Genomic DNA, 261,258 nt, shown 5'->3' on the forward strand with positions numbered 1-261,258 from the left:
AAACAAAACGTGGTGGTCATCTTGCTGGAGGAAACGTCTTGCGTTCACTGTTGACCTTCGTGTTTGCCATTTCGCTTCACATTTACAACAAAGATTACAGTGTTGCTTTCATCTATGCTAGGTTTTGCGCTTACAACTGTTTATGCTTGTTGACGCAATGTCCAACAAGAGAAGCTTTGTCGTGAGATGTTTGTATGCCTCTGTGTGGACTTCACATTGCTCTGTGGCCGCGCTTCGTTGTGGAAAACGAATTTTTGGATTGTTCTTCAAACGCATACTGTACACGTGGCAACATATACGACGTAGTTTCAGCAGTTAAACAAAAGGGCAGGTTGGTATAGTTTCCGCTCGAGGTTTCATTCACCACACATTCGACACTTCCTCGAATGAGCCAGAGAAAGGAGCGCCTAAACGGTTGCGACCTGCCAGTCAAAAAGGTGCATCAACGCCGCTATGGGCAATCTTTCTATAGCCTGTTGTGAATTAGGTAACAACACCTGTTGAGATGTGCAGTTTCGACGAAATTTGTAGTGCAGCGATCTCATGACTTAGGCCAAAAACAGTTGTCATTGGGATGTTAGACTACACGTTTATCAACATTTAGTGTTGGTATATTCACAATTATGTGTCTCCGAGGAAGTCGTCTCAAATATGAGTTCTTTTTGGCGTAATGTTTGAATTTAGAACGCAGTATTCATGTTTTGTGCTTAGCGTAGTGTTTTCTTTGAAACTGAAACATGTGGGAATCACCATTACAACAAAAGTATCGTTAACATTTAGACCAGTGGTTCTTGGAATGTGGGAATCACCTTTTCTCTCTTATTTCCCACTTTCACTTAAAGGGATACACCTTTTCCCACTAGTTTTTATTCTTTGAATTTAATTATTGCATTTGCGCTATACTTTTATCATATTTTTGATGGCATTGCGTGACCAATTACCAATATGGCACATAATGAATACAGAACATCACAAGTACTTTTGTATACTTTGGTGCAGACTTTTATTACCCACCTCCCACCGAGTTAAAGGAGCCACTGGTTAGACTAAAGAAAACTCAAACACAAAAGGGCGAGAGAATGACCGAAAGACACAATGAGTTTGGTTTGAAACCGTGAGTGTGACTGGACATATGACGTGCGCAGAAGGTTTGCCTAAATTTACTTTCTGCAATTGTGCCTTGTCCGAAGATATAAGTGTTTATTTGTATGTAGCTGATCCAACTTGTGAACATGTTAAAAGTATTGCGATACGCTTGAGTGGGTATGTAAAGCAGTGAAATGCTGGACAGTTGTGGTGAACATGCTAGAGTTGTTAGGGTGAGGTAAAGAAATAGCAAAGAGGAAATTGCTTTATGCTGTAAGAAGTTTTGTCTTTGTCCAGAAAAACATCAAAACTACAACAAAAACTCGTGATAGCGGAGATTTAGTTGCATTCATTGCTCCTGGTACACTCGTTTTTGCGTCAGGTTTTTACAGTCACATGTAAGCGTGCGTTTTTTTCCTTATCTGCGTTATCTACTAGGTTCGCTACCACACTATAGTTCACAGTGTCAGCTTGGGGTGATAGCGAAAAGAAAAGACTTCCAGTTGTAGGGGTGTTTTGTGTGCATTTTATTGCTTTTATTATTACTACTACGTATTTTTTTCAGAAACTGACGATGCTTATGGTTACCTACATAAGCGAAATCGATTTTTCACAATAAAATCTGCTGACGTAAATCCGAGGCTTGTTGCTTCATTATATACTTGATTGAGGCATTTGTTCTGGTAGTTACGATATGTAATCCAAGTGACATAGTTCTACTGTTTGCAGAGAAGTTTTACACGCAACTACGTTTCAATTTAAAACATAACGTTTGCGTTTAAAATCTGTTTAGATGACTAAGGCTGTAAGCTGGGATATCTTAACTTAAAATGAACTGAAAACGCAGATACTTGTGTTCTGTGCTGGATTGGAAGTATGTTGAAGTAACGCCGACATGGCTCGGTTTCGTTTGAAATTTGATACTTTTTCTAATTGTTTGCCCCAGCGTGCAACCTATTCCCCTAGCCATCTGGCTTGGGCTTTTGTGTTGGTCTCGGGCCTGTCAGTTGTGATTATTATCGGCTTTGCTAAGTATACCAATCAAAAATATCCCCAACCGTTAGACAGGAAATTGTTCACCAACAAAGGCAGCCTCATAGCAAGACCCAGTCAGTCGAAACTATCATACAACACAAACACTAGCACCCCAAAGTTGGCTGCTGATCCTGTACTGAAGGAGGCAGTACCCAAATCCAGTAAGCACGTCGAAGAAGTGCGCTCCGGAGAAAGTTGCAAGTTGTGGAATAATTCTGTAAACTGGGACTTGCTCGTTCGGCCGACGATACAATTGGACACAACTAAGTTTCTCTATCCTGGTTTAATATGGGGACCTAACAATCAAGTAGTAGGCTTATGGCAATCAGTCTACCTCGCCATCCGCCTCAACAGGTAGGAGCTGTTAAATAAACTCATAAAACGTTATGTTGAATAAACTCGTATATTAGGCAATTTGCAACGCCATATACTTCTGTTATATTGATTGAATATATAACATTATTGGGAATCATTTTGTTCACGTCCGTGTGTTTGTTGATCGAGAGCATGAACTTGAAAACGCGAGATTTGGCCAACGCGAAGGTTACAAATGCGATAAGAGCATATTGACTTATCAGGAGCATATTGACTTTTCAGGAGCATATTGACTTTTCAGCGAGGTTTAATAAAGTTATGGTTTTCATGCTTTCACATCTTCTAATATTAAACGCAAATCGAAGCTGAAAAGTAAATCTTACTAAACACGATCGATAAATTTCAATAATTTATTATGTAAGTGGGGCCATTTGTATAAGAGAATGTCAAAATTACCGTAACACATGTCTCTGCCATGCGGCGAGACTTCTTCAGTGTTATAAAGTGGGCAATTCATCATGTACACACAGCATTAAGTAGATATGTTCAATTTTTTTTATTTATCAAACGAAGCAGAATAAACGTTACAATTTCAACATGAGAGAGAAGGTGCAACCTTTTTCAAGATTTGAAAACTTGAAACAGTTTGGAAATCAAAAATTATTGTATCCATTCTGCGACCAAATAAGTAACAGCTGCTAACCGCGGAACAGGATACTCTGTATATTGTGTTATACCTCGTCACAAATTGATTGTGATGATTTAAGGACGATTGTGCTTCCGACATTTTACGCCCACTTCTCAACTGGATCGGGTGAGATTCCAGCAACACAACGAATTGATGTGGAACGTCTCCGCGGCTTTGTGTCGGTCGTTCCCATTCATTTCTTTCATGGACGCTGCAACGGTTCATTTGATGTTGTGCTTCAAGTGGGTTGGATTACGTTTTATTTCCCAAATGTTGTTTTCGAATGCATTTGACCAGGCGTGTGATTGGCCAGGTTTTAAATAAAACACTTTGTCAGAATAAATTCTTGTAAAACCTTATTTGCGCAATGCAATTCTTCAAATAGTGATTAAAACCTGCGATCCGGTTTGATGACCAATACAATAATTGTTGAGCTAACATAACTTATACCAACGTTTAACCTTTCGCTATTTCCGCCATTTTGTTGATTGTCAGAGAATTTTTTTAATGTACTGAGATTCAAAAATTCACCCTAGGCGATGGCAATACAAAGCAGCAACTTGAAATCCTTTGAAAAAGCTACCGGGATGAGCATCCTGCACATCAAAGATGGACGTATTGGTAAGGAAAAGGGATCAACCGCTTTGCGCTTGACGGATGCAAAAGCACCGGACCCACCACCAAACATTCCGGCGTATCCTCCGGACACATACAAACTTACATACGATCCATGGATCACCGGAGACCGCAGTTCTCTAAGGAAGGCATACAACACATCGGCGTCTTGTGCATTATATTCAGGCCCGTTCAACACAATAAGAGTCGTTGTACCCAACGGCGTGACCAAACCACTTGGTAATCGACACCACTCAAGCGCTGCAGACGGAGAAATCCTTTCGGCCGTTATGGATGCGGTCGGGCGGCCCGCGGCCATTGTGGAGGCAGCGAAGATGTTTAGGGAAGACGTTTTTAACGGCGAAAGTTACGTGGCCGTTCACTGGAGATACGACATGCAGGATTGGGGTGTTTCCCGTTGTCGCACAGACAACCAAAACAAGTACTCCAAGATGTGCGAGGAGCTGCGAAAAATAACACCCGGTGACGTGGCGTCAGGTATTGCGACGTCGCTCGACCAAGCAAACATCAACCGAACTCTATGGCGGTATTTGTACATCTCTTCGCCACCGGTTTTGAGCGAATTTTCAGACAACGTAGTGAAGGCAATGCAAAAAATAAATAAGAACGTAAAGGAGGCAAAAATGACTCTTGAAGCATTCCTAATCCAACGGCACCAGACGTGTTGGGAAAAAGCGGGTTGGAAAAATGGAAAGGAAATTTTCGCCCTGATCGAAATGGAGGTGTTGTCGAAGTGTGAGTGGTTGTTTTTCGCCCCTGGTTCAACGTTTTCCAGTAATGTGCGTCCAACGCGCTGGGAAATTTTTCGCGGATCTACGCGAAAAAAATACGAAACCTCTATTTATGAAGCCGCGCGTAATGCCATGATAAGCCGCATTAAAGCTCAACCATCCGTATAACCCCAAGCTTTGTACCGCCGTGCGGTGAAGTCTCGTTAATAAAAATCTGAATTCTAGCAAACAAGAAACTTGTTTTCCGCAGTGTAGTTTTGTGTTTTCCACATGAATATTGTTGCTTACTGTATTCAACCCACGTTACCCTTCCAGCTGTTCACACGTGTTTTTTGTTAACTTGTTCCCTTGCTGTTTTTTTAGTATTTTCAGAATCATGCAAAGGCGCGCGCATACTGTGTTTCTATAACGGTACTTAAATGTTTTTTTTGTGTTTTTCATCCTTCACTGTTTTTGGAGATGAAAGGTTTATTTTCGTGCTGCAAATGTGCTGCTGATGCTTTGCCGTCGAACAAACTGGCTACAACTAAAGGCTGATTTCAATGTTTAAAGTTAGTATCATGGAGTTCATTTTTACATTCCCAATCGATCAGACACAGATTATATGGTTACATATTGTTTTTTTTATATATCCGGTATGGACACACATGTATTTCCTTGAAAACTGATTTACGTGAATTGTTGAGGGGGCCTAATGTTTTGAAAGTCTTTACATAAACAACCTGGCCGTACAGCACAGCATGTGCCCCAGGAAATATCAGAAGCTAACATTCAGCATGCAACGTCTCTTGCAATTTGTCACGCACCATTGAACAGAGTGCTCTGTAAATATTTGTAACAGAGAACAGATTTGGAGTAAGTCTTAACCTTATTTCAAAAGAAACACACACAAATATAGAAGCAATGAGCAATTTTTGCAAAAGTATTTCACTTTTCAAAAACTATAAAACTCTGTTATGTCTTTCATGTTTACACCGTCGTTTGTCAGACAAAACTAAACCCAGAAATTTCGCAAGGTAAAGCAAATTAATTTTGTACAAAGAAATATCCTGTTTGCACAATAAATCGTTACGTTGCACATCCTTTGAATAGTGTTGTTGCTGTTTAGATTTTGCCATCTAAGTTGTGAAATCGCCCAAATAAAGTTTATCTCATAATCTATTTTATTAAAAAATGTATTTCTTGTATATAATAGGCATTGGTGTGTCGCACAAAAAAATGAGACAAAAGCTAATCACAGTAGGTTCTATGTTTACCGAAGGTTCTGAGCGCACCAGAAAACAATTAAACGTTGTTTGCTGGGCGCACTGGGATGTGTACTTTTCCTGTGTTGACATTTTAAATGTAATGTGACACATCGCTGGAAAGATGTATCATTATTCCATGAGGTGTCGCTCTTACGTTAATAGTATGGTACTTGTACATTACGACGACTTACGACACCGATGGTCAACCTTACCAGCATAACAGGTAAATGGTATATTTTAAAGATTAAAAGAGAAAATTAGACTCAAAAGATGGACATGGTCAAAATAGTGTGAATCTAACATACAGTTCGTCAAAAAAGGGCAGTGTATCCGAGCAGTCTTTTTCCTCCTGCCCCTCAAAACATTTAAGCATAAAAAATTAAAGGCAGAGGGCGAATTTGTACCCAACTGGTGCGCTTGTTTCTGATATCGCATTTAAGCGTGGCATTCAAGAGGACCTAAGGTGAGCCATCCTTGTTCAGAATAAGCTCCTAGATCACCAAAAAGTCCAGCGATAAACGGTAGCCTTTCCTTCTCTGTGATATATCCTTGATCCTCGAGTGTAGTTGCCCGATTTGCGTAGCAATTGCACCTCAATGTTGAAATATAGCAATCACCTGTAATAAGTGAACAACACCGATGTATAATTACTTCTTGTATATTTATTTAATGATAACCTCGGTCTCCGCACGGGCACGAGTTTGGATTAGTGGATCCCCAAGACTGCATAAGAGTTCCATCACGAGCCAACCAAGCTCCATGGATCAAGTCCATACTGCGGCAGCGTACCTGCAACATGTTAGGTACAACGAAAGCCACAAAACATATCACGTATCCAAAGTAAGATAACATACCTTTACAAACTGTCGGCAATTTACCGACGAATTAATCACAAAAACAATTTGTGGTAGTGGGTTAAAATAAGCGACATTGTAACGGTAGCATCGCGCTTTTTCGCACGATCCAGTAAGTGGTACTTCCTCTGTGGTGTTGTGGTACATGACAGTCACTGAAACAATAAACTGTCTAAATATCAAATAAAACACCATCACAATCGCACAACAACGAAGAATAATTTCGTCTTCCTGTAAAGAAGTTGTACTGATAAAACGCCATGCCTTCTTAATTAGTCTGTAGAAAGTCAGACTGTGTATGTGTAGGCTAATTGGTTACCAGCATGTTCATCAGTGAAATTGCAATACACGATAAAAGGGGAAAGGTTCGATTTCTGCGGGTACAGGTAGTAGTTGCCCGAAACGTTAAACGGATGATCTTTGCAACTTTCCATTTCTACAATGTAATGAAGAATAATCAACGTGAAACTTAAGGCAAATGGAAACAAGGTAAAAGGAAAGGCATTACTTGTACAATTGACGTAAAAGTTTTCAGTGCAGTTTGATTTGTATTGGTGGAAACACTCCAACGGGTTTAACTCTTGACCACTGCAATGACCCAGCACAATACTGTTCTGCAATCAATAAAATGTTGATTATAAGAAGATCGTGATAAAGATGAATCTGTTTCACCTCGTGGTAATTTTCTGATATGTTTGTTCTAACGCCGTTGTATGGGGACGCCCCCAACTTGAAATGTTTGCACACGCCCACTTGCGCGCCAATGTACGCTTCTTCCAAATTCGGCTAATGAAGAGCAGAAAACAAAATAAATGTTGTCAAACTTCAAGAGGTGCTCCGACAGAGCAAATTAAGGCTCGTATTGCTACGTTTCACATGCAAGAAATACGAATAATGTAATGATCTAGCATAGACCTAGAAATTTCAAGTATTTTTACCCTACAGACCCTTCTCCAGATTGGATCAAACTTCTCTTTGTCGTCGTAAGCCATCACGTAGCCAAATGTTCCATTACTTAAAATGAAAGCAGCTGAAAATCACAATAATAGATATGGCAAGTTAATTATTCGATATTTATGATAAATTGGTTCACATTTCAAAGTAAGTCGCTCACCAGAACAGGATATCAGTCTACACGATTCGTCCTCAGTGTGAGACCCAGCACATGATCCGTGGTCTGGAAGAACTCCCCACATACAAGTTCGGCTTCTGCTTTTCATGCCACTACCACATTTCTCGGGTCCGCAGTCGCTCCAAGGGCCCCAATAAGACCACACTGTTACAAACAAATACATGATGTTGGCAAAATACCCGCGACGTTATCGACAAACTTCACACTATGCGCCTATATGCGTACATTGAGTTGATGGTTTCTTACTTGGACAGTTTTGAGTCATACAAAGGCGACGTTCGAGAGGGTGGCCCACACAAAGCCAAGGTTTGGTGTCGGTAGTGCCACATTCCCTTGTTCTTTCTTGTACGCCACCTCCACAAGTGGTCGAACAACCGCCCCACGAAGACCAGGCCGACCATTCTTCTTGGAAATCTAAGTGAAATCCACACACATATTACGACAAAATGCAACATAGTCATGTTTAAAAATCCTGAAAATCGTAGTTGCATGTCACCTACGAAACTCGCCTTTTAAAGTGTAAGAAACCTTAACACACGATGGTTTAGATACATCCCCAATCAACGGACTACATAGGTATCCTTCAGGGCAGACGTACGTTGAACATGGCCCGAGAACTGTATTTTTTCGGCCCTGAGAAGAACAGGAGTGTTTCACAAAACCATTATTTTAAAGATTTTTTTTTAAATGATGAAGTGTCCTTTTCTCAGAGAAATATTGATCTAATAAATTGAAGTAATTCTAAACATATTTTTTCACTTTAAGTAGTGCGTGGCGGACTTTTTCTTCACCTCTTCGGTTAAGTCAAGCGACGATCTAGAATGGTATTCCGATCCCGGGTAGCGAATCAGTTTTTCAATAGTAGGGAGCCATTTTCCTTCATGCTGCAGCCAATCAGTCTCTTCCACCATTGACCTGTCCACCTCGTTGAGCTCACATATCTCCTCGTTGTGCAAATAGTTGTACGATTTGCACCTGTAGAATGCATGTTTGATCACAGCTTCGTTCGAAACCACAGATTGAAAGAAACATGCCTGCTGTCCCTCAAGCAAAATAGAGCACACTGTTCTACGCCGTAGGATTTGGCCTGGCGATAATCGTGCAGAAAAAAACGATATCCTATATCGCTCCTATCTGCGTCAGGCTGCAAAAACCAAGATGACTTTGCTTCTTTTTCCTCCGAACTTCGCTCACATGATGAAGCTTGAATTGAACGCAGGCATCCCACAACAACAAAAAAGACCAACATGCCTTTCCGAAACATATTTTAAAAATAGCAGAGTCTCCGGTTTCCAGAACGTTTTCGAATGCGCAGACAGGTCGCGATGGGTGAATTTTGTTCACGCGCCGCGGTGAAAATAATGGATCTTAATGACAGGTTTTTACCTATAACCTTTATTGTTCGCGGGGACAATATTCCAATGCCAAACTAAAGTTCAAATGCTGATCTCATTACTAATTTATGAAGTAATTGCGTTAAAGCAATTGTTGAGAAAGCAGAGCCCAGGTGAGGCTTTCGAACACAATGTATGTTGCGATATGTAGCCCAAACATAGTTGTTATGTCTCAAACCTTACTACGGCGAAGTTATTAAATAACACAGCCCAAGCTTGTTTTCAAAATATAACATGGACTGTCACCTAGAAAAACAGTTAAAATAATTGCAGATATCATTGTTCCATATTTCTAACACAAAACGTTTCTGCAACATGTGTTAGCTAATACATTATTCCAAATCTAGTTTCTGTAATAAACGCTTGTGAAGCACAATGTTCCATTATCAGTTTATTGCTATGATTTGTTTTAATTTCGACAAATGCAGTATGGCTTAGTAAACTAATGAAGCATGGTTAGAAAAAGGCACCATTTCAACCCAAAGAATATAAAAAATGCATTTATTTTGACATGTTGCATTGTGATGTAGATGTTCCGTAAGCCAGCAGAGAAAAATGAGGCAAAACTTATTATATTTGCATAGCAAAAGTTGCTAGAAAGCTTTAAACCTCTTGATGTTCACAATACAATAAACTGGTTTACATTAACAATATGCTGTAAACCATATGCTTGTAATGTGCTATGTCGTTTGCCTGAGAGAGTAAACAAGGCAGCATAGATGCAATCTGAAGAATTACATTTAAGGAGGTTTGCAAGGTTAAGCATTGTGGCACAGTTTCTAAATGAATGAGCTTGTAACACTAAAGTTCCGCAAATTCAACAAAAATCTTAGGAGCTCTCAAAAGTTTCAAGAAGCAAATCAGTGTCTGGAAACCAAGTTTCGAAATCTGCTCTGCATGGCCCGCAGCAGTTTGTCATGAATCAATCACTTTAGGGAGTGCTAATAAATTATATACGCTGTAATCAGAAATGCTAATTACGGGCATGACAAAGGTTCAACCAAGATGTTCAATTAGGCCATGGGTTTTGGCTCCACAGTTTCCATGTTTTTTACACCCAGACCTTCACCCATTTCATTCTGTAAAAAAAATAACATTGGGGTGGATTGCTTGCACACGTATTTAGTTACAAATAAACAATATTGGATAGTTACAATACTATACATTGTATTTGAATATTGTCTAAATTGTTTTATATTCTCCTAATCTTGCCCCACATCACATTTCACATCACATACCATGTGGTTGACAATGTTTTTAGGGTATGGAATTCCACCGATTGTGTCACACTTCTTCATGTGCGATCGCTCTGGGTCACCGGCAACAAGAACTGGTTTCTGTGGGTCTGATGGTTCTAAGCCGTGTTGTATGTCCATAAGATCCTGCATCCGAGTTTCAAATCCAGGACAGAAAGCTTTGGGGTCGAGGGCGATGAAGCACTGCCCCTGTTTATGTTTTGATTTATTTCTTGGGTCAATTTGAAATTTCCATTTACACAAAACTGACAACAAGTTGGACAGATTTAAGCTGGTGATGTATCTTTATGACAAAGGGTTTATTTTAAAGGATTTTTGCATCAAAACAACACAGAAGTTATTTTAAAGGATTTTTTGCCTTAAACAGAAGTTTTCACCGCATGGCATAGAAATTTAATACAATTTTAGTTTTAATAACAGCCAATTTTGTAAAATACTACAAGGGAAATGAAGTTTGGTTCAAATAGAGACATGCAAAACTTAAACATCCAAATACTGCAAATACATACTGATTTGGAAGCATCCAAACACTGCAAATACATACTGGACATGCACTTTGCAGTCCTAGACAAACAAAAAGTTAAAATGTAACCCATAGTTTATAATCACCAAGTCAGCAATCCTCTTGGTGGTGCCCCACCTTCTCACATTAACCCCATAGCTTGAACCTGACAGAATCCCACACAGTACCTCTACCATCATAGACAGTCCATAACCTGGAAAATGCAACAGGAAAGCTTTTGTTATTACAGACTTCAAACATATTGATGCAGAGAAATAAACTATTTGGGTAAATTCACAACAGAGCAAATGCTCAAGAAAATATCTGATTAAGAATAAGCATAATGCTATTCTTACTGCCAGGCATTGTAATCTTAAAGAACTGTTATCATGACATTAGGTTACAAAATTTTTATTACAACCGACGTTTCATCTACCATTCAGTGAGACTTTTTCAGGGTTATGTGGCAACAAGATATATAATATCTAATAAAGTAAATCTTGTAACCATATGCCAGAAGAACAGTTCTTTAAAAGAATTAGCATTACTTTGTCTACATAGATCCACATTCTTATTGTAATGCAATAAACTTCTTAAATCAACATCACAGAAGGTTGTTATGTTTTCCTACAGACCAACATAAACCCAGAAACTGTACCTTTATAACCTCCACTTTGTTCTGAGCCACCTAGTGGCAGTAATCCTCCCCCACGTAAAACATTACTTGGGTCGGTCGTTTCCACACCATCAGGGCCTGCACCCCAGCCAGGAGGAATAGATTCTTTTTTTCTGCAAATGTAAAATATGAAACTAGCACAGTAATCCTCTGCTGCTTGTTTGTTTTATGAATTCGTTACAAATGATATAATTCAAAGCTTCCCAAACTTTTTCATTCACCACCCTTTTCAATTGATTACAATTATACATGTAATTCCTCATTATTTGACAATCCTATAGTTTCTGTATTTTGTTTAACAGTAATTGTAATCAAACACCACATTTAAATGTTGTATTTTGTGAGACAATTCTCTGAGACTCTGAGGCTCACATTCATCATGTGACTCACCACAGGGTTGCAATTCACTGTTTGGAGAGCTTTGATTTAAATAACTTTTTTTGGATAAAATTCAATTATTAATTTGAAGTGAATTATTGCATTAAAAAAATACAAAGATCTGATCATTAGGCATACATATTAGTTTTGCACACTCTGACACAAACTGTTTGTTTATGTCCTGGTAGTTAAACTATCATTGCTCAAAGTTTCTTTCACTTAATTCATGCTTGACAACTTGTTATGGTGGAAAAAAAGTTTCAATTTATAAAAGGTAAATTTGAAAAGCAAACGCATGCAAGAAAAAAAACATTATTCATGAGATTTTTTTCTTCACAGACATACACACACCTATCAGCAACCTCTACTTTGCCGTAACAAACAGTGGTGGTTGCCATGTCCAGTACAAAAGGTTTTCCGTCACTTGAAGGTGCGGCAAAGGCAATAGGATTTGAACCAAGGGATTGCGGCTTGGCCCGAGTAGTATATACACAAGGTGTGGTGTTCGTAAAACTTAATCCCTTTTTTTAATCAAATGTTCATTAAACAATTATATGCACAAAACAAGCCACACGAGCAAGATTAGCAATTGTTTCACAAATGATATGGCTCTCATCTTTGATGCAATTAGCATGCCAAACACTTTTGATAGCAAGTTAGGTGAAAGTTTTACAGCGAACTAACCTTTGCTGAAGTTCAATTTTGCCAATTGCAACAGTTGATGTGGCCATGTCAAGAGCGAAACTATTGCCAGACTCTGCTGGTGCAGCAAGCGCAATTGGGTTAGTGCCAAGCGTTGTTTCTTTGGCCCTTGTGGGAACCACCAAAGGTGATGTGTTTGTCATGGACATTCCCTAAGGAAAAGTTAACAGACAGTTTGCCATCCAGTAAAACATATTTTTCAGCATTTCAAATTACAACATTTCCTAAATTCATTTATTAATGGTGGCCCAATGGATTAGTAACATACACACAGTCTAGCAACATTGCGCAGTAACGTTGGGGCCAAAACCATGGCTGTCACTTACAAGTAAACCCTGCTCAGAAGCCATGAGAGCATAATATCCTGCAATACTGTAATGGTTTGATTGCCGGGCAGCAACCCATCCCACTCCTGACTCCTTAGCTTTCTAAAAGCACACATAAAAATACACTACCAATTAATTCTATTTAAATAAGAGATACTGTGGTGATGCCAAGTTGTCGCCGAAATTATAACAAAAACAACAGAAAGACAAATTACTTTCTCTTATATAACTTGTCAAAAAATCAAATACCAAATCGTTGTTCCCATAAGATTTTTGGGGAAATTCTTACACATATTTTAAGAGTTGTATCTACCAATTAGATAGTTTGTTAAAACACTGTAAATTTTAAATAAAAAACAAATGATTGTGAGAAAAACGATCAGAAATATTCTTTCAACTGACACAAAATAACAAAAATACCTTGTGACATTTTATACCTTTATAGCAAGATTCATACAAAACTTCCCAACAGCAGGTCCAAGAAGATTGTTTCCATCCACAAGAGCTGTTGCTGCAGTTTCGTTAATTATTTCTGGCTCCCCTTGCGTAGATGTGATCTTAGTTTTCAAATCGTTGACATACATTTCTAAGAACAAATATGAACACGTTTTTACAACATGCATATGATATACAAGTGAGTTACATATAAAATGATGTAAGCCACAGCCACCCAATAAGGTACACATATACAAAAAAAAGATATTAAACTTTTAAGAAACACAAAATGCGCTTACCAAGCCTGTTTAAACCATGGCTAAAATGACCTCTGTAGTCAGCTGTAACTAGAAGCTGTGCCATGTCATCTGCATGTTTGTCTGATGCACCGGCTGCTGCTATGCAACATTTGACGAAGCTCTTTGCAGAATCCACTGGCACGCATCGAATTTCACTACAACAGAACCAACAAATTTTTTAGCTAACCCATTTTTTTTTATCAAGGTTTGAGGAAATGTTTACTCAATTCTCTACATGGTTTTATACCTTTTTTCTTGTGCCATGTTGAAAGAACTGGTGTGGACAAACTTCGCAAGTCTTGTGTATTTTCTGTGTACACAGTGTTGAAAGAACAAAGACAAATTCATTTTAAAACATTGTTCAACTCACCTGAAACAACACACGCAAACTAAAGTTTACACAAGGTTAAAAATATTTCCCATGTTGACACTTCAATAGACAATTTCGCAAAGGTAAATATACATATATACCTTTAAATCTCTTATCAACAAATATATATAATACAAACTTTACAGATGCATTTGAAGTAACACAACATTTTGCCTGATTAAAACTTCTGAAACAACACAAATACAGAAAGCAAATATTTGAACTTTTTATCACTCCTCAGTGTGAAGGATGTGCAAGAAAACACAGGGGCATTTAGAAAGACAATATACATACAATGCAGTAACATAAAGTAAGTTCAATAAACAAACTATTTTCGTTGACTCAAACTATATACAGGAATATAAGTTAATATAACTTAAAAGCCTATTTTATAGACTGCAACAGACAATGTAATAATTACATAAAAACACTACGACTATGACACATATTTTACAGCTCACAAGTGCATAGATCTGTTTTCTGCTAACAAGCAAACAAAATAGCATTCATAAAAAAGTGCTTTTGACAAGTGAAACATAAAACTCTGCTTCCTTCTGTGGGACATGATTATTCATAACATGCACCTTGGCATTGTACACCAACTGTTGCCTAAGAGAGTCATTTTTTAGCAGTCGATCTGCTTGATTAACAAATTCATTGCTAGTATGAAATAACAGACCATTATCTCTATCTCTTACTAACACCTTGTTACTTGGAATGTCCCTTACAATGACAGGCACACCATTTGCCATCGCCTCAAGAACAGACGATGCCATTCCCTCGCTGCATGATGTGTTAATAAGTGCAAAAAACAATCCATTCTTTAGGTTGTGCTGAAATTGATCTCTTGGCAAAGACGGGAAGTGCATTACCAACCTTCCATTCCTGTCATTCACCCAAGTTCCCAAATCATAATCACTACTAGGCTGAGAACTACATGTTGTAGAGGTGTGTCTTTTCCTCATTGATGAAATTCTTTCACCTACTTTCGATAGCACAGATGCATTTTTGCTGTTCCACAAATTGTGCAAACAAGTACAAAATTCAGAGCCAAACTTTTCGTCAGAAAAATTTCCGAGAATCAAAAGTCTCACATCAAAGGCATGATTAATTGCAGAAGCCCATCTAAAGAAGTCTTTGACCACAAACATTGGATCCTTAACAGGACGAATATTGCAGGGCAAGACAAAAATAATTGGTTTTCCTTTCTGAGCAACTGGTCCAGGTTTCAAAATGCAATTATCACCAAAGTAAGCTGAATAAAGTTCATAGTCCAGAGCTTGCCCCTTCACAAACACCACTGCATCTGGGCATAATTTAGTTGCAATCCTCTTCATGTGTTCGGTAAAAGCTACACAAAAAGAAGCACCTTTAATGCACTTTTTAATAACGTCGCATTTTTGGGTGTCTTTCACATCCTCATTAATGTCAGTTCCGCCAAACACTAATCCGTACCTCAAACGCATCTTGCAGTTTTTACCGCAAGTGCAAAGCGTAAATCTTCCACTTTTGTAAGCATGCAACAACAAAAAGCCACAACTATTTGACTCCGCAGCAACTTCATTTAGTTTTGCAACATTGCATATTTTACTGCTTCCCGATAGTTCTGCAGTGCTGTGAAGGGAACAATTTATGTTTTGCTTTAGAAAATGTGACTGCATCCGATCAACCGTTGATAGATTTCCAGTGCTGGGTATAAGTGGTGATAAAATAAAAACACTAGGAAGTGCAGAAGACATGATGAATATTGGAAAAGAAAAGTATACAGAATTTGTACATTTGTGCATATACAAAAAACGCAGGCAAAGCCAACATAATCAATTTCCAGCGTCTTCAAGTGTATCCAAATCTATCTAAAATGCCTCTGGTTTGAAGGGTTTACAGTACATACTTTACGCCAACAATAAATGCAAAAAACACAAAATATACCAACTCTACAAACAGGCGACAGCTAACAACTGGCTGTGTCTGCAAAAAAAAATGCAAATGCAAACCTTTAAACTTCGAGCTGTACGTCACGTACACGTTCAGTGAAGCGCAAAAAAACACAAAACCATCACAAAAATTCATGCCACGACACCAAAATTTCATTGTTTGTAAATTAAGAAAAAAATACAGCAAAAAGGACACTGTTGGTCAAATATTGCTGTACTGTACAGTCGGTCCTTTTAAGCTGGAGTTTCGTGCGTTTTAAACGAGTGAAGGATGGAGCTGGTTAACTTGTTTTTTTTCATTTTGGCAGCTTTTGCCTGTATCATTTAAACTTGGATCAGGTTATAGCTGTTTCTGTAGCATTGTTAACAGAAACAAGAGAATGAATATCGCGATATTTTGTCTGACAAACTATACGAGCAGAACGAAGGGACGACGGAATTGCATCTCCGCGAACCCTCAACATCAAGTCTGTTAAGAAAGTCTGACACCATGTCAGCTGCAGGTTCCGTCACCGATGGTCTGTTCTTGAATCCTAGTACGATCTGAGACCAAAACATACATCTGGACTGATCTGTGAGACCACATTACGATTCGTTAGACGGAAAACCATGATCTGTTTATTTGTGTAAAGATTCGCAAATATATAAGGAGATATCATAGCAGAGGTAGAAACAAAAATATAATTGCTGCGATTACGCGACGCAGACTTAGAAGTAGCGCAAAACCAGCAAAGGCTTCAAAAATACAGGGTGTATATGCAAAAGAGGAGAAAGCGCTTTCAAAAGATCAAGTTCCAACAAAATGTTAAAATGTTTCGATTCATGACAAGCCAAATTCCATACACAATAAATATTTGTCACTCCAGCAAACACTGACTAATTTGTTTTTAAAACTGTCAGGTAGTCACAAAATTAATCACTCATTTTGCCACCATCTTTCGTTTGTAAAGGACGCACTCATGATATAATGATTGTATTTTTAGGATTTAAAACATGTTTAAACAATAAACAAATAGCGCGAGTCTTGGCTTAAAAGTAAGAAATGTAATCAGCTTTCCGGCAAAAGACAGGGTGCAAAATTAGTAATTCGTGGAGGTAAACGATAATTACACAACAGCTGTTAGATTAAGAACTTGTCCTGGTAAGTTATGTAAAAATCTCTTAATATATCTGGAAGAACACCATTTCATTTATAAAAAATGCCCAGTTTCATTTAACATAAAAATTACTGCTACAATTGTAACTCCATAATTAAAATTCCGTTTTGGGCCGCTCTTTTAACCACTTGCAAATATTTGGTCTTGATTCAACAGATTTGAGAACAGAGCTGATAGCAGGGTAGGCCTTCCTGTCAAACTCAATGCCATATAAAGTTTCTAAATTTAAGATTGCAGTGTACAAAACAAAATCGAAAGATGTCACCTTCTGCAAAAAAAAGCACTCCAGTCAAGCATAAAAAAAATCATCTTTTTGCAAAGACTTTCATTAAATTTTATAATTCCCACTACCTTACTAAAAATATAGACAATACACTCTGCTATATAAGTACCTGCCCAAACACATAGGGACCACCATTTTCCTTCACAATTTCTTCAAGCTTGCGCAGTTTAACACCAAGTTCACCCTTCATTTTATTAATAAACTGGGCCTAAAAACATAAACAAGTCTTATTTTACCTTGGAAACTCACTTTACAATTTTTACACACCAGACATTTATCAGGTAAAATCTTGTGACAAATTCTACCTTTGCAACTTTATCAGTTTCGTTGACCATTGGTATTAGTTTTATGGTCGATTCCATGAGGTATTCAATCCAACAATCAATTTTTGCCAAATATATGGCACTACCCTGGTCAATGTTTAGTTCCTTTGCCAAATAACGAACAATGGACCTGCTGTTGCCAATAGCTTCGCCATCCACGTATAACACTGGAACTGTGTTAAATGGCATTTCTAGAACCATTAAAAAATTTTGTCAATATTCTGATGTTTTTACCATGTCAGATGACACAGCAGTTTACCCAGAAAAAAAATCAGTTTTACTTGTGTTCCGATGCACGATTAACCTTTTTTTCCCCCCAAATCAAAAATTCATTATTTAAACTAACCAACACTAGCCTATATAATAGTCAAAAAGTAAATTCAGTGGGAACACTTTTCTTACTTGGTTTAAGCTCCACCCAGTTTTCCAACCGGTAATCCTCATAATCTACATTTGACTCTGCAAACATCAGCCTTATCATTTCAGCAAGGCCTCTTGCGTTGAAATAAACAAGTTTGTAAGAAGGCATCACGTTGCTTAGGGTTTACCTAAAAACTCCAACAAACTCAATCAGCTGGATTTAATATATTATTTTTAAAACAAATCGTTGCATTATTACAAAAAGCCTGATGTGGAACAGCAGTAGCTTACAAATACAATTTTCCTGTCACACAAATACCATTTACCAAAAGCGCCTAATTTTTTGTTTTAACACGCCCAGTAGCGCCAATTTCTGCAAAAACAACACGCCCAAATGCGCCCGATGTTAATGAAGGTGACACATATCAGTTACGTACACCAATGGTCATTTTATGCTTATGGTTGAACACATAAACCGTAAACTAAGACCGTGAGCAGGACGCAACACCTGTAACACTCATTACTTTGATGACAGTCGTCTTTACAATATGATTATGACGTCATATTTCGTTGTGTGGTCAGTTTGTAGTATTTTGAATACGGCTGAAACAGCGTTTTGTTACATAATTAATGAGTTAATTATCAAACTTTTAAATTTCTTAAACACGCCCAAATGGCAACACTGGTTCGCGTACAAGGAAATCGTAGGAAATAGGGTAGACACTTAAACCACCTCACGGACGGGCGAAACGGGACTTCCCCGTTTCATGCGTGGCTACTCAACATTAGTTTTCACGCAGACTTTGCAATATTATAACTCTAATAATTAGTTTGTTGATGCAAAAACGTTGTTACACACTAAGAGCATATTGTTTTTTTGTAGATTTGCCTAAAGACCAAGAATTTTGATACTTAAGGACGCGTGTAGAAATTGCCGAAGCATATGGTGAACGAAACAAACGTTTCGTTGATGGAATATGTTTTGCTTGCTTTTAAAATACCTCTATACAATGCCTTGATAACTATTTTAGTTCAGAAAGAATGATATTTCCAACAAACATGTGTGAAAAGCTAGTATATCACGAAAACCGGGGAAATCCCGTTTCGCCCGTCCGTGAGGTGGTTTAACCCTTTAAGCCCCACCAAGCCAATGTATTGGCTTTGGCCAGACAGCAGAGCGCCTTTTTTCTTTCGGGCATATCTCACGCTGTAGTGCGCGTAACGACTTGAGGTTTTTACCAACGGAAGGCGCAAAGGCTGTAGTTTCACATAAACATAACAAAGTTGTACCTTTGTATTTGAACTTTTTTGGTAAATTGTCATTGTTTGAAACCAAATTTTTGGAAAAATAAGCAGAAAATTTTTAGTGATGTCACTGCATACTTTGTCTAATAACTTATTATCTGTACGTTGTAACTAGAAATGATCTTCGTAAGAATTGTGGAGGAAGGTCTGGCCTTTCCGATGGTGTGTTTTTTTCGCTGTATGACGTCACAATGACTATATATTTACATGCAAATCCAGATGTATGGAAAAATTAGCCAAAAAATTTTTGGTATCATTGCATACCTTGCCTAATAACTTTTTATCTGTAAGTTGTACCTGGTAATGATCTGCATAAGAATTGTAGAGGAAGGTCTCACCTTTCTAATGGTGTGTTTTTTAGCATCCTATGACATCACAATGACTATATATTTACATGCAAATATGGAGATAACAATTTGTTTTGCTTTGTATTTACGTTGAACACAATTGAAACCAAACATTATTGACTAATGTGATAATCTCTAAAGCATGGCCAAATACATAAACCAACATTGAGTAATTCTTTCCTCTGCATAACAATAACCAATGGTTTTCGAAGGGTATATCCAAAACATATCCACAAAAAGTTCAATGATGGTGATTTGGTGATGTTACAGTCACCTCTGCAACATCCCTGATGCATAATTTGGTATCAAAGCATCATATATATATGGAATTCATGCAAATATGCAATTCATATATTCATGCAATTTGTTCAAGAATCAAACAGTTGTGGGCGTGGCTGTGGGCGTCATCCAGTAAATGGGGTAGCTTCAATTTCATACAGCTGATTTTTTCCTTGTCTTTTTTATACATTGTCTCTGTTATTTCATGGAAAAGCTTTATATGCACTGGCAGAAGGCTTGTCTATTTAATTATCAATATATATTGATGTTATGCCTTTTTTTCATCAACTTGCTGACATACACTACCAGTTGAACACATAAAGAAACAAACAAAAATTTTTTTTTTAGAAGTGCTGTCAAATTCATCTGCTATCAGTTAGCAAACGTCTGAGCTGTGTAACAAAGCTTACAAGCCTTTTTACAAGCAACAACTAACAATATATATATAACTTATACCAAAATAACTCTCTAAAATTTCAGTTTACTAGACAGTACCGTCGCTCAAAAATTTCAAATGTAGCGATCCGTTTTTTTCGCTTCATTGCGTCTTGCTGTTCACATGGATTCAGGCAACAGTCGAATTATTTTAAAATTCGCACAATTTCGGGAGTTATGGACGTTTTTATAAAGGGTACTATGGCTTGAAAGCTGTTTTAGTAGGGGTGGTTGTATTTTTAGCTATAACTACACGAAAACATGGAGTTATTGAACTAGAAAAGCGATGATTGTGTAGAGTATGAATTTTCCTATCATTTTTGTGTTGAAATTTTTAGTCTAGCGTTTGTAGAAATAAAGTTATAGGTACCTGAACTTAAGCAAAATTTTTTTTCAAAAATTTTTAATTTTTAAAAAGTGATTGCGGGGCTTAAAGGGTTAAGTGTCTACCAGGAAATAGAGAGGGAGACAACTTCGTACGTATGTTGTGAAACTTGTTGTACGTTAGTTTGTGAAATTCATTGCGTTTAACGAATCTTGTTTTTGTGTACAATTGCGAGAGCTTTAACTTAGGAAATTCATTGCGTTCAACGCACACTCTGGTTTTTTGTGTACATGTGCAAGGGTTCTAAATTAAGAAATACATAGCGTACAACAGAGTTTCCCAAACTTTTTTGTCCGCGGACTCCATTTTGTGAACATGTTTTTTTCGGACCCCTAATCTAACGTCAAATCATTTTTCCCACGTAATCAGTGGAAAACACTACAAAACAATATCAACAATAACGAATCATGTTTATTTAAGGAGCTATTTGCGTCAGAAAAACTCTTCAGTCCAATTCCACACGTCTGGACTCGACACTCAATTTAGTTTGTATGTCACCGGTAATAAGTGTGAATTCCTATGTCATAGACGCGTAGTAAAAAAAACTATTCGTAAGATACAAAAGATAGCCATTCAAAAGTGGAGTAATTATCCGCTATACGTATTGTAAAACTAAATTACTGCAGCGAGTGCTGCTTACGCACTGTATAAAACGTACTAGTTGTGTTTTCAAAATATCTTTACGGACCCACGTGCAGTCGTTGCGGACCTCCAGGGATCCGCAGACCCTAGTTTGGGAACCCCTGGCGTACAAAGTACACTCTGGTTTTTATGTACGGTTGCAAGGACTTTAAGAAATCCGTTGTGTTTGACGACGACTGCATATTCGTGGAGGGCCAGAACTTGAACAATGTAAGTGCTTTCAAAATTTGGAAAGGCATTTCTTCAAGCAAAGCTAATCTCTTTTTTTATGCTTTTACAGCCACATGAAGGATAGAACTTGAATAATGTAAGTGCTTTAAAAAGACATTCTATAAACTCAAATTTATCAGTTTTTGCAGCCTATCAATCACAACATATAGGTGTCCACACTTCTTTTGGAGTAGTTTTTTCCAACAAGAATAATTTATGCTTTTATTTGGAGTGTGTGACATGTAAGTTTTATTGTGTTTTCCACCGTACGTAGTTTTAACAAACAACAATTTGTTTAGATTGCTGCACAATAAAAGAATTTCTTTCGTTTGCCAATGTTTTATAATTTTTCCAAAGAGTTAGTTGTCTTCATTAATACGATTGAATTGAATTGAATTAATCAGTCTTCCGGCACAAGAATGCTGTGCACGCAATCGCACAACACAGGGTGCAAAATTAGTAATTTGTTGAGGTATACGATAATTACACAACAACTTTTGGATTAAGAACTTGTGTTGTTAAGTTATGTAAAAATCTCTCAATATATCTGGAAGAGCACCATTTCATTCATAAAAATTGTCCAGTTTCAATTAACATAAAAATTACTGCTGCAATTATAATTCCATGATTAAAATTCCGTTTTTGGCCGCTCTTTTAACCACTTGCAAATATTTGGTCTTGATTCAACAGATTTGAGAACAGAGCTGATAGCAGGGTAGGTCTTCCTGTCAAACTCAATGCCAAATATGTTTTCTGAATTTGAGATTGCAGTGTACAAAACAAAATCAAAAGATGTCACCTTCTGCAAAAAAGCACATGTGTAGATGCACTCCAGTCAAGCACAAAGAAAATCATCTTTTTGCCAAGACTTTCATTAAATTTTATAATTCCCACTACCTTACTAAAAATGTAGATAATGCACTCTGCTATATAAGTACCTGCCCAAACACATAGGGACCACCATTTGCCTTCACAATTTCTTCAAGCTTCTGGAGTTTAACACCCAGTTCACCCTTCACTTTATCAATAAGCTGAGCCTAAAAACATAAACAAGACTTATTTTATTTTGTTGCTGATGCTGCCAGGCACAGTACTTAGTAATTAAAGGCTCTTCTGGCAAAAAGAAAAACTTGTTAGGTCGCTTTGCCTTTTTTCGCGTGTGACTTTTTATCGCCGTGCTGGCGCTTTACTTTACTTGTCCTTATGAAGGTCTGTTGAATAACGACCAAAACGTCATCCCAGGGTTCAAATTAGCGGTAAAAAAACGTATCGCAAAAACGTTACAACCTAAATTCCAATACTAAAATTTTGCTTCGTACGCGATTGTGCACTACGCTTAAAACCTGCTGTTTTAAACTCGTTGACTTAATATTTGTTTCGTCATCGTTCCATTGACTTGCGCAATAGAGGCTGGACAAAATACGAGGATTTAAAGAAAATAGTCGTTGACATTGCCAATAAACGTTAACAACGTTGTTTGCATTAGCGCTTGTTGCGTGTACGAATGATAGATAAAGGATGCGGCGCCTTATAATCTGCTGCGTGTTGCATCGCAATAATCTCATAAACGGGTCGCAACAACCCAAAAACGGTTCGCAATTTGCGAATTGCGAACTGCTAATTCGAACCCTGCATCCTAACAAGTTTTTCTTTTTGCCAGAAGAGCCTTTAATTATTAAGTCTTATTTTACCTTGGAAATTCACTTTAAGATTTTTACACACCAGACAATTATCAGGTAAAATCTTGTGACAAATTTTACCTTTGCAACTTCATCAGTTTCATTATACATTGGTTTCAGTTTTATGGTCGTCTCCATGAGGTATTCAATCCAACAATCAATTTTTGCCAAATATATGGCACTACCCTGGTCAATGTTTAGTTCCTTTGCCAAATAACGAACAATTGACCTGCTGTTGCCAATAGCTTTGCCATCCACATATAACACTGGAACTGTGTTAAATGGCATTTCTACAACCATACAAAAATTGTTTTTTAATATTTTGATGTTTTTACCATGTTAGATGACACAGCAATTTAACAAGAAAAAAAACAAATCAGTTTTAGTGTTACATGTGTTCCGATGCATAATTTACCTAATTTTTTTCCCAAAAATGTAAAATTCATTATTTAAACTAACTAACACTATATTAAAGTCAAAAAGTAAATTCAGTGGGAACACTTTTCTTACTTGGTTTAAGCTCCACCCAGTTTTCCAACCGGTAATCCTCATAATCTACATTTGACTCTGCAAACATCAGCCGTATCATTTCAGCAAGGCCTCTTGAGTTGAAATAAACAAGTTTGTAAGAAGGCATCACGTTGCTTAGGGTTTGTTTGTCTGGAAAATCCAACAAAATCAATCAGTTGGATTTAATACAATATTTTCAAAACAAATCATTGCATTATTACAAAAAGCCTGATGTGGAACAGCAGTAGCTTACGAACACCATTTCCCTGTCACACAAATACGATAAATGTTAACTTGAATAGGACTCTTCTGACAAGCAAAAAAGCTAACTTATTTTGATCACCTTTTCGGTCACTTTGTGCCAGTGAGTATAGTAATATGCCAGCTTCAGTAACTAAGATAAGTGAGAAAACTGATTTCGATCGTCTGGAAATGTAGTCTCGCGAGTTAGTGCAGTTGTAGTGCATCTATGATAGATGCAGTAGCAACAGCATTTTGCACTCCGAACAGCACAACAAACATGACGCAGCAATCAGGTCGTGACCAATCGCCATTGCACACAAACTGTGGAAACCATGACGAAACAATTGGTTGTGACCCTACGTGAGGGAAGTACAATAGGTGCACACCAGGGACCATGTGAGTCCAGTGGCCCAGGATTATCCACCCCCTCCCAAACATTCTCATGTGATCTTAAAAAATATTTTTTATTTCTTGGCCTCTTTGTTGTAACAGCGTTAGAGTTAAGATTAGCGAGTTAGATTAGCGCAAAGTTAGCGATTGGTTAAGTACTGTTTGCTTTTAGTCACATAGTAAACATTGTTGGGACCAGTTTCATTATTGACACTGTGCAATTCGCCATTAGTTTGCTGAAATCAACGATGCCTCAGTCATGTGACTATGGACAAACTAATATAGGTATATTAGTTGGTGACTTGGTGAGCTGTTTTTCTCGGACATTAATTGGTTATGGATATATATATATGTCATAGGTATGAACCTGGCACAAAGACTTGCCGACCCATGCAACTGCCTGCTAATGTTGAGACCATTCTTTCATTAGGTGTATGACAAGACAATTGTTTATTTATTTATAACAATTATGAACAGTGAACATGGTGTGTAACAATCATGTAATGTCCAAATGCGACATAACTTGTTTTCCATTGCATTGAACTCAAATTTCTGTTTTTCCAACAAGAATAATTTATACTTTTATTTGGAGTGTGTGACATGTAAGTTTTATTGTGTTTTCCACCATACGTAGTTCAAACAAACAACAATTTGTTTAGATTGCGGCACAATAAAAGAATTTCTTTCGTTTGCCAATGTTTTATAATTTTTCCAAAGAGTTATAGTTGTCTTCATTAATACAAACAGGCATTTTGCATGTCAGTTACAAGGCTTGCATTAACAAAGCATCTCAGTGGCAATCATACAGACCCTCTATTGAAATAAGGGCCTGTCAAATCAGGTGAGTGGTCGGGATCAGTCGTATGTTGAGCCATCGTAGGTCTTGTTGACGATCAGTTGCAAATGCTGATGCCCTAAAAGGTGTGTAGCGACAGGAAGTCTATAAGCAAATTTTTATTAAATTCCAACCACGCCCAGGGGCGTTTCCTTGTGGTCGTTGGCATTTTTGATGACCCAGACGCCTCGCCAGTAGCCATATGAAACTGGGATTATTCACATACAATTTTAGGAACAACATACAATAGTTGGGCCAATACCCTAATGTTACATTTTATTCCAGGACAATTACAACATAAAAAATATGGTTTACACCCTTCGGGTAATTTTTACCATCTAGCTGCAGACTTTGTCCAGTAGTGACTGTTACTGATGGTCTGTTCTTCGATCCAAGTTCAATCTGAGACTAAAACCGAGATTTGGACTGATCTGTGAGACCACATTGCAATCCGTCAGACGGAATTAAAGCCATGATCTGTTTATTTGCGGGAAGATTCGCAAATGAATAGGGCGATATCATAGTCGGAGCAGAAGCAAAAATAGATAATTGCTGCGATTACGCGACAAAGGGGCCTTAGAAGAAGTAGCGCAAGTTGACGTTAAAGCAAGGGAGACAAGTAGCGAAGGCGTCAAAAATACGGGATGTAAGTGTAAAAGTGTATAAAACAGTTTCAAAAGATCAAGTTCAAACAAAATATTAAAATGTTTCGATTCATGCCATAATTACACAACATTTTTAGATCAAGAAATTGTGTTGTCAAGTTATGTAGAAATCTCTCAATATATCTCGAAAAGCACCATTTCATTTATAAAAAATACCCAGTTTCAATTAACATAAAAATTACTGCTGCAATTGTAACTCCATAATTAAAATTCCGTTTTTGGCCGCTCTTTTAACCACTTGCAAATATTTGGTCTTGATTCAACAGATTTGAGAACAGAGCTGATAGCAGGGTAGGCCTTCCTGTCAAACTCAATACCATAAATGGTTTCTGAATTTGTGATCGCAGTGTACAAAACAAAATCGAAAGATGTCACCTTCTGCAAAAAAGCACATGTGTAAATGCACTCCAGTCAAGCACAAAGAAAATTATCTTTTTGCAAAAACTTTCATTAAATTTTATAATTCCCACTACCTTACTAAAAATGTAGATAATACACTCTGTTATATAAGTACCTTCCCAAACACATAGGGACCACTATTTGCCTTCACAATTTCTTCAAGCTTGTGGAGTTTAACTTCCAGTTCACCCTTCACTTTATTAATAACCTGAGCCTAAAAATATAAACAAGTCTTATTTTACCTTGGAAATTCACTTTTTACACACCAGACATTTATCAGGAAAAATCTTGTGACAAATTTTACCTTCACAACTTTATCAGTTTCATTGAACATTGGTGTCAGTTTTATGGTTGATTCCATGAGGTATTCAATCCAACAATCAATTTTTGCCAAATATATGGCACTACCCTGGTCAATGTTTAGTTCCTTTGCCAAATAACGAACAATGGACCTGCTGTTGCCAATAGCTTCGCCATCCACGTATAACACTGGAACTGTGTTAAATGGCATTTCTGCAACCATACAAAAATTGTTGTCAATATTCTGATGATTCTACCACGTAAGATGAAACAGCAATTTAAACAGAAAAGAAATCAATTTAAAAAAAATCAGTGTTACTTGTGTTCTGATGCATGATTTACCTCAATTTTTTCCCAAAAATGAAAAATTCATTGTTTAAACTAACTAACACTAGCCTATATAAAAGTCAAAAAGTAAATTCAGTATGAACACTTTTCTTACTTGGTTTAAGTTCCACCCAGTTTTCCAACCGGTAATCCTCATAATCTACATTTGACTCTGCAAACATCAGCCTTATCATTTCAGCAAGGCCTCTTGAGTTGAAATATATAAGTTTGTAAGAAGGCATCACGTTTTCTAGGGTTTATTTGTCTGAAAAATCCAACAAAATAAATCAGTTGGATTTTTCTCATGTGATCTCAAAAATTTTTTTTATTTCTTGGCCTCTTTGTTGTAACAGCGTTAGAGTTAAGATTAGCGATTTGTTTTAGCGAGTTGAGATTAGCGCAAAGTTAGCGATTGGTTAAGTACTGTTTGCTTTTAGTCACAATAGTAAACATTGTTGGGACCAGTTTCATTATTGACACTGTGCAATTTGCCATTAGTTTGCTGAAATCAACGATGCCTCAGTCATGTGACTATGGACAAACTAATATAGGTATATTAGTTGGTGACTTGGTGAGCTGTTTTTCTCTTTCGGACATTACTTGGTTATGGATATATATATATATATATATGTCATAGGTATGAACCTGGCACAAAGACTTGTCCATGCAACTGCCTGCTAATCTTGAAACCAATCTTTCAGTAGGTGTATGACAAGACAATTGTTTATTTATTTATAACAATTATGAACAGTGAACATGGTGTGGAACAAACATGTAATGTCCAAATGCGACATAACTTGTTTTCCATTGCCTTGAACTCAATTTTCTGTCACAGGTCGTGTTTCGATCCACTTCTTTATTTTTGGTCTTTTGGCCACGGCATCGAGAAGCTTCACAACAGCAGGGAAGCAAGATAAATCCAACTTGAATCTTTTAATGAGAATGTCCGTGGCCACGTAGGCAGCTACATCACCCGCCGAAAACTGTAAAGACGTAGTTTGGGAAATTGGTGTTTACTCAACCAGGATCCAGAATACTTACGTTTTTCAAAATGTACGGGCCTTCCGTTGAGTTTATATCTTTTTCGAGGATCTTGAACTTTGGACCCAAAGTTTCATCCATCGCATTCTTCATGGCTTCCGCCTGAAACAACATTGCGTTACAAAAGTTTAATTGATTCCCCGCGACTGTAAATATCGAAGGCAAACCCACCACCACTTTTTCGTCTTTTTCGAAAAATGGGAGTTTTGCGTAAGTTTCGAACAAAACCTCAATCCAGGTGTCAATTTGTGCAGCCTCTAATGAATTCTCTCCGTTCAACCCAAACTCCCGGGCCAGGTATCGAACCATGGCGCGACTGTGAGCAATTTGGACACCGTCCACAAACAGTACAGGCATCTGACCAAACTTCATTGCTGTAAAAAGAGGTGATTGCTTTAAATTAAAAACGGTCACTTTCTTCCAGGGCTAAAGCTATGAAATTACAATGATTTTACTGTTGTTGCACAAATAAAGATATCTTAAACGTACTTGGCTTGTGTTCGGGCCATTTCTCAGAAGAATAACGCACGTCTTCGTATTTCACTTCAGCCTCGGCAAACAACATACGGCACATTTCCCCAAGCCCACGGGCTTCAAAGTAGCAGAGTTTGTATTGCGGCATTTTCGTGAAAAAACGATTGTTTTACAGACAAGCTGTTGACCGAAGAAAAAATAAATGCTAGTAAAAACATGCAAGACCTGTAACTTTCCCCTTTTATAGGCATTTAACTCCAATAGTTTGCTTTGGTTTGAAGGACTGTTGATTTAAATTATAATCTTCATTTGTTACCATAACATTTCCCTTTGCAACTGCAGCCGATATACGATGGTACAGTTATTGAATAGTTTACATATAGCGGAAATACACTGCATTTCAACAGCACCTACGCTAGCTCAAAATCCAACTGTCTCACAACCTCCATTACGCACGGTTGCCTGTTTCAAAAAGAAAAAATAATCCGTGTGTCAAGTCAAGCATGAAAGACTGTAATATATTTTTGCGATTGAATGAGTGATGACCGATGCTTCCATAATTGCACAGAAATAATTGTATTGGGACTTATAGAAGTATCCTGGCTTGCTTTAACATAAGACCTTTTTTCTTGTGATTCGAGAATATTCGACTGTTACGTTTGTCTGGCCTATTTTGCTAAGTCATTGTGCGCGGCGAAGTAGGTGTTCAGTTTGCTAAAAAAGATTTGGCGCGCTGGGCACACACAACAGTATCGACAAAGCGCACCTTTTTCGCTTTGTTATTTCAGGCGCAAGCTGGTTATTTTACATCACACTTACAATTAATTCTCCCGATGGTGAATGGCGAATGGGCTATGAGTATACCAAGAAATCAACGGGTATTATTTATTCATTGGATTTCGGCAATTGTTTTACAGACAAGCTGTTGACCGAAGAAAAAATAAATGCTAGTAAAAACATGCAAGACCTGTAACTTTCCCCTTTTGTAGGCATTTAACTCCAATAGTTTGCTTTGGTTTGAAGGACTGTTGATTTAAATTATAATCTTCATTTGTTACCATAACATTTCCCTTTGCAACTGCAGCCGATATACGATGGTACAGTTTTTTGAATAGTTTACATATAGCGGAAATACACTGCATTTCAACAGCACCTACGCTAGCTCAAAATCCAACTGTCTCACAACCTCCATTACGCACGGTTGCCTGTTTCAAAAAGAAAAAAATAATCCATGTGTCAAGTCAAGCATGAAAGACTGCAATATATATTTGCGACTGAATGAGTTATGACCGTATGCCTCCATAACTGCACAGAAATACTTGTATTGAGACTTATAAGTATACATGCTTGCTTTAACATAAGACCTTTTTTCTTGTAATTCGAGAATATTCGATTGTTACCTTTGTCTGGCCTATTTTGCTAAGTCATTATGCGCGGTGAAGTGGGTGTTCAGTTTGCTGAAAAAGATTTGGCGCGCTGAGCACACACAACTGTATACATGATTTGCACCAAAACAGCGCCTCTAGTGTCAGCTCGGGGTCAGAGGTTAAGTTGTGCTACGCGAGCGAAGTGCTGTTTTGTGTGATAGTAAGTTATGGAAATAATCACTTATTTTGTTTGTTATACGGCTTTGGTTCTAAACTGAATGTCATGACTTGGATGTTGCGTAGTTGGTTGCAATAACAATGAAAGAAAATTGCGTCAGTGGAGATCTAAACAGTGTGAGTGTGAAATTCATGAATGCAATCTTGGATGTAGTCGGTGCCGTGGTGCGTATGTGATTCTCCATTCGTACTTTACCCGTTTCCAACGAAATCAAAACATAAAAAAGATCATGATCGATGGGTGAATTGTGTTACAAGGGAAGGTTGTGAAAAACGCAAATGGACTCGCATTTGCTCCAAACAGAACTTTGATAAAGGCAGGCCAACAACACAAAATCCAGTTCCTAATTTATACATGGGTCATACAATACAACCAGTGTCATAAAAGCTAGGAAACCACCATCTGGTTGACAAGCAAGTAAAGAGCCCTAACAACTTTACATAGTCCCAACATAAGTACATGTCAGGAAACAATTGAACCAAGTTCTATATTGGATGCAGGTGGTAGTTGCAGATGCAAGTGAACTCTTTAAACCGAAAACAAAATGTATTGCAATAATGCCGATGTGGATTTAACTTTCTGACAACTTTTGAACTGGTAAAACTTTGCAAAAAATCAGTTTTCAAGTTATTAGACAAGAGATCTGTTGGGATGAATTACTGGAAAGATTAAGTTGCAATGCAACAAGAAGCTAACAAATCTGTATATGTCTGTTATTTGATGATGAGTTAGTGATGACATTGATGAGATTTTGATTTGAACTGTTGGAAAAAGATTAAGCACTGAGATTTGGCATTTCTTGCTCGTCGGTTTCAAGAATCATCAACGAAATTTCTTTCATGGCAACTAAAAAGTCATAGTATTGACTTGAATGTTGACCTATTCGAGCCTTTTCAAAAACCTCCTTACAACAAAGTTAATATATTATTGACTGCTCCTAAAAATGTAATTGCAAATCAAGACAGTTTCTGATGGAAGAGGCAGTCTACACACCACTGTTTGGCGACTTTGTGATGGCTGACAGGATTTTTCACATTTGTGAGGAGTTGCTTGTAGGCCGCATCTCTGTATTTCTATGGAAAAGACTTTCCCGGTTGGGAATTGCCCTTCTCGAACTCCTGCGTAACAGAGTAAAATTATGTGTAACAATGCAATGGGTCATGCATGGGCGCCAGTGTTTTGGTTGAATGAGCGCAGATGAACAGGCTGTTGCCAGGGCGATTTTCAGCGTGTTTGGGGCAGTTTTAGTTTGTTTTTCAGGGCTATTAGTCAGGCAGTAAATTGGTAGAGGGTGCTGTTGTACATGTAGCTGAAAAACTACCCAAATATTGAGGTTGATTTTGTGAAAAAATGAATCAGAGAAAGTATGTTCAATTTGTGATTTTCTGTTAGTGCGGACCCTTGGCAAGGAATTGTGGCCAAATTTATAATCAAAATAACTACTTAAACTGCTCCCCCGGGGGCATTTTGACCCTCTGTTGGCCATTATTTTGGTCAAAAAAGCAGAAAAAAGTGTAGGTTTGTTTTGTGAAAAAATGAATCGGAGAAAGTTACCTCCATTTGCGATTAAGTGAAGCCACCAACCCTCCTCTACACAATTCATGAAGAATTAGATGTCTTGTAATTGTCTTGGGGCCCCACCGGGGCTGTTTGTACACCCCCTAGGACTGACAATTTAGCAGTTAGCCTTTGCAAAACCCCCCAATGTGCTGTCTTAATACAGCTGCAATCAATTTTTTTTCTGATCAGCAATAGTAGTCCCCCTTCATGAGTCATCAGACCCGGCGATTGTTTTTGGCAAAGAAGAGAAACTGTAACCAGGTGCACAATAACAAATGACTTCTAAAACTCAATTTTTGGGATTTAATTGAGAGATGCGGCCTTAAGGGAAAAATGAGATTTCTAAAATGGCACAATATAGGTCTAATTTTTCCTAAAGTGTGTAGACTTATGTATTTTGAAGAACACAAACTGCTTTGGAAGCTGCTCCAGTCACTCATTGCCACCTAGTGGGCACAAAACAATTTTTTTCTGATTTTTGCACATAAATCCTATGGTGCTATTTGCGTCAGAAAAACTCTTCAGTCTGTAACATACGTCACAGAAAGCAGTGCTTGTATTGCGTAATGTTTTGCGTGTGTAACATACGTCACAGAAACCAGTGCTTGTATTGCGTAATGTTTTGCGCGCAGCTTTGCACATGTACTGCATAATCCCACAATGTGACCCAAATGATTGAGCCATCGAATATTCTCGAGTAAAGTGATTCATTCAACATCCTGTTTACCACATAAAATGTTCTCCTATGCTTATGTCACATCACACCTATGTTCTTGTATTATATTACTTCAAGCGCCTCATGATATCACGTGACATTATTGACCAATCAGCTCTCATAATGGAGAGCGTTAAAAAGCCCTGGTTAGACCGGTAAATTCATTCTAATTCTAATCCATTCTAATTCATTCTATTTGATTCTACTTGATTCTATTTGCTGGCATCCTATCAACGTTGTAATGTACCGTCGTAATGAAGAAGATAACAGAAATGAATACAATTATTCGGGAAGAGATCTTGGTTCTGGGTGCTTTATAGAACGGGGCAGAATCAGGTTTAACCATCAAAGAGACTCAATAACCGCTCAGGCCATCGAGACCCTGTTAAATATCTCTGAGACCCTTAGAGTTATTTACAAGTCCAATTCCACACATAGTCTGGACTCGACACTCAATTTAGTTTGTATGTCACCGGCAATAAGTGTGAATTCCTATGTCATAGACGCGTAGTAAAAAAACTATTCGTAAGATACAAAAGATAGTGTAAGAGCCATTCAAAAGTAATTATCCGCTATACGTATTGTAAAACTAAATTACTGCAGTGAGTGCTGCTTATGCACTGTATAAAACGTATTAGTTGTGTTTTTAAAATATCTTTACGGACCCACGTGCAGTCGTTGCGGACCTCCAGGGATCCGCAGACCCTAGTTTGGGAACCCCTGGCGTACAAAGTACACTCTGGTTTTTATGTACGGTTGCAAGGACTTTAAGAAATCCGTTGTGTTTGACGACGACTGCATATTCGTAGAAGGCCAGAACTTGAACAATGTAAGTGCTTTCAAAATTTGGAAAGGCATTTCTTCAAGCAAAGCTAATCTCTTTTATTTATGCTTTTACAACCACATGAAGGACAGAACTTGAATAATGTAAGTGCTTTAAAAAGACATTCTATAAACTCAAATTTATCATTTTTTGCAGCCTATCAATCACAACATATAAGTGTCCACACTTCTTTTGGAGTAGTTTTTTCCAACAAGAATAATTTATGCTTTTATTTGGAGTGTGTGACATGTAAGTTTTATTGTGTTTTCCACCGTACGTAGTTTTAACAAACAACAATTTGTTTAGATTGTTGCACAGTAAAATAATTTCTTTCGTTTGCCAATGTTTTATAATTTTTCCAAAGAGTTATAGTTGTCTTCATTAATACAAACAGGCATTTTGCATATCAATTACAAGGCTTGCATTAACAAAGCATCTCAGTGGCAATCGTACAGACCCTCTATTGAAAAGGGCCTGTCAAGTCAGGTGAAAGTGGTCGGGATCAGTCGCATGTTGAGCCATCGTAGGTCTTGTTGATGATCAGTTGCACATGCTGATGCCTTAAAAGGTGTGTAGCGACAGGAAGTCTATTAAACAATAAAATATCCCGCCGTAATGCATTTCAATACAAATTTTAATCAAATTCCAACCACGCCCAGGGGCGTTTCCTTGTGGTCGTTGGCATTTTTGATGACCCAGACGCCTCGCCAGTAGCCATATGAAACTGGGATTATTCACATACAATTTGAGGAACAACATACAATAGTTGGGCCAATACCCTAATGTTACATTTTATTCCAGGACAATTACAACATAAAAAATAATAATTGGCTCCACATTGCTTATCATATGATTATTGTGACACGGGGCCTGACGGCACTATTGGTTGAGCTTGCTTGACCGTAGTGTTTCCACCTTGTTTGCTCCGTAAGGTTGCACCTAGTTTGGTGCCCAACGGATGACGGTGACTGGATAGACACACCAGCTGCACTGATGAGACCTTTTAGGTCGAAACAGTGGCCATCTGTCTGCAGCTTATACACAAATAAAAAATATGGTTTACACCCTTCGGGTAATTTTTACTATCTAGCTGCAGACTTTGTCCAGTGGCTATCACTGATGGTCTGTTCTTGGATCCATGTTCAATCTGAGACTAAAACCGAGATTTAGACTGATCTGTAAGATCACATTGCAATCCGTCAGACGGAAAGCCATGCTGATCTCTTTATTTGTGGAAAGAGTCGCAAATGAATAGGGCGATATCAAAACCGAAGCAAAAATAGATAATTGCTGCGATTACGCGACAAAGGGGCCTCAAAAGAAGTAGCGCAAGTTGAAACACGTTAAAGCAAGGGAGATAACTAGCGAAGGCGTCAAAAATACGGGATGTAAGTGTAAAAGTGTATAAAACAGTTTTAAAAGACCAAGTTCAAACAAAATATTAAAATGTTTCGATTCATGCCAAGTCGAAATCCCTACACAATAAATATTTGTCACTCTAGCAAACAATGAATAATTTGTTTTTAGAACTGCCAGATAGTCCACAAAAGTGATCACTCGTTTTGCCATCATCTTTCGTTACCCATAGTTTGTAAAGGACGCACTCATGATTTAATGATTGTATTTTTAGGATTTAAAACATGTTTAAACAATAAAAAAATTGCGCGAGTCTTGGCTAAAAAGTAAGAAATGTAATCAGCTTTCCGGCACAAGAATGCTGTGCACGCAATCGCACAACACAGGGTGCAAAATTAGTAATTCGTTGAGGTATACGATAATTACACAACAGCTTCTGGACTAAGAACTTGTGTTGTTAAGTTATGTAAAAATCTCTCAATATATCTCGAAGAGCACCATTTCATTCATAAAAAATACCCAGTTTCAATTAACATAAAAATTACTGCTGCAATTATAATTCCATAATTAAAATTCCGTTTTTGGCCGCTCTTTTAACCACTTGCAAATATTTGGTCTTGATTCAACAGATTTGAGAACAGAGCTGATAGCAGGGTAGGCCTTCCTGTCAAACTCAATCCCATAAATGGTTTCTGAATTTGTGATTGCAGTGTACAAAACAAAATCGAAAGATGTCACCTTCTGCAAAAAAGCACATGTGTAAATGCACTCCAGTCAAGCACAAAGAAAATTATCTTTTTGCAAAGACTTTCATTAAATTTTATAATTCCCACTACCTTACTAAAAATGTAGATAATACACTCTGCTATATAAGTACCTGCCCAAACACATAGGGGCCACCATTTGCCTTCACAATTTCTTCAAGCTTGTGGAGTTTAACTTCCAGTTCACCCTTCACTTTATTAATAACCTGAGCCTAAAAATATAAACAAGTCTTATTTTACCTTGGAAATTCACTTTTTACACACCAGACATTTATCAGGTAAAATCTTGTGACAAATTTTACCTTTGCAACTTTATCAGTTTCATTGAACATTGGTGTCAGCTTTGTGGTCGATTCCATAAGGTATTCAATCCAACAATCAATTTTTGCCAAATATATGGCACTACCCTGGTCAATGTTTAGTTCCTTTGCCAAATAACGAACAATGGACCTGCTGTTGCCAATAGCTTCGCCATCCACGTATAACACTGGAACTGTGTTAAATGGCATTTCTGCAACCATACAAAAATTGTTGTCAATATTCTGATGTTTCTACCACGTAAGATGACACAGCAATTTAAACAGAAAAAAAATCAGTGTTACTTGTGTTCCGATGCATGATTTACCTCAATTTTTTCCCAAAAATAAAATATTCATTGTTTAAACTAACCAACACTAGCCTATATAATAGTCAAAAAGTAAATTCAGTGGGAACACTTTTCTTACTTGGTTTAAGTTCCACCCAGTTTTCCAACCGGTAATCCTCATAATCTACATTTGACTCAGCAAACATCAGCCTTATCATTTCAGCAAGGCCTCTTGAGTTGAAATATATAAGTTTGTAAGAAGGCATCACGTTGTCTAGGGTTTGCCTGAAAAATCCAACAAAATCAATCACTTAGATTTAATATAATATTTTCAAAACAAATCATTTCATTATTACAAAAAGCCTGATGTGGAACAGCAGTAGCTTACGAACACCATTTCCCTGTCACACAAATACGATAAATGTTAACTTGAATAGGACTCTTCTAACAAACAAAAAAGCCAACTTATTTTGATCACCTTTTCGGTCACTTTGTGTCAGTGAGTATAGTAATATGCCAGCTTCAGTAACTAAGATAAGTGAGAAAACTGATTTCGATCGTCTGGAAATGTAGTCTCGCGAGTTAGTACAGTTGTAGTGCATCTATGACAGATGCAGTAGCAACAGCATTTTGCACTCCGAACAGCACAACAAACATGACGAAGCAAAAGAGAGTACAGCCGCAATCAGCATGACACAGCAATCAGGTCGTGACCAATCGCCATTGCACACAAACTGTGGAAACCATGACGAAACAATTGGTTGTGACCCTACGTGAGGGAAGTACAATAGGTGCACACCAGGGACCATGTGAGTCCAGTGGCCCAGGATTATCCACCCCCTCCCAAACATTCTCATGTGATCTCAAAAAAAAATTTTTATTTCTCAAGGCCTCTTTGTTGCAACAGCGTTAGAGTTAAGATTAGCGATTTGTTTTCGCGAGTTGAGATTAGCGCAAAGTTAGCGATTGGTTAAGTACTGTTTGCTTTTAGTCACAATAGTAAACATTGTTGGGGCCATATTTCATTATTGACACTATGCAATTCGCCATTAGTTTGCTGAAATCAACGATGCCTCAGTCATGTAACTATGGACAAACTAATATAGGTATATTGGTTGGTGACTTGGTGAGCTGTTTTTTCTCTTTCGGACATTATATATATATATATATATATATATATATATATATATGTCATAGGTATCAACCTGGCACAAAGACTTGTCGACCCATGCAACTGCCTGCTAATCTTGAAACCATTCTTTCATTAGGTGTATGACAAGACAATTGTTTATTTATTTATTACAATTATGAACAGTTACATGGTGTGTAACAAACATGTAATGTCCAAATGCGACATAACTTGTTTTCCATTGCCTTGAACTCAATTTTCTGTCTCAGGTCGTGTTTCGATCCACTTCTTTATGTTTGGTCTTTTGGCCACGGCATCGAGAAGCTTCACAATAGCAGGGAAGCAAGATAAATCCACTTTGAATCTTTTAATGAGAATGTCCGTGGCCACGTAGGCAGCTACATCACCCGCCGAAAACTGTAATGACGTAGTTTGGGAAATTGGTGTTTACTCAACCAGGATCCAGAATACTTACGTTTTTCAAAATGTACGGGCCTTCCGTTGAGTTTATATCTTTTTCGAGGATCTTGAACTTTGGACCCAAAGTTTCATCCATCGCATTCTTCATGGCTTCCGCCTGAAACAACATTGAGTTACAAAAGTTTGATGATTCCCCGCGACTGTAAATATCGAAGGCAAACCCACCACCACTTTTTCGTCTTTTTCGAAAAATGGGAGTTTTGCATAAGTTTCAAACAAAACCTCAATCCAGGTGTCAATTTGTGCAGCCTCTAATGAATTCTCTCCGTTCAACCCAAACTCCCGGGCGAGGTACCGAACAATGGCGCGACTGTGAGCAATTTGGACACCGTCCACAAACAGTACAGGCATCTGACCAAACTTCATTGCTGTAAAAAGGGGTGATTGTTTTAAATTAAAAACGGTCACTTTCTTCCAGGGCTAAAGCTATGAAATTGCAATGATTTTACTGTTGTTGCACAAATAAAAGTATCTTAAACTTACTTGGCTTGTGTTCGGGCCATTTCTCAGACGAATAACGCACGTCATCGTATTTCACTTCAGCCTCGGCAAATAACACACGGCACATTTCCCCAAGCCCACGGGCTTCAAAGTAGCAGAGTTTGTATTGCGCCATTTTAGTGAAAAAACGATTGTTTTACAGACAAGCTGTTGACCAAAGAAAAAAGTAAATGCTAGTAGAACATGCAAGACCTGTAACTTTTCCCTATAATAAGCACTTAACTCCAATAGTTTACATTGGTTTGAAGGACTGTTGATTTAAATTATAATCTTCATTTGTTACCATAACATTTCCCTTTGCAACTGCAGCCGATATACGATGGTACAGTTATTGAATAGTTTACATATAGCGGAAATACACTGCATTTCAACAGCACCTACGCTACCTCAAAATCCAGCTGTCTCACAACCTCCATTACGCACGGTTGCCTGTTTCAAAAAGAAAAAAATAATCCATGTGTCAAGTCAAGCATGAAAGACTGCAATACATTTTTGCGACTGAATGAGTTATGACCGTATGCCTCCATAACTGCACAGAAATACTTGTATTGAGACTTATAAGTATACATGCTTGCTTTAACATAGGACCTTTTTTCTTGTAATTCGAGAATATTCGACTGTTACGTTTGTCTGGCCTATTTTGCTAAGTCATTGTGCGCGGCGAAGTAGGTGTTCAGTTTGCTGAAACAGATTTGGCGCGCTGAGCACACACAACTGTATCGACAAAGCGCACCCTTTTCGCTTTATTATTTCAGGCGCAAGCTGGTTATTTTACATCACGCTTACAATTAATTCTCCCAATGGTGAATGGCGAATGGCCTATGATTTACCAAGAAACCAACGGGTATTATTTATTCATTGGATTTCGGCAACTGCATACGTTAAGCCTGATGTGCGAATTCATTTTACATTAGTACCATTTGCGAGTTTTTATGACAAAATTGAAACACTTTAAATGGAAGATTTTTGTCTTGGCAAAGTAGTCTTATGATTCGTGTCTATGGTTTATCAGTATGGACAGCACATGTGTTTGTTGAATGGCAAACAACAACATAATTTCAAAACACGTTCTCAAAACACTGATTATTCATTTGTTACGAAAATGAAAGGAAATATATGGCAGTTAACAATTTGTTGTCTTTGTAACAACACATTACTACACACATGCACTATACAACGAAAACATCTTCCACAGCCAGAGTTAGAATTGTGTGACTGGACGAGTTTCAATCCACTTCTTAATTTTGGGTCTTTCCGCCACTGCACTCTGAAGGGCCTTAATCGCCGGATAGCCGGAAAGATCAGCTTTAAACATTTTCTCAACTACATCGGTCGATAGGTATGCTAAAACATCAGCAGCTGTGAACTATAAAAAATAAAAACCATACATAGAAATTTTTCCTTGTACGCCAAACTTTTATTTGAACTCACTGTTTTAAGAATGTAAGGTCCCTCTGATGCTTTGATTACCTTCTCCATGGCTTTGAGGTTAGGGCCAAGTGTTTCCAACATGAGGGTCTTTAATTTTTCCTCCTGCGATGAAAGATGTGTAAAAAAATGGATGTGCGTGTTGCTGATGTTTGTGAATTTATGCATATACCTTTACGCTTTCATCTTGTTCACCAAATGGTAGTTTAACGAATGCCTCGGTCAACGTCTCGATCCAAACATCGACTTGGGCCGCATCCAAGTCAGTTTCACCAATATAACCCAATTTCCTGGCGACGTAGCGAAATATCGCTCGACTGTTTGCAATCTGGACGCCATCAACAAAAAGCACAGGCATCTTACCGAACTGCATGTCTGTAGATGCATCATCAAGCATGTGGTATAGACACAGCGTGCATTATGACTTTCGAACAATATTCCAATCTTTATCTAATATAGAGTTATAGTATTCTATAAGACTTACTTGGTTTGTGTTCAGGCCAATCTTCGGGCTCAATCCGAAAGTCTTCGTATGCGACGCCAGCATCAACAAAAAGAAAGCGAATCATTTCAGCCGATCCGCGGTTGTTAAAGTAACAAAGTTTGTATTCAGGCATTTTTCTAGCTTTGTTTCTGCAAAAAGCTCTCAAATATAGCACACAACAACTTCTGAGGTTTTGGCTGCGACCAAGTTTGTGAGATACAGCAGTACTTGTTTCCGCTTATAACAACATCTCATTTAGCCTGAGGTAAAGGCTCCGCCCTTTTTTCTGTCATAGCCCGAGGTAAAATTTGTACCGAATGTTCTGGTTTTGCAGCGTCGAGATTCTAGTAGTACTTTCCATATTTGTGACAAGTGTTATGTAGACTTAAAGGCCTGTCATGTGCCTCTTTCAGTGTTTTGTAAGCCAGTTGACTATGTAGCAAATTTGTGACGTTTGTTTGTATGTTTTAGACGCTAAGATAACTCCACAGTGCCTTTAGAAACGTGGTATACTGTGACCTTCAGAAATCTCAATCATGCCCTGTTTGTACTGTCTACCCCGATACTGTCTTGTTGCTGATGTATTGTGTCTCACCCATTCTACACTGCTGTCATCCCGAATCTGTGAACGATTTAGCGTACTGATTCGTTCTTTCACTGCACAATATATTCACTAAAAACCAAGAGACTGGGGTGCGATTGCGAATTTCTGACTCATCGTACCTGACGTTGGTACCTACGAAGACCCGGTATAGGCAGACCGATAGCGTAGGCCTATGCGTGACATTCAACCAATAAATTTTGGCCGTCACAATAGGTATATTGGTTGGTGACTTGGTGAGCTGTTTTTCTCTTTCGGACATTACTTGATTAGCGATATATATATATCTATGTAATAGGTATCAACCTGGCACAAAGACTTGTCGACCCATGCAACTGCCTGCTAATCTTGAAACCATTCTTTCAGTAGGTGTGTGACAAGACAATTGTTTATTTATTTATTACAATTATGAACAGTGAACATGGTGTGTAACAAACATGTAATGTCCAAATGCGACATAACTTGTTTTCCATTGCCTTGAACTCAATTTTCTGTCACAGGTCGTGTTTCGATCCACTTCTTTATCTTTGGTCTTTTGGCCACGGCATCGAGAAGCTTCTCAATAGCAGGGAAGCAAGATAAATCCACTTTAAATCTTTTGATGAGAATGTCCGTGGCCACGTAGGCAGCTACATCACCCGCCGAAAACTGTAATGCGTAGTTTGGGAAATTGGTGTTTACTCAACCAGGATCCAGAATACTTACGTTTTTCAAAATGTACGGGCCTTCCGTTGAGTTTATATCTTTTTCGAGGATCTTGAACTTTGGACCCAAAGTTTCATCCATCGCATTCTTCATGGCTTCCGCCTGAAACAACATTGCGTCACAAAAGTTTGATTGATTTCCCGCGACTGTAAATATCGAAGGCAAACCCACCACCACTTTTTCGTCTTTTTCGAAAAATGGGAGTTTTGCGTAAGTTTCGAACAAAACCTCAATCCAGGTGTCAATTTGTGCAGCCTCTAATGAATTCTCTCCGTTCAACCCAAACTCCCGGGCCAGGTATCGAACAATGGCGCGACTGTGAGCAATTTGGACACCGTCCACAAACAGTACAGGCATCTGACCAAACTTCATTGCTGTAAAAAGAGGTGATTGCTTTAAATTAAAAACGGTCACTTTCTTCCAGGGCTAAAGCTATGAAATTACAATGATTTTACTGTTGTTGCACAAATAAAGATATCTTAAACGTACTTGGCTTGTGTTCGGGCCATTTCTCAGAAGAATAACGCACGTCTTCGTATTTCACTTCAGCCTCGGCAAACAACATACGGCACATTTCCCCAAGCCCACGGGCTTCAAAGTAGCAGAGTTTGTATTGCGGCATTTTCGTGAAAAAACGATTGTTTTACAGACAAGCTGTTGACCAAAGAAAAAATAAATGCTAGTAAAAACATGCAAGACCTGTAACTTTCCCCTTTTATAGGCATTTAACTCCAATAGTTTGCTTTGGTTTGAAGGACTGTTGATTTAAATTATAATCTTCATTTGTTACCATAACATTTCCCTTTGCAACTGCAGCCGATATACGATGGTACAGTTATTGAATAGTTTACATATAGCGGAAATACACTGCATTTCAACAGTACCTACGCTACCTCAAAATCCAACTGTCTCACAACCTCCATTACGCACGGTTGCCTGTTTCAAAAAGAAAAAAATAATCCATGTGTCAAGTCAAGCATGAAAGACTGCAATATATATTTGCGACTGAATGAGTTATGACCGTATGCCTCCATAACTGCACAGAAATACTTGTATTGAGACTTATAAGTATACATGCTTGCTTTAACATAAGACCTTTTTTCTTGTAATTCGAGAATATTCGATTGTTACCTTTGTCTGGCCTATTTTGCTAAGTCATTATGCGCGGTGAAGTGGGTGTTCAGTTTGCTGAAAAAGATTTGGCGCGCTGGGCACACACAACTGTATTGACAAAGCGCACCTTTTTCGCTTTATTATTTCAGGCGCAAGCTGTTTATTTTACATCACGCTTACAATTAATTATCCCAATGGCGAATGGGCTATGAGTATACCAAGAAACCAACGGGTATTATTTATTCATTGGATTTCGGCAACTGCATACGTCAAACCTGATGTGCGAATTCATTTTACATTAGTACCATTTGCGAGTTTTTATGACAAAATTGAAACACTTTAAATGGAAGATTTTTGTCTTGGCAAAATAGTCTTATGATTCGTGTCTATAGGTTTATCAGTATGGGCAGCACATTTGTGTTTGTTGAAAGGCAAACAACAACATAATTTTAAAACACGTTTTTAAAACACTGATTATTTATTTGTTACGAAAATGAAAGGAAATATATGGCAGTTAACAATTTGTTGCCTATGTAACAACACATTACTACACACATGCACTATACAACGAAAACATCTTCCACAGCCAGAGTTAGAATTGTGTGACTGGACGAGTTTCAATCCACTTTTTAATTTTGGGTCTTTCCGCCACTGCACTCTGAAGGGCCTTAATGGCCGGATAGCCGGAAAGATCAGCTTTAAACATTTTCTCAACTACATCGGTCGATAGGTATGCTAAAACATCAGCAGCTGTGAACTATAAAAAATAAAAACCATACGTAGAAATTTTTCCTTGTACGCCAAACTTTTATTTGAACTCACAGTTTTAAGAATGTAAGGTCCCTCTGATGCTTTGATCACCTTCTCCATGGCTTTGAGGTTGGGGCCAAGTGTTTCCGACATGAGAGTCTTTAATTTTTCCTCCTGCGATGAAAGATGTGTAAAAAAATGGATGTGCGTGTTGCTGATGTTTGTGAATTTATGCATATACCTTTACGCTTTCATCTTGTTCACCAAATGGTAGTTTAACGAATGCCTCGGTCAACGTCTCGATCCAAACATCGACTTGGGCCGCATCCAAGTCAGTTTCACCAATATAACCCAATTTCCTGGCGACGTAGCGAAATATCGCTCGACTGTTTGCAATCTGGACGCCATCAACAAAAAGCACAGGCATCTTACCGAACTGCATGTCTGTAGATGCATCATCAAGCATGTGGTATAGACACAGCGTGCATTATGACTTTCGAACAATATTCCAATCTTTATCTAATATAGAGTTATAGTATTCTATAAGACTTACTTGGTTTGTGTTCAGGCCAATCTTCGGGCTCAATCCGAAAGTCTTCGTATGCGACGCCAGCATCAACAAAAAGAAAGCGAATCATTTCAGCCGATCCGCGGTTGTTAAAGTAACAAAGTTTGTATTCAGGCATTTTTCTAGCTTTGTTTCTGCAAAAAGCTCTCAAATATAGCACACAACAACTTCTGAGGTTTTGGCTGCGACCAAGTTTGTGAGATACAGCAGTACTTGTTTCCGCTTATAACAACATCTCATTTAGCCTGAGGTAAAGGCTCCGCCCTTTTTTCTGTCATAGCCCGAGGTAAAATTTGTACCGAATGTTCTGGTTTTGCAGCGTCGAGATTCTAGTAGTACTTTCCATATTTGTGACAAGTGTTATGTAGACTTAAAGGCCTGTCATGTGCCTCTTTCAGTGTTTTGTAAGCCAGTTGACTATGTAGCAAATTTGTGACGTTTGTTTGTATGTTTTAGACGCTAAGATAACTCCACAGTGCCTTTAGAAACGTGGTATACTGTGACCTTCAGAAATCTCAATCATGCCCTGTTTGTACTGTCTACCCCGATACTGTCTTGTTGCTGATGTATTGTGTCTCACCCATTCTACACTGCTGTCATCCCGAATCTGTGAACGATTTAGCGTACTGATTCGTTCTTTCACTGCACAATATATTCACTAAAAACCAAGAGACTGGGGTGCGATTGCGAATTTCTGACTCATCGTACCTGACGTTGGTACCTACGAAGACCCGGTATAGGCAGACCGATAGCGTAGGCCTATGCGTGACATTCAACCAATAAATTTTGGCCGTCACAATAGGTATATTGGTTGGTGACTTGGTGAGCTGTTTTTCTCTTTCGGACATTACTTGATTAGCGATATATATATATCTATGTAATAGGTATCAACCTGGCACAAAGACTTGTCGACCCATGCAACTGCCTGCTAATCTTGAAACCATTCTTTCAGTAGGTGTGTGACAAGACAATTGTTTATTTATTTATTACAATTATGAACAGTGAACATGGTGTGTAACAAACATGTAATGTCCAAATGCGACATAACTTGTTTTCCATTGCCTTGAACTCAATTTTCTGTCACAGGTCGTGTTTCGATCCACTTCTTTATCTTTGGTCTTTTGGCCACGGCATCGAGAAGCTTCTCAATAGCAGGGAAGCAAGATAAATCCACTTTAAATCTTTTGATGAGAATGTCCGTGGCCACGTAGGCAGCTACATCACCCGCCGAAAACTGTAATGCGTAGTTTGGGAAATTGGTGTTTACTCAACCAGGATCCAGAATACTTACGTTTTTCAAAATGTACGGGCCTTCCGTTGAGTTTATATCTTTTTCGAGGATCTTGAACTTTGGACCCAAAGTTTCATCCATCGCATTCTTCATGGCTTCCGCCTGAAACAACATTGCGTCACAAAAGTTTGATTGATTTCCCGCGACTGTAAATATCGAAGGCAAACCCACCACCACTTTTTCGTCTTTTTCGAAAAATGGGAGTTTTGCGTAAGTTTCGAACAAAACCTCAATCCAGGTGTCAATTTGTGCAGCCTCTAATGAATTCTCTCCGTTCAACCCAAACTCCCGGGCCAGGTATCGAACAATGGCGCGACTGTGAGCAATTTGGACACCGTCCACAAACAGTACAGGCATCTGACCAAACTTCATTGCTGTAAAAAGAGGTGATTGCTTTAAATTAAAAACGGTCACTTTCTTCCAGGGCTAAAGCTATGAAATTACAATGATTTTACTGTTGTTGCACAAATAAAGATATCTTAAACGTACTTGGCTTGTGTTCGGGCCATTTCTCAGAAGAATAACGCACGTCTTCGTATTTCACTTCAGCCTCGGCAAACAACATACGGCACATTTCCCCAAGCCCACGGGCTTCAAAGTAGCAGAGTTTGTATTGCGGCATTTTCGTGAAAAAACGATTGTTTTACAGACAAGCTGTTGACCAAAGAAAAAATAAATGCTAGTAAAAACATGCAAGACCTGTAACTTTCCCCTTTTATAGGCATTTAACTCCAATAGTTTGCTTTGGTTTGAAGGACTGTTGATTTAAATTATAATCTTCATTTGTTACCATAACATTTCCCTTTGCAACTGCAGCCGATATACGATGGTACAGTTATTGAATAGTTTACATATAGCGGAAATACACTGCATTTCAACAGTACCTACGCTACCTCAAAATCCAACTGTCTCACAACCTCCATTACGCACGGTTGCCTGTTTCAAAAAGAAAAAAATAATCCATGTGTCAAGTCAAGCATGAAAGACTGCAATATATATTTGCGACTGAATGAGTTATGACCGTATGCCTCCATAACTGCACAGAAATACTTGTATTGAGACTTATAAGTATACATGCTTGCTTTAACATAAGACCTTTTTTCTTGTAATTCGAGAATATTCGATTGTTACCTTTGTCTGGCCTATTTTGCTAAGTCATTATGCGCGGTGAAGTGGGTGTTCAGTTTGCTGAAAAAGATTTGGCGCGCTGGGCACACACAACTGTATTGACAAAGCGCACCTTTTTCGCTTTATTATTTCAGGCGCAAGCTGTTTATTTTACATCACGCTTACAATTAATTATCCCAATGGCGAATGGGCTATGAGTATACCAAGAAACCAACGGGTATTATTTATTCATTGGATTTCGGCAACTGCATACGTCAAACCTGATGTGCGAATTCATTTTACATTAGTACCATTTGCGAGTTTTTATGACAAAATTGAAACACTTTAAATGGAAGATTTTTGTCTTGGCAAAATAGTCTTATGATTCGTGTCTATAGGTTTATCAGTATGGGCAGCACATTTGTGTTTGTTGAAAGGCAAACAACAACATAATTTTAAAACACGTTTTTAAAACACTGATTATTTATTTGTTACGAAAATGAAAGGAAATATATGGCAGTTAACAATTTGTTGCCTATGTAACAACACATTACTACACACATGCACTATACAACGAAAACATCTTCCACAGCCAGAGTTAGAATTGTGTGACTGGACGAGTTTCAATCCACTTTTTAATTTTGGGTCTTTCCGCCACTGCACTCTGAAGGGCCTTAATGGCCGGATAGCCGGAAAGATCAGCTTTAAACATTTTCTCAACTACATCGGTCGATAGGTATGCTAAAACATCAGCAGCTGTGAACTATAAAAAATAAAAACCATACGTAGAAATTTTTCCTTGTACGCCAAACTTTTATTTGAACTCACAGTTTTAAGAATGTAAGGTCCCTCTGATGCTTTGATCACCTTCTCCATGGCTTTGAGGTTGGGGCCAAGTGTTTCCGACATGAGAGTCTTTAATTTTTCCTCCTGCGATGAAAGATGTGTAAAAAAATGGATGTGCGTGTTGCTGATGTTTGTGAATTTATGCATATACCTTTACGCTTTCATCTTGTTCACCAAATGGTAGTTTAACGAATGCCTCGGTCAACGTCTCGATCCAAACATCGACTTGGGCCGCATCCAAGTCAGTTTCACCAATATAACCCAATTTCCTGGCGACGTAGCGAAATATCGCTCGACTGTTTGCAATCTGGACGCCATCAACAAAAAGCACAGGCATCTTACCGAACTGCATGTCTGTAGATGCATCATCAAGCATGTGGTATAGACACAGCGTGCATTATGACTTTCGAACAATATTCCAATCTTTATCTAATATAGAGTTATAGTATTCTATAAGACTTACTAGTATTCTATAAGACTTACTTGGTTTGTGTTCAGGCCAATCTTCGGGCTCAATCCGAAAGTCTTCGTATGCGACGCCAGCATCAACAAAAAGAAAGCGAATCATTTCTGCCGATCCGCGGTTGTTAAAGTAACAAAGTTTGTATTCAGGCATTTTTCTAGTTTTCTTTCTGCAAAAAGCTCTCAAATATAGCACACAACAACTTCTGAGGTTTTGGCTGCGACCAAGTTTGTGAGATACAGCAGTACTTGTTTCCGCTTATAACAACATCTCATTTAGCCTGAGGTAAAGGCTCCGCCCTTTTTTCTGTCATAGCCCGAGGTAAAATTTGTACCGAATGTTCTGGTTTTGCAGCGTCGAGATTCTAGTAGTACTTTCCATATTTGTGACAAGTGTTATGTAGACTTAAAGGCCTGTCATGTGCCTCTTTCAGTGTTTTGTAAGCCAGTTGACTATGTAGCAAATTTGTGACGTTTGTTTGTATGTTTTAGACGCTACACAGTGCCTTTAGAAACGTGGTACTGTGACCTTCAGAAATCTCAATCATGCCCTGTTTGTACTGTCTACCCCGATACTGTCTTGTTGCTGATGTATTGTGTCTCACCCATTCTACACTGCTGTCATCCCGAATCTGTGAACGATTTAGCGTACTGATTCGTTCTTTCACTGCACAATATATTCACTAAAAACCAAGAGACTGGGGTGCGATTGCGAATTTCTGACTCATCGTACCTGACGTTGATGGTACCTACGAAGACCCGGTATAGGCAGACCGATAGCGTAGGCCTATGCGTGACATTCAACCAATAAATTTTGGCCGTCACAATGGGTATATTGGTTGGTGACTTGGTGAGCTGTTTTTTCTCTTTCGGACATTACTTGATTAGCGATATATATATATATATATATATATATATGTCATAGGTATCAACCTGGCACAAAGACTTTCCATGCAACTGCCTGCTAATCTTGAAACCATTCTTTCAGTAGGTGTATGACAAGACAATTGTTTATTTATTTATAACAATTATGAACAGTGAACATGGTGTGTAACAAACATGTAATGTCCAAATGCGACATAACATGTTTTCCATTGCCTTGAACTCAATTTTCTGTCACAGGTCGTGTTTCGATCCACTTCTTTATCTTTGGTCTTTTGGCCACGGCATCGAGAAGCTTCACAATGGCAGGGAAAGAAGATAAATCCACTTTGAATCTTTTAATGAGAATGTCCGTGGCCACGTAAGCAGCTACATCACCCGCCGAAAACTGTAAAGACGTAGTTTGGGAAATTGGTGTTTACTCAACCAGGATCCAGAATACTTACGTTTTTCAAAATGTACGGGCCTTCCGTTGAGTTTATATCTTTTTCGAGGATCTTGAACTTTGGACCCAAAGTTTCATCCATCGCATTCTTCATGGCTTCCGCCTGAAACAACATTGCGTCACAAAAGTTTGATTGATTCCCCGCGACTGTAAATATCGAAGGCAAACCCACCACCACTTTTTCGTCTTTTTCGAAAAATGGGAGTTTTGCGTAAGTTTCGAACAAAACCTCAATCCAGGTGTCAATTTGTGCAGCCTCTAATGAATTCTCTCCGTTCAACCCAAACTCCCGGGCCAGGTATCGAACCATGGCGCGACTGTGAGCAATTTGGACACCGTCCACAAACAGTACAGGCATCTGACCAAACTTCATTGCTGTAAAAAGAGGTGATTGTTTTAAATCGAAAACGGTCACTTTCTTCCAGGGCTAAAGCTATGAAATTACTATGATTTTCCAACACTTACAACTGTTGTTGCACAAATAAAAGTGTGTTAAACTTACTTGGCTTGTGTTCGGGCCATTTCTCAGAAGAATAACGCACGTCTTCGTATTTCACTTCAGCCTCGGCAAATAACATACGGCACATTTCCCCAAGCCCACGGGCTTCAAAGTAGCAGAGTTTGTATTGCGGCATTTTAGTGAAAAAACGATTGTTTTACAGACAAGCTGTTGACCAAAGAAAAAAGTAAATGCTAGTAGAACATGCAAGACCTGTAACTTTTCCCTATAATAAGCACTTAACTCCAATAGTTTACATTGGTTTGAAGGACTGTTGATTTAAATAATAATCTTCATTTGTTACCATAACATTTCTCTTTGCAACTGCAGCCGATATACGATGGTACAGTTATTGAATAGTTTACATATAGCGGAAATACACTGCATTTCAACAGCACCTACGCTACCTCAAAATGCAACTGTCGCACAACCTCCATTGCGCACGGTTGCCTGTTTCAAAAAGAAAAAATTAATCCATGTGTCAAGTCAAGCATGAAAGACTGCAATATATTTTTGCGACTGAATGAGTGATGACCGTATGCCTCCATAACTGCACAGAAATAATTGTATTGGGACTTAGAAGTATCCATGCTTGCTTAAACATAAGACCTTTTTTCTTGTAATTCGAGAATATTCGACTGTTACGTTTGTCTGGCCTATTTTGCTAAGTCATTATGCGCGGCGAAGTAGGTGTTCAGTTTGCTGAAACAGATTTGGCGCGCTGAGCACACACAACTGTATCGACAAAGCGCACCTTTTTCGCTTTTACATCACGCTTACAATGAATTCTCCCGATGGTGAATGGCGAATGGGCTATGTGTATACCAAGAACGGGAATTATTTATTCATTGGATTTCGGCAACTGCATACGTTAAACCTGATGTGCGAATTCATTTTACATCAGTACCATTTGCGAGTTTTCATGACAAAATTGTAACACTTTGAATGGAAGATTTTTGTCTTGGCAAAATAGTCTTATGATTCGTGTCTATAGGTTTATCAGTATGGACAACACATTTGTGTTTGTTGAAAGGCAAACAACAACATAATTTCAAAACACGTTTTTAAAACACTGATTATTTATTTGTTACAAAAATGAAAGGAAATATATGGCAGTTAACAATTTGTTGCCTATGAAACAACACATTACAACACACATGCGCTATACAATGAAAACATCTTCCACAGCCAGAGTTAGAATTGTGTGACTGGACGAGTTTCAATCCACTTTTTAATTTTGGGTCTTTCCGCCACTGCACTCTGAAGGGCCTTAATGGCCGGATAGCCGGAAAGATCAGCTTTAAACATTTTCTCAACTACATCGGTCGATAGGTATGCTAAAACATCAGCAGCTGTGAACTATAAAAAATAAAAACCATACGTAGAAATTTTTCCTTGTACGCCAAACTTTTATTTGAACTCACAGTTTTAAGAATGTAAGGTCCCTCTGATGCTTTGATCACCTTCTCCATGGCTTTGAGGTTGGGGCCAAGTGTTTCCGACATGAGAGTCTTTAATTTTTCCTCCTGCGATGAAAGATGTGTAAAAAAATGGATGTGCGTGTTGCTGATGTTTGTGAATTTATGCATATACCTTTACGCTTTCATCTTGTTCACCAAATGGTAGTTTAACGAATGCCTCGGTCAACGTCTCGATCCAAACATCGACTTGGGCCGCATCCAAGTCAGTTTCACCAATATAACCCAATTTCCTGGCGACGTAGCGAAATATCGCTCGACTGTTTGCAATCTGGACGCCATCAACAAAAAGCACAGGCATCTTACCGAACTGCATGTCTGTAGATGCATCATCAAGCATGTGGTATAGACACAGCGTGCATTATGACTTTCGAACAATATTCCAATCTTTATCTAATATAGAGTTATAGTATTCTATAAGACTTACTTGGTTTGTGTTCAGGCCAATCTTCGGGCTCAATCCGAAAGTCTTCGTATGCGACGCCAGCATCAACAAAAAGAAAGCGAATCATTTCAGCCGATCCGCGGTTGTTAAAGTAACAAAGTTTGTATTCAGGCATTTTTCTAGCTTTGTTTCTGCAAAAAGCTCTCAAATATAGCACACAACAACTTCTGAGGTTTTGGCTGCGACCAAGTTTGTGAGATACAGCAGTACTTGTTTCCGCTTATAACAACATCTCATTTAGCCTGAGGTAAAGGCTCCGCCCTTTTTTCTGTCATAGCCCGAGGTAAAATTTGTACCGAATGTTCTGGTTTTGCAGCGTCGAGATTCTAGTAGTACTTTCCATATTTGTGACAAGTGTTATGTAGACTTAAAGGCCTGTCATGTGCCTCTTTCAGTGTTTTGTAAGCCAGTTGACTATGTAGCAAATTTGTGACGTTTGTTTGTATGTTTTAGACGCTAAGATAACTCCACAGTGCCTTTAGAAACGTGGTATACTGTGACCTTCAGAAATCTCAATCATGCCCTGTTTGTACTGTCTACCCCGATACTGTCTTGTTGCTGATGTATTGTGTCTCACCCATTCTACACTGCTGTCATCCCGAATCTGTGAACGATTTAGCGTACTGATTCGTTCTTTCACTGCACAATATATTCACTAAAAACCAAGAGACTGGGGTGCGATTGCGAATTTCTGACTCATCGTACCTGACGTTGGTACCTACGAAGACCCGGTATAGGCAGACCGATAGCGTAGGCCTATGCGTGACATTCAACCAATAAATTTTGGCCGTCACAATAGGTATATTGGTTGGTGACTTGGTGAGCTGTTTTTCTCTTTCGGACATTACTTGATTAGCGATATATATATATCTATGTAATAGGTATCAACCTGGCACAAAGACTTGTCGACCCATGCAACTGCCTGCTAATCTTGAAACCATTCTTTCAGTAGGTGTGTGACAAGACAATTGTTTATTTATTTATTACAATTATGAACAGTGAACATGGTGTGTAACAAACATGTAATGTCCAAATGCGACATAACTTGTTTTCCATTCCCTTGAACTCAATTTTCTGTCACAGGTCGTGTTTCGATCCACTTCTTTATCTTTGGTCTTTTGGCCACGGCATCGAGAAGCTTCTCAATAGCAGGGAAGCAAGATAAATCCACTTTAAATCTTTTGATGAGAATGTCCGTGGCCACGTAGGCAGCTACATCACCCGCCGAAAACTGTAATGCGTAGTTTGGGAAATTGGTGTTTACTCAACCAGGATCCAGAATACTTACGTTTTTCAAAATGTACGGGCCTTCCGTTGAGTTTATATCTTTTTCGAGGATCTTGAACTTTGGACCCAAAGTTTCATCCATCGCATTCTTCATGGCTTCCGCCTGAAACAACATTGCGTCACAAAAGTTTGATTGATTTCCCGCGACTGTAAATATCGAAGGCAAACCCACCACCACTTTTTCGTCTTTTTCGAAAAATGGGAGTTTTGCGTAAGTTTCGAACAAAACCTCAATCCAGGTGTCAATTTGTGCAGCCTCTAATGAATTCTCTCCGTTCAACCCAAACTCCCGGGCCAGGTATCGAACAATGGCGCGACTGTGAGCAATTTGGACACCGTCCACAAACAGTACAGGCATCTGACCAAACTTCATTGCTGTAAAAAGAGGTGATTGCTTTAAATTAAAAACGGTCACTTTCTTCCAGGGCTAAAGCTATGAAATTACAATGATTTTACTGTTGTTGCACAAATAAAGATATCTTAAACGTACTTGGCTTGTGTTCGGGCCATTTCTCAGAAGAATAACGCACGTCTTCGTATTTCACTTCAGCCTCGGCAAACAACATACGGCACATTTCCCCAAGCCCACGGGCTTCAAAGTAGCAGAGTTTGTATTGCGGCATTTTCGTGAAAAAACGATTGTTTTACAGACAAGCTGTTGACCAAAGAAAAAATAAATGCTAGTAAAAACATGCAAGACCTGTAACTTTCCCCTTTTATAGGCATTTAACTCCAATAGTTTGCTTTGGTTTGAAGGACTGTTGATTTAAATTATAATCTTCATTTGTTACCATAACATTTCCCTTTGCAACTGCAGCCGATATACGATGGTACAGTTATTGAATAGTTTACATATAGCGGAAATACACTGCATTTCAACAGTACCTACGCTACCTCAAAATCCAACTGTCTCACAACCTCCATTACGCACGGTTGCCTGTTTCAAAAAGAAAAAAATAATCCATGTGTCAAGTCAAGCATGAAAGACTGCAATATATATTTGCGACTGAATGAGTTATGACCGTATGCCTCCATAACTGCACAGAAATACTTGTATTGAGACTTATAAGTATACATGCTTGCTTTAACATAAGACCTTTTTTCTTGTAATTCGAGAATATTCGATTGTTACCTTTGTCTGGCCTATTTTGCTAAGTCATTATGCGCGGTGAAGTGGGTGTTCAGTTTGCTGAAAAAGATTTGGCGCGCTGGGCACACACAACTGTATTGACAAAGCGCACCTTTTTCGCTTTATTATTTCAGGCGCAAGCTGTTTATTTTACATCACGCTTACAATTAATTATCCCAATGGCGAATGGGCTATGAGTATACCAAGAAACCAACGGGTATTATTTATTCATTGGATTTCGGCAACTGCATACGTCAAACCTGATGTGCGAATTCATTTTACATTAGTACCATTTGCGAGTTTTTATGACAAAATTGAAACACTTTAAATGGAAGATTTTTGTCTTGGCAAAATAGTCTTATGATTCGTGTCTATAGGTTTATCAGTATGGGCAGCACATTTGTGTTTGTTGAAAGGCAAACAACAACATAATTTTAAAACACGTTTTTAAAACACTGATTATTTATTTGTTACGAAAATGAAAGGAAATATATGGCAGTTAACAATTTGTTGCCTATGTAACAACACATTACTACACACATGCACTATACAACGAAAACATCTTCCACAGCCAGAGTTAGAATTGTGTGACTGGACGAGTTTCAATCCACTTTTTAATTTTGGGTCTTTCCGCCACTGCACTCTGAAGGGCCTTAATGGCCGGATAGCCGGAAAGATCAGCTTTAAACATTTTCTCAACTACATCGGTCGATAGGTATGCTAAAACATCAGCAGCTGTGAACTATAAAAAATAAAAACCATACGTAGAAATTTTTCCTTGTACGCCAAACTTTTATTTGAACTCACAGTTTTAAGAATGTAAGGTCCCTCTGATGCTTTGATCACCTTCTCCATGGCTTTGAGGTTGGGGCCAAGTGTTTCCGACATGAGAGTCTTTAATTTTTCCTCCTGCGATGAAAGATGTGTAAAAAAATGGATGTGCGTGTTGCTGATGTTTGTGAATTTATGCATATACCTTTACGCTTTCATCTTGTTCACCAAATGGTAGTTTAACGAATGCCTCGGTCAACGTCTCGATCCAAACATCGACTTGGGCCGCATCCAAGTCAGTTTCACCAATATAACCCAATTTCCTGGCGACGTAGCGAAATATCGCTCGACTGTTTGCAATCTGGACGCCATCAACAAAAAGCACAGGCATCTTACCGAACTGCATGTCTGTAGATGCATCATCAAGCATGTGGTATAGACACAGCGTGCATTATGACTTTCGAACAATATTCCAATCTTTATCTAATATAGAGTTATAGTATTCTATAAGACTTACTTGGTTTGTGTTCAGGCCAATCTTCGGGCTCAATCCGAAAGTCTTCGTATGCGACGCCAGCATCAACAAAAAGAAAGCGAATCATTTCAGCCGATCCGCGGTTGTTAAAGTAACAAAGTTTGTATTCAGGCATTTTTCTAGCTTTGTTTCTGCAAAAAGCTCTCAAATATAGCACACAACAACTTCTGAGGTTTTGGCTGCGACCAAGTTTGTGAGATACAGCAGTACTTGTTTCCGCTTATAACAACATCTCATTTAGCCTGAGGTAAAGGCTCCGCCCTTTTTTCTGTCATAGCCCGAGGTAAAATTTGTACCGAATGTTCTGGTTTTGCAGCGTCGAGATTCTAGTAGTACTTTCCATATTTGTGACAAGTGTTATGTAGACTTAAAGGCCTGTCATGTGCCTCTTTCAGTGTTTTGTAAGCCAGTTGACTATGTAGCAAATTTGTGACGTTTGTTTGTATGTTTTAGACGCTAAGATAACTCCACAGTGCCTTTAGAAACGTGGTATACTGTGACCTTCAGAAATCTCAATCATGCCCTGTTTGTACTGTCTACCCCGATACTGTCTTGTTGCTGATGTATTGTGTCTCACCCATTCTACACTGCTGTCATCCCGAATCTGTGAACGATTTAGCGTACTGATTCGTTCTTTCACTGCACAATATATTCACTAAAAACCAAGAGACTGGGGTGCGATTGCGAATTTCTGACTCATCGTACCTGACGTTGGTACCTACGAAGACCCGGTATAGGCAGACCGATAGCGTAGGCCTATGCGTGACATTCAACCAATAAATTTTGGCCGTCACAATAGGTATATTGGTTGGTGACTTGGTGAGCTGTTTTTCTCTTTCGGACATTACTTGATTAGCGATATATATATATCTATGTAATAGGTATCAACCTGGCACAAAGACTTGTCGACCCATGCAACTGCCTGCTAATCTTGAAACCATTCTTTCAGTAGGTGTGTGACAAGACAATTGTTTATTTATTTATTACAATTATGAACAGTGAACATGGTGTGTAACAAACATGTAATGTCCAAATGCGACATAACTTGTTTTCCATTGCCTTGAACTCAATTTTCTGTCACAGGTCGTGTTTCGATCCACTTCTTTATCTTTGGTCTTTTGGCCACGGCATCGAGAAGCTTCTCAATAGCAGGGAAGCAAGATAAATCCACTTTAAATCTTTTGATGAGAATGTCCGTGGCCACGTAGGCAGCTACATCACCCGCCGAAAACTGTAATGCGTAGTTTGGGAAATTGGTGTTTACTCAACCAGGATCCAGAATACTTACGTTTTTCAAAATGTACGGGCCTTCCGTTGAGTTTATATCTTTTTCGAGGATCTTGAACTTTGGACCCAAAGTTTCATCCATCGCATTCTTCATGGCTTCCGCCTGAAACAACATTGCGTCACAAAAGTTTGATTGATTTCCCGCGACTGTAAATATCGAAGGCAAACCCACCACCACTTTTTCGTCTTTTTCGAAAAATGGGAGTTTTGCGTAAGTTTCGAACAAAACCTCAATCCAGGTGTCAATTTGTGCAGCCTCTAATGAATTCTCTCCGTTCAACCCAAACTCCCGGGCCAGGTATCGAACAATGGCGCGACTGTGAGCAATTTGGACACCGTCCACAAACAGTACAGGCATCTGACCAAACTTCATTGCTGTAAAAAGAGGTGATTGCTTTAAATTAAAAACGGTCACTTTCTTCCAGGGCTAAAGCTATGAAATTACAATGATTTTACTGTTGTTGCACAAATAAAGATATCTTAAACGTACTTGGCTTGTGTTCGGGCCATTTCTCAGAAGAATAACGCACGTCTTCGTATTTCACTTCAGCCTCGGCAAACAACATACGGCACATTTCCCCAAGCCCACGGGCTTCAAAGTAGCAGAGTTTGTATTGCGGCATTTTCGTGAAAAAACGATTGTTTTACAGACAAGCTGTTGACCAAAGAAAAAATAAATGCTAGTAAAAACATGCAAGACCTGTAACTTTCCCCTTTTATAGGCATTTAACTCCAATAGTTTGCTTTGGTTTGAAGGACTGTTGATTTAAATTATAATCTTCATTTGTTACCATAACATTTCCCTTTGCAACTGCAGCCGATATACGATGGTACAGTTATTGAATAGTTTACATATAGCGGAAATACACTGCATTTCAACAGTACCTACGCTACCTCAAAATCCAACTGTCTCACAACCTCCATTACGCACGGTTGCCTGTTTCAAAAAGAAAAAAATAATCCATGTGTCAAGTCAAGCATGAAAGACTGCAATATATATTTGCGACTGAATGAGTTATGACCGTATGCCTCCATAACTGCACAGAAATACTTGTATTGAGACTTATAAGTATACATGCTTGCTTTAACATAAGACCTTTTTTCTTGTAATTCGAGAATATTCGATTGTTACCTTTGTCTGGCCTATTTTGCTAAGTCATTATGCGCGGTGAAGTGGGTGTTCAGTTTGCTGAAAAAGATTTGGCGCGCTGGGCACACACAACTGTATTGACAAAGCGCACCTTTTTCGCTTTATTATTTCAGGCGCAAGCTGTTTATTTTACATCACGCTTACAATTAATTATCCCAATGGCGAATGGGCTATGAGTATACCAAGAAACCAACGGGTATTATTTATTCATTGGATTTCGGCAACTGCATACGTCAAACCTGATGTGCGAATTCATTTTACATTAGTACCATTTGCGAGTTTTTATGACAAAATTGAAACACTTTAAATGGAAGATTTTTGTCTTGGCAAAATAGTCTTATGATTCGTGTCTATAGGTTTATCAGTATGGGCAGCACATTTGTGTTTGTTGAAAGGCAAACAACAACATAATTTTAAAACACGTTTTTAAAACACTGATTATTTATTTGTTACGAAAATGAAAGGAAATATATGGCAGTTAACAATTTGTTGCCTATGTAACAACACATTACTACACACATGCACTATACAACGAAAACATCTTCCACAGCCAGAGTTAGAATTGTGTGACTGGACGAGTTTCAATCCACTTTTTAATTTTGGGTCTTTCCGCCACTGCACTCTGAAGGGCCTTAATGGCCGGATAGCCGGAAAGATCAGCTTTAAACATTTTCTCAACTACATCGGTCGATAGGTATGCTAAAACATCAGCAGCTGTGAACTATAAAAAATAAAAACCATACGTAGAAATTTTTCCTTGTACGCCAAACTTTTATTTGAACTCACAGTTTTAAGAATGTAAGGTCCCTCTGATGCTTTGATCACCTTCTCCATGGCTTTGAGGTTGGGGCCAAGTGTTTCCGACATGAGAGTCTTTAATTTTTCCTCCTGCGATGAAAGATGTGTAAAAAAATGGATGTGCGTGTTGCTGATGTTTGTGAATTTATGCATATACCTTTACGCTTTCATCTTGTTCACCAAATGGTAGTTTAACGAATGCCTCGGTCAACGTCTCGATCCAAACATCGACTTGGGCCGCATCCAAGTCAGTTTCACCAATATAACCCAATTTCCTGGCGACGTAGCGAAATATCGCTCGACTGTTTGCAATCTGGACGCCATCAACAAAAAGCACAGGCATCTTACCGAACTGCATGTCTGTAGATGCATCATCAAGCATGTGGTATAGACACAGCGTGCATTATGACTTTCGAACAATATTCCAATCTTTATCTAATATAGAGTTATAGTATTCTATAAGACTTACTTGGTTTGTGTTCAGGCCAATCTTCGGGCTCAATCCGAAAGTCTTCGTATGCGACGCCAGCATCAACAAAAAGAAAGCGAATCATTTCAGCCGATCCGCGGTTGTTAAAGTAACAAAGTTTGTATTCAGGCATTTTTCTAGCTTTGTTTCTGCAAAAAGCTCTCAAATATAGCACACAACAACTTCTGAGGTTTTGGCTGCGACCAAGTTTGTGAGATACAGCAGTACTTGTTTCCGCTTATAACAACATCTCATTTAGCCTGAGGTAAAGGCTCCGCCCTTTTTTCTGTCATAGCCCGAGGTAAAATTTGTACCGAATGTTCTGGTTTTGCAGCGTCGAGATTCTAGTAGTACTTTCCATATTTGTGACAAGTGTTATGTAGACTTAAAGGCCTGTCATGTGCCTCTTTCAGTGTTTTGTAAGCCAGTTGACTATGTAGCAAATTTGTGACGTTTGTTTGTATGTTTTAGACGCTAAGATAACTCCACAGTGCCTTTAGAAACGTGGTATACTGTGACCTTCAGAAATCTCAATCATGCCCTGTTTGTACTGTCTACCCCGATACTGTCTTGTTGCTGATGTATTGTGTCTCACCCATTCTACACTGCTGTCATCCCGAATCTGTGAACGATTTAGCGTACTGATTCGTTCTTTCACTGCACAATATATTCACTAAAAACCAAGAGACTGGGGTGCGATTGCGAATTTCTGACTCATCGTACCTGACGTTGGTACCTACGAAGACCCGGTATAGGCAGACCGATAGCGTAGGCCTATGCGTGACATTCAACCAATAAATTTTGGCCGTCACAATAGGTATATTGGTTGGTGACTTGGTGAGCTGTTTTTCTCTTTCGGACATTACTTGATTAGCGATATATATATATCTATGTAATAGGTATCAACCTGGCACAAAGACTTGTCGACCCATGCAACTGCCTGCTAATCTTGAAACCATTCTTTCAGTAGGTGTGTGACAAGACAATTGTTTATTTATTTATTACAATTATGAACAGTGAACATGGTGTGTAACAAACATGTAATGTCCAAATGCGACATAACTTGTTTTCCATTGCCTTGAACTCAATTTTCTGTCACAGGTCGTGTTTCGATCCACTTCTTTATCTTTGGTCTTTTGGCCACGGCATCGAGAAGCTTCTCAATAGCAGGGAAGCAAGATAAATCCACTTTAAATCTTTTGATGAGAATGTCCGTGGCCACGTAGGCAGCTACATCACCCGCCGAAAACTGTAATGCGTAGTTTGGGAAATTGGTGTTTACTCAACCAGGATCCAGAATACTTACGTTTTTCAAAATGTACGGGCCTTCCGTTGAGTTTATATCTTTTTCGAGGATCTTGAACTTTGGACCCAAAGTTTCATCCATCGCATTCTTCATGGCTTCCGCCTGAAACAACATTGCGTCACAAAAGTTTGATTGATTTCCCGCGACTGTAAATATCGAAGGCAAACCCACCACCACTTTTTCGTCTTTTTCGAAAAATGGGAGTTTTGCGTAAGTTTCGAACAAAACCTCAATCCAGGTGTCAATTTGTGCAGCCTCTAATGAATTCTCTCCGTTCAACCCAAACTCCCGGGCCAGGTATCGAACAATGGCGCGACTGTGAGCAATTTGGACACCGTCCACAAACAGTACAGGCATCTGACCAAACTTCATTGCTGTAAAAAGAGGTGATTGCTTTAAATTAAAAACGGTCACTTTCTTCCAGGGCTAAAGCTATGAAATTACAATGATTTTACTGTTGTTGCACAAATAAAGATATCTTAAACGTACTTGGCTTGTGTTCGGGCCATTTCTCAGAAGAATAACGCACGTCTTCGTATTTCACTTCAGCCTCGGCAAACAACATACGGCACATTTCCCCAAGCCCACGGGCTTCAAAGTAGCAGAGTTTGTATTGCGGCATTTTCGTGAAAAAACGATTGTTTTACAGACAAGCTGTTGACCAAAGAAAAAATAAATGCTAGTAAAAACATGCAAGACCTGTAACTTTCCCCTTTTATAGGCATTTAACTCCAATAGTTTGCTTTGGTTTGAAGGACTGTTGATTTAAATTATAATCTTCATTTGTTACCATAACATTTCCCTTTGCAACTGCAGCCGATATACGATGGTACAGTTATTGAATAGTTTACATATAGCGGAAATACACTGCATTTCAACAGTACCTACGCTACCTCAAAATCCAACTGTCTCACAACCTCCATTACGCACGGTTGCCTGTTTCAAAAAGAAAAAAATAATCCATGTGTCAAGTCAAGCATGAAAGACTGCAATATATATTTGCGACTGAATGAGTTATGACCGTATGCCTCCATAACTGCACAGAAATACTTGTATTGAGACTTATAAGTATACATGCTTGCTTTAACATAAGACCTTTTTTCTTGTAATTCGAGAATATTCGATTGTTACCTTTGTCTGGCCTATTTTGCTAAGTCATTATGCGCGGTGAAGTGGGTGTTCAGTTTGCTGAAAAAGATTTGGCGCGCTGGGCACACACAACTGTATTGACAAAGCGCACCTTTTTCGCTTTATTATTTCAGGCGCAAGCTGTTTATTTTACATCACGCTTACAATTAATTATCCCAATGGCGAATGGGCTATGAGTATACCAAGAAACCAACGGGTATTATTTATTCATTGGATTTCGGCAACTGCATACGTCAAACCTGATGTGCGAATTCATTTTACATTAGTACCATTTGCGAGTTTTTATGACAAAATTGAAACACTTTAAATGGAAGATTTTTGTCTTGGCAAAATAGTCTTATGATTCGTGTCTATAGGTTTATCAGTATGGGCAGCACATTTGTGTTTGTTGAAAGGCAAACAACAACATAATTTTAAAACACGTTTTTAAAACACTGATTATTTATTTGTTACGAAAATGAAAGGAAATATATGGCAGTTAACAATTTGTTGCCTATGTAACAACACATTACTACACACATGCACTATACAACGAAAACATCTTCCACAGCCAGAGTTAGAATTGTGTGACTGGACGAGTTTCAATCCACTTTTTAATTTTGGGTCTTTCCGCCACTGCACTCTGAAGGGCCTTAATGGCCGGATAGCCGGAAAGATCAGCTTTAAACATTTTCTCAACTACATCGGTCGATAGGTATGCTAAAACATCAGCAGCTGTGAACTATAAAAAATAAAAACCATACGTAGAAATTTTTCCTTGTACGCCAAACTTTTATTTGAACTCACAGTTTTAAGAATGTAAGGTCCCTCTGATGCTTTGATCACCTTCTCCATGGCTTTGAGGTTGGGGCCAAGTGTTTCCGACATGAGAGTCTTTAATTTTTCCTCCTGCGATGAAAGATGTGTAAAAAAATGGATGTGCGTGTTGCTGATGTTTGTGAATTTATGCATATACCTTTACGCTTTCATCTTGTTCACCAAATGGTAGTTTAACGAATGCCTCGGTCAACGTCTCGATCCAAACATCGACTTGGGCCGCATCCAAGTCAGTTTCACCAATATAACCCAATTTCCTGGCGACGTAGCGAAATATCGCTCGACTGTTTGCAATCTGGACGCCATCAACAAAAAGCACAGGCATCTTACCGAACTGCATGTCTGTAGATGCATCATCAAGCATGTGGTATAGACACAGCGTGCATTATGACTTTCGAACAATATTCCAATCTTTATCTAATATAGAGTTATAGTATTCTATAAGACTTACTTGGTTTGTGTTCAGGCCAATCTTCGGGCTCAATCCGAAAGTCTTCGTATGCGACGCCAGCATCAACAAAAAGAAAGCGAATCATTTCAGCCGATCCGCGGTTGTTAAAGTAACAAAGTTTGTATTCAGGCATTTTTCTAGCTTTGTTTCTGCAAAAAGCTCTCAAATATAGCACACAACAACTTCTGAGGTTTTGGCTGCGACCAAGTTTGTGAGATACAGCAGTACTTGTTTCCGCTTATAACAACATCTCATTTAGCCTGAGGTAAAGGCTCCGCCCTTTTTTCTGTCATAGCCCGAGGTAAAATTTGTACCGAATGTTCTGGTTTTGCAGCGTCGAGATTCTAGTAGTACTTTCCATATTTGTGACAAGTGTTATGTAGACTTAAAGGCCTGTCATGTGCCTCTTTCAGTGTTTTGTAAGCCAGTTGACTATGTAGCAAATTTGTGACGTTTGTTTGTATGTTTTAGACGCTAAGATAACTCCACAGTGCCTTTAGAAACGTGGTATACTGTGACCTTCAGAAATCTCAATCATGCCCTGTTTGTACTGTCTACCCCGATACTGTCTTGTTGCTGATGTATTGTGTCTCACCCATTCTACACTGCTGTCATCCCGAATCTGTGAACGATTTAGCGTACTGATTCGTTCTTTCACTGCACAATATATTCACTAAAAACCAAGAGACTGGGGTGCGATTGCGAATTTCTGACTCATCGTACCTGACGTTGGTACCTACGAAGACCCGGTATAGGCAGACCGATAGCGTAGGCCTATGCGTGACATTCAACCAATAAATTTTGGCCGTCACAATAGGTATATTGGTTGGTGACTTGGTGAGCTGTTTTTCTCTTTCGGACATTACTTGATTAGCGATATATATATATCTATGTAATAGGTATCAACCTGGCACAAAGACTTGTCGACCCATGCAACTGCCTGCTAATCTTGAAACCATTCTTTCAGTAGGTGTGTGACAAGACAATTGTTTATTTATTTATTACAATTATGAACAGTGAACATGGTGTGTAACAAACATGTAATGTCCAAATGCGACATAACTTGTTTTCCATTGCCTTGAACTCAATTTTCTGTCACAGGTCGTGTTTCGATCCACTTCTTTATCTTTGGTCTTTTGGCCACGGCATCGAGAAGCTTCTCAATAGCAGGGAAGCAAGATAAATCCACTTTAAATCTTTTGATGAGAATGTCCGTGGCCACGTAGGCAGCTACATCACCCGCCGAAAACTGTAATGCGTAGTTTGGGAAATTGGTGTTTACTCAACCAGGATCCAGAATACTTACGTTTTTCAAAATGTACGGGCCTTCCGTTGAGTTTATATCTTTTTCGAGGATCTTGAACTTTGGACCCAAAGTTTCATCCATCGCATTCTTCATGGCTTCCGCCTGAAACAACATTGCGTCACAAAAGTTTGATTGATTTCCCGCGACTGTAAATATCGAAGGCAAACCCACCACCACTTTTTCGTCTTTTTCGAAAAATGGGAGTTTTGCGTAAGTTTCGAACAAAACCTCAATCCAGGTGTCAATTTGTGCAGCCTCTAATGAATTCTCTCCGTTCAACCCAAACTCCCGGGCCAGGTATCGAACAATGGCGCGACTGTGAGCAATTTGGACACCGTCCACAAACAGTACAGGCATCTGACCAAACTTCATTGCTGTAAAAAGAGGTGATTGCTTTAAATTAAAAACGGTCACTTTCTTCCAGGGCTAAAGCTATGAAATTACAATGATTTTACTGTTGTTGCACAAATAAAGATATCTTAAACGTACTTGGCTTGTGTTCGGGCCATTTCTCAGAAGAATAACGCACGTCTTCGTATTTCACTTCAGCCTCGGCAAACAACATACGGCACATTTCCCCAAGCCCACGGGCTTCAAAGTAGCAGAGTTTGTATTGCGGCATTTTCGTGAAAAAACGATTGTTTTACAGACAAGCTGTTGACCAAAGAAAAAATAAATGCTAGTAAAAACATGCAAGACCTGTAACTTTCCCCTTTTATAGGCATTTAACTCCAATAGTTTGCTTTGGTTTGAAGGACTGTTGATTTAAATTATAATCTTCATTTGTTACCATAACATTTCCCTTTGCAACTGCAGCCGATATACGATGGTACAGTTATTGAATAGTTTACATATAGCGGAAATACACTGCATTTCAACAGTACCTACGCTACCTCAAAATCCAACTGTCTCACAACCTCCATTACGCACGGTTGCCTGTTTCAAAAAGAAAAAAATAATCCATGTGTCAAGTCAAGCATGAAAGACTGCAATATATATTTGCGACTGAATGAGTTATGACCGTATGCCTCCATAACTGCACAGAAATACTTGTATTGAGACTTATAAGTATACATGCTTGCTTTAACATAAGACCTTTTTTCTTGTAATTCGAGAATATTCGATTGTTACCTTTGTCTGGCCTATTTTGCTAAGTCATTATGCGCGGTGAAGTGGGTGTTCAGTTTGCTGAAAAAGATTTGGCGCGCTGGGCACACACAACTGTATTGACAAAGCGCACCTTTTTCGCTTTATTATTTCAGGCGCAAGCTGTTTATTTTACATCACGCTTACAATTAATTATCCCAATGGCGAATGGGCTATGAGTATACCAAGAAACCAACGGGTATTATTTATTCATTGGATTTCGGCAACTGCATACGTCAAACCTGATGTGCGAATTCATTTTACATTAGTACCATTTGCGAGTTTTTATGACAAAATTGAAACACTTTAAATGGAAGATTTTTGTCTTGGCAAAATAGTCTTATGATTCGTGTCTATAGGTTTATCAGTATGGGCAGCACATTTGTGTTTGTTGAAAGGCAAACAACAACATAATTTTAAAACACGTTTTTAAAACACTGATTATTTATTTGTTACGAAAATGAAAGGAAATATATGGCAGTTAACAATTTGTTGCCTATGTAACAACACATTACTACACACATGCACTATACAACGAAAACATCTTCCACAGCCAGAGTTAGAATTGTGTGACTGGACGAGTTTCAATCCACTTTTTAATTTTGGGTCTTTCCGCCACTGCACTCTGAAGGGCCTTAATGGCCGGATAGCCGGAAAGATCAGCTTTAAACATTTTCTCAACTACATCGGTCGATAGGTATGCTAAAACATCAGCAGCTGTGAACTATAAAAAATAAAAACCATACGTAGAAATTTTTCCTTGTACGCCAAACTTTTATTTGAACTCACAGTTTTAAGAATGTAAGGTCCCTCTGATGCTTTGATCACCTTCTCCATGGCTTTGAGGTTGGGGCCAAGTGTTTCCGACATGAGAGTCTTTAATTTTTCCTCCTGCGATGAAAGATGTGTAAAAAAATGGATGTGCGTGTTGCTGATGTTTGTGAATTTATGCATATACCTTTACGCTTTCATCTTGTTCACCAAATGGTAGTTTAACGAATGCCTCGGTCAACGTCTCGATCCAAACATCGACTTGGGCCGCATCCAAGTCAGTTTCACCAATATAACCCAATTTCCTGGCGACGTAGCGAAATATCGCTCGACTGTTTGCAATCTGGACGCCATCAACAAAAAGCACAGGCATCTTACCGAACTGCATGTCTGTAGATGCATCATCAAGCATGTGGTATAGACACAGCGTGCATTATGACTTTCGAACAATATTCCAATCTTTATCTAATATAGAGTTATAGTATTCTATAAGACTTACTAGTATTCTATAAGACTTACTTGGTTTGTGTTCAGGCCAATCTTCGGGCTCAATCCGAAAGTCTTCGTATGCGACGCCAGCATCAACAAAAAGAAAGCGAATCATTTCTGCCGATCCGCGGTTGTTAAAGTAACAAAGTTTGTATTCAGGCATTTTTCTAGTTTTCTTTCTGCAAAAAGCTCTCAAATATAGCACACAACAACTTCTGAGGTTTTGGCTGCGACCAAGTTTGTGAGATACAGCAGTACTTGTTTCCGCTTATAACAACATCTCATTTAGCCTGAGGTAAAGGCTCCGCCCTTTTTTCTGTCATAGCCCGAGGTAAAATTTGTACCGAATGTTCTGGTTTTGCAGCGTCGAGATTCTAGTAGTACTTTCCATATTTGTGACAAGTGTTATGTAGACTTAAAGGCCTGTCATGTGCCTCTTTCAGTGTTTTGTAAGCCAGTTGACTATGTAGCAAATTTGTGACGTTTGTTTGTATGTTTTAGACGCTACACAGTGCCTTTAGAAACGTGGTACTGTGACCTTCAGAAATCTCAATCATGCCCTGTTTGTACTGTCTACCCCGATACTGTCTTGTTGCTGATGTATTGTGTCTCACCCATTCTACACTGCTGTCATCCCGAATCTGTGAACGATTTAGCGTACTGATTCGTTCTTTCACTGCACAATATATTCACTAAAAACCAAGAGACTGGGGTGCGATTGCGAATTTCTGACTCATCGTACCTGACGTTGATGGTACCTACGAAGACCCGGTATAGGCAGACCGATAGCGTAGGCCTATGCGTGACATTCAACCAATAAATTTTGGCCGTCACAATGGGTATATTGGTTGGTGACTTGGTGAGCTGTTTTTTCTCTTTCGGACATTACTTGATTAGCGATATATATATATATATATATATATATATGTCATAGGTATCAACCTGGCACAAAGACTTTCCATGCAACTGCCTGCTAATCTTGAAACCATTCTTTCAGTAGGTGTATGACAAGACAATTGTTTATTTATTTATAACAATTATGAACAGTGAACATGGTGTGTAACAAACATGTAATGTCCAAATGCGACATAACATGTTTTCCATTGCCTTGAACTCAATTTTCTGTCACAGGTCGTGTTTCGATCCACTTCTTTATCTTTGGTCTTTTGGCCACGGCATCGAGAAGCTTCACAATGGCAGGGAAAGAAGATAAATCCACTTTGAATCTTTTAATGAGAATGTCCGTGGCCACGTAAGCAGCTACATCACCCGCCGAAAACTGTAAAGACGTAGTTTGGGAAATTGGTGTTTACTCAACCAGGATCCAGAATACTTACGTTTTTCAAAATGTACGGGCCTTCCGTTGAGTTTATATCTTTTTCGAGGATCTTGAACTTTGGACCCAAAGTTTCATCCATCGCATTCTTCATGGCTTCCGCCTGAAACAACATTGCGTCACAAAAGTTTGATTGATTCCCCGCGACTGTAAATATCGAAGGCAAACCCACCACCACTTTTTCGTCTTTTTCGAAAAATGGGAGTTTTGCGTAAGTTTCGAACAAAACCTCAATCCAGGTGTCAATTTGTGCAGCCTCTAATGAATTCTCTCCGTTCAACCCAAACTCCCGGGCCAGGTATCGAACCATGGCGCGACTGTGAGCAATTTGGACACCGTCCACAAACAGTACAGGCATCTGACCAAACTTCATTGCTGTAAAAAGAGGTGATTGTTTTAAATCGAAAACGGTCACTTTCTTCCAGGGCTAAAGCTATGAAATTACTATGATTTTCCAACACTTACAACTGTTGTTGCACAAATAAAAGTGTGTTAAACTTACTTGGCTTGTGTTCGGGCCATTTCTCAGAAGAATAACGCACGTCTTCGTATTTCACTTCAGCCTCGGCAAATAACATACGGCACATTTCCCCAAGCCCACGGGCTTCAAAGTAGCAGAGTTTGTATTGCGGCATTTTAGTGAAAAAACGATTGTTTTACAGACAAGCTGTTGACCAAAGAAAAAAGTAAATGCTAGTAGAACATGCAAGACCTGTAACTTTTCCCTATAATAAGCACTTAACTCCAATAGTTTACATTGGTTTGAAGGACTGTTGATTTAAATAATAATCTTCATTTGTTACCATAACATTTCTCTTTGCAACTGCAGCCGATATACGATGGTACAGTTATTGAATAGTTTACATATAGCGGAAATACACTGCATTTCAACAGCACCTACGCTACCTCAAAATGCAACTGTCGCACAACCTCCATTGCGCACGGTTGCCTGTTTCAAAAAGAAAAAATTAATCCATGTGTCAAGTCAAGCATGAAAGACTGCAATATATTTTTGCGACTGAATGAGTGATGACCGTATGCCTCCATAACTGCACAGAAATAATTGTATTGGGACTTAGAAGTATCCATGCTTGCTTAAACATAAGACCTTTTTTCTTGTAATTCGAGAATATTCGACTGTTACGTTTGTCTGGCCTATTTTGCTAAGTCATTATGCGCGGCGAAGTAGGTGTTCAGTTTGCTGAAACAGATTTGGCGCGCTGAGCACACACAACTGTATCGACAAAGCGCACCTTTTTCGCTTTTACATCACGCTTACAATGAATTCTCCCGATGGTGAATGGCGAATGGGCTATGTGTATACCAAGAACGGGAATTATTTATTCATTGGATTTCGGCAACTGCATACGTTAAACCTGATGTGCGAATTCATTTTACATCAGTACCATTTGCGAGTTTTCATGACAAAATTGTAACACTTTGAATGGAAGATTTTTGTCTTGGCAAAATAGTCTTATGATTCGTGTCTATAGGTTTATCAGTATGGACAACACATTTGTGTTTGTTGAAAGGCAAACAACAACATAATTTCAAAACACGTTTTTAAAACACTGATTATTTATTTGTTACAAAAATGAAAGGAAATATATGGCAGTTAACAATTTGTTGCCTATGAAACAACACATTACAACACACATGCGCTATACAATGAAAACATCTTCCACAGCCAGAGTTAGAATTGTGTGACTGGACGAGTTTCAATCCACTTTTTAATTTTGGGTCTTTCCGCCACTGCACTCTGAAGGGCCTTAATGGCCGGATAGCCGGAAAGATCAGCTTTAAACATTTTCTCAACTACATCGGTCGATAGGTATGCTAAAACATCAGCAGCTGTGAACTATAAAAAATAAAAACCATACGTAGAAATTTTTCCTTGTACGCCAAACTTTTATTTGAACTCACAGTTTTAAGAATGTAAGGTCCCTCTGATGCTTTGATCACCTTCTCCATGGCTTTGAGGTTGGGGCCAAGTGTTTCCGACATGAGAGTCTTTAATTTTTCCTCCTGCGATGAAAGATGTGTAAAAAAATGGATGTGCGTGTTGCTGATGTTTGTGAATTTATGCATATACCTTTACGCTTTCATCTTGTTCACCAAATGGTAGTTTAACGAATGCCTCGGTCAACGTCTCGATCCAAACATCGACTTGGGCCGCATCCAAGTCAGTTTCACCAATATAACCCAATTTCCTGGCGACGTAGCGAAATATCGCTCGACTGTTTGCAATCTGGACGCCATCAACAAAAAGCACAGGCATCTTACCGAACTGCATGTCTGTAGATGCATCATCAAGCATGTGGTATAGACACAGCGTGCATTATGACTTTCGAACAATATTCCAATCTTTATCTAATATAGAGTTATAGTATTCTATAAGACTTACTTGGTTTGTGTTCAGGCCAATCTTCGGGCTCAATCCGAAAGTCTTCGTATGCGACGCCAGCATCAACAAAAAGAAAGCGAATCATTTCAGCCGATCCGCGGTTGTTAAAGTAACAAAGTTTGTATTCAGGCATTTTTCTAGCTTTGTTTCTGCAAAAAGCTCTCAAATATAGCACACAACAACTTCTGAGGTTTTGGCTGCGACCAAGTTTGTGAGATACAGCAGTACTTGTTTCCGCTTATAACAACATCTCATTTAGCCTGAGGTAAAGGCTCCGCCCTTTTTTCTGTCATAGCCCGAGGTAAAATTTGTACCGAATGTTCTGGTTTTGCAGCGTCGAGATTCTAGTAGTACTTTCCATATTTGTGACAAGTGTTATGTAGACTTAAAGGCCTGTCATGTGCCTCTTTCAGTGTTTTGTAAGCCAGTTGACTATGTAGCAAATTTGTGACGTTTGTTTGTATGTTTTAGACGCTAAGATAACTCCACAGTGCCTTTAGAAACGTGGTATACTGTGACCTTCAGAAATCTCAATCATGCCCTGTTTGTACTGTCTACCCCGATACTGTCTTGTTGCTGATGTATTGTGTCTCACCCATTCTACACTGCTGTCATCCCGAATCTGTGAACGATTTAGCGTACTGATTCGTTCTTTCACTGCACAATATATTCACTAAAAACCAAGAGACTGGGGTGCGATTGCGAATTTCTGACTCATCGTACCTGACGTTGGTACCTACGAAGACCCGGTATAGGCAGACCGATAGCGTAGGCCTATGCGTGACATTCAACCAATAAATTTTGGCCGTCACAATAGGTATATTGGTTGGTGACTTGGTGAGCTGTTTTTCTCTTTCGGACATTACTTGATTAGCGATATATATATATCTATGTAATAGGTATCAACCTGGCACAAAGACTTGTCGACCCATGCAACTGCCTGCTAATCTTGAAACCATTCTTTCAGTAGGTGTGTGACAAGACAATTGTTTATTTATTTATTACAATTATGAACAGTGAACATGGTGTGTAACAAACATGTAATGTCCAAATGCGACATAACTTGTTTTCCATTGCCTTGAACTCAATTTTCTGTCACAGGTCGTGTTTCGATCCACTTCTTTATCTTTGGTCTTTTGGCCACGGCATCGAGAAGCTTCTCAATAGCAGGGAAGCAAGATAAATCCACTTTAAATCTTTTGATGAGAATGTCCGTGGCCACGTAGGCAGCTACATCACCCGCCGAAAACTGTAATGCGTAGTTTGGGAAATTGGTGTTTACTCAACCAGGATCCAGAATACTTACGTTTTTCAAAATGTACGGGCCTTCCGTTGAGTTTATATCTTTTTCGAGGATCTTGAACTTTGGACCCAAAGTTTCATCCATCGCATTCTTCATGGCTTCCGCCTGAAACAACATTGCGTCACAAAAGTTTGATTGATTTCCCGCGACTGTAAATATCGAAGGCAAACCCACCACCACTTTTTCGTCTTTTTCGAAAAATGGGAGTTTTGCGTAAGTTTCGAACAAAACCTCAATCCAGGTGTCAATTTGTGCAGCCTCTAATGAATTCTCTCCGTTCAACCCAAACTCCCGGGCCAGGTATCGAACAATGGCGCGACTGTGAGCAATTTGGACACCGTCCACAAACAGTACAGGCATCTGACCAAACTTCATTGCTGTAAAAAGAGGTGATTGCTTTAAATTAAAAACGGTCACTTTCTTCCAGGGCTAAAGCTATGAAATTACAATGATTTTACTGTTGTTGCACAAATAAAGATATCTTAAACGTACTTGGCTTGTGTTCGGGCCATTTCTCAGAAGAATAACGCACGTCTTCGTATTTCACTTCAGCCTCGGCAAACAACATACGGCACATTTCCCCAAGCCCACGGGCTTCAAAGTAGCAGAGTTTGTATTGCGGCATTTTCGTGAAAAAACGATTGTTTTACAGACAAGCTGTTGACCAAAGAAAAAATAAATGCTAGTAAAAACATGCAAGACCTGTAACTTTCCCCTTTTATAGGCATTTAACTCCAATAGTTTGCTTTGGTTTGAAGGACTGTTGATTTAAATTATAATCTTCATTTGTTACCATAACATTTCCCTTTGCAACTGCAGCCGATATACGATGGTACAGTTATTGAATAGTTTACATATAGCGGAAATACACTGCATTTCAACAGTACCTACGCTACCTCAAAATCCAACTGTCTCACAACCTCCATTACGCACGGTTGCCTGTTTCAAAAAGAAAAAAATAATCCATGTGTCAAGTCAAGCATGAAAGACTGCAATATATATTTGCGACTGAATGAGTTATGACCGTATGCCTCCATAACTGCACAGAAATACTTGTATTGAGACTTATAAGTATACATGCTTGCTTTAACATAAGACCTTTTTTCTTGTAATTCGAGAATATTCGATTGTTACCTTTGTCTGGCCTATTTTGCTAAGTCATTATGCGCGGTGAAGTGGGTGTTCAGTTTGCTGAAAAAGATTTGGCGCGCTGGGCACACACAACTGTATTGACAAAGCGCACCTTTTTCGCTTTATTATTTCAGGCGCAAGCTGTTTATTTTACATCACGCTTACAATTAATTATCCCAATGGCGAATGGGCTATGAGTATACCAAGAAACCAACGGGTATTATTTATTCATTGGATTTCGGCAACTGCATACGTCAAACCTGATGTGCGAATTCATTTTACATTAGTACCATTTGCGAGTTTTTATGACAAAATTGAAACACTTTAAATGGAAGATTTTTGTCTTGGCAAAATAGTCTTATGATTCGTGTCTATAGGTTTATCAGTATGGGCAGCACATTTGTGTTTGTTGAAAGGCAAACAACAACATAATTTTAAAACACGTTTTTAAAACACTGATTATTTATTTGTTACGAAAATGAAAGGAAATATATGGCAGTTAACAATTTGTTGCCTATGTAACAACACATTACTACACACATGCACTATACAACGAAAACATCTTCCACAGCCAGAGTTAGAATTGTGTGACTGGACGAGTTTCAATCCACTTTTTAATTTTGGGTCTTTCCGCCACTGCACTCTGAAGGGCCTTAATGGCCGGATAGCCGGAAAGATCAGCTTTAAACATTTTCTCAACTACATCGGTCGATAGGTATGCTAAAACATCAGCAGCTGTGAACTATAAAAAATAAAAACCATACGTAGAAATTTTTCCTTGTACGCCAAACTTTTATTTGAACTCACAGTTTTAAGAATGTAAGGTCCCTCTGATGCTTTGATCACCTTCTCCATGGCTTTGAGGTTGGGGCCAAGTGTTTCCGACATGAGAGTCTTTAATTTTTCCTCCTGCGATGAAAGATGTGTAAAAAAATGGATGTTCGTATTGCTGATGTTTGTGAATTTATGCATATACCTTTACGCTTTCATCTTGTTCACCAAATGGTAGTTTAACGAATGCCTCGGTCAACGTCTCGATCCAAACATCGACTTGGGCCGCATCCAAGTCAGTTTCACCAATATAACCAAATTTCCTGGCGACGTAGCGAAATATCGCTCGACTGTTTGCAATTTGGACGCCATCAACAAAAAGCACAGGCATCTTACCGAACTGCATGTCTGTAGATGCATCATCAAGCATGTGGTATAGACACAGCGTGCATTATGACTTTCGAACAATATTCCAATCTTTATCTAATATAGAGTTATAGTATTCTATAAGACTTACTAGTATTCTATAAGACTTACTTGGTTTGTGTTCAGGCCAATCTTCGGGCTCAATCCGAAAGTCTTCGTATGCGACGCCAGCATCAACAAAAAGAAAGCGAATCATTTCTGCCGATCCGCGGTTGTTAAAGTAACAAAGTTTGTATTCAGGCATTTTTCTAGTTTTCTTTCTGCAAAAAGCTCTCAAATATAGCACACAACAACTTCTGAGGTTTTGGCTGCGACCAAGTTTGTGAGATACAGCAGTACTTGTTTCCGCTTATAACAACATCTCATTTAGCCTGAGGTAAAGGCTCCGCCCTTTTTTCTGTCATAGCCCGAGGTAAAATTTGTACCGAATGTTCTGGTTTTGCAGCGTCGAGATTCTAGTAGTACTTTCCATATTTGTGACAAGTGTTATGTAGACTTAAAGGCCTGTCATGTGCCTCTTTCAGTGTTTTGTAAGCCAGTTGACTATGTAGCAAATTTGTGACGTTTGTTTGTATGTTTTAGACGCTACACAGTGCCTTTAGAAACGTGGTACTGTGACCTTCAGAAATCTCAATCATGCCCTGTTTGTACTGTCTACCCCGATACTGTCTTGTTGCTGATGTATTGTGTCTCACCCATTCTACACTGCTGTCATCCCGAATCTGTGAACGATTTAGCGTACTGATTCGTTCTTTCACTGCACAATATATTCACTAAAAACCAAGAGACTGGGGTGCGATTGCGAATTTCTGACTCATCGTACCTGACGTTGATGGTACCTACGAAGACCCGGTATAGGCAGACCGATAGCGTAGGCCTATGCGTGACATTCAACCAATAAATTTTGGCCGTCACAATGGGTATATTGGTTGGTGACTTGGTGAGCTGTTTTTTCTCTTTCGGACATTACTTGATTAGCGATATATATATATATATATATATATATATGTCATAGGTATCAACCTGGCACAAAGACTTTCCATGCAACTGCCTGCTAATCTTGAAACCATTCTTTCAGTAGGTGTATGACAAGACAATTGTTTATTTATTTATAACAATTATGAACAGTGAACATGGTGTGTAACAAACATGTAATGTCCAAATGCGACATAACATGTTTTCCATTGCCTTGAACTCAATTTTCTGTCACAGGTCGTGTTTCGATCCACTTCTTTATCTTTGGTCTTTTGGCCACGGCATCGAGAAGCTTCACAATGGCAGGGAAAGAAGATAAATCCACTTTGAATCTTTTAATGAGAATGTCCGTGGCCACGTAAGCAGCTACATCACCCGCCGAAAACTGTAAAGACGTAGTTTGGGAAATTGGTGTTTACTCAACCAGGATCCAGAATACTTACGTTTTTCAAAATGTACGGGCCTTCCGTTGAGTTTATATCTTTTTCGAGGATCTTGAACTTTGGACCCAAAGTTTCATCCATCGCATTCTTCATGGCTTCCGCCTGAAACAACATTGCGTCACAAAAGTTTGATTGATTCCCCGCGACTGTAAATATCGAAGGCAAACCCACCACCACTTTTTCGTCTTTTTCGAAAAATGGGAGTTTTGCGTAAGTTTCGAACAAAACCTCAATCCAGGTGTCAATTTGTGCAGCCTCTAATGAATTCTCTCCGTTCAACCCAAACTCCCGGGCCAGGTATCGAACCATGGCGCGACTGTGAGCAATTTGGACACCGTCCACAAACAGTACAGGCATCTGACCAAACTTCATTGCTGTAAAAAGAGGTGATTGTTTTAAATCGAAAACGGTCACTTTCTTCCAGGGCTAAAGCTATGAAATTACTATGATTTTCCAACACTTACAACTGTTGTTGCACAAATAAAAGTGTGTTAAACTTACTTGGCTTGTGTTCGGGCCATTTCTCAGAAGAATAACGCACGTCTTCGTATTTCACTTCAGCCTCGGCAAATAACATACGGCACATTTCCCCAAGCCCACGGGCTTCAAAGTAGCAGAGTTTGTATTGCGGCATTTTAGTGAAAAAACGATTGTTTTACAGACAAGCTGTTGACCAAAGAAAAAAGTAAATGCTAGTAGAACATGCAAGACCTGTAACTTTTCCCTATAATAAGCACTTAACTCCAATAGTTTACATTGGTTTGAAGGACTGTTGATTTAAATAATAATCTTCATTTGTTACCATAACATTTCTCTTTGCAACTGCAGCCAATATACGATGGTACAGTTATTGAATAGTTTACATATAGCGGAAATACACTGCATTTCAACAGCACCTACGCTACCTCAAAATGCAACTGTCGCACAACCTCCATTGCGCACGGTTGCCTGTTTCAAAAAGAAAAAATTAATCCATGTGTCAAGTCAAGCATGAAAGACTGCAATATATTTTTGCGACTGAATGAGTGATGACCGTATGCCTCCATAACTGCACAGAAATAATTGTATTGGGACTTAGAAGTATCCATGCTTGCTTAAACATAAGACCTTTTTTCTTGTAATTCGAGAATATTCGACTGTTACGTTTGTCTGGCCTATTTTGCTAAGTCATTATGCGCGGCGAAGTAGGTGTTCAGTTTGCTGAAACAGATTTGGCGCGCTGAGCACACACAACTGTATCGACAAAGCGCACCTTTTTCGCTTTTACATCACGCTTACAATGAATTCTCCCGATGGTGAATGGCGAATGGGCTATGTGTATACCAAGAACGGGAATTATTTATTCATTGGATTTCGGCAACTGCATACGTTAAACCTGATGTGCGAATTCATTTTACATCAGTACCATTTGCGAGTTTTCATGACAAAATTGTAACACTTTGAATGGAAGATTTTTGTCTTGGCAAAATAGTCTTATGATTCGTGTCTATAGGTTTATCAGTATGGACAACACATTTGTGTTTGTTGAAAGGCAAACAACAACATAATTTCAAAACACGTTTTTAAAACACTGATTATTTATTTGTTACAAAAATGAAAGGAAATATATGGCAGTTAACAATTTGTTGCCTATGAAACAACACATTACAACACACATGCGCTATACAATGAAAACATCTTCCACAGCCAGAGTTAGAATTGTGTGACTGGACGAGTTTCAATCCACTTTTTAATTTTGGGTCTTTCCGCCACTGCACTCTGAAGGGCCTTAATGGCCGGATAGCCGGAAAGATCAGCTTTAAACATTTTCTCAACTACATCGGTCGATAGGTATGCTAAAACATCAGCAGCTGTGAACTATAAAAAATAAAAACCATACGTAGAAATTTTTCCTTGTACGCCAAACTTTTATTTGAACTCACAGTTTTAAGAATGTAAGGTCCCTCTGATGCTTTGATCACCTTCTCCATGGCTTTGAGGTTGGGGCCAAGTGTTTCCGACATGAGAGTCTTTAATTTTTCCTCCTGCGATGAAAGATGTGTAAAAAAATGGATGTGCGTGTTGCTGATGTTTGTGAATTTATGCATATACCTTTACGCTTTCATCTTGTTCACCAAATGGTAGTTTAACGAATGCCTCGGTCAACGTCTCGATCCAAACATCGACTTGGGCCGCATCCAAGTCAGTTTCACCAATATAACCCAATTTCCTGGCGACGTAGCGAAATATCGCTCGACTGTTTGCAATCTGGACGCCATCAACAAAAAGCACAGGCATCTTACCGAACTGCATGTCTGTAGATGCATCATCAAGCATGTGGTATAGACACAGCGTGCATTATGACTTTCGAACAATATTCCAATCTTTATCTAATATAGAGTTATAGTATTCTATAAGACTTACTTGGTTTGTGTTCAGGCCAATCTTCGGGCTCAATCCGAAAGTCTTCGTATGCGACGCCAGCATCAACAAAAAGAAAGCGAATCATTTCAGCCGATCCGCGGTTGTTAAAGTAACAAAGTTTGTATTCAGGCATTTTTCTAGCTTTGTTTCTGCAAAAAGCTCTCAAATATAGCACACAACAACTTCTGAGGTTTTGGCTGCGACCAAGTTTGTGAGATACAGCAGTACTTGTTTCCGCTTATAACAACATCTCATTTAGCCTGAGGTAAAGGCTCCGCCCTTTTTTCTGTCATAGCCCGAGGTAAAATTTGTACCGAATGTTCTGGTTTTGCAGCGTCGAGATTCTAGTAGTACTTTCCATATTTGTGACAAGTGTTATGTAGACTTAAAGGCCTGTCATGTGCCTCTTTCAGTGTTTTGTAAGCCAGTTGACTATGTAGCAAATTTGTGACGTTTGTTTGTATGTTTTAGACGCTAAGATAACTCCACAGTGCCTTTAGAAACGTGGTATACTGTGACCTTCAGAAATCTCAATCATGCCCTGTTTGTACTGTCTACCCCGATACTGTCTTGTTGCTGATGTATTGTGTCTCACCCATTCTACACTGCTGTCATCCCGAATCTGTGAACGATTTAGCGTACTGATTCGTTCTTTCACTGCACAATATATTCACTAAAAACCAAGAGACTGGGGTGCGATTGCGAATTTCTGACTCATCGTACCTGACGTTGGTACCTACGAAGACCCGGTATAGGCAGACCGATAGCGTAGGCCTATGCGTGACATTCAACCAATAAATTTTGGCCGTCACAATAGGTATATTGGTTGGTGACTTGGTGAGCTGTTTTTCTCTTTCGGACATTACTTGATTAGCGATATATATATATCTATGTAATAGGTATCAACCTGGCACAAAGACTTGTCGACCCATGCAACTGCCTGCTAATCTTGAAACCATTCTTTCAGTAGGTGTGTGACAAGACAATTGTTTATTTATTTATTACAATTATGAACAGTGAACATGGTGTGTAACAAACATGTAATGTCCAAATGCGACATAACTTGTTTTCCATTGCCTTGAACTCAATTTTCTGTCACAGGTCGTGTTTCGATCCACTTCTTTATCTTTGGTCTTTTGGCCACGGCATCGAGAAGCTTCTCAATAGCAGGGAAGCAAGATAAATCCACTTTAAATCTTTTGATGAGAATGTCCGTGGCCACGTAGGCAGCTACATCACCCGCCGAAAACTGTAATGCGTAGTTTGGGAAATTGGTGTTTACTCAACCAGGATCCAGAATACTTACGTTTTTCAAAATGTACGGGCCTTCCGTTGAGTTTATATCTTTTTCGAGGATCTTGAACTTTGGACCCAAAGTTTCATCCATCGCATTCTTCATGGCTTCCGCCTGAAACAACATTGCGTCACAAAAGTTTGATTGATTTCCCGCGACTGTAAATATCGAAGGCAAACCCACCACCACTTTTTCGTCTTTTTCGAAAAATGGGAGTTTTGCGTAAGTTTCGAACAAAACCTCAATCCAGGTGTCAATTTGTGCAGCCTCTAATGAATTCTCTCCGTTCAACCCAAACTCCCGGGCCAGGTATCGAACAATGGCGCGACTGTGAGCAATTTGGACACCGTCCACAAACAGTACAGGCATCTGACCAAACTTCATTGCTGTAAAAAGAGGTGATTGCTTTAAATTAAAAACGGTCACTTTCTTCCAGGGCTAAAGCTATGAAATTACAATGATTTTACTGTTGTTGCACAAATAAAGATATCTTAAACGTACTTGGCTTGTGTTCGGGCCATTTCTCAGAAGAATAACGCACGTCTTCGTATTTCACTTCAGCCTCGGCAAACAACATACGGCACATTTCCCCAAGCCCACGGGCTTCAAAGTAGCAGAGTTTGTATTGCGGCATTTTCGTGAAAAAACGATTGTTTTACAGACAAGCTGTTGACCAAAGAAAAAATAAATGCTAGTAAAAACATGCAAGACCTGTAACTTTCCCCTTTTATAGGCATTTAACTCCAATAGTTTGCTTTGGTTTGAAGGACTGTTGATTTAAATTATAATCTTCATTTGTTACCATAACATTTCCCTTTGCAACTGCAGCCGATATACGATGGTACAGTTATTGAATAGTTTACATATAGCGGAAATACACTGCATTTCAACAGTACCTACGCTACCTCAAAATCCAACTGTCTCACAACCTCCATTACGCACGGTTGCCTGTTTCAAAAAGAAAAAAATAATCCATGTGTCAAGTCAAGCATGAAAGACTGCAATATATATTTGCGACTGAATGAGTTATGACCGTATGCCTCCATAACTGCACAGAAATACTTGTATTGAGACTTATAAGTATACATGCTTGCTTTAACATAAGACCTTTTTTCTTGTAATTCGAGAATATTCGATTGTTACCTTTGTCTGGCCTATTTTGCTAAGTCATTATGCGCGGTGAAGTGGGTGTTCAGTTTGCTGAAAAAGATTTGGCGCGCTGGGCACACACAACTGTATTGACAAAGCGCACCTTTTTCGCTTTATTATTTCAGGCGCAAGCTGTTTATTTTACATCACGCTTACAATTAATTATCCCAATGGCGAATGGGCTATGAGTATACCAAGAAACCAACGGGTATTATTTATTCATTGGATTTCGGCAACTGCATACGTCAAACCTGATGTGCGAATTCATTTTACATTAGTACCATTTGCGAGTTTTTATGACAAAATTGAAACACTTTAAATGGAAGATTTTTGTCTTGGCAAAATAGTCTTATGATTCGTGTCTATAGGTTTATCAGTATGGGCAGCACATTTGTGTTTGTTGAAAGGCAAACAACAACATAATTTTAAAACACGTTTTTAAAACACTGATTATTTATTTGTTACGAAAATGAAAGGAAATATATGGCAGTTAACAATTTGTTGCCTATGTAACAACACATTACTACACACATGCACTATACAACGAAAACATCTTCCACAGCCAGAGTTAGAATTGTGTGACTGGACGAGTTTCAATCCACTTTTTAATTTTGGGTCTTTCCGCCACTGCACTCTGAAGGGCCTTAATGGCCGGATAGCCGGAAAGATCAGCTTTAAACATTTTCTCAACTACATCGGTCGATAGGTATGCTAAAACATCAGCAGCTGTGAACTATAAAAAATAAAAACCATACGTAGAAATTTTTCCTTGTACGCCAAACTTTTATTTGAACTCACAGTTTTAAGAATGTAAGGTCCCTCTGATGCTTTGATCACCTTCTCCATGGCTTTGAGGTTGGGGCCAAGTGTTTCCGACATGAGAGTCTTTAATTTTTCCTCCTGCGATGAAAGATGTGTAAAAAAATGGATGTTCGTATTGCTGATGTTTGTGAATTTATGCATATACCTTTACGCTTTCATCTTGTTCACCAAATGGTAGTTTAACGAATGCCTCGGTCAACGTCTCGATCCAAACATCGACTTGGGCCGCATCCAAGTCAGTTTCACCAATATAACCAAATTTCCTGGCGACGTAGCGAAATATCGCTCGACTGTTTGCAATTTGGACGCCATCAACAAAAAGCACAGGCATCTTACCGAACTGCATGTCTGTAGATGCATCATCAAGCATGTGGTATAGACACAGCGTGCATTATGACTTTCGAACAATATTCCAATCTTTATCTAATATAGAGTTATAGTATTCTATAAGACTTACTAGTATTCTATAAGACTTACTTGGTTTGTGTTCAGGCCAATCTTCGGGCTCAATCCGAAAGTCTTCGTATGCGACGCCAGCATCAACAAAAAGAAAGCGAATCATTTCTGCCGATCCGCGGTTGTTAAAGTAACAAAGTTTGTATTCAGGCATTTTTCTAGTTTTCTTTCTGCAAAAAGCTCTCAAATATAGCACACAACAACTTCTGAGGTTTTGGCTGCGACCAAGTTTGTGAGATACAGCAGTACTTGTTTCCGCTTATAACAACATCTCATTTAGCCTGAGGTAAAGGCTCCGCCCTTTTTTCTGTCATAGCCCGAGGTAAAATTTGTACCGAATGTTCTGGTTTTGCAGCGTCGAGATTCTAGTAGTACTTTCCATATTTGTGACAAGTGTTATGTAGACTTAAAGGCCTGTCATGTGCCTCTTTCAGTGTTTTGTAAGCCAGTTGACTATGTAGCAAATTTGTGACGTTTGTTTGTATGTTTTAGACGCTACACAGTGCCTTTAGAAACGTGGTACTGTGACCTTCAGAAATCTCAATCATGCCCTGTTTGTACTGTCTACCCCGATACTGTCTTGTTGCTGATGTATTGTGTCTCACCCATTCTACACTGCTGTCATCCCGAATCTGTGAACGATTTAGCGTACTGATTCGTTCTTTCACTGCACAATATATTCACTAAAAACCAAGAGACTGGGGTGCGATTGCGAATTTCTGACTCATCGTACCTGACGTTGATGGTACCTACGAAGACCCGGTATAGGCAGACCGATAGCGTAGGCCTATGCGTGACATTCAACCAATAAATTTTGGCCGTCACAATGGGTATATTGGTTGGTGACTTGGTGAGCTGTTTTTTCTCTTTCGGACATTACTTGATTAGCGATATATATATATATATATATATATATATGTCATAGGTATCAACCTGGCACAAAGACTTTCCATGCAACTGCCTGCTAATCTTGAAACCATTCTTTCAGTAGGTGTATGACAAGACAATTGTTTATTTATTTATAACAATTATGAACAGTGAACATGGTGTGTAACAAACATGTAATGTCCAAATGCGACATAACATGTTTTCCATTGCCTTGAACTCAATTTTCTGTCACAGGTCGTGTTTCGATCCACTTCTTTATCTTTGGTCTTTTGGCCACGGCATCGAGAAGCTTCACAATGGCAGGGAAAGAAGATAAATCCACTTTGAATCTTTTAATGAGAATGTCCGTGGCCACGTAAGCAGCTACATCACCCGCCGAAAACTGTAAAGACGTAGTTTGGGAAATTGGTGTTTACTCAACCAGGATCCAGAATACTTACGTTTTTCAAAATGTACGGGCCTTCCGTTGAGTTTATATCTTTTTCGAGGATCTTGAACTTTGGACCCAAAGTTTCATCCATCGCATTCTTCATGGCTTCCGCCTGAAACAACATTGCGTCACAAAAGTTTGATTGATTCCCCGCGACTGTAAATATCGAAGGCAAACCCACCACCACTTTTTCGTCTTTTTCGAAAAATGGGAGTTTTGCGTAAGTTTCGAACAAAACCTCAATCCAGGTGTCAATTTGTGCAGCCTCTAATGAATTCTCTCCGTTCAACCCAAACTCCCGGGCCAGGTATCGAACCATGGCGCGACTGTGAGCAATTTGGACACCGTCCACAAACAGTACAGGCATCTGACCAAACTTCATTGCTGTAAAAAGAGGTGATTGTTTTAAATCGAAAACGGTCACTTTCTTCCAGGGCTAAAGCTATGAAATTACTATGATTTTCCAACACTTACAACTGTTGTTGCACAAATAAAAGTGTGTTAAACTTACTTGGCTTGTGTTCGGGCCATTTCTCAGAAGAATAACGCACGTCTTCGTATTTCACTTCAGCCTCGGCAAATAACATACGGCACATTTCCCCAAGCCCACGGGCTTCAAAGTAGCAGAGTTTGTATTGCGGCATTTTAGTGAAAAAACGATTGTTTTACAGACAAGCTGTTGACCAAAGAAAAAAGTAAATGCTAGTAGAACATGCAAGACCTGTAACTTTTCCCTATAATAAGCACTTAACTCCAATAGTTTACATTGGTTTGAAGGACTGTTGATTTAAATAATAATCTTCATTTGTTACCATAACATTTCTCTTTGCAACTGCAGCCGATATACGATGGTACAGTTATTGAATAGTTTACATATAGCGGAAATACACTGCATTTCAACAGCACCTACGCTACCTCAAAATGCAACTGTCGCACAACCTCCATTGCGCACGGTTGCCTGTTTCAAAAAGAAAAAATTAATCCATGTGTCAAGTCAAGCATGAAAGACTGCAATATATTTTTGCGACTGAATGAGTGATGACCGTATGCCTCCATAACTGCACAGAAATAATTGTATTGGGACTTAGAAGTATCCATGCTTGCTTAAACATAAGACCTTTTTTCTTGTAATTCGAGAATATTCGACTGTTACGTTTGTCTGGCCTATTTTGCTAAGTCATTATGCGCGGCGAAGTAGGTGTTCAGTTTGCTGAAACAGATTTGGCGCGCTGAGCACACACAACTGTATCGACAAAGCGCACCTTTTTCGCTTTTACATCACGCTTACAATGAATTCTCCCGATGGTGAATGGCGAATGGGCTATGTGTATACCAAGAACGGGAATTATTTATTCATTGGATTTCGGCAACTGCATACGTTAAACCTGATGTGCGAATTCATTTTACATCAGTACCATTTGCGAGTTTTCATGACAAAATTGTAACACTTTGAATGGAAGATTTTTGTCTTGGCAAAATAGTCTTATGATTCGTGTCTATAGGTTTATCAGTATGGACAACACATTTGTGTTTGTTGAAAGGCAAACAACAACATAATTTCAAAACACGTTTTTAAAACACTGATTATTTATTTGTTACAAAAATGAAAGGAAATATATGGCAGTTAACAATTTGTTGCCTATGAAACAACACATTACAACACACATGCGCTATACAATGAAAACATCTTCCACAGCCAGAGTTAGAATTGTGTGACTGGACGAGTTTCAATCCACTTTTTAATTTTGGGTCTTTCCGCCACTGCACTCTGAAGGGCCTTAATGGCCGGATAGCCGGAAAGATCAGCTTTAAACATTTTCTCAACTACATCGGTCGATAGGTATGCTAAAACATCAGCAGCTGTGAACTATAAAAAATAAAAACCATACGTAGAAATTTTTCCTTGTACGCCAAACTTTTATTTGAACTCACAGTTTTAAGAATGTAAGGTCCCTCTGATGCTTTGATCACCTTCTCCATGGCTTTGAGGTTGGGGCCAAGTGTTTCCGACATGAGAGTCTTTAATTTTTCCTCCTGCGATGAAAGATGTGTAAAAAAATGGATGTGCGTGTTGCTGATGTTTGTGAATTTATGCATATACCTTTACGCTTTCATCTTGTTCACCAAATGGTAGTTTAACGAATGCCTCGGTCAACGTCTCGATCCAAACATCGACTTGGGCCGCATCCAAGTCAGTTTCACCAACATAACCAAATTTCCTGGCGACGTAGCGAAATATCGCTCGACTGTTTGCAATTTGGACGCCATCAACAAAAAGCACAGGCATCTTACCGAACTGCATGTCTGTAGATGCATCATCAAGCATGTGGTATAGACACAGCGTGCATTATGACTTTCGAACAATATTCCAATCTTTATCTAATATAGAGTTATAGTATTCTATAAGACTTACTTGGTTTGTGTTCAGGCCAATCTTCGGGCTCAATCCGAAAGTCTTCGTATGCGACGCCAGCATCAACAAAAAGAAAGCGAATCATTTCTGCCGATCCGCGGTTGTTAAAGTAACAAAGTTTGTACTCAGGCATTTTTCTAGTTTTGTTTCTCCAAAAAGCTCTCAAATATAGCACACAACAACTTCTGAGGTTTTGGCTGCGACCAAGTTTGTGAGATACAGCAGTACTTGTTTAAGCTTATAACAACATCTCATTTAGCCTGAGGTAAAGGCTCCGCCCTTTTTTCTGTCATAGCCCGAGGTAAAATTTGTACCGAATGTTCTGGTTTTGCAGCGTCGAGATTCTAGTAGTACTTTCCATATTTGTGACAAGTGTTATGTAGACTTAAAGGCCTGTCATGTGCCTCTTTCAGTGTTTTGTAAGCCAGTTGACTATGTAGCAAATTTGTGACGTTTGTTTGTATGTTTTAGACGCTAAGATAACTCCACAGTGCCTTTAGAAACGTGGTACTGTGACCTTCAGAAATCTCAATCATGCCCTGTTTGTACTGTCTACCCCGATACTGTCTTGTTGCTGATGTATTGTGTCTCACCCATTCTACACTGCTGTCATCCCGAATCTGTGAACGATTTGGCGTACTGATTCGTTCTTTCACTGCACAATATATTCACTAAAAACCAAGAGACTGGGGTGCGATTGCGAATTTCTGACTCATCGTACCTGACGTTGGTACCTACGAAGACCCGGTATAGGCAGACCGATAGCGTAGGCCTATGCGTGACATTCAACCAATAAATTTTGGCCGTCACAATAGGTATATTGGTTGGTGACTTGGTGAGCTGTTTTTCTCTTTCGGACATTACTTGATTAGCGATATATATATATATATGTAATAGGTATCAACCTGGCACAAAGACTTGTCGACCCATGCAACTGCCTGCTAATCTTGAAACCATTCTTTCAGTAGGTGTGTGACAAGACAATTGTTTATTTATTTATTACAATTATGAACAGTGAACATGGTGTGTAACAAACATGTAATGTCCAAATGCGACATAACTTGTTTTCCATTGCCTTGAACTCAATTTTCTGTCACAGGTCGTGTTTCGATCCACTTCTTTATCTTTGGTCTTTTGGCCACGGCATCGAGAAGCTTCTCAATAGCAGGGAAGCAAGATAAATCCACTTTAAATCTTTTGATGAGAATGTCCGTGGCCACGTAGGCAGCTACATCACCCGCCGAAAACTGTAATGACGTAGTTTGGGAAATTGGTGTTTACTCAACCAGGATCCAGAATACTTACGTTTTTCAAAATGTACGGGCCTTCCGTTGAGTTTATATCTTTTTCGAGGATCTTGAACTTTGGACCCAAAGTTTCATCCATCGCATTCTTCATGGCTTCCGCCTGAAACAACATTGCGTCACAAAAGTTTGATTGATTTCCCGCGACTGTAAATATCGAAGGCAAACCCACCACCACTTTTTCGTCTTTTTCGAAAAATGGGAGTTTTGCGTAAGTTTCGAACAAAACCTCAATCCAGGTGTCAATTTGTGCAGCCTCTAATGAATTCTCTCCGTTCAACCCAAACTCCCGGGCCAGGTATCGAACCATGGCGCGACTGTGAGCAATTTGGACACCGTCCACAAACAGTACAGGCATCTGACCAAACTTCATTGCTGTAAAAAGAGGTGATTGCTTTAAATTAAAAACGGTCACTTTCTTCCAGGGCTAAAGCTATGAAATTACAATGATTTTACTGTTGTTGCACAAATAAAGATATCTTAAACGTACTTGGCTTGTGTTCGGGCCATTTCTCAGAAGAATAACGCACGTCTTCGTATTTCACTTCAGCCTCGGCAAACAACATACGGCACATTTCCCCAAGCCCACGGGCTTCAAAGTAGCAGAGTTTGTATTGCGGCATTTTCGTGAAAAAACGATTGTTTTACAGACAAGCTGTTGACCGAAGAAAAAATAAATGCTAGTAAAAACATGCAAGACCTGTAACTTTCCCCTTTTGTAGGCATTTAACTCCAATAGTTTGCTTTGGTTTGAAGGACTGTTGATTTAAATTATAATCTTCATTTGTTACCATAACATTTCCCTTTGCAACTGCAGCCGATATACGATGGTACAGTTATTGAATAGTTTACATATAGCGGAAATACACTGCATTTCAACAGCACCTACGCTACCTCAAAATCCAACTGTCTCACAACCTCCATTACGCACGGTTGCCTGTTTCAAAAAGAAAAAAATAATCCATGTGTCAAGTCAAGCATGAAAGACTGCAATATATATTTGCGACTAAATGAGTTATGACCGTATGCCTCCATAACTGCACAGAAATACTTGTATTGAGACTTATAAGTATACATGCTTGCTTTAACATAAGACCTTTTTTCTTGTAATTCTAGAATATTCGATTGTTACCTTTGTCTGGCCTATTTTGCTAAGTCATTATGCGCGGTGAAGTGGGTGTTCAGTTTGCTGAAAAAGATTTGGCGCGCTGGGCACACACAACTGTATTGACAAAGCGCACCTTTTTCGCTTTATTATTTCAGGCGCAAGCTATTTATTTTACATCACGCTTACAATTAATTATCCCAATGGCGAATGGGCTATGAGTATACCAAGAAACCAACGGGTAATATTTATTCATTGGATTTCGGCAACTGCATACGTCAAACCTGATGTGCGAATTCATTTTACATTAGTACCATTTGCGAGTTTTTATGACAAAATTGAAACACTTTAAATGGAAGATTTTTGTCTTGGCAAAATAGTCTTATGATTCGTGTCTATAGGTTTATCAGTATGGGCAGCACATTTGTGTTTGTTGAAAGGCAAACAACAACATAATTTCAAAACACGTTTTTAAAACACTGATTATTTATTTGTTACGAAAATGAAAGGAAATATATGGCAGTTAACAATTTGTTGCGTACGTAACAACACATTACTACACACATGCACTATACAACGAAAACATCTTCCACAGCCAGAGTTAGAATTGTGTTACTGGACGAGTTTCAATCCACTTTTTAATTTTGGGTCTTTCCGCCACTGCACTCTGAAGGGCCTTAATCGCCGGATAGCCGGAAAGATCAGCTTTAAACATTTTCTCAACTACATCGGTTGAAAGATATGCCACAACATCAGCAGCTGTAAACTGTAAAAATAAAAACTATACATAGGATTTTTTCCTTACATGCAAAACACTTGTTTGAACTTACCGTATTAAGAATGTAAGGTCCCTCTGATGCTTTGATTACCTTCTCCATGGCTTTGAGGTTGGGGCCAAGTGTTTCCGTCATAAGCGTCTTAAATTTTTCCTCCTGCGATAAATCATGGGGATAAAGGGGCTATGGATGTTCGTATTGCTGATGTTTGTGAATTTATGTACAAACCTTTACAGTCTCATCTTGTTCACTAAATGGTAGTTTAACGAATGCCTCAATCAACGTCTCGACCCAAACGTCGACTTGGGCCGCATCCAAGTCAGTTTCACCCATATAACCCAATTTCCTGGCGACGTAACGAACTATCGCTCGGCTGTTTGCAATTTGGACGCCATCAACAACAAGTACAGGCATCTTACCGAACTGCATGTCTGTAGATGGGTCAAAAATTAAACATCAAACATGTTGTACATACACGGCGTGCATTATGATTTTCGAACAATATTCCAATCTTTATCTAATATAGAGTTATAGTATTCTATAAGACTTACTTGGTTTGTGTTTGGGCCAATCTTCGGGCTCAATCCGAAAGTCTTCGTATGCGACGCCAGCATCAGCAAAAAGCAAGCGAATCATTTCTGCCGATCCGCGGTAGTTAAAGTAGATAAGTTTGTACTCAGGCATTTTTCTAGTTTTACTCCGTCAAAAAGCTCTCAAATATAGCACACAACAACTTCTGAGGTTTTGGCTGCGACCAAGTTAGTGAGATACAGCAGTACTTGTTTTCGCTTATAACAACATCTCATTTAGCCTGAGGTGAAGGCTCCGCCCTTTTTTCTGTCATAGCCCGAGGTAAAATTTGTACCGAATGTTCTGGTGTTGCAGCGTCAGTAAAAAATGCAAAGTCATGAAAGTCATGCTGAAAAATGCAAACTCACACTGACGAGACTAAAACAAGTCGTGCAATGATCGTTTGCGTCGTGCGCTTTGATGACTGTTTGAAAATTATGCGGAAATGAGAGGACACGTCTGTTGTTCCAAATGTTTGTGTTAAATTTGTCCAGTTGAAACAATTGTGTTTCAGTTACAAAAAACACGATGAATTTGTTGTGCATGAGAATCAGACAAAAGGCATAAAAATACGAATAGAAACAAAGTAAGGTGAAACATATCACAGAACATTCCAACAACAACAACAACAAATGCTTAAGTTTATGTGATTTTTTGGAATATTAATTATGTTTTCTTTTTTTCCCCCTGTTTCTTACTTGTGCGACCGGAAACAAATCTAATTGGCCCGAAGTGAGAAGAATTGAAACATCCCAATCTAATCCATAATTCGCATGTGTTTACATGTGGTTTGGTTGTTTATATTAACTGCAAAACTTGGTAAAATAGGCAAATATCTGAAAACATGCGGGGTTTTCTTGAACTGCGTGTCGTTATCGGTGGAATCGAAGGCAAGACAAGAAATTAACTCTCAAGACCAAGTGTGCTGAATTTCATTACCAGGCATGCAAAGTGAACGGTCTACACCCAAAACAACTTGAAAACCAATGTCAAGCGTTTATCTTTTAATGTTTTATGATTTATCTGATGCATTGTGACAAACTTAACAAAACCACACAACTAAAACCCATTGAAATTTGTCTGTTCTCGAAGTGGATTGAAAGCGATGCGAACTCATTACACTATACATTCGAACAGATTGAGCGTTCCGGCGCTCTTCTTACGCAAAAAACGGGAGGAGCAATTGAGCGAAGAGCATTTCAATTCGTTTAATTGTTCATGTAAACGGTTCAGTGCACCAATTGGTTATAGCTCACGTTTCAAATGTGGTCGCTATTGCCCGTGAACATACAGGGATAATGTAGTTCGCTGAAAATAGACAAACTAACAAATAACTTAATAACTGGATGAGTGGAAAAAACATGAAAGCATTTTACTCGGAGAAGGAAGTTACATGAAAAAAAAAACGAATAAAAACCCTTGGCCACTATCAACGCAGGCATCAGCTACGTTTGTCCATCTTTCACACAGATTGCCTTGTCACAAATGTTTGGCAGTTGGGCGGGGTACAGGATTGGGTTGAGCGCACTGTTGAGCGGAAACAGGATAACGGTCATGTACAAAACGGCATTGTCGTCCAATTTGATCGACCTCCTATCTATGGACCTTGCTATCACAATCAACGACATTGGCACCCAACACAAAAAGTCTGTTAACACGATAAAAAACATACGTCGATGCATGGCGAGGTTTTCTCTCCCGCGCCTGTTTTCCGTACTGGTTGAACACCCGAAAAGGTAGCATTTGTTGGGGTGGCATGCCCTCCTCCAGTCTAAGTCACCTGTCTTGGTGGTAATAATTGTGTACGCAATAGCCATGTACACGAACGCCAGCAGGTTGATGGTGACCATTGGTAGCAAAAACCCTAAGGCAGGATCGTCGTTGGACGCAATAAAATTTACGCCACATGTTGGCATTTCCTGGTAATAACCGAGAAAATGCAAGTTAGGTTGGTTGGTCATTTTAATGTCGGCTAGAAGAGTCCTGACAGCTTCCCAGGAACGGTGACGTGGAAGACGGTGTGAGCAGTTAACAGCTGCCAGAACCACATCCAAAATTTTGTGCCATTGTGAGTAATCTGCCCGAAAGGGAATTTTGGAGCAACCGTTATCCGCCGTCATACCGAAATGAAAGGTGTCAAAAATGGGGCTGACTTTGAGCAAGGGCAAACACGCCACGATCATCCAAAATGGCCATGAAAGGACGGTTACTATTGTAACTGGGCGAATTTTGATTGTTTTAAAAGGACGCACCACACTGTACAATCTACAAGTGGTTATTATGATGAGAGTGGTTACAGACACCTCGCTGGAAACGTAGGTTATCACACCCATGATAACGCAAATGTCGCCGGTTTGCCACTCGAAACACTGGGGAGTTTCGCAAGGAATGTTAAAAGAAATCCCGAAAGCGAATATGGCAAGTAAGTAAACCCCCATCAGAAAGTCTGCAAGACTCAAATTCATCAGCAGTATGTTGTGAAGCTTCTGAACCTTGCTTAGGGTTTTGAATTCTAGGTACATCCTTGTTCCTCTTATGCCGATGCTGGCAACGTTACCCAACACCGCCATGATACCAAAAATTCCCACCACTGGAGACCAAAGATGAAAATCACCGTAAAAATGCTTTTCAGGCAACACATTATCGCTCAAATTAACATGCACGGGCGAACATTTCTCCGTTTTTCTGGTATCCAACCTGTCTGTCGTATTAACCCTTAGGAACCGACAGTGGTCTCTAGTAGTGTTGTAGCATATTTGAAGGTTTGGTCCAGAGTCGGTCAAGTTCCAATAGTCGACGCATTCCTCCGATAAACCAACTATAAACAGTGTGAAACATGGGTATTATATTGTTACAAGGGTTCACAACTACGCGGAACTTTATAAATTGTAAGAACTTATAGTTTTTCTTCCTAAATATAGTGATATAAACGTTCTATATTTACGAATCCAAATTCCGGTTGGAGATCTTTGCTATAAATATTTTTGGAAGAGGTCAATTTATTGTAAAAGGTTGTGAACTGCTGCGCGAGGATGTATTAGTCAGGATGCGATTAATGCAAGTTCCGTGTCACTGATGATGTAAAACAGACGACCAAAACAACAGGTCCCGGTTCGAAGCCTTTAAGCGTGGCCCATCAAACTATTTACACACAAAATGATAGACCAAACTATTCACTGTTTTAAAATGATCAGACACATTTTGTGCTCAAAATGTATTGTGCAGTTGCTTTGGTTACCAGTATTCGTATGAGGCAATGAAACTTTGTATTTCTACTACAACGGATTGTAAGTCATGTTGTAATACACTTTGCTGCAGCCAACTTTCAAAAAATGGTTTATGTCTGGAACCCACAATCAGTCTAAACCCCCTGGTAGAAACAGTTCAAAAGGACAAAGACCTTTTGATGCCCATATAAAAATGGACTGTTTATCAAAATGCCCGCACTGACGCCACAGGGCTTCAATACATTCATTGGCCCTGGACGATATCATAGCTATTCACGTCACGGAAGTCCAACACAAATGAGGTACTGCAGCATTTTACTTACCTTTCGTAGCAGTTAATACAATTCCAAATTTCAAAATCCATTTGGCCATCCGGAGACTGTGCGTACGGTGTTTATAGGAACAACTTAATCACATGAAAATGTTATTTAAAAATGGCGACCTTACTGATACAGTCGTACACAACAGCTCGCCTACTTGCCAAACATTTCCTTCCCAAAATTACCCCCAACTTTCTATATAGTTAAACACACATGCATTTGGTTATGGCTTCCTCTCTGCAAATCCGTTAACTGTGTTCTTGCCCAGCAACACGCACATCCCTCTTATATTCTGCCTATGATTGGCGTCTGTAGCTGTGTACCATAGAGGAAGCGAAGATAGCAAAAGTTCGTGCTTGGGCACGCAAGCACTGAAACCCAACGTGCTTTATCACGACCACGGTGAGTAACTTACGTTGAAACTAACGTTTTCCGAAAAGGATGAGTAGTTGTTTACCTGCTACGACGTCACTGCTGTAAACTTAAATGTGGAGCGGTTTAGAGAACACTAAATAAACAAAAGCAATTTTTTCCTTTTTAGTGTTTTACATTGTAGGCCTATCGTTTTGGAGGTATTTTACATGTTCCACTTGAAATTGACAAGGTCGAGTTCAAAAGAATAAACAAAACACATCAACGCCGACGCACTAAAACTTGCAACAAGATCCACTTTATTGGTATGTAATTATTGGTAATACATAAAGAGCAAACTTGGCTAAATAAGATGACTAGGCTATATGTCATTTAGTTGAAAGGTTTCCAACTAAAATTGTGTAACTGGGCGAGTTTCAAGCCATTTCTTTATGTTGGGTCTTTCGGCCACTGCACAACGAAGACCTTCAATTCCAGGGTAGCTGGATAAATCAACTTTAAAGGCCGTAACAACTACATCCGTGGAAAGGTATGCCATGATATCGGCCGCCGAAAACTACATAAATGTTCAAAAGTGAATATAAGACGAAAACAAAAAAGTGGTTAAATCACCAACCTTTTTAAGGATATATGGGCCAGTGCTAGACTTAATTACTTTTTCGAGGGCCTTGAACATGGGATCAAGTGTTTCGGTTGTAAGTTTCTGCATTTTTTCAGCCTGCGATGCAAATAGATTTTCGAGAGCGCTACGATTGAGGACCAAGAAAAGTTGTTTTTTATACCTTTACAGTCTCATCTTGTTCACTAAATGGTAGTTGAACGAATGCCTCGGTCAACGTCTCGATCCAAACGTCAACTTGGGCAGCATCCAGGTCAGTTTCACCGATATAACCCAATTTCCTGGCCACGTAACGAAATATTGCTCGGCTGTTTGCAATTTGGACGCCATCAACAACAAGCACAGGCATCTTTCCGAACTGCATGTCTGCAGATAGACCAAAAATGCAACATCAAGCATGTGGTATATACATAGCGTGCATTATGACTTTCGAACAACATTCCAATCTTGATGTACTCACTTGGTTTGTGTCCAGGCCAATCTTCGGGCTTAATACGAAAGTCTTCGTATGCGACGCCAGCATCAGCAAAAAGCAAGCGAATTATTTCAGCCGATCCGCGGTAGTTAAAGTAACAAAGTTTGTACTCAGGCATTTTGAACTGGATTTACCCAAACAATGATAAAACAGGATTTCTATAATATTACCTATGTTATAAAAATTGCGGTTAAAAAAATCTTTTTTTTGCTATTGCAAATGCTCTATGTTCCATTTGCAGCCAAATCCAATACGCAACATTGAGTTGCGATTAAATAATGTCACAACAGTAAAGCTAAACCTACCAGTACCCAAAAAAACACCAGCAACTTAATTGAGGCACAAAATAAGCCGAATACAGCAGCAGTGTAGCCACGTCTGTACAACAAGCGAATGTTGTTGTGAGCTTTCAATGGACAGGAAGTAAAGGAAGTATGAGATTTTTGCACGACCAAACGACACGATATAAGATTCGTGCATTGCCACACACATTATGAATAATTTTAGGCAATCGCCAACTGCAAAAATGTTTTTCAATCATCAGATTATGCGGTTTCTAAATACCCACTGGGTGTCGATATTTATCTTGAATAGGTTATGCGATGAAGAATTGAGTCGATTCCATTCTTTAAACAGATGAAAAAAGTTTCGATAAGTTTAAAGGTTCACGAATTAAAAAAAATCTTCCAAAAAAATTCAAAAAAGACTATTTATAACTACGCTCTAAAGTGACTACTACCAGTCTAGTCCGTACTGAAGCTTGCTGTGATGATGCGGAAATCCCACAAAAAAACGGGCAAATGTTCTCATAATCATGTTTCACATATGGTCTTAAAACTAATATTTATCACAAAAACTTTCTGCCATCAGGCTTGTACAGTAGATCAGTAGACATTAAAAATTTTTAGTTTTCGCCACTTTCTTGACAACAGTTTGATTCGTCTGTTCTTGAATAATATTAGACACCGCTTTCCTATCCACGCGACTTATTCATGAAATTCCTCATGTTTTATTGATAAGGTTTGCACACGAAATATTTGATACTGGAATGTTTAGAAGCTGGTTTGAGGGCGGGTTTTAACCCATTTCGCAATTCTTTCACGTTTTCCAACGGCTTCCACGAGTTTGTTGATGGCCTTGTACTTCGACATGTCTACGCCCCACTTGCACGTGTAGAAGTCCACCATGGCAAAAACAACAAAGTCCAACGCTGAAACCGTCTGGCGACAAAGAAATATATCACGGTTATAAAATCGACATCCTTTTAAATGAAGTACTGCGGCAATCTATTTAGATTACCCACAATGCTTATACCTCGCCCAAATAATACGGACCCCCGGACTTGCATAGTTCAGCGTCCAGCTTGCTAACCTTTGGATCCATCGTCTCAGAAACCCACTTGGCCAATGATTCAGCCTGTAAATATATTACAATTATTGGGTGGAAGTCTACGTCTAAATCTATATGTGGTTTATACCTTTTCCTCGTCACTTTTCGCCGACCATGGTAACGACTGGTTCATTTCATGCAAATTTTCGAACCATGCATCTATTTGTGCGGCGTTCCATGAATTCCCACCGTCCAGGCCGTGTTCCCTGGCCAAATAGCGCACAATGGCTCGGCTGTGAGCCAGTGGTTTCCCATCAACGTAAAGGACAGGCATTTTGCCAAAGGGCATTGCTAAAAATATGCGTAGCTATATAGGTCAGAGTAGTTTCACTGCGGGGTAATATTGAAATATCTCATTTGCAACAAGGCGGCTTTACTAACCTACAATGCAGTATGCCAAATACTCATGAAAATTGGAACCTTACTTGGTTTTACTTCGGTCCAATTTCCATCAACGCGATAATCCTCGTATTCCACACCAGCCTCGGCAAGAAGAAGTCGAGACATTTCGGCCAATGCGCGAATGTTGAAGTAACAAAGCTTGTATTTAGGCATATTGGCAATTTAACTAGTTGCAATTCAATTCCTGCACTAACCAACAAGCAATGATTTGATTTAGGTGTACGTATAAATGCCGATATAAGTTACATTTCAAACACTAAAAATAACCCTAAATTTTGTACAACACAATCCACCATTCAAACTGCTTGCTGTTTGCCAGTCCTTATACAACTGGCAGGGTTACGCACCGAGGCGGTTGGGCTCCTCGCGTACGAACCCGCCTCCATTTCTGCGCAATGGAGTTAAAAGGAAACAAGTCGGATAAATCCACTGGCGCCTAAAAACGCCGAGTCATTGTGTTTGCCTTCCACGTTTTCTGTTAAGGTCGAAACGCCCTGTGCCCGGTAAGCTGATATCTACTACGACCTTTGTGCTACTTAAACTTCCCAACTGTGCTGCTACTAAATGTTCTATCTTTTAACCACGCCAAGCAATTTTGATTTAAACGTATCTTTTTGCTGGTAATGATAACGGTGCTGAATCTGGGCCCGGTCGTTTCCATCACAGATTTGAATTGTAAATATAGAAATGTTGTTCGTCAAACATTACAGCCGCTAAACATGTTAGCTGACCAGCAAACAGCACTAATTTACTACAGAGAAATACTGATGCTGTATTCTGTATTATGTTGTAAAAATGTTTGTTGTTTTTGAGAAATGTGCTTTGTCGCTCTTCTCTAGTAAAGCCTTTCGCGTTTAAAAATCAGCAACCATTGCTCGCACCTACTGCTGACTGGAGCGAAGGAGCGTTCGCGCAACCACTTGGAACAGCACTCGTTGACTCTCAAGATTACTGAATAACAGCTTTGAACCAGTATTTTGACTCCTGTCCAACTGAATAGTCGTTTCAAAAAGTTTCAGGTTTGTTGTAATTTGTGTGCTTGTATTTTATAAACACACTTCAATTCAAAACTCGCTTGGCGGTCGAATTGCAATCCATGCGGCTATTTTCGGTCTCTCTTTGACAGATTTCAGCAAAGCAACAAGGGGTGGATGATCATCGAACTGGATCTGGAATTTGGACGTGAACAGATCGGCGACGGAAAGCAATACAATGTCAATCACCGAGAAAGTCTAAAAAAGGTTATAATAAACATGTTTCATTTGTGAATCCGTTGCTCTTGAAACAATATACAATACAACATGTAAGGTGTGTGTAAGTTGGTGCATCTTTGACAAAGGAAAGTCGTGTATTTTTATCGAATATTGTTTACGTTGTAGATGTAAACAATCGTTAGCAATTTTTTTTAAATATTTTTTTGTTTATACCTTTCCAAACACATAAGGGCCACCGGTTGAGTTCAGATGCTCTTCAAGTTTTTTTAATTTTGGTCCCGCGGTTTCTGTCATGAATTCCTGGGTCAGCTTTGCCTGAAAAAATCCAATAAACCTATATTACTTTGATTAGCTAATATACTTGTGCAAAAACGTTGGTGCACTTGCTTACAATCATGATTATTACCCGTATATACGGAGAACAGCCTATAAGCATGTTGGAGCCATTCTCTATTTATAAAAGTGAAGGTAAACACCTTCTTTTCTTCGTCTTTTTCCTCCCAGGGAAGTTTGTCGAATGTTTCAAACAAAGTTTCCATCCAGACGTCGATGAGAGCCGCATCGAACGAATTCCCGCCATCCAGTTTCAATTCTCGACCAAGGTAGCGGACGATGGAGCGACTGTGTGCCAGGGGTTTGCCATCAACAAACAACACCGGCATTTTCCCAAATGGCATGTCTTGGGTAAATAAAGTTACATTGATTACGAATAACTGATAAGAAACAACTTATTAAATGTGCCGTATTTACACCTGATGAAGCGATAAAAACTCGCGAAAGCTAGTGTACTTCAATCAGTGATAAGAAACAGGAGCAATTGAAATCTTACTGGGTTTATGTTGAGGCCAGTCTGCGGAGTCGATGCGCCGATCTTCAAACTCAACCTCCGCCTCTTTGAAAATGAGACGAATCATCTCCCCCAAACCGCGAACGTTGAAATACCACAAAGCGTAAGTCGGCATAATGCACTTTATAACTTTTATGGTATCTAGTATGTATTTGTATTACTCACTCTGTAAAAATAAATTATGATAACAATAAGCCTGGAGAAAAAAGGTTTAACTACATAACGAAGAGCTCAAAAGAAAACCTACGCGAAAATACAATAGGCATCAGACCCATTGCTGTATCTCTCGCGTTTAATATGAAGTGCTTCGAAGTACTTCGCCTACCGCGTGTTATCAACTGACTGTTTGCGCCCATCTGTAAGTTCTGCGTGATTTGCAGTCCTTGTATGAGCTGAGCAGGTTTTATCAACCCAATATTGACATTCGGTTGTAGAAAAAGGTTCCTGAGGCGCCTTGTAATGTTGCACCACAACTTGAAACACAGCTTAGTTAACAACGCTTTGCAGCATAGCAAAACTACTCCCTTCGCTAAATGTTACTTTTCTTCTGGCGCTTAGTTGAAGCCATTTTCAACTAAGAGAAAACATCGCTCTTTAACCTTGGCACAAAATCAAATGAAAATATTAAAATTCTCACCCATATACACCGACAAAGCGTAGCTACCATCTCCCATATTAAACTTACTGCTGACCCTATAATTGCTCTGGTGTTGTGCAAGTTAAGTGGACAAAATCTTTTTTCACCTCTTCGCCGCGTCTTCGCCAACTGGCTTTCAGGAATTTATGCGTTGACCTATATAATATCAGTACAGATATGTGGTTCCTGATTGCGTTGCCTGCAGACAACAACGCTTTCTCGGAAAACACCTTGTTTTAACTACATGTACGCTACAGAACCCACAATCCAAATAACTTTCTTGCACACACGCACACCAAAAAACTGACTTGACTTTACGTTAACTTGTAAAAAAGACTCTTCTAGTACTCGCCTTTGCTGGACGTAACTTAAGAAAAACCATAAATAATTGAGTTTGAACGTGTCTTGGAATCGTATTTTGCGCTGTGCACAAACCCAACGCGAGTGTTTGACGATTATACGATAAACCGACAAAACAAAACAGAGACAAAAATCCACTGGGTTGATAAATCGCAACTTGAAGTGGCATCACGACCAAACACGATCTGATTAAAAATTGGTGACGAACGTTGGAAATGTATTTTACAACAAAGGGTCTGGTGGGCTTAAAATTCTGTCACAGGCCTTTTTTCAATCCACTCCGCTATTTTGGGACGGTTGGCAAGCGACTTGAAAAGCATCTTCAATGTCGGAAAATCTTCAAATGAGACCTTGAACTTTCGACATAGGAACTGCGACATTGGCATGATCACGAAATCGATTGCTGTCGGTTCCTGTAGGAGAAATGTGCTTTTGTTGGATCCTACGTTGAAAAATGTAATTTTTTCAACCGCAACATACCTTTCCCATGACATACAATCCACCTTTTTTCTTTATCTGGTCCTCGACACGTTTTAAAGTGGGTCCAATGGTGTTCTTCATGGCGACAGCAACTTGCTCGGCCTTAAATAATACGCCCAATTTAGTTTTAGCTAAAGTTAAAACCCGCAAGAATTTAAAGTCGAACCTGCTTATCGGGGTCGGTTTCTTCAAAGGGAAGCTTATGAAAGATTTCGAAGAAAGTCTCAACCCATGCGTCTATCTGTGCGGAGGCCACCGGATTAATGCCGTCCAATTCAAACTCCCGCGCTAGGTAACGGATTATGGCTCTGCTGTGTGCAATAGCTTCACCATCGACGTACAGGACAGGCAAGTGACCGAAAGGCATCTCTAAGGAAACACAAATATAAGTAGACAGTGCGTATATGTAGCAACATATGAATAGCACGGACAAACCCGGCTTCAGCTTCGCCCAATCTTGTCCTGCAATTCTAACGTCTTCATATTGTACGCCGGCCTCTGCAAAAAGCAGGCGCGACATTTCAGCCAGCCCCCTTGCTTCAAAGTAATACAGCTTGTAGTTTGGCATTGTTCAGAGTTGTATTCATTCGAACACACTATAGTGCACATATATGTGCATGTTTCACACGCACCATAATGCTGCGGGATTGCTCATTTATATATCAGTCGTGCGAACCAGTGGCGTGTCCGAAACTGATGCAACTTTACCCACACTTGATGCAAAAAATCCCTCAATCTGTCGACTTATTGCGCCACACCAGGCAACAGCAGCCGAGCTGTGCTGGTTCATCTAAGACGGCCAGACATTCCTATGCGCATTAAGAACACGTGTCTTGAAGCAACATGACTCAGCAAAACCCGTGCTGCACAAATGGAAGTCGCGTAGGTTCGATAACGCGGAGAGCTTAGAGCGCGCGCCAGAAGTGGAGTTGTTGTTGGTCATCTGAAACGGCCAGATATTGCTATGTGCATTACGCACACGTGTCTTAATGCAACATGACTTAGCAAACCTGTGCTGCACGAATGGAAGTCGCGTAGGTTCGATAACGCTGAGAATTTACATCGTGCGTAGAAATCGGGATACAAAAGGACTTGTAATAAATTATTCAATACTTCTGCCTGAACGAGGCCATGTTTTCGTTGTGAACCTTCCCTAATTCCGGGTACAAGCAGTTATACTTCCAAACAGCTTTCATGGCTTTCCACTTGATGCAAACCAAAAAATACCACAAAAATCGTTAACAGACAAAAAATAGGCGATTCCCACAACACTCATTGTCCCGAACAAGCTCTACGCAGAAATAATGGTTTGTACAAAAAGAAGGAGACGGAAAACTAACGCACACAAAAAAGTCCCCTGACATAATGACAGGCTCCAAGTTGAAGTCGTTGATTTGAGTAAGCACAACAAAGATAATGAAACACTATGGAAGAAACAACATAAACCTGTAAGGGATTCACTTCGGCAAATCTTACAAATTATCATGTTAGTTCATACAACCGTGTACAGGTGGCAGTTTCGTCAACAAAACACAAGCTTTTTAACCGGATTGGACAAACTCGTGCATAAATGCAGTAGGGAGGTATCGCTTTGGTCAATTTTACAACCAGGACACTCGGAAATGTTGGCCTTTGGGCTGTCTTTCCGTACCGTCTGTACGTACCCAATGAATAAGGTGCGAACTAACTACGCACTTTTGTTGAACTGACAATCGTTGGTTAGTCTAGTGACGTCAGCCTGCGTTGGCGGAAGCAATTTTCGCCGCTTCACGGAGTCCGCTCAAGAAGGCGCCAGTTACAGTTTGGGGGAAGTGACGATTGGTTCCCTGAAAAAAACATGTTTGCAACAACTGAACATGGAAGATTTCAGCTTAAATATAATGTCTTTAAAAGTATATCACTATATCATGGCCATGCAAACAGCACAGATCACAGAAATAAATCAGTTTATATTCTTCTCGTGACGTTGTATCTTAAACGTTATCCTGCAGCAAAGGGGTTCACGGACAACAACACAAAAAATCAGTACAACTTTTTTTCTGTGAAAATTTGTTTTTCAGCATACCTCGCCAGCAAAAAAGACCCGGTTTCCAACTTCCTTCGCAAGTTCGTCGTAATCGTCTCCGCTGCTCCCCGTCCGGACGAAGCTGTAAGCCATCTGTGCATACGGATCGTCCTTCCATCTCGTAACAAAGTAGTTGAGAGGCTTCGGTATTTCCTTCCAAGAAAATAAACAATATTAAGCGTCTTGCTGAAGCGAAACGTTGTGAAAACAGAGATCGCTGGCAATTACTAAACAAGCCTACAGAACTTAACAAGGCAGATTGCCTTTTTATGATGATTAACCAGTTCTCAACCGTGTTATGTGCATGGAACCATGTAAGAAGGCCATAATAACAACAAACCACAAGAACGCGGCAAAACAAAGCAAGTTAAATATGAATATTTTGGACTGTTTTAATGGTAGACGTAGAATTTTTTTTTGTTATTTTATGGAGTAAAACAAAAACGTTAAGTTGTGCGATCTTCTCCAACAGAATCGCTATATTCGCTGTTTTGCAACAGCCTGTTACAAAACGGACCTGCTCGGGAAAAACGTTGGCTAGAATGGAAAGGGCGATCTGCACAATTTTGTCGTCGCTCATGCTTCTTGCTTGTTCGGCCGCTTCACCCGATATCACACTCATCAAAACGTTACTCTTTTCACACTGAAATTGAAAGGAGAAGGAAAAGTTACTTTTACTGCAAAGCTACATAAGGTGAATATCACATGCTGGTTGGGGTGTTACACCTGTGGGTAGGGAACATCGTAAAACACGGTGCAGAAACCTTTCAGGTTGGATCCACTGGGAACGTATCCGAAGTAGTTTGCGTCCTCGATTTTTTCGTCCCAGAACCTACGAAAGATCATGCATCGAGTTAAATGTTAAGGCAGTGAGTCTTATGTTACCTGTTGTAACTGAGACAATAACATTACATTTGTATGTATGTATATATCTCTTCATACCGGGCATTATACATTTTTATACATAAAAACCTATATACGTATAGTCCTTATGTATATCAGATCTAACGTATACATAGAAACATGCGTTAGACTTTAACACCACAAAGGAACTTTGTGAAATATAAGCCCTATAAAAAACATTATGAAGCAACATCTTTTTAAGGCAACAGTAAGTTCATAAGGGCCGACATGTCATTGTGGTATGAATGTCAGGCAAGCAATACCGCAGACAAGTCAAACCTGTCCGGAAATTGTAAAGCAATCTTTTCAATGCAGCCGCAGCCGAGTCGATGCATCGACTTGACCTTGTCTTCGGGGAGCTCTGGTTTAAACTGGATTGAACCGGATCTACAAACGACAGCGATTGGCTTACACGTTACTCCGTCAACACTCCATGGGCAGACAAGTCAAATACCTCAATACTGCGAGTGGAACGGTAACAAGTACGCGGTCGGCTGCGAATGTTTCGCCAGATTCAGCGACCGCTTCTACACTTTCATCCGTGTATCGAACTTCTTTCACCTGTGACATCACACAAGTCAGATGCGTCCAGAACTTAGGAATTAACTTTATAAACTGACTTATTTAAAATGTTTAGCGACTTAGTGGCAAGGTTTGCTTCAAGGAAACGCGCAAAATCCGACACGCTACAGTGCTTATGTAATAGTCGAATCAATGAGTAACAGAAGACGGATAGACCCGAGAGTATCGCGTATGCAGTATTTATTGGACGTTGTACTTGATAATTCTTACTGGGGTGTTGTACTTGATGTTCAATCCATAGGCGAGGGATTCAAGTTGTGTTCCGAACCCGTATGGTACAAACGTGTGGTCGCCGCTAAACTGCGCGAATATCTCGTTTTGGTCCCAATGAAACGCCGACACCTGCAATAAGGCAACTGGTTACACCTTTAATTAGTATGTAATGCAATGGCACATCATGCCTTGTCAAGACTCGCCCCACAGGCAAACTCTAGGTTCCCGACGTGGAAGTTCAGTATTCGCTCTTCCAGTTTGGAGAAAGTCAACCCGCTCTGTGTGATCCACTCCTTGTGTGCCTCCGCTATCTTTTCTGTAATTTGTCGTGATTTCAAAGGATGAGAATTTGGGGTTTAATACAACACAACCAATCGTCACAAAACCTCCAGACAAGGTCAATTTGATCAGTTCGTCACGGCCGAAATAGTGTTAAGCACATAACCACCATGTATCAAATGTCAACAGTCTTACCTCCCAGTGAACAATCGCTTGCGTCTTCATCCTGCGCCTGCCTCCATTCCACGATAATATCCAATAACGCGTTAAAGTGGAAATCCATGCGTTTATCGCATTCGGCCGAAATCGCGGCGCTCGATACGGGTTTGGTTCTTCGTCTACATGCCGGTCGCTCGTTGGCGCCATCATACAAATCACAGCGCGCCTGTAGGACGTGCATTCCCATGCCGAGCTGATGGGATACCATGGCCAGAGGGTTGTTTACGCACCTGATTACAGAATCGCGAACAATTTATTAAGATACAAGCTTTCTCACGTAATCCACTACAACTGACGTAGTTTCGTAATTCAAAAAAACACAAACATTTAAAATTGATACCCTGTTTTATGTGAAGCCGGAAATCTTCTTAACGATGGCATGTACAGTACGTGATGAGGTCACTCCCTAGTTTAAACAAGGCTAATATACATACAGTAAACATTGCACACACAAAACCAAGCTTGGTTTTCACAAGTTGCATTGTCTTTCTTTACGTTATATAGCTCACCCGTTGATGATTTGGGCCCCTCGACCGACACACACCCCATCCAGGGACCAATCATCGTGCACCCTGCCACCAATGCGGTCACGTGCTTCAAGGCAGACGACGTCACAGCCGAAGTTGTGAAGTTGGCGGGCAGCAGATAATCCCGCAGGTCCCGCTCCAATTACAATTACCTACATGAAATATAGCAACTTAATATTTGGTGTGGACATAGTAGAATGTTAATCTACAATAAAAAAAATCAATTAGATTTCTGCAGGAACGACGTGATCATGTCCGTATTGTTGAATATGTTTTGACGTATAAATTAAACCACTTGTTTAAGTCACATAATATCGGCATTCGACGTGGATTGAGGCGTTCAAAAATAAAGGTTGTAATGTATCGGAAAATCAGTTTGTAAAAAGGTTTGGTGTTGGATAGCGAGACTTTCGGATATTTTGTGATTTGACTTAACGTGATCTGACAATCTAGTTATTAGTTCTAGTGACGCCAACCGTATATCCGTTGGTCTGACTATCCGATTGTTTTAGCAATGTCGCCACAAACCTTCTGTTTGGAATAAATGTCGGGCAGTGTCGCCCTCTTAGCCTGGTCAGTCGTCGCAGACTCGGCATTGATTTCAGGTGGAGGGCCCAGTACTCCAGAATTGACGAGACCTTTACGAACTGCGAAGTTCAGTATCCGGGGAACCACCAGCGCGCATAGACGAGCTCGAGTGAGACTCCTAGTGATGAGATGTTGGCAGCAGATGGAAGGCGTCAGTAAGCGTCTGGGGTTGAGCGTCCACAAGGCAATGATCAGATTCCGTATAGCAAGGTATATTGTTTGATCCCTGGGTATATGCAAGATGTTTACAAGTGAGGATGAACAGATGTCGGGGTTTCTGACATATTTGTGAACATGCTACTTAGTTTGCAAACAAAAATTCGCAAGAAACCAATATTAACTGGTCATGACCACGAAATTCAACTTCTAAACATATCGCTGCAGCAGATTTTTGCATAGGCATTATGCATGAAGTTTGACATGAAGGTCTTTAAACGTTAATGAGGGATTTAACAGATTTGTACAGTATAGACATAAAGTTTGGACAAAAGAAAATCGTCACGGTATCTGATTACAGTAGTTACTGGTGCACTATTTTAGACAGGCTGACCATTTTGAGACTTTACTTGAACGAGCTTTCGCGAGCTAATCCTCGCTTCAACAGCTGCTACAAAAATAGTGCATCAGGACTACAGTAATTATAGACCTGAGACTGACACGACGTACTGCAGAAATTAGGTTATGATCTCTGCCATGAATAATTACAATCGAGCGTATACACAAAGAGCGAAGATATTACGAAGTATTTCGTTTTGTAACAGTTCATATAACGACCAATAACATAAGCAGTTGCGCAGTTTATGTCAATATGAGAAGTTGGTAATCGATACAGTACGTGATGATGCCAATGTTTACTGACGAAAGCTTGTGTAATAAAATTACAATGTTTCAACCTTGCTTCTCAAACAGTTTTCGCGAGCAACCCACGAATTTATGTGCCCGAGCACGAAAACATGTTGTGGTGTGTGTTAGAGTCAAATAAATTAGAGGATAATGCGGGTTTGACGCAATATGCATCCAATCTATTAGACTGCCGCGCCTTAATGTGAAAGGTGCTGGTTTAAAAGGTATGTTGAAAAGTGATCCTTGTTTTTGAATGAAGATAATTCTACAGGTCAGCAAGTTGTACACTACTGACAAATGTGCTTCCATTTAACAATAAAATACATTTTGTCGTCAGTTTTGAAAGAAACAGCAAGCAAAAAATGCACTTGGGGGTCCAACATAAACAAAAGTTCCAGCAAAACCAAACCTACTTGTAGAAATCTGGAAACTCGTCGGCTTCGTCCAGTTCCATCACGTCAGGTCGCATGCACAGCGCCTTGCCTCTCTCGTGCGGTTTGTAGAATGGCTGGAAGTACGGGTTGAGACCTTGCACTGTTACACAAGGAACCAGTGTTCAGTATTTATTAGGTTACACATAAAAATACGCTTGTCATTGGCATATTGCTTTTCCTGCGGGTGTTTTCGGGGTATTTTAAAAAAATAAAATAAATCGAACCACATATTTTCGAATCCTTTCCGACGTGTTTTCGGCCGCCCGGTGACATCATCATACTACTGGTTTTTTCCGGATCTTGACGACTTCGCGCTGCATGCAGACCAGCAGTTGAAGACCTGTCAAAATGCATGTTAGCGGTAGTACCACGCAGGGTTTAAATTTATTCAACCACACCACTGCTGACAGAATCATCCGTTTCTAATAGCTGCATAATATTCTTTTCACCTGTATATGACGTCATTCAATGGCACAATGTTGAAAAATGTCCAAACGATTTGTTTGTACATACTGTGGAAATTATACCAACCTGTCGATTTTAATGCGATCGTACAGACCAGGAGGAAGAAGGACGTTATTTTGGTCGGTATCGAATTCAGAAAGTTGGCGTTCGTTTACTGCAAGTAATAGTACAAATGCACAATTTGCAGCGGAAATGTCAAGTACTGTATGGAACCTGTGTCAACGGCGCTCATCCCGACACCGTCAGGGTAGTAACTTGTTAAAAACGGCGCAGCGGGGCTGTTTTTCAAGAATGGAGTGTAGTTGAGTAATGGCATCCATGGAACAGTTACGTCGATGGCAGAGGCCACTCCAGGATCGTTTGGCTCCGAACAGGAGTATTTAATATGCGGTGCCCTTCTATAAAACAAATGTGGTGAATGAAGTTGGATGTAGATTTAATGCAAAAATGTACTTGTTGTCATTGACATCTTGTTCAGTTTCATCTTCCAATGTATTGGCAAGGTTGCCCATGATACACGTGTAGTTTTTTACAATTTCTGGGGAAAGTTCCACTTCATTGGTTAAAGAACGCCAATGACCACAACCTGTGCACTCAACCCAGTATGGCAACTGTTTTTCTGAAAGAAACACCAAACAATTGAGGATACGGGCCCACATACAGTTTTTAAAAACCACAAATATTTACTTCAATGCTTTATGAAAGTTTTTGGTCACTGCAACATTTAAAAATCTCACCAGATATGTATGTTGTTAAGTTTTTAAAGGATCCGTCTGCTTTGCTATTCTGCATCCAGGCTCTTTTCCATTCATGGAAGTCATCACAACCAGGGTTTTTTCTAAAAGCCAAATCAACAACATAAATACAGCACTGGGTTCTAGTATGTTTAATAAGAGGACTGGCATACATTCTGTAAAACTGCTCAAAGCAGCCATTGCAGTAATGCTCCTCCAATGACATGTGGTACCACCTGGATGATTTGCCCGAAGCTTCCATGCATCTGAACAACAAAATATTTGCCTTTGAATTGCGTCTTTTAGCTTTGCATTATGTGTACACATTTTAAACGAAACCCTTTACAAAAGAGTTTTAACCACTCTTGCCCTTTTCATTGAACCATCTTATGTCAAAGTTCTGGTAGTTTAAAATTTCCTAATAAGAACATAAATATTCCACTAACAAAAATAGTTCAAATAAAGATTTTACACAGCATACTCTGGCAACAAAAATAGTTCGAATGAGGATTTTTACATAGGATACTCTGGCAACAAAAATAGTCCAAATGAAGATTTTTACCTGTGATACTCTGGCAATAAAAATAGTTCAATATGATATTCTTAGTAACAAAAGTAGTTCAAACGAAGTTATTGTCACTTACTGATTAGTTGCTTTGATGCAACATGTAAGGGCAGATTTACCACATCCACTCTTCTTGCAGGAGTGTTTTTTGGCAAACGCTTCAAGATCCTCGGTTGTCATTTCATTGGTAGCTGGTAGACTTTCCAAACATCCCTTCTGTTCAGAATCTACATTCGCCTTCACTTTTTTCATTCTCTGGCTTCCATAACGCTTGTGTTCATTTTCCCCACTTTGATGTAATGTAATGGCAGGGGCACTTTTGCGGCCTTTTTTAGTCCCCTTGGGCCTTCCTGGTTTTCTAACTATTTTTCGGACAGTTTCTTTTGCTTCATATATAATTATATTCTCTTTGGCTACTGAAGGAATGCTAGGTACATCCTGAATAACAACTGGGTCACTGGACATTTCTTGGTCACAATCACCATTTGGTTTGGTTTGTTGTACTAGAGCCATAGTTGGCTCATTTATTTCTACCTCATTACTTAAATAGCTGACATTTTCATCTATTTTATTTGTTACATCTTCTGCGAGGACAGACTCTTCCAGCTTTATGCTCTTTGTCGGAACATCTGCATTGTCAATACTCTGCCGCTTTCTTGGTTTGCTTGTCCAGCTGTCAGTAGATACAAAGTCGTCAAACACTTTGCGTTTTGCCTGTTAAATATATGCAAAAACTATGGGGTAATTTCGTACACATTTTTCACTTGACTTATAACCATAGCATATTTGACTTATAAACTGTAAATTACATAATTTCGTTCAATTTACCTTGCGACCGGACATTCGAACTGATATTGAACTTGGCTCCATTTAAACAATTAGACCACATTTAACTTTTAAGAAATAAACCAAATCTGTAGCAGTTTAAATAATCAACAAAGGTATATTCGTATTAAGTAGGCACACAGACATGATGTTTGTCCGCAAACATGTGCGCACTGTTGCGAAACGGCGCTGCATTATGTTGTTTCTATGTTGTCTAGTACGTCCGAATCTGAATGTAAATTCGCTCAAATTTGAAACCAGTGTTTCTGACATAGACGATAAAAAACAATTTATATTCCACTCACACGCATTTTACTGGGACAATTTGTTGGCCTACCCAGACATAAATTTAGCTATGGTCTATTTAAAATAAAAAATTAAAACGGTTAACACCTCTTTATTATACTCTAGTACGATAAAGAAGCTTCGAACAGTATAAAAAAACACAAGGAAAAGAACGGAAATAACATCACGGAAAACAAGTAGCTCTTGACACGATACGTAAATCTCGACAAGGAAGACACTTTGAATTGTTCCGCTCAGGGCAAACACAAAAGCAGTCCAAAATATGAGGTAAAAGGCTATACATTATCACCACTTTACGTTGCTGGAAAACTACACGTGAACAGTGCATATAACAAATAGTCTGCTGCAAAATCTGGGAAATTAGTTTTGCTCAATCGTGCTACAGGTAAAAACGTGAACAAATACACTGTCTTGAGCAGCCGTATGCAAACGAAGCACCATATAATAAAATTGCAGATGGAACAGAACAAGACAAGCGTTGGCATGAAATCACTCACTGCGAGAAAAACAAAACAGACGATTTCAGAATCTCAACAAGGTTTCATTTTGTAGATCAGTCATACAGAAACGAGGTACTCTACACACACCGGAGCACAGGTCAAAGCATTGTGGGGGAATAAGCAAACCATAACACAGATGCGTCCAAATAACGGCAAAAAACAGGCAGAAGCACAAGTAAGCATCCGAACGCATACGAAAGAGGTGTATGAATATCTGTATAAGTTTTATAACATTATCTGTATAAGTACCCACAGGTGGGCTAGAATTGGTGGTTGAATGCATTTGGACGCTTCTGTAGGTAGGGTCGGAATTTTCCCAGCCTGCTGTGCTTTGCTTGTCTTGCGATAAGCTGATTTGGATGGTAACTAGGAGGGTATCTGTTGTAAGGCTCTTGCAGGTTGCTCGTAAATGCGGCTGCAAAAAGATGATTTTAGTTGCTACATTTCCACGACACGGTTATCTGCTGGTTTTCGATTTTGAAAATATTGCTTGTATCCCGGTCACTCTTTATAAACAAAGAAACACATTACAGTAAATATGTCTGAGGAAGTTTGGTACCCAACGGATGACGGCATCCGCGACTTCGCCGCAATGTAGAAGTCCTTACCTAGAGCTATTTAACTGGCAAGACCGTCGCCAGTTTTACCTACATCACTGATTCGACCTAACCACGAAATGTTTCAAATACGACGTCTGCTTCACGCCTAAGCACTTACCTTGTGGGAAGTTCATATGTGTGTCGGGTGGCAAACGTATATTCCACTGCAAAAAAAATACAGTGTTAAGTTCAAGCATCCATCCAAACGGCACCCTGTATCTTTGGTCTAATTCAGATAAATACGCTTTGGTTCACGGTATTATTTAAGATACATTTACTATCACTGCGTATATGTGGTGAGATGCGCAAAAATTGTGAATTTATTGTGAGTTTGCAAATTTCTTGGCAGTTTACTTAGGAAAGAATAAAATGTATCGAAACATGCTTCGCTACAACTACGTCATCCTACAACCTCGTTAATTTGCCACCTTGTCTATGTAAAAATATTTCATCAAAATTCTGCAAATATTATTTACGTTAAGATTCCAGTCGGGGTCGGGCAACCTTGACCTGATCTCCATCTGCTCTCGTCGAAAGTCGTAAGGTTGGAACATCGGGTCGTGCGGATGGGGAAAGAACTCCATGTACGGGTTCCTTTGAGGTTCCTGCATTAAATACATTAAAATTTGTGCAAAAAGAGCCATAATATTCATTTGCCTGTGAGCCTGCTAGTTTGCCCAATGCTTCAGTTACCAGCTGCACTAATGAGATCGAACCAATGTGTACACCTCTCTGCAGCTCATATTAAAATTCATTGCACGTAAAAGAAACATAACCTATAAACAGTAGGAGCAGCGGCAAAAAGTAGTTAAGCTAAAGCAAACAATTAAAAAAATATTGCGAGAATCATCAAATCTTTTTGTAAATCCTTTTTTTTGCAAAGCGCAAAATCAAATTTGACTTGTTAATAACGCGCGGTTGAAACCTGTAACAAACATCGCTATTCAACACAGTTTTTCATTCGCAAATTTACCTGAATTGGAATATTCTCTTCCTCGAAGTTGTAGAAGTTGTTGTAATATCGCAACATCTCTTCACTACTGCGTATGGGACCTCCGTATCGCTCCTCGCTGATGTGCAATGGCGGACGCGGGATGGCGCTGTTGGGACCGTATGCGTGCGTGAGGACTTGGGGTTTACTGAGACATATTTCTGCAAACAAGAGGTAGAGATAAAAGGATCGCTCGATTGAATATTTTCGATGAAGTTTACTTGATGCTCGGAGTGATTACGTTCGAGTTAGCGTTGTGAGTACATCAGATGTGCATAATTTGTAAGGTTGAAAAAAGCAATATTCGAAGTCATTATGTTGTTTAAAAGCACGCCAATAAAATTGCTTTGTTGGGTTGAGCGTTCAGAAAATAGTTCCATAAAGTACACTCCTCTACAATTAACAGACCATGAACAGCACATACCCCGTGATTTGACGTTCGCGTTATCCACAACCGGGTTGGGCGGTTCTCCCAGGCTCCAGGCCATTGAGACGTGTGTAAGAAACATGTTTGTCATGCGACGATGCGCGTACTGATTCCAATGTACTCCGTCTTTGGCAAGTCTTAGCAAAACAGGTAGGTTTCAATAAGATGCCAAACTTTAGGAATATAATTTTACAAACCTCCCCATTTGCCCAGCAAAATGGTAGTGCATGTCAATGACGTCATACTTGTGACGTGTCACCACATCGTAGGCTCGGTAGTTGGCTAGGCAGACGTCAAGCAGCAGGGCTGTTCGGTTTGCATCATTGTTTGTTAGAAATCCACCTCTTGCATCAGAACCCAGCTAAAAAAAGCAACAATCAATATTGGCACAACAAATGTTGACTAGTTGTCTGCAAAATTCCATCTCCTTCAAGTGCTGTAGGTTGCATATGTTTGAGAATACCAAATAAAACTCAATTACCACCATTTATGCACTGTAGGCATTCTATTTAATAATGGGACATGGCTAATAACAGTATTATATAATCTCTAAACTGACTTGAAATATCGAATAATTGGGATCTTAACCACAGACCGCAGATGCTGGCCTGGCGATCACTGTACCTTCCAAAATAGCAATATACACAGAGCACTAGCTTTAGCAACAGAATCAGCCAGCCTGATCCTGTTAGTACTTTGTGTATATAATCCAGTACATTGTGTACACAATCTCTAATTAGATGTGAAAATATGAAGCATGATGCACATATTTATATGCATTGCCTTAATTTGTAGGTCCATACATACAACACACAGTAGCATGAATTACTTACTGGAAGAGCTGTTTTCCATATTATGCAAGTTTTTGCTGACACAACCTCATCCAGGCGACTGCAAAACTTCTCCAAATTTTGGGCATACAGTTCACGACCTTTTAGGCCATATCTAAAACACAATGAGTGCTATAATAGCAATACAACGATGAGGAAAGCACACAATAATTTGTTTGTTTTTGCACAATAAACCTATATGTACTCAATCAGCCAAACAACATACCTAGATATATCCCACAAACATGAGTTAACCATAATAACATCAGGAGAAGGCTGTCCTGGCTCCAAAAAATCTTTCAATATGCTTTCAACATATTCATTAAAAATTCGAGTAATGAAGTAGAATCTAAGATGGATTGAATGGTTAGTTGACAGAAATCCATGTTCAATTAACATTTAGAGAAAAAACACCATACCTTACTAAACAGTGGTCAGTTTTAAACTCCCTCACTTCTTTATAATTGGTTCCGTTTGTTAATTCAGATCTCTCTACAAGGCAATCCCCCATAAAACTCTTCTCCCCCTGCAAAAAGGCACATTGCAGTTTCTTTAAATGACACAATAATCGGAGAGCCACATTGATGAAAGGTTATGTTTCCGAGGTTAATATCTGTCAGCTTTTACATACACAGCTATATTTTGCTATAAAAGGTGGCTTATTCAGTTAGAATCATAATTGAGAGGTTGTATATTTAGACATACCTTGGTTTTCAGTTCTGAGTCTTTGACAAATCTGTTCTCTTTAAGTAGCACCACCAAGTCTTTGTAAGCACTTCTTTGAACTGAAACAAGTAGCAAAATTTCAGATATAGACCATTTGCAGGAAGACCACAAACAAATGAAATAGCAAAGCATGAAAACACATGATACAACAACACTATGTTACCTGAATCTCCTATAAACACAACAAACTTATTGTGCAGCAGTGTTCCGGCATGCTCCGTAGAAAATACTCCCATGCTGTTGCAGCAGAGCGAAACTGTCAAACAATAACAACATGCACTACTGCAATAACGCCCTTTAAGGAACTGCCGTCCGCGGATTAAATAAGTTAACAATGCGAGTCTGCATCTGCAACAGCCCTAGGCAGCTCTCAGCTGAACATCAATGTTTACGTTTTTCTTTCGAGCGTGACCAGTCTCCGCAGCGCCTCCCGTTGCGAAGTGCTCGCAGTTTAGTTTGTCCGTCCTCTTTGTGTTGCATGGTCATCAATTGTTCAGCTAGCGTTGGACAATCTCCGTTACGAAGGCTTTGTTTGAAAGCCACGCGGGTGTGCTCGGACGGAATAGCAGCAGACAGAAAAAAGATGAATGAACATCGATACTTACGACTTGTCGGCAAAATAATCAGGGTCAGATGATTGTGTATTTATTGTTCATGCGCGTTTGAGTTCTTTTGTGCAAAATGAAACTGCAATTGATTTGTTGTTTTAACTTCGGATAATTCATATTATTTATCTATAACTGGCGTTTCTACAATCGGTACGTTGTGCTTGGGTGATGTTTTGTTTAACACGATCGCGTTGCGCGACACGGACAAAATGTAAAACATAGCCTACACAAAATAAGACATTATTTCAACATAAGAATTGATTCCTCGTCATAGTTTTAACTTGTGATGTACAGAAGCTTTGGTTAGCCGAATTAATTGGTTTTGGTTCGGCTAAAACCGAACTTTCACGCCCAAGAAAAACATCCTGGAATATAATGATGCAATGAATGACTTGCATTTTCCGTACCGCCCAACTGTCCGAGATAAGTAAGATTGACAGAGAGAATTGATCGGAATTGAAAATGATAGCACCGTGGCTCACGCGATGGCATACTTGCTCTATATAGATTTGTGTATATATTCTGTGTTTTTTGTGGTAATAATCATTCTACATTTGGATCGACTTTGTGTAGCATCATCGTCTGTATTCTGCACGATATTTCGTTACTATCTTTGGTGTCTACTGAATAAACAAACTAACCCAAGTTTGGTTTGTTTACTGAAGCGGAGTTGAAAACGCAGTCGCAGTAGAACACGCAAACAACCAATACAGGTTCACAGGCTTCGCAGTCAAGGCGTTGCAGCCAAGCTGGATCAGCCACAACCAGTAAACATCTTATTTTCTACAATCTTATGAATAATTTTCAATACTTTGAAAGATGATAGTATTTCGGGCGTAATTGAAGTATTATCGTTTTGCCCACTACCGGTACAAGACCGGTGATAGACTACACTTGGAAACTATACCAACGACGACCAATACAACCTTAAAACCCACAGAACTATGATTATTACACAACTATCCTGTTGTCGCACGAAGTCTTGTATAGTAAAACTCTTCTATCAAAAGCATGTCGTATGCGTTGAATGACATCACAAATAATTTGGCAAAACTGCCAAATATTCGGTTTTAGTTCGAACCGAATTTAGACGATTCGGTAGCCTACATCATTAGTTAAATCTATTAATTTTTTAAATTCAAGCTAAATGCTGTACGAATTGTACGTAATTGAAATCTTCAGTTAATAAACATAAACAAACACAAACAATTTTTTTACGATTATGGTACACCCCGGCGTTAATCTGGTTTCGTCTTAGTCCATGTGCCTGGCGTGGGCGGACCTTACAAACTTGTTTGTTTGTTGTCCCAATTATTCGACTAGTTACATGGCAAATAAACAAAGAGTTAATACACCTAATGTATTGTTTTTACCTGCTTATTAACACCCGATTCCGATTCAATAAACATGGCTATAAACTGACAAGTTTAAGGAGTGCACTGTACCAATAAAAGCTTACACAAAATATAGATATAGGCTTAGCATGCAAGCTAAACAATAAATAATCTACTACAAGTGCGTGTTATCTATTTGGATATTGAGGCAAAAATAAAACCAGCGCCCCCCGAAAAACTAGTTTTTATGTCTTAGTAAATCCCAGGCAGATAAAAAATGAAGGAAGATATAAATCCCCCCAATATAAGCATTCAATTATTATCCGATAGGAACAACATGCATCGACGATCTGGCGGATGCTGCCCCCTGACCTTATTCCCACAGTTAGTTGGTTTGTTTGCCGCGAAGGATTGATTAGCGCACGGTATAGCGCCGCAAATGTAAAGGAAGTGTCGTGGCGCATTACGGAAGTGGCGTTACAAGATGGCCTACTTTAGCGACAATTACTGCAACTGTATAGAACACAGAAAGATGTCTGTATACACACTTCAAATACGCCGTAAATGAATAGACAAAACCAAGTTTTATTCTCTGAATTCTTGACAAATTTATTGGTATTCGTAACTCAGACAATTATTACGCCTGTACCGCATTTACAACGAAAGTTCGATCATGTCTATCGAGCCGAACAGGTAGCGCAATAAATAACATGCCACGAAGACAGGAATCGAAATGTTAAGCGGATCAACATCGTACAAACCACATAATATTTAGGCGGGGAAGAGTCCCGATATTTTTTCGTGCATGCTGTTTCGTCCAAATTTACCTTGACCGCTGCTTCGAGTTTTAATCAAATCGAAACTCTCCTGAACTCATTACAGAGAGCGTCAATATTCGTTTATCATCGTAAATGTCATTCATAGTAAAGTCGCCAACCGATATCGCCTTTGAGCATAACAACCTAACATACGTTTAAGGGTAATGCTTTCGCCCTTAACATCAAAGCAATTGTCAAAGTGGTTTTTCAGAGTAATAAGTCCATTATCCCGGTTCGGAAACGTTTTTGAAACCACTTTTTATGAAAAATCTGTGCCGGTTACGTACCAGACATTGATAATGACTTGTATAGTTTATGTGAGAGCCGAGATTTCCATTATAAGTACTTGTAAAAAGTTGGCGGCTACATCCTGTTCTCGAATCAGCACTTTTTTGTGTTGGCAACAAAGCGTTTCCCGTATTTCTAACTTTCGTCTCGCCACTAACCCACAGATAAAACTGCACCTGTTGCACTTATTTTTGTTGTTTCGTGAATCTTGCATTATAAGTGAGTGTTTCTGGTGGCGAAAGCACAATGTCATAGGACATATTTTTTGAATGTGTGGCGCGTTGAACTGAGCGTTTGCATGTGTCATCATCCTTCTAACGTTGTCGCGGTCACGAAAATCCACAATATTGTCAACCGTCTTTACCGACTGATGACTACAATTTTGATAAAGAATAGCAACATGTATCAACCATATGGTGGATGAATCTCCAAGAAGTTTCTTGTATATCAGTTCTAGATTAATGGACGCACCCCATATGGTACAGCGCTACCAGTGGGAAAGGAAAAGGCGTGGAGAAGCGGGCAATGGCTCGGAAGTAGGTCGGAAGCATGTGAACAATAATACTGAATGAGCGATCAAGCTACCAAACGAGCTGTCTCTTGCATTTTATCAGTCAAACAATGTAATGACCATACACGCAATGATTATCGGCTTCCTGCGTGTTCATTATGCGATTTATGTTGTATCTTGTTTCCTATTTTTTGTTCCCTTGCCTTCTTCGTTATAAATGATCTCCTATCGAGTTTGTTTTCGTTTTGTTGTCGAACTTACAATTATCTTTATACAGAAGATCAATCATATTAAATTGCTTTTATTTTGCACAAAAGAACTTGACCGTGCACTGAATATAAAATGAAGTGGCATGCTGGGCACCGATAAAACCACTAAGGACGCATATTGGTATTTCTATTAAAATAAGTTTTGCCGGCGATGAATGCCAACTTCGGATTGTGTTCTCTGTCACAATAAAAGGAGGACGTCGCAAAGCAACCAGTGATGCATGGGGGTTAATTTTACAGTTGAGTAAGCACATGTGAATGTGCCGTTGCCAGGGTAAATTTGTGGCAGTTACGAGCAGTTTAGTTTCTTGGTTTCAGCAGGATTTCTTTGGTTTAGTTGCCAATTGGTACGCAAATGACATACGTTGTTATTGCGTGAGAGGCGCTAGACTGTCAAGGGAACATAGCGAGTTAGTTTGACTGGACAATGACATGCTGTTTGAAACGTTGATTTAATCTTGATTTACAGTGATTTCCTGTTTGATAAAATGCATCATATGATCATTACGTTTCTCACTACGTTATCACTGGGATAGATTGTCGTGACGAACTGATATTCATTCATGTTATTAATTTCTGGCGTTCTATTGTTCAATGCTGCCGGTTTTTGCAAGATTTGTTAAATCAAACACAAAAAAAGTATCGGCACAATAGTGAAGAGGACCACACAAGGAAATATATTATTTCTCTTGCGACTGCTTGTATATTCCGGTGCCGACTAATTACCCACGTACAACTCCATAAAAACAAAATTTCTCCTTATGCAGGATGACGACACAAAACTATTTTGTGTACAATGTGTGATGCGCTCTGGCATCATTTTCTCGTATGCGCATGTGGGCGTTAGAGATCATAACGTTTATTGAAATAACACCCGATAAAAGACAAGAACCAAGCATCGAAGCTTTCTTCTAGCTTATCGCCGGCGAAATAAAGCCGCACAAGCCACGATACATATACACATTTTATTTAAGAACACTATTAAGGACACTATTAAAGTCTGTACAACGTTACATAAACCCATGGTGATGGTATATACGTACTTATGTCATATACGTAGTCAAATAACACAAGCACTCAAATCAATTGTTGACGAATTATGGTATGTAAAATCTTCATTCAAATTAAAGAGTTGTTTCTTTTCGACAATTTCAACTCAGCAACAACATTATGGGGAATATCCACCGCTGTCACCACGCTTAGTATTTGTGTTGCAAACTGTTTCGCAGTTGTTGGCCTCCTCGCAACAAGTGAAGAAGCCGTTCTCATCCAACCTCAAAGCATCCTGTGGAAAGATTAAGCTCTGCCATTGTCGTTTGACTCCATAACCCTTATTTTATCGGTGCCCATATTATGTTTCATGTTTGTGGTTCATTTGCGTAAAAAAAGGATGATTTGATTTGGAAACTCATATTCTGATTGATACATAGTTTGGTAACTAGCTGAATGTAAGCAGCATAAATGCAAGCTCCGTATGTTGGTCATATTTTGATCTGAAGTAATTAAAAATTTTGAAAGCAAGTTGGTAGTTACTCACACTTGCGCTTCGTCGCTTCCGGGAAGGACCCTGCAGTGCAGAAATAAAAAAGTGTTTTGAAGTTTGCATGATATTTGAGAGTACATGCAACAGAAACTCACGAATTCCGGGCAGGGGGTGATCTTCTCCGTACACTTGCAGTTCTTTCCCACCCCATTCTGAGAAATAACAGTCCCTCTGAAGCACGACAAGAAATATGGGAAATCAGCTGTAATGTGGTATCTTGAAAAAGTAAAAGCATTTTGTTGCTGCCATAAATAATAAACATAATTTTGTGTTGTTTTGGTAATTAAAGGTGCTTGATAGAAACATATATAACCAAACGCATTGAGACACGTCAGGTTAAATTTCTCAAATTTACCCATGCAGTTACAAAAAATGGAAAGTAATGGACGCCACACACTATTCGGTTGACATTGCTGATTACGCATTGACTGAGATTTTGCAAGGTTTAGTATGACTTGAGCATAATGTTTAGGGGCGTTTTGTACCTGTAACTTCCATCTGAAGCGTATTTTCCATGGCACTCGTCGAGATTTTCAGTTTTTAACTGAGTGCCGTCCTCGTCGATCGGCCCGTAAATTGGAAACCCGTCAAAAGCCACGCCTGTCGGGATAGCATTAAATAGTGTACAGGGTCCAAGCACATTGAAGCATCAAGGAACTTACCAACTATACCGGATCCAACGCCGCAAATGTTTTTAAACAGGCAGAGCGGTGCCGTGTGATAATGGTACATTGAGTTTGAAGACGGGTGTCCCCAGCACGTGTCGAAAAGATTTAGTTCCGATTCACCTGTGATGATTATAAACTGGCCCTTATGATTTTTTACTTTTTGTTTATTTTTACTGGGTCACAAAGTTTTCACCAAACCTGATCCACATATAAGTCCATGTAAAATAGAAATTTATGCGAATTTTAATGGTCAGGCGTAAACAGGGCAACCACCAGTGATATTTGGTTTTATATTTCAATTCAAATACTACACTAAATTATAGCGATAATATTCGCACAGATTTCTATGTTGCATAGACTTGCATGTGGATCAAGTTTGGCAAAAACTTTGTGACCCGGTGTAATAGTATCTTCCAAATTGCTTACCCGCGTCACAACAAGTGCTGCTGAAGGGGTTGTAAATCGCAACGCCGTTCATCGCCATTCCGATTGGTCCCATTGGAAGACAGGTCGAGGTAGCAGCGACCTGGGGATTCTTTTTCACGATCCATCTGTTGTTTTGAACTCCCAGGGTGTTGGGGTTGCTTTGGTAGATTCCTAGAAGGTGTAAATTTAAACCTGTTGACAAGTGGTCAGACCTATACGCAAAATAAGCAATTTCTGCGAACATAGAAATTGTTTGCTTTAAATTTTTTTTCACAAAAACGTAAGGATGGAAGAAAGATTAGGAATCCGTACATACATTTGAGTATGTCACATCTTACCAGAATTACTATTTCTAAATTGATTGACTTGCATAGCGACGAAAAATAACATAACATCACAAAACCTGTGGCATGATCAGGAACTCCGTTGCTTTTCAAAATCAACCTGTTGTTTTTGTTGGTGATTGTTACGGAGCCCTAACAACCAAACGTATGTAAGCTGATTTCTTAAAGAAAACTCAAACTTTGCCAAGCAAAATCAAACATCGAAGCATAATACAATGAGTCGACAGCAGTCTTTTCGTTTAAATAATCTTGTATCAGAAAACTTGTAGAAGGGTTGAAGCAAATTGTGAAATACCTGAGTGAGTGTATTTCCTTCGATCCACGACCTCGACGAAAAAGCTGCAATTTCATCGTCTGTGAGCGATTGGACGAGGCAGGAAAAACCCAAAACCAATAAACACACATAAACAACCAAGTTACACATTGTATGTTTCTCGCATATGACACCAAGTAAAAAGTGTGTCTGTAACACAACTGACCGGTACGTCTGTAATTTGCGACAACTACGTCCGTCTGATGGACCGAAAAGTATACTTTTAACTACATGGACATGGAGATATTTATAGGGGCTCGTGTTTACGACGGCAGCTCACGTAGGGCATGTTTACGAGATGAGTTGAACCTTCTCAAAGAGGCGGTCATTTTCACATGTAAAGTAACTGTTGCATGTAAACAATGGCGTTCTGTAGAAACGAACGCTGCAAGAAAAAACATTTCTAATATGTCATGCGATATCGCCCGGTGCTGGACTTGAAAGTTCTAACAAGTACACAGCCCAAAATCGTGCCAACTATTGCACTGTTGGATAACAGCATGTTGGATAGTATTGCAAGTGTTTTATGCTATTGGATAACAAGGCAGGATCGCGCCACTGCGAAGGACCTTAATTGGCGATCTCTGTTTTCGTAAAGTGGTCTAGTTTTGCTGCAATGCCTTGGCTGCAATTTATTTTGCTCATGTACGTTTACTTACAGCAATAAAGTCACATTGGTCTGTGCTATTAAATCGTCATGCTGGTTCATCTGACGTACATGGTTTTATTGCTAATGTATAAAAAATCTGGTCTGTACTTGCGTGAACCTGCCGTACGTACTAACCATGTAGTTAATTCTTGTGACTAAAGAATTTAACAAAAAGCTTCTAAAATATCTTTCAAAATTCCAAGATCCAGGAAGCTAATTAAAGTGTCGTACATTCTTGGGAATCTAAGAACAAAATTGTTTGGCTTTTATTGCAGAAAACATAGACATGTTCTACTTATTTAAGACGTTTCGGCAACAAGCCATTATCATGTCAACATTTTTTATGTCACAATGGTGCTTGTTCGGGTAACTATACCGTATTTTGTCTTTTCCAAACAAATAGGGATGATTGAAGAGAAAACGACGGACTAACTGGATGAATTTTGTTGTTGTACAGCACACAAAATGTCGCTGAACATTGTGTTGCCATGTTTCCAGAAACAGAAGCAACTGAATTATGACGTTTTTACAGCAGTAACCGAATTGGACACAGGAGGAGAATTTGTCGGGTCGGCGTAATATTCAAACAAAACGTCAGCCTTTGGACTGAAAAACTGGCAGATAGACCGCAATCATGCATTGGCTGTTAACGAGGTTTAATTAATACAAAAACGCACGTTGCAGTTACTTTGTTAGTTGTCCTCCGAAAAGATTTGGTTTTCACGAGTGCAAAGTTTTGGAAGCACAAGCGTTGTTCGGATAGGTTTATTTGTGACAGACTATATACAAGGTTCTTCGGAGCAACAGACAGATGCGATTCTATTCCAAAACTTCGGCCGTGTTGTGATTTCTATGGGTATACGGTGGCCTATGTATTTTCCCATGAAAAAAGGGTTTCGAAATTCGTTTCCCCGAAGCAAATTATTTTTGAAAATGATAAAATATCTACTGAAACGGAACTGTACCAAAGCAACGCTTATTATTTTTATTCATTGTGCAAACCAGTAACGCCCAACACTGTTGGCTGAGACATCCCCAATGCCGCAATAAAGTTAGTGTTGGTCTTTCTAAATCGGTATATGGTTATTGTTAATGCAATAAAGTCAGGTCTATACTTGCTTGAACTTGTCGCTGTCACGTACTGTCATAAAAAAAGCTCATGTGACTACAGCAAATGTTTCCGAAATATTTTTCAAAATTACTGATTAAACTCACGGAATTATGATGTTTCCACAGTCCATTTTGTGCACAGTTGATTTTAAAAAACTTCTTATTCGGCAAAGAAGGTTGCTTTTGAAGGTGTGGTAGTTAATTGGCTTATCTTTTAAATGAATATCGGAACATTGACATACACAGGTATGGTATCACGTTTTTTTCACCACGCCGGTCGCGAGCCCCGAACAGGCTTTCTTTCAAAATATCGAACAAAACCACATTGTCACCTCCACAGCGGCACCTTGTGAAAAATTTTACATCTCTATGTCTCGTTTCGCCCTGATCAATGTGACTGCAGCAAATAAATTTGCTAAAAATTTGTCCGCGTGGACAAAAAATCAAAAACGCGATATATTGTCTGTGTTCACTACACTGACTTTCTGTGAATGTTCATGATTTATTGCAACAATTGGTCACCACTTGGGAAAAAAATCCAATCGATCACACTCTATACACTCTGTGATTTCCGTTCACACAAGATCAGTTCAACCGTTGTCGGCAGCCTTTGCAAAATGAGAAAATATTTTACAAAAATACAGGTCTTTACTCATCACAAGAAGCGAGGTTGGGGTTAATATATTGTTATCTGTACCAAACCGATCGATTTGTGGGTTTTTTGTCGCACTTGAAATTAGGCACGCCAATAACTGGAAGGCCAAGAAACAGTGAAAATAAAAATTGGATATAAAGTAGGGTTAAAATCCTCGTATGAGAAACTGAGCAGTCGGCACTTGGAACATAGGGGTTAGGGCGATCCACTAATACAAACATAATTAGGAGCAATGGCGATTATGTTAAGCGAATATTGTACAATGGTGGATATACACGGGTGCCCGTAGAGGGTGGAATACAGGCTTGGGCCTTTTGTGGTCTTGTTGGTTGAGTCCGAGACCTAAAGATTGGCCTTCTCGATGACAGCTTGAATCTTGGCTCCGAAAGCCGGATCACAAGCAGCGAAGTTAGCAATCTGCAGCAAAAAAAACGTCAAATTGTTCAAGTGGCGTCATGTTACGGATTCTGAAAGTTTTAAATACATATTCTTGGGTAGTACAACTTTCATTAACTTAAAAGCAAGGCGATTGGCAAAGGAAGCAAAAATTACCCAGGTTTATAGCACCAACACCTGAATAGCATCTAAAGGTACAACGCATTGACATTTGTAAGATGTTTACTTTGTTTTGGCACACGAAGGCCTATGCGGAATGGCAGCCAGCATTTTGACCTGGCACAATCCTTTAAATGCGGAAGCATTAAGTGTCAACTTACAGCACGCTTCTGGATGAACGGCTGGGCGTTCTTCATATGGTTGCCGATGTTTTCAGCAAGACGCTGTCGCTCGGCGTCATTCAGCACTTTGTTCCAGAAAATTCCGACCTAAACGGGAACAAAACCACAGTGACAAAGCAGCACCGCATGATCTTATTTGCCCGACAAGCGGCCGATGTTGTCTTTGTACGGTTCATGTTTACACAATGCACGTTTCCTACACCACAACATCGGTGCGAGTGAATCTCCATTAGAACGCCGGCAAATAATCAATTTAGCAACCGGTGATTGGACCTTGCTCATAGCGGAATTTGAGGCGTTACGACCAAGAATAAACGATCGTTAATAGGTATGGATACAAATGGCCACGATGCTAGGCCGAGTGTGGCCAGACCAGAGGAGAGCAAGACCACAGTTAATGTTTGACATAATGTTTGACAACGCATAAAAGCAGCATTCAGCTAGCGTGGAGTAATCAGGATATGCCGGAGGTATGCCTCAGCAACAATTTGATTGTATACAAACCAAAAGGCCTTCCCTATATACGCCACCACATAACACCAAACGAAAACCATGTTAAATATAACGCGAGTAGTCAACCATTATCTAAACACAAAAACCAAAACCCATTGTTTGTAAACCCTGTTCCACTTTTGGCTGTTTGATGCTTTTATCGAGAGTAAAAGCGAACAAACAAGACTGTGACTTACCTGGGTAAAGTTGTCATCGTCGGCTGAGTTAAACTTCTTAACATCAGCAACCGAAACCCTGTCTGCGTGCAGTTTAGTGCGTGCATGTCGAGCGCCACCGGCTGCCTTGCCGTCGACTGGACCATTAAAGCTGTTGGGATAGTAGTTAGGCGCACCCTCTGCAAAACAAAGATAAATTGAAGTTTCAAGAGACTGCCATATGATGTATGTTAATACGGGCTTATCACGAAATAACGTGGACATTTGGCGATGTGTTACAAACAACTTTTCACATTAAAAGGCCCGGATTTGCTTTGGGAAATTTGAATATTTGGTGCAATGAATAAAAATTCCCTGTGTCCAGTGATTTAATATAGTTAAATAGTTAAATAGCCTATAGCCAATGTACACAAATAAACGTGATTAAACGCCAACTGGTTTGCGAAAACTCACTGCTGTTGTCGGTGACGCACTGTGGACCATCACGCTGGTAGTTGGTGACCTTTGGGACGGAGAACGGACAATTTACAGGAATCTGAAGGTAGTTGCTGCCCAGACGGTGGCGGTGAGTGTCCGGGTAAGAGAACAGACGACCCTAAGATCATAAAACAATCGTTAAAATATTCGGTCTTTTGGACAAGACAATTCGTATATCGGAACCAGTCATTACTGGCTGGGTTGAGGACAGTACGACCACTTTCTGTGTTTAAACTGCATCATTTACTTGTTTACTAATTTTTTTGTTAAACAGATAATGATTAAAAGCCTATTTTCGCCATTTTAAATGTGCGAATCAAGCGCTTATTGTGCAAACAAATGTTAGTGAATCCTCAATTCACAGTTTCACACTGGGCAAAGAGACAGAATTGCACTAAAACTTAAATGACATATGGCTTTGCAATCGTATATCCGGTGTAACAATCCAGCTACTGTTGTGGTGTCAGAAGTTCGCAAATTGAAACAGCTTTGGACAAAAACGAACGGCTTTGTCAAACGGCGGATGTTCAGAGTTTAGTTCATAAATTTGAATTGAGCAGACGTTGAAATCTATACAAGAACGGGCTGTGACATGCGGTTTAGCGCTACGGGAGAGAACTGCAGACTGAGCACATAAGTTAATGAGTAAACCGGTCGCATGTCGGCAAATTCTTAGTATAAGACCAAACCCGCAACCTATTCAACACTTCGAACCCTAGATACGTGACTTAGTATTCCTATGAGTTACAAAAACATGTAGTGCGAAGCGGGAATTTTTCGCGTGGGTTCATTTTGTCGGTGTTAAGGATCGTAATGTTAACTGAACTCCTGTACCAGGTCACGTACAAAAGAGTTCTCCTTCCCTGTTTCGTCACGTTACGTTTTGTCTGGTGGCATTTTGCAATGTCATTTGGAGCATTTGTGATTTGCTGCCAACTGAGTAGACGATACACGTATTTGCATGCAGACGCAATGGACCAAACGACCTGACACATACTTCCCTTGAAGATAAGCCTCCTTATACATAATTGACAGTTTAGTTGACATAATTATGAACAACAAACCTCTTATACGCTGTAATTAAATTCATACCGTACTTACAGGTTGTATTTCACTAATGAAAAACAAACGCCGGGTACGCATAAAAAGATCATTAATTTTGGGTAAAAAAGGCCTCGGAACACAGAAATCTTACCTGCAGCATTTTATCTGGACTGGCCTCAATTCCGGGAACCATGTGAGATGGCGAGAAAGCGATCTGCTCCACATCAGCGAAGTAATTGCTCGGATTTTCGTTGAGAACCATTTTGCCGACCGGAATAAGGGGGTAGTCGGCTTGCGGCCAAATCTACATGAGCATTAAGACAATCAAAAGTTTGTCTACGTGCTGCACAAACTCAGACGTAATGGTGTATAACGTTACTTGTCTGATTACATCTTGCATGGAGATGGAGGCACATTTAAGTACATTTAAAGGCATAGTTCAAATATACAATATCAACACAAACAATTGCAATAAATTTTTACTAATCAATGAACGCCGTAGTGAATCAACGGCTGAGCACAAACGCAGCGGCGATCAAACGCATTTCCGTTGACTCAAAAGGACAACCGCTCAGTTTGAAGCGTTGTCAACCGACTTCGCAGAACAGAGCGCTAAAATTGCGACAGCGGCTGTTTGTTTTCTCGCAATTATGCTTTCCATTGCTGATCGACAGGAAAACTGGAACCCAGGGCGGAAGTCATCGCAGCAGTAACGTAACAAAGCGCCTCATTTTGATGGGCCTTAATTATCATGACTAAATGCACGGCGCATTTTAGGATTTCATTCCAAAATAATAAAACGGACAAGGTAAACTTATATCTGCTGCGTCATTGGGCGTTCAATAAAGGGCCAGAACGAGCAGTCTTTGTCATTATTCAATTTATATTGTCAAAATCACGAAATCCAAACACGGAAATTCGATTGCGATTTATCGATGTTGTGGACATTTTCATGGTTACCTATATTACCTTTATTTTGGAAACTGGATTGTATTCACGTAGATTATTTAATTTATGCCGGAGTTGAAAACGGGTAACAATCCACTATTCCATGATAGAACACAGAGGTATTAATGTTTCAAAAAAGCAAATCTCCTGCTTTAAGGTGAGAGGTCAACCACTACATAACGTGATGCTTGCTTTCAGTACAGTAAATGCCGCAAGCGTAAGAAATAGGCGCTAAGGTTCCGCCGCACCACGGGACGACATTGCACGCGTTTCCTTTTTGCGTTGCAGCCTGTCACGAGACACAGTTTGCACAATTGATTGTTTGTCGTGCTGCTTGGCTTCTGTCGCGGGATTCAGTGCAAGTCTGCAGAATGTCGTAACGCCTTGGACATAGGATTACGCTGTGCGCCATTTCGTTTTCAATCCGCATCACGACGTCCAGTAACAAGAGTTTTATATCTTAAAATTTGTTGACAAAGTACGATAAATTTACTAAAACTAGTAAACATTGGGTCGGCTCGAGAAAGAAGGGAAAAGGCGAATTTTTATTTTCTGATGTTCACTGCAGGCTGATACCACAGACCATCCACAAACTTAATGCCCACTGATCACGGAATTTTTGCCGGTTAAGCTGAAACCGGGGCTTGAAACGCACGTTAAGGGGCGCTTTTTTTTAACTGTCTGGCATCAGTCTTTTTGACAGACGAACAGAATTAAAAAGGAAGTTCACCTTCGTCAAGTCGAACGGGTTGAACTTGAAACTTTCAGCTTGCTTGTAGGTCATCACCTTCAAAAAAACATTTCGATTTAAGTTGTAATAAAACGACTGACTTAGTTGGGACAAAAAATATCGCGTTTTCAATGGGCAATTTAACACGAAACGTCGAAAATAGCCACCAACTGTTGACGCAAATGAATCCGGGAAGGAACAATGTTTTGCAGAAACAACTTTCATTGAGACATTTCATACAATTAGGTCACACATACATGCACATTAACCGTGACATGTAATCTTGGACACTTTTCTTGCATCGTAATGGAGCCATTGGCCCAAAACAAATTCATGTCGTTGACTAGTCACGTTAATGGCAGTTACATACAATAAGTCATACGGCGGCGGCTATATCTCATGGGGTTTACGGATTCCTGTGCAAAATTCGCAGAATGTCTTTCACGATTTTCTCCAGTCATGCTGCCTGGAACGTTTTCATGTCGCCGCCAACACCCACGTCATCGCTATACGAGCTCCTCGAAAAGTTTACAGGATCATGAAAAGGTTAGAAACGCCCGGAATCGTTTGCCAATACTCGCAAGTGCTCGATAAACAGAGAAAATATACCGTAGGGCAATCACACCTCGCAGCATTCAAGACGATATTGGTCTTTCCATTTTGTTAGACCTTTACATGTTACACATTGGGCCACGCCAGAAGTCGTCATTTTTACCTGGATGTGCATGCTCCACGACGGGTACTGCTTGTTGGAGATGGAGTTGTACAAATCACGAATGGCATAGTCCGGATCGCTGGAGGCAAGCTTGTCCGCTTGGTCAGCCATCAGGTTTTTGATTCCTTGATCAGTCTGGCAGAAACGTTAGGCATTTTACTTGTCCGCAAACAAATCAAAACTGTGTACAGCTGAGAAACCAATGACCAAGTTATGGACACTTTCGAAAACAGTACGATTTGTGCTGGAAGTACTACGTTTACCAAACGTCGCTTGGGCAGGAAACAAAGCCCGTTTAATATTTTTAGCGATTCCCACATCTCGCTTACAAGTTTTGGCTGAAGAAATATTGAAACATGATAAATTTTACAACGGTTTTACTCCCAACAATGGTAGTATAATTGAACCAGCACCAGTTGCCGTGTAAATTGTCAGAAACCAACGTTACTCACTTTAAGATGGAACTTGCAGTAAACCGCCTCACCATCTGCATTCACCATCTTGAAGGTGTGGCTTCCATAACCATTCATGCGTCTGTAGCCATCGGGTGTTCCGCGGTCGCTGAAGAGAAAGCTCACCTGAAACGTGCAAGAACAACAATGACATCAAGTGGATCCATGGAGTGCAACAAAGTAGGGAAAGTGCTTGACTGTGAAAAGTGCTTCAAGCTGGTTTGAACTTGCCTGGTGTGTTGTCTCTGGACGTAGAGATATGAAGTCCCAGAACATATCAGGGTCCTTAAGATGAGTTTGTGGGTTCCTCTTTTGGGTGTGAATAAATGATGGGAACTGATGTAAAAAAATAACATGTGTTTTTCTACATGTGGAGTTGCTTCAGAAAGCAAAACATATTAACATATTTTGTTCTTCATTGCTGAATACTGCTCTTCTGGCAAACTTTATTTCATCAACATTCCAAGAAAATATGTCTGGCAGCAGCAATAACAATTTATATTTGTTTTTTTTTAAAAAGTTGTTTATGAATTTTCGCCAAAAAAATCTGTTTTTATAAAATTCTTACGAAGATAGGGTCCCTGATAAAGAAGATAGGAGTGTTGTTTCCAACCAAATCCCAGTTTCCATCTTCAGTGTAGAACTTTAAGGCAAAGCCACGAGGATCACGAGCTGTGTCAGCGCTTCCAGATTCTCCACCTGACATCACAATTCAGTGCAAAGTTTTTCTGTGCTGTGTTCAAGCAGATGAATTCTAAGATAATTTTGAAAACACCTACCAACAGTAGAGAAGCGGGCAGCCATTGGGGTTTTCTTTCCAATCTTCTCAAAAATTTTTGCCTTGCAAAAATTCGTAATGTCATGAGTTACCTCAAAGTATCCCTTGGCACCTGTTGCACAAAACAGATTTGAAAAAAAATTGAACTGTTTTCTTGCAAGAAAGGCACAAAAAATGCTATTGTTGTTTACTCGCACCTGCTCCTTTAGCATGGACGACTCTTTCTGGAATTCTTTCTCTGTTAAAATGCGCCATTTCATCAGTGAAAGTGAAATCCTGAAATATGTATGCATATTGAGAAAAAAAAACAATAGTTTCTTAGCATAACGCACACAAAACACCAGGTACACATAGGAACATTTTCAATGGAAAATGCAGGTACACAATTATCACAAGATACACAAAAGAAAACCGTTACAAAACATTTTTAAACCTGCATCAGAAGAGGCCCACGTTCTCCAACAGTCATAACATTTAGCTTATCTTCAATGGGTGCCCCAGTTCCAGTCATAAGAACTCCCCTCTCCTGTAATATGTGTTAAGACAAGTGGAATTACATTGGCATTGCTTTTATCATTAACAACAACCTACCACATTGTTTCTGGCATAATCTGCCATTTGGTTTGTTGCCTTATCCCGTTTGTCTGTCATTTTGATTGATTGCAGTCTATAAGCTAAATACTAGACGTTTAGGTGCAATAACTCTGCACAAAACATGTATGAAACAAAATTAAATAGATACAAGCACTAAAACTTAAGCCTAAGTGCAGTTAATCGCTCGGTAAGTGACATTTCTGAAACCATGTGCTCTCAAAACGCAATAAAAAATTAAGCGCGTGACCAATAACCGTCAGCAATCCCACATCCAACACACTCGCTCTGCAAAAACAAGGCCGTCGCGCCTTGCGTTTTGCTTACTCAGCGTGGGTGGGTCGTGCAGAGCCTTTTTCTCTACAACTTCCTTGACCTCGTCACATTGCAATGAACAGCGGATTATTAAAATGCTTCGTCATTGTTTTTACGCTAACTCATTGAGGAAATTGAACATGAGCCAACAAAATTTGTGTTACGCAACAGTCGGAAACTATACAGTGCATGACGCAATTTGCTTATATAATTTTATTTTGCTGACGCGTTGTTGCAATATTTAGTTAGGGGCTCAATGATGCCATATGTCATCAACTTTATATGGTTTTCTTAAATTTAAAATATGTGTATGTGTGAAAGGCCGAAATATTTTAATTTTTCTTGCTTTGTAGCATTTATCTTTGCAACAATGGAAAATGAAGCAAAACAATTCACCTGCTATTCATGTAAACTAGAAGTTCCCTATTCATACTTTGGTCGACATCCCCCCGAAGCAAAAAATTTTGTGTGGGTTAATTTATAAATTTGGAGAGTAACTTAAATTTAGTAATGTTGAAAACTAATTACTGTAACTTTAATCAAATTAGACTAAATTTCACGAAAACTGTTGATACATCTGCATGTATTTTTTTCAGTGTTACAATTTAATCAGGACTTTGCACTATATTTTGGTATACACCGTAACCTGCTTGTTAACCTGAACTGTTTAGTTTATTTTAACGTTTTGGCTCCAAATGCAACCATCACACAAGCAGCATATGCTAAATGACTAATAAGTTGATTGGGATGGTGCAAACCACAGTTGGTTCAAACTTGTCCTGCGTCACAATTGCACCTACTTAGTGTTCGTTATTTCACAGGCTTCTTGAAAAGGCTTATATTATGAAGGACCCATTTCAAACTCAGGAAAAATTTCTAATTCTCGGTTCACACTGTTGTGTCTGTGGTCAGGTGGTATGCGTTGATCCAAGCTGTAGTATCTTTTATTCAAATCGGTAACATTATTGTTTCTTGCTAATGTTTTTTTTCTGACACACAACTTTCTTCTTGTTTTAGCTTTTGCAAAACATGTGCTCAACAAAGATATGGGAGTTTTCCTTCACAAATTCAGGCTGACATTTGGTAAGCAAGTTATAATAAATATTGTACGTAATGATTAGAACTATGTGATACACACAGGGAAGAACAATGTAGATACACAATTAGTTGAGTGTTGCAATTTGCATTCAACCATCACTGTATGTTATAGCACAATATTTCACCACACCATCACCACAACACATTTTTACTGACACATGTTCACTAATACTATGCAATAGGTAAAACAAATATCAAATAAAGAAGAAATCCTCTTCATCCATAGCGACACCCTCAAACAGTCTGTTAAAACACTCATATCTTGAATCACTGAAGTGCTTGTAGGGGTTATCTGGGTTGAGCAATCGCATGCAAAGCCAACAAAAGTATGTTCGGCATTTAAAACAAGTCATTTTGTTGCAGCCATCCATTTTCTGCGAGAAAATACAAAATAAATGCAAATACACAAAAACAAATCGTTTTGCTTACGCACATAACAAATCGTTAAACAACCACACTTGTCTACCTCAATATGTGCGCTGCAATTGGGACAAGGCTTTGCATTTTTTTCCAGCCATTGTTGTGATTCTGAGTCTTCAATTGCATTTCTTAATGCTTTTGCACCATACTTCTTCTCCATCTGTGCCCGTCTTTCATGACTGGCAACTTTATATTCTTCACACAACTTTTTAATTTCACCTGTTGACAAATAGTTCATCCTTCATTTATTGTGGTACATGTGTAAAAATTGTTCCTGATTATGATGTTTATTGCAACTATTGTTGCTGTTAGTGCTGAAATTTGTGTTGTGTTGAAAATATGATTATTTGTTTTGGTTGTTTTATGAAAGTAGTGGTAATAGTGCATGTTTAAACCAACAGTATTATTGTGTAGTTCTATCAATTTGGCTTCTCCTATATACTATAAACTGTAGATTACCTGTGCTGATTTTACAAGGTATAACACCATGATATACCAACTTGCAGAACACACAGAATGCATATGAACATGCAGGACACTGGGCAAGGTTCTCATTTGGATCCACAATTACTGCTGCACGGCAATGTGAGAGCGGGCAATATACTATGTCAGACATGGTGTCTAATGTTGTTTGGAGCAACAGTCGTTCATACCTTGCATACAGGTCATCACTTACAAGCTTTTGGACCTAAAATAAATGTTCACTTGACATTGTTTATTGTTGTATACAGGGGCGTATCCAGGAATTTTTAAAGGGGGGGGTCCAAATTTATTAGGGAATTCCCCGATTTTCAGGTATAAACTAAGGTTACTTGTGGACAAGAATCGCAAAATACGAACGCCGGTGTTCGCGCCAATCGTCACATAAACGGTGGCTTTCTGGCTTGCGCAATTGTGTTACGCTATGGTAAGTTTGACTTTCACGCAAGTAAACCCGCTTGTCATTACAACGTGGCTACTGAAAAACGACGTTTCGTCCGTAAACTGACGAAAAATGACACTTGTTTTGTAACAATGCACCATGTTTGGTAACAATGCCAAGTATTCGGTAACGATGCTCCCTGTTTGGAAACAATGGCGAATGTAAGCACGACGCGGTTTTTAGGTCAACGTCAAAGAAAATTTCTGGTTTTCACGCGGATTTTGATAAAATAATACAGTGGCATTTGTTTAGTTATTAAAAAAGACCAAAATATTTCACAAAAGGGGGAGGTCCGGACCCCTCGGACCCCACCCCCTGGATACGCCCATGGTTGTATACCTAACGTATATACCTGGTCAGGCAAGGCTTGGGAGTTGCACCCTTCCTCTGGGCAAGTTAAGGCCTTTACACTACCCTCAGTAATCAACACTTTGAAATATGATGACAAACAGTCTTTGCAGTAGACATGATCGCACACTACAAAATATTGAAAGCAAGTTAGCCCCAAAACAGGTTAGCATGCTCAACTAGGGGTGATACCTTTAAACTGTGAACAATTGGATCCAAGTTTAGTTTCAAAGCATATATTGCAACAAAATACAGATGTTTGAAATTTTTCTTCCTCTTTCATTCGATTGTAAACCAGGAGAACCATCAGTGTTTCAGACTGTCCAGCTGTGGGTCTGGCATTTTCACCACTGTTTACGTCTTGTGATGTGTGAGCAGAAATTTTGCTGTTTTTATCAGCAGAAGTAGATAAAATGAGCTCATTGGTTATATCTAGTATAGAAAATGTTTCTTCCTGCAAGCATTGATACCACTCAAACAATATCTCTGAACCACTATTGCTTTTCCACAAGTCTTTAAGTTTATTTGATAAAAGATTTATCTGGAAAAAAAGGGTGGTTTATCCAAACACAAATTTCGTCCCATTTTTACTTTTTCATTAATGTACCAACCTGGTCTTTATTGAGCCACATGCAAGAGAGAACAAAGTCTGGTGATGAATGTGTTGGGTAACTAGGTGGCAGTGTAAATCTTAAAGTCATCGGTGGAAGGAATGAAATTTCATGATGGTTGCTTGTGCTAGCAGCATCTGAAGGCTTTATTGTAATTGTTTCCTTGGTCATGTGAGGGTATATTTTGATATAACCACTTTTCCCAGTAATTCTAAACTGGTGCTTGTCAAGAATGCTTTCAATTGCGAGAAGTTCATTTTCCTGCACCTCCTTGTTGTTATCTTCCATGAAAATTCCTTGTGCGTTTTAATACAAACAAACAGAATACCACAAAGACGTCTTTACGATTTGTTACATTTGTAATTATTTGCTAACTTAGACAAGGTGATATGTGTATTGCGCAAGGTTATTGTAACATTATAAATATACAAGAGGAACTTTGTTTTGTTTTAAAACACCCGTGGGTGATTACCCTTCCGAATTTTGCCGACGTAATATTTCGGATTGTTTTTTGGGCAAATTTTAATTTGATGTTCATTAAATTTATGATTTAGATGTAAACAAAGCTAATGTTGTTCAGTTTTAACACTAGGTAAATTTGGTGCATTTCGTTAAAGAAAGTATGTAGCATATTTGGTAGATACTGTATGTACTACGTTATATTAACAAATCAAAGGAAAACTGACAGTGCAATTATGAAACAGTGCCTATGCAGGTTGCACGTGTTTAAACTTGTATTTAACGACAGCGAAAGAAAACGTCTATGTGATTGTTATTCAATAATTGTAACATTGGTTTCTAAAACACACGAATCGCAATTGTTTTCAATTTTTGAAGTGTTGTTTAATAAATCACATACTTGCTACACAGAGTCATATTGATCATGTTGAGACGTGCTAAAAAGCGAAGCTACAAAAACGTTGAAGTTTCCAAGTCGGACGTGGCAATTTCGGACGTTAAACATAATGAGGTCGAAGAAAACAAGACTCTAGAGACCCTTGTCTTGGGGGGATCAACATTGGAAGATGAAGAAATTGAAAATGAAAAAAGTGAAAAAGAGTTTTTACCACATTTGCAACCAGCATGGGTAGATGAAGATGATGATGAGAGCAATGATGTCACAAAAAATTTCCTTAAATGTTCAAGAAAGGAACAGTTTGAAAAGGTAGTTGGTCCCACTCCAGAATGGGCCACAATAGACAAAGAACCAACCGATGTTTTAGAAATGCCAAAGTTTATAAAAAACAAAACTGGCAGGTTGCGACCAAATACCATTGACCTGACTAGATGTGTTGATCTTAACAAGCAAGGGCCATCACAAACCAGGTTGAAGTCATGTGAGTTTCACTCTGGGGCGCAGATTGCTTTGACAGCTTCCCAGGATTGTCGCCTTCACCTGTTTCAAGTCGATGGCAAAAGCAATTCAAAAATCCATTCCCTGTTCATGGACAAGTTTCCAATCCATTGTGCACATTTCCTGACCAATGGAACAGAAATTATGATGTCTTCCAATCTAAAGTGGCTTTACAGCTATGACATGGTTTCTGGAAAGGTGACCCAAGTCCCATATCTAAAAGGAGTAAAGGAAAACAAACTTCAAAATTTCAAAGTTTCGCCATGTGGAAAATACATAGTTTTTCTCTCCAGGTTTGCATTGTTTAATCCAAATCGTTTGAGATAAGTTGGTTGCATACGTTTAAATTTACTTTCCAGATTTGGTAAAATGCATGTGGTTGATTCCAAAACAAAAGAGCACATCAACACATTCAAAATGAATGGAACAGTTGAAGATATTGCATTTGGAAATGGAGGTGATGAAATATTTTCATTTGGTGATGATGGAGTGGTTTACCAATTTAACTTCGGGTCAAGGAAATGCATATCTACTTTCACTGACGAGGTAAAAGTTGCTTTATTTCTATGTCGGAAGACAAATGGTGCTTAAATTATGTTAGTCATGTAATAGCTCAAAAGAATTGTAAAAAATGTTTTAAAAAGTAACATGCCTATATATTCAGGGGCGTATCCAGGAATTTTTAAAGGGGGGGTCTAAATTTTTTAGGGAATTCCCCGATTTTCAGGTATAAACTAAGGTTAATTGTGGGCGAGAATCGCCAAATACGAACCCCGGTGTTGGCGCGAGTCGTCACATAAACGGTGGCTTTCTGGCTTGCGCAATTGTGTAACGCTATGGAACACTCGATGCGAGGTTTTGCGGTAGAGCTTGCGCCGTAGTTTTATTACTACTACTTTCAAAGTTTAACAACTAAACTAATCTTTCACGCAAGTAAACCGCTTGTCATTACAACGTGGCCACTGAAAAACGACGTTTCGTCCGTAAACTGATGAAAAATGACACTTGTTTTGTAACAATGCTTCCTGTTTGGTAACAATGGCGAATGCAAGCACGATGCGGTTTTTAGGTCAACGTCAAAGAAAATTTCTGGTTTTCACGTGGTATTTGACAAAAAAATACAGTGGCGTTTTTAGTTATCAAAAAAGACCAAAATATTTCACAAAAGGTGGGGGGTCCGGACCCCTCGGACCCCGCCCCCCTGGATACTCCCATGTGTATATTATAATATATGTTAGGCTACTTGTTTGCACAGCACCTCTAAACATATGAATCTTTCTGTAAATTGGTTTGACATAAACTTTACACAGATATTTTATGTGAATTAACTGAATGCAAATGACAACTTTTTGCATAAGAACAGCAATTTTCCTGCATTTGTTTTGTTGCCGAATGTATTTAAATGCTAAAAGAAATAACCAAAAAAGCGTTATATAACAGGATAAATAGTAGTATTGTAAATGGCCATAGCTGAATATTTTATTTGTTTAGGGTTGTGTAAAGGGAACTTCCATAGCATGGGCAGAAAATGGGATGATTGCATGTGGATCATACAGTGGAATTGTCAATCTTTATGACTCCAGTTGTGTGACAAATCCTCATCCTTCACCTTTAAAAACTTTTAAGAATTTAAAAACACCTGTTTCCTGCCTTTCTTTTAACTCGACATCGGAAATATTGGCCATGGCATCCGATTCGGAGCAAAATGCAATCAAACTGGCACATGTGCCGTCGCTCAGCGTTTTTTCAAACTTCCCCGACTTTAATCACAGGAACATGAGCTTTCCACAGACAGCATCCTTTTCTCCCAACAGCGGTTATTTCACTGTTGGCAACAACAAGGGTCGGGCCATATTGTACCGATTAAAGCATTTTGCGAACTATTAAATTCCATTTTGCTGCTCATATTGTGATTTATGGTTTCTGTGAAATCAGCTAGTTGTAGACAGTTGTCGAAGCCACTGTCATCTGGTAAGATGATATTTGCAGTGACCATTGTTGTCGGGTTTTGTACCTTGGGACTGCATATTTGAACATCTATCATCTACAAACTGTGTGGACCTTTCTTACGTATCGTTTTTTACTCGCGTTGCGTTCGCAACTGGTTTAGTCTTGAGTGAAGAACAGTGCCTCACAACTACTGATGGGACATAAAGCTTGACAGCACCAAGTCAGATCAGTTGCGCAGTCAGCATCTTGTAATTTTGGGGGTCGACAAACCTTTATCTAGTCGCAGATCAAAGCCAAACTGCAAGGTCTTTCCGTCAACTACTCCGTTCCCTTCATTGTTTGATATTGTTCAACCTTGTAAAGTCGGAAAAAACTTTACAAGGTTGAACAATATCAAACAATGAAGTGAATGAGATCACATGGTATTTTTAGGTAAAGTAATAATCCGCGTGACTCCATTTACTCCGCAGAATGTTACTGCTGTTCGCTGTTTATTATAGCAGAAAGTCCAGCTTATTTCGCGATAACAAACCTACCAATTACATTTGCTGTATCATGGTGAGTCATGTTAATCCAAAGAAAAATACGGGGTATAATTCGTGACCGTGAATCACATGGGTAATTCCGTTGTATTGTAGGTTGGAATGCCCCTGAGCCAACTCTTTTTTGCAAATAAATTAAGTTGCACCTGTAAATAACTCTAAGAGTCTCAGAGATATTTAACAGTGTCTCGATGGCCTGAGCGGTTATTGAGTCTCTTTGATGGTTAAACCTGCTTCTGCCCCGTTCTATAAAGCACCCAGAACCAAGATCTCTTCCCGAATAATTGTATTCATTTCTGTTATCTTCTTCATTACGACGGTACATTACAGCTTTCAATACAACGTTGATAGGATGCCAGCAAATAGAATCAAATAGAATGAATTAGAATCAATTTACCGGTCTAACCTGGGCTTTTTAACGCTTTCCGTTATGAGAGCTGATTGGTCAATAATGTCACGTGATATCATGAGGCGCTTGAAGTAAAATAATACAAGAACATAGGTGTGATGTGACATAAGCATAGGAGAACATTTTATGTGGTAAACAGGATGTTAAATGAATCACTTTACTCCAGAATATTCGATGGCTCAATCATTTGGGTCACATTGTGGGATTATGCAGTATGTGCAAAGCTGCGCGCAAAACATTACGCAATTACGCAATACAAGCACTGGTTTCTGTGACGTATGTTACACACGCAAAACATTACGCAATACAAGCACTGCTTTCTGTGACGTATGTTACACACCACAAACGAAATACTAACTAATTAAAACAAAAAGCCGACAGCGTTGTGAGACTACAAGTCGCCGGAGGATATTTGCCGTTTTGTTTACATATCACTGCAACATAAGGTGTTTGTCTCTGATTTTCACCATGTTTTTGACTATGAAAAAATGAAGCCAGGGAAATAAAAGCTCGTCTAATTTTTGCTTCGTTGTTTTTGCCAGTGCCTTTACAAGCAGTTGGGTTGCAATGACATGCAGTGCTTGATGCTATTAACTTGCGTGTTTGATAAACTTATATGTGTACTTCTGGAAAAGGGACAATAAATCTGCATCTTAGCAATCACAGGTTTAGAAAATGAGGCTTGAAAAGCTCGCTCCCGGCAAAGTTTGAATACTCACATGCAGCCACAAAAAAACGCATGGTGATAGCCCACGGCCAGATTAACAGTGGTGTTGCATAAACAATTTCAATTAAAAAAAACAACTGTTGTATTCAGTGCAGTATCACTAGGAAGGTCAAGTGAAGTGAAATGACTCTATTTCTACGTGCTATGCCAAGTCGAGTTTTTACGATATTGTTACTTTTGTATGCCGCACTTGAGATTGGAGCAAGTAAGTACTAATAAGTTTCCTTTGTTTAAACCCAGTGTCAACGCAAACAGAAAACTACGATCAAATAATTTAGTGATTTTTAACCAGATAAATGGTTCACCCCAGTGCGATAGTACTTTTGCAGGGGTGAATTTAGGAGGCAGAATGAATGAAATCAAATAGTTATTTGAACTATAAAAGCTAACATGCTAAGCAAACCTTTCAAACACTACTACATGTTCATCATAAGTGCTTTGTTCGAAACATTTGCTCAGCATATTGCTTTGGCTTTTTTATCCCGTGTAATTAATACCAAATTTTCTGCAACTAAAAATATTTATTAATATCTGTTTAATGTCCAACTAACAATCGTACCGTCTTTGACATGCAACAATTGTTATTTGTGATCTTTGGCATCACCTCTAAAAAGGTCACACAACAGTGGATATGACACGGAAAATTTGAATTCAAAAGTAATTACACAGTAAACTAATTTTTTAATAAAAATATGGCAAAAAGTAGCTTAAAAATACCACGGGTTTGTGACATACAGGTGATCAAAGATGTGTTTGGACCGTGAACGCAATCAAGCAAAAGCGACAAAAATTATGTGACGTAGTTTAAGACGCAGCCCAATAGCAAGCCTGAGCGTGGAAATGCACGGGGATTGTGCCTGCGAGTTTGTGCCAGAATGTGATAAGAATGATTATTTGCCAAATTGCCAACTTTGTACGTGTGGTGAAGCTAGAGCAGAGTTCTTCAACTTGGGTTCCGTCAACACTAAGAATTTCAATATTGCGTTACACTGAAATATTCTGTTGAATTTTACATTCTTTCACGGAGAACTTGTTTGTTGAACATATGTTTTTCTTGCTGTGTGACAAAAGAATGGGGTTCCACAATATTTTCGAGGGATCCATTGCGCCAAAAACGATGAAGAGCACTGAATTAAAATAATCCTCTCAGACAATCAGGCAGATGTTATCACCGATAGTCCTCTAGCTCCACCACACGGATGTTTTTTTTTAAATAGTCCTCTAGCTCTACCACACGGATGTTATTTAAAATAGTCCTCTAGCTCCACCACACGGATGTTATTCAAAATAGTCCTCTAGCTCCACCACACGGGTGTTGTTTAAAATAGTCCTCTAGATCCACCACACGGATGTTATTCAAAATAGTCCTCTAGCTCCACCACACGGGTGTTGTTTAAAATAGTCCTCTAGCTCCACCACACGGATGTTATTTAAAATAGTCCTCTAGCTCCACCACACGGATGTTATTTAAAATAGTCCTCTAGCTCCACCACACGGATGTTATTCAAAATAGTCCTCTAGCTCCACCACACGGATGTTATTTAAAATAGTCCTCTAGCTCCACCACACGGATGTTATTCAAAATAGTCCTCTAGCTCCACCACACGGGTGTTGTTTAAAATAGTCCTCTAGCTCCACCACACGGATGTTTTTTTCTTAAATAGTCCTCTAGCTCTACCACACGGATGTTATTTAAAATAGTCCTCTAGCTCCACCACACGGATGTTATTTAAAATAGTCCTCTAGCTCCACCACACGGATGTTATTCAAAATAGTCCTCTAGCTCCACCACACGGGTGTTGTTTAAAATAGTCCTCTAGCTCCACCACACGGATGTTATTCAAAATAGTCCTCTAGCTCCACCACACGGGTGTTGTTTAAAATAGTCCTCTAGCTCCACCACACGGGTGTTGTTTAAAATAGTCCTCTAGCTCCACCACACGGATGTTATTTAAAATAGTCCTCTAGCTCCACCACACGGATGTTATTCAAAATAGTCCTCTAGCTCCACCACACGGGTGTTGTTTAAAATAGTCCTCTAGCTCCACCACACGGATGTTTTTTTTCTTAAATAGTCCTCTAGCTCCACCACACGGATGTTATTCAAAATAGTCCTCTAGCTCCACCACACGGGTGTTGTTTAAAATAGTCCTCTAGCTCCACCACACGGATGTTTTTTTCTTAAATAGTCCTCTAGCTCTACCACACGGATGTTATTTAAAATAGTCCTCTAGCTCCACCACACGGATGTTATTTAAAATAGTCCTCTAGCTCCACCACACGGATGTTATTCAAAATAGTCCTCTAGCTCCACCACATGGGTGTTGTTTAAAATAGTCCTCTAGCTCCACCACACGGATGTTATTTAAAATAGTCCTCTAGCTCCACCACACGGATGTTATTTAAAATAGTCCTCTAACTCCACCACACGGGTGTTGTTTAAAATAGTCCTCTAGCTCCACCACACGGATGTTATTCAAAATAGTCCTCTAGCTCCACCACACGGGTGTTGTTTAAAATAGTCCTCTAGCTCCACCACACGGATGTTATTCAAAATAGTCCTCTAGCTCCACCACACGGGTGTTGTTTAAAATAGTCCTCTAGCTCCACCACACGGATGTTATTTAAAATAGTCCTCTAGCTCCACCACACGGATGTTATTTAAAATAGTCCTCTAGCTCCACCACACGGATGTTATTTAACGTGTTTGAGGAAAATTTATGTTTTTTTTCTGAATGACAAAAAATTGGGTTCCACTTTATTACGTTACATCCGTGAATAGGAGCTAGAGGAATACTTTAAATAACATCCGCGTGGTAGAGCTAGAGGACTACTTTAAATGACATCCGCGTGGTAGAGCTAGAGGACTATTTTAAATAACACCCGCGTGGTGGAGCTAGAGGACTACTTTAAATAACACCCGCGTGGTGGAGCTAGAGGACTACTTTAAATAACACCCGCGTGGTGGAGCTAGAGGACTACTTTAAATAACACCCGTGTGGTGGAGCCAGAGCACTATTTTAAATAACATCCATGTCATCAGCTAGAGAGTTATTGGCGGGTGTTCGGTAGCATTGGTCAAGCGCCCGACCCATATATCAAGAAAAAGCTTGATCGGGATTCATGGCCAGGATATCCCAGGTTCTAGTCCCGGTATGGTCAAAAAAAGCTAGAGTATTATTTTAAATCTCTTAAACGATTTGGCGCTAAGAAGCCCGTTTAGTAAATATAATGGAACCCCAGTTTTTGTCATGGAAGAACTGATGACAAGCCTTTGCGAACCTCCTGCGGCTTAGTGTGTGTTGCAGTATTACAATGATTGTGGTTTCCTGATGGAAATGTAGTAGAACAACGGTAAAAAAGATGATTAACAATCACTCTTTGCTATTCGAATCGCAATGCTGTTTTAACCCATCGAGAAACTCTGTGACCGTGTGTTTTTCATCTGTCAATGTGATTCATTCGTTGAGTTTTAAAAATGCATTTTTAATTTAAATTTCACACAACTTCTACCCTTTATAAATAAGGATGGATATTGGTTATTTAAGTGCCTTCTTTGCGTAATCTTGTTGTTCCAGTCCGGAAACTTTTATACGATTTTTTTTGCTGCTTTATTGATTTGGAAACTTAATTGAGTGCAAAAAACTTTTGAGAACCCCCAAAACATCAAAAATGTGTTTGATTTAGTTGTACCTTCAATATTTTGTGAAATTGTTGATGACCATGTCCTATGCACTTTTAAAATGAAATGCAGTGTTCAACATTGGAGTGAAAAAAATTCCAGTAACTTGAGTATGGTTGAACATAACCAAAAAGAGACCAACTACAACTTGTTTTATTGACAGTGTTCACATAATTTTGTACATGTCCGCATTTTACGACCACAATAATCCATTTATTCGATCACAAAATAAATAGTAAGATGTTTCCCTGTAATCGGTCTTCATAGCAGCTTGTGCATTAAAACGATAATAGACTTGGGCCTAATTTAATTTTACCTTGCAACAGACGATTGCACCAAGCAAGGAAGACAGTTACAACAAAGTGGTTCATCATCATTTACCGAATTCATTTGTCCCGAAGGATGTCATCAAGCTATCTCTAACATATGGGGCACTGCATATTATACAGATGACTCCTCAGTATGTAAGGCTGCTATTCACGATGGTCGTATCACCAGTAAGTGGTTCTAGATGATTCTGCACATTACACTTACACAGGTGTCTAATACATAAGTTTTCATGAGGCCATTTTAAAAGAGTTTCTGTGCTTTTTTGTGTGTATAAAGCATTAAAAACTGTTTTATTGTTCTTTTAAGTTATGTTGGTAAATGCATACAACAATTGTACATGGTAAAAAATTTAAAAACTGAAACCGGGACTGAATCTGTGTGACCAACAGTTCCACTTCTTTAAGTTGCAGATTAGGCTTCAAAATATGATGTGATCAATATCATTATGTTTTTTTTCTCAGTATTTGTTTTTGGTGCGCAAACCTTTCTTCGAGTCATGGGTTTGCCAAATTTTCACTTTCGGTGCTAAAATCCTAGAATTAGACTTTTTTCAATTTTGCTTTGGATTTGAAAATCGGTATTGCTTTTTCGGCTCCTTTCTGTTTTTTTTTTTTATTTTTTTGTGTCCCCACCTAAAAAAAATGTTTTTTTTGTTTAGATGCAGGGGGCTTGGTCAAGGTGTATCATACTAATGGTTTAGGTTCCTATAGTGGAAGCACTCAAAATGGAATAACTAGCTCATCATATGGCTCATGGACCGGGTCTTTCACATTTGAAAGTAAGTTAAATGATCAAAAACAGGTTAACTAGCAGTTACAATAACTAAAAATGTGATGAAACACTGTACAAATGTACCACTCAACAGATTTATGCACCAAACAAGCCAACCAACTGGATTTTGGAGAAGGCACGACAGTCAAGTTTCAATGCCCAGCTGGTTGCCAACAAATATACCTTCGTTTGTGGGGAACTGTTATTTACACAGATAACTCTTATATCTGTGCTGCGGCAATTCACGATGGACAGATTTCTGGTGAAGTACCCTGCTAGTTCTGTTTTTTGCCTATGTCCATCAGTAACAACTATTTAATTTTAATAAAAATATCTAATTATTTTATCAAATACTGACAAACAAAACTTGTATTCTGAGTATAAAGAGACTGGGCCATATTGTTATTAACACTGTTATGTTTAAAAGACTCAGAGTTATGAGAAAACCCGTGAGTTGTGTTCCTAAACTTTTATTAATCTTCATTTAGACTCTGGAGGGGAGGTCACTGTGCATCTAATTGGTGGATTATTGTCTTATACTGGAAGCAAACGAAATGGAATGAAGAGCAAATCGTATGGATCTTCCTCACAATCTTTTAGTTTTGGTGGTAAGTGACCCATTGACAGCTACAATGTCTTTATTTGGCGTGATTACATGCAGTTTCTGTTCAAGTAATCTTAACTTTGTAGATCTTTGCCTAAACAGTGCTAATCAGTTGGAATTTAATGAAAAAAGTTTTGCATCCTTTACTTGTCCATCTGGTTGTCAACAAACTTCATCAAATTTATGGGGAACTGAAGTTTATACACAGGATTCTTACATTTGTGCAGCTGCTATTCATGATGGTGTAATTTCAGGTTATTTGCTTTTCCATGCACATAAATAAAAAGATAGGTACAATCCAATTATTGTTAACAAAACTTTAGATTCTGGTGGAACAGTAAATGTGACTAAACTGCCGGGAGTATCATCATATACTGGAAGTGAACAGAATGGAATTATTAGTAGATCTTATGGATCTTTTCAGGGATCTTTCACTTTAAGAAGTATGATCAATTAATCTTTCACCGTCATAGAATTTGTTGATAATATTTCTTGTTAATACACTGCCAATCAAAGCTTCCGTTTTTTTTCTGATGTAATTTACCTTGATATTTAATTATACATAAATTTTAGTGGCATGTTGTAGTGCTGTAGTGATCGGTCAACAATTTTGTATGCAGATTTTAGCATTAAACAACCTGATCAGCTTGATTTTGGAGATGGAACATCAGTGCAGTTCCCATGCCCAGCTGGTAGCCTACAAATATCATATCGTTTGTTGGGAACTGTTATTTACACAGATAACTCTTATATTTGTGCAGCAGCAATTCATGATGGGCAAATTTCTGGTGAATTACTTTCCTTTTTGTGATTTGTTTTGTCATTGATAATGCATCTTTTTGTAATACATTTCCTTCTGTATGGTAACTGACCTCTGCAAAAAAATCTTTCAGACTCTGGTGGAGTTGTTACTGTTCACCTTGCTAGTGGATTGTCATTTTATACTGGTAGCACTCAGAATGGAGTCACCAGCAAATCTTTTGGGTTTTGGCCAAGATCATTTACTTTCAGTGGTAAGTGGATCAACCACTTGTAAGCGATACGTATTAACTGGCGAGTTGTTTTAGAAGTCCTTGTTAGCGAAAAATATTATTTTATCATAAGACCTTTGTGCTAAACAAGCTAGACAGTTGGACTTTGGTGGAGGAAGTTATGCTTTACATATCTGTCCACCTGGTTGTCAACAAACGTCATCACGTTTGTGGGGAACTGAAGTTTACACAGATGATTCTTTTGTTTGTGCAGCTGCAATTCATGATGGTGTAATTTCAGGTTGTTTGTTGTAGGTATTTTATCTTGCACACACCATGACTTAACCGCAAACATTTTTCAGATTCTGGTGGAACAGTCAATGTGACTAAACTTGGGGGACTATCATCATATACTGGAAGTGAAAAGAATGGAATTTCAAGTAATTCTTATGGAAGCTGGGGTGGATCTTTTACTTTAAAAGGTTTTGTGTTTGATTGCCATTGTTATATTACAAGTTGTTTAAGTGTTAGTGTACTGTAATTCTAAGTCAATATATACTATTTTAACATCTGTAAAGGAATAAGTGTCATGTTACAAAAATTATTTGTGATTGTAAAAATTAATTATAATATTAAAAAAAATTCACAGATTTGTGCACGAAACGATTTTCCCAGCTGGATTTTGGAGCGGCATCAACAGTGCAGTTTCCATGCCCAGCTGATTGCCAGCAAACATCCCATTTTCTTTGGGGAACTGAAGTTTATACAGATGACTCTCATATCTGTGCAGCGGCAATTCACGATGGAAAAATTTCTGGTAAATTACTTTGTTGATGCTAAATTTTAAAACTATTCATAGTAATTCCTAAAATATTCAGGGCAGGGTGGGGTGGTCACCGTGTACCTTACTAGCGGATATTTATCTTTCACTGGTAGCACTCAAAACGGAATCAACAGTATATCTGTTGAATACTTACCTCATACAGACAACAATCAGAATGGAATCACTGGCGAATCCTTCACTTTTATTGGTATGTGGGCAGCCCAACCCTAACTGAGATATTTTTATTTAAACTATTTTTAATTTACAGACCTTTGCACTAAACAAGCTGATCAGTTAGAATTTAATGGAGGTAGCACTACTACATACATTTGTCCACCTGGTTGTCAACAAACAGCATCACATGTTTGGGGGATTGGAGTCTTTAAAGATGATTCATATATTTGTGCCTCTGCTATTCATGAGGGCGTCATGTCAGGTTGCTTGTTTGTCCATGTGTAGGAGTTAAAGCTTATCAGTACAAACCTATTATTGCAAAATAAACTTTCAGATTCTGGTGGGAGAGTCACTGTAGTTAAACTTCCAGGACAATCATCATACGCTGGCAAAGATCGGAATGGAATTTCAAGTAAACCTTACGGCGAATGGAGTGGATCTTTTTCTTTTAAAGGTGTGCATTGCCGTAACTCTCGTTTTTAGGTTTTACATGTATGTTGTTGTGACAAAAGTTCCAGATGCGTGTGTGAAGCAAGGCAGAGACCTCGAATATCAAGGAGTCGTTTCTGCAACACATTATTGTCCACCGGAGTGCAAAGCTATTGCAAGCCACCTTTGGGGAACTGATACTTATACAGACGATTCGTTTGCGTGTGCTGCAGCATTTCATGTCGGACGTATATCAGGTAATGTACACGAAAAGAAGGTTCGTCTGAATGCAGCTAAAAATGTTTAGTTTGGGCCTATATAATTTTGGTATTAGTGTATCATTTTTTATGTGAAAAAAACTCTCATACGTTTGCTTCATATGATACGCATGTTAGCTTTGGTTTTTCGCACCTATATTCTCATACAATTACTAGCAATTTATTGCAAATTATACGCGGGGTCATCCTTATCCTTTGCTTTGAATTTATTTACTTTGCTTGGCAACTTGTATTCGCAATAACTTTATTCGATTTGTTAAATCTATTTCTTTAACAAAGAAAACCACAACACGTGTTATTTGAAGTCTGCGAAACCAGTCTCACAATTAAGTGTCGTTTAAAAAATATGTACGGTTGGCAACCATCAACCTACGACATGCCTCGTAAAATGAAAATAGTCAGTAATTTTAAATCGTGTAACGGTCAATTTTGCTAACTTTATTTAAACACACTATCGGAAAAGTGATAACTCAACTTGCTTACTTAACTTTGCTCTCAGGTTTAGTCGGGGGAACTATCAGTTTGATGAAGTCCGGTGTTCAACCGAGCTACGTTGGTTCAACTCGTAATGGAGTTACGTCACATTCTTACGCATCCTGGGAAGGAGGGTCGTTTCACTTTAGTTCGTAGATTACTGTCCCGAATGGTTATTAAAAAGCAACAACACTTTTTCACAGTTGTAAATAAATATTTTTGATTCTTGGTGACCTGCAGTATTATTTTGTTTAGATTTTGTACAGAATAGGATATTGAGAATCACAAAAAATTTTCTTTTTAAGTTGATTGAATTTTGTGACACTTCGGGCCGCTAGGGTGTTAAGTAATGTAGTGAACAGTCAAATGTTAAGTAATGTACCCCCCAAAAATAATAAGAAAAATGTAGTAAGAATGTCACGGCGTATGACATTTTCAGTTGGTTTTTAGAGCATTTATAAATTTCCACGTATGTGACTGGTATGAATAAAAACGTTTGGAAGGCGCAGTTTCGAGTCGATAAATTTATGTGAAAACATTTTGACATTACGACGTTTGGACCAAAACACAAGCAGAAATATACGTCGAAAAATCTCGTTTCCGGTAAAATTTGAACATTCGTACAGCCACAAAAATCTTGTGGTGACAGAATAAAAGTTATTTTACACAAGCTTTGTCTCCACTGCTGTCTTTCGATGTGCCTTTCGTGTGTTTACTTGTGCTAATGCAACCAATTTTTCGACTAATGTTTCGGCTAGTCCATACCCCAGATCCGCCCGTGTTCTATCGTTTCCTTATAATGTTTATTTTTTATTGGAAACAACACGCGCAAATGGACGTGGTAGCTGTAGGCCATTCACTTGGCTGTGTGACAGCTCACGTCCTAAAACTCCGCACCTAAGTGCGTGTATGTCCGTACGATAGTACCACTTCACGCACTGCTTGTATTCTAAACAATAGCAACTTGCTATGGCAGGTTTCATGTATGCTTTTAAGCACAATGGGCGTTTGTTTCATTCTTGCTTCGCAAGTTTTCGACAGGCGCTAGATTGCTTACCGATAGGATGTATTTTGCTGCGCTGTCGCACAGCATGCCAATTCTCTGCCTTTTGCTGCGCTGTCGCATTGCATGCCTATTCGCAGCTTTTTGCTGCGCTGTTGTATTTTAATGCCAATAAACTGTATTTAAATAATGCCAATAACAGTTACACCCGTCATTTGATGTTTGCAGTCTTGTGCTATTTCTGAGGTGAAAATCGTAAACACTAAAAAATCAGAGATATTCAATTAAAGCAAAATTTTACCGAGATATAGAGCAGTGGTTCTTAACCATGGGTTCCATGGCGACGTTTTACGGGTTCGACTAAGTTCCAATGATTTACGAAATATCAGCGAACGCTTTAGTCATATTTGTCTTTTAAATTAATTGCAGAAACAAAAATATTTCGTTTTGTAAATTAAGTAGACACAGGAAGGTTGGATGGTAACCATTAAATAGTTTAACATCTGTGATATTTGTACTCTCATGAGTTAAGCTAGTAATTATTGGTCACTTGCGTGAATTTGAAAATCGTTCGTTGTTATGGCTGACGTAAACAATCGGCACTGCAGCGTACCAATTGCTACTGAGACTAAAGCTAAGTCTACTTGCGTTTTCTTGTTGTACTAAATTCGACTCTAGAAACGTGCGAACGTAACAATAGAACGTGCGAACGTAACAATAGAACGTGCGAACGTAACAATAGAACGTGCGAACGTAACAGCGCGATAGCGAGAATAAAAGCAGCAGAGTCTAACGAAGGATTACGAAATGGGCGGTATATGACGAAGTGTCAGAAAAAATGTGTTGTCCAGCAGGATGCCAAAAAGCTTGTGGAAGCTCTTGCAGGAAAGCTTAACTCTGCCTGCATCCTTTGGTCCGTCTGTGTTCCAAATGTGTGAAGAATTAAGTAGGGAAACATGCGTGTTGCCACACATGCCCCTTCCTTGTGAAGATTGATAGTTTCTCTCCGAAATCCAATATCGTCTTGTCCTTTGGTTGTTGCGAATTTAGTTGCGTTGAATTCGGTGACTATGTGGTGGTTATCGTCCGCGTTATCGTCTAGGCTTTACTGTCACGGTGATTTTTTCTGTGTACAAAAGAACACCGGCAGTAAAATGCTCAAACAATTTAAAATGTCTACGAACATAAGCGTTTATGGGAATTGCGTGCTGCATTACAAATTAAAACGGTTATTAAAAACTATAAATTGAACCACAAGTTCCATCGCATTGAAGCGCGTGCGCAACAAATGCTTACGTTTTCTCTTGGGTTGTCAAAAAGTATAGGCAACGACCCCCATGCGACTTAATAATGCGCGTATAAAAAAGGGCTCAGCTGGATGGCCGTCAAAACGTAAATTGGCTCATCTCGTATAAGAAATAATCAGTACTCATTCTGGTACGTGTATGAATAGAGCTGGCCAAGCAATAGCAATATGCTACAACAAAAGTAGTATAGATATAAGTTATCCTCAATGCCAATTTTTGAAATAATGCCATGTTTTAAGGCACGTCAGCACACTTAATACTTTCAAACTTAGGGTAATCTTTCTTAAAGTAATGAACTTACAAGAGTTAGGCGTCCCCTCGTAAAAATTTACGCCACAAGAAAAATGTCAAAAGTAGACGAGGGCAAGATTGTGGCACTAGTAGTAGTAAAAAATAAATTTTGGGATAAGACAGCAACAAAGACCAAAAAACGTCAAAAGTGGTAGTTCAGTTTAAGATAAATTCATGTCACAAAAAATATGTGCCAAAACTTAATATCATACGTGAGTTAGGTTAATCAGCAGTTTCATGCTTCAACCAGCCAGAAAAACCCTAGCTAAAATAGTGCAATAATTTCTCCTAAAGGGACGTCAGTCGTGCTTGACCAAATGCCATACGCATAGAAGTCGTCAATACCAGGGAAGGTCTACGGTATTCCGACATAATGACTGGAAATTGTATATCTGTGACCTTGCTACACGAAAAGCGCCAGGTCCCTTAACTGCGCCGCGCCTCTGTTGTGCATATGGAGGACTTTCTCAGCAGACAAAATGTTTAGGCCAGGTTCCACAATGCACCATTAAGTAACGTCCAACACGTATGTAAAAAATAAAACTATCGTTTTAGTCACATGAGTTACTTTAAACTAAAGAACCTCCTTGTTAAAACAAAAAGAATATAATACACACATGCATACTGACATAACCATAGCCACAGCACACACATGACACCATAAAGATCAAAAAAAGGGCGTTTCAAAACATATTTTTACATGTTGCGGTACAATTAAAACACATTTCAGTGGCACCGCTAAATACGCTTTATAGTTCGACCATATCTGACCAAGTACGGTGATGAAAAAGAACCCGGGCATCCTTACAATGAAATATGAGGCGAATTTAATTCTCGGACGAAAAAAACATAACATCCTGCATAAAAAAAAACATAACATCCTCCAAATTCATTAAAATTGTGTTAGATTGATTTCAGTTCGGATTCCGTTTCGCGTGCTATTTTTGCTTGTCATATTCTTCATGTTTTCAGGGTTCGACGAATCCTTGCAGAGGATCCAGGGGGTACGTCGAGTTAAAAAGGTTAAAAACCACTAAGGCCGTTTACATGTGCGACCGGAAACGAATCGGATTGGCCGGAAGTGAGACGAATTGAAACATCCCAATCCAGTCCATAGTTCGCATGTGTTTACATGTGTGGTTTGGTAATATTTATTGACTAAAAAACGTGGTACAATAAACAAACATCTAAAAAAAAGTGAAATGCTCTTGAACAGCATGACGTTTGCTGTGGAATCGGAAAGAAACTAAAACAACTTTGTCAAGCGCTTATCTTTTAATGTTTATCATTTATCTAATGCAATGCGACAAATTGTTTTTTTGGATATGGAGCGCTGCTAGGAAAAGGCGCTTTGTATGATCCAATTCCTTTTCCAAAACCTTAGCCTGGTCGAAGGCATAATCCGGTGGCCTTTTAAGGCAGCATGCTTGGCCAACGTTCTTTTACTTGCGTTTTTTGATGCAACGTCGCGGCGGTGGTTGTTCTGCTTGAAGACACTTTCGTGAATAACAGATCCGTGCATTGCTAAGGGAGGCAAGATTGTGACATAAAACCGTTGGGTTAAAAGTGATACGTCACGAAAATACTCGTAGTTATAGCCCAAGGCCCGGCCTATGTGGTTAATATAAACACCAACTTTTCAGAAACCTAAAAGTTCAATGCAGTTTAGGCGTGCTAAAGTGACACAGTTACGGAGTGCAATGGCAAATTGCGCTTTGACAATATTACTGCTACTTGTGCATGCAACTCTTGACATTGAAGCAAGTAAGTGTAATTGATATTCTCATGTTTGAAATATTGCCGAAACAATTAATCAACGATGTTTACATTGTATCATATGAAAATCAACTAAGAGAGCGAATGTAGCAAATTTTCTGTGCTTAATGGAGGCATGTGTTACGCCAACATATAGCCTACTTTCAGTGGGAAATGTAAATATGACAAAAATTGTGAGAACGTTCGTATCATTTGCACACGAAATTGCTCCACAAATATGAATGATAAAGGCTGTATTAATAATACAATTTTTTCTTGACTTGGGATAGACGAATGCACTAAGCAAGGAAGACAATTGGATCTAAATGGTTCAACACACACCGAGTTCAATTGCCCACAAGGATGTCAGGATACTGCTAGTAGGTTATGGGGAACTTCAATTTACACCGACGACTCCTACATATGTGCGGCTGCTATTCATGACGGTCGTATCAGCAGTAAGTTGTACACTAAATAGTCTTGTACAGGGGTATAGTGCTGCTGGAGCTCTGGCATCTCTACAACATTACCACTGCACCCCTGGTTTTGTAACAAGTAAAATCATAGTCGTCACTTTCACAATGACTTCAATATATGCCGAAGATCTTGTTTTTTTGTGTGTTTCGCAATTGCTTGATGGGGCTTTCAATTGCTTTGGGGTTTCAATCGCTTAGGGACGATCAGGTTGTCTTCTTGCTATATGGTTTGGGCGCCTGACCGATGTTGCCAATAGTCCGGCCATTTCTGCTGCGTTTTAGTTTCGACGGATTTTGCTTTGCCCAGCTTCACGGCCACGTGTCACCCAGTTAGCTTGTTTACATGGCCTTGTCAGAAATCAACAAATAAAGGCCTGGCAACGTTTTCCGGCCACTGTTGCTATTTTTTCGGCCACTTTTAGCAGTAGGTTTTCATAAGCGCGAAAATTTGGCCGAAAAAGTGGTATGGCCGCATCTTTAGGCCAATGTGGCCGATTTTTTGCGAAAAACGTGGCCTTTACACGGAACTACTCTCGAGATGGTCCAGTCGAAATCGGCTTTTTGAAAACCGGTTTTTTTTCGAGAACGATTTGTCGACGAAGAAAACATGCCTTTGGCGCCATATTTTGCGCTGCAAGTTAAGTCAAATTTTGCTGTGCTAAGATATTTTTGGGGGTACGTTATTATTTAGTGTGATATGTTTGAATGTTTGTGCAAAGGTTGTTTTCGAGTTGCACAGTTTGCAGAAATGTGACTTTTTTTAGTATTTTCAAGACCTCGCAAGCAAAGTTGATGGAATAGGCACAACTAGTAGGCCTATATACAAAATCCACCATTGGGCTTTGCAAACTATCCAGTTAATGTGTTAAGTAGGGGAAAATAAGCTAACACATATTTTACCTTTTCATCATCCCAAGTCTGTTGGTCTGAATCAAAAGTAATTTAATAGTCTGTTCTTCTGGCACATTACAAACGTAACTTTATTCACCGACGTTTCGCCTGTTATCCAACAAGGCTTCCTCAGGGTAATGGCACTGGTACAGCACACAACCAACACCAAGAAAACGTACCAACGCGAAAAAATATAACGCCAACACCGTTTGTGAAATCACGTGATGTTATTAAAAGGGCGGGAAATAACAGTTACAGCAAGTTATTATAAAGCACCGGGTAATACATGCACTGTTCCCTATCATTAACTCAGCGATTGTTCTTATGGGAATGGAGCGCTTCTTGGAAAAGGCGCTTTGTATGATCCACCTCCTTTTCCAAAACTTTAGCCTGGTCGAAGGCAATCCGATGACCTTTTAAGGCAGCTTGCTTGGCCATGGAAGATCGGCCGTCACACCAAAAGACCCGACGCAAACCTTCGGCACGGTGGTTCTTCCCTATGTACCTACACTCCCCGGTACTTTACAGTGGATGTTGACCTATTAGTTTATTGTTGCACCCATTGTCATGGAAGCAGCCGAACCAAAAGGAGTGGTTTACACAATTCAATGTGGAGAGTGCGAGGGGGTCTTCATCTGGGAACCTGGAAGAGCCCTGAAAACCAAAAATAAGGAGCACCGCCGCGACGTTGCATCAAAAGACGCAAGTAAGACGGCGTCCTTAAAAGGTCATCGGATTGCCTTTTTTTGAAAAGGTTTTGGAAAAGGAGGTGGATCACATAAAGCGCCTTTTCCTAGAAGCGCTTCATATCCATAAGAACAATCGCTGTGTTAATGATAGATACAGTGCGTGCCCTTTAATAACATCACGTGGTTTTACAAGCGGTGATGGGGGTATTTTTTTCGTGTTGGTACGTTTTCTTAGTGTTGGTTGTGTGCAGTACCATTACCCTGAGGAAGCCTTGTTGGATAACATCAGGCGAAACGTCGGTGAATAAAGTTATGTTTTAATGTGCCAGAAGAACAGACTATTAAATTACAATTTGCCTGGCAGCAACAGAAAGGTTTTATTTGTGAATCAAAAATAATAAACACAACATATCATAAACAAACGCTTTTCTTCCTTGTCCGCTATGTTTGCTGCATTATTACATTTTTTACGAATTTTTGCAAACGCGTAATCTGTCGGTCACGGGTGTCAAACTTTAACAGCCCACAGAAACAAGTACTGTAACAAAACAAATTCGTCGGTTCAAATCGCGTACATTTTGCGGCCATGTAAAATGCCATTAAAAACTGTTTCAAATGCCATATTTTGCAGCGAACCTTATTTGGATAAAAAGCCGTGTTTTATTGGCCATGTAAACCCACAACGGAAAACGACCGCAAAGGACACTTTTTATGGCCTGCCCATTAACGTAAAGCCCAGGCCATGTAATCGGGCTAAGTGTAACAAGCGACCGACGCCTGTGGTAATGACTCATCACCACCAAGAATTATTAACTGCGATAACACGGCTAACTCTCTGTGAAAAAACCATCGTTATGTTGTCGCCTGAGGTGCTATCGCTGCCAATGCTATTTTGTCTACTGTAGCAGTTCCATTCTATGTAAAATTGTATTTGCTATTTATCATGTTATAAAAACGTTTACGCAAAATAAAACGACTGATACTGATTAATTGATCATTGCATTCACCACGCCATAATCAGCAACATAGATATTTGTTGTACGATGTTGCATTGCAATAGAGCTACTTCAGAGTATACTAATAAGAGTTCATGTTGGCTATAATTTAACAATTACCTTTTTCTGTGGCAATTAGTTTCTCTGTTGGATAGATTTTGTTTTTTTGGCGCGTGAGTCGTTCTGCCTCTGCGAGTTAAAGTCTTTGTGCATAGCAGCGTTGTCATTTTTGCGTATGGCTACAATATTTCTATTTTCGATCGCTTTATTGATTCTATTTATTGATTATTGTTACAGAGACGTTATTGAGTAACTTTTGGTTAATTTTTACTGAATTGTAGCCTACTGTTATTAAAAAAAAAACTGAATGAATACTAGCCTACACTAATAATGCAATTGAATGCTGTGATTGATTTATGTACAAAGGCATTTTGTGTTGCTGTCAATCAAAGACAAGCAAATATTAAAAAAATCATAACTCGATTATCACTTTCAGACACTGGTGGATCGGTCACTGTATATCTAACTGGTAGATTATCATCTTATGCTGGTAGCACTCAAAATGGAATCACCAGTAAATCTTTTGGAAGTTGGCCACGATCATTTACTTTCAGCAGTAAGTTGGTCAATGAAATCCCAATGTTTTCATTGTTGGTTTGTTATAGCCAACCTATTTGACAAAAACTTACATTTCCATTTTCAGATCCTTGCACTAAACAAGCTAATCAGTTGAAATTTGATGGAGAAAGCTCTGCATCATACACTTGTCCATCTGGTTGTCAACAAACCTCATCTCGTTTATGGGGAACTGAAGTTTATACAGATGATTCTTACATCTGTGCAGCTGCAATTCATGATGGTGTAATTTCAGGTTACTTGTTCTCCATGTGCAAAAATTTGTTCTGAGGACTACAAGGAAATTATTGGAAAAATATTTTCAGATTCTGGTGGAATAGTCAATGTGACTAAACTTGGGGGACTATCATCATATACTGGAAGTGAACAGAATGGAATTACCAGTAAATCATATGGAAGCTGGAGTGGATCTTTTACTTTCAAAAGTATGATGTAACTTCTAAATCTACATTTTATTGTCATCAGAAATATATTTTTTTTCCGAATAGCTTTAAAAAATACATTCTTCTACTGAAAATAAAATCCCACTCAATTTAAAACTTGATTTCATTGATATATGGTGGTGCTGTTGTGACTAGACATTAATATTAAGTGTGCAGTAAAATCAATTTTCTATAAAAATTTGAAGCAAATCAGAACAGTGTGGCCAGAAACTTTTAGGAATTATTTTTCAGATTTGTGCTTCAAACAACCCAACCAACTGGATTTTGGAGATGACACATCAGTGCAGTTCCAATGCCCAACTGGTTGCCAACAAATATCAAATCGTTTGTGGGGAACTGAAGTTTATACAGATGATTCTTACATCTGTGCAGCTGCAATTCATGATGGAAAAATTTCTGGTAAGGTTTTCTTTGGTGATTAGTTGCACTGGATTTGCTACAATCAAATGCTGTGTGTGATTTCTGTACAAAGGCATTTTGTGTTGCTGTCAATCAAAGACAAGCAAATGTTCAAAAAATTATAATACGATTATCACTTTCAGACACTGGTGGATTGGTCACTGTATATCTAACTGGTGGATTATCATCTTATGCTGGTAGCACTCAAAATGGAATCACCAGTAAATCTTATGGAAGTTGGCCACGATCATTTACTTTTAGCAGTAAGTTGGTCAATGAAATTCCAAAGTTTTCATTGTTGGTTTGTTATAGCCAACCTATTTGACATAAAACTTGCATTTCCATTTTCAGATCTTTGCACTAAACAAGCTAATCAGTTGGAATATGATGGAGAAAGCTCTGCATCATACACTTGTCCATCTGGTTGTCAACAAACCTCATCTCGTTTATGGGGAACTGAAGTTTATACAGATGATTCTTACATCTGTGCAGCTGCTATTCATGATGGTGTAATTTCAGGTTACTTGTTCTCAATGTGCAAAAATTTGTGCTGAGAACTACAAGGAAATTATTTGAAAAATATTTTCAGATTCTGGTGGAATAGTCAATGTGACTAAACTTGGGGGACTACCATCGTATACTGGAAGTGAACAGAATGGAATTACCAGTAAATCATATGGAAGCTGGAGTGGATCTTTTTCTTTCAAAAGTATGATGTTACTTCTAAATTTTACATTTCATTGTCATCAGAAAGATTTTTTTTTCCGAATAGTTTCAAAAAAAATTTTTTCGACTGAAAATAAAATCCCACTCAATTTAACACCTGATTTTATGGATATATGGTGGTGCTGTAGTGACTAGACATTAATATTAAGTGTGCAGAAAAATCAGTTTTCGATAAAAATTCAAAGCGAAAAGAACAGTGTGGCCAGAAACTTTTAGCAATTATTTTTCAGATTTGTGCTTCAAACAACCCAACCAACTGGATTTTGGAGATGACACATCAGTGCAGTTTCAATGCCCAACTGGTTGCCAACAAATATCAAATCGTTTGTGGGGAACTGAAGTTTATACAGATGATTCTTACATCTGTGCAGCTGCAATTCATGATGGAAAAATTTCTGGTAAAGTTTTTTTGTGATTCGTTTCACTTAATTTGCTGCAATTGAATGCTGTGTTTGATTTATGTACAAAGGCATTTTGTGTTGCTGTCAATCAAAGACAAGCAAATATTTAAAAAATCATAACTCTATTATCACTTTCAGACACTGGTGGATTGGTCACTGTATATCTAACTGGTGGATTATCATCTTATGCTGGTAGCACTCAAAATGGAATCACCAGTAAATCTTTTGGAAGTTGGCCACGATCATTTACTTTCAGCAGTAAGTTGGTCAATGAAATCCCAATGTTTTCTTTGTTGGTTTGTTATAGCCAACCTATTTGACAAAAACTTACATTTCCATTTTCAGATCCTTGCACTAAACAAGCTAATCAGTTGAAATTTGATGGAGAAAGCTCTGCATCATACACTTGTCCATCTGGTTGTCAACAAACCTCATCTCGTTTATGGGGAACTGAAGTTTATACAGATGATTCTTACATCTGTGCAGCTGCAATTCATGATGGTGTAATTTCAGGTTACTTGTTCTCCATGTGCAAAAATTTGTGCTGAGAACTACAAGGAAATTATTTGAAAAATATTTTTAGATTCTGGTGGAATAGTCAATGTGACTAAACTTGGGGGACTATCATCATATACTGGAAGTGAACAGAATGGAATTACCAGTAAATCATATGGAAGCTGGAGTGGATCTTTTACTTTCAAAAGTATGATGTAACTTCTAAATCTACATTTTATTGTCATCAGAAATATATTTTCTTTTCCGAATAGCTTTAAAAAATACATTCTTCTACTGAAAATAAAATCCCACTCAATTTAAAACTTGATTTCATTGATATATGGTGGTGCTGTTGTGACTAGACATTAATATTAAGTGTGCAGTAAAATCAATTTTCTATAAAAATTTAAAGCAAATCAGAACAGTGTGGCCAGAAACTTTTAGGAATTATTTTTCAGATTTGTGCTTCAAACAACCCAACCAACTGGATTTTGGAGATGACACATCAGTGCAGTTCCAATGCCCAACTGGTTGCCAACAAATATCAAATCGTTTGTGGGGAACTGAAGTTTATACAGATGATTCTTACATCTGTGCAGCTGCAATTCATGATGGAAAAATTTCTGGTAAGGTTTTCTTTGGTGATTAGTTGCACTGGATTTGCTACAATCAAATGCTGTGTGTGATTTCTGTACAAAGGCATTTTGTGTTGCTGTCAATCAAAGACAAGCAAATGTTCAAAAAATTATAATACGATTATCACTTTCAGACACTGGTGGATTGGTCACTGTATATCTAACTAGTGGATTAACATCTTATGCTGGAAGCACTCAAAATGGAATCACCAGTAAATCTTATGGAAGTTGGTCACGATCATTTACTTTTAGCAGTAAGTTGGTCAATGAAATCCCAAAGTTTTCTTTGTTGGTTTATTATAGCCAACCTATTTGACATAAAACTTGCATTTCCATTTTCAGATCTTTGCACTAAACAAGCTAATCAGTTGGAATATGATGGAGAAAGCTCTGCATCATACACTTGTCCATCTGGTTGTCAACAAACCTCATCTCGTTTATGGGGAACTGAAGTTTATACAGATGATTCTTACATCTGTGCAGCTGCTATTCATGATGGTGTAATTTCAGGTTACTTGTTCTCCATGTGCAAAAATTTGTGCTGATAACTACAAGGAAATTATTTGAAAAATATTTTCAGATTCTGGTGGAATAGTCAATGTGACTAAACTTGGGGGATTATCATCGTATACTGGAAGTGAACAGAATGGAATTACCAGTAAATCATATGGAAGCTGGAGTGGATCTTTTACTTTCAAAAGTATGATGTTACTTCTAAATTTTTGCATTTCATTGTCATCAGAAAGAATTTTTTTTTTCTAAAAGCTTAAGATAAAATATAATCTACTGAAAATAAAATCCCTCCCAATTTAACACCTGATTTCAGTGGTTTATAGTGGTGCTGTAGTGACTTGACATTAATATTAAGTGTGCAGTTAAATCAATTTCTCACAAAACTTTAATGCAAAAAAGAACAGTCTGGCCAGAAACTTTAAGCAATTTTTTTATAGATCTATGCCTTAAACAACCCAACCAACTGGATTTTGGAGATGGCACGTTAGTGCAGTTTCCTTGCCCATCTGGTTGCCAACAAACATCAAATCGTTTGTGGGGAACTGAAGTTTATACAGATGATTCTTACATCTGTGCAGCTGCTATTCATGATGGTGTAATTTCAGGTTACTTGTTCTCCATGTGCAAAAATTTGTGCTGAGAACTACAAGGAAATTATTTGAAAAATATTTTCAGATTCTGGTGGAATAGTCAATGTGACTAAACTTGGGGGATTATCATCGTATACTGGAAGTGAACAGAATGGAATTACCAGTAAATCATATGGAAGCTGGAGTGGATCTTTTTCTTTCAAAAGTATGATGTTACTTCTAAATTTTACATTTCATTGTCATAAGAAAGATTTTTTTTTCGAATAGTTTCAAAAAAAATTTTTCGACTGAAAATAAAATCCCACTCAATTTAACACCTGATTTTATTGATATATGGTGGTGCTGTAGTGACTAGACATTAATATTAAGTGTGCAGTAAAATCAATTTTCTATAAAAATTTAAAGCAAATCAGAACAGTGTGGCCAGAAACTTTTAGCAATTATTTTACAGATTTGTGCTTCAAACAACCCAACCAACTGGATTTTGGAGATGGCACATCAGTGCAGTTTCAATGCCCAACTGGTTGCCAACAAATATCAAATCGTTTGTGGGGAACTGAAGTTTATACAGATGATTCTTACATCTGTGCAGCTGCAATTCATGATGGAAAAATTTCTGGTAAGGTTTTTTTGTGATTCGTTTCACTTAATTTGCTGCAATTGAATGCTGTGTTTGATTTATGTACAAAGGCATTTTGTGTTGCTGTCAATCAAAGACAAGCAAATATTCAAACAATCATAATACTATTATCACTTTCAGACACTGGTGGATTGGTCACTGTATATCTAACTGGTGGATTATCATCTTATGCTGGTAGCACTCAAAATGGAATCACCAGTAAATCTTTTGGAAGTTGGCCACGATCATTTACTTTCAGCAGTAAGTTGGTCAATGAAATCCCAAAGTTTTCTTTGTTGGTTTGTTTTAGCCAACCTATTTGACATAAAACTTGCATTTTCATTTTCAGATCTTTGCACTAAACAAGCTAATCAGTTGGAATATGATGGAGAAAGCTCTGCATCATACACTTGTCCATCTGGTTGTCAACAAACCTCATCTCGTTTATGGGGAACTGAAGTTTATACAGATGATTCTTACATCTGTGCAGCTGCTATTCATGATGGTGTAATTTCAGGTTACTTGTTCTCAATGTGCAAAAATTTATGCTGAGAACTACAAGGAAATTATTTGAAAAATATTTTTAGATTCTGGTGGAATAGTCAATGTGACTAAACTTGGGGGACTATCATCATATACTGGAAGTGAACAGAATGGAATTACCAGTAAATCATATGGAAGCTGGAGTGGATCTTTCACTTTCAAAAGTATGATTTAACTTCTAAATTTTAAATTTCATTGTTATCAGAAAGAATGAATTTTTTTTCTGAATAGCTTTAGTAAAAATTATTCTATTGAAAATAAAATCCCTCTTAATTTATCACCTGATTTCAGTGGTTTATAGTGGTGCTGTAGTGACTAGACATTAATATTAAGTGTGCAGTTAAATCAATTTCTCACAAAACTTTAATGCAGAAAAGAACAGTCTGGCCAGAAACTTTAGGCAATTTTTTTATAGATCTATGCCTTAAACAACCCAACCAACTGGATTTTGGAGATGGCACGTTAGTGCAGTTCCCTTGCCCAACTGGTTGCCAACAAACATCAAATCGTTTGTGGGGAACTGAAGTTTATACAGATGATTCTTACATCTGTGCAGCTGCAATTCATGATGGTGTAATTTCAGGTTACTTGTTCTCCATGTGCAAAAATTTGTTCTGAGGACTACAAGGAAATTATTGGAAAAATATTTTCAGATTCTGGTGGAATAGTGAATGTGACGAAACTTGGGGGACTACCGTCGTATACTGGAAGTGAACAGAATGGAATTACCAGTAAATCATATGGAAGCTGGAGTGGATCTTTTACTTTCAAAAGTATGATGTAACTTCTAAGTTTTACATTTAATTGTCATCAGAAAGATTTTTTTTCCGAATAGTTTCAAAAAAAATTTTTTCGACTGAAAATAAAATCCCACTCAAATTAACACCTGATTTCATTAATATATGGTGGTGCTGTAGTGACTAGACATTAATATTAAGTGTGCAGTAAAATCAATTTTCTATAAAAACTAAAGCAAATCAGAACAGTGTGGCCAGAAACTTTTAGGAATTATTTTGCAGATTTGTGCTTCAAACAACCCAACCAATTGGATTTTGGAGATGGCACATCAGTGCAGTTCCAATGCCCAACTGGTTGCCAACAAATATCAAATCGTTTGTGGGGAACTGAAGTTTATACAGATGATTCTTACATCTGTGCAGCTGCAATTCATGATGGTGTAATTTCAGGTTACTTGTTCTCCATGTATAAGAATTTGTGCTGAGAACTACAAGGAAATTATTGAATAAATATTTTCAGATTCTGGTGGAATAGTCAATGTGACTAAACTTGGGGGACTACCATCGTATACTGGAAGTGAACAGAATGGAATTACCAGTAAATCATATGGAAGCTGGAGTGGATCTTTTACTTTCAAAAGTATGATGTAACTTCTAAATTTTGCATTTCATTGTCATCAGAAAGATTTTTTTTTCCGAATAGTTTCAAAAAAAAATTTTCGACTGAAAATAAAATCCCACTCAATTTAACACCTGATTTCATTGATATAGGGTGGTGCTGTAGTGACTAGACATTAATATTAAGTGTGCAGAAAAATCAAATTTCGATAAAAATTCAAAGCGAAAAGAACAGTGTGGCCAGCAACTTTTAGGAATTATTTTACAGATTTGTGCTTCAAACAACCCAACCAACTGGATTTTGGAGATGACACATTAGTGCAGTTTCAATGCCCAACTGGTTGCCAACAAATATCAAATCGTTTGTGGGGAACTGAAGTTTATACAGATGATTCTTACATCTGTGCAGCTGCAATTCATGATGGAAAAATTTCTGGTAAATTTATTTGTGATTTGTTTCACTTAATTTGCTGCAATTGAAATCTGTGTTTGATTTATGTACAAAGGCATTTTGTGTTGCTGTCAATCAAAGACTTGCAAATATTTAAAAAAGCATAATACTATTATCACTTTCAGACACTGGTGGATTGGTCACTGTATATCTAACTGGTGGATTATCATCTTATGCTGGTAGCACTCAAAATGGAATCACCAGTAAATCTTATGAAAGTTGGTCACGATCATTTACTTTTAGCAGTAAGTTGGTCAACGAAATCCCAATGTTTTCTTTGTTGGTTTGATATAGCCAACCTATTTGACAAAAAACTTACATTTCCATTTTCAGATCCTTGCACTAAACAAGCTAATCAGTTGGAATTTGATGGAGAAAACTCTGCATCATACACTTGTCCAGCTGGTTGTCAACAAACCTCATCACGTTTATGGGGAACAGAAGTTTATACAGATGATTCTTACATTTGTGCAGCTGCAATTCATGATGGTGTAATTTCAGGTTACTTATTTTTTCATGTGAATGTATTTAGGATTAGAAATATAACATGATGTTGAAACATATCTTAGATTCTGGTGGAATAGTCACTGTGACTAAACTTGGAGGGATGGCATCGTACAAAGGAAGTGAACAGAATGGAATTACCAGTAAATCTTATGGAAGCTGGAGTGGATCTTTTACTTTCAAAAGTATGATGTAACTTCTAAATTTTACATTTTATTGTCATTAGAAAGAATTTTTCTTTTTCTGAAAAGCTTCAAAAAAAATTTATTCTACCGAAAATTAAACCCCTCTCGATTTATTATCTGATTTTGGTGGTTTATAGTGGTGCTGTAGTGACTTGACATTAATATTATCTGTGCAGTTAAATCAATTTCTTACAAAAATTCAAAGCAAAACAGAAGAGTCTGGCCAGAAACTATTAACAATTATTTTATAGATCTATGCCTCAAACAACCCAACCAACTGGATTTTGGAGATGGCATTTTAGTGCAGTTTCTTTGCCCAGCTGGTTGTCAACAAACCTCATCACGTTTGTGGGGAACTGAAGTTTATACAGATGATTCTTACATCTGTGCAGCTGCAATTCATGATGGTGTAATGTCAGGTTACTTGTTCACCTTGCGTAAGACTTAGTGCTGAGAACTACAAGACAATTATTGGAAAAATATTTTCAGATTCTGGTGGAATAGTCAATGTGACTAAACTTGGGGGACTATCATCATATTCTGGAAGTGAACAGAATGGAATTACCAGTAAATCATATGGAAGCTGGGGTGGATCTTTTACTTTCAAAAGTATGATGTAACTTCTAAATTTTTCATTTCGTTGTGATCAGAAACGATTGTTTTTTTTCCGAATAGCTTTAAAAAAAACTTTAATCTACTGAAAATTAAATTCCTCTCAATTTATCACCTTATTTCAGTGGCTTATAGTGGTGCTGTAGTGACTAGACATTAATATTAAGTGTGCAGTTAAATCAATTTCCTACAAAATTTCAAGCAAAAAAGAACATTGTGGCCAGAAACTTTTAGCAATTATTTTACAGATTTATGCTTCAAACAACCCAACCAACTGGATTTTGGAGATGACACATCAGTGCAGTTTCAATGCCCAACTGGTTGCCAACAAATATCAAATCGTTTGTGGGGAACTGAAGTTTATACAGATGATTCTTACATCTGTGCAGCTGCAATTCATGATGGAAAAATTTCTGGTAAAGTTTTCTTTGATGATTTGTTTCACTTAATTTGCTACAATGGAATGCTGTGTGTGATTTCTGTACAAAGGCATTTTATTTCCCTGTCAATCAAAGACTTGCAAATATTTAAAAAAGCATAATACTATTATCACTTTCAGACACTGGTGGATTGGTCACTGTATATCTAACTAGTGGATTATCATCTTATGCTGGAAGCACTCAAAATGGAATCACCAGTAAATCTTTTGGAAGTTGGTCACGATCATTTACATTTAGCAGTAAGTTGGTCAATCAAATTTTTCTTTGTTTTTTTCTTTGTTGGTGTATTGTAGCAGACCTATTTGACATAAAACTTATATTTCCATTTTTAGATTCTTGCGCTAAGCAAGCTAAACAGTTGGAATTTGATGGAGAAAGCTCTGCATCATACACTTGTCCATCTGGTTGTCAACAAACCTCATCACGTTTATGGGGAACTGAAGTTTATACAGATGATTCTTACATCTGTGCAGCTGCTATTCATGATGGTGTAGTTTCAGGTTACTTATTTTTTCATGTGAATGTATTTAGGATTAGAAATATAACATGATGTTGAAAAATATCTTAGATTCCGGTGGAATAGTCACTGTGACTAAACTTGGAGGGATGACATCATACAAAGGAAGTGAACAGAATGGAATTACCAGTAAATCATATGGAAGCTGGAGTGGATCTTTTTCACTGAAAGGTGTGTTTTTAATTTCTTGTAGTTTATTTTGATAACAGGAAGTCAATGTCTATGGTGTCACAGTTCAGCATGGTTTGGGTCAATTTTCATTAATCAGGTTCATATGAAACCAGGGATGTTTCTTTCCAGTGTATAAATGAAATTTTTGGAGTGGTAATTTATAATGGATTTATTTGGTATCCAACTGACAATGGCTATTGTCGGTGGTATTTTACAGTCATAGGGGTTTTTAGATTTTTGCCTATCTTACATCCAACAATCAATGGCATCACCTCTAAAATAGTTGCACGTTTTTTTAAATGAAATGCAACAGGTTAAATGAAATGGTGTAAAAAGTTATTAGGGGTGAACATAAATGATAAATATTAAGAATCACTGGTTTAGCTGACTGTTTTCCCACCTTTTTTTTGTTCTCGACCCTTTGTGACGATTTTAATACAGGCTTTAACCACTTTGGTCTCTCTTTATATACATCGGATTCAACACTAGGCTTTAAATATCTGTTTTAAAAACTGGTAAGGTGAAAGTGGACTTTGTTACAGACATTTACTAAATATATGCTTGAATTTGTATCAAAGCAAATATTATTATTGCACAAACCACACTTTTGTCTCGAAATGCCAACATCAGACGTGTAAGGCATGTAAATAATTTATTTCACTTATTTTGTATTTATTGGTTCCATATGGTTGTATACACACTGTATTTCGCAACAAGGACTACTTATTTCGCTGTCCTAACGTCGCAATCTGATTGGAGCGATCCCAATGCAACTTATTTTAATATTTGAAAAATACACCTGTTTTGGCGTTTGATGTAAATTGTGCCTAAATGGACTTATACGACCCCAGTTTAGGTATATTGACTTGTTTTTCTGTTCCAAGGCATTTACGTTAATTGCGTAAAACAAGGAAGAGAGCTTGATTATGAAGAAGATGGTTTCGCAACACTTACTTGCCCGCCGAAATGCAAAGACATTACAAACCGCCTATGGGGAACTGACACTTACACAGATGATTCGTATGTGTGTGCTGCAGCATTTCACGCCGGCCATCTGACAGGTGTTTTTGTTTTTTAACAAAATGTTTAATTTCACTCAACATAATTAGAACACAAATTTTGTACAATAAACCGGGTTGCATTACAGCACACGTTGTCACGGTGTGCTAAACCTTAAAATGCTGTCGGCTTTGTGCGGTTTCTTACAAATAAAATCGAAAGAGAAGACAGTACATGTACAGACAAATTAAATATTGTCCTTCAAAATAAACCAACCCTCATTGAAAAGTCCTTGAAAGGAAAACTATTTTTATTGGCCTAATGTACACAGAAACGCAATGCGTTGTGACCAATGATGGTAATTTATTTACCTATACCACCTTACATGTTCGTACGTGACTTAATATTACTATGTTGTCAGGGACAATCGGTGGAACCGTCCGTGTGATTAAATCCGGTGCCCAATCAAGCTATGTTGGTTCAACACAAAATGGAATTACTTCAAATTCGTACGGATATTGGGGAGGCTCGTTCCATTTTGAGCCTTAATTAACGGTTTTTCCTGTCGGTTATTGGAGTGTGGTTACTTTTGCATTGTTGTAAATACATTTATCTGCAGTTACGTTATAGCTTGGTAAAGAATAGGGATAATGCTTCTCTCAAGCTTACAAGTGCATAGGAAATGATCCAACCTAGTAGGCTATAACACTGTCCAGGCCTGTATTTCTCTGGGTATAAAGTATCGGAGCCTGGTAACAAAGCAGTTGTAACAGTGCATAATTATACAATGTGTATAACTGTATGTTCTGATACCCTAGTGCTGAGCTTCTTAAACTTTTTCGTTCTGCGACCCCAATTTGAAAGAACAATTTTCTTTGCAACCTTGTGGCGTGGTCGGTGTCCAATTATTGTTCACATTTGAAGAAGCACGCTCAAGTTCCCTTTTTTCACCACTTTGATTAAAACTGTCTCCAAATTTTCAACGTGATTTAGCGATAAACATTTCGACAAAGCACGATCATACCTCTGGTGTAGCAGAGCGTACAAACATATAGCCCAAGGCCCAAGTTAAAAGTTATGCATATACAAACGCTTTTTTTCCAAAACTGATTCCTGGTTAAATGCAGTTTAGCCATTGCAAGAAAAGTTCGGAACGTGGAGATATTGGTATGTTTCGAAGTACGATGGAAAGTCGCATTTTGACAGTATTGGTGGTCTTGCATGCTACACTTGAGATTAGAGCAAGTAAGAGCTACGTTATAGTTGGCGTAGGCCCCATATCATGATTTTTCTGACATATCCTGAATTTTAGTGTTAAAGAGGATAGTTGGGCAAATAGTACTTCAATTTTAAAGATTTTTAACATGACACATCTTATAGCCTGAGATGGACATAAAAAATCGCAATTTGGTGTATTGATTATGGATCCTTGGTGTAATTTTGCACTAACGACGTACCTTATGGAAGATACTATCACACTGGGTCACAAAATTTTCGCCAAAGTTGATTTACATATGAGTGTATAACAAAGAAATCTGTGCGGATATGAACGCTATAATTTAGTGTAGTATTTCAACTCAAATGTAGCCCATAACCAAAAATAACTGGTGGTTGCTCTGTTTACACCTGACCATCAAAATTTGCACAGATTTCTATTTTTCACAGACTTATAAAAGTGAATCAAACCCGGTGTAGTAGTATTCTCCGCACCTTGTAGGGGACACGACTCATCCCAAATTTCAAAAAGGGCTTTCCAAATGTCCAATTTTTATGTGTTTTTCCTTTTCGGTACCTTTTTTTCCCGCGCAAAGTGTTCGCTGGCGCGCATATTTTTCTGCAACCTCGTGTGTGTGGATTGGTCTGCGCAACCCGCTGCTATTAAAATTACCCAGGATTAAAAGTTGTAATGAAATTCAATATGTCGTCTAACCAAAAAAAATATTGCACGAGGATACTACCATGCAGATGAACATGCAACAAAATTGTACGGACATTGATCAAATATCCTCAAGGAACTAAACACACGCATGTCCCTATTTCCTTATCTGAGCGATATTTGGAAAGAAGTTTTTGTGAAAAGAGCGTGTCTGCTTGTGGGCGTTTAATTATTTATTTATTACCGCCCAACTTCCGATTTATTCTCACTTAAATTTGATGGTGTGTGACTATTGAAGCTTTCCTTAAAAAACGCTTCTTTTTCAGATCCCGGAAGTTACAATACAGCATATTATTTGGCTGGATTATATGCCGGATCTTACACATTTGGAAGTAGTAAGTGACACAGCAAAAAAATATATAAACTGATGGTTATTACAAAAAATGATAAAAAAAAATATGCTCTGTAGCTGTATTATTCTGTCAAGAAATTTTTATTTTGTGTCATTTAGTTAGACTTTTGTGCAAAAACGTACCCACCATCACTTTGTAGATTTATGTATCAAACAAGCCAACCAGCTAGATTTTGGAGATGGTGCAATAGCTCAATTCACTTGTCCAGCTGGTTGCCATCAATCTACTGATCGTGTGTGGGGAACTGGAACTTACACAGATGATTGTTATATTTGTGCAGCAGCTATTCACGATGGGCAAATTTATAGTATATAACTTGTCTATTTTGTGCATAAATCTTTTTGTATAGATTTCACTGGGTTTATGGTCAATAAAGTTTGTGTGCTCTTTATTTTTTGCACAAAATGATTGCAAAGTAAAATAACCTATAGTCTGATGTGTTTTTTTCATGTCCCTTATTTAGCACGATTCACTGTATGTGTTATGTGCATTCACTGTATAGTATACTATTCATGAACATTCCGCTCTTAATCTAAAACAAACATCCACTGGAATTAAAATATATGTAATAATCCTTTTTCTAGATTCTGGTGGGGTGGTCAATGTTCACCTAACTAGTGGATTACCATTTTATACTGGAAGCTCTCAAAATGGAATCACCAGTAAACCATATGGAAGCTGATCAAGATCGTTTAATTTTATTGGTAACTGTAAGTGGATCAATAATATCTTAGAATATTGCATAGTTTTGTTGTGTTATAGTTCATGTTCAGACAAAATTTATATTTTATTGACAGATGCTTGCATAAAACAAGCTAATCAGTTGGAGTTTCTTGGAGAAAACATTGCTTCACACTATTGTCCAGCTGGTTGCGAACAAACATCCTCTCGCTTATGGGGAACAGAAGTTTATACAGATGATTCTTACGTCTGTGCAGCTGCAATTCATGATGGAAAAATTTCTGGTAAAGTTTTCTTTTGTGATTTGTTTCACTTTATTTGCTACAATGGAATGCTGTGTGTGATTTCTGTACAAAGGCATTTTATTTTTCTGTCAATCAAAGACTTGCAAATATTTAAAAAAGCATAATACTATTATCACTTTCAGACACTGGTGGATTGGTCACTGTATATCTAACTAGTGGATTAACATCTTATGCTGGAAGCACTCAAAATGGAATCACCAGTAAATCTTTTGGAAGTTGGTCACGATCATTTACATTTAGCAGTAAGTTGGTCAATGAAATCCCAATGTTTTCTTTGTTGGTTTGTTATAGCCAACCTATTTGACAAAAAACTTACATTTCCATTTTCAGATCCTTGCATTAAACAAGCTAATCAGTTACTCTGCATCATACACTTGTCCATCTGGTTGTCAACAAACCTCATGACGTTTGTGGGGAACTGAAGTTTATACAGATGATTCTTACATCTGTGCAGCTGCAATTCATGATGGTGTAATTTCAGGTTACTTATTTTTTCATGTGAATGTATTTAGGATTAGAAATATAACATAATGTTGAAACGTATCTTAGATTCCGGTGGAATAGTCACTGTGACTAAACTTGGAGGGATGACATCGTACAAAGGAAGTAAACAGAATGGAATTACCAGTAAATCTTATGCTGGAGTGGATCTTTTACTTTCAAAAGTATGATTTAACTTCTGAATTTTACATTTCATTGTCATCAGAAATTTTTTTTCTTTTTCTGAAAAGCTTCAAAAAAAATTTAGTGTACCAAAAATAAAACCTCTCTCAATTTATTACCTGATTTCAGTGGTTTGTAGTGGTGCTGTAGTGATTGGAAATTAATATTATTTGTGCAGTTAAATCAATTTTTTACAAAAATTTAAAGCAAAACGGAACAGTCTGGCCAGAAACTATTAACAATTGTTTTACAGATCTATGCCTCAAACAACCCAACCAACTGGATTTTGGATATGGCGCGTTAGTGCAGTTCCCTTGCCCATTTGGTTGTCAACAAACCTCATCACGTTTGTGGGGAACTGAAGTTTATACAGATGATTCTTACATCTGTGCAGCTGCAATTCATGATGGTGTAATTTCAGGTTACTTGTTCTCCATGTGCAAAAATTTGTGCTGAGAACTACAAGAAAATTATTGGAAAAACATTTTCAGATTCTGGTGGAATGGTCAATGTGACCAAACTTGGGGGACTATCATCATATACTGGAAGTGAACAGAATGGAATTACCAGTAAATCATATGGAAGCTGGAGTGGATCTTTTACTTTCAAAAGTATGATTTAACCAGAAACTTTTAGCCATTATTTTACAGATTTGTGCTTCAAACAACCCAACCAATTGGATATTTGAGATGACACATCAGTGCAGTTCCAATGCCCAACTGGTTGCCGAAAAATATCAAATCGTTTATGGGGAACTGAAGTTTATACAGATGATTCTTACATCTGTGCAGCTGCAATTCATGATGGAAAAATTTCTGGTAAAGTTTTCTTTTGTGATTTGTTTCACTTAATTTGCTACAATGGAATGCTGTGTGTGATTTCTGTACAAAGACATTTTATTTTGCTGTTAATCAAAGACAAGCAAATATTTAAAAAAAATCGTAATACTATTATCACTTTCAGACACTGGTGGATTGGTCACTGTATATCTAACTAGTGGATTAACATCTTATGCTGGAAGCACTCAAAATGGAATTACCAGTAAATCTTATGGAAGTTGGTCACGATCATTTACTTTTAGCAGTAAGTTGGTCAATCAAATTCCAATGTTTTCTTTTGTTGGTTTATTATAGCAGACCTATTTGACGAAAAACTTCCATTTCCATTTTCAGATCCTTGCACTAAACAAGCTAAACAGTCAGAATTTCATGGAGAAAACTCTGCATCATACACTTGTCCATCTGGTTGTCAACAAACCTCATCACGTTTATGGGGAACTGAAGTTTATACAGATGATTCTTACATCTGTGCAGCTGCTATTCATGATTGTGTAATTTCAGGTTACTTATTCTCCATGTGCAAAAATTTGTGCTGAGAACTACAAGACAATTATTGGCAAATATTTTCAGATTCCGGTGGAGTAGTCAATGTGACTAAACTTGTGGGTCTATCATCATATACTGGAAGTGAACAGAATGGAGTTACCAGTAAATCATATGGAAGCTGGAGTGGATCTTTTACTTTCAAAAGTATGATGTAACTTCTAAATTTTGCATTTCATTGTCAGCAGAAAGATTTTTTTTTCAAAAAGCTCAAGAAAAAATACAATCTACTGAAAATACAATCCCTCCCAATTTATCACCTGATTTCGGTGATATATAGTGGTGCTGTAGTGACTTGACATTAATATTAAGTGTGCAGTTAAATCAATTTCTCACAAAAATTTAATGCAAAAAAGAACAGTCTGGCCAGAAACTTTAGGCAATCATTATACAGATCTATGCATCAAACAACCCAACCAACTGGATTTTGGAAATGGCATGTTAATGCAGTTCCCTTGCCCACCTGGTTGTCAACAAACCTCATCACATTTGTGGGTAACTGAAGTTTATACAGATGATTCTTACATCTGTGCAGCTGCTATTCATGATGGTGTAATTTCAGGTTAGTTGTTCGCCATGTGTAAGACTTGTTGCTGAGAACTACAAGGATATTTTGGGAAAAATATTTTCAGATTCCGGTGGAATAGTGAATGTGAGTAAACTTGGGGGACTATCATCATATACTGGAAGTGAACAGAATGGAATTACCAGTAAATCATATGGAAGCTGGAGTGGATCTTTTACTTTCAAAAGTATGATTTAACTTCTAAATCTACATTTTATTGTCATCAGAAAGAATTTTTTTTTCCAAATAGCTTTAAAAAATACTTTCTTCTACTGAAAATAAAATCCCACTCAATTTAACACTTGATTTCATTTATATATGGTGGTGCTGTAGTGACTTGACATTAATATTTAGTGTGCAGTAAAATCAATTTTCTATAAAACTTCAAAGCAAAAAGAACAGTGTGGCCAGAAACTTTTAGCAATTATTTTACAGATTTGTGCTTGAAACAACCCAACCAACTGGATTTTGGTGATGACACATCAGTACAGTTCCAATGCCCATCTGGTTGCCAACAAATATCAAATAGTTTATGGGGTACTGAAGTTTATACAGATGATTCTTACATCTGTGCAGCTGCAATTCATGATGGAAAAATTTCTGGTAAATTTTTTTTTGTGATTTGTTTCACTTAATTTGCTGCAATGGAAAGCTGTGTGTGATTTCTGTACAAAGGCATTTTGTGTTGCTGTCGATCAAAGACAAGCAAATATTAAAAAAAATCATAATACTATTATCACTTTCAGACACTGGTGGATTGGTCACTGTATATCTAACTGGTAGATTATCATTTTATGCTGGTAGCACTCAAAATGGAATCACCAGTAAATCTTATGGAAGTTGGTTATGATCATTTAGTTTTAGCAGTAAGTTGGTCAATGAAATCCCCAAGTTTTCTTTGTTGGTTTATTATAGCCAACGTATTTGTCAAAAAACTTCCATTTCCATTTTCAGATCCTTGCACTAAACAAGCTAAACAGTTGGAATTCGATGGAGAAAGCTTTGCACCATACACTTGTCCATCTAACACTAACCCTCACACTAACCCTAACACTAACACTAACCCTAACCCTAACCCTAATATCAGTAACATAGTGGTGCTGTAGTGACTTGACATTAATATTATTTGTTATAGCCGACCTATTTGACATAAAACTTACATTTCCATTTTCAGATCCTTGCACTAAACAAGCTAATCAGTTGGAATTTAATGGAGAAAGCTCTGCATCATACACTTGTCCATCTGGTTGTCAACAAACCTCATCTCGTTTATGGGGAACTGAAGTTTATACAGATGATTCTTACATCTGTGCAGCTGCAATTCATGATGGTGTAATTTCAGGTTACTTGTTCTCCATGTACAAAAATATGTGGTGAGAACTACAAGACAATTATTGGAAAAATATTTTCAGATTCCGGTGGAATAGTCAATGTGACCAAACTTGGGGGACTACCATCGTATACTGGAAGTGAACAGAATGGAATTACCAGTAAATCATATGGAAGCTGGAGTGGATCTTTTTCTTTCAAGAGTATGATTTAACTTCTAAATTTTGCATTTCATTGTCATCAGAAAGAATTTTTCTTTCCAAATAGCTCTAAAACAAATTATTCTTCTAAAAATAAAATCCCTCTTAATTTATCACCTGATTTCAGTGGTTTATAGTGGTGCTGTAGTGACTTGACATTAATATTAAGTGTGCAGTTAAATAAATTTCTTACAAAAATTCAAGCAAAAAAGGACAGTGTGGCCAGCAACTTTTAGCAATTATTTTACAGATTTGTGCTTCAAACAACCCAACCAATTGGATTTTCGTGATGACGCATCAGTGCAGTTCCAATGCCCAACTGGTTGTCAACAAATATCAAATCGTTTATGGGGAACTAAAGTTTATACAGATGATTCTTACATCTGTGCAGCTGCAATTCATGATGGAAAAATTTCTGGTAAAGTTTTCTTTTGTGATTTGTTTCACTTAATTTGCTACAATGGAATGCTGTGTGTGATTTCTGTACAAAGGCATTTTATTTTTCTGTCAATCAAAGACTTGCAAATATTCAAAAAAACATAATACTATTATCACTTTCAGACACTGGTGGATTGGTCACTGTATATCTAACTAGTGGATTAACATCTTATGCTGGAAGCACTCAAAATGGAATCACCAGTAAATCTTATGGAAGTTGGTCACGATCATTTACTTTCAGCAGTAAGTTGGTCAATGAAATCCCAAAGTTTTCTTTGTTGGTTTGTTATAGCCAACCTATTTGACAAAAAACTTACATTTCCATTTTCAGATCCTTGCACTAAACAAGCTAATCAGTTGGAATTTAATGGAGAAAGCTCTGCATCATACACTTGTCCATCTGGTTGTCAACAAACCTCATCACGTTTATGGGGAACTGAAGTTTATACAGATGATTCTTACATCTGTGCAGCTGCAATTCATGATGGTGTAATTTCAGGTTACTTGTTCTCCATGTACAAAAATATGTGGTGAGAACTACAAGAAAATTATTGGAAAAATATTTTCAGATTCCGGTGGAATAGTCAATGTGACCAAACTTGGGGGACAACCATCATATATTGGAAGTGAACAGAATGGAATTACCAGTAAATCATATGGAAGCTGGAGTGGATCTTTTACTTTCAAAAGTATGATGTAACTTCTGAATTTTACATTTCATTGTCATTAGAAACAATTGTTCTTTTTCTAAAAAAGCTTAAAAAAAATATTCTACTGAAAATAAAATCTCTCTTAATTTATCACCTGATTTCAGTGGTTTATAGTGGTGCTGTAGTGACTTGACATTAATATTAAGTGTGCAGTTAAATGAATTTCTTAAAAAAATTCAATCAAAAAAGGACAGTGTGGCCAGAAACTTTTACCAATTATTTTACAGATTTATGCTTCAAACAACCCAACCAATTGGATTTTGGTGATGACATATCAGTACAGTTTCAATGCCCAACCGGTTGCCAACAAATATCAAATCGTTTATGGGGAACAGAAGTTTATACAGATGATTCTTACATCTGTGCAGCTGCAATTCATGATGGAAAAATTTCTGGTAAAGTTTTCTTTTGTGATTTGTTTCACTTAATTTGCTACAATGGAATGCTGTGTCTGATTTCTGTACAAAGGCATTTTATTTTCTGTCAATCAAAGACTTGCAAATATTTAAAAAAGCATAATACTATTATCACTTTCAGACACTGGTGGATTGGTCACTGTATATTTAACTAGTGGATTAACATCTTATGCTGGAAGCACTCAAAATGGAATCACCAGTAAATCTTTTGGAAGTTGGTCACGATCATTTACTTTTAGCAGTAAGTTGGTCAATGAAATCCCAATGTTTTCTTTGTTGGTTTGTTATAGCCAACCTATTTGACAAAAAACTTACATTTCCATTTTCAGATCCTTGCACTAAACAAGCTAAACAGTTGGAATTTGATGGAGAAAGCTCTGCATCATACACTTGTCCATCTGGTTGTCAACAAACCTCATCACGTTTATGGGGAACAGAAGTTTATACAGATGATTCTTACATCTGTGCAGCTGCTATTCATGATGGTGTAATTTCAGGTTACTTATTTTTTCATGTGAGTGTATTTAGGATTAGAAATATAACATGATGTTGAAACATATCTTAGATTCCGGTGGAATAGTCACTGTGACTAAACTTGGAGGGATGACATCATACAAAGGAAGTAAACAGAATGGAATTACCAGTAAATCATATGGAAGCTGGAGTGGCTCTTTTACTTTCAAAAGTATGATGTAACTTCCTAATTTTACATTTCATTGTCATCAGAAAGAATTTTTCTTTTTCTGAAAAGCTTCAAAAAAAAAATTAATGTACCAAAAACAAAATCCCTCTCAATTTATTATCTGATTTCAGTGGTTTATAGTGGTGCTGTAGTGACTTGAGATTAATATTATCTGTGCAGTTAAATCAATTTCTTACAAAAATTCAAAGCAAAACAGAAGAGTCTGGCCAGAAACTATTAACAATTATTTTACAGATCTATGCCTCAAACAACCCAACCAACTGGATTTTGGAGATGGCATTTTAGTGCAGTTTCTTTGCCCAGCTGGTTGTCAACAAACCTCATCACGTTTATGGGGAACAGAAGTTTATACAGATGATTCTTACATCTGTGCAGCTGCAATTCATGATGGAAAAATTTCTGGTAAAGTTTTCTTTTGTGATTTGTTTCACTTAATTTGCTACAATGGAATGCTGTGTCTGATTTCTGTACAAAGGCATTTTATTTTTCTGTCAATCAAAGACTTGCAAATATTTAAAAAATGCATAATACTATTATCACTTTCAGACACTGGTGGATTGGTCACTGTATATCTAACTAGTGGATTAACATCTTATGCTGGAAGCACTCAAAATGGAATCACCAGTAAATCTTTTGGAAGTTGGTCACGATCATTTACTTTTAGCAGTAAGTTGCTCAATGAAATCCCAATGTTTTCTTTGTTGGTTTATTATAGCCAACCTATTTGACAAAAAACTTACATTTCCATTTTCAGATCCTTGCACTAAACAAGCTAATCAGTTGGAATTTGATGGAGAAAGCTCTGCATCATACTCTTGTCCAGCTGGTTGTCAACAAACCTCATCACGTTTATGGGGAACAGAAGTTTATACAGATGATTCTTACATCTGTGCAGCTGCTATTCATGATGGTGTAATTTCAGGTTACTTATTTTTTCATGTGAGTGTATTTAGGATTAGAAATATAACATGATGTTGAAACATATCTTAGATTCCGGTGGAATAGTCACTGTGACTAAACTTGGAGGGATGACATCATACAAAGGAAGTAAACAGAATGGAATTACCAGTAAATCTTATGGAAGCTGGAGTGGATCTTTTACTTTCAAAAGTATGATGTAACTTCCTAATTTTAAATTTCATTGTCATCAGAAAGAATTTTTCTTTTTCTGAAAAGCTTCAAAAAAAAATTAATGTACCAAAAATAAAATCCCTCTCAATTTATTATCTGATTTCATTGGTTTATAGTGGTGCTGTAGTGACTTGACATTAATATTATCTGTGCAGTTAAATCAATTTCTTACAAAAATTCAAAGCAAAACAGACGAGTCTGGCCAAAAACTATTAACAATTATTTTACAGATCTATGCCTCAAACAACCCAACCAACTGGATTTTGGAGATGGCATTTTAGTGCAGTTTCTTTGCCCAGCTGGTTGTCAACAAACCTCATCACGTTTATGGGGAACAGAAGTTTATACAGATGATTCTTACATCTGTGCAGCTGCAATTCATGATGGAAAAATTTATGGTAAAGTTTTCTTATGTGATTTGTTTTACTTAATTTGCTACAATGGAATGCTGTGTGTGATTTCTGTACAAAGGCATTTTATTTTTCTGTCAATTAAAAACTTGCAAATATATAAAAAAGCATAATACTATTACCACTTTCAGACACTGGTGGATTGGTCACTGTATATCTAACTAGTGGATTAACATCTTATGCTGGAAGCACTCAAAATGGAATCACCAGTAAATCTTTTGGAAGTTGGTCACGATCATTTACTATTAGCAGTAAGTTGGTCAATGAAATCCCAATGTTTTCTTTGTTGGTTTGTTATAGCCAACCTATTTGACAAAAAACTTACATTTCCATTTTCAGATCCTTGCACTAAACAAGCTAATCAGTTGGAATTTGATGGAGAAAACTCTGCATCATACACTTGTCCATCTGGTTGTCAACAAACCTCATCACGTTTATGGGGAACAGAAGTTTATACAGATGATTCTTACATCTGTGCAGCTGCAATTCATGATGGAAAAATTTCGGGTAAAGTTTTCTTATGTGATTTGTTTCACTTAATTTGCTACAATGGAATGCTGTGTCTGATTTCTGCACAAAGGCATTTTATTTTTCTGTCAATCAAAGACTTGCAAATATTCAAAAAAGCATAATACTATTATCACTTTCAGACACTGGTGGATTAGTCACTGTATATCTAACTAGTGGATTAACATCTTATGCTGGAAGCACTCAAAATGGAATCACCAGTAAATCTTTTGGAAGTTGGTCACGATCATTTACTTTTCGCAGTAAGTTGGTCAATGAAATCCCAATGTTTTCTTTGTTGGTTTGTTATAGCCAACCTATTTGACAAAAAACTTACATTTCCATTTTCAGATCCTTGCACTAAACAAGCTAAACGGTTGGAATTTGATGGAGAAAGCTCTGCATCATACACTTGTCCATCTGGTTGTCAACAAACCTCATCACGTTTATGGGGAACAGAAGTTTATACAGATGATTCTTACATCTGTGCAGCTGCTATTCATGATGGTGTAATTTCAGGTTACTTATTTTTTCATGTGAATGTATTTAGGATTAGAAATATAACATGATGCTGAAACATATCTTAGATTCCGGTGGAATAGTCACTGTGACTAAACTTGGAGGGATGACATCGTACAAAGGAAGTAAACAGAATGGAATTACCAGTAAATCTTATGGAAGCTGGAGTGGATCTTTTACTTCCAAAAGTATGATGTAACTTCCTAATTTTACATTTCATTGTGATCAGAATGAATTTTTCTTTTTCTGAAAAGCTTCAAAAAAAAATTTATGTACCAAAAATAAAATCCCTTTCAATTTATCATCTGATTTCAGTGGTTTATAGTGGTGCTGTAGTGACTTGACATTAATATTATCTGTGCAGTTAAATCAATTTCTTACAAAAATTCAAAGCAAAACAGAAGAGTCTGGCCAGATACTATTAACAATTATTTTACAGATCTATGCCACAAACAACCCAACCAACTGGATTTTGGAGATGGCATGTTAGTGCAGTTTCTTTGCCCAGCTGGTTGTCAACAAACCTCATCACGTTTATGGGGAACTGAAGTTTATACAGATGATTCGTACATCTGTGCAGCTGCAATTCATGATGGAATAATTTCTGGTAAAGTTTTCTTTTGTGATTTGTTTCACTTAATTTGCTACAATGGAATGCTGTGTCTGATTTCTGTACAAAGGCATTTTATTTTTCTGTCAATCAAAGACTTGCAAATATTTAAAAAAGCATAATACTATTATCACTTTCAGACACTGGTGGATTGGTCACTGTATATCTAACTAGTGGATTAACATCTTATGCTGGAAGCACTCAAAATGGAATCACCAGTAAATCTTTTGGAAGTTGGTCACGATCATTTACTTTTAGCAGTAAGTTGGTCAATGAAATCCCAATGTTTTCTTTGTTGGTTTGTTATAGCCAACCTATTTGACAAAAAACTTACATTTCCATTTTCAGATCCTTGCACTAAACAAGCTAATCAGTTGGAATTTGATGGAGAAAACTCTGCATCATACACTTGTCCATCTGGTTGTCAACAAACCTCATCACGTTTATGGGGAACTGAAGTTTATACAGATGATTCTTACATCTGTGCAGCTGCTATTCATGATGGTGTAATTTCAGGTTACTTATTTTTTCATGTGAATGTATTTAGGATTAGAAATATAACATGATGTTGAAACATATCTTAGATTCCGGTGGAATAGTCACTGTGACTAAACTTGGAGGAATGACATCGTACAAAGGAAGTAAACAGAATGGAATTACCAGTAAATCTTATGGAAGCTGGAGTGGATCTTTTACTTTCAAAAGTATGATGTAACTTCCTAATTTTACATTTCATTGTCATCAGAAAGAATTTTTCTTTTTCTGAAAAGCTTCAAAAAAAAATTAATGTACCAAAAATAAAATCCCTCTCAATTTATTATCTGATTTCAGTGGTTTATAGTGGTGCTGTAGTGACTTGAAATTAATATTATCTGTGCAGTTAAATCAATTTCTTACAAAAATTCAAAGCAAAATAGAAGAGTCTGGCCAGAAACTATTAACAATTATTTTACAGATCTATGCCTCAAACAACCCAACCAACTGGATTTTGGAGATGGCATGTTAGTGCAGTTTCTTTGCCCAGCTGGTTGTCAACAAACCTCATCACGTTTATGGGGAACAGAAGTTTATACAGATGATTCTTACATCTGTGCAGCTGCAATTCATGATGGAATAATTTCTGGTAAAGTTTTCTTTTGTGATTTGTTTCACTTAATTTGCTACAATGGAATGCTGTGTCTGATTTCTGTACAAAAGCATTTTATTTTTCTGTCAATCAAAGACTTGCAAATATTTGAAAAAGCATAATACTATTATCACTTTCAGACACTGGTGGATTGGTCACTGTATATCTAACTAGTGGATTAACATCTTATGCTGGAAGCACTCAAAATGGAATCAACAGTAAATCTTTTGGAAGTTGGTCACGATCATTTACTTTTAGCAGTAAGTTGGTCAATGAAATCCCAATGTTTTCTTTGTTGGTTTGTTATGGCCAACCTATTTGACAAAAAACTTACATTTCCATTTTCAGATCCTTGCACTAAACAAGCTAATCAGTTGGAATTTGATGGAGAAAACTCTGCATCATACACTTGTCCATCTGGTTGTCAACAAACCTCATCACGTTTATGGGGAACAGAAGTTTATACAGATGATTCTTACATCTGTGCAGCTGCTATTCATGATGGTGTAATTTCAGGTTACTTATTTTTTCATGTGAATGTATTTAGGATTAGAAATATAACATGATGCTGAAACATATCTTAGATTCCGGTGGAATAGTCACTGTGACTAAACTTGGAGGGATGACATCGTACAAAGGAAGTAAACAGAATGGAATTACCAGTAAATCTTATGGAAGCTGGAGTGGATCTTTTACTTTCAAAAGTATGATGTAACTTCCTAATTTTACATTTCATTGTCATCAGAAAGAATTTTTCTTTTTCTGAAAAGCTTCAAAAAAAATTAATGTACCAAAAATAAAATCCCTCTCAATTTATTATCTGATTTCAGTGGTTTATAGTGGTGCTGTAGTAACTTGACATTAATATTATCTGTGCAGTTAAATCAATTTCTTATAAAAATTCAAAGCAAAACAGAAGAGTCTGGCCAGAATCTATTAACAATTATTTTACAGATCTATGCCTCAAACAACCCAACCAACTGGATTTTGGAGATGGCATTTTAGTGCAGTTTCTTTGCCCAGCTGGTTGTCAACAAACCTCATCACGTTTATGGGGAACAGAAGTTTATACAGATGATTCTTACATCTGTGCAGCTGCAATTCATGATGGAACAATTTCTGGTAAAGTTTTCTTTTGTGATTTGTTTCACTTAATTTGCTACAATGTAATGCTGTGTCTGATTTCTGTACAAAGGCATTTTATTTTTCTGTCAATCAAAGACTTGCAAATATTCAAAAAAGCATAATACTAGTATCACTTTCAGACACTGGTGGATTGGTCACTGTATATCTAACTAGTGGATTAACATCTTATGCTGGAAGCACTCAAAATGGAATCACCAGTAAATCTTTTGGAAGTTGGTCACGATCATTTACTTTTAGCAGTAAGTTGGTCAATGAAATCCCAATGTTTTCTTTGTTGGTTTGTTATAGCCAACCTATTTGACAAAAAACTTACATTTCCATTTTCAGATCCTTGCACTAAACAAGCTAATCAGTTGGAATTTGATGGAGAAAACTCTGCATCATACACTTGTCCATCTGGTTGTCAACAAACCTCATCACGTTTATGGGGAACAGAAGTTTATACAGATGATTCTTACATCTGTGCAGCTGCTATTCATGATGGTGTAATTTCAGGTTACTTATTTTTTCATGTGAATGTATTTAGGATTAGAAATATACCATGATGTTGAAACATATCTTAGATTCCGGTGGAATAGTCACTGTGACTAAACTTGGAGGGATGACATCGTACAAAGGAAGTAAACAGAATGGAATTACCAGTAAATCTTATGGAAGCTGGAGTGGATCTTTTACTTTCAAAAGTATGATGTAACCTCCTAATTTTACATTTCATTGTCATCAGAAAGAATTTTTCTTTTTCTGAAAAGCTTCAAAAAAAAATTAATGTACCAAAAACAAAATCCCTCTCAATTTATGATATGATTTCATTGGTTTATAGTGATGCTGTAGTGACTCGACATTAATATTATCTGTGCAGTTAAATCAGGTTCTTACAAAAATTCAAAGCAAAACAGAAGAGTCTGGCCAGAAACTATGAACAATTATTTTACAGATCTATGCCTCAAACAACCCAACCAACTGGATTTTGGAGATGGCATTTTAGTGCAGTTTCTTTGCCCAGCTGGTTGTCAACAAACCTCATCACGTTTATGGGGAACAGAAGTTTATACAGATGATTCTTACATCTGTGCAGCTGCAATTCATGATGGAATAATTTCTGGTAAAGTTTTCTTTTGTGATTTGTTTCACTTAATTTGCTACAATGGAATGCTGTGGCTGATTTCTGTACAAAGGCATTTCATTTTTCTGTCAATCAAAGACTTGCAAATATTTAAAAAAGCATAATACTATTTTCACTTTCAGACACTGGTGGATTGGTCACTGTATATCTAACTAGTGGATTAACATCTTATGCTGGAAGCACTCAAAATGGAATCACCAGTAAATCTTTTGGAAGTTGGTCACGATCATTTACTTTTAGCAGTAAGTTGGTCAATGAAATCCCAATGTTTTCTTTGTTGGTTTGTTATAGCCAACCTATTTGACAAAAAACTTACATTTCCATTTTCAGATCCTTGCACTAAACAAGCTAATCAGTTGGAATTTGATGGAGAAAGCTCTGCATCATACTCTTGTCCATCTGGTTGTCAACAAACCTCATCACGTTTATGGGGAACAGAAGTTTATACAGATGATTCTTACATCTGTGCAGCTGCTATTCATTATGGTGTAATTTCAGGTTACTTATTTTTTCATGTGAATGTATTTAGGATTAGAAATATAACATGATGTTGAAACATATCTTAGATTCCGGTGGAATAGTCACTGTGACTAAACTAGGAGGGATGACATCGTACAAAGGAAGTAAACAGAATGGAATTACCAGTAAATCTTATGGAAGCTGGAGTGGATCTTTTACTTTCAAAAGTATGATGTAACTTCCTAATTTTACATTTCATTGTCATCAGAAAGAATTTTTCTTTTTCTGAAAAGCTTCAAAAAAAAAATTAATGTACCAAAAATAAAATCCCTCTCAATTTATTATCTGATTTCATTGGTTTATAGTGGTGCTGTAGTGACTTGACATTAATATTATCTGTGCAGTTAAATCAATTTCTTACAAAAATTCAAAGCAAAACAGAAGAGTCTGGCCAGAAACTATTAACAATTATTTTACAGATCTATGCCTCAAACAACCCAACCAACTGGATTTTGGAGATGGCATTTTAGTGCAGTTTCTTTGCCCAGCTGGTTGTCAACAAACCTCATCACGTTTATGGGGAACAGAAGTTTATACAGATGATTCTTACATCTGTGCAGCTGCAATTCATGATGGAAAAATTTCTGGTAAAGTTTTCTTTTGTGATTTGTTTCACTTAATTTGCTACAATGGAATGCTGTGGCTGATTTCTGTACAAAGGCATTTCATTTTTCTGTCAATCAAAGACTTGCAAATATTTAAAAAAGCATAATACTATTATCACTTTCAGACACTGGTGGATTGGTCACTGTATATCTAACTAGTGGATTAACATCTTATGCTGGAAGCACTCAAAATGGAATCACCAGTAAATCTTTTGGAAGTTGGTCACGATCATTTACTTTTAGCAGTAAGTTGGTCAATGAAATCCCAATGTTTTCTTTGTTGGTTTGTTATAGCCAACCTATTTGACAAAAAACTTACATTTCCATTTTCAGATCCTTGCACTAAACAAGCTAATCAGTTGGAATTTGATGGAGAAAGCTCTGCATCATACTCTTGTCCATCTGGTTGTCAACAAACCTCATCACGTTTATGGGGAACAGAAGTTTATACAGATGATTCTTACATCTGTGCAGCTGCTATTCATGATGGTGTAATTTCAGGTTACTTATTTTTTCATGTGAGTGTATTTAGGATTAGAAATATAACATGATGTTGAAACATATCTTAGATTCCGGTGGAATAGTCACTGTGACTAAACTAGGAGGGATAACATCGTACACAGGAAGTAAACAGAATGGAATTACCAGTAAATCTTATGGAAGCTGGAGTGGATCTTTTACTTTCAAAAGTATGATGTAACTTCCTAATTTTACATTTCATTGTCATGAGAAAGAATTTTTCTTTTTCTGAAAAGCTTCAAAAAAAAATTAATGTACCAAAAATAAAATCCCTCTCAATTTATTATCTGATTTCATTGGTTTATAGTGGTGCTGTAGTGACTTGACATTAATATTATCTGTGCAGTTAAATCAATTTCTTACAAAAATTCAAAGCAAAACAGACGAGTCTGGCCAAAAACTATTAACAATTATTTTACAGATCTATGCCTCAAACAACCCAACCAAATGGATTTTGGAGATGTCATTTTAGTGCAGTTTCTTTGCCCAGCTGGTTGTCAACAAACCTCATCACGTTTATGGGGAACAGAAGTTTATACAGATGATTCTTACATCTGTGCAGCTGCAATTCATGATGGAAAAATTTCTGGTAAAGTTTTCTTATGTGATTTGTTTTACTTAATTTGCTACAATGGAATGCTGTGTGTGATTTCTGTACAAAGGCATTTTATTTTTCTGTCAATCAAAAACTTGCAAATATTTAAAAAAGCATAATACTATTATCACTTTCAGACACTGGTGGATTGGTCACTGTATATCTAACTAGTGGATTAACATCTTATGCTGGAAGCACTCAAAATGGAATCACCAGTAAATCTTTTGGAAGTTGGTCACGATCATTTACTATTAGCAGTAAGTTGGTCAATGAAATCCCAATGTTTTCTTTGTTGGTTTGTTATAGCCAACCTATTTGACAAAAAACTTACATTTCCATTTTCAGATCCTTGCACTAAGCAAGCTAATCAGTTGGAATTTGATGGAGAAAACTCTGCATCATACACTTGTCCATCTGGTTGTCAACAAACCTCATCACGTTTATGGGGAACAGAAGTTTATACAGATGATTCTTACATCTGTGCAGCTGCAATTCATGATGGAAAAATTTCGGGTAAAGTTTTCTTATGTGATTTGTTTCACTTAATTTGCTACAATGGAATGCTGTGTCTGATTTCTGCACAAAGGCATTTTATTTTTCTGTCAATCAAAGACTTGCAAATATTCAAAAAAGCATAATACTATTATCACTTTCAGACACTGGTGGATTAGTCACTGTATATCTAACTAGTGGATTAACATCTTATGCTGGAAGCACTCAAAATGGAATCACCAGTAAATCTTTTGGAAGTTGGTCACGATCATTTACTTTTAGCAGTAAGTTGGTCAATGAAATCCCAATGTTTTCTTTGTTGGTTTGTTATAGCCAACCTACTTGACAAAAAACTTACATTTCCATTTTCAGATCCTTGCACTAAACAAGCTAAACAGTTGGAATTTGATGGAGAAAGCTCTGCATCATACACTTGTCCATCTGGTTGTCAACAAACCTCATCACGTTTATGGGGAACAGAAGTTTATACAGATGATTCTTACATCTGTGCAGCTGCTATTCATGATGGTGTAATTTCAGGTTACTTATTTTTTCATGTGAATGTATTTAGGATTAGAAATATAACATGATGTTGAAACATATCTTAGATTCCGGTGGAATAGTCACTGTGACTAAACTTGGAGGGATGACATCGTACAAAGGAAGTAAACAGAATGGAATTACCAGTAAATCTTATGGAAGCTGGAGTGGATCTTTTACTTCCAAAAGTATGATGTAACTTCCTAATTTTACATTTCATTGTGATCAGAATGAATTTTTCTTTTTCTGAAAAGCTTCAAAAAAAAATTAATGTACCAAAAATAAAATCCCTCTCAATTTATTATCTGATTTCAGTGGTTTATAGTGGTGCTGTAGTGACTTGACATTAATATTATCTGTGCAGTTAAATCAATTTCTTACAAAAATTCAAAGCAAAACAGAAGAGTCTGGCCAGAAAGTATTAACAATTATTTTACAGATCTATGCCTCAAACAACCCAACCAACTGGATTTTGGAGATGGCATGTTAGTGCAGTTTCTTTGCCCAGCTGGTTGTCAACAAACCTCATCACGTTTATGGGGAACAGAAGTTTATACAGATGATTCTTACATCTGTGCAGCTGCAATTCATGATGGAATAGTTTCTGGTAAAGTTTTCTTTTGTGATTTGTTTCACTTAATTTGCTACAATGGAATGCTGTGTCTGATTTCTGTACAAAGGCATTTTATTTTTCTGTCAATCAAAGACTTGCAAATATTTAAAAAAGCATAATACTATTATCACTTTCAGACACTGGTGGATTGGTCACTGTATATCTAACTAGTGGATTAACATCTTATGCTGGAAGCACTCAAAATGGAATCACCAGTAAATCTTTTGGAAGTTGGTCACGATCATTTACTTTTAGCAGTAAGTTGGTCAATGAAATCCCAATGTTTTCTTTGTTGGTTTGTTATAGCCAACCTATTTGACAAAAAACTTACATTTCCATTTTCAGATCCTTGCACTAAACAAGCTAATCAGTTGGAATTTGATGGAGAAAACTCTGCATCATACACTTGTCCATCTGGTTGTCAACAAACCTCATCACGTTTATGGGGAACAGAAGTTTATACAGATGATTCTTACATCTGTGCAGCTGCTATTCATGATGGTGTAATTTCAGGTTACTTATTTTTTCATGTGAATGTATTTAGGATTAGAAATATAACATGATGTTGAAACATATCTTAGATTCCGGTGGAATAGTCACTGTGACTAAACTTGGAGGGATGACATCGTACAAAGGAAGTAAACAGAATGGAATTACCAGTAAATCTTATGGAAGCTGGAGTGGATCTTTTACTTTCAAAAGTATGATGTAACTTCCTAATTTTACATTTCATTGTCATCAGAAAAAATTTTTCTTTTTCTGAAAAGCTTCAAAAAAAAATTAATGTACCAAAAATAAAATCCCTCTCAATTTATTATCTGATTTCAGTGGTTTATAGTGGTGCTGTAGTGACTTGAAATTAATATTATCTGTGCAGTTAAATCAATTTCTTACAAAAATTCAAAGCAAAATAGAAGAGTCTGGCCAGAAACTATTAACAATTATTTTACAGATCTATGCCTCAAACAACCCAACCAACTGGATTTTGGAGATGGCATGTTAGTGCAGTTTCTTTGCCCAGCTGGTTGTCAACAAACCTCATCACGTTTATGGGGAACAGAAGTTTATACAGATGATTCTTACATCTGTGCAGCTGCAATTCATGATGGAATAATTTCTGGTAAAGTTTTCTTTTGTGATTTGTTTCACTTAATTTGCTACAATGGAATGCTGTGTCTGATTTCTGTACAAAGGCATTTTATTTTTCTGTCAATCAAAGACTTGCAAATATTTAAAAAAGCATAATACTATTATCACTTTCAGACACTGGTGGATTGGTCACTGTATATCTAACTAGTGGATTAACATCTTATGCTGGAAGCACTCAAAATGGAATCACCAGTAAATCTTTTGGAAGTTGGTCACGATCATTTACTTTTAGCAGTAAGTTGGTCAATGAAATCCCAATGTTTTTTTTGTTGGTTTGTTATAGCCAACCTATTTGACAAAAAACTTACATTTCCATTTTCAGATCCTTGCACTAAACAAGCTAATCAGTTGGAATTTGATGGAGAAAACTCTGCATCATACACTTGTCCATCTGGTTGTCAACAAACCTCATCACGTTTATGGGGAACAGAAGTTTATACAGATGATTCTTACATCTGTGCAGCTGCTATTCATGATGGTGTAATTTCAGGTTACTTATTTTTTTATGTGAATGTATTTAGGATTAGAAATATAACATGATGTTGAAACATATCTTAGATTCCGGTGGAATAGTCACTGTGACTAAACTTGGAGGGATGACATCGTACAAAGGAAGTAAACAGAATGGAATTACCAGTAAATCTTATGGAAGCTGGAGTGGATCTTTTACTTTCAAAAGTATGATGTAACTTCCTATTTTTGCATTTCATTGTCATCAGAAAGAATTTTTCTTTTTCTGAAAAGCTTAAAAAAAAAATTAATGTACCAAAAATAAAATCCCTCTCAATTTATTATCTGATTTCAGTGGTTTATAGTGGTGCTGTAGTGACTTGACATTAATATTATCTGTGCAGTTAAATCAATTTCTTACAAAAATTTAAAGCAAAACAGAAGAGTCTGACCAGAAACTATTAACAATTATTTTTCAGATCTATGCCTCAAACAACCCAACCAACTGGATTTTGGAGATGGCATTTTAGTGCAGTTTCTTTGCCCAGCTGGTTGTCAACAAACCTCATCACGTTTATGGGGAACTGAAGTTTATACAGATGATTCTTACATCTGTGCAGCTGCAATTCATGATGGAATAATTTCTGGTAAAGTTTTCTTTTGTGATTTGTTTCACTTAATTTGCTACATTGGAATGCTGTGTGTGATTTCTGTACAAAGGCATTTTATTTTTCTGTCAATCAAAGACTTGCAAATATTCAAAAAAAAGGATAATACTATTATCACTTTCAGACACTGGTGGATTGGTCACTGTATATCTAACTAGTGGATTAACATCTTATGCTGGAAGCACTCGAAATGGAATCACCAGTAAATCTTTTGGAAGTTGGTCACGATCATTTACATTTAGCAGTAAGTTGGTCAATGAAATCTCAATGTTTTCTTTGTTGGTTTGTTATAGCCAACCTATTTGACAAAAAACTTACATTTCCATTTTCAGATCCTTGCACTAAACGAGGTAAACAGTTGGAATTTGATGGAGAAAACTCTGCATCATACACTTGTCCATCTGGTTGTCAACAAACCTCATCACGTTTATGGGGAACAGAAGTTTATACAGATGATTCTTACATCTGTGCAGCTGCTATTCATGATGGTGTAATTTCAGGTTACTTATTTTTTCATGTGAATGTATTTAGGATTAGAAATATAACATGATGTTGAAACATATCTTAGATTCCGGTGGAATAGTCACTGTGACTAAACTTGGAGGGATGACATCGTACAAAGGAAGTAAACAGAATGGAATTACCAGTAAATCTTATGGAAGCTGGAGTGGATCTTTTACTTTCAAAAGTATGATGTAACTTCTAAATCTACATTTTATTGTCATCAGAAAGAATTTTTCTTTTTCTGAAAAGCTTAAAAAAAAAATTAATGTACCAAAAATAAAATCCCTCTCAATTTATTATCTGATTTCAGTGGTTTATAGTGGTGCTGTAGTGACTTGACATTAACATTATCTGTGCAGTTAAATCAATTTCTTACAAAAATTCAAAGCAAAACAGAAGAGTCTGGCCAGAATCTATTAACAATTATTTTACAGATCTATGCCTCAAACAACCCAACCAACTGGATTTTGGAGATGGCATTTTAGTGCAGTTTCTTTGCCCAGCTGGTTGTCAACAAACCTCATCACGTTTATGGGGAACAGAAGTTTATACAGATGATTCTTACATCTGTGCAGCTGCAATTCATGATGGTGTAATTTCTGGTAAAGTTTTCTTTTGTGATTTGTTTCACTTAATTTGCTACAATGGAATGCTGTGTGTGATTTCTGTACAAAGGCATTTTATTTTTCTGTCAATCAAAGACTTGCAAATATTTAAAAAATGCATAATACTATTATCACTTTCAGACACTGGTGGATTGGTCACTGTATATCTAACTAGTGGATTAACATCTTATACAGGAAGCACTCAAAATGGAATCACCAGTAAATCTTTTGGAAGTTGGTCACGATCATTTACTTTTAGCAGTAAGTTGGTCAATGAAATCCCAAAGATTTCTTTGTTGGTTTGTTATAGCCAACCTATTTGACATAAAACTTACATTTCCATTTTCAGATCCTTGCACTAAACGAGCTAAACAGTTGGAATTTGATGGAGAAAGCTCTGCATCATACACTTGTCCATCTGGTTGTCAACAAACCTCATCACGTTTATGGGGAACAGAAGTTTATACAGATGATTCTTACATCTGTGCAGCTGCAATTCATGATGGTGTAATTTCAGGTTACTTATTTTTTCATGTGAATGTATTTAGGATTAGAAATATAACATGATGTTGAAACATATCTTAGATTCTGGTGGAATAGTCACTGTGACTAAACTTGGAGGGATGACATCGTACAAAGGAAGTAAACAGAATGGAATTACCAGTAAATCTTATGGAAGCTGGAGTGGATCTTTTTCATTGAAAGGTGTGGTTTAAATTTCTTGTAGTTTATTTTGATAAGAGGAAGTCAATGTCTATGGTGTCACAGTTCTGCATGGTTTGGGTCAATGTTCATTAATCAGGTTCGTATGAAACCAGGGATGTTTCTTTCCAGTGTAAATGAAATTTCTGGAGTGGTAATTTATGATGCATTTATTTGGTATCCAACTGACACTGGCTATTGTCGGTGGCATTTTGCAGTCATAGGGTTTTTAAGATTTTTGCCTATCTTACATCCAACAATCAATGGCATCACCTCTAAAAAAGTTGCACGTTTTTTTAAATGAAATGCAACAGGTTGAATGAAATTGTGTAAAAAGTTATTAGGGGTGAACATAAATGATAAATATTAAGAAGCACTGGTTTAGCTGACTGTTTTCCCACCTTTTTTTTTGTTCTCGACCCTTTGTGACGATTTTAACACAGGCTTTAACCACCTTGGTCTCTCTTTATATACATCGGGTTCAACACCAGGCTTTAAATATCTGCTTTAAAAACTGGTAAGGTGAAAGTGGACTTTGTTACAGACATTTACTAAATATATGCTTGAATTTGTATCAAAGCAAATATTATTATTGCACAAACCACACTTTTGTCTCGAAATGCCAACATCAGACGTGTAAGGCATGTAAATAATTTGTTTCAATTATTTTGTGTTTATTGGTTCCATATGGTTGCATACACACTGTATTTCGCAACAAGGACTACTTATTTCGCTGTCCTAACGTCGCAATCTGATCAGAGCGATGCCGATGCAACTTATTTTAATATTTGAAAAATACACCTGTTTTGGCGTTTGATGTAAATTGTGCCTAAATGGACTTATACGACCCCAGTTTAGGTATAGTTGATTAACTTTTTTTTCTGTTCCAAGGCATTTACGTTAATTGCGTAAAACAAGGAAGAGAGCTCGATTATGAAGAAGATGGTTTCGCAACACTTACTTGCCCGCCGAAATGCAAAGACATTACAAACCGCCTTTGGGGAACTGACACTTACACAGATGATTCGTATGTGTGTGCTGCAGCATTTCACGCCGGCCATCTGACAGGTAACGTGGAAAGGTTAAATTTAGCCAACACGGCGAACTGCCCTGTAGTTCATCCTTATAGCATGCTATGTGTTATCTAACTTCCTGTACTTGGTATAGGTACAATCTTGTCGTGTAGAATGCAAACATATCGTACATACAACGCAACTTTTTCTCGTGATGATGGTTAACAAATGATGCATATACTCGTTAATAGTCTATAGCGCTCAACTTTTTTGTAGCCAAACCAATATCTGAAACTGAGGAGAATCCGGTCGTTTTGACAAGATAAAATGATTAATTTCACTCAACATAATTAGAACACAAATTTTGTACAATGAACCGGGTTGCATTACAGCACACGTTGTCACGATGTGCTAAACCTTAAAATGCTGTCGGCTTTGTGCGGTTTCTTACAAATAAAATCGAAAGAGAAGACAGTACATGTACAGACAAATTAAATATTGTCCTTCAAAATAAACCAACCCTCATTGAAAAGTTCTTGAAAACGAAAACTATTTTTATTGGCCTAATGTATACGGAAACGCAATGCGTTGTGACCAATGATGGTAATTTATTTACCTATACCACCTTACATGTCTGTAAGTAACTAAATATTACTATGTTGTCAGGTTCAATCGGTGGAACCGTCCGTGTGATTAAATCCGGTGCCCAATCAAGCTATGATGGTTCAACACAAAATAGAATTACTTCAAATTCGTACGGATACTGGGGAGGCTCGTTCCAATTTGAGCCTTAATTAACGGTTTTTCCTGTCGGTTATTGCAGTGTGGTTACTTTTGCATTGTTGTAAATACATTTATCTGCAGTTATGTTGTGGTTTGGTACTTTTGAAATCATTGTTCGAACTGTTTGCGAGTTTCCTATCTCTTGGTATGCAAAAAGTCTTTTGATCTCCTGGACATCATGCGTGACGGAGTTTCTCCAAGAGAATAAAAGAAACAAAGAACAGAGGAGCCGTTGCGTTACCATAAGAGTTTACAATGGTGTAAATTGCCTCCAAGGTCATGCAGTGCCGCAAAAATGTTTGCAATGTGACTTAAGAAAATACAGTACATGCTTCATCAACTACAGATTTTGCTGTTGCAGGTATACGTGCCTGGGTTCACGTAATGCTAGTGCCTGGGTTCACGTAATGCTATTTTGTTTCTTACAATTCAATGTGTGATGTTTATCAAACTTTACTGTGTATTTAAGGTAGGCTTTTTTTGATCAAATAATTTACAGAAATGGCATTAAACAAACTTTCAATAGACCAGTTGAATGTGGCAGACAAAAGGGTCTTAATGAGGGTAGACTTCAATGTTCCCCTCAAAAATGGAAAAATCACCAACAATCAACGTATAGTTGCTGCATTGCCTTCCATCAAACATTGTTTGGAAAATGGAGCAAAGTCTGTTGTTTTGATGAGTCATCTTGGAAAGCCAGATGGAAGAAAACAAGAAAAGTTTTCATTGGCACCTGTTGCGGCAGAGCTGAAAACTCTTCTAATGACCAATATTGTTTTTCTCGATGATTGTGTTGGGAAAGATGTTGAAGAAAAATGCGCCAGTCCACCAAAAGGTTCTGTGATTTTGTTAGAGAACCTTCGTTTCCATGTGGAAGAAGAGGGCAAGGGTGTAGAAGAAGATGGACAAAAAATGAAAGCTGATCCTCAAAAGGTCAAAGAGTTTCGTGAAAGCCTGACAAAACTTGGTGATCTATATGTAAATGATGCATTTGGCACTGCTCATAGAGCACACAGTTCAACGGCGGGTGTTAATCTTGAAAAAAGAGCATGTGGCTTTCTTGTCAAAAAAGAGCTAAACTACTTCCGAAAGGCACTTGATAATCCGCAATCACCATTTCCTGCAATTTTGGGAGGTGCTAAAGTAGAGTATAAGATACAACTGATAAGAAACATGTTGTCCAAGGTTAACGAAATGATTATTGGTGGAGGAATGGCATTTACCTTTCTTAAAGTTATAAACAACATGAAGATTGGCAAGTCACTTTACGATGAAAAAGGAGCCGGCATTGTCTTGGAATTGATGGAACTAGCAAAAACACACAATGTTAAGGTTCACCTGCCCACAGATTTTGTAACAGGCAGCAAGTTTGATGAAAATGCTGAGGTGGGGTATTCAACTGTGGAAGGTGGCATTGAAGGTGATTGGCTGGGCATGGACATCGGTAAAGAAAGCAACAAGATCTTTGCTGAAGTGATTCAAAGGGCTAAAACAATTGTTTGGAATGGACCACCAGGTGTGTTTGAATTTCCCAACTTTGCATCTGGTACCAAATCGATGATGGATGAAGTAGTTGCTGTGACGGCTAAGGGAGCGACCACTATTATTGGTGGTGGTGACACTGCCACATGCTGTGCAAAGTAGAATACGGAGGATAAAGTTAGCTATGTCAGCACTGGGGGTGGTGCAAGTCTGGAGTTGTTTGAGGGCAAAGTTCTGCCTGGAGTGCAAAGCCTTTCTGATAACTGTAGTTGAACAATATTCTTTCAAAGCTGCTACTCACTAATGCTGGAGTTCCGCAAAGTTCAATCCTTTTTTTGATTTATGTTGATGACATTTCCAACAATTTAACTTCCGACGATACAGCTATCTACTACTCTGAAAAACGTCCCATTCAACTTCAAAAAGTGTTACAGCGAGATCTTAACCCACTTGACCAATGGGCTTCCACCTGGGCGATTAATTTCAATCCATCCTAATCTAAAGTTTTATCAATTTGTAAAAGTTCATCTCGTCCCAAAATTTTCTTCAAAGGTGTAGTTTTTCCGTAAACTTACGCTCATACTTATCTTGGACTTATATTTACATACTTTCGTGGCACAATCACATTCGCTTTACTTGTCACAAAGCGCTAAGTATGGCGACTTTCTGTTCGGCAATTGCAATGTCTCGGATGGTGAACTGCTTGAAAATGTGCAAAACGATTCGGCTAAACCAATATTAGGCTGTATGAAGACCACATCACATAAGAAGTATTACAGGACCTCGGCTTCACACCCCTCCACGTTCGTCGCAATGTTCATGCGTTAGCACAATTTTCTAAAGTTTTTATAAAATTTTGGCCACAGTCCACTGAACATCAACCCTAAGCATTTTCGCCGCTGCACCTGTAATGTCGTTGAAACCACGGAACATTTGTTGCTTAATTGTCTCTTAGCAGTTCTTCCTTGCAACTCTTTGTTGTCCGCGGCTTCATATATTTTGTCTGAAAACGTTAAGTTCAATGCCTCATTTCTTCGCAATCTCTCTCCCCATGCAATTGTTCGTTTCATGCTTTTTGGTCATCCTGATTTAACTGAAGCAAATACCTTGTCTCTGTTTAGTGTAGTTAACGAGTATCTGCGTGTTTTCAAACGATTTTGATATCAACGACACATAGTTTTGTTATCTGGTTTGTTTTGCATTTTATCCTTCGTATATATGAATATCGCTTATCCTTTCTCTGAAAATACGTTTACTTTCCTTGTATGGTGACACGAAAAAGGCACATTTTAGTTTTCGGACTGTCGCCTGATTGTCATTAAATAATAATAAAAAAAACAAAAAAAAACAGTAGTTTGTAATCAAAATCCAGTTCAATTTGTTCTTGAAAGTTCACAATGCGTGTTTACAACTGTTTTGCTTATTTGTTTAACATGTTAAGTATTGTTTTGACTGTTTGTTTCAGTTGAATGTGTAGCATCTCGTATTGATCGTTAAAAATTGCTTGTAGTAACCGCATTTTGTTTAAAGTCACGCCAATTTATTCAAACTGTCAGACTGTCGCCACAAAAAAAAACGTTGCATGTATTGTGTATCGTTTTCTCGTATTTTCACTTCCCTTTTTGTTTTACAATCACCGAACTCGTACCTGCACCGCCAAACAACCCCTGCTTGGAACCTCTAATCATTCTTTCTCTCTTCTTTTAAACCTTCGTCCTTTATAAGCCGTCACATTCTCAATCATGGGTTATGTTGAATATGTTCATTTGTTGTTATGTTAACAACCTGATCACCGCATTAATACTGAGGCTTTAAAATACTCTGTATAGCCTACTGTACGAATAAAACATCGCGCATTTTTAGTTACATATTTTGTTGCGCCTCATTTAAAGTCAGACTGTTAGTATATGAATTTTCGGTGTTTGTCGCTTTGCTGGCATTGGAGTTACTCTGAATCAGATAACGCAATAATAATAGTAAGGCAGTTTATCGAAGGATTTATTTTTGGTGACCCTGGCGTGATTAACCACCTTACATGTTCGTACGTGACTAAATATTACTATGTTGTCAGGTTCAGTCGGTGGAACCGTCCGTGTGATTAAATCCGGTGCCTAATCAAGCTATGATGGTTCAACACAAAATACAATTACTTTAAATTCGTACGGACACTGCATGGGCAGACTCGTTCCATGTTGAGCCTTAATTAACGGTTTTTCCTGTCGGTTATTGGAGTGTGGTTACTTTTGCACTGTTTTACGTTATAGCTTGGTAAAGATTAGGGATAATGCTTCTCTCAAGCTTACAAGTACATAGGAAATGATCCAACCTAGTTTAAAACTGTCCAGACCTGTATTTCTCTGGGTATAAAGTATCGGAGCCAGGTAACAAAGCAGTTGTAACAGTGCATAATTTTTCAATGTGTATAACTGTATGTTCTGATACCCTAGTGCTGGGCTTCTTAAACTTTTTCGTTCTGCGACCCCAATTTGAAAGAACAATTTTCTTTGCAACCTTGTGGCGTGGCTCGTGGCGTGGTCGGTTCACCTTTGTAGAAGCACGCTTAAGTTCCCCTTTTTCACCATTTTAATTAAAACTGTCTCCAAAATTTCAACGTGATTTAGCGATAAACATTTCGACAAAGCACGATCATACCTCTGGTGTAGCAGAGCGTACAAACATATAGCCCAAGGCCCAAGTTAAAGTTATGCATATACAAACGGTGTTTTTCTCCGAAACTGATTCCTGGTTAAATGCAGTTTAGCCATTGCAAGAAAAATTCGGAACGTGGAGATATTGGTATGTTTCGAAGTACGATGAAAGGTCGCATTTTGACAGTATTGGTGGTCTTGCATGCTACACTTGGGATTAGAGCAAGTAAGAGCTTCGTTATAGTTGGCGTAGGCCCTATATCATGATTTTTCTGACATATCCTGGATTTTAGTGTTAAAGAGGATAGTTGGGCAAAAAGTACTTTAATTTTAAAGATTTTTACCATGACACATCTTATACCCTGTGATGGACATAAAAAAATCGCAAATTGGTGTATTGATTATGGATCTTTGGTGTAAATTCGCACTATGGACGTACCTTTTAGGCCGGGTCCACACTCACGCTTTGCGCCGGCGGATTCTTTGTTTGTTTTAATGTCCCGAGCGTACGCCGGCTCGGGACATTCTGCCCCGTTTTATAAAGCACCTAGAACCAAGATCTCTTCCCGAATAATTGTATTCATTTCTGTTATCTTCTTCATTACGACGGTACATTACAGCTTTCAATACAACGTTGATAGGATGCCAGCAAATAGAATCAAATAGAATGAATTAGAATGGATTAGAATGAATTTACCGGTCTAACCTGGGCTTTTTAACGCTCTCCATCATGAGAGCTGATTGGTCAATAATGTCACGTGATATCATGAGGCGCTTGAAGTAATATAATACAAGAACATAGGTGTGATGTGACATAAGCATAGGAGAACATTTTATGTGGTAAACAGGATGTTGAATGAATCACTTTACTCGAGAACATTCGATGAATTTATCATATGGGCCGCAGTATGGGATTATGCAGTGCATGTGCAAAGCGCTGGCCTCTGTGACGTATGTTACACACGCAAGACATTACGCAATACAAGCACTGTTTTCTGTGACGTATGTTACAAGGTCAAAAAATTTTCGCCAAAGTTGTATTACACATGAGTGTATGTAACAAAGAAATCTGTGCGCTATAATATGAACGCTATAATTTAGTGAAGTATTTCAACTCAAAGGTAGCCTATAACCAAAAATAACTGGTGGTTGCTCTGTTTACACCTGACCATCAAAATTTGCACAGATTTCTATTTTTCACAGACTTATTAGTGAATCAAACCCGGTGTAGTAGTATTCTCCGCACCTTGTAGGGGGCACGACTCATCCCAAATCTCAATAAAGTTGTTAGTTAGGGTTTTCGATTTTATGTGTTTTTCCTTTTCGGTACCTTTTTTTTCCCGCGCAAAGTGTTCGCTGGCGCGCGTATTCTTCTGCAACCTCGGGCGTGTGGATTGGTCTGCACAACCCGCTGGTATTAAAAATACCCAAGATTAAAAGTAGTAATGAAATTCAATATGTCGTCTAACCAAAAAAATTTTGCACGAAGATACTACCATGCAGATGAACAAGCAACAAAATTGTACGGACATTGATAAAATCCCGTCAAGGAACTAAACACACGCATGTCCCTATTTCCTTATCTGAGCGATATTTGTAAAGAAGTTTTTGTGAAAAGAGCGTGTCTGCTTGTGGGCGTTTAATTATTTATTTATTACTGCCCAACTTCCGATTTATTCTCACTTAAATTTGATGGTGTGTGACTATTGAAGCTTTCCTTAAAAAACGCTTCTTTTTCAGATCCCGGAAGTTACAATACAGCATATTATTTGGCTGGATTATATGCCGGATCTTACACATTTGGAAGTAGTGAGTGACACAGCAAAAAATATATAAACTGATGTTTATTACAAAAAATGAGAAAAAAATATGCTATGTAGCTGTATTATTCTGCCAAGACATTTTTATTTGTGGCATTTAGTTAGAGTAACTTGGAACTATTGTGCAAAAACTTACCCACCATCACTTTGTAGATTTATGTATCAAACAAGCCAACCAGCTAGATTTTGGAGATGGTACAATAGCACAATTCACCTGTCCAGCTGGTTGTCATCAATTAACTGATCGTGTGTGGGGAACTGGAACTTACACAGATGATTCTTATATTTGTGCAGCAGCTATTCATGATGGGCAGATTTACAGTATATAACTTGCCTATTTTGTGCATAGATCTTTTTGTATAGATCTCACTGGGTTTATGGTCAATAAAGTTTGTGTGCTCTTTAGTTTTTGCACAAAATGATTGCAAAGTAAAATAACCTATAGTGTGATGTGTTTTTTTCGTGTCCCTTATTTAGCACCATTCACTGTATGTGTTATGTGCATTCACTGTATAGTATACTATTCATGAACATTCCGCTCTTAATCTAAAACAAACATCCACTGGAATGAAAATATATGTAATAATCTTTTTTCTAGATTCTGGTGGGGTGGTCAATGTTCACCTAACTAGTGGATTATCATTTTATACTGGAAGTTCTCAAAATGGAATCACCAGTAAACCATATGGAAGCTGGTCAAGATCGTTTAATTTTATTGGTAACTGTAAGTGGATCAATAATATCTTAGAATTTTGCATAGTTTTGTTGTGTTAGAGTTCATGTTCAGACAAAAAATTATATTTTATTGACAGATGCTTGCATAAAACAAGCTAATCAGTTGGAGTTTCTTGGAGAAAACATTGCTTTACACTATTGTCCAGCTGGTTGCCAACAAACATCCTCTCGCTTATGGGGAACTGGAGTTTTTACAGATGATTCTTACGTCTGTGCAGCTGCTATTCATGATGGTGTTATTTCAGGTTATTTATTTTTGTACATATGTTTCAGTGGTTCAGTCAATATTTAAAATTTTTGTTTAGATTTTGGTGGAATTGTAACTATAATTAAAATTGTGGGACTATCATCATATACTGGAAGTAAGCAGAATGGAATTTTGAGTAAATTTTATGGGAGCTGGAGTGGATCATTCACTTTTCAAAGTATGAACTATATGTGCTGCAAGTTTTGTATGTCACTGCACATAGGGGCCGATTTTTTCACAAACCAAAAGAGTGACACATTTTGTTTGACTTTCTTTAAAAAACATGCAGTAAAATTATTTTCATGTGAAACTATATTCACTTCACAGATTTTTGCATCAAACAAGCGAATCAGCTCAATTTTGGAGATAGCACAACAATGCAGTTCCCTTGCCCATCTGGTTGCCAACAAACATCAAATCATTTGTGGGGAACTGTTATTTACACAGATGACTCTTATATTTGTGCGGCAGCAATTCATGATGGTCAAATTTCTGGTAAATTGGCATCTATTCTTTTTGTAGATTGTTTTTACATTATGTGCTACTAATCAATTTTTTGTTAAATGTTTACTGGTATGTGTTGAACTGATGTTATTTCAGAACAAACATGCATACAGCAACAATTTTACAAAAATATATAATCCTAATCTTCATTCAGACAATGGTGGGTTAGTCACTGTCTATCTAACAAGTGGATTATCATCTTATGCTGGTAGCACTAAGAATGGAATCACCAGTAAATCTTATGGAAGTTGGTCCAGATCATTTGCTTTTAGCAGTAAATAAATTATATTTTAGCATACCATTTCTTGTGATTGAATTTTGTTTTATGTTTTATAAGATCCTTGCACAAAACAATCCAATCATTTGGAGTATGGTGGAGATGATTCTACAGCATTTACTTGCCCATCTGGTTGTCAACAAACATCATCACGTTTGTGGGGAACTGAAGTTTATACAGATGATTCTTACATTTGTGCAGCTGCTATTCATGATGGGCAAATTCCAGGTTATTTGTGTCTACTATGTTAGTAAGTACAAGATATTCATTGTACAGAATTATTTAGATTCTGGTGGAATAGTTACCTTGACTAAACTTGGGGGACTATCATCATATACTGGAAGTGAACAGAATGGAATTTCCAGTCAATCTTATGGGAGCTGGAGTGGATCTTTTACTTTTATTGGTTTGAATTACCTTTGTGTTTCTTGTATTTTTGGTCAATATTTGTATGGTGCTCAGCGTTATTTGGCGTGTCATTTATAACATTTATTTACTCTGCCAAGGCATCAATGTCAATTGCTTCAAGGAAGGCAGAGATCTTAATTATCAGGGAGGTGGTTCCGCAATACTTTATTGTCCCCCGAAATGCAGAGACATTAGTAAACGCCTTTGGGGAACTGTCACTTACACAGATGATTCGTACGTGTGTGCTGCAGCATTTCATTTCGGTAACATAACAGGTAACGGGTGACTTTTAATAATAACTGCAAACCAGTCTTGTGTTAATGAGTAAATTGGGGGTAAGTATCACCTCTTTAAGAATGCAAATCAGGGTAGCTTCTTAAAGTTTATTTATTAGAATTGGGCAATTCGTTTTAGGCATATTGCTGTATTTTCAGGTCCATTTGGTGGAACTGTCCGTGTGACAAAATCCGGTGCTGAATCAAGTTATGGTGGTTCAACACGTAATGGAATCACATCACGTTCCTACGGATACTGGGGAGGGTCATTCCACTTTGAACCGTAATTCTGACGGATTTTGGATTGCAACTACTTGTCGAGAGTTGTAAATACATTTGTTTGCAGTTTTATTTTTGGTTTCTATTTTCAAATAAAGGGGGAACGCGTCTTTACAGCCTACGTGTACTTCAACGTAGTTTGAAGTACGAAAATAGTATTTTAATGGCAAGAGCGCAAAGTGCCCTATGATTTCCTACTTTTCTTGGCTAACCAACTATACCAAATTTAGGGCGGAGATTCAGAACGGGGCTCAGGGAGTCAGAAAGGTTAAACATTCATGAATTTTGCAATTAAAATTTGTTGTGAAGTTGTTTTTAGTAAAGTCGGGTAGCTGCCAGGCTCTGCGTTTTCTTGGCCCGGCCTGTGCGTAACACTCTCATGCACGTAAGGTTTTCTGTCAAGATTTATCAGCACAATTGGTCACATCACTTACATTAACAATCGAAGGCCAAGAAGGCACTTCAGACATCACGTCAGCAAAACAACCTATATATTTTCGCTTTGAATCGGTTGACTTTAGTTGCAGTACTATGGGACCTAACAGCAACTTGGAGCACGTTGCACGTGGTGTGACACATCTTACAAGGTAAGACATTTATACTATACTATGTCGTCATATAGGAAAAGAATCAATTCTACACTATTACGTCATATGAGGGAAACTAGCATTGAATTGCGTCGCGTTTATACGGATTCTGACCTGAATTATATTTTCGCTTGGTCGTAGATGTTTGATAATCCCTATAAAGTGTACTACGTGACCTAGGATTTGTTTGGTTTGCGAAGTTAATTTTCAATGTGTAATAGGCTACGCGCCAGAAAAGCCTGTGGTTAAAAGCATTTACACAGAAATAAAAGCATTCCGTCTCCTCAATGCAGTTTTGCTAGAAGAAGGCACTATATCCAATAAAATTGACACGGTTTTTTTTCTTTCGTTGCATTGGTTCATCTTTAAATCAGAGGTCACAAAACTAAGGTCCACAAAACTAGATTTGTTTAGATTCTGTTTTTTGAAATTTAAACTACTTGCTTCAGGTGCCCTGCACAAGGAGAATTGGTATTAATGATCTTATTGCTTCAGGTGCCCTGCACAAGGAGAATTGGTATTAATGATCTTATTTCAAAAGGTTATGATCACGACCCCCTATCATCACTACTTACATATGCCCTTTGAGATAAAAAGTTTGGTGACCCCTGATCCAATATACTCAAAAATACACTCGCTTGACTCGCTACTAAAAGGCTGGTCTATGCATATTACTGTTGCCAAATGACATAAAATTTCCTTCTGGTGAAAAATAGGGTGAACACCTTAAATTATTCTTTTTCGTGTCACAACAATTTCAACGTTAAATTACTATACACATCATAATTTATTATATTATTATTAAATGGACACAGTCAAATAATCTTGACGATGGTTCACAAACTTTACTCAGGCGTGAATTTGACCTCGCGGTCAAAACAAAACTGAGGCGAGGACTTGCATTGTGTTAATTTCTTCCAAGGTCATGCAGTGCCGCAAAAATGTTTGCAATGTGACATTAAGAAAATACAGTGCATGTTTCATCAACTACAGATTTTGCTTTTGCAGGTCTACGCGACTGGGGTCAGGTAGTGCTATTTTGTTTTATTTTCCAGAGTGTTGGCTTACAATTCAATGTCGTGTGACGTGTATTGTGTACCAAACTTTAAAACATACTATGTATTCATCCTGAAGGTATTTTTAATAAATTAGTTGGAGATATGGCGTTAAACAAACTTTCAATAGACCAGTTGAATGTGGCAGATAAAAGGGTCTTGATGAGGGTAGACTTCAATGTTCCCCTCAAAAATGGAAAAATCACCAACAATCAACGTATAGTTGCTGCATTGCCTTCCATTAAACATTGTTTGGAAAATGGAGCAAAGTCTGTTGTTTTGATGAGTCATCTAGGAAGGCCAGATGGAAGAAAACAAGAAAAGTTTTCATTGGCACCTGTTGCGGCAGAGCTGAAAACTCTTCTTATGACCAATATTGTTTTTCTCGATGATTGTGTTGGGAAAGATGTTGAAGAAAAATGTGCCAGTCCACCAAAAGGTTCTGTCATTTTGTTAGAAAACCTTCGTTTCCATGTGGAAGAAGAGGGCAAAGGTGTAGAAGAAGATGGACAAAAAATAAAAGCTGATCCTCAAAAGGTCAAAGAGTTTCGTGAAAGCCTGACAAAACTTGGTGACCTATATGTAAATGATGCATTTGGCACTGCTCATAGAGCACACAGTTCCATGGTGGGTGTTAATCTTGAAAAAAGAGCATCTGGCTTCCTTGTCAAAAAAGAGCTAAACTACTTCCGAAAGGCACTTGATAATCCGCAATCACCATTTCTTGCAATTTTGGGTGGTGCTAAAGTAGAAGATAAGATTCAATTGATAAGAAACATGTTGTCAAAGGTTAATGAAATGATTATTGGTGGAGGAATGGCATTTACCTTTCTCAAAGTTATAAACAACATGAAGATTGGCAAGTCACTTTACGATGAAAAAGGAGCCGGCATTGTCTTGGAATTGATGGAACTAGCAAAAACACACAATGTTAAGGTTCACCTGCCCACAGATTTTGTAACAGGCAGCAAGTTTGATGAAAATGCTGAGGTGGGGTATTCAACTGTGGAAGGTGGCATTGAAGGTGATTGGCTGGGCATGGACATTGGTAAAGAAAGCAACAAGATCTTTGCTGAAGTGATTCAAAGGGCTAAAACAATTGTTTGGAATGGACCACCAGGTGTGTTTGAATTTCCCAACTTTGCGTCTGGTACCAAATCGATGATGGATGAAGTAGTTGCTGTGACGGCTAAGGGAGCGACCACTATTATTGGTGGTGGTGACACTGCCACATGCTGTGCAAAGTGGAATACAGAGGATAAAGTTAGCCATGTCAGCACTGGAGGTGGTGCAAGTCTGGAGTTGCTTGAAGGCAAAGTTCTGCCTGGAGTGCAGAGCCTTTCTGATAACTGTAGTTTGTAATCAAAATCAAGTTGAATTTGTTCTTGAAAGTTCACAATAACTGCATGTTAACAACTGTTCTGCTTATGTGTTTGCAATGTTTTTGTTTTGACAAAATTATTGTTTTGACTGTTTGTTTCCGTACAATTTGTTTGTGTGCCATATATGTGAAACCATGTATCAGTGATCTATGTTTAAGTTTGCAAGAACATATATTCAGTCAAAATGATTTTATACCCATACAAAATTAAGTTTTTCTCTCACTGCAGCGATTTGTAGTTTAAACTGTGTTTCACATCATGCAAGATGAGGCAGCAAATGTTATGTTTGAACTTTTGCATGATGAGTTAATTTCGTACATATACAAGGATGAAGCTGAAGTGAAGGTAATCATACAAAATACACTTTAGTAATTTGCAGAATATATAAATTACACTTTTTTTCAGTCAAAGCATATTTCCATTTTGGAATCGCATGGGTTCAGGATTGGGCAAAGTTTGGCAGAGCAGCTAACCAAAGACTCTTCAAGATTTAAAGATGAGTTGGAAGTTATGAAATTTGTTTGTCGTGACTTTTGGTCAGCCTTGTATCAGAAACAGGTGGATAACCTTCGAACTAACCATCAGGTGAGGTATTAAATTTGAAAAAAGTTTGCTGTAATATGGGGCATTTGGATTCGAAAACTAGCATACCGAAAATTATTATTGGAAATTTCTTTGTGGGAAATGATGGTTAAATTTGATTTTGGTGAAAAATTTTTGAGGTCATATGTTACATGTATATATATATTTTTTTTTTCTTTGCAGGGAGTGTACGTCTTGCAGGACAATTCCTTCAAGTTGTTAAGAAAAATATCATCTGGAAAGCAGTATTTAGAGTTTGCCCCAAGAGTGAGTGGATTTTGGAAAAAATTATGTTTGCATTTCCTCGGTTTAATGTGTTTTTTTTCACAGTTTTTGGCTGTCCCTTGTGGTTTTGTAAGAGGAGCACTTGCAAATTTGGGTGTAAACAGTATTGTTACTGCTGAAGTCATCAGCATGCCAGCAGTCAAGTTCCAAATCATGATTCAAAGAACTTGAAATGTTGTTGAAAGCCTTGAATGGGTGAAAAATATTTTGTTCAAGAGAGAAATGAACTGCGGAGATTGAATTTGCCATGTTAACTTTCTTGTTGTACGTCAGGCAGCTATTTTCCTGTGTGTTAGCATTTAAAGATAAACATCTGCTGGGCCACAGATAAATCATGATGGTAGTACATCTATAAAGTGTTGGTTGACTTAAACCAAACCAAAAATGCCTTTGTGCGAAAATTAAACTGTTGTTAAAACTATATGTTTTGCAATTATGTTATCTTATGTGTGCAAGGTTTGGGATCAAGGTATTGATGGCCCTTAAACGCAATTCATTGTCATTGTCCCATGTAAATGATCCAAAAAGTGGTGTCCCAAATTTGTGTTTCTTGCAAAACTGAATTTACAAAAGGCACTATTTGTATTTTGTCTGACTGTGCAATATTTGCAAAACAACAAGCATTTTACAAATGAATATCACTTAAATCACAAGAGGTGTGATTTGTTTTCTAGTGGGAAAAATATATAGGTGGCATTTTTTTAAGGTGCATGGCTTTCAATGGGACATGGTTTTGCGTTGCACTTTTTTAACTCCGAAAAGGTAATATGGTATGGTGCTACAGGTGCTACAGGTACTGCAGACACTGCTTACGAGAAAAAAATATATTTGCTATGAAACTACGAAATCGAGCCAAGGCGCCAAATTAATTCTTCAGACACTCTTTGTAAGGTGCAGTTTTTCGCCTTGGATTAATAGGGATGACGCAATGCCTGTGAAAGCTTTCGCACAGCGATTGCCATTATTCGCCCTATGTTGTTTTGGTTTTGAGTATGTATCAAGAAAAGACCAAAGATCATGCTGTATTAAAGTTTTTAAAGAAAAGGTAGCATTTTCGATCAGAGCTTCCACTTCAAGTTATCCTGGGGATTACCCTTTCTTTTGTTCTCTGATCTCAGAACATTTTCCAATTTGCACGTACGACCTTCGTTGACATTGATAGCACGTTATCATCAACGTTGTGGTATATTTATAGTGAGTTGTTGCCTACATTCAGTTATATTTACTCTTGACTGGTATGTGAGAGCAAGGTTGTTATTTGATATGATTTGTTTGATTAATGACGCAAGTACATCGGGATATAGGCGTACCGCATACCGCGTGCCTCAGTCTGGATGTACTTTCATGTGTTTGCTGACATTTTTGCCTACTTTGTGTTATACTAGTCATATTTAGTTTTTTGGTGTAACATTTTTTTTCTGAAAAATTTTCAAGGTAACAATCTAATAGGCCAACAAAATCTTCAGGTTTTTGTTTGTCTGTCAATCTCAAAAACTTGACATTTTGCTGGTCCATCCCACATTGGAAAATGTGGGTATCTGGACAAACAAGGAAAATAAAATGTTGACTGCAGGTCAGTGTTGGTGAGCTTTGGCATAAACTGCAAAAACTGTGGGTTGATTCTTAGTGAAGCAGTAAACATGGCCAACTCAAGTTTCATAGACAATATGTCGTTTGACTTACATGAAACTAACCTCGACATGGACATGGCTATGAGTTCAACAACAAACCTTATGCAAATATCCAATCCTTCAAGTGCTGCTTCCTCTGTGCCTAACACAGATGAAGAAGATGACGAAAGCATTGATAAACTTCAAGCATACAAAGAAAGAAGACGTGAAGCACACACACAAGCTGAAAAGAAAAGGAGAGATGCAATAAGAAAAGGGTGGGTGGAAAGTGCTATTAATCTAATTTATTGCTTGTCAAAATGTTTTTTTTTGGTTGAATCATTCTTTAAAATAAATACCTGCCAACTTTCATGGTAATGGTAAATAAGTAAGCAGCTTCGTTTTGTTATCACTCATATGACAAAACCGGGAGATTGAACAATATACTGAAGGCTTGCGAGTATAAACTGTTATGACTAAGTTATGATTTTGCGATAGCATGCATCAATAAACACTTGGAAGCGACTTGGATGTTTTACTGCCTAGATCTGGGTGGTCTAACACTGGGCCAACATGATTTCTTCCAATCTGTTGAGCACATCAAAATATTCATCATCTTTTCAACATAATTTTTTTTTTAAATACTGGTACAGTGTAAAATTTGTAGTGTGGTAACTTAACTGGTGAGTACGAGTAGCAAATGTCAGACATCGACAAAAGGTGATGGCTTGCCAAATGATTAAGAGTCCATTACTTCAATACTTTGTTATACACTTGGTCAACATATTTTGGTGTGTGCATATAGGTTGGCATACATTTGGCCTTTACTCACGAACTTTGACTACTATAAATAGATTGTGACCTCTGCTATTTTCAGATATGAAGACCTTCAAGGCCTTGTTCCAAACTTATCATCACAGAGTGATTCTGTAGGTTCACAAAAGCTTAGCAAGGCAGTGGTTTTGCAAAGGTCATTGGGTTATATTGAGTTCCTGCAACAACAGCAGAAAAAACAAGCTGATGAACTGAATAAACTGAGAAAAGAGAAGATGGCTCTCTCCATTATGAAGGAAAACTATGAACGGATTTTAAGGGATCAACAGTCTAGTCAAAATACTGCTGGTGGTGTTGTACCTGAAGAAGTAAAGTTTCATGTTTTTCAGGAACTAATGGAAAGAATGTTCCAGACTTTTAATACAAGTGTTTCTACTAATGACTTTCATGAGCTTTCTCATGGTGTAATTAATTGGATTGAAGACCAGTGCAAACCACAAGCACTAAGAAATGCTCTAAAAGAGGTTTTAATTAGATTAAGAAATCAACAGCTTTTGTAAGGCACACATCTCGCATTAATTGACCAGATTCCCTGAAACATGTGCCAAGCATACGTTGTAATTTTTTTTTAATTTGTTCAACTTAAATGCACTGTCTAGTGGAAATCTGCCTTATAACACTGGGTAAATAGTTTTTGCTATGTTTTCTTTCTATACTGTATTACTGGCATCTTCAGAAACACTCTGTGTGAAATCAGTATTTAACCAAACAATTGTGACATACAAAATAAATATATGAATACATATCACCACAGTAAGTTGCAAAAAATATATTTTGTGAAGGTCATTTACAGAAGTGAAAATAAGCAACACTGAAAACATAAAAAGTGCAGTATTATTTTGTATGCTTTATTAAAACATCGATGCAGTCACCAGTCTCCAATTCAAGTTCTTCCGGTGTAGAAGATGCAGAAATTACATCACCATCAAATTGAAAGGAAAGGTCATTTAGTGTCTGTCTAATTGATGCAGCATAACTTTGCAATGCATGCTGCAATGGTTGGTACTGCAAAAACACCTTGTTTGTATTGGTTATAGGTCACTAACTAAATCACTGTACCTTATTGACATTGAATGATTGCTTTGTTTTTTCATATATGCACTGAAAGTGGATCTGGAGGTTAGCGGATTTGCATTTGCTGGACTGCTGACTTTTAGCAAGAACATCTTTGTTGACAAGTACACAGTCTAAAATAGTCAGGAATTAGGTTAACCAACAGAAAGAAGGCACAAAGCTAGGAAAGGTTTGGTAATAAATCTATTGAAAGTTGTATGGTCAAGCCTTACCAATAATATCTGCAACTGTCATGCCCACAGATGTTGGTGTGTCTGAAGGATTAATGGTGCAGTCATTTAGGGTCATTATCAACAGGTCTTTTGAAGTGTGATGTTTCGAAGCAAGTTCAGAAAATATAGGTGAAAACGACAAATGCTACAACAAAATATTTATATTGAAGATAACTTACCAATCAATTGTTATATACTTGCTATTCAATGTAACCAAAGTGTATTATCATTTGAAAATTGGACTGTAAGTTTTTGTACCTTTTCATGTGGAAATTTAAAGACAGTTGAATGAAACCGAACTTTCACCATCAGATAATCATGACATTCTTCAGATAAAACATTGCTGCCATCATCAATGGATTCATTAAGCAACTCTGTAGGCTGGGCATGTGATCTTACTGCAGCAACATTTCTGCAAATAAAGCAAGCATTTAGTACTTTCGCATCATGAAACTGACATAGTACTTGGACTGCTACGAAGAGCCAGTTCCATTACATTATGTGTCAACACCAACAGATTGTTTAAATCATAAATTACCTTTGTAATTTTGCATTAATTTGGGATAAAACAAAATACAATAATGTTTGCTTGCTGAATACTGCTCTTCTGGAATAATGTTTGCATTGTCAAGAATATTTGAGACGAGCAGTAAGAATTGTACATATTTGTTTTTGATAGTTATAAATGTTGTATGCTACAAAATAATGATTGGAAAAATTGTACACAAAACAAAGATACTTTAACAGGCGCTTTCTTTTTCTTTCAACTGTTGATGGATTTTTGTTGATGACTTTCTCAACAGGGGGTGGAGTAATAGGTCTTGCTTTGATAGGACTTCTGTCAAAAGAACACACAAATACAATTATTTCTTACAAACCTTAAAGGGATTTACTGGCATCACCACCAAGGCATTGTGACCAAGATTGACCTTTTCCTCTGAGTGAGATATGAAAAATCAAGCTCCCGGTTTGAACTTTACCAGGCTGAGTAAGCTACAGGAGCTCAAAAAATAAAGACAGTATATAATGGTCAAGACATACTGGGCGCAAGCTCACAACTTGTCAGGTGTTTTACATTGACGTAATGGATCTGTACTACCTAATCAGACAACATCATGTCTTCACATGATAAGGTAGGTGCGCGCTATTGCAAAGGTCCTTACTTGGCAATCCCAAGTATCGTATTTAGATTCTTAGGTTCACTGGCATTGCAGCCAAGCTGAAACAAAGCCACATCTACATTGTGGGAGCTTAAAATATTTTAGTATAAAAAATCCCTTACTCTTCCCCAATAATTTGCACATCATCATCTGATGGCAGCGAAGGACAAAGAAGAGAACTGTCTTGCTCTGATGTGTCCTGATTTGCCACTGCTTGACCAATTGCAACAAATTCTACAACCATAAATATATTATACTAACAAACAAACGAAGTAATTCCACTCAAGACTGCTTACCCTTGTTGTTGTTCATTTGATGTAAAATCCTCTCGTCAACTTGCTTGAGCAGTGGCTCAATTTTGTGCGAGTACAAGTTGACGGGTTGATTCATGTGATCTTGGTTTAAAACGCGCTTCCGTCTCTTTACTGCCTTCACCACAAAAGGAATATCTTCTTCACTTGAACTCATGACAATTGTGTATATATGTGAGTAATAAACAAGTTACAACGTTTCTTTTATGTGCTCTTCAATTGCAGTATGGGCCAACGAACCGTTCACACCAACGTTATGTACAAGTACAATCTAGGAATCCAATAAGACTTTCGCGCTTTGGAAATATGGTAAACCCCCTGTTTCGAGATTCAACAATTTGCTATTTGATTTTCTGTGCTAATTAAAATTTTTTTTATGGTCCAAAAAAACACCTTGGTATAATTACCACACACGTTCTACTTCGCAGGTTAAAAACAGCAAATGTAGTCAGCCTAACAAAAAAAAAAATTCTTTGTGATCGTAGGAATCGATGATCTGAATAGTGTACGTTTGCATTTGTGTGTTAAAAGACCAACTACAGTTCCGCGTTTTCATAAAAGTACCATCGAAGCAGCCTGTGGTCCGAACTCCTATGACAAATCTATCGCGAACCCAATGCATCTGCATACTATGTCAGTATTATTCAAAACACAAATTCTTGTTTCTGGCAACGCCGTTTATTTATTTTAATCTTCTTCTTCCTCTTCATCCTCATCGTTGTTGATCTGGAAGTATCTCAGCTCATAGTTATCTTTGGAGGATGCCACCACCCTCAACCAATCCCGAAGGTTATTCTTCTTTAGATACTTTTTGGTGAGGTATTTCAGATATCTAAAAACAGTTTAAATGTCACAGAACTGTTGCCCAATGCAGTAGCCTACCAACACTTTGTTTCACACCTTTTTGAGAATGGAATCTCACAGGTGATCACAATCTTGCTCTTTAGGGTCTCAATCACCACTTGCTGGCCAAGATTATTGGTCTTGCCGTTAACCTTAATGCGGTCTCGCAGAAACTGCTCCTATACACAGAAACAAGAAATTTGGAACTAGGGAAGTTGGCCCTAGCCCGAGCAGTTAGAACAAATACCACAAGGAATCTGTCCAGTGCGCAGGGTTTTACAATAAGATCAACTTACAAAGTTAGATGCATCAACAATGCCATCTTCAACTGGATGCGTGCAGTCCAGAATAAACTTTTTTGCAGTAGTTTTCTTCTTCTTGCCCTTTCCTTTCAGGGGAGGAGATTTCTTTGAAGCCTAAAATTTTCACAACATTTCTATCAACTGTTCAACACATACTTACGAACAATACCCATGCCGCGTATTTCAAACATAACTAACAAAACAACATCAAATGCCAAATTGTACTGCAATGCTTTTTATTAGCTTTACTTGAAACTACATTGGTTTAGTAGGACTGGTTATTAGGTTCCAAAGCATTGTCAGGATTACATACTGCTATTTTTACCCATACATGTTTTTCAAAGGGCAGCGTATTGGATATTTAAAAGCTGAAAACTTAACAATCACAAAGCCTATGCTCACGAGAATACCACATTTAAACAAATAATAGCGATCATTGTCAGACGATTTCAAAGACATACTTGATTTATTTCTGTCATAACGAAGTAAATTTACGACCAGCAAAAAACTCACCACTGCCATCCTGGATCACTGGTCGAAAAGAACGTGTTCAGGCAATCGAGATGCCGCATTGACTGGCTATAGTCTCAACGCAGACTTTTTAATAAATAAATATTTTTGGGGAGTTTAAGCTACAATAGACTTCTAACTATTTGAAGATTAAGGTACAAATGTTCGTCCAATCAATCATATAAAATCATTCTTTCAATTAGCCAGTCACAAACAAGTTTCCCAAAAATTGGTGTTGTACAACGCCATGTTTGGGGGATTAACGGTAAAATTAACAATCATTATTCCGTTCCCACGACAACCTGGTAAACCAATAACTCGATGTGTGTCCATGCCACCCAAAAGTTGGATATAAAGCAAAAGAGAAAATTGCATGGCTTTTATTGTTAAAATGGCGAATGCAGCCTTCGAGTCAAAAACAAACGTAAATAAATTAATCACACAACCGAAACATTTCATTCAACTGAACACAAACGATGCTGCAGCTAACTATAGGTAGCTGTTAAAACATAAACATCTACAATGAAAACATTACAACAGAAACTACACATAAAAACAACAATTTTGCAATACGATTGTACTACAGTACAATAAACATAGTTGCATCCAGTTAGGCACAAAATATTCTTTGGATAAAATTATTTGGTCAAATCATAAAAATCTTTATATTACACTAAATGTACAACAACAAGATATATACAGTTTAGCAATGTTTTTTTTCATGGAACAAAGAGTGCATTTAAGTTAGGCCATAAGCTTGGAGCGTTTGTGCAACGTTGTTAAACTGCCGTCGTCGCTGGATCCAGCATTCATCAGATCAGTATAGTTGGTGGCTGAAGACCTGCTAAAATAATTTTTGAGTGGATGCCACTAAAAACAGTTACGTCTATACTCAATTATATTATCCTACAAGTTGGGCACTAAAAACAATATTACCCTACCCTTCAACAAAACTATCCACTAATTTGTGACATCACATACCTATTCAAATCTTGCCTGGGTGTACAGTTGTTGACAAGCTGCATTACCTCACCAACTGAACCACTTAAAAACTGAAAACTAATGCAAAAAGCTGTAACTTCTGTTTACCAACTCACTTATAAATCCTTGCAAATTATTATGAACTAAAAAGTAGGTACATGTCACATTATCTCAGACGAGCTACAAATATCTCCAATCTGAATTGCCCATTGGTACTCTTTACTTCTTTGTACCTTGGATAAGATACAAAGTCTGCATATACTGCTTGCTCCTGAATATCTTTCATGCAATATTGATACGCCGGCATGGAAATCATCATTCCATCATGGTTTACTGACCTTTGCTGCCCACAGCAACCCCACTCAGCAGGAGAAACAGTTCTGAAGCAAGCAAACATGCCACTGTTTGTGTGTACAATTTATTATCATTTAAAAATATCTTACCTGGATGCACCATGGGGAAATATGTGGTCAAGCTCTCCCAAAGAACTTATGCTAGAAGTTGGTCGACTGGCAGTGGGTATATTAATTGGTGTATTAACAAGGCTTGGAGTGACATAATCTGCAAGCAAACAGATTGAATTACAATTATAGACATTGTAAAAAAAACACTGTAACCAAACATGTTGTGGGAGTTTTGTTTTCAGTTAGAAATCATTTTCAAAATCCTTACCGCAGATTGGAGAGGCAAGATTGTTTCTCTTGAGTAGCTCTTCATGAGACACTGGACAAAACTTTACATTCTGCCCCTGGAGAGATTGGGAAGGTTCTGAAAGATGGATTTTTGCTAAAACCGGCGAACAAGTAAACTAACCTTTCTGTGCCTGTTTAAGACACTTCTTATTTGAAAAGTTCGTATTACCAACAGGTTTATCTGATTTCTATCTGACCCATATTTATTACCTGGTGTTTCTTTGATTAGAGTGGAACAACTGATATCTTGTGCTGTTTCAAATGCAGCATTGTGTGTGTTCCAGTTACTATACATTTCTTCCCCTGTTAGGTTTTCCTTTTCCTTACAATTAACATCATCTACTTCTTTTCCAGCAGTTGGTCTTTCAGCCAGTGGCTGTAAACAAAATCCTTATGTAATTTAAATGCGTAATAACAGTTTTTGTGTAATAAACTAACCTTAACAGGTAGTGCTGGACTACTTGGCAACATTATTTCTAAAACCTCTGGGTCATCGTTTTCATCAATCATGTTCAATTTTCTAGAGGACACTTTACGCTTTTTATGTTTTTGTGCTCCAATCGCATCCTGATCAAAAAATTTCCGTATTGGTATAAATAAGCATAATGTTATCCACAGATAGAGGCAATAACAAAAAAGTCCTAAAGCCCACTCAGTATAGGACAAAAAAAATTTACCTTCTGATATTGCAGTGAGTTCAGTTGCTGAATTTTTGATTTCTGTGTCAAAAAGTAGTCAGTAACACCCTGAAATATTTTTACTGGCTTTTGCGGCTGCTTTGGTCCTGTCTGGTAACCATGCTGCTCCAGTCTGGTAACAAGGTTTGTAACCACTGATCCACCACCAATTCCTTTGTTTTCAACAACTGACTTCTGTACAATGCAATTGCTCAATGATGACAAGTTGGTCAACACAGGTCTACATGTGTTCTCATTGGGAGAAAACAACTTCACCCCTGCTGGTTTCTTCATGTCGATTTTTACAAAGTTGTTTGCTGGCAGCAATTTCTTGCCCTTTTCCTTCAGTTCTGCACCAGCATCGACGACAAAACTGCTCCCAAACGAAGCATTATTAATGTGTTGTTGTGTTAAACCAGTTTGGGAGGGGTTTATTAAAATCTTAATAGGCCGGTTAACCTTAGCAGATTGGACAGTCTGATTGTTAAGATTGATCTTAATCAAGGGCTTTTGGCTGCCAGCTGGTTGCAAGGGCTGCATTTTCCGAATTCTGGGCCTTGGATGGGGTAAACACTGCTGTTGTACAAAACTGGGCAATGGAGCAGCATGGGGTGCAACAACGAGTGGCTGCATGGTACTGTTGGGAGGTAAGAACTGTACAGAAGAAACTGGAACAAGAACCCGACCATCACTGCACACAATCGTTTTTGCATTTGACTTCGAAATTGGTGCTTTTCTGGGCAGCTGTTGGTCTTTGTTTGGTATTTTAGTTACTGTTTCCTGAGTGTGCTTTTGGGTAGTGGAGGAGTATGCACCGGATGTTACACTGTCCACCGCTTTAGAAATGCTTTGTTGCTGTTGCTTCAGGTACGCCAAACTTAACTTGGCTGGTGAGCTTGACTCAGTGTTCACGTTTTGTGGTTTATCTGCAAACATTGTGGAAATTGGAAATAGGCAAACTGTGGAATTTCTCACTTTAAAGTGTTCTTTGAATGAAAATAATTGAAGAATAATCGTTTATGCTTTCAAGCTTAAAAATTCCTAATATGCCAAGAGTTGCTTGCACAAAAATTCTATCGCATCACCATACCTTGTTTATGTGCCTCTTTGGCAGCAAGACACTTTGCTTTCTTTTCCTTGTGCTGTGTAAATGCCTGTTCCACATTACATGCAGATAAGAGTCTTGACATAGGAGAAGGAAATCGTTGGCGCAGAAGTTCAAGCTCCTGTCGAAACACTTCATCACCTGCAAATTAAAAGTTTAATTTCAATTACAAAGTTTGTTATGAATAAAAAGTATTTGGGACTTACTGTTAAAAGAAGAGTCAAGTGTCTCGCTATGTGGCATTTTTTCAGCACTTTCAATCTTGTCAGTTTCTGATACTGTAACTGCAAGATTTCCTGATGATGTAATCTTGCCGGGGGTGACCACCATGTATCCGCCACTTTTAAGAGGGGTGGCAATTGATAGCCTGCCTCTTTTTATGGGAGTTTCATAACACATATCACGCCGTTCTTGTTCAGCAACCTACAAAGTTAGTGTTTTAGCAGAAAATGTCCCAACAATAAAGTGAAAAAAGACAAAGCACAAACCTCGCACAGGCTGGACAAGTTTCCATCCTTTGCCACTGGAACAACCATTTTGAATTCAGGCGAAGACCATAAGTTGGTTAAAGGGGATTTTAATAACATCTTTGGACTTGCAGCAGTGCCAGCTTTGACTGGTGTCTTTTTGTAAACTATATCAGGTCCAATCCACCTAAAACAAAAAGTATGTATTTCCTAGGTTTAATGTCAGATGAATTTATAATTAGCATTACCTGAAAGCAGGCTTTTTTCTGGAACACAGTACTTTCTTGATCAGCTTTAAACTGGTCAGTATATTGGCAATGTCATAAAGGCGTCTGACTTTGGCTGAAAAGGCACATGTTCAAATGTTTTGTTACATGATGATGTACTTAGTGTGGTTTGTATATACATCATTTAGTTAAACATTTAAATTTTTTTGTGGAATATTGAAAGACAAAACAAATTCCCATAAACAAGATATTTCACTGTGGGCACAACTCACTTTTGTATTTATTGTCTGCTGGGTTACCATTGGTGATTAATACTCTAGCAGCCATATCAAGTGAAACCAACTGGTGCTGTGAAAATATCATGTTAATTGGTCCATCATAATTAACTTAATAGTTTTTATGCACAAGCAGCTGTAAAGACTTCTTTTCATGGCACTATTTGAACAGCTTAGGTCCTAAAATGTTTGCTAGGATGCACTTAAAGATAATCAGGAAGCACTTAGTTCCCTTAATCCAGATGCCAATAGCTTGGGGACAAATGTTGTTGAAGAAGCTTGCATATATTTGTCTAATATTATTGCCCTGTATTCTTATACATGACATTAAATATATTTTTTTTACACTGTTTTTTTTAGTCTCCAAGTTTTGGACATGTTACTTACAGGCTGGACAAGAAAAAGGGTTATAAACTTTTCACTGAGTTTCCCAAGTGATTTGTTTCTTCGTTTAACTGCCAATGCCGATTCTGGAGATGATGGTGCAGAAGTAGAAGGGCTGTTTTGGCAAACAGGTATTGGATTAGAATAAATGCACATTGATTAATTGTATAACATTAAACTGTACCTTTTAGGTGTAAGAGGAAGCTTGAAATCACTTAGTCTGTTAAAGTTGTTTCTTAACTCGTTTGCATCACCGTTAAGTTCAGCTTTCCTCTTTAAAGAAAAATACAAAATTGTAGTATTTGTGGAAACAACTTTGCCTTCTGATTAAATGTTACATTTGTTCTTACTCTAATTTTGCACAAGGTATGAGTGAGGCCATTTCTTCCTCTCCATATATAGTTGTTCTTTGCCAGTCTTGTTACAACTCGAATAGCTTCAAGTACATTTATGATGTCATATATCCTGCGCCTTCCAACACACAATTTGTTTGCAGCGTCATCCAAACATATTGACACATTTTCCTAAAAAAAATTATATATAAACATTTTGAAAACACTATATATATACTATAAACATGCATCACGTTTTAATACCTGAGGATGCTCTGGATAAAGGCGCAAAAATCTGTGACAAAGCAAACCAAGTGATTTTTCTTTTCTGTTGAAAGGTCGAGCTTGAGCCTTGTTGCACACATTGTTTTCAATGGTTGTCACAACTCCAACATTTTCTTTCTCTATTTGTGTAGAAAAATATATTACACCACAGAAGTCACGGAAATTCAACATTTATTACTACCATCACTTCCAAAATCACACTCCACAATTGACAACTGCTGTTCTTGGCCTTCTACAAGCACGCTGTCTTTGTCCGTGGAATCATTCTGATAAAACATAATTCATAACTACTCTCTGACACACACTACATCGTTCTAAATCTTATAATATTGTATGAATGGGTTTATATTTGTATAAACCCATTGATATTTGTATGTAGAATGGTTTTTAGCATGGCATCTTACTGAGACTGAGTGGGTAAACAATTCTTTTCTTCGTTCGTAGTTCCTGATTTCTGGGCTTGCAGCGTGAAGCAGAATTTTAAGGTTAGCAGTGGGAGTCAGAGGATCAACAGAATTTTCACTGGCTGGATTTTTCTTTGGTGTCATGTCAGTATTGTTACTTGGATGCAGAGCAGTTTTGAGACATTGTTGCACATCAACACTAGTTTTACTAATCATAGATATGTCAACAGATGATTCTGAACATCTTGCATCAACTTCTAATGAAGCACCAACAAATGGCAGGTCTGAAACATCATCAAGGTTATCCCAGGATTCCTCATCTGAGCCTAAAAGGTATAGAAAGTGTCAGACCTCTTTTTTAAAATACAATGTGGCTGTTAGTGTTGTAACAAGTTAGAGAAAATGTAGTGCGACAAACATTACTGTTCCACAAGTGTTTTCCAATAAGCAACCAACTTACCATCTTCAATATCTTGTCCTCTAAGAGCGTCTTCAATGGCACTGGATAAAGGTTGAAACTTTTCCCAACCAGAAATTGGCTCCATATCTTTCTTATTGTGACATTCACCTTCCGATGCCATATTTTTATTTTATCATATAACCTGAGTTTAAGAAGCAGGAACCAACAGCTCATGCACCTGACAGTTTTACATTTCTAATACCAGTGGGGTAAAAAAAACATAAAATTATTATTGTTGACTGTAGCCTAAAACTGACAAACTGTCACCACAATAGTTTTTGTTATCAACGCTATTAATAACGCATTCTCCATGTTTACCGGTACTGTCATTCCGACACACAACTCCGCGTCAATATCCTATTCAAAGGCCGCGAGACATTGCGCGAAAAACGGAATCAAACTTCGCGCGTAAAATTCCCTCTCACGGCGGCACCACTTGCGCGCTGGTGTGTGACGCCTGTACGCTATCTTGTCTCGACATGTCACTTTGTGTTCGTGTCATTGTTCAAACTCAGTGGAATGATTTGCTGCCTGGCGATGGGACGCCACTCTCAACGATTCGCCCCAACCTGTTGATTGTACCTATTTGGTGTTTGCCGAAGACGCTCCGCGACCAACTGTTGGATTTTGAACATATACAAGAGATATGTGCGACGAGACGCTGAAAAACCACCAACACCAAGTCAACAGAATACAGGGCATTACCATCTGAATCCCATGAAAATACATATGTTCTCTTTCTTGTTTTTATTAACACGTGCAAACAGATAGAATTCGCTCAAACGTATCAGAAACACCCAAACAAAAAATATGATAACGGAAATCGTTTACAGAAAACAGTTTACTGCATAGACAGTTCAAACCCCGACGGTTCTTCATAAATTACCGGCTGTCATGTGTAGTAGCCAATAGCAGCGCGGATTAGGACCAGGGAATGCGCACAACAGCTGCGAGAGTCGTTTGTCCCAAATACCATGGCAATAAATGCCGTAATCGGCCTCGCTCTTCGGTTCCCGTCAAATAAATTTGCTCTTGCGTTTAAATTGAAATTTTTTTGCCTTGGTGGTAGTGCCGCTCTTTCCCCAAGAAGGAAGTTTCCTTTTGGTCTGCGAAATGTGCATTTTAAGGGTAAAATACAATTGCTTTTATTGCTTTTTACCATTACCTGTGTTGTTCGTCTACCAGAGAAATATGACGATGTTTCGTCACCGGATGTGTCATTTGGACTTGCCAGCACCTGTTGGGATGGCGCGGCGGGCGAATTGAGAAATGGACGCGAAAAATTGGGTTTCATCTTTTGTCTGGCGGGTAGCGTGGGAAGAAGTCCCGGCTGACGAGCGGAACTAAACAAAAAATTCAAAAACAATATAGATGGATGCGTTGAAGTTGTAGATCAGTAAATGTTCTCATTCTTTTTCGCAGACGAAGTCTAAATTGTCCAAGGCAAAAACTAAAAGCAAGCGGAAAGTATTAATATATATGCATGTGGGACGTCTAAAAATCCATTCGCCAGTACAGGAAACACCAATTACGGACCTCTTCTATAACACTATCATGCGAAAATATTGTTTTAAAGAGAGGAGCAGATGCAAATGGCACGGATGACTCAGCAGGTGCCACGGATGGAAAACGTCTAATCCCTGTTTGCAGAAATAACGGGCGAACACAGACAAAGGACGGGAAATTTATATAACGGTAACACCGGAGTGGGGGTGTGAAGTGACGAGCCCTCAAGATGCAACGCCTGATAAAGCAAACACTGCCACAGCTTCACACCTCGGTGATGGATTATTGCGGTTGTTTTGCCTGGGAGCACGCACTGGAGGTTGAAACGATTTGTTTGCTGACGCGTTCCTGAAAAAAACAGAAGATTGTATAACTTGTGTTATGTGGTTCTTGATGTATCGCAGAGGCCTTGAAAAAATATATGTACTCAACACATAATATATTACTTGCTGTCTAAGTTTGACTAATATATACAGCCTGTTCAGTGTGACAGAGTGTGATCCTTAAATCAACAGATATAATTTTCCGTTAGGAAATCACCGTCACATGGGCGCTTGAACCGTAAGGTTCATGGTTTTATCGATGTCCATGTAATGATATTTGTCCAATTTCTTTTTCATTTAGGTCGGGCTTTCTTACGCAGAAATGATGTGATTCCCAATGCCTTCAACTTAATTTTCGTATTAATTTTTGTTTGCAAAGTAACCAAATCTGGAAAACGAAAGCAGACTGAATTGATGTTGGGCCGTATATTGTAACGGACGCCGGTGTCAGCGCTCCCCCCAGACGGTTGGAGGTTTTATTGAAACAAAGAACGAACCTCCAATAAAACGATTTGCGCCTGCCTTTTGTAGATAATTGACTAACGAACGAAACAAACAAAACTCACGAAGTTTGCTTTGCCGGCGGCGGCGGAGGAGGTTGTGAAGGTTGAGTTGTCACCGACATGCCGTAGTACTTCACAAGATAAGTACGGACTATTTTCAATTGGATCCAATCAACCGACGAACCGAGGCGATCTTTGATTGGCACAAGACGACTGATATCTATAAGGACGTGGTTAATTGTTTTATGGACTTGCGATTCATTGTACAGATAACAGGTGCTCATTATAGACCGTTTTCACAATTGCAGAAAAGCGTTAGGTAAAGCAACTGATGCTACGATGAGGATGGCAAGGCCAAGAAATTGGCGTGTCTTATGTTTTCGCACACACCACATTTTTGCCATGTCCCACTTCAAAAATCACTGGCAGTTTGAAAAAATGAGGTTTGAAACACTGCATCGAACAAATTGAAGAACTTTTTGAATTGACCTGAGTTGATTGGTGGCTGCCGGATGGTTTCTTCGATCAGTTTTATCATCTCCGGGGTAATCCCCAGCTGCCGAAAGCTGACCGGGTGACAAGCGTTTAAAGCGTCCGCTAGGTGGCCACCGAGGGTAGATAGTTGCAAACCACGTTCCTTTGAGATTTCCTCCTACAAGAAAATTGTTTTGAAAGATGCAAAAGATGAGGAAAGTTTAGATGTTTCTATTACTACATGCCGTTTAAATATTACGAGATAGAAGAAACACAATTTAAAATAAAATAAAAAATATCTACACAAAAAAAAGTCCAGAGGGTATTGATGATCTTCATTCACCTAAAGAATGGTTGGAGAAATAATCGAAACGTCAAAATTCGAGTTTAGTCAAGACAGTTTGGGTTGTTCTTCTTATTTTAAAGCCTAGATTCCTCTGTTGTGTACGGGTGCTTAAAAACACGCTTTCTTTCAAGCACAAACCTCAAGTACCGCAACTTTCACTCACCAGTGTAAGGCCTCGTTCGTGGAACAGATTGTAAGTGGTTTTCACAGAATCTTGCAAAGTCTCAGTCGGAACTCCGGTCTCGTTGCGTTTCCTTTCAGCCTGGGTTATCGGAAGATCAATATCGTCGACAAAGTTGTCACGACTGGCGCAATGTTCAGTGCAGTATGACTCGATCACTGTAAGAACACGGGGGCTTGTAATGATTCATACAGGTAAGATATAACGATACGTCATCGCCAGCAGAAATTAATGTAAATTAACTTTTTCACTAAATTAGTTCAAGAAAATGAGAAACCACTTTTATGCACAGGAATCAGCACACGATCCCGAAGCTTTTCCAGATGGACCGCGGCAGTTGTGAAAAATGTGTGTGCAAATCAAAAGTTTACATTTGAAACTTCAGAAATACAGATTTAAGTTGTTTTCTGTTGCCATAATCAAGTCCATTGTGTCACAGAGTTACTGACTTAACAAAAACAATCAGTATTCTATTAAGGTAGAAAGTGTTTGCGTTTAAACTGACAAACAATGCAGCACTAATACCGCATCAACGCAGCAAAAACAGGCTTAAAACAAGAATAGCGTGCACCAAAGACTACAAAAAGGTCTCAGCATATCCAACAAACATGTTGAGTTAGAGATATCACATATCTGTGTACATTTGAGGCTTACATGCACCAAAAAAGTATCTCACCTGCTAACACTTGGGAACCTATTCGTTTAACTTTAACTAAACTCATGCCGTCCACACGTAACATGCTCTCGTCGGAGCACGGACGAGCTTTGGAAAGTTCTAGAAGGTCCTTGTTGTTGGCCACCAGATGGGGCGGTATGTCCATGTCCTGAGTATTTACATGGTTTAAAATTACGCAACGTGTAACGATCAGCACAAATTCAAGTTTTTCAATAAATTATAACTTGTATTTCATTATATTTTTTTGAAAAAATGCCGCGAAAGCGGTGTATTCAAATCAAGAATCGCATTTCTTTACTTGTGCAATGTCGTTTCGCAGAGTGAGCAGCAGTCGGTAGAGTGGTCCACTGTGCTCGTCTGATTCGGCGAAGGATCTAATGTTCTGTTTCTTATTACTCGGGTTAAGCGGTAAATACGGACCAAGGATAAGTTTGTTCATTTGATCCTTTCTCAGCGAACCGGAACCGGGAACAATCGGGAGGATGCTGGAAAGCATAACAAAATTAAGGTCATTGATAGGATTATCTCATAAATTTAAGTTAGGAATCTTTTGGTAAAATACCTTTAATAAAGACAAAGAAAATCACCAGATGTTATGGTTAAAATTTGTATCTCTCTTAACTACAGATCTATACCAAAGGTCGTAACTAGGGTTAATATAATCGTACGTTCTGTTCTCAGTCGGGGATTGCTGCTGGGTCGGGTTAGAAGAGGTTCTCATTTCCTTGTTGGTGAGGTCGATTGTAGGAACCAACATCAAGGGAAGGTTGGGCGAAAACTGTCGCTTTCCCAACCACTCGACACCTTTTGAACCGAGTTCTTACAACAAGAAAACTTGTATTTATCACTTTTTTGTTACACGTTCGCGATCATACGGTTGCAGAATATCATCATTTAACACAGAACATCATTATTTAAGGTCTATCTCTTAATAACATACTCATATTGTGTGATAACGCGATGGCGAACACTGCGGCAGAGTATACAATACCACCACCATGATTCTTATACACACACGTTCAAGTTGTACCGCAGATTATGTGATGGGAAATGGGACATTTTTAGTACGTGTTGAAAATTACTTTAGGTTAGATTATGAGTCAAATGGCAACAGCATTGTATGGACTGTTGTTCCATCTTAAAACGTTCAAGCAGGAAATTTTATGTCAAACACAGAACTAACCTACAGAGGCCCCGAAAGAACCTTTCCTCATTTGTCGCTCCTTCAGGTATGATTCTGACAGGAGAGATTTGCCCAGAGCTCGCCACCATTTCTGTGAATGTTGGGAACCGCTACCAAAACTTGGATGGCAGGTGAAGCGATCAAACATCTTCTTCCCCTTCTGTGGACAAACATGTGGACAGGTTGGAATTTTTATTGCATGATGTTTTTTAATGGTAAATCTTGTAACATTGCTATGTTATATCGTTGACAGACACGCCTCGTGTGACCCAATATGTCTCCTTCGTTGTGACTTTTGGTACATACAAATTGGGGTTTGCAAATCCCGACGACAAAATGGACAACTTTTTATCAGTTGCCAATTTATGAGCATTATGCTTGATTGGTAAGCCGTTTTACATGATAAAATATAAATTATTAGTCAAAATACTCAAACATACTTCTAAATAAATCGAAAATGTCAAACAATAAATACATTTATGTAAAATCAGCCTAAAATATAAGTTTGTTGATGAATTTCCAAGCCCTAACTTTTGCCATTTTGTAAAAAAAGTACAAGCCGACTCACCGATCCCGAGAGAAACTGAACGGGCATTCCGAGTCCGAATCTCTCGCCTGTAATTTTCACTGCATCGAAAAGTTGTTTCGCTTCCTTGCCGAAATCGTGCGACTCATCCATGGGAACCGCCCCCTCCCCACTCTGGAAACCGGTTCCTCGCTTTGTCCTAAAGAAATAAATTGTTTCCGTTTTAACAAGAAGTATGCTTTAAACTCAAATCTTTAGAAGGTTTAGGAAAACTTTTTGCCCTCGCACATGTCCACGTGCCTAATATACAAACAGACGATGTTCGTCGAGTGCAAACAAATATACCTCGCACGGCAGTTGTCGCAGCATTTCTCTGTGCCCGAGATGCTACTTTCCGCCTTTTTATCAAAGTGGGAGAGAACAGCTTTGCGACGGCAGCTCGTTGTGGTTAAATACTGTTCCATCTTGAGGATCATTCCCGCTTTGTGGTCGCGAAACTTGGGCGAGGAGATGTCTCGCAGGAAGAACCTGTTGAAACCGGTTTGCGTTGGTATTCGGCCAAGATTAGGTGCTTGTCGCGGGGTTAATGGGTGGTACAGAAGTGAATATTTTTCGTTGTTACAGCAAGGACGAAAACAGTACATTAGTGGCCAGAAGATTGTTTCAAAATAAAAGGTGACTACACTCTAGCCTGCATTCAACAGAAACTTATGAAAAAGTTTTTCACAAGGCATACTTGGTCAACAGGTGTTGTGTTCGCAATTTTACCTGTTTGTGTTAAAATCGGCGGCGGTAAAAAATGTGTGGCACGTAGCAGGAAGACCATCCCGTCCAGCTCGACCAATCTCCTGGAATGAAAAATTTCCATCAAGCACAAAATAGCAGTGTTGTTCTGATTACCAAAGAACATGAACAACAAAATGTATTTTACTTGGTAGTAACTTTCTATATCTTTCGGTGCCCCGTAGTGAACTATACGACGCACATCCGGTTTATCGATTCCCATTCCGAAAGCCACTGTCGCTATTATGCACTAAACAAACAACACACGACAGCGATTAAAACATAAAAAAGTGTTTCAAAAATACCACAACAACCAACATTGAACAAACAAAAATGATTTGGTTAACACGGCGTAACGAAACGAGACAAAACCTTTAAAAACAACTTTAGGAAACAGGGGCTTATTTCAATTGTTTCATTGAAATAGCTAAAATCGAAAACACAGCCTAATCCTGATTATTTGTTCCTACCAGAAACCTACAGTCAGCGTTTTTCCGGCTTTACAGTGACAGTAAAATTTTATAAATAAAGCATTGTAGCATTATAGGGTGGACAAAAAAATAATTCACTGTTAATCTCACATCGACTTCATCCCTGACGAACTTGTGGTGAGCTTCGTTGCGTTTGTCCATGGAAAGACCGGCATGGTAGATCAGGCAACGCACACCAAGTTTCTTCACCACTTGACCAATATTCCCTGTTTCCTGGTTTAAAGAAGATACATCTCCTTAGTTTAAGTAAAACATAACTCTGTCCACAGCGTGTGCGGAATACTTGTTTAACTGTTGTGTGTTTCTGTGTTTCCCTAATCAAATTTACTTTTCCCGAAAAAATGTAAGACCTTTTTACAAACTTAAACAAGAAAGCCAAAGCTAATATGCTGCTTATGGATTATACGCAAACGTTTCGAACACGACTGCGTCCATTATCAGTGCAATTTGAGAACGAGCTGCAACTAAGAGAGCGCTGCGGCAGGCAGGCAACTGAATGACAACTGAACGGGTAAAAAGGTCTTGTAAACATTCCAAATTTTTACCTTTTTGGTTGGGCAATATATGATGGTGGGTCCGTCGAACGAGTATTTTGTCATTCCACGAACAGTTTTCGGTTTCATGAGGTTGCGTAGATCAGTGCTCGGGTCGCCAGACTTTTTGTACACGTCTAGGTACAAGTTGACCCTGAAAATTTCAATCAAAGACATATTCGAATGCCGGAATGTTGTCCGCTTGGAGCGAGAGGATTTGCACGAAAGAGTGACATGCTTTGAATCAAGTTTAATACAAATTTTTCATGCTAAACAACCAAACCTGTCAAAACTGGTGGAAGTAATCAGTGGGTTTTTCAGATTCAGAGAGTTACATATGTCTTTGCGGACTTCGGGCGTTGCGGTTGCGGTCAAAGCTATAAACGGAACCTGTAAAAACAAAACAAGTCTTGATAATAAATCTCTTAACCTGTATCACGTTATATGCTCATTTCTTTACATTGGGCAGTTGTTTTTTTAGCCTCCCGACGTTGCGGTAAGAAGCGCGGAAGTCGTGTCCCCACTGGGATACACAGTGAGCTTCGTCAACAGCGATCAGTGAAATTCCAACTTGGCGGTTAAGTTGAAGGAGAACGTCCACGCACGCCTCGGCAAACTCCGGGGTGATGTACACAACGCGGTAGTTACCCCTATGCATATACAGAATCTATTATTTCAGTCACAACGCAGAAAGCGTTGGGCCTAGTTTGCCCAGGGTAATGGGTTCAAACCTCATCGGGAGCTTGTTTTTTTTTCAGATCTCAATGCCTTGGCTGCAATGCCAGTTACCATATTTTGGTCCTTAAGTAACCCTTTGAACCGAAAGGTGCGTAAAGATAAGTGTAGTGACAAAAGTAATTATGCGCCAACACAAGCCGCACCATTGTGACGTAATGTTTCCGTCACTCACTTCATCATTTCAGTGTAAGTTTTGTGCTTGTCCTTCTGGCCGGATCCGAGGAAGCAGGCTGGGATGTTTCCAGTTTCCAGTTTCAACACCTGGTCCTCCATGAGGGATATAAGTGGTGAGATGCAAATCGCAGTGGTGTCCAAGTATACCGGTGGAAACTGGTAGCAAAGACTCTTTCCATAACCTAAAAGGAACTGAGTTAGTTATCGTCCAACTTACGGGGCCACGAACAATAGTTATACGTAATTACAGTCTACAACCTGTTGCCATGACAACACATTGGTCTCTTCCTTCGTTTAAAGCGGTGTTGATTATTTTCCACTGCATTCTGAAAAAACAGAATAAATCTTGGCAATGCAGTGCAGGACGTGTGTTGCGATTCCTGTGACCATTTTCATACTTACGGACGAAACTTTGAATGCCCAAAATACTCTTTTAGCACATCGATATACTGTTTGTCTGGTGGGATATAATTAGGATCATTTAGTGCATCACTGCTGTTCAACTGATCCTGGGCATTATCGTCTGCATCCACTAAGTCATCTATATCATCAAAGTCATTGTCGGGAATGGGACAGAAATCCACATCCACATCTGGTCCATTGTCGCTGTAACTTGGTTGGTAGTTTTCATAGTTGGATTGGTTATAACTATTGGAATAACTGGTGGTTGCAGATGTCTGGAACAGTTAAAAAAATGAATACTACTAGTTGATGCACATACTTGAAAATTATTTGATTTTACCAAACCAGAAACTGAACTATACATTCTCTGAAAGATTAAAACGATAAATATGTTATGAAATATCTGATAAAAACACAAATCCAACAAATATTACCAAATTATTATATTCTGAACCTTGCTTGGTACTGTTTCTTTGGCTAAACATTTGCTCAATTGCCTGTTAAGATGATAAAAAACTTCCAAATTTGTAAAAAATAAAACCACCCAATCGGAATCTTACCTCAACTTCATTTAAATCAATGTCATCCTCAAAATCATTGTCAGCCATAATGTTAATTGTAGAAGAGTTAGGCTGCTTTGATTCTTTACTTTCCATACTCTGTTAACGGACAGGGTTTAAATGTGCTTGCCATTGTTATTGTAGCAAATTCATATATGAGTTAGTTGGGCCCAAAACTACTCAAGTTTTTTTTTGACAGAACTCACTTCACATATGATCCTTTCTTCTTCTTCCAGCAAATCATCAATGTTATCCAACCCTTCATCTGCAAACTTCTGCTGAGAATGGCTTCGATTCAAAACTGGACTTTTTGGTATGGATTCTGAAGGGTTGGAGTTTAAACCGCCAGAGGAGCCCTTGTTTATTGCTTTAAATTTGTAGGATTTCTTGGGTTGTCCTTTTTTTACATTTTCCTCCTCAAAACTGCTGTTTATTTCAATGCAGTCAGGTGAGGATAAGAGTCTTGGAAAATAAAAATAATATAAATCCAGACTGTATGCAAGTTTAGCAACAAAATGATATTAAAGATTATTTAACAAATGCACATTGAGATGCAAAATTAAACAAGAGAAACTAGTTTTGAATGTGTAAAGTCTTTACATGTCAAAAAACAAAGCAATTATATTGCTACTGCAACATACGTCACAGAAACCAGCAATGTTAGTACAAACCTCTCTTGTTTTATTGGTGTTAAATATGATGTTTCTTTTACATCTTTTTTCAGTGTGTTATCATTTTCACTATTGTTGTTAATCTCCAAAACTTTACATTTTGCATCTTTCTTGACAATTTCCTGTCTTGAGTTATTGGCAGAATTTGAAACCATTGTCCGAACTTTTTGCAGGTCTTTAAAGACTCCATTTAGCAGTTCTTCAATGCTATTATGTACAATCTGTTTTATGTTCCATTGAAGTGCAAAAAAAAACATTTCTAAAATCATTGTATAAAAAGTAATAAACACACTGCTTTTTTGTCGGAAACTGGGTTTTAGTTTGTTCAGAACTTTAATGGAAACTTACCAAGATTTCGTGTAAGAGGAGATATTTTCTTGCATCCCATTTTCCTCAAGAATTCCAATAATGTTGTGACCTTCGTCGCACATTTCAATGAGCCTGTCTATCACACTGTCCGTAAAATCCATATTCGCCAGTACCTTAAAACATCTTTACATCGTAATTTTCATACAATAATTTAAACAATTAGCACAACACACAAATACACAGCATTGGTACTGCTGCTAAATCACTGCTGTGTCGTATAATGTCTTTTATTTACCATACATGTTACGAATTCGCTTTCCCGCGATTGTAGGGGTTTTCCCTGATTGGTTACAAAGTTTTGATAGAAACGATATGTTGTCTGGTTGGAATTATCCTACTGAAATATTAAACAGTGTATTATTCACAATATTAAAAATACTTTGGTATATTTTTGGTTATTTTCACTGTCGCTGTTATACAGCATGCAGCCGGGAATAAACAACAGCATCACGTACTTCGTGGTCCCAAACTATTTGGAAAGATTCAATGCGCACCAAGGATAAGTTCACTCGGAAAAACCGGATTTCCAGAAAACTCATATCGCTCCACAAGGGCGTTACAAAGCACAGTTACGAAACCACTCACGATCTTGATGTCAGTGGAAATAACCAGATTTTTTTACAAGAGGGTCTGGCAAGTGTTGCGCAATCTTTAAATACCAGTTGTGCAACATTTACCAACATTATAGAAAAAGGTCGCCAATGGTCTGTTCTAAACTCTAAACACAACAAAGCCAAATAAGTCTGTTCTGAATACCTCGAACTGTTTTGTATCTGCCTTACAACTTTTCGCAGAGAGCGATTAAAAGCAGAGTGATTGTCCATGCATTTTTATTGGATAAAATTATTTACGAGAAGCGAATTAATTGAAATCACAAATATAGCGAACTACAGCGTTTTGTTGGTCCTGGCCAACGTAGTACAAAAGTGCAAATTCGTCATGTCGTAGTAAAAAGGAAAGAAGACACATAAAACAAGTATTACCATTGGATTAGTAAAAGCACATGATCGATGAAGAGATTTTGTTTATACAAGGTTAGAAACAGTTTTTAACATTTTAACGACGAAATAAAGAGCGTTAACTTTATATTCGAGATATAGGTGGAACTACGCGCAACAAAAACTATTAAATACACATATCAGATTTTAGGTTTGTGCAAAAAAGCTATGGGTATATGATGCGTGGTAAATTACGAAAGTAGATTATCCATTTCGTCCACCAGTTCGTCATCAGAGCGCTTGGAGGCCTGTTGAGACTGGGACTGAGATTGTGACTGGGATTGCATGTGCTCTCCCACCATCTCACCAAGCTCTTGGTTGTCTGCCAATGCCTGTAGGTTCTGCAGCTGGTGTTGTTCCTACGCAAAGTGTAATTAAGTTTAAGAGTAAATCATAGGAAGATTTTGCCTACGCTAGCACCGGGATTTTTGAGAAGCAAAAATGGCTTTATGTCATTTTCTCTAAGGCAGTGTTTCCCAACTGGTGTGAGCGACGGCATTATACAGGTGGTACGCAAGCACCTTTCCATAATTTGCGGATATAGTTCGAATTTAAAAATCGTAAGTGATCCCAAAATGTTTGTTACTTTATCCCCTAGGTTGCTTTGTAACACTCAATTAGGTAGTACACGTCGAAATTGTTTTACCTCCAAGTGGTATGCAACCACAAAAAGGTTAGAACTCACTGCTCCGAAGAGTTGAGTTAATTGTGCCAAATATTTTTGGATATGTGCCAAATATTTTCGTCCCTGTTTAAGTTATTTGCAGTTTGGCAATGTATAGCAATAATGGAACTGACATGTGTTCTTTTATGGATAGCGCTACTTACTTGCTGCACCATTGAATTATGGCTTCCTTGCAGGCCAGTTAGGTCGGAAATGGTGTCGTGAAGGATACTTTCCAACTGCGAGCTGCTTTGAGCTTGACTGTTAACCATTTTCCTGATAGCGCCCTGTTCAAAACAGAGTGTTTTATAGCAATACAACCACCACATCTTTGTTAAACAAAAAATCTTAACCTATACACATAGGCGTATCCAGGATTTTTTAAAGGGAGGGTCCAAATTTTTTTTTCGATTTTCCGGTGTAAACTAAGGTTAATTGTGGTTGAGAATCACAAAATACGAACGCCAGTGTTGGCGCAATTCGTCACATAAACGGTGGATTCCTGGCTTGCGCAATTGTGTAACGCAATGGAACACTCGCGGTAGTGTTTGCGCCGTGGTTTTATTACTACTACTTTCAAAGAAATATATTTGTAACCAAAAGGGATCAAATGTGGGCTTACATTATCAAGAAAACATGAAAAAAAAACTATTTTCCAAGCAGCGGCCTTATATTTCTCTTTGCACCTTGGCGAGCGCTAACAGTCGTTTCAACATGCTTAATATTGGCAACGTGTTTAACAACTAAAATAATTACCTTTACACACAAGAAAACCGCTTGCCATTACAACAACGTGACCACTCAAAAACGACAATTCGTCCACAAACTGACAAAAAATGACACTTGTTTCGTAACAATGCAACATGTTTGGTAACAATGCAAACTGTTCGGTAACAATGCTCCCTGTTTGAAAACAATGGTGTATGCAAGCACGATGCGATTTATAGGTCAACGTTAAAGAAAATTTCTGGTTTTCACGGGGATTTTGACAAAAAAATACAGTGGCGTTTATTTAGCCTTCAAAGCAGAACAAATTATTTCACATACCCTCCCCTGGATACGACCATGCCTATAATTGCATGGTTAGGTTTGTAAGATTCAAGTTACCTGAATGCCGGAGTTGAGTTCCTTTTCTGCATTCACATCATCTTCCTTCATCGAACTGAGCTGATCAAGAGTTTCTTGCGCTTTCGATCCCGCGTCACTCGGCGCCGAATCAAAATTCTTTATTGCTTCCTTTACCTGCTTTTGGATCTGTACCTGTGCTTGGTGCTGCTGTTGCGTTTCCTAATACGGGATAAAACGTTAATGAAGTGATATTGCACAATCGGTCCAAATATCAGTACCTGATTAACTTCTTGGTTCAGGTCATCAATTTCAGCTTGCAATTGATGTTGCATCTGTTGCTGCTGATTTTGGCTTCCTTGGGACCAGGCGCCAGCGTTGATTTCATTAATCATTCTTTGTAGATCGTGATCAAGCATCTGCTGTGAGGTTTCAGCGTCTTTAACTATTTCCAATCCACCTTTTTGAGATTCTCCATTCGCAGTACTTCCTTGACCATTTACAAGGCCGTCAATAATATTTTGAACTTGTTCTTCAATGGAAGCTACTTCTCCTTGACTTTGACTCTGAGATTGAGACTGAGAACTGCCTCCTGAGTTTGGGCAACACTGCACACGGATTTCATAATCTTCGCAAATCGGATGAGTCGTTTGGTCATCGCCAAGACAGGCCAATCCTGCGTTCACGTCACACGAAACCACTTGCCACTGCTGGTATGATACAAAGTCGTCCACAGTTCCGCCTACTGGTCGACATTCGATATCAACAGGGGAAGAGCAAATCTCATTTCCTGCGGCGATTACGTGAGCATAGGTTTCATTATCGTCGCGTTGTGGCAATTTTGGACGATCAGAATTTATCCAGTCCGTCCAATAGCAGGCTTCCGTTGTTGTTGTTGCTTCCGTTGTGGTTGTAGTTGCAACTGTTGTGGTTGTCGCCTGTGTTGTCGTAGTTGGTAGAGGAGTTGTGGTGGTGGGGGCGGGGGTTGTAGTGGTCGGTGGTGGTTTGGTAACCTTCTCGGTGGTGGTTGTTGGTGCTTGTGGAACAGTAACTGTCACAGGCGTTGTTTCACCAGATCCCGACTCTTCAGTGGTGGTTTCCACAGTGGTTGTGGTGGGAGGTGGTTTAGTAACCTTCTCGGTGGTGGTTGTTGGTGCTTGTGGAACAGTTACTGTAATTGGTGTTGTTTCACCAGATCCAGACTCTTCGGTAGTGGTTTCCACAGTGGTTGTGGTTGGAGGTGGTTTGGTAACCTTCTCGGTGGTGGTTGTTGGTGCTTGTGGAACAGTAACTGTCACAGGCGTTGTTTCACCAGATCCCGACTCTTCAGTGGTGGTTTCCACAGTGGTTGTGGTTGGAGGTGGTTTGGTAACCTTCTCGGTGGTGGTTGTTGGTGCTTGTGGAACAGTTACTGTAATTGGTGTTGTTTCACCAGATCCAGACTCTTCAGTGGTGGTTTCCACAGTGGTTGTGGTTGGAGGTGGTTTGGTAACCTTTGCAGTGGTAGTTGTTGGTGCTTGTGGAACAGTAACTGTCACAGGCGTTGTTTCACCAGATCCCGACTCTTCAGTGGTGGTTTCCACAGTGGTTGTGGTGGGAGGTGGTTTAGTAACCTTCTCGGTGGTGGTTGTTGGTGCTTGTGGAACAGTTACTGTAATTGGTGTTGTTTCACCAGATCCAGACTCTTCAGTAGTGGTTTCCACAGTGGTTGTGGTTGGAGGTGGTTTGGTAACCTTCTCGGTGGTGGTTGTTGGCGCTTGTGGAACAGTTACTGTGATTGGTGTTGTTTCACCAGATCCCGAACCTTCAGTGGTGGTTTCCACAGTGGTTGTGGTAGGAGGTGGTTTAGTAACCTTCTCGGTGGTGGTTGTTGGTGCTTGTGGAACAGTTACTGTAATTGGTGTTGTTTCACCAGATCCAGACTCTTCAGTAGTGGTTTCCACAGTGGTTGTGGTTGGAGGTGGTTTGGTAACCTTCTCGGTGGTGGTTGTTGGTGCTTGTGGAACAGTTACTGTAATTGGTGTTGTTTCACCAGATCCAGACCCTTCAGTGGTGGTTTCCACAGTGGTTGTGGTTGGAGGTGGTTTGGTAACTTTCGCGGTGGTGGTTGTTGGTGCTTGTGGCACAGTTACTGTGATGGGTGTTGTTTCACCAGATCCCGAACCTTCAGTGGTGGTTTCCACAGTGGTTGTGGTTGGAGGTGGTTTGGTAACCTTTGCAGTGGTGGTTGTTGGTGCTTGTGGCACAGTTACTGTGATGGGTGTTGTTTCACCAGATCCCGAACCTTCAGTGGTGGTTTCCACAGTGGTTGTGGTTGGAGGTGGTTTGGTAACCTTTGCAGTGGTGGTTGTTGGTGCTTGTGGCACAGTTACTGTGATGGGTGTTGTTTCACCAGATCCCGAACCTTCAGTGGTGGTTTCCACAGTGGTTGTGGTTGGAGGTGGTTTGGTAACCTTTGCAGTGGTGGTTGTTGGTGCTTGTGGCACAGTTACTGTGATGGGTGTTGTTTCACCAGATCCCGAACCTTCAGTGGTGGTTTCCACAGTGGTTGTGGTTGGAGGTGGTTTGGTAACCTTTGCAGTGGTGGTTGTTGGTGCTTGTGGCACAGTTACTGTGATGGGTGTTGTTTCACCAGATCCCGAACCTTCAGTGGTGGTTTCCACAGTGGTGGTGGTTGGAGGTGGTTTGGTAACTTTCGCAGTGGTTGTTGTTGGTGCTTGTGGCACAGTTACTGTGATGGGTGTTGTTTCACCAGATCCCGAACCTTCAGTGGTGGTTTCCACAGTGGTTGTGGTTGGAGGTGGTTTGGTAACCTTTGCAGTGGTAGTTGTTGGTGCTTGTGGCACAGTTACTGTGATGGGTGTTGTTTCACCAGATCCCGAACCTTCAGTGGTGGTTTCCACAGTGGTTGTGGTTGGAGGTGGTTTGGTAACTTTCGCAGTGGTGGTTGTTGGTGCTTGTGGCACAGTTACTGTGATGGGTGTTGTTTCACCAGATCCCGAACCTTCAGTGGTGGTTTCCAATGTGGTGGTTGTTATAGGCGGAGGTTTTGGAGTTGTAGTGGTTGTTGGTGCAAATGGAGGTGTTGTAACAACGGGTGGTGGTTCTGTTGATGGTGTGCACGATGAAGTGCAGTCGCATGACTCGACATCGTTGTAGGAGTACGAAATTTGTGTGCCGTTTTTGCATTTCATTGTAACAACCTTGTTGATAGTGGATGTAGGTTGGCAACAAGAACATTGGCTGTCAGCACCGTGTTCCGACCAAAAGAATTGACCGCGGCAATAACCATCGCAGTACGACATTGTGACTGGTTCCGTGGATGCACATCCTTCTACTACCATGTATTCTGGTTTACTGCTCACACGTCGACCGCAAGTGAAGCATTCCTGGGGTACGCACTTCAAGCAGCAGCCATCGTCTGTGGACTCCACCGATCCTCCGGTTGCTTCACAGGCGTCCTTGTCAAAGGGTGGACATGGCTTAGCGTAGCAAACTTCTACGTGGAAACCATCGCTGTTTATGTCCTCGCTGCAGCCGCATGTGCTGCACTGGTCTGGTGCCCATGATGATCCAGGCTGCAAAAGCAATGGCCACCAACTTGAATGCGTGATATAACTTCATTTACGCAGTTAAGTACAAATACATTTTTTTTACGCATCGTATAGTCTACTATATTTCCTTTACGCAATAATTTTACAGGTTTCAAACAATGAAAGCAAAAAATCGGTGTGCAATTATTCTTAACGTTATTTGAACAAAATAAACATCATGTTTCCACAATTATCTCATCGTGGCACTCACCAGTTTCGGCAGATCGTCGCCGCAACAAACATCTGCCGGAATGCATTGATATTGAATACAGCAGTCTTGGACAAACGAATCGAGTTGATAACAAGGCGAGCACAAAGGCAGTTGTGGTGCAGGACACCAGTAGTCCGTGCCAACGATCGTAACATCTCCTTGATCCATTATGCACTGGTATGCCGAGCAGTTGCCTGCGTAGCCCCACGAATCGCCCACCTACAAAATTATGGAAAAATATAGTATTTCAAGTACCGCATTTACCGACAGGTTGTATAGTACAAAGTTATCATTATGCAAGAAAAAATAACAGCCTAACGTCTATTTATTATTGGTTATTATTGTTAGCTGCTTATGAATCGCTGCCATTAATAGCTTCCAAATTCAAAACGTCCTTTAGGATTGAAAGGCTTGAACACTTACGTTTTTGCATTCAACATTTCCGCTTCCGTCCATGACTGGGCAACCGTTGGGTACACATTGACCGCAGCATTGTCCTGGGATAGACACATAGTCGTGACAAGGTGGACAGGAAGGGTTGCAATCAACAACGTAACAAGAAGGTGCGATGCAAGACGTGACTGAATCAGCTTCGCCCTCACATGAGCAGAAAGTGCATTCGTCGGGCTGCCACTCGTCACCGCTCTAAAAATTCAGGCAATGGTTGGTTTACATTTTCCAACACAAACTTCTTGCTCACGTGGGTTAAACCGCATAAAAATTTAACATAAATCAGTGCAGGGTTTTTTTTTGCTAGTTCTTCGTCCAGTTTGACATTAAAGCGTGTGAGTTTATATTGCAGGCATTTGTAGCAATATGCGTCATTACTAGTAGATTGTTGTAAATTTTGTGGCAAAAGCCATATTACAAATAAAGAAATGGCCAAAATAAAAGTGACCCAAAAGACTTACGTTGTGGGTCATTCCGTTGTACATGCATATGTTAAGAGCTTCGCAAGCGACAATTTTGCAGCCACGTTCGTCCACTGTTACAACGGCCGCCTGGCACTGTGAGCATGATATCACTTCCGGACAAGGCTTGGGCACTAAAAATATAAACTGATGAGAGGCCAATAGACGGGAAGTTAACGACTTCAAAATTTAGCAACGATAACCAAAAATCTCCGTTATAACAAAAACGTGTAAATGTCCCTATGTAAACTACGACCCTGTTGTTATCTGTTTTATTTCTAAACACAAACTTCTGCACAAAATTGAAGTATACGTACCACAGTCGTACATAGGGCAGCACTCCGTTTCGGTGGTTGTGAGATCATAGAGATCGCCGCAAACCGGAGCTTCCGGGCATGGGTTCAATGACTTGTTACAACTGCAATCGTACTCTGGGATGCACTCGCCCTCGTTGGTTTGTTCGGCGACGTAGCCGGGGGGACATTTTGGCACGGACACAGCGGGGCAATTTTCGCCTCCTTGCCCAAGTGGATAGTTGCAGGCTGGGAATTAACAATACGACATTTATAACACACCGGAGACCAGTGCAGTACTGTAGGTGACCCGTTTTGTGGGCCTATAATGGCTTGAATCCTTGCCTGTCACTTTGGGTGCTTACAAATTTTAGTTTCATATGAGTTTTTGTAGCATGGAAATTTAATATTTGTAGGAAGTCTAAGAAAAGCTTTGGTGTTGGCCTTGGCGAGTATGACGACTTCATAATTATGAAGAGAAAAGCCACAATTTATATGTGACATTTTAAATATTTATAGTTTAGAACCAATAAACGCACAGAAACTTACTGCAATCATACTGGGGACAACAGGGGTCGGTTGTCATTCGGCGGACTGGAACCTGGCATACACCGCATGTCGGAGTGGTCGCCTTGAAGCCGGGTTCGCAACCCCTGGTTGAGCAAACCACCTCGTATCCGGCAGCGCAACTGCATGACGTACAGGCGTCCTGTTCCCAAATCGCACCCAACTGCAAAACAGAGGCACAGTTGTTTGGTTGATGGTCGCAATAACGAACAGGAATTTAGAGCCAGGGCAAGTTTTTGCTTTACCCGATAGATTTTCGGTGGGCACATGAACTAAAATATCTACTGTTAAAATTGCTAGAAATTATTAGAAAACCAGGCGACAGATAAAACCTGTTTCGAAACGCAATATGCTAATTGTACACACAACAAATAAAAAAAAATGTCACTGTTTGGTATATTGAACAATTATACAGCATTTGTGGTGCATCGTATAGGCCATACCAAGAAAACAACTCTTTATCAAATGTTTTCGAGACTTACGATATGAGTGTTATTGTTTTGGTCCACGCATCTTTCATCACACTTCATGCAGCAACCATCGTTAGTGGGGACCACGTTGCCACCGTTGCTTACGCAAGTGTGCTCATCGAATGACGGGCAAGGGCTCGCGTTGCAGATAACGTTGTAGAAGCCTGAGGTCTGATTGACGGATGGTCCACATTGGCAGTCCGCACACGTTCCAGGCCACGTTTCGCCAGGCTGTACATAAAAGTATGTCAAAGATTATTTGGTAAAACTGTCATTGGAAATTTTTGCTGATTAAAGAGAAGTTGGTATTTTTTGTTAAACAAGAGTCAAGTTGAAAGCAAGTTGTTTCCTGTTAAACAAATTAAAAACAACTTCTTAAAAGTGTCTATCCATAACTAATAATGAAAATGTTCACTGGGTATGATGACGCACATTAATAAGCAAAGGCACCATTCAAGAACTTACAAGTTTAATTGCTGAACCATCCATGCAACAAACTGCGTCGGGTACGCATTTGTAGACAGGGCAGCAGTCTTTGGTGTATTGACTCAGAACGTAGCAGGTCGGACACGAGATAACTTCTGGCACAGCGCAGGTGACGTCCCCTGTGTTGATTTCGGTCACTCCGTTGCCATTCATTGAACACTTGTACGCCGTGCAACTATCCAGGTCTTGCCATTCCTCGTCAATCTACCAAAAATAGTGTAAGAAAGTTAACAACGTTTTTGTTCATGGAAAAGCTTTAAACGGTAATGAAGACATAAATCCGATACGACAGGCATAGATAGAGCTATCGCCCTAAACATAAACTAGTTGCCTAAAAAGTGGCTTCGCCCTCTCTATCCTGTCTGCAAGATCTGGAAGTTGTAATTGCTAGTTCGTTATTTCGCCTTTCGCAGAACGCCTCTACTTGGCCAAGATGAGTTTCAACTAAGTTAATAAATTGTATTTAAAGAAAACATTGCACAGACCACTAAGAAGTATAGGTCTGGCGTTGTTTGTTTATGAAGCGTAGCAACATTACCGATCTGCATATTGGGTTTCCGTCCACGTCCACATCCGGGCATCCGGTTTGGAAACAATCTCCGCAACATTGACCTGGGACTTGTCGGTATTCGGAGCATGGCGGACAGTAACTAGAACAGGATTCGCTGTAGCAAATTGTGTCGTAGCATCCATCGTCGCCTGGGTTGGCGACTTCGCACGAACAGGTCACGCACACACCGCGGTTCCACATATCTCCAGGCTGTTAAAACAGAAAAATATGACCACACTGTCGTGTTTACACAAATATTTTGCATAAATACTGCGTTTTATGTACTTAAAATAATAGCAACCAATGAATAAACTGCACCCATCTTCTGGAGGCTATGGTCCCGAGGGATCCACATAGACCATCAGGAAGGTACTCAACATTAACCAAACAACAATACTTCTGCTGGTAATTTCGTGTTTATTTTTTTGAAACGAGGTAAGGATATGTGCTAAAACATTTTGTATTGGAAAAAATATCTGGCTAAGAGCATAAGTGTAACAGTAATTTCACTTACCAAATAGTCTGTGCCGTTATCTCTACAGACACCTTTGTTTTCACAGGAGTAGCTGATGCAACCACAGGCGTCCTCATGGGTAATCTTGTTCTGGCACACTCCGCAAACCGTGTTGTCCTCCACACAGGCCTTGCACTCTGCAAATGCGAGCAATGGTAAAACAATGCAATTCAGTTTTCTCGAGCGCAGTAAGTATATTCTCAGGCACAATAACTTCCGTTTTCTCGGAAGCAAAAAGGTTTGCCCAAACCGGTTGCCCTTTGGTGTTTTATGGCGTGAACAAAAAAGTGTGTACGCTCAGGTCAAACAAACCACCTACCGCAAGTCTGTACAGGGCAGCAACTTCCCTCTGCGGTGACGACGTGTTCGAGAGGCGAGCAGGAGGGCGGAGATGGACAAGGGTTCCTGGAAGTGTTGCAGTGGCAGTGATACTGCGGAATGCACTCGTCGGGGTTTGTGATGATTGGAACGTAACCGGCCGAGCATTCGGGGACGGTTGAAATCGGGCAGTTCTCCCCTCCCTTGCCCAATTCGTAATTACAAACTGCACAAAAAGGCGGTTTATTGCGCGTGTCTGTGTTCATTTAATTTACTAAATTTGCTTTGGACAAACAGAATTTGCTAAAAAGGGATAAATTTTAAGTTTTTTGTCCCCCCGTGTTTCATCTAAATATTATAAAATTGAATGAAAACGTTGTACAAAAAGAAATATATTTTAGAAAAAGACTCTGCTATGCGTGGAGAGAAACAACAGGAACCAGAAAAGCTTACCGCATGTGTACTCAGGACAGCATGGATCGCTTCCACGAACCTGCTCGGCCACGTGGCACGAGCCGCAATCCGGAACGTTGGGTGTCCATCCTTCCGGACAGAACTTGGGAGTGCAAACTGCCTGTTGACCTTCCATACAAGAGCAAATAGAGCACGAATCATCGCTCGGAATCCAACTTCCTCCATACTGTACGATAATCAAACGAATATGTCAATTTAAACACTGTTTTTGGCATGTAGTGGTTTATAACGCACATTTTTCAAATGTTGATATTGAATTAGCGTTCTACCCCTATTCACAACTCGAAAAGTAACATGGATTTGCAAACTATTCAGGATACAAAATCACGAGAAAATTTTCCATCCAAAAGCTAGATCTAAAATCACTCGTAATTGTATCTAAAAAACGTTGTTTCGCTTTACCGGGTAAGTGTTTCCATTCTCGTCAGTGCAGTCAGTGCAAACGTTTGATGGTTCGCACTTGCCGTGCACCAAAACGGTATCAGGAGGACAGAAACAACCTTCGATCACTTCCTCATGTTGACAAGGGACTCCAGACACGAAGTTGGTGCAGTTCTGTTCGCAGTTCGGCATGCAAGGTTGGTAGACACGATCTCCCGGGCACTGAATGGCTGTAAAATATGTTTGTTCATTGAAGCACTCGTGCAAGCATTCCGTAGCTAAATTTAGGAGGTTATTTTATATCAAACCCACCAAATCGAAAGATATACTTTTCATGTTAGTTAATTATTCCGGTTTGCGACAGTGAGTACCAAAAATATCAAACTAGTGTCTTGTTTTTCAAACAAACTCACGGCACAGGTCGTCACTTCTCCAATCAACACAGATTCCTTCGTGCTGGCAAGCGCGCGCATAGCCAAACATTGCCTCGCAATAGGTGTAGTTGCCGCATTCTGCCGTATCGTACATGCAGATCTTGTAGAAGACTTCGGGGTCCAAAACAGCATGGCATTCCTACAAGATAGGGTGGTTAGCTAATATTCCTTGCTTTTATTGAACAAATATTTCCGGTGATTTGACAAAATCTTAACAACCTTATGCCATCGTAAGGCATCATGTCGATTAAAAAAAATAATTTCCACCAATATGTCGTAAGACCCATTGAAGCTTTTACCTCGAATATATTAGACAAGATGATTTCGCACTCCTCAGCGGGAGGTTGGCTGCACTCAGTTTTGTTCTTGAAGCAACGTTTCGATTCGTGGAAGACGAGCCAACTTTCTCCAAACTCCTCAATTTCTTCTACAACTTCACCGTTACGTTTGGTGAGATCATCCGACTGGTCGTTATTGCAAACACCTGTAGTGGACACCGGGTAAAATGTCAACAACTTTGTTGTTTCAATTAAACAAATTAATTGTTAACTAATTTCTTATCCAGAACGCACGTGACAAAGTGACAAAGACAATGCTAAAATGTGACTAAAAGGAACACAGCCCTTTAGAATTGAAACAAAGTCAAATTACATTAAAGGGGCGATCATTTTCACGCTGATGTCAAGTTCTGCATACATAAATGCACAACCCACAGTTCCCTGAACGCTTGTGATTGGTAAGATTGGCCAAACCAATGTATGCGTCGTTGGTCATTACTTACCACAAAGTCCCTCTGTACGATTGTAGTAAACTGAGTAGGGAACGATCAGACTCCAACTGTAATCGACGCCGGTGTAGGTAAGGGTTAGACCGATATCGGGGATAGTGAGATAGAAGAGGCTGATTCCCCTCATTTCAATATTGACTCCTCCGAATTGCGCTGGAAGGTGAGATTTCGTTTTTGTGATGCCTCCATTAACGGTGTACTGCAGATTTGAAGCAAGTTATGATCAACCTTTCAGATAAATAACTTTGGGATTGGTGTGTAATTTCTTACATACATTTAGGTGTACAATGCATATTGGAAAATACAAATTCAACCGTGTGTACGGTCGGATCGTTTGAGTGAAGAATATTTACTCACATACATACATATACGAGTTAAACTTACAGTGTAGTTCTGGTAAAGTATGACTTCTACGTCCCCATATCGGACCGTCATCTTCCTTGTGCAGGTGGTGTCCGGTGCGTCTTCGCACGGCACGTTGTCCATCCATATCTATCCGAAATAAAAGTTCATTACACGAAACTGCATTTCAGACCAATGCGGCATCACATGGTGGTGTTTTACCTCATACTCGTGTGGGTGATTGCTTCGGTGCTCGTTGATGTCACGTGACAATACGAATGTGCATTCGCCCTGGAAGGGGTAGTAATACCCGTCGAAAGAGAAAAAGTGCGGGTCGCCCTGACCGAAACAATAACCTACGGAACATGTAATTGTTGAGGATACATGCTGTAATGCGCATTCACTCTAAAAACACTTACATTGGCATTCCCATCTGCACTCGCAACCGTCCTGGACTTGAACTGCCGGGAAGCCGTTCTGACACACAGGCTTATTTTCAGTGGTGCAGAGCACGGTCTTGTCGTTGGTTACTGTCGTGCAAACTCCTGGTGTGGTCATGACACATGTCAAGTCCACGCACAATTCTTCGTCGCCACGCAGCGGCCAAGTCTCGCCTGGCCTGTGAGCAATGCCCTAGAAGGCGATTCGAAGGGATTAGTTTGAAGAAAGGTGTCGTGGTTTAGTTTTGGATGGTTTATTTAAATGAAATAAAATCACAATGGAATCGAAATTGAATTAGTTTTCATTTCGGGCAAAGGGTTTTACGAGCATTTATGTTTTGCTTTTTTTTTTAACTTAACAGGGTTGTACTTTAAATTCGTCTGGCAAAGGGTTCTATTGTTGCTTTGCAAGCCAATCTACATACAAAACTATTTATACTCACATTACTGTCAACGCAGTCGCAGTCTGGTGGGGGTTTGGGGGTAGTGGTAGTGATTGTGGTTTCATCTTGGGGCACAGTCGGGGTCGTCGTGACGGGTTCGGTGGTGGTTGTAGTAGTGGTTGTTGTTGTTGTAGTAGTGGTGGTGGTGGTGGTCGTGGTGGTGGTTGGACAAGAGCTCTCAGGAATGCATTTAAGGTTGTCTTCATCCCAAACCTCGTCTGAAGACACAAAAATAGGATCTGCCTTTAAAATGGTCTAATGAAACGAATGAAAAAGTTCATTGTGACGCCTGAACATTTAGTTTATAACCCACTTGATTGGTTCCTAGAAAACTACATATCGAGTTTTAGGCCAAGAGTCCGATTGATCAAATTACGCAAAGATGCCCATAGCAACATACATCTCAAAAGGAAATGAGTAGTACTCTGTTTATCTCTTCACGGAAACTCTTAAAACGACGTGCAATGCTTACCATCCTTGCAAGTGACGTAACAGCCTTCGAGTTGTGGCCAAGGGCAGCTGGACGGATTCCTGTTGTCACAAGTGGGCGGGCAAGGATTGCCGCACGAATCGTATTTCCACTCGCAAGTCTCGTTGTCGTATGTCCCGTAACCGGGGTTGTAAGCCTCACACATGATCGGGCAGACGTCGTTGTTACGCCAGGTCACACATACACCCGCTTGGGCGCAGGCCTGAAAAGGTTCGTTGTTCTTATTGTTGCGAAGTGATTGTTTCATCTTTATTCATCGGACACCGTTTGATTATTATTAGCAAAATCAACCTTTACCAAGTTAAACTCAAAAGAAATACAACCACCACCGTTTCTCGATATGATCCTATTTAAGGGAATAAGTAAATGTCGCGCCAGGAAATTCAGTTTAGATTTCAGTTAAGCAAATTTTCAAACATCGACGATAAGTAAAACCACAAAAGCAAGACACCACACCTGAGCGTATTCAGCCACAGCCGTGCAGAAACACTCGCAGTCACCACCAAAATCGCATCCGCATGTGTCGTACAAACAGCGTTCGTAATACGTGTTCGGGTCCACATAATCGTGACATTGCAAAAATGCGTCGCCGTTGATGATGCTGCACTTCTTCTCCGACCATGGGGCCCTTTCCGGGTGAGCATTGCATGGGTGTTCTGGTGTCGTGGTGTTAGGACAGGTGTCCATTGTCTGTATGTAAATGACCGTGATTTTTAGTTATAATATCTAGTACATTCAATCAGCTGCATTGTTTGTTTTAATACATACACACGTTTAGGCGTATATGGAAAGTATTTTACTTTCACTGTGCTTTGTTAAGAAAAACCATCACAAAGTACGATTTGCTTAATACTCAGCATTTGTATATTGCATATGTGCAGATGACGGGTATTATAAGTAGAACTCACCCTCCAGTCGTAGCCAAACTCATTGGGGTCGGCCGCTACGTCACCGTCCCTCATGGTGAAGTCATTGCTGATGTCTCCGTTGTAATCTCCGCACAAACCGCAAACCTGCAAACCCACAATGTCATCAAATTGGAACTTAACCAACAAGCTTAGCCAGAATTTGTATTTTTAGGTTGTTTATGAAGTCAATCGCAGGCCCATTTGAAAAACTTTAAATTTTTCTTTACCTTTGTCATATGCCGGGGTTGCAGACGGACTTTCACTGCATTTTCGGCGTTCCAACGCAGATCGATGCCTTCTGACGTTTCAACAATATGGTATATGCTGCCCTTCCTTATATTGAAAGACACACCTGACGGCATCGCGGGACCAGCGTTAAAGTCACTCACGCTCACAATCTACAAGAAACGTCAAATGTCAGAATAAAAAATGAACCGCAAAAATATGTAAGTATTCACCTAGGTTAACTTATAACTTGTTAAAGCAGTTTTACTACATTTTTTAGAAAAGTCTGCTTTAAACAAGAAAAGTATTGCTGATAATGCATTAATTAAAATTTTTTTTTGTGCAAACAAAGATCTGTGTTTTCAGGCACGCTGCGTATATAATTCCCGAAAGCAAAATTTACCGGTTCGCCGTCGCCTTTAGTGAGAAGAATGAGTTTGTCGTAGAAGTAGAAAGAAACAGCCTTCGTGCAAGTCACTTTGTTGTTTCCGCACGGAATGTTTTCTACGATGACACGGAAAGTTCCCGTGGCTGAGTTGCCGCAAGCATCCTCAACAAGGGTGTAGTCACAGTCTCCCTGTGAAGTTTTGAAAGTTGTTTTTTTATTTCCGAAAGAAATAACAAAGTGTCCCAAAGAGCACCCTATCATAGAGAGGGTATACAGAAAAACGCACGTGATTTAAAGATTTCTTTTAAACTTAAACTTTGTGGTTTCATGCCCTCCTAAGTGCATGCAATCATAGAAGAACAGAACAACTCTTTATACCTGGAAGGTGTATTCCTTTCCGTCAAAGGTTGTGTAGTGGGGGTCGCCCACGGCCGTGCACTCAGCAGGGCAAGAGTTGCTGGTGCAACCCCACTTACCACCATTACAAGTGCATGAATTGCAGCTGTCAGTCTGGATTACTGCGCCTGGGCTTAGAATTTTGCCGTTATATCTGCAAGAGCACTGGAGAGGCTCCACACAGGCCTTCCTGTCTTCGTCTGAACACAAAAAATCAAGTTTGTTGGTATTTCAAGCTGTTCTCAATGAAGTACGGTAGAGGGAAGGGATTTTTTATGCGCAGAAACATCTGCACCTTCACGATATTTTTTAAATTTGAAAGTCTTTGAACCCGTATGAGTTTTGTAAAAAATCATAAACTGAAATTTGTCACGGGACACAATGATGAACTAATTTTTGAGGTAAAAGGTAATTAAAAAAATAGTTTAGCTACGTTATCTTACCGAAGATTTTGCCAACTGGGCAAGTGCAACCAGACACACAAATGTCGGAGCTGCAGAAAGCTTGCTGGGTCTGACAAGTCGCCATACAGGCAACGCCCTTCTCACCGGCAACGGCGCAGTCAGCATAAACCAAACCCTGTTCGCATTGCCCTGACCCGGTTTCCTTCGTCTCACAGTGCATCAGCCCGTCAATGCAAGTGCTGTATTTGAGAATGTGTGTTTAACATGTATAGGATCAATCCATTAAGTCTATAGATACGAGTTTGTTCTCAAACCTATGGCTTAATGTCGTTTGGAGAATATCTTTGAATGAGTATGCGAACTTAATTCTTTTTCATAATTTATGTTATCAACAGAGTATCAATAGCTGCGATTGCTCAATTATACGTGTTTGTCACCAGTCAACACATGATACGATTAAACTTTTAATACGCTGTTATTGCGATAAAAGGAACACCTTCGGAAACTGACTTACCATGTCTGTAAAGCGGTGTCCAAAACTGTACCGGCCGGGTAAGTTTCTCCGTCGTAGTAACAGCCGCAGTCGGCAACTTCGACGCAGTTTCCTTCGCTGTTCAAGTAAAAACCATCCTCACAGTAGCAGCCTGGATGACAAGCGGCGTCGCACACCTCGAAGGGATCCCCTATGGAGCGGCAAGTAGACACGCAGTATCCTCCGCACTCCTTGTACACCTTGCCCTCATCGCAGGCAATCGCTAAAAAATTATAATATTTTCTTGACTGAGACGAACTGGGGTTAATATTTTCGGGAGGTTGACGGTTTCTTACGGCACGTTGATGAGTTCCTCCATTGAACGGTGACTCCCATTGCCGCACATTGCCTCGCGTAATCGGCCAGCGCCTCACACATGCATTCTTGTCCGTCTGCGCAATTGCACACGTCGTTCCTGGGAGTAAAAATTACGTCTAATTTTGTTCCATGACACAGCGTAAAGCTTTGTAACTTCTACGAAAATCAGGTTTTTAAATGCTAAAAGGCGTGTGGTACCGATTGCCTAAACGGTAAACTTTTTCCACCTTAACACTTTAATGGTCGAATAAAAACAAATACACAGGTTCGTGGGAAAAAGTAACAGGACCATTTCCATCACCTGCAGTTGTAAAAGGAAGCACCCCAATCGACAAATCCGTGGCAAACTTGGAAAAGTTCGCCTCTCAAAACATCGCAAGCGAGGTTGGCGTAAGTCTGTTTGTGCTGATTCACCATGCAGCTCTCTGGAAGAAGAGGTTGACGACCGCAGTCAACGTCGCCACACTCGGAGTTTACCTTGAAGGTCACAAAAGTTCGTTTATGGGGCAAAATTAGGGCGTATGCCCCGGTTGAGTTTAACAACGTGATTTATTGAAGTCATCAAGCGCCACCATGACATGCTTGTGTTTACCTTCCAGGAGTTTCCAAAGCTACCGATGTTGGTTTCGACAAGACCTTGCGGCGTGCGCAAGTCGTCACTGGTCTTGGAGTTGAAGTCTCCGCACATTCCGCACACGCTGCTCTTCCACACAGGGTCAAGCTGAGAATGTTAAATTTAAGCAAATTAGACTTACACCATACATATTCAAGTGCTCACATGATTTTAAGTATTACACTTTAATGTACATTCTAGGACGCTATGGTGCGTTTTTGTGCCCTTTCGAAAACACGCATTTGTCATAGTTAAATAGAAGTAAATTGTGGATTAACAACAGTCAGAAAAAGACCCGCAGCTGGCGTATGAAGGTAATCTTCTGTACAAATTTTACCAGGACCGTAAAATTGTACCTCTTTATACCCGTTCTGGGATCATTTACTTAAATCATCTACCCCGTAATTCGATGTGCAAATATAGCGGATGGCGGCGATGCGCACGACATGGGGCCCGCCCAAGATTCCTATTGGTCAAAAGCAATACCTTGACGTATAAACGTTTCATGCCGTCCCATTCAATTGTGATGCCGTTGGAAGTCTTCAGTTGAATCATGAGTGAAGAAAGGTCACGGATCATCACCGTTCCTGCACACAGTTTTTTGTTAGCGTTGAATTGTTTTCACTTTGACGTGTTTGAGTTTTGACGTCGATGTGGCAGAAAATGTGTTGTGTGTTTTAACATCCAGCTGAGGACATGATAACACACGACTGCGGCAATACTTTACGTACGATACCTTTTGGAATGCCACGATATTTTCGAGAGATAAACGCGTTAAAAATTTATTTTTGTCGATACGCTGAGATCATTTCACTGATTTGCTCAAAGTGAGTTTGTTAAAAACACTTCGTTGCAAGCACACCGAGTAGAAATTACATCAGTACCGTGGGAGTAGGGAAGCGAAACGTCCGACCCTCCGACAGACACAACCTTTCCCTGCTTCAGTTTGTAGTCAGTTGTTGTCAAGTCGTTCTTAATCCTCAAAAGCGCCGACTTCGTGCAGGATCCGACAACGTCGGTTCCGCATTGAATGTTTTCAGCAATAATCTGAAACACACAAAAATTTCTTTCAGGCAAAAATTTTAAGCAAAAAGATCGAGAAAAATCCTTTAAAGTTACAGAGTTCCAAACAAAGTTCTGTTTGTCTGCAGCTTTCCAATATTATGGCAGCTTTCCAATATTTTTTTGCACATAAAGTTCTGTTTATTAATCAATTTTTAAGCAACAGCTAAAGGTAAAAGCTAATCAAGGTTGGAAAGTCAGTGTTACAGCGCCCACTTACGGCGAAAGTGTAATTGGTGTTGTCGCCACATCCGTCGGTAGAGAGCACGTACTGGCAATCGCCGGCAAAAGAGTATTCGACGCCGTCAAAAGTTCTGTAGTGCGGATCGCCAACTGCTGCGCACTCACCGGTACACGGGATGGCGCTACAGGTCCACGATCCTCCGTCACACACGCTGTGATATTTCGTCAGATACAATTATCATTCATTAGTGTTTTATATGGATATGGTAGATGTCAAAACAACATAGTTTTACCGCTGGACGTAAAATCTGTACTCATTAATGTAGTCGAAAGAATTTTTTGAAAATATTTGCAAATAAAGAATATTGTATTTACGTGTAATGTACGTAAAGATTTCAATGAAACGCCGAATTTTGTTGATACAAGTCGTTGCGTAAAAAAGAGTGGTTGGTGTTCGAAGGAGGGCCCCAGGCACTTCTTTTTAATTGCCTAAGAGTTGTCTAGAAGGCCATAAAATTCACAGCCCCCTGTCCCAATGCGTTACATACTGTGAGGTGGGTCTTGCGTCAGAGCAAAGCTGACAAAGGCAACTGTGAAATTTACACAGCCGAAGAAAATAGCGAAGGAGCGTTGTGCAAATATACCAAGGGCGTTCGACGTTTCGCCCTAAGACTTATGAAAAAGGGGACGGAAAATTGCCCCCTTCCACAGAAGGGCTGCCTTTAATTATTCCCAGATAGGCATGAGATCCATCACACGCTGATATTTGTCCAGCGTCAGGACCTTGCGACCCCCGACATTGGAAGGCAAGTTCCTGTGAGAAGTACATGCGCTCAGTGCGTGATCCGTGCGTGATTAACGTTTGGAAACCATATCTGTTATTTTTCATTTGTGGTTTCGATGACAACGCTTGCGTCTGAATAGCTACTGTTGGTCAAGGTGTTAACCACGACACGCAGGGCGTCGTACGTTTAACGTCAATTTAGAAGACAGTTACGTGAGTTTATAAATGCCAGCATCACTCTTTTAAACCACGTAACATGCTAAAACAGTCACAACTCGATACAAAAATTGCGCAACACTCCCCAAAAAACTAGTCTGCGCTAAGACACAGAAGTTTAAAAAGCGGTAAAAGTCAAATTATAAGTCTTACCACTCCTCACAATCCGACGCCCTCGACTCGCCGGAAGCGAAAGTGACTCCAAGGTGACTGCAAGAACACTCTTCAGCTGGAACGCACACTTCGCCGTCCAATACAGTTCCGCTGGGGCAGAAGCAGCCGTCCACGCAGTAGGCGCTGCAGAGCAAGTCCTGGTTCTTGTTGCGGCAAGTGGCGGGACAAGCCGTGCCGCATTCGCTATACACGAGGTTGTTGGGGCATGAAACGCCTAAACAAGAAACAAACAAAAGTCAAGTTATTTTTTATTTTAGAAAATAAAGTTGTGCAAAATTTTAAACAAGACAAGTTGGTACCTGATATGCCTGGTCTCTTGCGTATCATTTGAACACATATTTTTACAAAAACATTCGTGTTTTCTCTAGTCTAAAACAGCTGCCAGATTAATTAAATCGCCAGCCTGTATACCAACGTCTGTATTTAAGGAAATATCAAAGATATCAAGATCACATCAGTCAACCTGAACTGACAATCCGCAAACATCATACGAAACCATGCGGTCTGGGAAACGCACATTGAAAACCTTATAGAAAAATTGTATTGACTATGATTGCAAAGTATGAAATCACAAAAGCGAATGGGTATCAACTGCTAAACGTACCGCAGAATTCACTGCTTCTCCATTCGGTGAGGTTGGCTCCGCTGGCAATGCACAGCTTGCTAAACTGGTTCACAGCTTCGCACATGCATGCCTTGTAGTTGCCGGATGTGCATTGGCACAAGGCAGTCACGCAGGTGTCTTCCAATATGTGCTGAGGGAGTTGACATTTTTCAAATGGCAATTCGGCCGAAAGGTCGCTGCACACATTTGTCGCATCCTGGAAAAAACAGATAAATTCTTCGTGTTTTTGTTTTCAAGGTAGGTGTGGTGTTGAAAATTTGCTTTATGGCTAGAGAAGACCTCGGTCTGTTTTGTATTAAATAGTTTGTATTCGCAACTTATATGGAACTTGCAACTTACAGTAAGTTGCTCCGCAGTAAGTGTTCCACAATAGTCTGGTGCGTCGATGGTGACGCAAACTTCTGCATCTTCCGAACTTGTCACAGCCCAACTCGTCATAAACCTTCTCACACTGTTGGTTACCTCGTCTAAAGAAAACAAACATGTTGTTTTAGGAACAGAACAAATTTTTTCGTATTCGGATATGAGAAACAACAGAGTATATTGCATATTTTGGATTCTACACATACATTTTTTAAGCTATACACAAAATATTGTTCTGTTTTCCGATAAAACAATTTCAAACCATCAGCTGTAAACGAACCATTATATTTCATATGTATATATTTCCCACAAAGTATTGTTTTGTATTGACGGTATGTCATGCTGTTAATCGGCATCAATGGAGAAACATTTCTATTTGTTGTATTTTCCTCAACGGATTGGGAAATAAATTTATTTTATGGGTCGCATTGCTTGAAAAAAGCTCAACAGGAATTTTCACGCCTTATTGGCTTTGAATGTAGTTGTTATTTTGACGAACGCCAGACAGAGCGATCGGATCCATCGTCGACGCTCAAACAGTTTAATACCATGACAATCCCTAACATCTCCTAGATTATATGCTCCATGACGAAGCGCCGAAACCGTGCCACATGCTCTCCACCCCATGTGCAATCAGTGGCGAGCAATATCTCTTGGATCTTGTCTGGGCAAACGTGACTCTTCTGTTTTTTCTGGTCATGTTCATTACTAGAAATGTCGAAATGCGGTTTTGGATAAATATCATACGTTCTGTGGTTTTTGTTGGTCGTTAAGGAGCGAACAACTAACGAGACAAATAGGAGCGTGGGTTATGGTGCAATTTACGACATGGACAACAAGAACAAGTTTCGGTATTTCTGCTGCCGCGTTGCGGATTTTGTACTGAATTTCGATAGGTTGCATTAGTCAGCGCAATACTTTTGTGAGCCCAAAATAAGGACGAGTTAGAAATATTGTTGCCCGAATTTCGTTCGAAATTATACCCCAGACAGAAATTCTCAAACATTACCAAATTTAGAGCTTAAGTCTCATCTTTCGAATCAAAGCTAAACAATAGCCCAGGGTAAGGAACTTTTTTCTGCCTCGTTGACACTTTCAGTTCTTATTCTTAAAATTTGACGTAGTTAATAATAGCCTTCAAAATCGGGCAAAGTGGCTGAAATACACACAAGTTAAACAAACGTCGGCATCAAAAAGCAAGGTGCTTATTTTTCAGTTCATGCGGATGTCAAACCTAAAAAAACCCGCCAATCTTCTTTTAAACACGGATGAGCAATCACTTGAATTATTTTTTTGCTTACTTGAACCCTTTGGTATCATGTCGTCGCTCGCGTCGCCGTTCTTGTTTCCGCAAAGTCCGCACACAGGCCCAGAGTAGTGGTTCATGACCAAAAAGTATCGGTCGTGGCCGTCCCATGATATGAGGTCGCCCCAGTGTGATGCGAGGACGATGTACTCGCTGTTCGGGACAGTGTAGACGTGGAATCCGGCGTTGACGCTGGGAATGCCGATCCTGTGGAAATAAAAAAGCATCAACCAACAATTCCAGGTAAAACGCACTGACCCAGCTCTAAGCTGTTTTATTACCAATATGTGGATGTGAGATTGTCGTTCATTTGTAATATAGAAATGGTTTTTATCTGTATTGTGCGGCATTTATTAGCCTTTATAGTGGCTAGGATCCAAACAACGTTATCGTCCTCAAAAAAAGGTAAGCTTTTTGTGTGTGACGCATCTAAAGCATTAACTTTCGTGTATTGAAGGATGCGCATGTTTATTTTTTAACATGCCGATATAATAGTATATGTGTGGGTAAACATAGTTTTATCAAGAAAATGCATTGTTCATGTTGAGAAATTAGACAACAGAAAACATTGAAAACTGATCTATTGCACACCCTCAGTGCTATATTTTGCAACTAAAAAACTCACTCTTCGTCGTTAAGAAAAGCCCTTCCATTCGTCAACTTAATGAGAGTGTCCTGGGTGTTAATCAGCAATATCGTCTTGCCGTCTTCGCCGTACGAAAGACTAATGGAGAAAGTGTTGTCCACACAGTCACCGGTAAGCAAGTACGTGCAGCGTCCGTTGGACGAAAAGAGAAGCCCGTCGTAGGTGTAGAAGTTTTCTCTGCCCCAGAGCGCGCAAAAGTTGGAGCTGTGGGTAGGCTTGCTGGGAAGGATGGGGGCTGCATATACAAGGGTTGATTGTATTGAAAATGCATTTCACAAGCCCTTTGGTTCTGCTAAAACTACGCTCCTCGGTGCTGAAGGGTTAGCGTGCATGCTAGTCTACTAACTTTTTTAATTAAATTTTGTTTAATTCTTAATTCGAAAGACTTTTATAGCAAACAAAACGTTAACAAGTTCTTTTTTGGAAGCAAACGAAATGTTACAACGTTTTAGTACGAAGCTAAAAAAAATAGTTTTAGTGCTGCATCGGATACAATATAACAAGCGTCATAAAATTAAGACACCATGCAGGTTATACATTTCAGTCGTTATACAAGATTTTGATTTGGCATTATTTGTAAGAACAGCAACACAACTCTGTCATGATAAAATCTAATAGCAAGTCACAAACACGCTACAGGTTAGCACTAAAATCATTCATCCGCAAATCAAGCGGACGATTTGTTTTCGATTCTCAATAGTTTACTTTCTAATATTATACTACAGCTAGATGGCGCCCTTACGGATTGGGATCTCTCCCGATGCTTCGCTGACCGAACCTTCAACTTCAACACCTAACGATCGGAAAAATCTTCACTTAGAATTTGCATGTTCAAGTTTTACATGTTTTAAACGCTAACACTATGGCACAAGCGGGGAAAAAAATTTCAGATTGGTATCACTTCCTAAGAAAGATATGTAAAAGAATTATTCGCTACGGCTAGGTAGCATCTTATTATAAAGCAGTCGCAGCCGGAAAGCTCTGCTACTCGCTTACTTATTGGCCCTTCTCCGGACGACGTCTCTGGAACCGATTCAGCTGCATAAGTATTATTTTAAAAGTCAAAGAAACGTCTGGCACTTTGCGGAAAGGTTTGTCAGTGCCCGCGTGTTATGATAAAAGTTACTTAGATCTTGAAAAAAATTTTCTGCAAATTAGGCAGGTCTTTTTGTTGTAATTCTCGTTGCTACTGCTAAATCTATACTACAACTAGATGGCGCCCTTACGGATTGGAATCTCTCCCGAAGCTTCTCTGCCGGAACCTTCAACTTCAGCACCTAACGATCGAAATATTCTTCACTTAAAACTTGCACTAATACATATGCAAGAAAAAGTTCCACCGCTAAGCGCTCGTGGGAAACGGAAAACGCTACAACATTGTTTGATGTTTTGCTTTTCGGTCTTAAAAATTCAACTGTTGACATAATAATTAAAAACTGCATTTGTTTGCAAAGCAGTGACAGCCGAAAGCCTGCTACGTGCTTACTTATAGGCTCTTGTCCTGAGGTCTCCGTTTCAGCTGTGGAAATTAGTTATTAGTTTAACTTAGGGTTAGTCATAATACATTGAAGATTAGGTAAATCATGATCAGCGTAGCGAATGTAAACACAGATAAACGATAAAGATAAACGGATTTGGCAAGGGCGAACCCACCTGGAACTTCACACGTGGAGCCAGTAAACCCGTCCACACAGTCGCAGGTGTTGGCAGCTACGCAAGATCCGCCGTTCGCGCATGCAGGTTCACAGGTAACTGAACGAGTATTAAACATTATGTGAAAAATGAGAAACATTTAGAATCGTGTGCAAAAATACCCATAATATTGGAGAGCTGCAGACAGGGTGTGTACGCGCACTTAGAATCGTTTTACACATATCGCAACAGTTTATAATAGCTGGTTTACCGGCTAGTTCACAGTCACCAGCTGCAATGTGCACTACTGTCTGCAACTCGGTGACTTGGCTCTTTTTTCATTATTATGTTGTGTTATTTATAGAAATACCCAGTCAAAATACTATCCCAGTATCGGGACAAACAGGATAGCATGCCAACAAATTTCCACAGCGAATGACAGGCACAAGACCGAGTTTATTTATATTGTCCCTAACACAGAAATGTGTCCTATCTTGTACTCATCGATAGACACATTCTATGTGTTTCACTTTAGTAGAAAAATATATAACAGAGAAGACCCCATGTCATAAGAAGAGTTATAGCACTTAACAATACGGTTTGACTTACATTGGCAATGTGGCGTGTTGTCTGGAGAATCGCAGCCGTTGGTAAAAACGTTAAAGACGGAACCGGATGGACATGGAGTAAGAGTTACTGTACCGTCGGACATACACGCGTAGTAATGAGTGCAATCACCTGGAACTTCGATGAACTGTCCTGGTGCACTGCATAGTGACGTAACTGAGAAGAAAACTTTACGTTTCTAAATGGTTTCTGTTGTTACCGAAATCACACACAAAATTTTAGTGTAAAAAATATATTTGGACGTTTTATGAATTTAGCCATGTATAACACTTGAGTTAAATTTTCAGAGACACTTGATCGTATGATCAAAGAAGAACAAAAATGGAAAGAACTGCCGACGCTAGACGGTCGGTTTAACCCCTTGTATGGTTGATATGTTTTGACCCTGTTTGACTTCAAACTTAAAAATGCATTTATCAGCAGAATAAATACGAAATTCAGGATACGCCCGAGTGAACCACAATAGGGGCAGGGTTAACCTTTTCCGCGCCGGCATCAGTAAGCGTCAATGTTTACCATTTTTTGAGTTCCATAATTGCGATTAAACTTTGCCTTGTGGGACGGGTCGTAAAGCGTGACCACACAATAACGTGCGGATTCAAGGGCGCTATATATATGACCAACCCGGCGTGCGGTTGAAAGGGTCACGTACTTCATCACAGCAACGCCTTTACACTACAGTCGCGCCTCACTTTGGCATTGTATGTAGGGCAGTGATGCATTTCTGAAGCTTTTTATAGGGTTCAAGGTCATTGATAATATATACATACACATTCCTTGAATAAAACAAACCTTACAGAAATATTCGTTGCAAAAAGACTTACAGACTAGTACTCGCTTATTAAATGCGACACAGCTAAGATAACTCACGCCACAACACACTTTAAAAACATCCGACATGGTTTTGACATAACGGTTAGTAGTATAGGGACCCGCTCCTTACCATCCCAAGGCACGTTGCATCTCATGTCATAATGGCCAAAGTTAACTTACAGTCGCAGGTGATCCGGGATCCCTCGAATACGGTAGTGGAGGAACACCAGGGAAGGCCGTCAGAGGACCCGTCCAGTGTACAGGAGGAGTAGATTTTTCCGTCGTACTCGAACGGGAAATTGCAAGTTGTTGGCAAAGCTAAATAGAAAACACAGAACTTTAATAAGGCCATCACCTTAACACGGTTGCATAAATTAACAGCATACATATGCTTAATTCTAACGTAGTAACACCATACCAGCTTAGAAATGGTATGCTACTAAGAAAGCATCCTTACGTATTTGACAGAGTGTTCCATCGAACCCGTCAGCGCAGGCACAAGTATTGGGGGCAGCGCAGTGACCACCGTTGAAGCAGTCAACGTCACATATGGCTGAAACAAAGCAATTAATTTAGTCCAAAATCACGCATATGTTAAAAGGTCTCGTTTAGTTTATACTCACGCGTTTCGCATAAGTTGCCCTCCCATCCACCGCCGCACGTGCACGTGTCTGGGGCTGTGCATTTGCCACCGTTCAGACACTCGGAAGTACAAAGTGCTGCAAAGAATGGATTATTTGCGGGTAATTTCGTTTCACTTTGCTTTGTTTGTTTTTTTTTGCCAGAGGAGGAAATTTCCCGAACACGAGCTTGGTCAGCATGAATTGAGAAAATGTTTTTCGCTAATTATGGTTAATTGACAATTCGTGAAGTAGTTGCATTTACGAATGTTCGAAGAGTTAACAAAAAGTATAAGCTTCAAAACTGATTTGTTTGCGACTGTTTGCCATACGTTTATTCAAATCACGACACGTTTCAAGGGGGTTCCATGTAAAATCATATCGGTGTTCGTAAATGCTTTTGACATAATACCAATCGTAAGGAGGTGGCAATTTTACCACATTTCTCATTTCTATTCAGTGGTATTGGAGTGTGACGAGACCAAATAACGCCGGTTGTTACAAGACGGGGCTATTGGGAAAAACTTGAAGTAAAATTGAAGTAGAATTGGATCAAATATATATTTTATCATGTGCGACGCGTTTGACTCGTGTATACAAAGTTGTACGATTTGAATAAGGTTTTCAAGGCCCCGAAGATTTTTTTACCAACTCCTTTGTCAATTACAATGAAACTATAGTTGTATTATTTATAATAGTAACTTTGTATGCAAGTATGTAACATTTATGTTCAAAATGGATTTCGCATTTGAAAACAATTAGGCGTTAATCCATCTTATCAACACAGGAAAGGCCGAAACAATTTGGGCCCAACAAGTACTGTATACTCAACATGCATTTCTTCACAAATTTAGGCATTCCACTTTAGAGTTTCGACACAAATAAGATACGTGTTTAAAAGAGAACACAATCAAATCATGCGGCAACCCACCATCTTCGCACGACTCTCCCGACCATCCGGTGTTACAAGAGCAAGTGTCAGGTCCGACGCAATGGCCGTGAACGCACACAGCCGTGCATTCAACTGTGACAAAAGAAATAAAAGATTTTAGGGCGACGCCCAAGATTTCGGGCTCCGCTTGCTATGTTTCGCCAAACGCATTGACGTCGGGTTCAACCCGGAACGTCACAGCAAAAATTTAGGTGACTAATTTGCCATCACATAAACAAAACAGATTGTCGAAATATCCACAAAAATGTCGTCCAACTAAACTCCCAACTAAACCTTGACAAAGACCATTTTTATTTTAGCCTTATTTTGATCACTATGATGCAATACTCATTTGTCTTTCCATTTGGCTGCTGCTTAAACTGCCATCAGTGCCATCAAAAGATATTTATGTGCAACATCGGAAGTGCCATAACAATACATAAGTCGTTATATGCTCGCAACGTTTACTTACACTCGTCGCAAGCGGGACCACTCCAACCATTCTCACACGCGCACTTGTTGGTTTCAGCACATGTGCCGTGGACGCAGTCAGGATCGCAGGTGATGACTTGCTCCTGACTCTGCCATTGAACCTGCGACTGTGACTGGGATTGTGACTGCGACTGTGACTGAGATTGTGACTGGGATTGTGACTGGGATTGTGACTGGGATTGTGACTGGTGCTGGATTTGATCCAACGATGTTGGTAGGGATGGAAATTTTCTGCATAAACACAGCCATAGTTAAAAGTACTTTTCGGATAAATGCGACAGAGCATAACTTACAGCATATAGCTCATATTGACTTTGACCCGCTGTGGTTATTGTATTGAGAAAAGGGTCATAATTCAAAGATTTATTAAACCATCGTTGCGCAATAAAGTTGTTTCGTGGCTATGCGGTTTCCAGTAAATATTGAGCATTTAGAATATACACCAGCGTTGCAGTCACCAAAGCGTTAAATAACAACCGCCATTTATCATTTCCAAACAAAAGTCAAACTTACGAAATGTTCCGCCTCTTTCGAAGAATCTTTTGTTCCTCAGATATCCCTGAAAAACATGACGTTTTGATACAGGTTAGTTTGATAAAAACTGGAGACAACAATCGCTCGCAAAATGCAAATGTTTGTTAATTAGGTGTTTCTCTTGGGCAAACAGAAGATAACGGGTTAAAAGAAAAAGTATTCAGCCGATAAAAAGAAGCTGTGAATTTTTTAGACGAGCAGGGCAGTGAAGGTTGAACGCCCAGTTGTCAAATATGTGCTTAACAGTCTGAGGACTGCTCAAGTGTGATTCAGTGCAATACAATTTGCGATATACGACCCCAAAATAGCTAAGAGTTTAACATATACGTATAACCACACCAACAAGTAAATTCGGCTTACCTTGAACTGAGAGAACAACACACAACAGCCCGACTAACAAACTAAGTCGGATGTCCATGTCATCCACTAATCTGCAAACACAAACAATGCGAATATAAAGAGAGTGCAAGCTATCAATTTTCCAATACTTTTATCACATACACTATAATGTAAACATATTTACGCAAAGACAAAGCGTGCATATAGGCAAACAAATCCTTGATCAAAACGAAACTATACTTTTACAGCGGTGAAAGTGTTTTGACCTTTACACGACGATTGCAGAAACATGTACATATACCATTCCTTGACGCGAGCTCTATGTGAAAACTTCCACAAGCTAATTTGGCGATGATATTTTATCAGGGCGTAAACCGTTTCAATTGAATCAGACACTTCGTTTATTTACGATCCGGTGTTTGATTCACAATAAAACTTTAACACGAAAACATGCTCTAAAGAACAGAGTCCTTCTCGTATTATGGCATTTCTCCATATAGGCTATTACATGATTTATTTTTATATACAATGGGTAGTACAGCAACACTGATAACGTAACATTTGCATTAAACTTTGTTTCGCCAGAACGCACGTGGAAAACCTGATTCATAAACTACACTTTAAGTGCACAGTCACAATATAAATCGTTTTATTTAATCAAAACAAAAACGTAATGATAACAAACAACAACTAGTTGCGACTACCTGCACTATCTTCTGTCTCTTCTTTGCCTTTTTAGCGTTCGAGCTTATCCAGTATCGCGTAGTTGAAGAAAAGGCGTCCGCTTCGCAATGCTTGGAAGACTCGAATACACGACGATCGTTAGAGAACCCGGCTATTTGGACCTTAAGTTCTCCTGACGGATGAACAACTTTCCATTATCGCTCGTAGCGGCGTAAAGTTTTCGACCACACCGGGGCACGATCCTTAATATTTGCTCTCTTCCTCGACAAATCGGTTGACGCCCGAACACGCGCCTTATTGGTATCCTTCTTGGCTCCTGGTGAGTTGACGCAATTGGTCAACATTTGCAGAACAGAAAAGTTTAATAGGAAAACGCCCGGTTACGGCCAACGCAAATACGATCACCCCGTTGGAAGCCAAGACGTTGTAGGAAAGGCTTTCTGTTGGTGAAAGAAGGTAAACGTTATTTTATGTCGCACTTAACGGATTCGCAGCCACTTCAAGTTCAACAGCAATATTTCGATTATTCTCTTGTTCCAAAAACAAGTAAACAAAAATTACTTGCTTAAATATTGAAAGAATGTTGTGGGAAGATGGCTGCTTTTCTCACGCAAAAATAACGGTGGCGAAGCAATTGCATCTAAAAGACACAATGCAACTGTTTGATTGCTCTCCTGGCCACCAGAGATTTAGAAGATTAGTCAACGTTTGAACACACAAGGCGACACAAAGCGACCGCCGACTTTAATGGCAACTTCGGGCGGATTCCACAATCCTAGGCAAACAGAGTTGCCTTACAAAAACCAGTGCTCCTTGGCGGGGAGTAATGACTTGACGCACAATAACTCGTCAGTGACGCAGTGCTGTCGTTAAATAGAACTAATCAAAGCGTCGTCAATTGGTTCTTTTGATAAGGACAAACATTTATCTACGCGTAGGTGCTTCATATAGCAAAGCATGAGAAAGGGACCAAGGCATATATAGACCTACCAGTGTTAGTCTTGGCCAATGTCTTGGTGGATAACGCATTGATGTTGTGATTGCCAATGGTGGCAACGGCTACTTGCGCAATACATCATCTTGGACGCGGGTACTCGTGTATTGTTTGACATTCTAATTCAACCCGGATTTCGGGTGTTGCGAAAGGCTTCTGAAACAACTTTTTCTGTTAATTTAAAAAAGGCTACCCGCGTTGATTGCACAGTAATATTCAAAACAGTTTCACCAAACAATACACATTTATCATGGCCTACATTTTGTGTTATATTTATGGGAAAGATGGAATTCCATCTGTTAGGCCCTCTACGGATAGCAAAAATATTAACACGTTTTTCTAAATGTCAAAGGTAATCAACCGAGTCTTACATCGAGTGGTTGGTCCATTCACAATTAAGTTGACAAGGTTTTATTGAGATCTGGCAACGTATAGCGGCGTTTTGCAACATGTAAGTTAGGTTGACGTTAAATAGACAGACCAAGAGGAGTACCTTTTTTGAACGTGGAAACACATAGGCCAATTTATATGCTGTGTGATCATCTTGTCTAAGCCATGCGACGTTGAGTAGATAATAGAAAACAAGTCAACGCGTTGATTTGTATTTATTGAAGACAATGTTGATAGATAGAAAAACACAGCGGCATTCCACCGAACTTGGACAGCATACGGTTCGCATCGTACACGAAAACACGACACATAATACTATAATAGTTAAATGAGGTGGCGCAGAAAAGTATAGCGTCCCGTTTTTATGGTTTCTTCACATTCCAATTTATCACATAATGTATTGGTTATGAAATAGTTGTAACACCTCGCAATAAAGGAATTGCATACTGTAAATACACAGTAAGTCTTTGTTGACTTCATGCATGAGACTATTACGTATGTTTAAGCCTACAAACAACGCTCAAAGTGCTAATTCACATATTACGATTTTCAAATGTTCTAACTGTCAGGAATGTTCCGTATCGAGCAAATTACATTGCAAACTCAAGGAAACTAACCATATGAAAATCATTCTTTCCTGAATAAAAAAAGACTACGACAGTGGTGGAAACCAATGCAGTATAACAGTACTGACCAAGCGACACAACAAAGACAGCAGATTTTGTTACTCGAACATCAGGTTACAGGAATAAATATGAAGATATGTGTACGACAGCGTCTAGTCTTTGGTAGCGCTGGAGCTGGCCACACAGTGCCAGGCTGGTCCCGACCGAGCGATTGCATAACAATGTATTTCCTCAGGTGAACTCCCCTCTCTGCTACATGGGAAGGTTACTCACGATGATGGAGATGATGATGATGAGGAGGATCACGCAGCAGATGATCATACAAATCTTCTTCTGCGAGTCGGAAGGGGAAAATATTAAGATCGGCACAAAATTGCCACTTTAGGGCGTTTAAACCACAGGCGCCATCTACCGGTAAACGCACTTTCAACGTGGTTGTTTTAAAGAATAATCTGGATCAAAAACTTCGAAAGACAAATGCCCCCGTAACAATGCAGCCATTGACAAACATAGAAGTATACATTAGAATTAAATTTGTTTCACTGTTAGATTTAAAGCAATTCGTACTATCAAAAATATACGTTGAATGAAAACAACAATAGTACAAAAAAACATGCCGATGTAGATCAACAACCATGCTAAACGTCAAGAAACAAGAACAAATACGCACAATAAGTGGTTACTAACACAAACATAACAACTAACAATTGTAACATTGCAGTGAACCTCACGTGCACTAGAAGTCACACAAAGGAAGATGGTTGTTTTGAAAAACATTCTTTTAATCTTCAGATAAAATAAACAACGATTTTACGGTATTGCGAAACGGCAGAACATAATCGACGAGGGCTAGGGACCTAATTTCCGCAATAAAATAAAGAATGTATTGTAGACGTTTATAAGGCACAAAACAACTTCTGTCTTCGGAACACACGTTCACGTTGTCTGGTCAACGACAACTGCCACTACAATGATGATCACAAGTGCCAACAGAGAAGTACAGGTGATAAGGATGCAAATCTTTTTCTGCAAAAAAGCATTAAGATATATTTTTTTTACAGGGCACGTGACCTAAAGCATCTGTCCTTGAAAGGCATAACTTTAAGACTGCGTTAATATCCAAGTTCAATCTTAATGGACCACGGAATTATAAACAATTCTTTAGTAGAATTTTTTTAACAAATAAGCAGGAGAGGTTTGCATGCCCGATGATAAAATTTATCCCACATCATTGTAGTGCCTTCCACACTGCTGATGTGGAGAAGTAGTGGTAAGAATTGGTAAAAAAACATGATTAACAAATGGCTTGCAGCAAGTATTCAACGAAACAAGCGTGCGTTGATTAAAGCAACAAAAGCGGTTCAAGATAGATAAAGTGATCTGACAAAAAAAAACAGCTCAAATTATTGTGCATGAAGCTAATCACAGCAACATCGCAAATTACAACCCAAGTACCAAAACGAATCTCGAACATTGGCTGGAGCATATGGCGGAACGGGTCGCGCCCTACTTCATAATCGATCGCAAGACTCCCTTTGATCGAAGCCACTTAGTACATTGAACCAACAGCTTCAACCGGAAAAACAGTACATTTGAATTTTCAATGAAACACGTTCCGTTACCGACGATTGTCAGCCATGTAGCGCATTTGCAACTCGGAGAGTTTATGCCAGCCACAAATGATGAGAACTAATTATGTTCACCGTAAAAATTATATCCGAAAGCATGATCTTGTTAATATGCAGACATGCATATTATCGCAAAACACTACAGACATTTCGCAAACTAATAAAACTATGTCAAATCTCTGAACTCAGAGCGCGTTGGGAAAAATAAAAACCTCATCGATTGGGGGAAGGTTGC

General features: G+C 38.7%; 53 protein-coding genes and 1 pseudogene across 66 annotated transcripts; 9 read left to right on the forward strand and 45 right to left on the reverse strand.

The window, feature by feature from the left end:
• Positions 1-1,883: 1,883 nt before the first annotated feature.
• Positions 1,884-5,636, forward strand: LOC145911660 (uncharacterized). Its single transcript, XM_082999068.1, has 3 exons — positions 1,884-2,475; positions 3,204-3,366; positions 3,661-5,636. The coding sequence occupies exons 1-3, from the start codon at positions 1,982-1,984 to the stop codon at positions 4,657-4,659; spliced, it is 1,656 nt and encodes a 551-aa protein (XP_082855194.1). The 5' UTR covers positions 1,884-1,981; the 3' UTR covers positions 4,660-5,636.
• Positions 5,637-5,958: 322 nt separating this feature from the next.
• LOC145911661 (uncharacterized) lies at positions 5,959-14,193 on the reverse strand. The gene is made up of 21 exons (XM_082999069.1): positions 14,063-14,193; positions 13,940-14,002; positions 13,693-13,847; positions 13,396-13,544; positions 12,959-13,060; positions 12,615-12,784; positions 11,535-11,665; positions 10,984-11,090; positions 10,353-10,563; positions 8,759-8,891; positions 8,516-8,699; positions 8,234-8,357; positions 7,971-8,138; positions 7,707-7,868; positions 7,531-7,622; positions 7,265-7,378; positions 7,101-7,206; positions 6,912-7,028; positions 6,593-6,747; positions 6,416-6,527; positions 5,959-6,355 (listed from the first exon to the last, which is right to left on the reverse strand). The coding sequence occupies exons 2-21, from the start codon at positions 13,954-13,956 to the stop codon at positions 6,174-6,176; spliced, it is 2,691 nt and encodes an 896-aa protein (XP_082855195.1). The 5' UTR covers positions 13,957-14,002; positions 14,063-14,193; the 3' UTR covers positions 5,959-6,173.
• LOC145911662 (glycosyltransferase 1 domain-containing protein 1-like) lies at positions 14,063-17,186 on the reverse strand. The gene is made up of 3 exons (XM_082999070.1): positions 17,179-17,186; positions 15,102-15,781; positions 14,063-15,044 (listed from the first exon to the last, which is right to left on the reverse strand). The coding sequence occupies exons 1-3, from the start codon at positions 17,184-17,186 to the stop codon at positions 14,569-14,571; spliced, it is 1,164 nt and encodes a 387-aa protein (XP_082855196.1). The 3' UTR covers positions 14,063-14,568.
• On the reverse strand, positions 16,588-18,784 carry LOC145911663 (glutathione S-transferase 1-like). The gene is made up of 4 exons (XM_082999071.1): positions 18,162-18,784; positions 17,742-17,950; positions 17,546-17,644; positions 16,588-17,421 (listed from the first exon to the last, which is right to left on the reverse strand). The coding sequence occupies exons 1-4, from the start codon at positions 18,286-18,288 to the stop codon at positions 17,248-17,250; spliced, it is 609 nt and encodes a 202-aa protein (XP_082855197.1). The 5' UTR covers positions 18,289-18,784; the 3' UTR covers positions 16,588-17,247.
• On the reverse strand, positions 16,588-36,631 carry LOC145911664 (glutathione S-transferase 1-like). Of its 4 annotated transcripts, XR_014403253.1 has the most exons (6): positions 36,473-36,631; positions 36,134-36,279; positions 35,711-35,919; positions 35,522-35,620; positions 34,796-35,385; positions 16,588-16,868 (listed from the first exon to the last, which is right to left on the reverse strand). XR_014403253.1 is itself a non-coding variant. In XM_082999073.1 (5 exons), the coding sequence occupies exons 2-5, from the start codon at positions 27,310-27,312 to the stop codon at positions 26,249-26,251; spliced, it is 609 nt and encodes a 202-aa protein (XP_082855199.1). In that variant the 5' UTR covers positions 27,313-27,335; positions 36,473-36,631; the 3' UTR covers positions 25,856-26,248. The 4 variants fall into 4 exon arrangements, 3 of the variants coding, with proteins under 3 accessions (XP_082855199.1, XP_082855198.1, XP_082855200.1); XM_082999073.1 differs by lacking the exons at positions 16,588-16,868; positions 34,796-35,385; positions 35,522-35,620; positions 35,711-35,919; positions 36,134-36,279 and adding exons at positions 25,856-26,422; positions 26,559-26,657; positions 26,748-26,956; positions 27,186-27,335; XM_082999072.1 differs by lacking the exon at positions 16,588-16,868 and having other exon boundaries at positions 34,499-35,385.
• Positions 22,351-24,398, reverse strand: LOC145910898 (glutathione S-transferase 1-like). Its single transcript, XM_082998113.1, has 5 exons — positions 24,255-24,398; positions 23,912-24,061; positions 23,483-23,691; positions 22,661-22,759; positions 22,351-22,524 (listed from the first exon to the last, which is right to left on the reverse strand). The coding sequence occupies exons 1-5, from the start codon at positions 24,376-24,378 to the stop codon at positions 22,351-22,353; spliced, it is 756 nt and encodes a 251-aa protein (XP_082854239.1). The 5' UTR covers positions 24,379-24,398.
• LOC145911666 (hematopoietic prostaglandin D synthase-like) lies at positions 27,778-28,901 on the reverse strand. The gene is made up of 4 exons (XM_082999075.1): positions 28,601-28,901; positions 28,283-28,485; positions 28,112-28,213; positions 27,778-28,053 (listed from the first exon to the last, which is right to left on the reverse strand). The coding sequence occupies exons 1-4, from the start codon at positions 28,731-28,733 to the stop codon at positions 27,889-27,891; spliced, it is 603 nt and encodes a 200-aa protein (XP_082855201.1). The 5' UTR covers positions 28,734-28,901; the 3' UTR covers positions 27,778-27,888.
• Positions 36,632-37,274: 643 nt separating the features above from the next.
• Positions 37,275-38,459, reverse strand: LOC145911671 (hematopoietic prostaglandin D synthase-like). The gene is made up of 4 exons (XM_082999083.1): positions 38,087-38,459; positions 37,769-37,971; positions 37,599-37,700; positions 37,275-37,540 (listed from the first exon to the last, which is right to left on the reverse strand). Exons 1-4 carry the CDS (start codon positions 38,217-38,219, stop codon positions 37,376-37,378), a joined length of 603 nt encoding a protein of 200 aa, XP_082855209.1. The 5' UTR covers positions 38,220-38,459; the 3' UTR covers positions 37,275-37,375.
• An 846-nt stretch (positions 38,460-39,305) lies between these two features.
• LOC145910900 (hematopoietic prostaglandin D synthase-like) lies at positions 39,306-40,209 on the reverse strand. Its single transcript, XM_082998116.1, has 4 exons — positions 40,017-40,209; positions 39,705-39,907; positions 39,536-39,637; positions 39,306-39,470 (listed from the first exon to the last, which is right to left on the reverse strand). Exons 1-4 carry the CDS (start codon positions 40,147-40,149, stop codon positions 39,306-39,308), a joined length of 603 nt encoding a protein of 200 aa, XP_082854242.1. The 5' UTR covers positions 40,150-40,209.
• A 788-nt stretch (positions 40,210-40,997) lies between these two features.
• LOC145911469 (hematopoietic prostaglandin D synthase-like) lies at positions 40,998-42,204 on the reverse strand. The gene is made up of 4 exons (XM_082998806.1): positions 41,812-42,204; positions 41,494-41,696; positions 41,323-41,424; positions 40,998-41,265 (listed from the first exon to the last, which is right to left on the reverse strand). Exons 1-4 carry the CDS (start codon positions 41,942-41,944, stop codon positions 41,101-41,103), a joined length of 603 nt encoding a protein of 200 aa, XP_082854932.1. The 5' UTR covers positions 41,945-42,204; the 3' UTR covers positions 40,998-41,100.
• A 703-nt stretch (positions 42,205-42,907) lies between these two features.
• Positions 42,908-43,931, reverse strand: LOC145911549 (hematopoietic prostaglandin D synthase-like). The gene is made up of 4 exons (XM_082998937.1): positions 43,739-43,931; positions 43,427-43,629; positions 43,258-43,359; positions 42,908-43,192 (listed from the first exon to the last, which is right to left on the reverse strand). Exons 1-4 carry the CDS (start codon positions 43,869-43,871, stop codon positions 43,028-43,030), a joined length of 603 nt encoding a protein of 200 aa, XP_082855063.1. The 5' UTR covers positions 43,872-43,931; the 3' UTR covers positions 42,908-43,027.
• A 788-nt stretch (positions 43,932-44,719) lies between these two features.
• LOC145910902 (uncharacterized) lies at positions 44,720-49,449 on the reverse strand. The gene is made up of 8 exons (XM_082998118.1): positions 49,289-49,449; positions 48,959-49,161; positions 48,788-48,889; positions 48,568-48,729; positions 45,534-45,675; positions 45,216-45,418; positions 45,045-45,146; positions 44,720-44,987 (listed from the first exon to the last, which is right to left on the reverse strand). The coding sequence occupies exons 1-8, from the start codon at positions 49,419-49,421 to the stop codon at positions 44,823-44,825; spliced, it is 1,212 nt and encodes a 403-aa protein (XP_082854244.1). The 5' UTR covers positions 49,422-49,449; the 3' UTR covers positions 44,720-44,822.
• Positions 46,630-47,632, reverse strand: LOC145911162 (hematopoietic prostaglandin D synthase-like). Its single transcript, XM_082998414.1, has 4 exons — positions 47,481-47,632; positions 47,149-47,351; positions 46,980-47,081; positions 46,630-46,914 (listed from the first exon to the last, which is right to left on the reverse strand). The coding sequence occupies exons 1-4, from the start codon at positions 47,611-47,613 to the stop codon at positions 46,750-46,752; spliced, it is 603 nt and encodes a 200-aa protein (XP_082854540.1). The 5' UTR covers positions 47,614-47,632; the 3' UTR covers positions 46,630-46,749.
• Positions 49,450-50,403: 954 nt separating the features above from the next.
• Positions 50,404-51,383, reverse strand: LOC145912213 (hematopoietic prostaglandin D synthase-like). The gene is made up of 4 exons (XM_082999621.1): positions 51,191-51,383; positions 50,879-51,081; positions 50,710-50,811; positions 50,404-50,644 (listed from the first exon to the last, which is right to left on the reverse strand). Exons 1-4 carry the CDS (start codon positions 51,321-51,323, stop codon positions 50,480-50,482), a joined length of 603 nt encoding a protein of 200 aa, XP_082855747.1. The 5' UTR covers positions 51,324-51,383; the 3' UTR covers positions 50,404-50,479.
• Positions 51,384-52,236: 853 nt separating this feature from the next.
• On the reverse strand, positions 52,237-53,379 carry LOC145911699 (hematopoietic prostaglandin D synthase-like). Its single transcript, XM_082999114.1, has 4 exons — positions 52,986-53,379; positions 52,668-52,870; positions 52,497-52,598; positions 52,237-52,439 (listed from the first exon to the last, which is right to left on the reverse strand). Exons 1-4 carry the CDS (start codon positions 53,116-53,118, stop codon positions 52,275-52,277), a joined length of 603 nt encoding a protein of 200 aa, XP_082855240.1. The 5' UTR covers positions 53,119-53,379; the 3' UTR covers positions 52,237-52,274.
• Positions 53,380-54,081: 702 nt separating this feature from the next.
• Positions 54,082-55,105, reverse strand: LOC145912209 (hematopoietic prostaglandin D synthase-like). Its single transcript, XM_082999616.1, has 4 exons — positions 54,913-55,105; positions 54,601-54,803; positions 54,432-54,533; positions 54,082-54,366 (listed from the first exon to the last, which is right to left on the reverse strand). The coding sequence occupies exons 1-4, from the start codon at positions 55,043-55,045 to the stop codon at positions 54,202-54,204; spliced, it is 603 nt and encodes a 200-aa protein (XP_082855742.1). The 5' UTR covers positions 55,046-55,105; the 3' UTR covers positions 54,082-54,201.
• Positions 55,106-55,893: 788 nt separating this feature from the next.
• LOC145911683 (hematopoietic prostaglandin D synthase-like) lies at positions 55,894-57,099 on the reverse strand. The gene is made up of 4 exons (XM_082999096.1): positions 56,708-57,099; positions 56,390-56,592; positions 56,219-56,320; positions 55,894-56,161 (listed from the first exon to the last, which is right to left on the reverse strand). Exons 1-4 carry the CDS (start codon positions 56,838-56,840, stop codon positions 55,997-55,999), a joined length of 603 nt encoding a protein of 200 aa, XP_082855222.1. The 5' UTR covers positions 56,841-57,099; the 3' UTR covers positions 55,894-55,996.
• A 704-nt stretch (positions 57,100-57,803) lies between these two features.
• LOC145912230 (hematopoietic prostaglandin D synthase-like) lies at positions 57,804-58,827 on the reverse strand. The gene is made up of 4 exons (XM_082999643.1): positions 58,635-58,827; positions 58,323-58,525; positions 58,154-58,255; positions 57,804-58,088 (listed from the first exon to the last, which is right to left on the reverse strand). Exons 1-4 carry the CDS (start codon positions 58,765-58,767, stop codon positions 57,924-57,926), a joined length of 603 nt encoding a protein of 200 aa, XP_082855769.1. The 5' UTR covers positions 58,768-58,827; the 3' UTR covers positions 57,804-57,923.
• A 788-nt stretch (positions 58,828-59,615) lies between these two features.
• Positions 59,616-60,821, reverse strand: LOC145911682 (hematopoietic prostaglandin D synthase-like). The gene is made up of 4 exons (XM_082999095.1): positions 60,430-60,821; positions 60,112-60,314; positions 59,941-60,042; positions 59,616-59,883 (listed from the first exon to the last, which is right to left on the reverse strand). The coding sequence occupies exons 1-4, from the start codon at positions 60,560-60,562 to the stop codon at positions 59,719-59,721; spliced, it is 603 nt and encodes a 200-aa protein (XP_082855221.1). The 5' UTR covers positions 60,563-60,821; the 3' UTR covers positions 59,616-59,718.
• A 704-nt stretch (positions 60,822-61,525) lies between these two features.
• On the reverse strand, positions 61,526-62,549 carry LOC145912229 (hematopoietic prostaglandin D synthase-like). Its single transcript, XM_082999642.1, has 4 exons — positions 62,357-62,549; positions 62,045-62,247; positions 61,876-61,977; positions 61,526-61,810 (listed from the first exon to the last, which is right to left on the reverse strand). The coding sequence occupies exons 1-4, from the start codon at positions 62,487-62,489 to the stop codon at positions 61,646-61,648; spliced, it is 603 nt and encodes a 200-aa protein (XP_082855768.1). The 5' UTR covers positions 62,490-62,549; the 3' UTR covers positions 61,526-61,645.
• A 788-nt stretch (positions 62,550-63,337) lies between these two features.
• LOC145911676 (hematopoietic prostaglandin D synthase-like) lies at positions 63,338-64,544 on the reverse strand. The gene is made up of 4 exons (XM_082999087.1): positions 64,152-64,544; positions 63,834-64,036; positions 63,663-63,764; positions 63,338-63,605 (listed from the first exon to the last, which is right to left on the reverse strand). Exons 1-4 carry the CDS (start codon positions 64,282-64,284, stop codon positions 63,441-63,443), a joined length of 603 nt encoding a protein of 200 aa, XP_082855213.1. The 5' UTR covers positions 64,285-64,544; the 3' UTR covers positions 63,338-63,440.
• A 703-nt stretch (positions 64,545-65,247) lies between these two features.
• LOC145912381 (hematopoietic prostaglandin D synthase-like) lies at positions 65,248-66,250 on the reverse strand. The gene is made up of 4 exons (XM_082999835.1): positions 66,099-66,250; positions 65,767-65,969; positions 65,598-65,699; positions 65,248-65,532 (listed from the first exon to the last, which is right to left on the reverse strand). Exons 1-4 carry the CDS (start codon positions 66,229-66,231, stop codon positions 65,368-65,370), a joined length of 603 nt encoding a protein of 200 aa, XP_082855961.1. The 5' UTR covers positions 66,232-66,250; the 3' UTR covers positions 65,248-65,367.
• Positions 66,251-67,115: 865 nt separating this feature from the next.
• Positions 67,116-68,067, reverse strand: LOC145911712 (hematopoietic prostaglandin D synthase-like). Its single transcript, XM_082999131.1, has 4 exons — positions 67,907-68,067; positions 67,577-67,779; positions 67,406-67,507; positions 67,116-67,347 (listed from the first exon to the last, which is right to left on the reverse strand). Exons 1-4 carry the CDS (start codon positions 68,037-68,039, stop codon positions 67,183-67,185), a joined length of 603 nt encoding a protein of 200 aa, XP_082855257.1. The 5' UTR covers positions 68,040-68,067; the 3' UTR covers positions 67,116-67,182.
• A 954-nt stretch (positions 68,068-69,021) lies between these two features.
• LOC145912238 (hematopoietic prostaglandin D synthase-like) lies at positions 69,022-70,001 on the reverse strand. Its single transcript, XM_082999654.1, has 4 exons — positions 69,809-70,001; positions 69,497-69,699; positions 69,328-69,429; positions 69,022-69,262 (listed from the first exon to the last, which is right to left on the reverse strand). Exons 1-4 carry the CDS (start codon positions 69,939-69,941, stop codon positions 69,098-69,100), a joined length of 603 nt encoding a protein of 200 aa, XP_082855780.1. The 5' UTR covers positions 69,942-70,001; the 3' UTR covers positions 69,022-69,097.
• A 788-nt stretch (positions 70,002-70,789) lies between these two features.
• Positions 70,790-71,995, reverse strand: LOC145911688 (hematopoietic prostaglandin D synthase-like). The gene is made up of 4 exons (XM_082999100.1): positions 71,604-71,995; positions 71,286-71,488; positions 71,115-71,216; positions 70,790-71,057 (listed from the first exon to the last, which is right to left on the reverse strand). Exons 1-4 carry the CDS (start codon positions 71,734-71,736, stop codon positions 70,893-70,895), a joined length of 603 nt encoding a protein of 200 aa, XP_082855226.1. The 5' UTR covers positions 71,737-71,995; the 3' UTR covers positions 70,790-70,892.
• Positions 71,996-72,708: 713 nt separating this feature from the next.
• Positions 72,709-75,519, reverse strand: LOC145910905 (uncharacterized). Its single transcript, XM_082998121.1, has 9 exons — positions 75,359-75,519; positions 75,029-75,231; positions 74,858-74,959; positions 74,638-74,799; positions 74,053-74,161; positions 73,551-73,637; positions 73,219-73,421; positions 73,050-73,151; positions 72,709-72,984 (listed from the first exon to the last, which is right to left on the reverse strand). Exons 1-9 carry the CDS (start codon positions 75,489-75,491, stop codon positions 72,820-72,822), a joined length of 1,266 nt encoding a protein of 421 aa, XP_082854247.1. The 5' UTR covers positions 75,492-75,519; the 3' UTR covers positions 72,709-72,819.
• A 954-nt stretch (positions 75,520-76,473) lies between these two features.
• On the reverse strand, positions 76,474-77,453 carry LOC145912288 (hematopoietic prostaglandin D synthase-like). Its single transcript, XM_082999712.1, has 4 exons — positions 77,261-77,453; positions 76,949-77,151; positions 76,780-76,881; positions 76,474-76,714 (listed from the first exon to the last, which is right to left on the reverse strand). Exons 1-4 carry the CDS (start codon positions 77,391-77,393, stop codon positions 76,550-76,552), a joined length of 603 nt encoding a protein of 200 aa, XP_082855838.1. The 5' UTR covers positions 77,394-77,453; the 3' UTR covers positions 76,474-76,549.
• Positions 77,454-78,241: 788 nt separating this feature from the next.
• On the reverse strand, positions 78,242-79,447 carry LOC145911687 (hematopoietic prostaglandin D synthase-like). The gene is made up of 4 exons (XM_082999099.1): positions 79,056-79,447; positions 78,738-78,940; positions 78,567-78,668; positions 78,242-78,509 (listed from the first exon to the last, which is right to left on the reverse strand). Exons 1-4 carry the CDS (start codon positions 79,186-79,188, stop codon positions 78,345-78,347), a joined length of 603 nt encoding a protein of 200 aa, XP_082855225.1. The 5' UTR covers positions 79,189-79,447; the 3' UTR covers positions 78,242-78,344.
• Positions 79,448-80,160: 713 nt separating this feature from the next.
• Positions 80,161-81,135, reverse strand: LOC145910908 (hematopoietic prostaglandin D synthase-like). The gene is made up of 4 exons (XM_082998125.1): positions 81,003-81,135; positions 80,671-80,873; positions 80,502-80,603; positions 80,161-80,436 (listed from the first exon to the last, which is right to left on the reverse strand). Exons 1-4 carry the CDS (start codon positions 81,133-81,135, stop codon positions 80,272-80,274), a joined length of 603 nt encoding a protein of 200 aa, XP_082854251.1. The 3' UTR covers positions 80,161-80,271.
• Positions 81,136-82,019: 884 nt separating this feature from the next.
• LOC145911711 (hematopoietic prostaglandin D synthase-like) lies at positions 82,020-82,971 on the reverse strand. The gene is made up of 4 exons (XM_082999129.1): positions 82,811-82,971; positions 82,481-82,683; positions 82,310-82,411; positions 82,020-82,251 (listed from the first exon to the last, which is right to left on the reverse strand). The coding sequence occupies exons 1-4, from the start codon at positions 82,941-82,943 to the stop codon at positions 82,087-82,089; spliced, it is 603 nt and encodes a 200-aa protein (XP_082855255.1). The 5' UTR covers positions 82,944-82,971; the 3' UTR covers positions 82,020-82,086.
• Positions 82,972-83,925: 954 nt separating this feature from the next.
• Positions 83,926-88,581, reverse strand: LOC145910913 (uncharacterized). The gene is made up of 9 exons (XM_082998130.1): positions 88,449-88,581; positions 88,126-88,328; positions 87,952-88,053; positions 87,738-87,887; positions 85,202-85,332; positions 84,713-84,909; positions 84,401-84,603; positions 84,232-84,333; positions 83,926-84,166 (listed from the first exon to the last, which is right to left on the reverse strand). The coding sequence occupies exons 1-9, from the start codon at positions 88,579-88,581 to the stop codon at positions 84,002-84,004; spliced, it is 1,386 nt and encodes a 461-aa protein (XP_082854256.1). The 3' UTR covers positions 83,926-84,001.
• Positions 85,692-86,667, reverse strand: LOC145911309 (hematopoietic prostaglandin D synthase-like). Its single transcript, XM_082998609.1, has 4 exons — positions 86,507-86,667; positions 86,189-86,391; positions 86,018-86,119; positions 85,692-85,959 (listed from the first exon to the last, which is right to left on the reverse strand). The coding sequence occupies exons 1-4, from the start codon at positions 86,637-86,639 to the stop codon at positions 85,795-85,797; spliced, it is 603 nt and encodes a 200-aa protein (XP_082854735.1). The 5' UTR covers positions 86,640-86,667; the 3' UTR covers positions 85,692-85,794.
• Positions 88,582-92,730: 4,149 nt separating the features above from the next.
• On the reverse strand, positions 92,731-93,645 carry LOC145911382 (hematopoietic prostaglandin D synthase-like). The gene is made up of 4 exons (XM_082998702.1): positions 93,466-93,645; positions 93,169-93,371; positions 93,003-93,104; positions 92,731-92,942 (listed from the first exon to the last, which is right to left on the reverse strand). The coding sequence occupies exons 1-4, from the start codon at positions 93,596-93,598 to the stop codon at positions 92,778-92,780; spliced, it is 603 nt and encodes a 200-aa protein (XP_082854828.1). The 5' UTR covers positions 93,599-93,645; the 3' UTR covers positions 92,731-92,777.
• Positions 93,646-94,474: 829 nt separating this feature from the next.
• On the reverse strand, positions 94,475-95,456 carry LOC145911381 (hematopoietic prostaglandin D synthase-like). The gene is made up of 4 exons (XM_082998701.1): positions 95,295-95,456; positions 94,958-95,160; positions 94,795-94,896; positions 94,475-94,700 (listed from the first exon to the last, which is right to left on the reverse strand). Exons 1-4 carry the CDS (start codon positions 95,422-95,424, stop codon positions 94,533-94,535), a joined length of 603 nt encoding a protein of 200 aa, XP_082854827.1. The 5' UTR covers positions 95,425-95,456; the 3' UTR covers positions 94,475-94,532.
• An 879-nt stretch (positions 95,457-96,335) lies between these two features.
• LOC145912136 (hematopoietic prostaglandin D synthase-like) lies at positions 96,336-97,481 on the reverse strand. The gene is made up of 4 exons (XM_082999552.1): positions 97,315-97,481; positions 96,962-97,164; positions 96,699-96,800; positions 96,336-96,503 (listed from the first exon to the last, which is right to left on the reverse strand). Exons 1-4 carry the CDS (start codon positions 97,445-97,447, stop codon positions 96,336-96,338), a joined length of 606 nt encoding a protein of 201 aa, XP_082855678.1. The 5' UTR covers positions 97,448-97,481.
• A 1,093-nt stretch (positions 97,482-98,574) lies between these two features.
• Positions 98,575-99,377, reverse strand: LOC145911700 (glutathione S-transferase 1-like). The gene is made up of 4 exons (XM_082999115.1): positions 99,245-99,377; positions 98,976-99,178; positions 98,810-98,911; positions 98,575-98,742 (listed from the first exon to the last, which is right to left on the reverse strand). The coding sequence occupies exons 1-4, from the start codon at positions 99,375-99,377 to the stop codon at positions 98,575-98,577; spliced, it is 606 nt and encodes a 201-aa protein (XP_082855241.1).
• Positions 99,378-99,851: 474 nt separating this feature from the next.
• Positions 99,852-108,191, reverse strand: LOC145912274 (lysine-specific histone demethylase 2-like). 2 transcript variants are annotated; one of them, XM_082999696.1, is made up of 20 exons: positions 108,055-108,191; positions 107,306-107,940; positions 106,835-106,927; positions 106,665-106,765; positions 106,381-106,546; positions 106,141-106,325; positions 105,994-106,081; positions 105,687-105,802; positions 105,442-105,562; positions 104,126-104,411; positions 103,580-103,749; positions 103,047-103,300; positions 102,761-102,888; positions 102,570-102,701; positions 102,232-102,338; positions 102,057-102,164; positions 101,601-101,706; positions 101,392-101,517; positions 100,875-101,027; positions 99,852-100,635 (listed from the first exon to the last, which is right to left on the reverse strand). In XM_082999696.1, the coding sequence occupies exons 1-20, from the start codon at positions 108,094-108,096 to the stop codon at positions 100,543-100,545; spliced, it is 3,210 nt and encodes a 1,069-aa protein (XP_082855822.1). In that variant the 5' UTR covers positions 108,097-108,191; the 3' UTR covers positions 99,852-100,542. The 2 variants fall into 2 exon arrangements, with proteins under 2 accessions (XP_082855822.1, XP_082855823.1); XM_082999697.1 differs by having other exon boundaries at positions 107,306-107,899; positions 108,055-108,140.
• Positions 108,192-108,480: 289 nt separating this feature from the next.
• On the reverse strand, positions 108,481-112,742 carry LOC145912275 (PC-esterase domain-containing protein 1B-like). The gene is made up of 11 exons (XM_082999698.1): positions 112,594-112,742; positions 112,410-112,489; positions 112,124-112,230; positions 111,931-112,053; positions 111,708-111,819; positions 111,072-111,235; positions 110,872-111,011; positions 110,430-110,608; positions 109,933-110,061; positions 109,575-109,620; positions 108,481-109,272 (listed from the first exon to the last, which is right to left on the reverse strand). Exons 1-11 carry the CDS (start codon positions 112,664-112,666, stop codon positions 109,118-109,120), a joined length of 1,308 nt encoding a protein of 435 aa, XP_082855824.1. The 5' UTR covers positions 112,667-112,742; the 3' UTR covers positions 108,481-109,117.
• A 4,684-nt stretch (positions 112,743-117,426) lies between these two features.
• Positions 117,427-119,663, reverse strand: LOC145910915 (uncharacterized). Its single transcript, XM_082998132.1, has 7 exons — positions 119,535-119,663; positions 119,299-119,371; positions 118,896-119,066; positions 118,464-118,589; positions 118,287-118,401; positions 117,897-118,017; positions 117,427-117,543 (listed from the first exon to the last, which is right to left on the reverse strand). Exons 1-7 carry the CDS (start codon positions 119,661-119,663, stop codon positions 117,427-117,429), a joined length of 852 nt encoding a protein of 283 aa, XP_082854258.1.
• Positions 119,664-121,793: 2,130 nt separating this feature from the next.
• Positions 121,794-129,247, reverse strand: LOC145912525 (catalase-like). The gene is made up of 14 exons (XM_083000020.1): positions 129,107-129,247; positions 128,949-129,041; positions 128,713-128,791; positions 128,517-128,627; positions 128,306-128,436; positions 127,969-128,073; positions 127,738-127,863; positions 127,286-127,420; positions 126,571-126,627; positions 125,044-125,196; positions 123,825-123,966; positions 123,393-123,550; positions 122,683-122,790; positions 121,794-122,383 (listed from the first exon to the last, which is right to left on the reverse strand). The coding sequence occupies exons 1-14, from the start codon at positions 129,164-129,166 to the stop codon at positions 122,309-122,311; spliced, it is 1,533 nt and encodes a 510-aa protein (XP_082856146.1). The 5' UTR covers positions 129,167-129,247; the 3' UTR covers positions 121,794-122,308.
• Positions 129,248-130,513: 1,266 nt separating this feature from the next.
• Positions 130,514-133,263, reverse strand: LOC145911115 (E3 ubiquitin-protein ligase RNF14-like). The gene is made up of 6 exons (XM_082998361.1): positions 132,821-133,263; positions 132,402-132,750; positions 132,214-132,338; positions 131,399-131,627; positions 130,986-131,158; positions 130,514-130,893 (listed from the first exon to the last, which is right to left on the reverse strand). The coding sequence occupies exons 1-6, from the start codon at positions 133,106-133,108 to the stop codon at positions 130,714-130,716; spliced, it is 1,344 nt and encodes a 447-aa protein (XP_082854487.1). The 5' UTR covers positions 133,109-133,263; the 3' UTR covers positions 130,514-130,713.
• Positions 133,264-133,584: 321 nt separating this feature from the next.
• LOC145911521 (U3 small nucleolar RNA-associated protein 18 homolog) lies at positions 133,585-136,061 on the forward strand. The gene is made up of 3 exons (XM_082998902.1): positions 133,585-134,467; positions 134,534-134,720; positions 135,666-136,061. Exons 1-3 carry the CDS (start codon positions 133,704-133,706, stop codon positions 136,059-136,061), a joined length of 1,347 nt encoding a protein of 448 aa, XP_082855028.1. The 5' UTR covers positions 133,585-133,703.
• Positions 136,062-141,724: 5,663 nt separating this feature from the next.
• On the forward strand, positions 141,725-170,421 carry LOC145910916 (uncharacterized; the record flags this gene model as incomplete). Its single annotated transcript, XM_082998134.1, is given in 71 exon segments — positions 141,725-141,734; positions 141,811-141,981; positions 142,473-142,592; positions 142,680-142,847; positions 143,074-143,193; positions 143,276-143,443; positions 143,513-143,632; positions 143,810-143,977; positions 144,083-144,202; positions 144,294-144,461; positions 144,523-144,642; positions 144,810-144,977; positions 145,039-145,191; positions 145,252-145,419; positions 145,492-145,611; positions 145,670-145,843; positions 146,364-146,486; positions 150,985-151,152; positions 154,242-154,361; positions 154,449-154,616; positions 154,687-154,806; positions 155,056-155,223; positions 155,367-155,486; positions 155,575-155,742; positions 155,813-155,932; positions 156,180-156,347; positions 156,489-156,608; positions 156,696-156,863; positions 156,934-157,053; positions 157,304-157,471; positions 157,615-157,734; positions 157,823-157,990; positions 158,061-158,180; positions 158,431-158,598; positions 158,669-158,788; positions 159,035-159,202; positions 159,344-159,463; positions 159,552-159,719; positions 159,790-159,909; positions 160,161-160,328; positions 160,399-160,518; positions 160,765-160,932; positions 161,003-161,122; positions 161,369-161,536; positions 161,677-161,796; positions 161,885-162,052; positions 162,121-162,240; positions 162,492-162,659; positions 162,730-162,849; positions 163,101-163,268; positions 163,412-163,531; positions 163,625-163,792; positions 163,861-163,980; positions 164,865-165,041; positions 165,401-165,453; positions 166,107-166,224; positions 167,182-167,250; positions 167,408-167,575; positions 167,853-167,972; positions 168,066-168,233; positions 168,377-168,530; positions 168,611-168,735; positions 168,804-168,890; positions 168,893-168,919; positions 169,171-169,338; positions 169,409-169,528; positions 169,568-169,728; positions 169,881-169,894; positions 169,939-170,000; positions 170,090-170,257; positions 170,327-170,421. Coding segments are annotated over 71 exon segments (9,597 nt in total), but the record flags the coding sequence as incomplete, so codon positions are not given.
• Positions 170,422-170,425: 4 nt separating this feature from the next.
• Positions 170,426-180,803, forward strand: LOC145910917 (uncharacterized; annotated as a pseudogene).
• Positions 180,804-181,024: 221 nt separating this feature from the next.
• LOC145910919 (uncharacterized) lies at positions 181,025-199,672 on the forward strand. Its single transcript, XM_082998137.1, has 38 exons — positions 181,025-181,211; positions 181,355-181,474; positions 181,563-181,730; positions 181,799-181,918; positions 182,171-182,338; positions 182,482-182,601; positions 182,690-182,857; positions 182,926-183,045; positions 183,297-183,464; positions 183,608-183,727; positions 183,816-183,983; positions 184,127-184,246; positions 184,335-184,502; positions 184,571-184,690; positions 184,942-185,109; positions 185,253-185,372; positions 185,461-185,628; positions 185,697-185,816; positions 186,587-186,754; positions 186,823-186,942; positions 187,194-187,361; positions 187,507-187,626; positions 187,715-187,882; positions 187,951-188,070; positions 188,321-188,488; positions 188,633-188,752; positions 188,841-189,008; positions 189,077-189,196; positions 197,093-197,260; positions 197,538-197,657; positions 197,752-197,919; positions 197,980-198,099; positions 198,249-198,416; positions 198,580-198,699; positions 198,763-198,930; positions 198,989-199,111; positions 199,221-199,385; positions 199,545-199,672. The coding sequence occupies exons 1-38, from the start codon at positions 181,025-181,027 to the stop codon at positions 199,670-199,672; spliced, it is 5,499 nt and encodes a 1,832-aa protein (XP_082854263.1).
• LOC145911230 (putative phosphoglycerate kinase) lies at positions 191,491-192,648 on the forward strand. The gene has a single exon (XM_082998506.1). The coding sequence runs from the start codon at positions 191,491-191,493 to the stop codon at positions 192,631-192,633; it is 1,143 nt and encodes a 380-aa protein (XP_082854632.1). The 3' UTR covers positions 192,634-192,648.
• Positions 199,673-201,390: 1,718 nt separating the features above from the next.
• On the forward strand, positions 201,391-202,916 carry LOC145912652 (putative phosphoglycerate kinase). Its single transcript, XM_083000196.1, has one exon. It carries the CDS (start codon positions 201,412-201,414, stop codon positions 202,666-202,668), a length of 1,257 nt encoding a protein of 418 aa, XP_082856322.1. The 5' UTR covers positions 201,391-201,411; the 3' UTR covers positions 202,669-202,916.
• Positions 202,899-204,178, forward strand: LOC145912653 (trafficking protein particle complex subunit 6b-like). Its single transcript, XM_083000197.1, has 4 exons — positions 202,899-203,033; positions 203,094-203,273; positions 203,454-203,537; positions 203,601-204,178. Exons 1-4 carry the CDS (start codon positions 202,947-202,949, stop codon positions 203,724-203,726), a joined length of 477 nt encoding a protein of 158 aa, XP_082856323.1. The 5' UTR covers positions 202,899-202,946; the 3' UTR covers positions 203,727-204,178.
• An 814-nt stretch (positions 204,179-204,992) lies between these two features.
• On the forward strand, positions 204,993-206,743 carry LOC145910748 (max-like protein X). The gene is made up of 2 exons (XM_082997947.1): positions 204,993-205,443; positions 206,043-206,743. Exons 1-2 carry the CDS (start codon positions 205,196-205,198, stop codon positions 206,497-206,499), a joined length of 705 nt encoding a protein of 234 aa, XP_082854073.1. The 5' UTR covers positions 204,993-205,195; the 3' UTR covers positions 206,500-206,743.
• An 85-nt stretch (positions 206,744-206,828) lies between these two features.
• Positions 206,829-209,383, reverse strand: LOC145910747 (NFATC2-interacting protein-like). Its single transcript, XM_082997946.1, has 7 exons — positions 208,742-209,383; positions 208,568-208,679; positions 208,025-208,123; positions 207,544-207,697; positions 207,286-207,430; positions 207,059-207,186; positions 206,829-207,004 (listed from the first exon to the last, which is right to left on the reverse strand). The coding sequence occupies exons 1-7, from the start codon at positions 208,911-208,913 to the stop codon at positions 206,834-206,836; spliced, it is 981 nt and encodes a 326-aa protein (XP_082854072.1). The 5' UTR covers positions 208,914-209,383; the 3' UTR covers positions 206,829-206,833.
• Positions 209,384-209,412: 29 nt separating this feature from the next.
• LOC145911231 (large ribosomal subunit protein eL22-like) lies at positions 209,413-210,527 on the reverse strand. The gene is made up of 4 exons (XM_082998507.1): positions 210,415-210,527; positions 209,896-210,015; positions 209,657-209,778; positions 209,413-209,588 (listed from the first exon to the last, which is right to left on the reverse strand). The coding sequence occupies exons 1-4, from the start codon at positions 210,421-210,423 to the stop codon at positions 209,444-209,446; spliced, it is 396 nt and encodes a 131-aa protein (XP_082854633.1). The 5' UTR covers positions 210,424-210,527; the 3' UTR covers positions 209,413-209,443.
• Positions 210,528-210,792: 265 nt separating this feature from the next.
• On the reverse strand, positions 210,793-216,840 carry LOC145911229 (uncharacterized). Of its 2 annotated transcripts, none has more exons than XM_082998505.1 (18): positions 216,701-216,840; positions 216,241-216,566; positions 216,018-216,102; positions 215,816-215,955; positions 215,570-215,743; positions 215,404-215,492; positions 215,223-215,334; positions 214,833-214,908; positions 214,582-214,675; positions 214,355-214,520; positions 214,073-214,289; positions 213,852-214,007; positions 212,762-213,687; positions 212,523-212,651; positions 212,295-212,460; positions 212,065-212,160; positions 211,836-211,953; positions 210,793-211,252 (listed from the first exon to the last, which is right to left on the reverse strand). In XM_082998505.1, exons 1-18 carry the CDS (start codon positions 216,819-216,821, stop codon positions 211,156-211,158), a joined length of 3,288 nt encoding a protein of 1,095 aa, XP_082854631.1. In that variant the 5' UTR covers positions 216,822-216,840; the 3' UTR covers positions 210,793-211,155. The 2 variants fall into 2 exon arrangements, with proteins under 2 accessions (XP_082854631.1, XP_082854630.1); XM_082998504.1 differs by having other exon boundaries at positions 210,793-211,255.
• Positions 216,841-217,568: 728 nt separating this feature from the next.
• LOC145910920 (bifunctional 3'-5' exonuclease/ATP-dependent helicase WRN-like) lies at positions 217,569-227,246 on the reverse strand. The gene is made up of 26 exons (XM_082998138.1): positions 227,119-227,246; positions 226,771-226,977; positions 226,306-226,561; positions 226,100-226,198; positions 225,974-226,036; positions 225,540-225,814; positions 225,396-225,463; positions 225,136-225,319; positions 224,686-224,875; positions 224,509-224,615; positions 224,238-224,379; positions 223,783-223,905; positions 223,350-223,451; positions 223,187-223,266; positions 222,764-222,946; positions 222,461-222,617; positions 221,893-222,052; positions 221,378-221,528; positions 221,008-221,194; positions 220,710-220,857; positions 220,016-220,191; positions 219,522-219,684; positions 219,096-219,252; positions 218,477-218,554; positions 217,866-218,043; positions 217,569-217,806 (listed from the first exon to the last, which is right to left on the reverse strand). The coding sequence occupies exons 1-26, from the start codon at positions 227,238-227,240 to the stop codon at positions 217,717-217,719; spliced, it is 3,846 nt and encodes a 1,281-aa protein (XP_082854264.1). The 5' UTR covers positions 227,241-227,246; the 3' UTR covers positions 217,569-217,716.
• Positions 227,247-227,955: 709 nt separating this feature from the next.
• LOC145912342 (uncharacterized) lies at positions 227,956-257,591 on the reverse strand. 9 transcript variants are annotated; one of them, XM_082999776.1, is made up of 57 exons: positions 257,406-257,591; positions 256,723-256,793; positions 256,342-256,387; positions 255,809-256,059; positions 255,337-255,429; positions 254,409-254,504; positions 254,243-254,338; positions 253,966-254,103; positions 252,955-253,128; positions 252,367-252,465; positions 252,200-252,232; positions 251,940-251,990; positions 251,710-251,751; positions 251,456-251,506; positions 250,693-250,948; positions 250,063-250,274; positions 248,738-248,865; positions 248,378-248,594; positions 247,753-247,987; positions 246,637-246,811; positions 246,239-246,401; positions 245,841-245,941; positions 245,334-245,462; positions 245,043-245,218; positions 244,720-244,838; positions 244,406-244,646; positions 243,931-244,130; positions 243,470-243,687; positions 243,107-243,280; positions 242,706-242,876; positions 242,479-242,583; positions 242,027-242,260; positions 241,553-241,772; positions 241,081-241,298; positions 240,617-240,830; positions 240,420-240,553; positions 240,240-240,347; positions 239,850-240,054; positions 239,368-239,552; positions 239,048-239,207; positions 238,656-238,864; positions 238,233-238,419; positions 237,781-238,005; positions 237,462-237,598; positions 236,936-237,157; positions 236,377-236,601; positions 235,924-236,142; positions 235,424-235,604; positions 234,899-235,123; positions 234,582-234,715; positions 234,094-234,315; positions 233,671-233,889; positions 231,480-233,444; positions 230,148-231,359; positions 229,909-230,088; positions 228,966-229,088; positions 227,956-228,496 (listed from the first exon to the last, which is right to left on the reverse strand). In XM_082999776.1, exons 2-57 carry the CDS (start codon positions 256,778-256,780, stop codon positions 228,329-228,331), a joined length of 11,979 nt encoding a protein of 3,992 aa, XP_082855902.1. In that variant the 5' UTR covers positions 256,781-256,793; positions 257,406-257,591; the 3' UTR covers positions 227,956-228,328. The 9 variants fall into 9 exon arrangements, with proteins under 9 accessions (XP_082855902.1, XP_082855897.1, XP_082855898.1 ...); XM_082999771.1 differs by having other exon boundaries at positions 230,148-233,444; XM_082999772.1 differs by lacking the exon at positions 257,406-257,591 and adding an exon at positions 256,942-256,973 and having other exon boundaries at positions 230,148-233,444.
• Between the last annotated feature and the right edge of the window lie 3,667 nt (positions 257,592-261,258).

The sequence above is a fragment of the Ascidia mentula genome, chromosome 8 (assembly GCF_947561715.1).
Source record: "Ascidia mentula chromosome 8, kaAscMent1.1, whole genome shotgun sequence".
Taxonomy (NCBI): Eukaryota; Metazoa; Chordata; class Ascidiacea; order Phlebobranchia; family Ascidiidae; genus Ascidia; species Ascidia mentula.

Coding starts and splice junctions, on each gene's coding strand:
- LOC145911469 (XM_082998806.1), bottom strand. CDS start 41,944: ATGCCGCAATACAAACTCTGCTACTTTGAAGCCCGTGGGCTTGGGGAA. Junction 41,697..41,811: donor ATGGCCCGAACACAAGCCAA/GTACGTTTAAGA, acceptor CTCTTTTTACAG/CAATGAAGTTTGGTCAGATG. Junction 41,425..41,493: donor AAAAAGACGAAAAAGTGGTG/GTGGGTTTGCCT, acceptor ATGTTGTTTCAG/GCGGAAGCCATGAAGAATGC.
- LOC145911683 (XM_082999096.1), bottom strand. CDS start 56,840: ATGCCGCAATACAAACTCTGCTACTTTGAAGCCCGTGGGCTTGGGGAA. Junction 56,593..56,707: donor ATGGCCCGAACACAAGCCAA/GTACGTTTAAGA, acceptor CTCTTTTTACAG/CAATGAAGTTTGGTCAGATG. Junction 56,162..56,218: donor GCCCGTACATTTTGAAAAAC/GTAAGTATTCTG, acceptor TACGCATTACAG/TTTTCGGCGGGTGATGTAGC.
- LOC145911229 (XM_082998504.1), bottom strand. CDS start 216,821: ATGGCATCGGAAGGTGAATGTCACAATAAGAAAGATATGGAGCCAATT. Junction 214,290..214,354: donor ACTTGTCCAGCCTGTGCGAG/GTTTGTGCTTTG, acceptor CTAACTTTGTAG/GTTGCTGAACAAGAACGGCG. Junction 213,688..213,851: donor CAAAGAGGCACATAAACAAG/GTATGGTGATGC, acceptor CAATGTTTGCAG/ATAAACCACAAAACGTGAAC.
- LOC145911381 (XM_082998701.1), bottom strand. CDS start 95,424: ATGCCTAAATACAAGCTTTGTTACTTCAACATTCGCGCATTGGCCGAA. Junction 94,897..94,957: donor CGAAAAGTGACGAGGAAAAG/GTATAAACCACA, acceptor ATATATTTACAG/GCTGAATCATTGGCCAAGTG. Junction 94,701..94,794: donor GTCCGTATTATTTGGGCGAG/GTATAAGCATTG, acceptor CTTTGTCGCCAG/ACGGTTTCAGCGTTGGACTT.
- LOC145912342 (XM_082999771.1), bottom strand. CDS start 256,780: ATGGACATCCGACTTAGTTTGTTAGTCGGGCTGTTGTGTGTTGTTCTC. Junction 240,348..240,419: donor ATCACCCACACGAGTATGAG/GTAAAACACCAC, acceptor TATTTCGGATAG/ATATGGATGGACAACGTGCC. Junction 234,316..234,581: donor ACAACGGAATGACCCACAAC/GTAAGTCTTTTG, acceptor CTGAATTTTTAG/AGCGGTGACGAGTGGCAGCC.
- LOC145911712 (XM_082999131.1), bottom strand. CDS start 68,039: ATGCCGCAATACAAACTCTGCTACTTTGAAGCCCGTGGGCTTGGGGAA. Junction 67,780..67,906: donor ATGGCCCGAACACAAGCCAA/GTAAGTTTAACA, acceptor CTCTTTTTACAG/CAATGAAGTTTGGTCAGATG. Junction 67,348..67,405: donor GCCCGTACATTTTGAAAAAC/GTAAGTATTCTG, acceptor ACGTCTTTACAG/TTTTCGGCGGGTGATGTAGC.
- LOC145912136 (XM_082999552.1), bottom strand. CDS start 97,447: ATGCCGACTTACGCTTTGTGGTATTTCAACGTTCGCGGTTTGGGGGAG. Junction 96,801..96,961: donor AAAAAGACGAAGAAAAGAAG/GTGTTTACCTTC, acceptor GGATTTTTTCAG/GCAAAGCTGACCCAGGAATT. Junction 96,504..96,698: donor GCCCTTATGTGTTTGGAAAG/GTATAAACAAAA, acceptor AACCTTTTTTAG/ACTTTCTCGGTGATTGACAT.
- LOC145910905 (XM_082998121.1), bottom strand. CDS start 75,491: ATGCCGCAATACAAACTCTGCTACTTTGAAGCCCGTGGGCTTGGGGAA. Junction 74,960..75,028: donor AAAAAGACGAAAAAGTGGTG/GTGGGTTTGCCT, acceptor ATGTTGTTTCAG/GCGGAAGCCATGAAGAATGC. Junction 74,800..74,857: donor GCCCGTACATTTTGAAAAAC/GTAAGTATTCTG, acceptor ACGTCTTTACAG/TTTTCGGCGGGTGATGTAGC.
- LOC145912213 (XM_082999621.1), bottom strand. CDS start 51,323: ATGCCTGAATACAAACTTTGTTACTTTAACAACCGCGGATCGGCTGAA. Junction 51,082..51,190: donor TTGGCCTGAACACAAACCAA/GTAAGTCTTATA, acceptor ATGCATCTACAG/ACATGCAGTTCGGTAAGATG. Junction 50,645..50,709: donor GACCTTACATTCTTAAAACT/GTGAGTTCAAAT, acceptor TATTTTTTATAG/TTCACAGCTGCTGATGTTTT.
- LOC145911663 (XM_082999071.1), bottom strand. CDS start 18,288: ATGCCTTCTTACAAACTTGTTTATTTCAACGCAAGAGGCCTTGCTGAA. Junction 17,951..18,161: donor CTGGGTGGAGCTTAAACCAA/GTAAGAAAAGTG, acceptor TAATGGTTCTAG/AAATGCCATTTAACACAGTT. Junction 17,645..17,741: donor AAACTGATAAAGTTGCAAAG/GTAGAATTTGTC, acceptor TTATGTTTTTAG/GCCCAGTTTATTAATAAAAT.
- LOC145912230 (XM_082999643.1), bottom strand. CDS start 58,767: ATGCCTGAATACAAACTTTGTTACTTTAACAACCGCGGATCGGCTGAA. Junction 58,526..58,634: donor TTGGCCTGAACACAAACCAA/GTAAGTCTTATA, acceptor ATGCATCTACAG/ACATGCAGTTCGGTAAGATG. Junction 58,256..58,322: donor AACAAGATGAAAGCGTAAAG/GTATATGCATAA, acceptor CTTTCATCGCAG/GAGGAAAAATTAAAGACTCT.
- LOC145912274 (XM_082999696.1), bottom strand. CDS start 108,096: ATGGAGCCAAGTTCAATATCAGTTCGAATGTCCGGTCGCAAG. Junction 102,165..102,231: donor GTTCCACTCGCAGTATTGAG/GTATTTGACTTG, acceptor TGTCGTTTGTAG/ATCCGGTTCAATCCAGTTTA. Junction 101,707..102,056: donor GCTTTACAATTTCCGGACAG/GTTTGACTTGTC, acceptor GATCTTTCGTAG/GTTCTGGGACGAAAAAATCG.
- LOC145910902 (XM_082998118.1), bottom strand. CDS start 49,421: ATGCCGCAATACAAACTCTGCTACTTTGAAGCCCGTGGGCTTGGGGAA. Junction 49,162..49,288: donor ATGGCCCGAACACAAGCCAA/GTAAGTTTAACA, acceptor CTCTTTTTACAG/CAATGAAGTTTGGTCAGATG. Junction 45,419..45,533: donor ATGGCCCGAACACAAGCCAA/GTACGTTTAAGA, acceptor CTCTTTTTACAG/CAATGAAGTTTGGTCAGATG.
- LOC145911664 (XM_082999073.1), bottom strand. CDS start 27,312: ATGCCTTCTTACAAACTTATATATTTCAACTCAAGAGGCCTTGCTGAA. Junction 26,658..26,747: donor AAACTGATAAAGTTGTGAAG/GTAAAATTTGTC, acceptor TTATATTTTTAG/GCTCAGGTTATTAATAAAGT. Junction 26,423..26,558: donor GTCCCTATGTGTTTGGGAAG/GTACTTATATAA, acceptor GCTTTTTTGCAG/AAGGTGACATCTTTCGATTT.
- LOC145911687 (XM_082999099.1), bottom strand. CDS start 79,188: ATGCCGCAATACAAACTCTGCTACTTTGAAGCCCGTGGGCTTGGGGAA. Junction 78,941..79,055: donor ATGGCCCGAACACAAGCCAA/GTACGTTTAAGA, acceptor CTCTTTTTACAG/CAATGAAGTTTGGTCAGATG. Junction 78,669..78,737: donor AAAAAGACGAAAAAGTGGTG/GTGGGTTTGCCT, acceptor ATGTTGTTTCAG/GCGGAAGCCATGAAGAATGC.
- LOC145911162 (XM_082998414.1), bottom strand. CDS start 47,613: ATGCCTGAATACAAACTTTGTTACTTTAACAACCGCGGATCGGCAGAA. Junction 47,352..47,480: donor TTGGCCTGAACACAAACCAA/GTAAGTCTTATA, acceptor ATGCATCTACAG/ACATGCAGTTCGGTAAGATG. Junction 46,915..46,979: donor GACCTTACATTCTTAAAACT/GTGAGTTCAAAT, acceptor TATTTTTTATAG/TTCACAGCTGCTGATGTTTT.
- LOC145911662 (XM_082999070.1), bottom strand. Junction 15,045..15,101: donor AAAGTTTGGCTCTGAATTTT/GTACTTGTTTGC, acceptor TATCGAAAGTAG/GTGAAAGAATTTCATCAATG.
- LOC145911231 (XM_082998507.1), bottom strand. Junction 209,779..209,895: donor TTGTTGATGCATCTAACTTT/GTAAGTTGATCT, acceptor TTCTGTGTATAG/GAGCAGTTTCTGCGAGACCG. Junction 209,589..209,656: donor GAGATTCCATTCTCAAAAAG/GTGTGAAACAAA, acceptor AACTGTTTTTAG/ATATCTGAAATACCTCACCA.
- LOC145911711 (XM_082999129.1), bottom strand. CDS start 82,943: ATGCCGCAATACAAACTCTGCTACTTTGAAGCCCGTGGGCTTGGGGAA. Junction 82,412..82,480: donor AAAAAGACGAAAAAGTGGTG/GTGGGTTTGCCT, acceptor ATGTTGTTTCAG/GCGGAAGCCATGAAGAATGC. Junction 82,252..82,309: donor GCCCGTACATTTTGAAAAAC/GTAAGTATTCTG, acceptor ACGTCTTTACAG/TTTTCGGCGGGTGATGTAGC.
- LOC145910908 (XM_082998125.1), bottom strand. CDS start 81,135: ATGCCTGAATACAAACTTTGTTACTTTAACAACCGCGGATCGGCAGAA. Junction 80,604..80,670: donor AACAAGATGAAAGCGTAAAG/GTATATGCATAA, acceptor CTTTCATCGCAG/GAGGAAAAATTAAAGACTCT. Junction 80,437..80,501: donor GACCTTACATTCTTAAAACT/GTGAGTTCAAAT, acceptor TATTTTTTATAG/TTCACAGCTGCTGATGTTTT.
- LOC145911549 (XM_082998937.1), bottom strand. CDS start 43,871: ATGCCTGAATACAAACTTTGTTACTTTAACAACCGCGGATCGGCTGAA. Junction 43,360..43,426: donor AACAAGATGAAAGCGTAAAG/GTATATGCATAA, acceptor CTTTCATCGCAG/GAGGAAAAATTAAAGACTCT. Junction 43,193..43,257: donor GACCTTACATTCTTAAAACT/GTGAGTTCAAAT, acceptor TATTTTTTATAG/TTCACAGCTGCTGATGTTTT.
- LOC145910913 (XM_082998130.1), bottom strand. CDS start 88,581: ATGCCTGAGTACAAACTTATCTACTTTAACTACCGCGGATCGGCAGAA. Junction 85,333..87,737: donor AGTGGATTGAAACTCGTCCA/GTAACACAATTC, acceptor AATCGTTCACAG/ATTCGGGATGACAGCAGTGT. Junction 84,910..85,201: donor ACCACGTTTCTAAAGGCACT/GTGGAGTTATCT, acceptor ACTTGGTCGCAG/CCAAAACCTCAGAAGTTGTT.
- LOC145911688 (XM_082999100.1), bottom strand. CDS start 71,736: ATGCCGCAATACAAACTCTGCTACTTTGAAGCCCGTGGGCTTGGGGAA. Junction 71,489..71,603: donor ATGGCCCGAACACAAGCCAA/GTACGTTTAAGA, acceptor CTCTTTTTACAG/CAATGAAGTTTGGTCAGATG. Junction 71,058..71,114: donor GCCCGTACATTTTGAAAAAC/GTAAGTATTCTG, acceptor TACGCATTACAG/TTTTCGGCGGGTGATGTAGC.
- LOC145912229 (XM_082999642.1), bottom strand. CDS start 62,489: ATGCCTGAATACAAACTTTGTTACTTTAACAACCGCGGATCGGCTGAA. Junction 62,248..62,356: donor TTGGCCTGAACACAAACCAA/GTAAGTCTTATA, acceptor ATGCATCTACAG/ACATGCAGTTCGGTAAGATG. Junction 61,811..61,875: donor GACCTTACATTCTTAAAACT/GTGAGTTCAAAT, acceptor TATTTTTTATAG/TTCACAGCTGCTGATGTTTT.
- LOC145910920 (XM_082998138.1), bottom strand. CDS start 227,240: ATGGATTTTACGGACAGTGTGATAGACAGGCTCATTGAAATGTGCGAC. Junction 224,876..225,135: donor ACTTACACTGAAATGATGAA/GTGAGTGACGGA, acceptor GTATATGCATAG/GGGTAACTACCGCGTTGTGT. Junction 224,380..224,508: donor ACTTCCACCAGTTTTGACAG/GTTTGGTTGTTT, acceptor TGAAATTTTCAG/GGTCAACTTGTACCTAGACG.
- LOC145912275 (XM_082999698.1), bottom strand. CDS start 112,666: ATGGGAGTATTTTCTACGGAGCATGCCGGAACACTGCTGCACAATAAG. Junction 112,490..112,593: donor TGTGTTTATAGGAGATTCAG/GTAACATAGTGT, acceptor TACTTGTTTCAG/TTCAAAGAAGTGCTTACAAA. Junction 112,054..112,123: donor ACTGACCACTGTTTAGTAAG/GTATGGTGTTTT, acceptor AATCCATCTTAG/ATTCTACTTCATTACTCGAA.
- LOC145912652 (XM_083000196.1), top strand. CDS start 201,412: ATGGCGTTAAACAAACTTTCAATAGACCAGTTGAATGTGGCAGATAAA.
- LOC145910898 (XM_082998113.1), bottom strand. CDS start 24,378: ATGCACTACAACTGCACTAACTCGCGAGACTACATTTCCAGACGATCG. Junction 22,760..23,482: donor AAACTGATGAAGTTGCAAAG/GTAAAATTTGTC, acceptor TTATGTTTTTAG/GCTCAGCTTATTGATAAAGT. Junction 22,525..22,660: donor GTCCCTATGTGTTTGGGCAG/GTACTTATATAG, acceptor GCTTTTTTGCAG/AAGGTGACATCTTTTGATTT.
- LOC145910900 (XM_082998116.1), bottom strand. CDS start 40,149: ATGCCTGAATACAAACTTTGTTACTTTAACAACCGCGGATCGGCTGAA. Junction 39,638..39,704: donor AACAAGATGAAAGCGTAAAG/GTATATGCATAA, acceptor CTTTCATCGCAG/GAGGAAAAATTAAAGACCCT. Junction 39,471..39,535: donor GACCTTACATTCTTAAAACA/GTGAGTTCAAAT, acceptor TATTTTTTATAG/TTCACAGCTGCTGATGTTTT.
- LOC145911671 (XM_082999083.1), bottom strand. CDS start 38,219: ATGGCGCAATACAAACTCTGCTACTTTGAAGCCCGTGGGCTTGGGGAA. Junction 37,972..38,086: donor ATGGCCCGAACACAAGCCAA/GTAAGTTTAAGA, acceptor CCCTTTTTACAG/CAATGAAGTTTGGTCAGATG. Junction 37,541..37,598: donor GCCCGTACATTTTGAAAAAC/GTAAGTATTCTG, acceptor ACGTCATTACAG/TTTTCGGCGGGTGATGTAGC.
- LOC145911700 (XM_082999115.1), bottom strand. CDS start 99,377: ATGCCAAACTACAAGCTGTATTACTTTGAAGCAAGGGGGCTGGCTGAA. Junction 99,179..99,244: donor TTGGGCGAAGCTGAAGCCGG/GTTTGTCCGTGC, acceptor GTGTTTCCTTAG/AGATGCCTTTCGGTCACTTG. Junction 98,912..98,975: donor AAACCGACCCCGATAAGCAG/GTTCGACTTTAA, acceptor GTATTATTTAAG/GCCGAGCAAGTTGCTGTCGC.
- LOC145911666 (XM_082999075.1), bottom strand. CDS start 28,733: ATGCCGCAATACAAACTCTGCTACTTTGAAGCCCGTGGGCTTGGGGAA. Junction 28,214..28,282: donor AAAAAGACGAAAAAGTGGTG/GTGGGTTTGCCT, acceptor ATGTTGTTTCAG/GCGGAAGCCATGAAGAATGC. Junction 28,054..28,111: donor GCCCGTACATTTTGAAAAAC/GTAAGTATTCTG, acceptor ACGTCTTTACAG/TTTTCGGCGGGTGATGTAGC.
- LOC145912238 (XM_082999654.1), bottom strand. CDS start 69,941: ATGCCTGAATACAAACTTTGTTACTTTAACAACCGCGGATCGGCTGAA. Junction 69,430..69,496: donor AACAAGATGAAAGCGTAAAG/GTATATGCATAA, acceptor CTTTCATCGCAG/GAGGAAAAATTAAAGACTCT. Junction 69,263..69,327: donor GACCTTACATTCTTAAAACT/GTGAGTTCAAAT, acceptor TATTTTTTATAG/TTCACAGCTGCTGATGTTTT.
- LOC145911309 (XM_082998609.1), bottom strand. CDS start 86,639: ATGCCGCAATACAAACTCTGCTACTTTGAAGCCCGTGGGCTTGGGGAA. Junction 86,392..86,506: donor ATGGCCCGAACACAAGCCAA/GTACGTTTAAGA, acceptor CTCTTTTTACAG/CAATGAAGTTTGGTCAGATG. Junction 86,120..86,188: donor AAAAAGACGAAAAAGTGGTG/GTGGGTTTGCCT, acceptor ATGTTGTTTCAG/GCGGAAGCCATGAAGAATGC.
- LOC145910747 (XM_082997946.1), bottom strand. CDS start 208,913: ATGAGTTCAAGTGAAGAAGATATTCCTTTTGTGGTGAAGGCAGTAAAG. Junction 207,698..208,024: donor AAAAGAAAGCGCCTGTTAAA/GTATCTTTGTTT, acceptor CTTTATTTGCAG/AAATGTTGCTGCAGTAAGAT. Junction 207,431..207,543: donor TTAAATTTCCACATGAAAAG/GTACAAAAACTT, acceptor ATTTTGTTGTAG/CATTTGTCGTTTTCACCTAT.
- LOC145911676 (XM_082999087.1), bottom strand. CDS start 64,284: ATGCCGCAATACAAACTCTGCTACTTTGAAGCCCGTGGGCTTGGGGAA. Junction 64,037..64,151: donor ATGGCCCGAACACAAGCCAA/GTACGTTTAAGA, acceptor CTCTTTTTACAG/CAATGAAGTTTGGTCAGATG. Junction 63,606..63,662: donor GCCCGTACATTTTGAAAAAC/GTAAGTATTCTG, acceptor TACGCATTACAG/TTTTCGGCGGGTGATGTAGC.
- LOC145911699 (XM_082999114.1), bottom strand. CDS start 53,118: ATGCCGCAATACAAACTCTGCTACTTTGAAGCCCGTGGGCTTGGGGAA. Junction 52,871..52,985: donor ATGGCCCGAACACAAGCCAA/GTACGTTTAAGA, acceptor CTCTTTTTACAG/CAATGAAGTTTGGTCAGATG. Junction 52,440..52,496: donor GCCCGTACATTTTGAAAAAC/GTAAGTATTCTG, acceptor TACGCATTACAG/TTTTCGGCGGGTGATGTAGC.
- LOC145910748 (XM_082997947.1), top strand. CDS start 205,196: ATGGCCAACTCAAGTTTCATAGACAATATGTCGTTTGACTTACATGAA. Junction 205,444..206,042: donor AGAGATGCAATAAGAAAAGG/GTGGGTGGAAAG, acceptor TGCTATTTTCAG/ATATGAAGACCTTCAAGGCC.
- LOC145911682 (XM_082999095.1), bottom strand. CDS start 60,562: ATGCCGCAATACAAACTCTGCTACTTTGAAGCCCGTGGGCTTGGGGAA. Junction 60,315..60,429: donor ATGGCCCGAACACAAGCCAA/GTACGTTTAAGA, acceptor CTCTTTTTACAG/CAATGAAGTTTGGTCAGATG. Junction 59,884..59,940: donor GCCCGTACATTTTGAAAAAC/GTAAGTATTCTG, acceptor TACGCATTACAG/TTTTCGGCGGGTGATGTAGC.
- LOC145912288 (XM_082999712.1), bottom strand. CDS start 77,393: ATGCCTGAATACAAACTTTGTTACTTTAACAACCGCGGATCGGCTGAA. Junction 76,882..76,948: donor AACAAGATGAAAGCGTAAAG/GTATATGCATAA, acceptor CTTTCATCGCAG/GAGGAAAAATTAAAGACTCT. Junction 76,715..76,779: donor GACCTTACATTCTTAAAACT/GTGAGTTCAAAT, acceptor TATTTTTTATAG/TTCACAGCTGCTGATGTTTT.
- LOC145910915 (XM_082998132.1), bottom strand. CDS start 119,663: ATGTGTAACTTGGTTGTTTATGTGTGTTTATTGGTTTTGGGTTTTTCC. Junction 119,067..119,298: donor AGTTCCTGATCATGCCACAG/GTTTTGTGATGT, acceptor TACACCTTCTAG/GAATCTACCAAAGCAACCCC. Junction 118,590..118,895: donor CAGCACTTGTTGTGACGCGG/GTAAGCAATTTG, acceptor TAATCATCACAG/GTGAATCGGAACTAAATCTT.
- LOC145912525 (XM_083000020.1), bottom strand. CDS start 129,166: ATGACAGACAAACGGGATAAGGCAACAAACCAAATGGCAGATTATGCC. Junction 126,628..127,285: donor CGTGGAGCATGCACATCCAG/GTAAAAATGACG, acceptor GTTTTTTTGAAG/GTGATGACCTACAAGCAAGC. Junction 123,551..123,824: donor GTGCGTCACCGACAACAGCA/GTGAGTTTTCGC, acceptor TTTGTTTTGCAG/AGGGTGCGCCTAACTACTAT.
- LOC145911661 (XM_082999069.1), bottom strand. Junction 12,785..12,958: donor CTTCTGAGCAGGGTTTACTT/GTAAGTGACAGC, acceptor ACTTTTCCTTAG/GGAATGTCCATGACAAACAC. Junction 7,207..7,264: donor TATCAGAAAATTACCACGAG/GTGAAACAGATT, acceptor TATTGATTGCAG/AACAGTATTGTGCTGGGTCA.
- LOC145911521 (XM_082998902.1), top strand. CDS start 133,704: ATGTTGAGACGTGCTAAAAAGCGAAGCTACAAAAACGTTGAAGTTTCC. Junction 134,468..134,533: donor TACATAGTTTTTCTCTCCAG/GTTTGCATTGTT, acceptor TTTACTTTCCAG/ATTTGGTAAAATGCATGTGG. Junction 134,721..135,665: donor TATCTACTTTCACTGACGAG/GTAAAAGTTGCT, acceptor TTATTTGTTTAG/GGTTGTGTAAAGGGAACTTC.
- LOC145911230 (XM_082998506.1), top strand. CDS start 191,491: ATGGCATTAAACAAACTTTCAATAGACCAGTTGAATGTGGCAGACAAA.
- LOC145912653 (XM_083000197.1), top strand. CDS start 202,947: ATGCAAGATGAGGCAGCAAATGTTATGTTTGAACTTTTGCATGATGAG. Junction 203,034..203,093: donor AGGATGAAGCTGAAGTGAAG/GTAATCATACAA, acceptor ACTTTTTTTCAG/TCAAAGCATATTTCCATTTT. Junction 203,274..203,453: donor ACCTTCGAACTAACCATCAG/GTGAGGTATTAA, acceptor TTTTCTTTGCAG/GGAGTGTACGTCTTGCAGGA.
- LOC145911660 (XM_082999068.1), top strand. CDS start 1,982: ATGGCTCGGTTTCGTTTGAAATTTGATACTTTTTCTAATTGTTTGCCC. Junction 2,476..3,203: donor CTCGCCATCCGCCTCAACAG/GTAGGAGCTGTT, acceptor TGATGATTTAAG/GACGATTGTGCTTCCGACAT. Junction 3,367..3,660: donor CATTTGATGTTGTGCTTCAA/GTGGGTTGGATT, acceptor AATTCACCCTAG/GCGATGGCAATACAAAGCAG.
- LOC145911115 (XM_082998361.1), bottom strand. CDS start 133,108: ATGGAAGATAACAACAAGGAGGTGCAGGAAAATGAACTTCTCGCAATT. Junction 132,751..132,820: donor TGTGGCTCAATAAAGACCAG/GTTGGTACATTA, acceptor CTTTTTTTCCAG/ATAAATCTTTTATCAAATAA. Junction 130,894..130,985: donor ATTGCAGCGCACATATTGAG/GTAGACAAGTGT, acceptor ATTTTCTCGCAG/AAAATGGATGGCTGCAACAA.
- LOC145911382 (XM_082998702.1), bottom strand. CDS start 93,598: ATGCCTGAGTACAAACTTTGTTACTTTAACTACCGCGGATCGGCTGAA. Junction 93,372..93,465: donor TTGGCCTGGACACAAACCAA/GTGAGTACATCA, acceptor GTCTATCTGCAG/ACATGCAGTTCGGAAAGATG. Junction 92,943..93,002: donor GCCCATATATCCTTAAAAAG/GTTGGTGATTTA, acceptor ACATTTATGTAG/TTTTCGGCGGCCGATATCAT.
- LOC145912381 (XM_082999835.1), bottom strand. CDS start 66,231: ATGCCTGAATACAAACTTTGTTACTTTAACAACCGCGGATCGGCAGAA. Junction 65,970..66,098: donor TTGGCCTGAACACAAACCAA/GTAAGTCTTATA, acceptor ATGCATCTACAG/ACATGCAGTTCGGTAAGATG. Junction 65,533..65,597: donor GACCTTACATTCTTAAAACT/GTGAGTTCAAAT, acceptor TATTTTTTATAG/TTCACAGCTGCTGATGTTTT.
- LOC145910919 (XM_082998137.1), top strand. CDS start 181,025: ATGAACAATTATTTTACAGATCTATGCCTCAAACAACCCAACCAACTG. Junction 181,919..182,170: donor TGGATCTTTTACTTTCAAAA/GTATGATGTAAC, acceptor ATTATTTTACAG/ATCTATGCCTCAAACAACCC. Junction 198,100..198,248: donor TGGATCATTCACTTTTCAAA/GTATGAACTATA, acceptor TTCACTTCACAG/ATTTTTGCATCAAACAAGCG.
- LOC145912209 (XM_082999616.1), bottom strand. CDS start 55,045: ATGCCTGAATACAAACTTTGTTACTTTAACAACCGCGGATCGGCTGAA. Junction 54,804..54,912: donor TTGGCCTGAACACAAACCAA/GTAAGTCTTATA, acceptor ATGCATCTACAG/ACATGCAGTTCGGTAAGATG. Junction 54,367..54,431: donor GACCTTACATTCTTAAAACT/GTGAGTTCAAAT, acceptor TATTTTTTATAG/TTCACAGCTGCTGATGTTTT.